The sequence below is a fragment of the Mustela putorius genome, unplaced genomic scaffold (genome assembly GCF_011764305.1).
Source record: "Mustela putorius furo isolate JIRA1106 unplaced genomic scaffold, ASM1176430v1.1 tig00003932_pilon_pilon_pilon:0A:0A, whole genome shotgun sequence".
NCBI lineage: Eukaryota > Metazoa > Chordata > Mammalia > Carnivora > Mustelidae > Mustela > Mustela putorius.
Window position 1 is genome coordinate 6,243,345 of NW_025422077.1, and position 288,358 is coordinate 6,531,702.

At 43.9% G+C, this 288,358-nt stretch overlaps 3 protein-coding genes and 1 long non-coding RNA gene across 7 annotated transcripts; 1 reads left to right on the forward strand and 3 right to left on the reverse strand.

The window, feature by feature from the left end:
- The first annotated feature begins 21,314 nt into the window (after positions 1–21,314).
- On the forward strand, positions 21,315–224,894 carry WWC2 (WW and C2 domain containing 2). 4 transcript variants are annotated; one of them, XM_004757690.3, is made up of 23 exons: positions 21,315–21,803; positions 116,388–116,497; positions 127,016–127,219; positions 128,017–128,093; positions 147,062–147,141; positions 151,823–151,952; positions 154,644–154,790; positions 155,833–155,906; positions 159,337–159,579; positions 165,009–165,098; positions 166,147–166,766; positions 170,045–170,174; positions 170,720–170,800; positions 170,898–170,984; positions 173,916–174,108; positions 175,822–175,986; positions 185,976–186,103; positions 194,837–195,038; positions 196,488–196,652; positions 197,928–198,020; positions 200,437–200,679; positions 220,460–220,587; positions 222,174–224,894. In XM_004757690.3, the coding sequence occupies exons 1-23, from the start codon at positions 21,673–21,675 to the stop codon at positions 222,238–222,240; spliced, it is 3,588 nt and encodes a 1,195-aa protein (XP_004757747.1). In that variant the 5' UTR covers positions 21,315–21,672; the 3' UTR covers positions 222,241–224,894. The 4 variants fall into 4 exon arrangements, with proteins under 4 accessions (XP_004757747.1, XP_004757748.1, XP_044925376.1 ...); XM_045069441.1 differs by lacking the exon at positions 21,315–21,803 and adding an exon at positions 22,203–22,273; XM_013058971.2 differs by lacking the exon at positions 21,315–21,803 and adding an exon at positions 126,682–126,771.
- Positions 112,908–135,162, reverse strand: LOC123388971. Its single transcript, XR_006603488.1, has 3 exons — positions 135,077–135,162; positions 121,195–121,345; positions 112,908–113,416 (listed from the first exon to the last, which is right to left on the reverse strand). It is a non-coding gene; the product is annotated as an uncharacterized LOC123388971 (long non-coding RNA).
- Positions 224,895–225,692: 798 nt separating the features above from the next.
- Positions 225,693–226,918, reverse strand: LOC101683784 (claudin-22). Its single transcript, XM_045069442.1, has one exon. The coding sequence runs from the start codon at positions 226,666–226,668 to the stop codon at positions 226,006–226,008; it is 663 nt and encodes a 220-aa protein (XP_044925377.1). The 5' UTR covers positions 226,669–226,918; the 3' UTR covers positions 225,693–226,005.
- Positions 226,919–228,066: 1,148 nt separating this feature from the next.
- On the reverse strand, positions 228,067–229,122 carry LOC101684051 (putative claudin-24). Its single transcript, XM_045069443.1, has one exon. It carries the CDS (start codon positions 228,912–228,914, stop codon positions 228,252–228,254), a length of 663 nt encoding a protein of 220 aa, XP_044925378.1. The 5' UTR covers positions 228,915–229,122; the 3' UTR covers positions 228,067–228,251.
- Between the last annotated feature and the right edge of the window lie 59,236 nt (positions 229,123–288,358).

A 288,358-nucleotide genomic window follows, 5' to 3' on the forward strand; every position in this document is an offset into this window, starting at 1 on the left:
GGACAAAAGGAGTGGCTGAAGAACCAGGGGGAAGGCCTGAACACCCAGACATGGGACCGTCAGTAGGGTTCAAGGGCAGGGGATCCAGAGTGGGAACCAGTTTCAAGGCTTGAACTTGAGATAGTGGTGGGTGTGTATTCGTTTGGTAAGGACACCATAAGAAAACACCAAACCATTAGTCCCACAGACCACATGACTTAAAAGGCAGAAATTTATATCCTGAGCTCCTGGGTGGCTCGGTTGGTTAAGCATCTGCCTTTGGCTCAGATCATGATCTCAGGTCAGGGTCCTGGGATCCAGCCCCACATCAAGCTCCCTGCTCAGCAGAGAGTCTGCTTCTACCTCTCACTTGCCCTCTGTGCTCGTTCTCTTTCAAATAAATAAATTAATTAATTTAAAAAAAAAAAAGAATTTTATTTTCTGAAAGCTGGAAGTCCAAGATCATGATGTTGGCAGTGTTGGTTTCTTCTGAAGGCCTTTCTCCTTGGCTTGTAGATGGCCGTCTTCTCCCTCTGTCTTCTTCACGTGGCCTTTCCTCCGTGTGTGTGTGTGTGTGTGTGTGTGTGTGTGTGTGTGTGTGTGTGTCCTGACGACCTCCTCTTCTCTTCAGGACACCCGTCACACTGAATTAGGGCCTGTCCACATGACCTCACTTTACCTTAATTACCTCTTTCTGCAAATACAGTCACATTTTGAGATACCGGGGGTTAGGACTCCCACATATGAATTTGGGGGGGGGGCCCAATTCAACCCATAGCCAGCCGTGAGATCTGAAAATTCCTCACTGGTGAACTAAGGGACATGCATTACCATAACCACAGCTAACCCTTACTGAGCACGAACCGTATGTGGACCGAATCTGACCGCTTCACGTGGTTTAATTCAGTTTATACTGATCGGAGCAACACAGCGAAGTAGGCACTATTACAATCATTTCTTTTTCCAGAGGAAGAAATAGAGGTGCCAAGAGTAACTGGCCCAAGGTCACACGGCTTGTCGGATCCCATGAGCTTAGCTTCTACGCGTTGAATTTTGGTCAGTAAACGTCTTAGTTTGCTCGCAGCAGGAGAGACCTGAAGAGGAAGAGATGTTGTTGAATCCTAAGTGCAGCAGAAGCCTTTTCCTCTGAGCTAGCATTGAGGGCAGCTTTCTCTGGAGGGGGAGATGAACTCAGGAGCAGCAATCTGAGAAGAGAGGGAAAGAAACAGTAACTAATAGACGGTTACAATGCCCCAGATCAGAAAAATACAAAGGAAGCCCTCCCCACCCGTTATGACTTCAGACTTATCACATCTAATATGATTGAGCATTTATTTAATTTGTGCTTCTTCCCTTTGGAATCATAGTCCCAGAAAGTTGGAGAAAATGCAGTGAGGACATAGTCAACACTACAGTTATCTGCTTAAAATATTTTTTTTAAATTCCTATAAATAGGGGCGCCTGGGTGGCTCAGTGAGTTAAGCCGCTGTCTTCGGCTCAGGTCATGATCTCAGGATCCTAGGATCGAGTCCCGCATCGGGCTCTCTGCTCAGCGGGGAGCCTGCTTCCTCTTCTCTCTCTGCCTGCCTCTCTGCCTACTTGTGATCTCTCTCTGTCAAATAAATAAATAAAATCTTAAAAAAATAAAAAAAAATTCCTATAAGTATATAAAACAACACAGGATTAAAAGATACTTGTAGATTATAGGATCTACAAGTATCTTTTAATCCTGTGTTTTCTGCTGATGTTGGCTTTACTGGTTTTTAAAGCAGAGATGACGGTGTGACCTTCAGCTCCAAGTCAGACCTCCCCATGAGAAGACTGATGAGATAGAAACAGTAAGACAGGCACACGGGGGGGGGGGGGGAGGGGTGCAAGAACACACGCACACACACTCAACAAGCACATTCAGAAATAAAAATGTGAGAAGAAAGGAAATAGAGTCAAGTTACTAAAATGACATTTAAGGCAGCAGTGCTCAGTGAGGGTTCCTGAGAGAAGCCTGTCACTTTGATGTAGGAGACAGATTCCCAGAGCAATGCAGAACCCAGAGAACGGCTCTAGAAAGGTCTCGGAATGCTTCCCTCTGGAGGTCTCTCTCCAGAAGCGCAGTCTGGGACCAGAAGCCGCAAGAAACTGGAGGAAATTAACTGCTTGAGGGTAAAAACTGAGAGGAGATCTGTGGCTCGGGCTCTGGCCACTGATGAACACCTGGCCCACCACAAGGCACAAGAGACCCACAGTTCCCGACCTCGACTACCTGCAGGCCATGCTGCGGCGGTCTGCGCTCTCTTGGTTCTTTGACTCGTTCATCTCAATGGGAGATGAACGTCACATCTTAAAGAGAGCATCTGATTGGCAGAGCCCAATGCAGTATCACAACCAGAGCATCTGATTGGCAGAGCCCAATGCAGTATCACAACCAGAGCATCTGACTGGCTGAGCCCAATGCAGTACCACATCGGGAGCATCTGACTGGCTGAGCCCAATGCAGTACCACATCGGGAGCATCTGATTGGCTGAGCCCAAAGCAGTACCACATCGGGAGCACCTGATTGGCTGGGCTAAGTTGGCCTATCCCGGTCTGTCTAGCGGGAAGAATTCCCTGCCTTTCATCAAATCTGGGCATCTGGGCATACCCAAATTTAGGAAGAGAATTTAGATGTTGGGACAAAAGAAAGTCCAGTGCAATTTTTAAACAGCTGTAGTCAGAGACAGGGCAAGGCTTGAAATCGTGAGGTTGCTAAATTAGAAACGTAAAGAAATTAAACTTATTCAGTAAGGACGAAATATTTTTAAAATGTCCCTCCAAGATCCTGTGAATTGCCTGTCGGGGTAAGGAGCTGAAGCCAGAGGGGGGGAGGGCAAAGACAGACAAGCCTGTGAGAGGCTGGAAAAGAAAGGAAGAGCAGGGCGGGGGACCGGTTCCCGCGGCGCGATCGCGCGTGAGACGCGTTCAGCCCTGCGGCCCTGCTCACTGCAGCTGCGTGAAGGAGGACCCGGGGCATCAGAGCTCGAAGGTAAGTGACTGTTACTTTGGTTTCTTTGAGAAACCAAAGCAGAACATAGGAGTGAACTTTGTAGCTATTTCACTAAAAAAAACAAAAACAAAAACAAAGCAAAGAACAGCCAGATGGTTCCCAAGCCGGCATGGATCTGACTGGCCATGACTTTTCACTGTGTGTTTGCAAGCACGTGTATCTTGCCTGGTACGTATTTGTGTACAAAATTACTGTGGGTATGGACGACCTTTCCGCAGTAAATCAATACAGGCCCCGTCTTTACAGAGTGAGACAGAAATCCGCCCAGAGAAAGGTTAGCTCATACGTGGCTCCAACCAATGTATTTAAGTGAAGAACATCTCAATATGCAATTTCTCTGGCCATTGAGCCCAGATTAGTTTTATGGTGCTCAATCTCCCATATTTATTTTTAACGCGTGCTTTATAAATTATTATTCTATGATCCATGATATAAATTTTGATGGGTCAGTATATAAGAATGAAAAAGCATAAGGTCATATACAGTGTCCAACCACAATGATGGAAGAACGGACATTTTTTTCTCTCCTTTTTTAAAGACTTTATTTATTTATTTGTCAGAGAGAGAGAGAGCACAAGCCGGGGGAGAAGCAGGCTCCTGCTGAGCAAGGAGCCCCACATGGGATTTGATCCCAGGACTCCAGGATCATGACCCGGGCTTAAGGCAGAAGCTTAACCAACGGAGCCACCTAGGCATCCCCAAAGTGGACATTTCATGCCAGTTACAATAGACATGCCAAAATAGGAGAACTTTCTGTCCTTTCTGGCAATTCAGAATCCATCTGTTTGGCTGTTCGAATGGCTGGACTTTATTTCCTCTATGTTACACTGAACTTTAAAGAACAAACAAAAATGTATAGCTAAAGATTGTGCACAGATGGGTAGCATTACATATTTAAATAGGTTTTTATACGCGTAGTGTATGATGTCTGAGAATTCTATTTTTTGCGCCTTTAACCTGTGACTATCACCAGCTCACAATGTGTACTGAACGGTGCCTTACACGAAACAGCCACTCAAGAATATTGGGTTTTCAAAAGGCATTATTCATCGACATAAACTGGAATCTTTCTAAAGAAAAATTATTTAGCATTAATATGATTTAAGGATTTTTTTGTCTGTGAGTTTTAAAAAATTTTAGTTATTCTTTCTTGTCCCCCCAAAATGTTATTTCATGAGGTTTGATTGTGTAATACAATAAAAATTGTCATATACAAAATATATAATATTTCAAAATAGATCCTAAGACAGGTATTTCTTGGCATTCATAGATGACTAGTCAACATTGCAAGAATTAAATTAAATTGTTATCAAGCTAGAATCATAGACTTGGAAGAAGTCTATTTTATTTGGGGCTGTAATCCAAAACCGTAATCCAAAGTCCCTCCTTTCATGCAGGGAGATCCGCCGACCTGCCGTAAAAGGCAATGATTATCTTTGCACATTTAAAGACATCTCAGGGCTCTTGCTGGCTCAGTCAGTAGAGCATGTGTTTCTGGATCTCAGGGCTGTGAGTCCGAGCCCCACACTGGGTTTAGAGATTACCAAAATAAAAACCAACAAAACTTGTGTATCTGTAAAGGGAAAAACAGCCTGATTTCCTATCCCAGGACAGTACAGGATCTAACAGAAAAGCTGTCTTAGGTTTATCTGAGCTAATTTTCTTTCTGTCAGCTCTCCACTTTGGAATGATTTTAGGTTTCCATATAGAAAACTTGTAGTACAGAATCCTCACATCCACACTTGGCCTAGTCTCCTCTGACGTGGAAAATCTTATCAAACCATGGTCAAGCTATGAAATGTACACTGGAGCATTACTGTTCACTAAACTCCCGACTTTGTTCTGATTTCATCGATGACTTCCTGTTCCAGAATCCAACGAGATACTTTTTCTTTTTTTTTAAGATTTATTTATTTATTTATTTGACAGAGGGAGAGAGATCACAAGTAGACAGAGAGGCAGGCAGAGAGAGAGAGGGGAAGCAGGCTGCCCACTGATCAGAGAGCCCGATGTGGGGCTCAATCTCAGGACCCTGAGATCATGACCTGAGCCAAAGGCAGAGGCTTAATCCACTGAGCCACCCAGATGCCCCGAGATACCTTTTAGTCATCATATCTCCTTAGTCCACTCTGTTCTATGATGGTTTCTCAATCTTCTCTTGTCTTCCATGACATGTTTCAGAGAATGTCTCAAAATCTTGGCCTTTCTGATGTCTTTCCTGTGGGTAGACTGGGGTTAGGGGTTTGGGGGAAGCATAATGCAGGGTGAAATGCCTTTCTTATGATGTCATATTAGGGTACATGTTATCAGTATGATGTCACTAGTAATATACTAACCTTGATCATTTCGTGTTGCCAGCTTTCTCCACTAGGGAAGTTAACATTTTTCCTTCCTCTGTTTTTTAAAACAAGTCACTGACTCCAGCTCATACTCAAGTGGGGGAGGGGAGAATGGGCTTCATCTCCTGGAGGGAGAAGTCACTGTGTAAATTATTTGGAATTCTTCTGGGAAGAAAATGGGTTCCTTTCCCACATGTATTTATTCAATCATTTACTTATTATTGGACTCACGTATATTTATTTTATTTGGGGCTGTAATCCAAAACCGTGTAATTGATTTGGTTGCTCAAATTGTTCCAGCTTTGGCCATTGTAGGCTCTTCCAGGCTGGCGTGTTAAAATGTACCAGTGAGTCTGTCATTTCCGGGGTGGGGGGGGACCAAGGGGCAGCACGGAGAGGTTAATGACATGGAAAGAAGAACGTGTTACTTAGAGTTCCTGAGAAGAAGGGGCATACCACCCCACACAGGGCCGCAGGGGGAAGCACCGGGTTCGGTTAGGAGGTGAACTTGGGAGAGAGGGGAAGGCAAGACCAAGCAAGGCAAACCCTTTCAGATTCATCTGAATAATTCAGGCAGGCTTTGGTCGTTGTCTGGGACTTGGCCCTGGGTTGGTACAGAGCTGGGGAAGAGTGATTTCTTAGTGTGTGTGAATTAGTGTAGGAGATGGTTGGGGATACGGACTGGGAAGTGCTTAGAGGGTTTGTAATATGATTTTGAAACACACACAACAACTGGATCACAGGGGAGCTAGAAACAATTTTGGCCATTCGTGTGGCCCCATGATGCCAAGTAGACAAACGCAGGATCTAAGGAACACAATTACAACAATAGGCTCTTGTCTATGTGTATATCCCCATTGTTTTATTCTTTGATTATTTCATTACTTTCTGGCACTCTGAGATGCTTCAGGCTCATCCTATCCTTTTCCTGCTCTTGCCCTAGGATTGGCCATTTCTCCAAGGATTCCTGGTTCTTTTATTGGAGAATGGTATTGGAAACTAAGACCTGCTGCTGGGTCTGGTCCTTGCTGCTGTGGTATCATTGTTTCTAGGTGCTATAATGAGACAAGCTAGGAAATACATGTGTGCATACAGACCCATGGGTACCTCCAAGTTCTAATTTATCTCTCTGCCTATCTGCCTGTATTAAACTCATACGAGTTCATACTGATGTTTCCAACAGTAATCTAGGGTTCATTCTAGACTTCCCCTTGTTTGCTTGTAGTTTTTTCTGTTTGTTTTTGTGGGTTTTGTTTGTTTGTTTGTTTTTGACAGTGAGAAACCTAGCTTAGGTCTACCTAGATCTTTGCTAATAATAATGACTTGATTTTTTAAAAAATACTTTATTTATTTGACAGAGAGAGAGAGAGCACATGCAGGGGGAGGAGCAGAGGGAGCAGGAGAAACAGGCTCCCTGATGAGCAGGGAGCCTGATGCGGGACCCAGTCCCAGGACCCTGGGATCATGACCTGAGCCGAAGGCAGACGCTTAACTGCCTGAGCCACCCAGGTGCCCTAATAATGACTCCATTTTGAATGAGGACAGAAAGTAGAGAGGTAGTGTCCTCCTCATCACTGCCCACAGTGACCAGCCCCCCCTACTCTCCTGGGACACCACCAGGAGTTTGGGCGCCAGAGCCCGTTTCCCTGCCTCTGAGTCCCAGCTTCCTCACAAAGCCTCAAGACTGTGCAATCCAAGAAAATGATCTGTGCTCAGTTTCCTCACCTCTCCAAGAGGGGTCCTGCTGGAACACATTCCACAGGGCCGATGGAAGGATTAGGTGAGTTTGTGCGAGGGGAGCCCTCGGGGCCAGGGCCTGGCCCACAGAAGGGCTCAATCATTGTTCACTTTTCCAGAAAACCTACAGCCCAAGATTTATTTGACCAAAACCTCCAAAAGCCAACAGTGACCTGATGATTTTAAACTTTACAACTGTTGGCAAATAGGGTTCATAAAGCAGTACGATACACAGAGAAAAATCATTTTGGTATGGAAAATCTTCGACAGTTTAATATTCACGTCGTATGAATCAGTGCCTTCCTCTGCGGCAGACTCTTTAACCATAACTTCTCCAAATTACACATCATTCCTTTAGTGCCGTGGCGTAAGATCCACTTTCAGTCCCTTTCGGTCACTATTATTGTTTTCGACTGGACTTATTTCCTTTTTTGCTGAGAAAGTTGACACTTTTTTTTAACCTGAAGGCTGATCTTCCTTTGGGTCTAGAGTTTTTATTTTATTATGTAGTGTTCCATAACTTTAATATCCCCAGCGAGAAAGCAGCAGAGAAATATTAGCATGCAACCTTGACATTTAAGGAATCTCTTAAATCTTTGCAGTGGCAGTTTCTTTAAAAATGTAAAAATATCTGAAATATTTAGCCTTGACAAAGATATAAAAGATAAGTTCTGAATTTATCATTCATATATATCCCCTTGGAGAATTACAGCTGCTCTGTCTACGGTCCGCACTTTTTCCTTTAAAGTTCATGGCTATTGGTTCCTAATTAAATAAGGACTTTGTATTAGGCAGAATCAAAATATTATAGAACCAGAGAGATCATTCAGAGTAGTTTGGGGCAATATTTACAAAACTCACTTAATCAAAGGAGCAACACGGAACTTATTCCAGAGAAGCAAGTTCTATTAAACACACAGACTCCATTTCCTGCTTCCCCTGGAGAGTCTGATGCCACATCTGAATGTTTATCAAGAGTTCCTGGTGATGCTCACCATCAGGCAAGGCTGGAAACACTGCTTTAATGGAAGATCCTGATTTTATAGTAGGAAACTGGGGGGCCTGCTGCAGAGGATGTAGATTTCTGCCTCATTTCAATGGGTTGCATCAGAGTCTCTGGGAACAGGAGCTGGTAATCTGCATTTTTAACAAGGTCATCAAGAAATTCTTAGGTTTAAGAAATGCTGCCCAGAGCCTTAGCAGGGTGAGGAGGGCATCCACACAGAGGAGCAGCATGGTGTGGGGTATTGGGGTCCAAGAGGGGTAAGAACAGTGTGTGCATGGGTTGGGAGTAAAACAAACAGGGTGAACGCAGTGTCCGGGTGGATGGGCTGCCCAGTCCAGGGTGTCAGAACCCAGGCAGATGAGAGGATCATCTTTTGAGGGAGCAGGGTGCCTCTGTGTGGGGTATGGGAGTCCACAGCAGATAAGGAAGATCCTGGAAGGGGGTGGGTCAGGCATGGGGTGTGCGTCTCCCTGGGGAAGGTACAGTGGCAGCCTTTGGGGTTGGTTAGCTTCAGTGGTATTGGTTAAATACATGAATACATTAAGGATAAGGAGAGTCAGGGGTGCCTGGGTGGTTCAGTGGGTTAAAGCCTCTGCCTTCGGCTCAGGTCATGATCCTGGGGTTCTGGGATCGAGCCCTGAGTCGGGCTCTCTGCTCAGCAGGGAGACTGCTTCCTCTTCTCTCTCTGCCTGCCTCTCTGCCTACTTGTGATCTCTGTCTGTCAAATAAATAAAATCTTTTTTAAAAAATAAAATAAAATATAGTGTCTTTAAGGATAAGGAGAGTCAGCTTTCTCCCTGTTGAAGAAGGGAATTACAATCATGGAAAGGAAATGAAATGGGAATGAAGCCGGTAATATTGCATGAGAATTGAAGGAATTCAAGTAAACGTATAGTTCTTGATGGGCAAGTGCATGTGTCTGCTAAGAGGGCTGGGGTGGTGCTCCAATAGCAGCGACTTCCCCCACGTGTCAGTTTCTAAATACCTGCCCATTAAAAGCAACTGGGACCCTTGGAGAAAGAGCTGATTTTGGCTCAGGGAGAGGGAGAGCCTAAAAGAAGCCTGGATTATCTTCTTGTGTCAGAAAACAAGTGTTCAGGGCCACCTGGGTGCCTCAAGGGGTTAAGCATCTTACTCGTGGTTTCAGCTGAGGTCATGATCTCGGGGTCAGGAGATTGAGTCCCAGGTGGGGCTCTGTGCTAGGCAGGGAGCCTGCTTAAGATTCTCTCTTTCCCTCTGCCCCTTCCCCTTCTTCACTCACATGCACATGTTCTCTCTTTCTCTCTCTAAAAAAAAAAAAAAAAGAAAGAAAGATAAAAAGCACTGGAAGCATTGAAAGAATCATGGGGATATATGAGAGGACATGGGCGCCAGACTGAAGGAGTGACCATTGACCAGAAATTAGGGGAAGAGGAGAATGGGGAGTTAATGTCTGATGTGTACATAGTTCATTTGTGGGAAATAAGAAAGTTCTGGAGATGGATGTTGGTGATGGTTGCACAAGAGTGTGAATGTGTTTCATGTCACTGAACTGCATTTTTAAAAATGGTAAATGTAGGGGCGCCCTGGGTGGCTCAGTGGTTTTAAGCCTCTGCCTTCAGCTCAGGTCATGATCTCAGAGTTCTGGGATCAAGAACTACTTCGGGCTCTCTGCTCAGCAGGGAGCCTGCTTTCCCCTCTCTCTCTGCCTGCCTCTCTGTCGACTTGTGGTCTCTCTCTGTCAAATAAGTAAAGTCTTTTAAAAAAATGGTCAATGTAATAAATTTTATGCTAGGTAAATTTTACCACAATAAAAAATGATGGTAATGGAGTATAACACACTGAATAAAAAATAATCCCATGGGTTCCTAAAGATTATTAAAATAATAATAATGATGATGCTGATAGTAATAATAATAATAATAATGGCCAAAAGAGATAAGGAAAGCTCTTCACAAAAAAATGCTGGCTGCTACATGTGGGGGGAAAAAAACCCCATCATTTTGGAAAACCATCAGTGTAATAATTGATGTATGGAAGCACGATCTTCAGTAAAATGCCAAATCAAGTGGTGAAAGATTCTTTTGGAAAAAGGATATTCGGGCAATCTCAAAGAATGGCCCCACAGGTAACTGTTAACTAACAGAGGAGAAAAGATGACTTTCAGAAGGCCTCAGATGCACCTGTCAGTTAGCGCTTTCAGTGAGCGCAGTGGGTACCACCAACGGCAGCACAAAACCAGAGACACGTGCCTCCTCACGTGACGGAGTGGGAAGTTCGAAACCTCCCCGTGAAGTTGTCTTGACACGAATTTTAATCTGAAACTAATCCTGGGAAGCTCAGCTAAAACCAGATTGTGAGACGTTTTGCAAAACTGCTGGCTTAGGCTCTCTGTCCTTGTCATGAAAGATTAAAAAAAAAGAAGCAAGGGGATGTTTGAGATTAAAGGAGACTAAGCAGCCAGAACAATTAAGCACGATGTGTTGCCTTGACCACGTCCTGTTTTAAACAAAGAAGCCAATAATAAACGGCTAGAGAGGCCCTCTTGGAGCAACAGGGGAAATTTGAATACTGACTGTATATTAGGTAAAATGTATTATGTTAATTTTAATCTTTTAGGTTTGATAACAATACTGTGGTCACATGGGAGACCATATATATATATATTTTTTTTTAGGAGATACATATGGAAATATTTAGGAATCGAGCATCCTATTTGTAATTTACTTTCAAAATGTTGATTAAGAAAGTCTGTATCTCCAGGGCGCCTGGGTGGCTCAGTGGGTTAAAGCCTCTGCTTTCGGCTCAGGTCATGATCCCAGGGTCCTGGGATCGAGCCCCGCATCAGGCTGTCTGCTCTGCGGAGAGCCTGCTTCCTCCTCTCTCTCTCTCTGCCTGCCTCTCTGCCTACTTGTGATCTCTGTCTGTCAAATAAATAAATAAAATCTTTAAAAAAAAAAAAAAGAAAGTCTGTATCTCCATCTATAGACAAATAAAAACGATGTGGCAAAATGTTCGTATTTCCCGTCGAATCCAGAAGACAGATACACAAATGCTCATTAGTCTTTCCATTTTTCTGCCGTTTTTCCATATTTCAAAACTAAAAGTAAAGTCTAACTCTCTCAGTTATGTCTCAAGAAATAAATGATTTGGCATTTCTTATTTTAAAAACACTGCACTGGGATGCCTGGGTGGCTCAGTGAGTTAGGCCGCTGCCTTCAGCTCAGGTTATGATCCCAGGGTTCTGGAATCGAGTCTCGCATCGGGCTCTCTGCTCAGTGGGGAGCCTGCTTCTCTCTCCGCCTCTGCCTGCCACTTTGCCTGCTTGTGTGCTTGCTCTTTCTCTCTCTCTGACAAATAAATAAATAAATAAATAAAATCTTTAAAAAAAAAACAAACCACTACAATAACTGTATGTCACTGCCAAAATGATAGATGTTGAAAGACATATAGACAGGGAAATCTATGGAAATATACAATTATGAGGATCAGCATTACAGTCCCGCAGGGATCTGGCACTTACCCACCTTTTATTCCTCAGAGCCTGGTTCGTAGCAAGTGCTTAAACATTCAACGGGTGAGGGAAGCATTTGTTTTATTCTGCAACTGGATGTTTTGGGCAACTCCCTGAAAAGGAGATTTGGATATTTTATGCAGAAAGAGGAGAGGTGAACTGAAAGGTAAGACAATAAAAGCTGATGGGCACAAAGTCTATGTGGGGGGGGAGGTGCTGGCCTTGCCTGACGTCCCCATCTACCTCCGTAAGTTGCTATTTTATATTCATTTATTTATTTTTAAGATTTTATTTATTTATATAACAGAAGAAAGAGAGAGAGAGAGAGAGAGCAAGCACAAGTAGGGGTAGTAGGAGAGGGAGAAGCAGACTCCCCGCTGAGCAGGGAGCCCAATGCAGGGCTTGATCCCAGGAGCCAGGGAGCCTGATGTGGGGCTGGATCCCAGGAGCCTGGGATTATGACCTGAGCTAAAGGCAGACGCTTAACCCACTGAGCCACACAGGCGCCCTGATGTTTTGCTCCCAGAACCCTGGGATCATGACCTGAGCTGAAGGCAGACGCTTCACTGGCTGATGCTGTTTTAAAACAAAAGTGTTTAGCAAGTGGAGAAAGTATTCTTTGTGTAGAGTTACTGTTGTGCATAATTTATTACAGTTTTAAAAAGTTCTGGCACACGATCGTAATATGAAGGACATAGTTTCGTTTTATGGAGTTATGGTAATTGGATCTTCTTGGTATGTATGTCCCCAAGATCTGTGAAAAAACAAACAATGGAACTCTTAGTCTGTTTTAGAAAGAATAAACCTTAGGGTAGCATTTGCATCCACACACTAAATGTGCTCATTATAAGTAGCTTTGTCACCTGTTCATTAAAGCGTGTTTCCCCGGTGTGGGGACAGGTGGTAGGTATTTTTCACTCTTCAAACTCTGGTATTTCTCTGTGTGTAAATGTGTGAGTGTGAGAGAGACAGAGAAAGAGAGAGAGAAAGACGAAAAGAGAAAAATTGAACCTACAGAGAAGTGCATAAAACATGCACATGTAATGTAACAAGTAAATACAAAGCAAACAAGTGAAAAAACAGAACATCTTTCGAATTCCCCTCCCCATGTCCTCCTCCCCAAGTTCAATGTCATTCTTCTTTTTAGAAGTAAGCACTATCTTGACCTTTGTGTTAATTATTTACTTTATCTCTTGTATACATCTCTAACCAATACAGCTTGGTTTTCTTTGTTTTTGTGAACTTTCTTTTTTAAAGATTTTATTTATTTATTTGGCAGAGAGATCATAAGTAGGCAGAGAGGCAGGCAGAGAGAGAGGAGGTAGCAGGCTCCCCACTGAGCAGAGAGCCCATGTGGGGCTCGAGCCCAGGACCCTGAGACCATGACCTGAGCCGAAGGCAGAGGCTTTAACCCACTGAGCCATCCAGGCACCCCTACAAAGATTTTTGTATACAGATCTGATGCATAGATACGTATTTTTCTCTCTCTCTTTTTTAAGGAGTCTCCACATCCAGCATGGAGCCCACCTTGGGGCTCAGACTCAACACCTTGAGATCAAGTCATAAGCTGGGATCAGAATCAGATGCTCAACCAACTGAGCCACCCGGGTGCCCCTATATGTCTTTCTCTAGGAGTATACCTAGGAATAGAATCACCAGGCCCTAAGGTGTGGATATCTTCAATTTTCCTAGATAAAGCCAAACTGTGGTTACACCCATTTGTATTCCCGTTTGTCATTGATGAGAATTCCTGATGCTCTACATTCTTGCCAACACTTGATATTATTAAACTTCAAAATTTTTGCCAACCTGGTAGTTGTGTAAGTATCTCATTGTGTTTTGAATATTCATTTCATTGGTTACTAATGATGTTGAGCACCTTTCTATGTGTTTATGGGCAACATCGGTTTCTTTGAACATGTTTTATTCCACAGACCACCTTCTTTGCCACCTAATCAATTTGAATATTCCCAAATAAGACACATTTACAAGATTATATTGTAGCTAAGTTTCTTAAAAAAATATATTATTTATTTTAGAGAGAGACAAAACACACATGTGTTCAAGCAGGGGCTAAGATTAGAGAGAGAGGGACCAGCCGACTACTGGTTGAATGCTAGATCCTCTGGCCCGAACCCCACTACCTGAGCCAAAACCAAGAGTCTGATGCTTAACCAACTGAGCCACTCAGGCACACCCGTAGCTAAATTTCTTTCTGTTTTTTTTTTTTTTTTCAAGTAGTGTCCACACCCAATGTAGGGCTTGAACTCCTGACCCCAAGATCAAGAGTCACATGGTCTCCTATCTAAGCCAGCCAGGCACCCCAATTTTAAATATTTTATTTATTTATTTGACAGAGAGAGAGAGAGAATATAAGAGGGAACACAATTGGGGGAAGTGGGAGAAGGAGAAGCAGGCTTCCTGCTGAGCAGGGAGCCCGACATGGGGCTCAATCCCAGGACTCTGGGATAATGACCTGAGTGGAAGGCAGACGCCCAACAACTGAGTCACCCAGGAGCCCCAAGTCACCGCAATTTTAAAGATTTTTGTTTATTTATTTGACACAGAGAGAGAGAGAGAGACCACAAGCAGGCAGAGAGGCGGGCAGAGAGAAAGGGGGAAGCAGGCTCCCCGCTGAGCAGAGAGCCCAATGTAGGGCTCAATCCCAGGACCCTGAGATCACAACCTGAGCTGAGGCTTTAACCCACTGAGCTACCCAGGCGCCCCAGGCACCCCAATTTTAGCTAAATTTCTTAAAATCAAACTCACAGCCTCCAGGTCAACATCAGAGAACCAAAAAGAGAGAGAGGTTGAATGAGGAGGGAGACAGGCTGATAAATAATAATTAGAAATAAAAATTGTTTTCTTTTCAAATTTAATTTAAATTAATTAACATATAACGTGTTATTAGTTTCAGAGATCGAGGTCAGTGATTCATCAGTTGCATATGACACCCAGTGCTCACTCCATCACGTGCGCTCCTTAATGCCCGCCCCCCCAGTTACCCCACCCCCTACTCCCAACGCCAGCAACACTCAAGTTTGTTTCCTATATGTAAAAGTCTCTTTTAGTTTGTCTCCCTCTCTGATTTCATCTTGCTCTATTTTTTCCTTCCTTCCCTTACGAGCCTCTGTTTTGTTTCTTAAATTCTACCTATGAGTGAGATCAGATGATAATTGTCTTTTTCTGATTGACGTATTTCACTTGGCATTATATCCTCTTGTCCCATCCACATCCTCGCAAATGGCAAAATTTTTTTTTGATGGCTGAGTAATATTCCATTGTATATATACACCACATCTTCTTTGTCCATTCATCTGTTGATGGACATCTGGGCTCTTTCCACAATTTGGCTATTGTGGACATTGCCGCTACGAACATTGGGGTGCACATGCCCCTTTCGATCACTACATTTGTATTTTTAGGGTAAATACCTAGTAGTGCCGTTGTTGGGTTGTTGGGTAGTTCTATTTTCAACTTTGAGGAATCTCGGTACTTTTTCCACAGTGGCTGCACCAGCTTGCGTTCCCACCAACAGTGTCGGAGGGGTCCCCTTTCTCCGCATTCTCACCAACACCTGTCATTTCCTGATTTGTTCATTTTAGCCATTCTGACCAGTGTGACCATCTCGTTGTGGTCTTGATTTGTGCAGAAATAAAAATTTTAATGGAAAATTCAGAGGGGTTGGAAGGGAGATGTAAAATTCTCTCTATATGAGAGGATACATAAATCTATCCTTTTAAAGAAGCTATTTTCCACTGACTGTAAAGTCAGATAAAAAAAAACCAATTTAAAGGTGATAAAAGGGAAATAGAACCTTATTTCACTATATAAGGAAGAATGTAAATGAAAACCCATTCTAGGAGTCTATTCCCAGTGTATGCAAGAGGTACCCTCTGAGGGCCTCATTCATAGACATGTGGCATTTAGGCTTTTGCTCCTTTCCATTATAAGATGGAGATTCTCTACCTTCAATATCTTTTAGCAACCTTAGAATTTGCTCAGTGTGAGGCTTCTATCTGCAGTGAACATGGTAAAATTTAATCTGGTTGATGTTGCTTACTATCGAACTGGAGTGATGGTGGTTGAACTAAGGTGTTGTTATATAATTAGCTGTAGGGGAAAGTGGTTATGGTAATCCAGGTTTCTGGTTTGGCCCAGCGCTGGGAATTTTTTTTTTTAAAGATTTTATTTTTATTTATTTGACAGACAGAGATCACAAGTAGGCAGAGAGGCAGACAGAGAGAGAGAGTGGGGGAAGCAAGCTCCCTGCTGAGCAGAGAGCCCAATGTGGGGCTTGATCCCAGGACCCTGGGACCATGACCTGAGCGGAAGGCAGAGGCTTTAACCCATTGAGCCACCCAGGTGCCCCATCACTGGCAATTCTTAAAGATCACATCCCTATCTTCTTAAGAACCGTCTAGACAATATAGTTTAGGAATTGTGGATTGGCGTTACCTAGTCACAGTCAGAGGGATGTTATTTATTTCAATCAGTTTAGTGGCAGGGTAGCTGAACCAAACCAAACCAACAAACAAAAAAAAACCCCACCCTACTGGTTTAATTCAGAAGAAAAGGAACATTCTCTTTATTTATTAAAAAGTTCCGGCTTATATAATCCCCGATCTCCTTGAGGAAACAAGGGGTATTAAAATGTTGAAAACCTGTTCCTCTTGTCCCATATGTGAGTTGATTGACTGGCGTAACGATGAAGGTTATGACAAGAATTCTCTCAGAGATGATTTACACGCTAGTAACTAATGCTTGCACACATCCGGAAAATGGAGACCACGTTTTACAAAGAGATAAACTAAATCATATCAGATTACTGAGGAGCTAGAGGTCAAGAATAGGATTAGAGACGGGTGATTTAAATCTTACTCCCGTTCCCTTCCAAAATTCAGTCCTGAATCCCCCGCCCTCCACAGACTTTCAGGGGGAGGACTCCCCAAATACATTTGCAGTCTGGGCTTCTTGTTTGAGCTTGAGTCCTGACCTTTCACTTTCTGTTGAGTATCTCTAATTTCCAGAAACAACCCCCCTATCAGATCCCCCTTTGGACTTCCTCGTTTATTTCTCTACATGAGTCTCTCTTAACGGCCTAAAATCTTGGACTCCAACCAGACTCCTCCTTCTGGTCTAGTCCCTGTGCCCTTCTTAATCTAATCAGCAGCAAATTCTTGCTAGATCATTTCTTTTCATCCACCCCCTTGCCGTATTTCTAATGCAGACCTTTATCTCTCTCATACCTATACTATCACACCGGCCTCCTAACTCCCTGGCTCCAGACAGTCCCGGGCTCTTTCCCACCAGATGCATTTTGGAAACTTGCACGTTTGTTTCTTTGCACAAGCAGGCCTTGCCCTGCAGGACCGTTCTGGGGTCGCGTCGGCACTCCTTTCTACCCCATCCTGTTTCTTTTATTTTAGTAGAATTTTTTTTTTTAAGATTTTATTTATTTTTTTGGCAGAGAGAGAGAGAGAGATCACAAGGAGGCAGAGAGGCAGGCAGAGAGAGGGAAGGGGAAACAGGCTCCCCGCTGAGCAGAGAGCCCGATGCAGGGCTTGATCCCACGACCCTGGGATCATGATCTGAGCTGAAGGCAGAGGCTTTAACCCACTGAGCCACCCAGGCACCCCCCCCCCCCCCCCCCCCATCCTGTTTCTTCGATGATCATTTTCCTCATGTGTACTTCTTTGATGGGGCCCCCCCTCCCCACCCAGATAGCTCCTGTTCTCTCTAAAAACTCCCTTCCTTTACTGAGAACTCAGAAAGTTCTTCCTCTAACACTAAGGAAGTGCAGAGGGTACTCTGTCGTTCTGCATCTTGCTCTTTTCACTTAATGTATCCTGGACATATTGTTTTTTTGGTTGTTGTTGTTGTTGTTATTGTTTTTTTAAATCAGCACATATATGTATTCTAATGCTCTTTATTTATTTGTAGGTAGGCTCCATGCCCATGCATGGGACTTGAACTCATGACTCTAAGACTGAGAGTCCACGCTCCACCTCCCGAGTCAGCCTTTTAAATGCCTGCTGAGTGTGGGTGTTTGGTAACTCATTTAATCAGTCCCCCAATCATGGACACTGGTGGCTTCCCCAGTTTCGTTATCGTCAAACATGCTGCAATGAACACCTTTGCTTATCTTGAGCCGAAAAGCTTCGTAGGTAAAGTTGCAGCACTGGGATTGCTGGAATAAAAGCATATATATTTTCTTTTCTTTTCTTTCTTTTTAAAGAAAGCATTATTATTATTATTATTTTTAAAGATTTTACTTATTTGACAGAGTGAGACACAGCAAGAGAGGGAGCGCAAGCAGGGGGAGTGGGAAAGGGGAGAGGGAGAAGCGGGCTCCCCGCTGAGCAGAGAGTCTGATGCCCCTTGATCTCAGGACTCCAGGACTCTGGAATCACAACCTGAGCCTAAGGCGGAGCCGCATAGGCCCCCCGCATATATATTTTCAATTTCGGTTGACATAAGTAATTACCTTTTGAAATAATTTGCACCCTCTATACTTCATTTTACATATCACTAATTTACCTATGTCCCCCTCACCCCCCCAGTATTCGGACCATTGACAGTGTGGGTTTTGCTTAAAGCCCTTTCATCCCCTTAGACTATTAGTACCAGAAAGAATGTAAAGCCAGGAGAAAAGAGAAATGAATTCCAGAGAACATTCCCTTCAGTGGCTAGGGCAGGGCTCCTTCAGCTGGGGAAATCAGCCATCCAGGACAGCAGACCACACCGTCTTTCTTTGCCAATAATCAACTAGAGCTAAATGAAATCTAAATGTATCCATTTACCAAATAGGGATAATCTACACTTCTATTATTTTTATAGACGTGAATATCAATCAGGTAAAATTTCATTGTCTTAACCACTAGGAATTCTCTGGAAAGATGGTGGTATGTAAATGCGTGAACTCAGAACAGCCGAGTCCAAACCTGATCAAGACACAGAATCTGTAAAGCAGTTACTGGCTTGTCATCTTAACTGCTTTTGTGTGGCCAAATGTTTCCTGTGCCAACCAGTGGGAGAGAAGAAGCGAGCTTGTCTCTTCATGGCTTTAGAGTTTTGTTTATCTGTTCAGCATCCCTTTTTGAGGTTCCAGGATTTATGGAACAATAAATGCCATTTACTATGGTGTGCGCTATGTTGGACCCCCCCCATCGGTGTTAGGATTTTGGGGGAAAATATTTATCTGAAAGCCTATCAACTTTGAAATTGTATGAAGAAGTATTTTGCAGTAATTCCACCCAGTGAAACAAATTAAATTATGGCAACAGCGAAGTTAGTGTGTGTTTGTTTGTTTGTTTGTTTGTTTTAATGGTAGGACGCGGAAACCCGAATGGTTTGGCTGGGTTGCTGAATGATGGGGCTTTTGTTTTGTTTTTAAATTTTATTTATTTATTTATTTGAAAGAGAGAGAGAGAGAGGGAGTGAGAGAGAGAGAGAGAGCACAAGTCTGGTAAGTGGCAGACGGAGAGGGAGAGGGACAAGCAGACTCCCCACTGAGCAGGGCTGGATCCCAGGACTTTGGGATCATGACCTGAACCCAAGGTAGCCGCTTAACCAACTGAACCCCCCAGGCGTCCCTAAATGATGTTATTAATTAGTTCACTATGATATAAATTTTGGCCATGCAAGCGAGCCAGTTTAAAGCAGTTCAAAACAAAGCACCTTCACCTTCTCACCTTACTGGTGTGGGAGATTAGCTTTTTTCACAGCATTCAGTAGTCCAACCTTAAGATTACCCACTAGGATGTCATATGTCACATCTCCCTGGGAACTGGAGAAGGTTGCCTTGTGTGATTACCTCTTGATGAATGGAGTGGGGCAGAACAAGGGACCTGGAGATGGAGAATGCTCTTTGCTAAGGGCAAGCTTAGCTGTGGAGTTGGAGGGGAGTTGAAGACCCAGAAGGACAAAGTAAGTGAATTCCTTGGGTGAGTGCCTTCTCCACCTCCTGCTCCCTCTGGTTTGTTCCTCTGGAGGACTGAACTCCCCAGAGTTTCTGGTTGAAGCTTCTGCCTTGCAGCAGACTACTCTAAGTGCAAATACAACTTCTAAGACTCTCATCCAAGAAGGCAAGTCCGGTCCCTGCCATGAACCGTTCCAAGCCAAGCCCTTCCCCACTCCAGCTTTGAGATTGACCGCAGATGCCCTGATGGCCTGGGTATGAAATGCGGGTCTGTGAATCCAGGCAGAGAAACGACTTTGTTCCAAACCCTCTGAAAATCCCTGTGTCCTGCACAAGGTGGGGAAAGTCATTATGCACTAGCCGGCAAGATTAAGCGAATTCACACCAAAAGGTGAATGGCTGAGCTGGGGACCTTCTGCCGGCATTTTACTTTAAAAGAAGCTGCTAGTAACCCAGAAGAAGATGGATGGGGGACGGTGTACACCAGGCTGGAGAGGGGTTTTGGGACTGGGAGGCGCCCTCCCAGACCAGGGGCTGAGGGCACTGAATGGTCTGCGTCCAGCACTGCCAGTCCTACTGCTCAGGGCACTGTCCTACCCGGAGCCCAACGTCCAGCCCCTCCTCAGTGTCCACCAGGAAGCACTTGGGGATGAATAAAGAAATGTTTGTGGGCTAAGGGAAGATCCACATTCCATTTAAGACGCAGTCCAGGTTCTAGGAAAGCCTGGCCTCTGGGCCGCAAGGGGGTCCCTCCAGCGTGGTCGCCCACACCTTCTTGGCCACAGCAGGGTTCGGGGTGGGGGAACTTCCCCCGGCGGGCGCTGGGCGGAAGGGACTGGTTTCAGGATTAGTCCATGTCCAGCTGTGCTAAACTCCGACAACGGAGGCCAGCGGCAGAAGGTCCCCGGTGGCCGGCCTGGGACCCCGGGGGGAGCGGCCAGACCCGGCGGGAGGCTCGGGCGCCTTCTAGTCCGTGGCCCGCGTGGCGGGCGGAGCTAGGGTGGCGGGGGAGCAGTAGCTGCCCAGGGTCAGGCTGGAGTTTCCCCCGCAGGCGACTGGGGCAGGCGTGTCTCGGCGCTCTGGGACCGCTGGACCCGCCTTCGCTTTCCGCCGCGAGGCCCGTGGCCTCTGGGCTGAGGTCATGGAGGGCCGGGCGCTCTGCAGAGGCCCCGGGGGCGACACCGCCCCGGACACGCCACGGACACGCTTCTAAGCGCTTTCCGTGCTTTTCACACTTTCCCACCGCTCCGAACCGCCCTCGGGTTCCCAAGTCGCCCAGGGCGCGGCTTGGGGGGAGCCTTTGTGCCCTCGCTGTTTGCTGGGACTTTTTCTTCCGAAGAGAGCTTCCCCCACCCCTTTCCTCTCGCAAGTCTTGTGGTTTCCCTAGAAGTCGGCAAGAAGTTGGGAAGGTTGCGGAGCGCTCTCCAGCTCCTTCCCGTCCCGAAACTCGAAAAACCCGAGGCGTTCGGCCGCAGGGAGCTCTTTGGGGTCACGGGGAGGGAGCCAACGGTGCATTCCTTCGCCCTCCTCCCACCCACCTGGTCCCTCCGCTCCCCTCCTCCGCCCCCGCCCCGGGCCGGGGCTCCGGCTCGGCTCTGCGCCCCTGCTCAGGCAGCGGGCCCCGGGAGCTGCAGGGTTAAGCCCTGGAATGTGGCGGCGAGGAATGTGCATGCAGATGAGCCCGGCGAGGGGAGGGGCGGGCGGGGGCGGGCCCGGGGCGGGGCGCATGCTAATCGCACGCAAATGAGGAGGCCCGTCGCCGCCGCGGCCGCCGCTCCGCCGAGCTTCCCGGATCCGAGCCCAGACGGCGGCGGCTCGGGCAGCCTGGGCGCCGCGACCCTCGGCGGCCACAGGGGGACGGGGAGGAGGAGGAGGAAGAGGCGGAGGCAGCGGCTGCAGCCGCGAGGAGGAGGAGGAGGAGGCGGAGGAGGGTTCGCTCGCCAGCTCCGACGCAGACATGGTGGACTGATCCCCGGCGGGGCCGAGAGCAGGGTTTCCTGAGGCGCCCCCCGCGCGTGGCCCCGCCGCGCCCCGCGCCCCGCAGCCCCTCGCCGGCGCCCGCGTCGGGTGCGGCGGCCGGGCCGGGCAGTCGCGTTCCCGCCGCGTCCCGCGCCCGGTCCCTATGGAGGCGCCGCTCGCCGGCGAGGCCGCCGACCATGCCTAGGAGGGCCGGGAGCGGGCAGCTGCCGCTACCCCGGGGCTGGGAGGAGGCCAGGGACTACGACGGCAAGGTCTTCTACATCGACCACAACACCAGGAGGACCAGCTGGATCGACCCCCGGGACAGGTGGGCGGCCGGGCCGCGGGGTGGGCGCGGGGACCCGCCTCAGAAGCGCGGCGGCGGCTGTTGTCCGGGAGATTCGGCCGATCGGCGGCGCCCGCGGCGCGGGGGGCGTGGGGCGTGGGGCGTCGTGGACCCCGGGGTGCCGGGAGGGGTCTCGGCAAGGAGGTTCGGGACCATCAGCCGGTGAGGAGCCCCGCAGGGGCCCGGTTGGAGCCGCCCCTTCCAGGGCCTCTTTGCCCGCTCCCTTCCCGACGCCCCCTGGGACCTTCAGACACTCCCGGCCGGGAGGGAAGGGTGGAATTGGCGCCCCGAGCTGGCACTTGGTGCCCCGTTAACGGACCCCGAGGAGCCACCTGAGCTCTGCCGCGAGCTCGTCTCCGCCTAAAGTGGGCCAAACTGGAGCTGGCGGGTTGCTTCGGCCTTTGGGAGGCGGGGACGGGCCGGGAGCCTCCCGGAGAAGGCCTAAGTGTAAGGTGGGGAGCCAGCCGACCCCGGCCACCTGTGGCATCTCTCTCTCTCTCTGACCGTCCTTGGCTGCCAGCCTTGACTGCAAGTTCTTGACGGGGCGCGCCCCGGGTCAGGCGGGAGGTCCTGGGCATGGACGGGGCGTGGGGGGGTTCCAGGCGCCCTTCCTCGCTGGGCCTTAGCTGTGGATGTTGTTAGATTTGCCCCTCAGGGTTTAGAAACACTTTTCTTGGGCGGGAGGTGGGGGGAAGGTTTGGTTTACTGCTTGTTGTTAAGTCTTCACCTGAAAACTTGAACTGAGTCCTAGAGCTTGGAAAGGCAAATGCTGTTTTGAAGAAAGAAGTGCAGTGAACATGGAAACAGACACGAGCTTAGCATGGTTTCTTGGAGTTTTCAACACACAACTTTCTAGTCCTGCTTGGAGATCAAGTCATCATTTAAGAAGTTGAGGGGCTGAATTTTCCTGAATGTTCACAAATGTTGGTCCTCTATCCCATCCGGTCTCGTTACCCTTAAAAGGAAAACTTCTTGAAAGTTGGACTTCTTGTAAGAATAATAGGAGATATTCCTAATTGTAAATTTGTAAAGTGGCCGTTAAGGAGGTGTCCCTAATTGTAAATTAGGGGTGTATAACCTTTTAGGTACTTTTTTTTTACCCCTTTTCTTAATTTGAAGTTGAAATAGTTTTGTACTTTGTGTTCTCAGTTAACTTTTATCTTAAGAATATTGTTTTTTGAAAGCTATTAAAGAGTAATTCTAAGAAAGTAATAAATGACATTATAAATTTATGGAACAATCCTTATTAAATTATCCATGAAGGTATCAGTTTAGGTTTCCTTTTTGAAATGAGAAAAGGCACCTGTGCTGAGGTTCTCTCTCACCACAGCCTGGCTGCCTGTTGCTGGCCTGATGAAAGTTATCGCAAGCATCACACCTTCACAGTTTCTCCAGACACATTACTTGTTGTCATAAACTTCACGCTCTGGGTCAGTTATTTGACTTATGCCCTTGCACTTGAAACTGTTTAACAGATACTAAATGTCAGTGATGATGGTGTGCACCCAGCAGTGACTTCTAAGGCACCTGTATAAATATTTGACTTTTACAGTTATGTGGTAATTCTGCTCTCTCATACTTGGAGTTTCAGGTTCTTGAAATTGTGGTGAATTCTTGACATTTTTAGGCATTTCAGATTCTCTTCATTTTGCATGTTCAATTATATCGTCTCATTTGTATTTACCAACAAGGATTATAAGAATATGTAATGCCTGTGTAAAGCAAATAGAAAGTGAGATAGGACTTGGCTTGTCCATAGCACTACTAATTAAACAAGTTAAGCACGCCTTTTATTTTAAACTGTTAATGGATTAACAATTATCATGAACTCTGTTTTCAGGAAACTGGGTAACCAATTCATTTATTTGGATGAACAGTTTTGACTAAGATGACTTGCTATTATTCCAGTTTTCTTTTGAAGTGGTTAGATCTTTAAGTATTTGGAAATAGGAATTCGGTTATACACATTTCTGGATCTCACTATGAGTTTTAAAAAATTCTGTGAGATCCAGGGTCATTGCTGACATACTTAGTTTAAATTTGATTGTGTTTTCTTCCAGGGCAGTAAAGTGACTATAAGTCTTGCTAAATTATGTGAGAGGATATTTGGAGCAATTATGAACTCTAGTCAATTTTGTTAGACGCTTACCAACCATATGGAAAAGTATGTTACGCAGGCCAGTTGGAGTGTGCCCATTCTTCTACAGGATCAGGTTACAAATCCTGGAGGAAAAGTGTCTTGATAAACTTGATATAAGTACTGAATGTAGTACTTTTGAACTTTTAACGTCAATTAATTAAAATGATCATGATGATTTCCCCATTATGTTAAGAAAAATCCTGGAAGTCTATCAGAATTGGTGGAGTATTTCTGACTATATAGATAAACACGCAGTTTTAGTGGCAGGGTCAGGGAAGGCTGGAGGCTTTTATAGGAACATAATTTTGTTCAATAAGTAGTGGTTTTAGAATACTGAAGTGTTAAGTTATTTCTGAGCTTTTGGAGGTAGATGAAATAATGCAAACTTTGCTGGGACGTGATTAAAGCTTTTCTCGCTCCACCACTTATTAACTGAGTAAGTTTTGAGCCCCTCGAAACCTTCATTTTCAACTCTGAGATAAAACTAATACCACGTACTTCATAGGGACGGTTAGGGGTCCACAATGAGGGCCCAGCCAAATAGTAGTGGTGATGGTGTCATTTCACTGCAGGAACTGAGAGGTAGTTCGGGTGACCCTTGGAAGTGGTGGACGTACTGGCACCTATTTATGTGGTGTTTACCGTGTGGCAGTCATTGGGCTAAGCTTCTTACCTGTAATCTTTCTCTTCTCTCATTAGTCTTCTGACTTGGTGCTATTATTATCTTCCAGTTACAGATGAGGAAATGGAATCACAGAGACATTGCCATTGCTGTTAAAAGTTGGCCAAGATTTGAAGTCAGATAGTTTGACTCTAGACTCCTGTGTGTCATTCCTGTAGACCGCTGGAACACCTGGACATGCTCGGGGGTATTTGGATGGAGTAGAACCTCTTTGCCTGGTGTTGATTTTTCAAGCCGATTGGCTGGTCTTTATTGGTCTTCAAAGGTTCCTGTTAACTTTTTGTGATTCTTAGATCCTGCAGTTAGCCACAGGTCGGATCTGGGTCTTGAATGCCTTGGGAGTAGGGATGGAGGCCCACCAGGTTGACCCCACAGAAAAACAGCGGAGGGCCAGGTAGAACTTGGAAATCCAGTGTACTCTTGGGCACATTGGAAGTTCTCTTTGGAGAAGAGTTAAGGGCTCTGTCTCGTTCCTGAGTAGGAACAGTTTTACTACGATGGGCTCGACTTTGCCCTCCTCCTCCTCCCTTACCAGTTCTGAGGACATCTCCCCGTCTATGATGCCTTGCCTCCCATTCCCCCCCACCCGGGTGGGTTAACTGTTATTTTGGAGGTCCGCTTCCTCCCTCATCTCTTCCTTTGCCCACCATGGACAGCCTTTGACCACACCAGCTGGCGTTTATGGTGGCCCATAGATCATGGCCAAATGGTGTGGTGCTTAAAAAACACCCCCTCCATTCAACATGGGACAAAAAGGTGGGTTTGGATTCATTGCCTCAGGAATAAGTGGCTAAGGCAGGCAGGCCTCTGAGCCTGGGTGAGTAGTTGTACAAATTCTCAGTAGAATTTTGCTCATTTTCTGTCCTTGGATTGAATGTTATCCTGAGATACAATAATTTTGTCTAGGTGAATGTAAAAGATTTACCACCACACAAAAACTTGCCGATAGACCTAATCTTTGGTTTATGGCTAGCATTAGATATTGAGTGACCCGTGTGCTTTCTGATTGAAGGGCAGAGGTTCTGGCGTTGGGTGGGGACGGTGACAGGAGGAAGAGGATGTTAGTTGGCTATCCTTGATGGCTGAGCTAACTCTTGGCTCTTTTTATGGCATGTGATTAGGATCTGAGGATCTCTGTATTGTCTTTCCTTCAAAGTCAAAGCAAGTAATTTTGCTAAACCTACTGCTAGAGTGTGAATTCCTCAAGAGACCTAATTGCTTATTACTGCTTTCTGCAGCCTTTGTAGATGGTAGATGTTAAGTGAATGTCGGTAGATGTTAAGTGAATGTCGGTTAGGTCCATTAATGAAGAAAGTTGTTAAATTAATGAAAGAATGCTTGTTGAGCTACTCTCTTCCAGTTCCTTATTGTTAAGGCTTTCGAAAAATATGCCCATAACCACCACCAACCAGAGACAATTGATTTTCCAGTTAAATTAAAAATAATGAGAGAATTAAGCTGCTACATTTTGACTAATAGTATAAAGATGGGAATTACATGAGAGCAAAGAAAACAAAAGTCAGCCCTTATAGTCCTAATCACGACTGTCGTTGTCATAGTTTGCCAGAAATCCTTTCCTCTCCTGCCGGCAGAGTCTGGGTGCCAAGTGGTTATTTACTGTGAATTATTTGAGTGATTACGGTTTTTGAGGTGTGGAGAGGTTGTTAAAGAAAGGGTTTTTTTGTTTGTTTTGTTTTTTAAATCACTCTGGGAAGCACTAATTTAAACTCAACTGTGTTGTCTTCCAAAAAATTCCCAAAGAAGTATTTCATGTTTTCAACACAATGTGCTATAGTGTTTGCAGGAAGGAGCAATGGTTGCTTAGTATATGACTGAGATTTCTTCCAGGACTTTAATAGTCCTTAGCAGTGTAATTTGTTGGAAGACTTAGGGCACCACTTGCTTTTTTAGGAAAGACTATTATTTATAAATAAGTAAATATTTTTTTTAATAGCTGCAAATCACTGAATTGCAAGTCAACCCTTATGGCTGTGGCCTTGTAGCAAGCTAGTATTTAAGTCTCCTGTAGGGAAGCCCCAGTGCACTGGGAAGTGCCTGAGGAGATCCGACTGTGGGACTGGGAGATGTTGCCTTGTAAATGGCACGGGCTTGCTTTTCTTGAGGAAATGGTCAGTGGGAGAAAGATGCTGCCATGAAAGGGGCGTGGCCAGCTTCCTTTTGCTGCTGTGGGAGTCCTTGAAGTGATAGGAAACGGGGCCTGAGTCTGCAGTCTGTGTAGGCTGTCAAGTTCAAGGCTATGAACTTGATTAAAATTGGTTGACCCGATTTCTTAGTAGAATTCTGGACTAATTTTTTTGTTTCTTTTCTTTTACATTTTATTTACTCATTTGACAGAGAGAGAGATCACAAGCAGGCAGAGAGGCAGACAGAGAGAGGGGAGGGAGGAAGCAGGCTCCTTGCTGAGCAGAGAGCCCCGGGGCTCAATCCCAGGACCCTGAGATCATGACCTGAGCCCGAAGGCAGCGGCTCAACCCACTGAGGCGCCCCTAATTTTTTTGTTTCTGAAGCTCCTGTTACTGGAAAAATTATCGTGGACATAGACTAGGAAAGGGGTTTTTTAAAGACATGGCATCTATGTAAGTTATGGATTAAAAATGATTTACCAGATATACAGGTCCACTCTCTTCAGTGGCTTTTTTCCCCAGTTATTATTTGATTTTTGATTGAGATAAAAGAAGGCACTAAAAATTCACTGTTTGAACCATTGTAAAGTACTATGCAGTGCTTCTTAGTATATTCACTATGTCGTGCAGCCACAACCTGAGCATAACCTGAACAAAACATGCCTGAACACTTTTGTCACCTCCAAAACAAACACGGTGCCCACTGAGAGCTCCCCTTCCGTTCCTTCCCACCCATGCTGCCTTTGGCAACCACTAATCTGCTTTCTGCCTTCATGGTTGTCCCATTTCTGGACACTTCCTGTAAATGGAATCATACAGTCTGTGTCCTTGGGGTCTGGCTTCTTTCACTTAGCACCGTATTTTCAAATTTCATCCATGTTGTAGCAGGTGACAGAACTTCGTTCCTTTTTATGACTGAATAATATTCTGTTATATGGATATACCATAGACCCTTTGTCTCTCCTTCGGTTGATGGGTGTTTGGGTTGCTTCCACCTTTTGGCTGTTAGGAATAATGCTGCTGTGAGCATCCATGCATCATTTTTGTATAACTATATTCTCTTGGGCAGATCCCTGGAAGTAGAACTGCTACGTCACATGGGACTTCTATGTTTAACTTTTTGAGGCTCTGCCAAGCCATTTACCATTCCCACCGGGAGTGTCCGAAGTTCTAGTTTCTCCACATCCTCATCAGCAGTTGTTGTTTTCCATTTGTTTTGTTTTGTTTTAAGCATTTCTTCTGGCCACGAGGTGGTATCTGACTGTGGTTTGGATTTGCCTTTCCCTCTGCAGAGTGTTTTGCTAGCCTTACTTTGACCCAAGCTTGAGCCTTTATTCTAGCCTCTTAGCTCTTCCCGCTCTCCCCACGTTTTTGTGTCCTCTGGCTTAGTTTCCGACCAGGAAAAAGTTAGTTAAGAGACATCAGTTCTGTTTAGTCTCACATCCCTCTTCCTTTTCTCACCACTTTGAATCCATGTAACACCCAAGTGGAGGATATAGGCTCGTCCCCAGTGTTTACCGGGCCAGCCAGCCAAGCGCCCTGGGCTCTGGGAGGCCCCAGGAGGAACAGGATTTCGCCCCAGCTCAGGTTGGTTACAGTTTAGTTTGCATAATCACCATTTAAAAAGTGAAAGAAAATTTGGATAGTGTGGATTACATTTTCCTTAGATACCCCTTTAATTCATCCTAAGGGTGAGGAGGAGCAGCCAGAGGAATTAAAAGTAGGAGACAGTGCCAAAAAACATTCATTTTTGTCTTCATCCCAAATGATATATTTTAAGAGGCCTAGATGTAAATCATGGAAATAAGGAATTATTATGTGTATAGGTATATAACCAGCTTATTAAACATGATTTGATATGTTAACATTTTTAGTTTGGTAATATATGGTAAGGATCAAGTTCATTTTTATTAATTGTTAAAAAGACAAACAAACCAGTTGGAAGAAAGCGGGCAAACGCTGTCTTGGCCAGGTGACCAAGGTGAATAACAGCGGTGATAACTCACGTGGATGTCCGCTTGGTGCGAGGCGATGGCAGTGACACTGTCTTTGTGGTCTTCCTCCCCCCAAACTCTCATAACCCCAGTTTAATCATGAGAAGAACGTTCACCCACCAGATCTTGGTAGAGGGACTTTCTTCAAAATATCTGACCTGTACTCTTTAAAACTGTCGTGATTCTCAGAAACAAGGAAAATGTGAGAAACAGTCATGGCTAAGAGAAGCCCAGGGAGACATGAGGACTAAGTGTCGTGTGGTATCCTGGATAGGATCCTGGGACAGAAGAAGGACATTAGGTACAAACTAAGGAAATCTGAAAAAAGTATAGATTGCAGTTAATATTATCGTTCCTGGTTCATTCATTTTAATAAACATATCCTGATAGGGGAAACTGAGTGCTGGCCGTATGGAAACTCTGTGCTAAGTACATTTTTTTTCTGTAAATCTAAAACTGTTCCTCAGAAATAGTTGATTTGAAAAAGGTTACCAAAAAATACACAAAACAGTTGGAAGTGTTTTTCTTTAGTCAAAATGTGACTGCACTATATAATTATGGTTTTTTTGGTATACTTGAAAAGCAGGGGTGGGCGAACTACGGCCCAGGGGCCAGATCCCAGCCTGCAGCTTTGTTTTTGTACAACTCTCCAGCTAAGAATGGCTTTTACATCATTAAAGGGTTGTAAGCAAACAAACAAAGACAAAAAGGAATATGTGACAGTGTATGTAGCCCACAAAGCTTAAAATATTTACTTCGACCCTTTACCGAAAAATTTTGCCAACCTCTGATAGAAAGTGAGATGATAGTCTTTAACAATATTTTATATAAATATTTAAAAGAAATAGTGATCTTATATGATAAAATGGTATGTTTATCAGTCATCATGGATCATTTTTTTCACAAATATCCTTGGGCTGTAGACATCATATAGTACAATGTCGCGTCCGACGCTGATGCTGAGTTAAAGGGGTTGCCTTGCTTAACTTACTGCTTTTAATGAAATGCAGCATGCCACAGAAAGGTTTTCAAACCTGTGCTTCTCTGAGATGGCTGGAATCGGATGGGGGGACCTGAGAAAACCATGGAAAGTTGAACGTCTGGACCGGTTTACATTGGAGGTCTGAATATAGTAATCGATGTTGATGGTTGGAAACACGGATTTTCCTGTGACAGATTGATGGGGTTTATAAAATCACAAAGTTGGTGATGGTGATCAAGTAGAAAATGAGTCTTTGTATTATCTTTATACAGCGGGTGCCTGTCACAGCCAAGAAGAGTGTTCCAAAGATTCTGTGAAAGGCGAAGATTGTTTTACTCTGTGAATAATTTTTCCTATATTTTTTGCCCTGATGCCAAGAGAGAGGTCATAGTTGTGGGGCGCCTGGATGGCTCAGTCCCTTGAGTGTTGGACTCTTGGTTTCGGCTTGGATCGTGGCCTTGGGGTCCTCGATGGAGGCCTGGGTTGGCTCAGCAGGGAGTCTGCTTGAGGTTCTCTCTCCCTCAGTCCCTCCCCTCGTGCTCTCTCTTCCCCTCAAAGTAAATGGATACAGCTTTTAAAAAATGAAAACAGGGGCGCCTGGGTGGCTCAGTGGGTTGAAGCCTCTGCCTTCGGCTCAAGTCATGATCTCGGGGTCCTGGGATCGAGCCCCGCATCGGGCTCTCTGCTCGGTAGGGAGCCTGCTTCCCTCTCTCTCTCTGCCTGCCTCTCTGCCTACTTGTGATCTCTGTCTGTCAAATAAACAAATAAAAAAAATTAAAAAATGAAAACAAAAAGGAAAGAACTCATGGTTCTGAGAGGCCAGTGGCAAGCAGCATGGGAAACGGGGCCCGTAGGAAGTGGGACTTGGCGGGGTAAAAGGGCTCATTTTGGGGGACCCTGCTTTCATTCCTGTGACACTGGAGGTGTCGAGGTGGTCCCGACAGAGAAGTGGACCAGAGGTGTACATTTAACTGACTTCGGTCTCTGTGGCAGCAGGGGTAGGGAATGGACAGTAATGTGGACGTTACCTTGATTATGAAAATAGCCACTGACTTTTAGCTAAGGAGTGTCCCCCGTATTCCTGTAAAAAGGAGTGTGTTGGGACTGGGCGGGCAGAGAGGCTTTTCCTTTGCAACTGTTGCTGCTTCTGCATGTGCTGCTCTTCCAGCGTGGCCGTGGCCGTCATGGTCACCAGCTCCTGACCCTGAGTATGAGTGCCGACAGGGATAGGAAATACTGATGGACAGAGATCTGTGCTCTGCAGTCCTGATTAAGATTCTGTCTTGGTGCTAGACTGTGGAATGTGTTGTGTACTTTACTGACATTGGTCCGTTTTATGAGAAGGTAATTTTATTAAGTGGCGCGGATTCTCAGTCAAGTTGAAAGCACGGGAGGCATAGCTTTTACTGCAAAAGACGGCAAGAGCACACTGTTGCACACAGCGCAAAACCTTATTCTCCAGTTGGCCTTCGGGTTACAGGTTTTCTTAGAGATACATTTAAATGCCAATCTTTTTTTTTTTTTCCTTTGAAATTGTGACAGTGAATGAATGTGTGGAATCCGTATTGTACACAATATCCCTGGGTTGTCTGTTTTGTCCATTACAGATCTTAGGTGTATTTGTTTCTGGCTGGTCGGTAGTTCTGTCCACACTGTGTGTTCTTGCCCCTTTTGCTGATCGTCTGGGTGTTTGAACTTGGCAGAGGTTTACTTTCTCCCCTCATTCCTCCCTTACCCCCTTTCTGCTAAGTGGCGCAGCTCATGACTTTTCTCTTAAGACCACGTAACTATAAACTGGTATTTAACTTGGCTGAACATGAATGCCCTGGTTTGCTGTTGCAGATCCAAAGGCTATAGGCTGCCTCGGTTGTCTAATACCGCTTTCAGCTTCCCCCCGAAAGGTATGCCTTTAGATGTATATAGATGCATTCTTGAGAGATTTCCTCATGTCTCATATGTAGGAGCATCTGTGTGTCTGCATCGCTAATGTTCTCATAAAATTGATTTCAAGTCTATTAAGGAGGGAGACCTGCTTTGCATGTGCGCCGTTCTTCTGTGCTGTCTGCTTGGACTGCCTGTCCCCACGGGGCACTTGAGAACACTGCAGACCCCCACACCCATATAAATGAAATGTAAGTATTTGAAGGACCTTTGGCTTCTTCCAGCAGCCTCCATAATCTGTCCCCAGCCTACTCTTACTGACTTGACCCCCCCCCCCAAGTCACTGACTCATTTACTTGTTCAACCCTTCATTGAAGATTTATTGACAACACTGTCTGCCTAACATACATCGTGGGGGACGTGGCACTGCACGGAATGGGCAAGGTCCCTACTTCCATGGATTTTATGTTCTCGTTTAGGGATGACAAATTATAAAGGCAGTAGTGAGTGTGTTTGGAAGAAATAAACAAGATGACATAATGAAGAGTGTCGGCGGGAGCTAGTTTGGGTGCGGCGGTAAGGAAAGGCCTTTTTGAGGAGCTGACTTTGAACTGAGCCGTCAGGGTAAGGAAGAGCCATCTGCATGAAGGCTGGGGCGGTCCATGCAGAGGAAAAGGCTAGGCAGAAGCCCTAGTCCTGCTCTGCCTGGTGGTGATAGCAGCTAGGAGTATGTGGCTATTTAGATTAATCAAAATTAAATAAAGTTAAAAATTTCCTTTCTCAGTCTTGTTAGCCACCAGCTAAGGGTTCAGGAGCCACATGTGCAGGTGTAGAACACTTCCATCCGTGCGGAAAGTTCTCCTGGACCCCACTGTCCTCAAGTGCTAAAGAGGTTGGGAATGTTCAAGGAGCTGAGAGGCAGCCCGAGTGACCACAGTGTAGAGAGGCAGTGGGACGAGAGTCTTAGGAGATGAGGCAGAGACATGGAAAGGGACTGACCAGGTATGCCTTGTAGACCATCAACATTTAAGGCATTTGGGAGCCACCGGACGAGTTTTAAGTTGAATGGAGGAAGGGAGGTGTATGTGCTCATGTGTGTGCGTGTGCGCGCGCGTGCTCCTGCTTTATTTCCACAAAGGGAACATTTCTTTGTAAGACCTTACCCATTTAACAAGCCATCACTACTCTGTGGAGAAGGAGTGTTAGAGCCATGGCGATGAGATAATCTAGGTGAGAAACCATTTGATCTTGAACTAGAGTGATGGGTTTGGCAACGGAGAGCAGTGAATGGATTGGGATGTTTTTTAGGTAAAAGGGAAATAACTTACTCGTGCTTTGGCTGTGTGAGGCATGAGGAAAAGAGAGGAATGAAGGATTTACTGATACACAGATGGGGAAGGACTGAGGAGGACTATGGTTGGTCGGTAGGCAGTTGGATCCATAATCTAGAGTTGAGGTCTAAGAGGCCTGTTACAACATACACATGGAGATACCCAACAGGTGGCCAGATGTGGAGTCTGGAGTTTGGAAGAGAGCTCAGAGCTCAAGATAGTAAGTTTGGGTGTATGTAGATAGTATGTTTAAATGGTCGGATGGGATAAGATCCCTGGGAGAGAAGGAAAAGAAGAGGTCCCAGGGTGAAGTACAGGGCTGAGGCTCCATACACTTATTTTTTTGGTTAGTGAAACCTTGTTCCAGCGAAGATGGTTTCCTTATTCTCCTTGGAACATACGTTACACATTGAAGTTACACATTACACATTGCAGATGATGAATGTGTGACGGAGATGATATTAATGATGGTAGAACTACCACATATGGAGCCTTGTTCATAAGTCCCATCAGGCCCCGCGAGGGCGTGCGTGATCTCTGTTGTCCACTTTTGTATTTCAGTGTCTAGTTCTGTGGGAGCTCTTAATGAGTATTTGTTGAATCAGTGAAACCTTTCATAAGGTACCATTATTGCCGCCATTTTAGGAAACCGAGGCTTAATGCGTTAAGTGACTTGTGTCAGGCACAAAGCTGTGAGGCAGTGGTAGCAGAACTCGATCATGTCGCTCTGCCTTCAGAGCTGCGCGTGTAACGAGGTACTGACTCTGACAACTGCTGGGAAGGGCTCTGGGCTGTCCTTTAGGAGTTGGAAGTCCTAGCCGGCACACAGTGAAGTTTCCAGCACATGGAGCTTCCCTTAACAATTTAGCCACAGGTAATCTTCCAGTGCCTTAATCCTTAATCCTGTACCTGTACTGGGTTTTCACACTTGAAATCAAGCTGTGACTTTTTCAGAATTTACTTTTTATTTTCCCAGACAAGTTGGTAGGCTTCGTTTGGTTAAGTCATGCATTCTGTTACTTACTTGTGCCCCTCAGAGGACACCCAACCCAGTGTCTTAGGCATGTTTGGTACTCAAAGCTGAGTTGATTCTGTCGCTTCTGCCTTATTCCAGTGCTTTAAGTTCCTTCAGAGGCTGAGATCCCACATGCTATAAATCCTCTTTATCCTTGTCTTCTGGTTCTAAAAACCCTTTGACCTTGTCACCGTCTTCTCCCAGTGCACCTTCTGTGGGACTGCCACCTTCCCAAATGTGCCCTGCACCCCTGCACCCCTCCAGGTGAACTGATTATTAAGAACGGAGAATTTTCAAAGCATAAAGCGGAGTCCCAGCTCCTCCAGATCCTAGAGCTCTCTCTTTTTCATGGATTTTAAACCCCAGTGGTCAATCCATTGTCTGAAAATCCTGTGGTTTTACCACAAGTGTGTAAATTACAGAACTTGATTGGAATTATTTTTTACTTTGACTGTTGCAGTGGAGTGTAAGTCTTGGGGGGGAACAGTCATCTCTTTCTGTAAATTGCCATGTTATATTTTGCTTTCCACTGCTCAGATTTGGATTCAAGGGCCGGCCTTCGTAAATGAGAAGTGATAGAAGCTATGAGGGAGTGTGGTGTGTTTTTGTTTGATTTACTCATGCCACGAAACTTACCTGGAAGAAAACATGCCCTCACTAACACCCTGGTTGTAGAGGAATCATGTGACGTTTCTTTCTCATTCTTTCTCCCTGTCACAAGTTGCTGCACTTCTGTTTGTTTTTGTGAGAGCTAAGCAATGTATTGTGTATCTGCTTCTGCCTGGAAATCTAGTATTCTTACATTTCTACTTTTGACTGGGTTTGAGATCCAAGTTTGTGAATGCTTAGATTATGCATGGGAGAAATCTTTTGTTCCTGTGTTGCTATGAACAACAGTTGTTAAAGTTAACCTTCCTCTCTTTAAAGAAACGTGGACAAATATGAATTTTAACAGGTTAAAAAAAGGGCATCATTTAGTGTTGCGAATGGTCTGTTTATGAAATGAATTGTTACTATGCCTATGGTTATCACGGAGAAGGGAAGAATGCAGTAGAAGTGAATAATCATCCGACACATGGACAAAACATTCCTAAAATACTATTCAAATGAGGAAAGACTTTACGGGGCTGTGGCCGAGTAGCCAAGGGTTGAGTCCTTTCAGTCAGTGGTGGCCGTCTGACTGTGTTTGCTGTGGAGGCTGAAAAGGGGCTGTGTGTAGTGGTTTGCATAGAAAAACCATGACTTATCTAAAATTTCCCAACTTTTTTCTTTTCTTTCTTTCTCTCTCTCTCTCTTTCTCTTTCTTTTCTTCTTTTTTTTTAAAAGTCTTGCCTCGCAGTCTCCCCACACCACTTTATCTCATTCTTAAAGACTTCTTTTGTCTTGACAGTATCTGTTGCCTCGCTCAGCCCCCCTACTTGAGTCTCAACGTCATTGACTCCTGGTGATTGCTTAGACTTGCTGTTTGATTCTGTTGTGTGATTTTTGATTACACTCCTTTGTGCTGTTTAAACTAGCAGTGTTTACCTAAATTAGTGGTGGCAGCAAAGGACTCCGGTTGGCCCATTTGAATGAAAATCGAGAGAGCAAGTTGCCCTGGCCCCCATGGAGAGCCTGCCTGACGGATTTCCCTGAGCTCTTGCTCCAGGAGGGTGCTAGGAATTTGGCCAGACCTGGAAGAGGCAGGAGAGCTGGGAAGGGCCGGGTTAGGGATTTATAGTGATAATGTAATTAATTCTCCCTCTGAGAATCCAGGATTCAGGGAGGAGATGCCCTTTGTCCCACTTTCTTGCCTCTGCCCCCGCCCGCTCCTGAGGATGAACCCCAGAACGCCAGTCCTTTACTCCGTTTGTAGGAAGAAGACAGAACTTTCTCCTTCAAGATTTCAGCACCTCCTGCGGAGTTCTGCACCTTTAGGAGAAGACGTCCGGCCCCTCCTCACGCTAACATCTCTGTAGCTGTGCACTTTGTACATCTGAAGGCAGTGGTTTCTTTCTTAAACCAAAGTCTTGTTTTTGAATTCTGAAAATTTAAATTGGATTTTTATTTTTTTATTTTATTTTTTATAAAATAAAATAAACTACCAGTTTTAAAAGCGCAGAGTGTTAGAATGTAATTCTGTGCTGTATTCAGGGATAAGAGTCAGAACTGAAAATGAGCCTGTAAGAGTTTGAGAAGGGTGTTCATTTAACCCATGTCTCTTGTATACAAAGTTCATTTCCTTCCCACTGATGTCAATTCTTGTTCCGAGGTCTGTCTTTGACTCTTGGATTTTGGTTTTCTGGCCTTGAAGAGAAAAATGAAGAATCATTTGGAAAATGAGTTATTTTAGAATTTTCAAGGTTACAGGGTCAGCTGTCTGAAGGGGTGTGTGTGTGTGTGTGTGTGTGTGTGTGTTTTATTGAAAAATGCCTTATTCATGTTGAATAATCATGGTACATAGAAATGAAATACTGTGAATTGATAAAGATGGAAGAATACTGAGCAGGGAGCCCGAAGCAGGACTCGATCCCAGGACCCTGAGAGCATGACCTGAGCTGAAGGCAGAGGCTTAGCCTACTGAGCCACCCAGATGCCCCAAGAAAACTCAAGTTTAACTAGAAGGTAGGGAGCCCAAATTTAACTGCAGGCTTTCAGTTTACGCAGTATGCTAACCTGGCTTGTCACTTTTCAGAAATCAAAAGGTCATTAGTACTTATCCAAAACAAGAAATATCTGAAGATGGAATGTATTTCACTTTTATGAATGACTATGTGTAAAGAAAGAAGTATATATGTATGTTTCCTGTGTCGCCTGCTAAATTATAAACTCACTGAAAGTTGGAATGATATTTTTTTGGTACATTTCCCAGCACTATGTGTATCACCTGATGGAAAACTAGAGGTTAGTATACCCTGTAGGAGTGTGACCCAGATTATGGATTAGTGATCTTACATTCACAGGGTTTACTAGGAACCAGGGGCTCTCCTAGGCTTCCCACATGCCTTATTTTATGTAATCCTTACTAAAACGCCTTGAGGCAGATATGTTCATATTCTATATGTTAGCCTCTTAACTTCATTTCTTTGTTTATTCATTTATATGAAAAATTCTACCACCTACCCTATTTTTGCTCTCTTTCCTGGGCTCTGCAATTCCATTGTTACTATGGTCTTCAGGGGCTAAATGAAGTCCTCTTTCCCCAATGGGGAAAATGCCCCATTATTTTAGCAAGTCAGGATCAGTTTGCAATTTTTCCCTTTATTTTAAAAAGTTTCCCAGTTTTTGACTAATTATATGTTACAAAATGCAAGAACAAAAAGAGTAAAAAGTCATCCTCCTCCCCATGCCTCTTGGTGCTCCCCATTTCTCTCCCCAAAAGGAGAGACCTCTATCATCAGGCTCTTGTATATTGTTCCAGAGATACTCTTTACATAAGACTATATATGCACATGTACGGGTCTACATATATCTTGGCTTTGTATTTTTTGACACAATTGTAATACCTTTAGCACCTGTTTTCCTCTTAATGTTAGAGATTGTTTCATTCTGTCGCATATAACCTGCCTCTTAATATTCTTTTCTGTGAGCGTACTGAATCTTTTTGAACCATTTCTTCAATGATGGTCATTTAAGTTCCTCCTTGTCAGTTTCTTTAGTACAGGTAAATTCCTAGACGTGAAAAGGCGGGGTCATTGGATGTACGTTTACAGTTTTGATTGGTTGGTTTAGCCTACCGTCCATGGGCATCATACCTGTTTCTACTCCTGGCAACTTTCGAATTAGTGCCTTTCCCCCACACCTTTGCCAAACATTATGTGTCAAAACATTTGATATTTTTTATTGTAAGAGAGATGCGTATTAAAACGACGTGAAATAACCTATTATGAGTGGGATCAAACATTTATTTTTCCTCTTCTGTGAACTGAGTCGTCCCATTTTAAAAAATGATTTTATTTTTAAGTAGCCTCTATACTCAATGTCAGGCTCCAACTTACAGCCTCAAGATTGAGAGTCGTGCCCTTCACTAACTGAGCCAGCCAGATGCCCAAGTCTCATACTCTCTCTTTTTTTTTTTTTTTGGTTGGATCATTGTTATTTTTACAACTGATTTGTAGACTTTGTATTAGGCATAGTATAAAATCAGTGGGAGCAGAAATGGATTATTTAAGAAATGCTGCTGGCTGAATAGGCCATCTGTATTAAAAAATACAATTTGGATTCCTATGCTTTCCCTTTCAAAACAACTTGTACATTGATTAATGTGGAAAATCAACATGGAAAAGCAGATTTTAAGCTACTAGAAAATTATAGGTAGGTAGGTATCTGTGTGACACAGTAGTCTGGGCTAAGAAGTCCAGACTGTTGAGGAAAAGATTCATACGTTTGAAGACAGAAAAAATTTGACATGCAAAAGGCACAAATAAGACAAAAGAAGTGGGGGCAGTGTTGCAAAGAACTGTAGAAAGTTAGTATCCCTATTGAATACAGATCTGTTATTCAATAAATAAATGAGAATCCAGAAGAAAACGGGTAAAAAGTAACAGACGTGCTCAAAAAAAGGAGACAGCGTCATCAGTGAATGTATGGAGAGGTTTTGATTTCACTAGTAAGCAGAAAGGGAAACACAGGGTAAAATGCCAACGAAATACCATCTCATTTTCATCAGATTCACTAAAATTAGTAAGCCTGATAACATCAGGCATGGAGAGGATGCGGGATGTGGGAGCTTCTGTCAGTGCTGATAGAAACATGGGCCGACAATATTACTAAGGGGAGCAGTTGGCAATGTATGTCAGGTTAAATATTTGTATTCCTGAGCATGAGTCCGGGGCTCCGTGTGTGTGTCCTAGGGCGACTGTTGCGCGTACGTACGTATGAGCAAGTTCTTGTAGCCTAATTTGAAAAAGCAGAAAATTGGCAACAATCCAAATGTCCATCACTAGGGGATTGTGATAAACAACTTTTGGGTTTAGTTGTATAATAGAATGTTATACTGCAGTTAAAATAAATGAGCTAGAATCTTCTTAAATATATCAACATAGATAAATCTTGATGACAGTGTTTAGAGAAACAAAGCAAGTTTCAGAAGTATATACGCAATCTATCACTCATGTCAATTTTTTAAAAAGCCCACAAAACTGGAGTAGTGGATACTTTTGTGGGTACATTTATATGTGGTCAAGATTTAAAACAGGAGTGATCCAACCTGACATCAGGATGGTAATTGCCTCTGACGAGGGAAGGGAGTGAGGGGGGTCTGTCCTCAAAGAGACCAGTATTCTCTATGTTTTTAAACTTGAAGGCAAGAATGGCAACATACCATGCCTTAAATCTCTGTGTTGTACACATGGATCTTGATTTATCTCTGTTTTTTTTTTTTTTTTTAAAGATTTCATTTATTTACCTGACAGAGATCACAAGTAGCAGAGAGGCAGGCGGGGGCGGGGAGCAGGCTCCCCATCGAGCAGAGAACCCAACACGGGGCTCGATCCCAGGACCCCAGGACCATGACCCGAGCTGAAGGCAGAGGTTCCAACCCACTGAGCCACCCAGGCCCCCGGTCTCTCTATTTTTTTGATATACTTTGAATACACATTTTGAATTTTTCCACATGCCTTTTCACTATGTAGAGATAATTTGTGCTTTAAACTAATAATGAGTTTTATTCATAATTTAATGAATTTTATTAATTTGAATTTTGGTATGAAGCCCACTGAGTCATTTAAAAGGTGTATTGTTGGATTCTGTTTTCTAATACTTCATCTAGCATTTTTACTTTATTTTTTTACTTTACTTTAGACAGTATTCATGAGAGTTGTCTCATTTTTGTCTTCTCTTTTGACATTCCCTTTATTAGATTCTGGTTTTGGTGTTACGCTGAGTTCCTAAGAATTCAGAGCAGTTCAAGTAGTGTGTTTCAGAATCGCTTGTTCCTTGCAATTTGGTGGAGTTCATGTTTATAACTTACTGTATGTAAATTTGATCTCCTACTTTGCCTGAAGGGTTAGTTCTTGGATAACTGTTCCTGGTATCTGTGTGGCTTTTCTCATGATTGGGTTTTGGTCCCTGTCTTCAGGGATCAGTTTGGTATTTCCATTTTCTTGGAAAATCACCAGTGTTTCAAATTTATTGGACAAGATAATCCCTTAATGTTCTCCTTTCTACTACATTTGTGGTGGTTTTCCTGTTCTCATTTATTATTTAGTGTATTTGTGCTTTTTCATTTTTTTTTTTTCTAGTTCGGATCAGCTAATTGCTCAGTAATACGGGTCCTTCTTAAAGTGACCAGCTGTTGAGTTTATCCTTATGAACTACTCTTTTTCTTGGTACTTTTTGCTTTTACCTTTATTTATTCCTTCCTTATGCTTTGTTTTTCATTTTTTGGTAACTTCTTGAGATTGCTTACTTTATTTTCCTTATTGCTTATTAGTATTAGCAGTAAAAGCTATGAATATCCCTTGGATCTGATGGGGTTCAGGACGGACTGCCCCAAAACATGGCACACACCTGAATCTAGTATATTCCTCAGCCATTGCCCACTCTTCATCAAACCTAGCATGAAAATAAACAGGTCTGATTGCTTCTTTGGGTCTTCCATTTCCTTATGAAGGCTTCCATGTCACATAAAACTTACTAAATAAATCTGTTTGCTTTTCTTCTGTTAATCTTTGTCAGTTTAATTTTTAGGCCCAGCCAGGGATCTTAAGAGAGTCAGGGAACACTTTTTCCTGCTTGAACTGTATGAGAGCTTCTGATAGGTTGTGATTTCATCGCTACCTTCTCCTTCTTCATCAATGCTCAGTTTTGAATTCCTCTTTATGTCAGAATTTAGAATCTCTGGTAACTCAGGCTTTCTTCTGAAAAGCATAGAAATGTCTAATACACTAAATTTTTCTAATACATCGTGGAGCCAAAGAAATGATCCCAAGTGCCAGAAATGTCCCCAGTGCAGCATCCTTGCCATGGTGTTTGGAGACGACACGGGGCTCTTAGAGCTGCTTTTAATGTGTGGGGGGCACTGGGGAAGGGCCAAGGCTGGTCTAGAATTATAGTCTTTCCTTCCAATTGCCTTCATTCCACTGATGGCTCAGGGCTGGACGCTCTTACATAAAACAAAGTATTTTCCTTGGAATGAAGGTGCCCGGGCATGCTCGATTTTGCTAGTTCTCTTTCAGGTGACTCACGTTCAAGGGCACTGTAGGATCAGCACCATGGGATCTGCCTTCGGATGCTGAATTCAGATTATCTGACGGCTAGTTTCAGCTCTCTGTGGGTGCTCCCTGACAACTGTTCTGTTGTGGTACTGTAGCCATCATACTATTTTCATAATTAAGTTTATTGTTATAAAAATGAATGCTAAAAAAATGAAAATGCTAATATTGATGAAAAATGTGATGACTCCTTCCCTTTAATCAAATATGCATTTGATCAAAGAAGCATTTCATTGAAGGGAGTTGTCTCTGTGTTCAGCTGTGAAAGAAAATTAAAATTAAAAGTATTTATGTTGGTTTTGCATCATATAATACTGTCTACTTCCTCGCTCCCTCCTGCCCCCACATCACGTTAGGCCTATGGACAACTCTTCATACGCTCTTTTGGGAATTTGTTAAATATCAGAGTAGAAGATTCTGTACACTTCTTGTTTGAATTTACTCCAGTCTGTAGGTGTCTGTAGTGTTCCAGCAGAATTCGTGCTCATTCTCAAGTTCTTCCCTCCAGATCAGAGAGCGGAGTAACCTCCCGTGTTCCCAACTATACCCAGTCGGAAGGCCTTTGAGACGGTGTGACGAATGCTTACAGCTGGTGAGAGGAGGCGTGCTGTCACCGTGCACTTCCAGGGCTGGACCAGGGTGGGAGCCAGCGCCTCGCAAGATGAGGCCTTGGACGCAGGACTCACTCTTGCCCTTGTGCAGGTTTGGGGTAAGCAGCTGCATGGCATGGCCCTGGGAGGCAGAGGCCCCTCAAATTTTGTACCCTGGGACCTTAGCTTGCCTCTTATCCAGTTCCTCTACCTGTCTGGGTTTCCTACTTCCACAGACACGGTCTCTGTGAGCTCTTTTGTCCCCATGGTAACTGAAAAGTCACCCACTTGTCCATCCTAGTGTCCAGATGACTTTTGCTTGATGCTGACCAGAACTGGGCGAGAACCACTTATTGTTATGGGTTGGGGGAGAGACGATGTCAGTGCTGCTCTTCAGGGCTCCATCTCTGTAGTGAAGACCTGCCCCTGGTCGCTTGTTTCTAAATTTAGTCCTTCAGCATGCCATCGGGACAGAGAAGGCTGGCAGGTGCGGTGACCTCGTTCTTCAGCAGGATCATGGTGCTTCTCAGCATATGACTTGGTGGTGCACATGCGATGTTCTTTCTGCCCACTCGTCATTCCCAAGGCAACTAAAGCTAGAGGTTTCTTGAGAGTTGCAGAGGAGCTGTTGTCAATGCAATGGAAGCAGTTTCCTCAGAACTTTCCAGGATTTATATACCATTGTATTTTCAGGCTAAAGGATAGATTAGCTTTTACATCAAACCTAGTTGAATGAATATGAAGAAAAATTTGGGAAAGTCTCTTAAGCCTGTGAACGCTCACACTGGTTTATTTTTACTTGTGTGTGAGAATGGGGAAAGAATTTAAAAAGGGAGCAGTTTGCTGTCCCCAACTCTCTTATTTACCACCCTCTGAGACTAGTTGCACTTTGAACGAGGCACAGGGATGAACGTGTGTACGTATTCAGGGTTCTGTATTGCTGCGTCACAAGTGATCTCTAAATTTGGTGGCTTAGTGGGTGCTTCCTTGAGTGGTACAAGTAATTGTGTGATACACTTCACAGTGGATTTCACGTTGGTCACACATTGAGCGTGACCCCCATTTCTCTAGTCTGAGTGAAGTTTCCGCCGTCCATTGTGGAGTGTCTGCCGTCCAGTGTACACTTCTGTGTTTGAGGCTCTCCACTCTCCCCATGTGGAATTCTTCTCTTCCTCTTGGTTGTGACCTGTGTCCTGTGGATTCATTAGGAGGGGCCTTAACTTTTCAGTCTCTGTAAATACCTCTCTTAATTCTTCATTCTATCTCAGATACTTGGTGTATGCCGGGTGTAGAAGGGACACCCCTTTCGTTGAAGACCGGGTCAAGAATGGGCACGTGGCCAGTTCCAGCCAGTGAGAGGTCAGGGGAAGTTGGCCCGAGTCCATGGGAAAAGCTAGAAGAAAAGACAGTTTGTCTTTTCCTTCTTGTGTTGTTTGGCCTGGACCTGCGGTCTCCATCTTGCTGCCCCCGGGTGTAAGTCGGGAAGAGGCGACGTCCTTGACGTTGTTAAGACACTGAAGCAGTCGGTTGGAATCTCCACTGTCCTGGCGTTAGGCAGAGTTAAAGATTTCTGTGTTGGAACCAGCTTCATTCCCAAACCTCCCATTTGCAGCAGAAAACTTGTAACCTTGCCCATGGCCCTCTGCGTAGTACTGCAGTTCTAGAATGTAGGATTTGGAATCCGATGGACTCTTAACTGTTCTGGTGCCCACATTAATTAAACCATTTAATCCTTCTACTGTAATCATTTCGTAGATTAAGGAAACTGAGGTCCAGAATTAAGTGAGCTTGTGAGTAGGTCCTGAAGTGCAACCAGATTCATTTGACCCAGCTTTTAAACGTCAAACATGGAGCTACTCTATAATGCCCACCTCCTGGGGTGGTTGGGGGATTAAATGAGATAATTTTAGAGCACTTTAGCACAGGGTGTGTTACATAGACATCGTCAATAAGTAGCTGCTACTGTTTTATTATTCCTGCTGCTGTTATTATTCCCTGCTCTGTGCTCCCCACTTCACTGTGGTGTCTGGCATGGTTTAAGCTCTTCCTAAGTATTTGCTGACTCATGAATGATTCAATGGATAATTTCTCTGATTCTGTTAATTACAGTGCTTAGGCATATAGTCCCTCATCATGCACGCTGTTTAACTGCTTCACTAAGGTTTCTGGTCTCGCCACGGACATTGGCTTTCATGTTCCTTGACAGTAGGGGGCAAATCTCACCCTTTTCAGTTCTCTTTACTACCTGGGTCAGTGGTAGGCATTTGAAATTCATTAAAAATTAAATACTTGCCAAATTAAGAAGTGTTTTTCAAGAATTTTGGAACAGTTGGCCACTTTTATTGACGCTCATCATTTTTGTAGGAATTGAAAGTTTTGTACAGTATCCATACTCTTTTGGGGGCCAGATTAATAGATTGAAGAGAATTTATTTTATGGATCACTTCTGAAATTTCCATTTGCCTTACATAGCACTTTCTATCAGAGGAACTAAAAAAAATTCTTTAGAAAGATTTCCTTTACTTGTCAGATTCTCAGTGAGACATGGAAAGAATTGCAGTGCCGCCATCTCATAAGTTTGTTCATAACTTTTTTTGCTTCCTGAGAGACAACCGAATCTGAATTCGAGTCTGAATTTCTGACTTCTGGCTTATTGTAAGGCACTACATTAAACTTTCTCTCAGGAAGTGTAAGTCTGTAGTCCTTCTCAGGACAGCACAGGAGAACAATGGACATTCCATTCTGGCCGCCCTCTGCATAAGAAGGTCATGGCACAGGTACAGTGAGACCTTTTAGGGGTAGTTTACAATAAGTGTTGTTGGAACAGCTTGGTAAACATTTCTCTGTTTGAGTCCATTGTTTTACTGTTGTGACAGTCTCCTCCCTGCCCCCGGCCCCAGTACAGTGCTATACCGTGTAACTTCGCTGTATTGGTATTACCCATAAGTACGGAAGGGTTATCATTCTGTCTGTCTGCTTAAGGAAGTTAACAAACGCTTTTGGGGCCTGGTTTTCTCTTTTTTAGGTTTTTATGAAGAATGGATAAGCATGTTTTTGGTGAGAATGGAATCTGGTTTGCTAATAATGATGTAGGGTTGTGTTATACAATTGCCTCTTATTTCCTAGTATATTGAAGACTTAGTACAGCACTCTCAAGGTGGTGTTCAAGGAGATCACGGCTGTTTTTGGTCTCAGGGTCCGTGGCTAAAAGAGATCCACGAGCCTTTGAAATGCCTTGATATTTCTTTTCTTTCTTTTCGTGTTCTCTCCTTTTGGGACTCTGGGTGCCCTCACTGCAGTGGTCATTCCTTTGTGTTGGCAAGCCTCCCCATTTGAAATATGTAGACAATCAGGTCCCTTGTAATTCCAGTCATTCTCTTAGCAGCTTCCTCCCTTACTTAATATATTAGGTAGACAATGAAAGTCTCTTGCAGTTTCAACTCAAAAGAGGTTATATTGTTAATCGGATGTTATGGATCTATTCCCCCACCCCTTTTTTAAATGCAGGTAGTGTCATATTTATTTTTTGTAAACCAAACGTGATAATATTAGACATCATTTATAGCTTGAACTTTTCACTTAATATCTTTTTATTTATTTATTTTTAATTTAAAAAAATATTTTATTTATTTGACAGACGGAGATCACAGGTAGGCAGAGAGGCAGGCAGAGAGGGAGAGAAGAGGAAGCAGGTTCCCCACTGAGCAGAGCGCCTGATGTGGGGCTTGATCCCAGGACCCTGAGATCATGACCTGAGCTGAAGGCAGAGGCTTAACCCACTGAGCCACCCAGGCGCTCCTTCACTTAATATCTTAAATATCTTTCCCTATTCATGTAGCTTTAATGCACTCTTTTAATTAATAGCATCGGATGGAAGTTTCTTAGAGTATTTACTGAGAGTATTTTTGTTTCTTCTCTCATAGGCATTGGGATCATTCCTGGTTTTTTGCTCTTGGGAATGATATACCCCAGTGACTGTCTTTATGTGTACAACTTCGTGTGCTTTTTAAATTAAAATCTTTTATTTGAAATTATTTTAATCTTAAAGAAAAACGGCAAAATGGTACAGAGAACTCTGCCTTACCCCTTTATCCGGGCTCACCAAATATTTTGAATATTTTTGCTGCATTTGCTTTATCATTTTCTCTTTTGTTTTCTTTCGAAAATTTATCTCTAACTTTGCTTTCTGAACCACGTGAGAGTTGCAGACCTTCTGTCCCCCTGCCCCACGCTACTTCAGCGTGCATATTCGAGAAGAAAGTTGTCTTCTTCTCCAGCTGCAGCAGGGTTTCCCGACACGCAGAACAGAGGTGCAGCTTATCAATGTGGCCCTTGGGTAGTCGCCCCTGTGATGTCCTTTCCTTGATCCCATTGGAGGTTCCAAGCTCAGTAGTGTGTTTAGTTGTCACGTATCTTCCGTTTGCGTTAATCTGGAACGTGGATCATCAGTCTTTTAAGACCCCGGTATTTTGGGAGAGTACAGATCAGCTGTTCTGTAGCATGTCCCTCGGTTTGGGCTTTTTGGGCACTACGCAGTTATCAGACCATGGGCTCTATCCTGGGCGGATGGTCCTCCCACTGATGCCATGTTAGGTCGTGTCCTTTTCCTGTGTCGCAGCAGGGGCGCATTGTATCCTCCTCCGCCTTGATCGTGCTGCTTTTGATCACTCAGTCGTGGTGTTGTCCTGCTTCTCCACGTGTTTTGTCACTCGTGTCACTCAGGGGAGCTCCTCTCGGTGTCTCTTATGATCTGTAAAAGCACTTCTTCAAATAATTAGAGCATTTAGTCATTTGCAGATGTACTTATACATATTTTTTCCATATAGATTTTATGGAGTTTTATGGTGTTTAATGTTTTGAATTTTAATTTAATGAAATTTCCCAGACTTTTCTCTTATGCTGGGTTTTGTCAAACACCTAGCAAGGTCTTCTCTGCATGAAGATTATGAAAATATGCTTCTATTTTTTTCTTAGTCATTTTTATTTTTTTTAAATGTTAAAAAAAAAGATTTTATTTATTTAGTTAGTTATTTGACAGAGAGATCACAAGTAGGCAGAGAGGCAGACAGAGGGGGAGGGGGAAGCAGGCTCCCTGCTGAGTAGAGAGCTCGATGCTGGGCTCGATCCCAGGACCCTGAGATCATGACCTGAGCAGAAGGCAGAAGCTTAACCCACTGAGCCACCCAGGCACCCCATAAAGATTTTATTTATTTATTAGAGAGAGAGCACAAGCAGGGAGAAGAGGCAGAGGGAGAGGGAGAATCAGGCTCTCCCCTTAGCAGGGAGCCCGATGTAGGGCTCCATCCCAGGACCCCAGGATTATGACCCAAGCCGAAGGCAGACACTTTTTTCTTTATTAATTATTTTTATTAACATATAATGTATTATTTGCCCCAGGGGTACAGGTCTGTGAATCGTCAGGCTTACACATTTCACAGCACTTAACTTAGCACGTACCCTCCCCCATGTCCATGCCCAACCCCCCTCTCCTTCCCCTCCCAGCCCCCAGCAACCCTCAGTTTGTTTTGTGAGATCAAGAGTCTCTTATGGGGGTGCCTGGGTGGCTCAGTGGGTTAAAGTCTCTAGAAGGCAGACACCGAAGGCAAGGGGTCTCCTTTGATTCTTCTCTCATCAAAAGCCTCTATCCTCGGCTCTTGCCCAAAGACATCCCCCTTATTCTGCACCTTAATCGTTGACACCCCCCCCCGCTCTGTTTTTTGATGGGGTCTTCTTTTAACTCTTTAAATACGAGTGTGTTTCAAAATTCTGTGTAAGTGGGGGCCATGTAGCTTGTGTCACATTGTGTCACTTGGGACAGCCACGATGCTTGGCACACAGAGAAGTTGAATTTATCGAGTGACTGGGTATCAGTGGGTGAATGTACTTCTGTCCTTGTTCTGTTTTCCACCGTACCTCCACATTGACCTTCATATACAACTTCCAAAATAAAATGTCCCAAAATAGCCTCATGTAGTAGACACAGGATATTTAAGCAGGATATTTCATAACATTCTCCTGAAGATCGTGTTGAAATATGGAGTAACCTTTTTGTTAGACATATTAATAATTGAGTGACCATCCCCAAGAGGTGTCTGTGAGGGAGGGAAGAAGGATCCATGGAGCCTGGAGAAGGTTTCTTTGGGCCTGTTCTAGGATTTTGACAAATCCGAGTCCAGTCTTTATGATTAGTACCTTAGAGGAATGTTTATCAGATTAGCAGATAGGATAAAGTAGGGATAGATCAAGTACAGGGCAGATTACAGTGAGTTGTGCATTTGGATGAAGTAATGAACTAAATGAAATCTAATGCAATAATGTAAGGTCTTGGACCTAAAAGCCTATTTGTGTAAGTACAGTATTGCCTGGTGGAAATGTAAGGGGAAATGAGTTAAAAGTTTTAATTGATATTTGGGTTTAACATAAGTAAAGAGTGTGATATTTCTGAAAATGTTAAGGTGCCCTTATATGATCAGAAGAGTAAGGTCTGATTTTTCCTCTGAGAAATTATATTTAGAATATTATATCTGGTTTAGGAATGCCCGTCCCCTGGAGCTCATTCAGAGCTAAGGGCATAAGGGGTGGTGACTGGGTCTTACATTATAGGGGGATGGTTTGTGAGAAGGCAAATGCTTAGCCCAAAGAAGAGAATATTTCAGGGGGCAGGCATTTGTCTCATAACCGGGTGATCGTAGGATTTACTATCCATAGTAGGACTTTTTTTTTTTTTTAAAGATTTTATTTATTTATTTGACAGAGAGAAATCACGAGTAGACAGAGAGGCAGGCAGAGAGAGAGAGAGGGAAGCAAGCTCCCCGCCGAGCAGAGAGCCCGACGCGGGGCTCGATCCCAGGACCCCGAGACCATGACCTGAGCCGAAGGCAGCGGCTCAACCCACTGAGCCACCCAGGCGCCCCCATAGTAGGATTTTTTGATAGAGGTCAGTGTTAATAATTATGCTGAGGTGATGGGCATAAACTATCCAGGGCAAGAGGAAACCTGTGGTCGCCTATTTATAATGATCTTCAAATATTTGAAGGTTTCTCATGTGAAGGGAAGATTAGACCTCATCTGTGGGAGAGAGTGGGCCAGTACACACAACTGCAAGAAGGCTCGCACCTTTCTTCTTGTAATGAACCACAGTCTAGTTCTGATTCTTTGTTAGGAAATGGGACGGGCTGCTTTACAAGATGGTGTGTTTCTCATCACTGTGGACTCCAAAAATTTGTATAGCTTCCCTTTCTAAATCTCGAAATACAGGCTGAGATGAATCCGTTCGTACCGACCCATCAAATATTTGTGGACATACTCCTTCCAGGTGCTGAGCAGATGTCCATTTCCTCATTGCTCTTATTAGCTTAACCGTCTCTATACTCGTGCCCCCCGCCTTTCCCTGCATGAGGTTTGGATCCCTGTCTCTGAGGGCCGTTATGGTAGACCTCGTTCCGCGGTTGTGGGATCTCTTCTCCTGCTGCAGAATCTGGCCATTCCGTAGTAGGGCACGACCCCTCCTGCCCATTCACCAGAGCGTAGGGCTGTCCTGCCTTCTGTCTCTGGCCTTTCCCCCCACTTTCAGCTCTTCTGTTTCCTGGGTGGGGGGCAGGTCTAAGAAATGCTGCTTCCACCTCTACTGCTGTTGTCTTGTTCATCTTGTTCGTCTCTTTTCCTAAGTACCTTTCTTTTAAATGTCTTATTTCTGTGAATCTTGGCTTTTGTGCTAACAAGAAGATGTAGCTTCTCTTCCTCGTGGCAGAGCCATCTCTTAAACTTGAAGGTGCTCAAACTTTGGATCTGTTCGTTTCTTCCTGTGGGTGCCGTGGTCTTTCCTGGGGTTCCACAGGGTACTGAGGATGTACTTGGTTTCTCTGCTACCTTGTGAAGTCCTTCACAACATCTCTTAAGAGGCAGATGCCACTGTTTCCATTCCATTTCATTTTCTTTTTTACTTTTTTTAAGGTTTTATTTAAGTAATCTCTGTACCCCACATGGGGCTTGAACCCACAACCCATGTGATCAAGAGTTACATGCTCTACTGACTAAGCCACCCAGGTGCCCTGACTGTTTCCATTGTACATGTGAGGTTTAGAAAGGTTAATCTCTGCTGGAGGTGACCCAGCCAGTGGACGTGCAAGCTGGATCCAAGCCCAGGTCTCTTCCTTTGTCCACGTATTTATTTATTTGACCAACGTGTGAGTGCCTGCATTGTGCCGGCCTTCGTCTTCCCCAGATTCATCAAGTTTCCTTTCCTTCTTCCCAAACCACATATTTGGGGGCACTCTTCTGTACCTTCGGGGTGCCAGATTTCCTCCTGCTTGGTCAGTAAGACAGACCCAGCCACTGTCCCCATGTTGGGAGTCTAGCCCAGTAAACAGATAGGGAATAGGAGTTTTCTTTTAAATATTGTGATATTAAGAAAAGTGAAGTGTAATGGCAGTGTGCTGGGTGGCAGTTGACTTACTCTGGAAGTCGGGAGTTTCCAGGGTAGCCGAGGAAGTGACGTTTACATGGAAACCTGAAGGGTAATAGGAGTTAGCTAGAAAGGAGTGGGATGAGACTGTTTTGGGGGACAGAGGAAAGTGCATGTGCAGAGTCTCTGGGCAGGGAGAACCTTGATGCCTGGGAGGTTCAGATAGAATCTGTGTTTGTGTGTGTGTGTGTGTGTGTGTGTACACACACGTGTTCATGCATGAGAGAGAGAGAAGGTGGCTTGATAGGAGACTCGTGGGCTAGGCAGGGGTTAGATCAAAGTCTTGGTAGTTTATCCTGAGAGCAAGGCATTTTTTTTCCTTTTAATTGCATGTGTTTTTTGAATAGGTAAAATAGTTACATAATTGGATTTTCAAAAGACAGCAGAGGGTATGGCAGTGTCTTCTCCTTCCCACCTTTTGTCTCTCGTCTTCCAGTTCCTTCGCCTGGAGACACCTGTGGGTTCACTTCCTGTGTGACCTCCCAGAGATGCTCTGTACACATACAAGCAAATAACACAGTGGTTTCCTTTTCCTCACCCCTTTTTTTTTACACAAACAGCAAAATACTATATAGACTATTCTATGTATGTTACTTTTTTCAGTTAACAGATTTTAGATCTTGTTCCCTGGCAGTAAAGAAAGACCTACTTTGTTGGATTGTAGCCCTCAGGATCTTCCTAGGGATAATCTGAAACTGGCTTCCATTTCTGGAAGGCATGGAGAGACCCAATAAAGTGGCAGGCTGGTAGGTGGCAATTGTCTTGAGCAAACAGAACTTCCATATAAGGCTTACTTGGGCAGCGGCAAAATGAATGGATCTCTGCCCCTGCCCACCAAACCTTATGAATTTGTATAGAGGCCTCACCTGGGTTCTATCTTGTCTATGGTGCAGGTGTTCTCAACACCACATTGCTATCACAAGGTTCTGTCCTTGTGATAGGCAGCCTCTGGGAGCAAGAAAGGCAAGCAGAACCTGCTTTGTAAGGATGGGGAGGGGGTGAGGAGCCTCTGATGGCTCAGGTCCAGTTCATGCATCACTTGGTGGTTATGTCTTTTTGATGACCTCTGTCCACATAGTTTTATTCTTTTGTATGGCTGCATGGTGATCTGTTGCAAATATATACTCCAATATATCTAAGCAGTCTATGAGAAGTAGAAAACAGATTGATGGGGAGGGGCAGTATTGCAGAGGTGGAAAATAACTAGTAAGCCAATAGTATTTCAGACAGGAGGTGATGTTGCCTTGGATTCAGATAGTGGGGGTAGAGCCTATGTGATCAGCTGATCTACAACAAAGGAAGCAGGAATATGCAATGGGGACAAAACAGTCTTTTCATTAAATAGTTTCGGGAAAACTGGACAGCTCCGTGCAAAAGAATGAAACTGGGCCGCTATCTTACAGATAGACAGAAAAAAGTTCAGAATGGATTGGATTAAAGACCTAAATGTGAGACTCGAAATAAAACAAAAGCAGTAATCACTTAGACATCAGCCTTAGTAAGACATATTTATGGATATGTCTTTGTAGGCAAGGGAAACAAAAGCAAAAATAAATTATTGAGACTAAACTATAGTAAAGAGCTTTTGAACAGCAAAGGAAGCTATCAACAGAAGGAAAGGCAACCTACTGAATGGGAGAAGATATTTGCAAGTGATGTATCTGATAAGGGATCTGTATCCAAAACATATAAAGAACTTATACTCAACACTAAAAATCCCAAAGAATCCGATTAAAAAATAGGGAGAGGACCTGAATAGACATTTTTCCAAAGAAGACATACAGATGGCCAACAGACACATGAAAAGATGCTCAGCATCAATCATCGTTGGGAAAACGCAAATCAAAACCACAATGAGATACCACCTCACATCTGTCAGACTGACTAGTGTCAAAAAGACAAGAAACAACTAGTGTTGGTGAGGATATGGAGAGAAAGGAATCCTGGTGCACTCTTGGTGGGACTGTAAATTGGTGCAGCCACTCTAGAAAACAGTATGGAGGTTCTTCAAAAAAATAAAAACAGAACTATTATAAGATCCAGTAATTTCACTACTGGGTATTTTTTTTCTTAAAGATGCTTTATTTATTTGAGAGAGACTGAGATAGCGAGAGAGAATGTGAGCGGGGAGGAGAGGGAGAAGCAGGCTCCCCACTGAGCATGGAGCCGGACTCGGGGGCTTGGTCCCAGGACCCTGAGATCATGACATGAACTGAAGGCAGAGGCTTAACAACTGAGTCACTCAGGTTTCCCTCACTACTGAGTATTTACCCGAAGAAAATGAAAACACTTTGAAAAGATATATTCAGTGCTTGTATTTATTGCAGCATTATTGTTACCCGAAGAAAATGAAAACACTTTGAAAAGATATATTCAGTGCTTGTATTTATTGCAGCATTATTTAGAGTAGTCAGAGATGAATGGATAAAGATGTGTGTGTGTGTGTGTGTGTGTGTGTGTGTGTACACACACACCCAGTGGAATTTTATTCAGCTATAAAAGAGAACAAAATCTTGCCACTTTTGACAACATAGAAGGAGCTAGAGCGTATTAAGTGACTTAAGTCAGGTAGAGGAGGGACAAATACTATATAATTTTACTTATATGTGGAATCTAAAACACAAAGCAGATGAACAGATTAAAAAAAAAAAAAACCAACAGAAAACAAACTTAAATACAGAGAACAAATTGGTGGTTGCCAGAGGGGGAGTAGGTGGGGATAAGAGTGAAATAGATGAAGAGGCTTAAGAGGTACAGGCTTCCAGTTATAAAGTAAATAAATCACAGAGATGGGAAGTACAGTGTAAGGAATATAGTTAATAATATTATAAAGACCTTGTATAGTAACAGATGGCAATTCTACTTATTGTGGTGAGCACAGAGTAATGTGTACAGTTGTTAAATCACTATGTTGAACACCTGAAACTAATTAGAATGTTTTATGTCAACCCTACATCAAAAATTTTGTTAAAATGTGAAAGGAAATAGTGGTGGTGGAGATATAGACCTCAAGAGTCTGTGTGTTGGAGAGATTTAGTGTTAAGTAGCAAGCGGACCTGTTGATGGATGGCATATTAGGGATGAGACCCAGGGATGTCTTCCAGCCTTTCAGGCTCGAGCAGTGGGTGGACAGTGATGTCATTTTACAAGTTGGTTAACATGAAAGTAAAGGCAAGGTGGAGTTCAGTTGCACACCTGTTGAATTTCAGGAATTTGTGACACGTGCAGATGGAGATGTGAAGGTGTCATTTGACTGTTGGAGTCTCGAGCTCAGAAGAGAGGATTAGTCCTAGCATATAAATGTGGGAGCTATTATTGTATAGTGACGCACAGTTTCAACAATGGTAATTCACATTTTGGGAGTGCTTGAGATCGCCCCGATCAGTGACCTGGTTAAAATGTTGATGTGGTGGAAAGTGCTGCTTAAAAAAGCATGTCCTTTTAGACTTTAAGATAATGAATACACAGTTGACCCTGGAACAACATGGGTTTGAACTGCATGGGTCCGCTTACACGTAGAGTTTTTACAGTATGTTACTGTCAATGTGTTTCTCTTAACGATTTTCTTAACATTTTTTCTCTAGGTTATTTTACTGAAGAATACAGTATATAATCTTTATATATATATATGAGCTCACTCTCTGTATATAAAACATACTATGTGTTAATCAACTGTTTATGTTATCGCTAAGGCTTCTGGTCAGCAGGCTCTTTATTCATACTTAAGTTTCTGGGAGTCAAGGTATGCACAGATTTTCGATTGTGTGCGGCTCAGTGCCCCTAACCTTACCCAGGTTGTTCAAGGGTCAGCTGTACCCAGTTCTGTAAGGTTGTTATTAAAATCTCCTGAATGAGTGTGTAGAGACGGTTAGTTTGTTGTTGGATAGCAGTGCATGAGTTAGAGTTTGTTGAGAAGTTTAACTCCGTGTGCTGCCAAGAAGTTGACTGTCACATAGCCTGACAAGGTGTATTTCTTACAAATGCATAACACTTGGAATTTTGCAGGGTTTTTTCCTACCCTGCATTTAGTCATGTAACATGTGTTGAGTTCCTACCTTGTTCTGGAAGGACGTTCCCATTGAGTGTTCTCTGGAGGTAGTCATTGTTTGCATTGCTTCTTTTGCTTTGTAATCACTAAGTTCAGTTACCTGAGTGTCATTATCTTCAGCCAAGTTCTCTGAGTTATTTTAACCAAATGTAGCAAAGAATGTTTCCAGCAATGGTATTTTTTGCCCATATTTTCTAGTAACAAAACTTCAGACCCATATGAATTGTGGTTAAAGTCCGAACTGTCTCATATAAGTGCTTATTGCTAAATAGGGAAGTAATATAATAGTCCTCCCAGGTTTTTCTTATATAAGCACAAGTGTCTTAGTCCTGAGCTCTTTTTCCAAGGAAGAGTAGAAGTGGTAGATGGTGGAGGTAGCTTGTGAGGAATTTAGCTCCGTTAAGGGGGTTATCTTAGTCAAAGAACCATCACAACTGTTGGCCTAGTGTAATGGCTATCAACTCTGACCTAAGCGGTAACTTAAAAAAATTATATATATATATATATACATATATATATATATATAAAATGTATATTATATATTATATATAAAAATTATATATCATACATTAGATATTAGATATTAGATATAAAATTAATATATGTTATATATACATACATATGTGTGTCACACACACACACACATGCTTTGTCCTTACTCTAGCAAGAAACCAAACCAACACTTTTTAGAAGTTGAAGCCATTATAAAAAAACAAAATCCATTATATAGCTATGTAGGAACTCTGAGTATTCTGCTAGTTAAAGTACAGTGGTTTTGTAAGGAAAATAGAGTGGTAGAATGGCAAAGCTTAATATTTGATAGATACATTCCCTCTTTTGAGAGTCTTTCTGAAAAACCGTTTTCACCCCATTAAAACTGAACTACTTTTTACCACTCAGTAATAAGAAAACCGACAATCTAAGAAGGGTCAAGCAAAAGATTTGGACAGTCTCTTGAACAAAGAAGTTACACTGATGAAAAAAGAAATGCGTGAAAGTATCCTTTGTCATGAAACTGTGAATTAAAACCCCAGTGAGGTACCACCGCACACCCAGAGGCATGGCTAAGGCAAGCAGGCAGCAAGCGCTCACTGACCCCCAGCACTGCTGATGATGTGGCCGATGGGCCTCGCCTGCCTTGTTGGGGGGGAAGGAGCGAGGTGCACACACTTAGATGAACGATTTAAGCTACCTTTGCCACTCAATCCTGGAACCCCACTGCTAGGTTCGTATTTGAGAGCAGCGCAAGCATGTGTCCTTGAGAAACAAACTGGTACTTCTACACTAAGATTCTACTCAGTAGTGAAAAGTAACAAGTTGTTAATCCGGGAAACAGCATGGGTGAACCTCGAATGCATTCTGCTAAGTTGGAGTCTGTCAACCTCTTAAAAATGACTACACCTCCGGGGTGCCTGGGTGGCTCAGACAGTTAAGTGTTTGCCTTCGGCTCAGGTCATAATCCCAGGGTTATGGGATTGAGCCCAGCATCAGGCTCCCTGCTTGGCAGGAAGCCTGCTTCTCCCTCTCCCACTCCCCCTGCTTGTGTCCCCTCTCTTGCTGCCTCTCTCTCTGTCAAATGAATAAATAAAATCTTTAAAAAAAAATTACTACACCTCCTCCAGCCTTTTTTAGACTTCTTCCCCCTAACTTCCCATTTCCTTCATGAAATTTTAATGCCAAGATACGTTGTCTATTGTATTGGGGCCCTTTAGAGAACCCAGACCAGTGTAGTAAGTGTTTGCACCTGCCAAGAATTAGTTTTTACCTCTCGGGGGACAGTATCGCCCTCACTTCCCTGTTGAAAATTCGTGGGCTAAGGGAAGGAAGCCAAACTCACGGATTTATATGCCATTCTCGAAAAGGAAAACCTATCAAATCACAAGAAAGGCCCGTGGTTACCAGGGTAGGAGGGGTCGTATAAAAGTATGAGGGAACTTTAGGAGGTGATGGAACTTTTAGGAGGTGATGTGTTCTGTTCCTTGATCATGGTGATAGTTGTACTTGTAACGTGCATTTGTCAGAATTACTGGATTGTACTCCAAAAGGGTAAATACTAAGGTATTTACAACCTTAATAAGCCTGCATTCCCCAAACATGGTATCCTGGGTTAAACCTGGAAGGGTTTTGGGAAGTAAGACGATTGGAAGCATCAAAGGCCAATTGTTTTGGAATCTGCCATCACAAAGTATGGTCTGTATGATGAGAGATTCAATATGAAATCATAAATAACCCATAAAACTCCGTGGAAACACACAGATGGGTACACATACACACACAAAGGGAAACCAAGGGACATTGAAAGAACAGTGTAAGTGGAGGTTGTCTGGGGAGTCATTGAGGGTGGGTTTGATGACCCAGCCTCTAGAGGACAGAGGCTAATCTAGATAAATCAAAGTCCTAGTTTTTCCCTGAGAATGCTAAAACCAAGTTGAGGTTTAATTTGCAAAAAGAGAACAGAAGAAAAGCTGCCTTCTGTTTCTTAGTGGAAGCTGGCTTATTGTTTGTCAGCCTGACTTTGGGTAAAAGTTCCCCAGTTCTGTGGCATCCAGTGGGGACAAGTTCTTACTCTCTATTTGCTTTTATTTAATATACTTTTTTTTTTAAGTAGGCTCTCTGTCCAGTGCTTGAGCTCAGGACCCTGAGATTAAGAGTCGCGTATTCTACTGACTAAGCCAGCCTGGCGCCCCTGCATTTGTTTTTTTTATAGTTGAATCTGAGACTTTTTCCCCTTATGGCAGTCTCCCACTGAGGTGTATATTATCATTGGATATCAAGAGGAGCCTGCGGAAGCAGAGGTGGTGGAAATACAGGTTTTGCCTTGGGAATACCTTCAACAAAGGTATTTGAATTTGCGCATGTTACCAAGGAATGGAGTTTCCTCCTCCATTCAGGTTCTTAGGTGTAATCATTGTATGCATCTGATCTGGAGCCAAAGTGTTATATTTTTAAATGCTCTGGTAGCAAGTGAGCTTTTTTTTTTTCCCCCTCCTTTTGAAAGCCCTTTTACTGAACTGTCACACATTTTGGGAATTTTCCCAGATGGTGGTTTTAAGGAAAATTCTGCTGCTTGCAGTCTTCCTGCTGCAGTAGTAGAAGTACAGGGGTTATAGTGAAGGTTGTTAACGACTACCGATATTAAGGACATTACCTGTGTGCTGTATCTTAGGATATCGGAAAGTCACGAAGAAGATATTACTGACTGCATTGACCCCAGAGAGACCGGCGTCTGGTCATTACCAGTTAGTTGATATTTACAGCAGGCCTTCTGGGGTTGGGAGCACTTTTTCTAGGAACACAGGGAATACAGATGAAACTGGAGAGAGGCGGTCTTCAACTTAAATCACACTTCCAGCTGGCCTCATGGATCATTGGCCCATAACCTGTCACCTGCCGCCATTACCGCAGGTCTTCTGGAAGATGGATCACGGCTGATGTTGACCGTGACTTGGCGGAGGTAGTGTCTCTCTGGCCTTTTTACTATAAAGTTACCTTTTCTTTCCCCCGGCCTGTGCTGCCCTGTTGGGAATGAAATCACTATGTGTAGCCCCCACCTAGGGAGCGGGGAGTTACGCTCTACCTCCTTGAACGTGCAGTAGGAACATAAATTAATGTTTTATACTACACTGCTTTTGTAAGATGGCAATAGAAAATTTGAAACCAAAATTAAAATGGTATAATTACAAAACCTAATGGACACAAAACTAGCATCTTTAAAGCACCTATAATGCTAGTGGAAGAAATCAAGGGATGCCTAAGCGAATGGGGAGATATACTCTCAAATTGAGTAAACTCAATTCCAGTAAAAATCTCTACAGGTATTTTTTTTTTTTTTTTGGATATCCACAGGCTGATTCTAAAATTTATATGAAGAGGTAAAGGAGCTAGAAAAGAGAAAAGAATTTTGTGAAAGAAGAGTAAGCTTGGAATAATCACACTACCCAATTATACTAAGACTTATCATGAAGCTTTAGTAACTTTATTAGGCAGGGTTCACCAGGGAAACAACTGATAGGAGAGATGTTTAAGAAATTGGCCCACACAGTCGTAGAAGCTGGTAAGCCCGAAGATAGGGCGGACCAGTGGGCTGGAGACCCATGGAAGAGTTGATGTGGTTGCTTGAGTCTGGGGGCGGGGTGGTTTGCAGACAGAACTCCCTTTTCTTTGGGAATCAGTTTTTTTTTTTTTTTTTTTCTCATAAGACCTTAACATTTGATGTAAATTTCTTCCAGAAAGTACCTCCGGAGTGACATCTAGACTGAGGTTTGACCAAATATTTGGGTACTGTGGCCTAGTCAAGTTGAGGCATAAAATTAACCACCAGTAATTAAGACAGTGTGGTATTTGTGAAGGGTAGACATGCAGATCAGTGGAACATAATAGATAAACTTACACAAATATGAGCAATTGATTTTTAAAAATGACTCAAATGCAACCTAATGAAGAAAGGACACTTTTTTCGACAAATGGTATTAAAACAACAGCAGGGCCCCTGGAGGGCTCAGTCAGTTAAGCAACCGACTCTTGGTTTCTGCTCAGGTCATGGTCTAAGGTCTAATATGAGATCAAGCTCTGCATCTGACTCCACACTGGGCGTGGAGCCTACTTATGATTCTCTCTTGCCCTCTCCCTTTGCCCCTAGACTGAGGTTTGACCAAATATTTGGGTACCACCAACGCTTGCGTTCTCTGTCTCTTAAAAAAAAAAAAGACAAAAAGAAAACAAAACCAATTGATCACCTGTGTAACAAAAGAAACCTGTGTAAACTTAACATTCTTTATGGAAATAAACTCAAAATAGATCATAGATTAAATGTGAAATATAAAATTATGAAAATTTTAGAGAAAACATCACAGAAAATTTTCATGGCCTTCTATTAAGCAAAGAGTTCTTAGACATGATGTCAAATGCATTATTCGCAGAAAAGAATGACCACTTAGACTTCATTAAAAAAATTTAAAAAATTTTTATTTATTTATTTGAGAGAGAGAAAGTGTGAGTGAGGAGGAGGGCAGAGAGAGAAGGAGAAGCAGGCTCCCCTCTGAGCAAGGAGCCCAATGTAGGGCTCCATCCTAAGGCCCTGGGATCATAACCTGAGCCAAAGGCAGACGCTTAACTGACTGAGCCACTCAGGTGCCCCTAGACTTCAACAAAATTGAACGCTTTGTGAAGGATGTTGTTAAGACAATGTAAACCAAGTTTCAGGAGCACTTGGCTGGCTTGTTTGGTGGAGCATGTGACTCTTGATCTTGGCTGTAGGTTCAAGCCCCATATTGGGTGTTGAGATTACTTAAAGTCTTTAAAAGAAACAAAAGAAAACCCAACCTATAGATTGGGAAAAAATATTTGCAAATCATTTATCTGACTATATTCTGTATAAATTGTTCTCAAAATTCAACAGTTGGAACCATAAAATCCAATTTAAAAATGGGCAAAAGAGGGCCATAGATGAAAACCCACATGTCATGACATCCTTGGTGCAGAAAAACGGAGAGCTTTTCCTTTCTGGTCAGGAACAAGACAGGGATGTCCACTCTCACCATTGTTACTTAACATAGCTCTGGAAGTCCTAGCCACAGCAGTTAGACAAAAAGAAATAAAAGGCGCGGCTCCTGGGTGGCTGTCAGTTAAGTGTCTGACTCTTGATCTCTGCTCAGGTCTTGATCTCAGGGTTGTGAGTGGAAGCCCCATGTTGGGCTCCACGCTGGACATGGAGCCTACTTGAACAAACAAACAAAAAACCCGAAACAAAACAAAAGAAATAAAAAGCATCTAAATTGGCAAGGAACAAGCAGAACTTCCGCTGTTGGCAGATGATATGATACTCTATACAGAAAACCCAAAGGATTCCACCAAAAAACTGCGACAGCTGATAAACAACTTCAGTAAAGTCACAGGATACAAAGTCAATGTATAGGAATCTGTTGCATTTCTATTTACCAATAATGAAGCTGCAGAAAGAGAAATTAAGGAGTCAATCCCACTTATGGTTAACACCAAAACCAGCAAGATACCTAGGAATAAACCTAATTGAAGAGGTGAAAGACCTGTACTCTGGAAACTATAAAACACTGGTGAACGAAATTGAAAATGACACAAAGAAATGGAAAGACATTCCATGGTCATGAACTGGAGGAACAAATACTATTAAAATGTCTATACTACCCAAAGCAGTCTATCAAAATACCAACAGCAGTTTTCACAAAAGTAGAACAAGCAATCCTAAAATTTTATATGGAACCACAAAAGACCCCAAAAAGCCAGTGCAACCTTGAACTACAAAGCAGAGCCAGAGGCATCAAAATTCTGGACTTCAAGTTCTATTACAAGGCTGTAGTAATCAAAACAGTATGGTACTGGCAAAAAAAATAGACACAGAGATGAACAGAACAGAATAGAAAACCCAGATACGGAACTACAACTATATAGCGAATTGATCTTCGACAAAGCAAGAAGGAATATCCAGTGGGAAAAAGTCTCTTTCACAAATGGTGCTGGGAAAACTGGACAGCAGCATGCAATAGAATGAAACTGGACTAGTTTCTTATACCGTACACAAAAATAAACTCACAGTGGATGAAAGCACGAAGTATGAGACCTGAAACCATGAATATCCTAGGAGAGAACACAGGTCTTTGTCATTGGCGATAGCAGCTTCTTTCTAGATATATTTCTTGAGGCAGGGGAAATAAAAGCAAAAATAAACTATTGGGACTTCATCGAAATGGAAAGCTTCTCTATAGCGAAGGAAGCAATCTTAACAAAACTAAAAGACAACAATGGAATGGGAGAAGATATTTGCAAATGACATATCAGATAAAGGGTTAGTATCCAAAATATATAAAGAACTTCTAAAACTTAACACCCCAAAACAAAAAATCCAATTAAAAGGTGGGCAGAAGGTGTGAATAGGCATTTTTCCAGTGAAGACGTACAGATGGTTAGCAGACACATGAAAAGATACTCAACATCACAGATCACCTGAGAAGTGCAAATCAAACCACAGTGAGAGAATGGCTCAAATCAAAAATAAGAAACAACAGGTGTTGGCGAGAATGTAGAGACAGGGGAACCCTTGTGCACTGTTGGTGGGGATGTAAACTGGTGCTGCCACTGTGGAAAACAGGATGGCAATTCCTCAAAAAGTTAAAAATAATCTCAGCTCAAGTGTTGATCTCAGGGTGGTGAGTTCAGGCCCAGCATTGGGCTCCATAAGTTGGAGACTACTTAAAAAAAAAGAAAAAAAAAAGTAAAAATAGACCTACCCTGGGACCTAACAATTGTACTGTTCTGTGTTCACCCAAAGGATACAGAAATACTGATAATTCAAGGGGATACATGCACTCCGCTATTTATAGCAGCATTATCTAAATTGTGGAAAGAGCCTGAGTCCCTTGACTGGTGAATGCATAAAGGGGTGTGTGTGTGCGTGTGTGTGTTAAATGGAATATTAGTCGGCCATGAAAAAGAATGAAATCTTGCCATTTACAGTGACATGGATGGACCTAGAGAGTATCATGCTAAGTGAAATAAGTCAGTCACAGAAAGACAAATACCATATGATTTCACTCCATACGTGGAATTTAAGAAACAAAATAAATGAGCAAAGGGGGAAAAAAGGAGAGGCAAACCAAGTAACAGGCTCTTAACTACAGAGAACAAATTGATGGCGACCAGAGAGGGGGTGGGGGGGGCGGTCGGAACTGGTGAAGTCAGTGATGGGGATGAAGGAGCCCGCTTGCTACGAGCCCCGGGTTTCGTATGAAAGTGTCGAATGGCCATATTGTACTTCGGAAACTAATATTACACTGTGTGTTAACTAACTGGAGTTCACATAAAAACTTTTAGAAAATGCCCAAAAGATTTGACTAGCTGTACCACTGAAGAGGGTAAGCAAAGGAAAAGATGTGCCGCATCGTTAGCTTTTAGGGACTTGTGGATCGAAACCACAGGGAGAGGCCACGGCCCGCCTGGGCAGAAGGCTGAAATGGAGAACTGGTGAGAACAGCAGGTGCTGATGAAGGTGTGGGGGGCTGGGGCTCTCGTGGTCGCTGATGGGTTGGGAAACGGTACAGCTATTGCGGCAGAAACGTTGGCCACTTTGTTATGAAGTTACGTGCAAACCTAACATACGACCCCACGCTTCCAGTTCTCGGTATGTTTTCTAGAAAACTTAACCAATACCTCGATGTGCATGCAGCTGTGGTCATAAGGCCCCCTCCCTAGAAGTCACCCAGATGTCCCTCAGTGGGTGTGTGACGGTGGCACATACCTCCCGTTGAACCCCGCTCAGCCGTAAAAACGAAGGCAGCAGGTTGGCTGAATCTCACAGGCATCACACTGAGTGCAAGACTTCTGTCCCAAAAGGTCATGCATCACATGGTTCCATTGACAGGACGCTCTCAGGAAGATGCATTCACGGCGCTGGGAACTGAGCAGTGTTTGCCCGGGTTGGCCGGGTGGGGGAGTGGGGCAGAGGACCGGTACCTACAGAGAGGTCACACGGAGGAGGTTTTGGGTTGTGATGGAATTGTTCTGCCTTCTCGTTGTGAGGGTGGCAACTCCAGTCAATACATTTGTTCAAGTTCACAGACTGGACGCTGCCCACGATACCCGTTTCCTTGTCTGTCAATGAGAAGATAGCTCGTAATAGAACATGTCAAGGGCAACGCACCATTAAAACTGTGTATTTCTTTCCTTTTTTTTTTTTTTTAAAGATTTTATTACACACAGAGAGAGAGATCACAAGTAGGCAGAGAGGCAGGCAGAGAGAGAGGGGGAAGCAGGCTCCCTGTTGAGCGGAGAGCCCAACGCAGGGCTTGATCGCAGGACCCTGAGATCACGACCCGAGCTGAAGGCAGAGGCTTTAACCCACTGAGCCACCCAGGTGCCCCAAAACTGTGTATTTCTCAGTGTTGTTGACCGTTGCTCGTGTGGGGTTACTGCTCTGTACCCTCACATCGTGTCTATACAGTCAGAGGCCATTTCAGTCTGCATCCAGTTTCCCTCTACTGGGAACAGTGCTGCGCTAAGTGTTTTGTACAGGATTCTTCAGGCACCCGTGAAAGGGGAGAATCCCCAGAGAATCGACATAGGAGTGGATTTGTGGGGTCGTACAGTTGCATGTGCACCTTTACCAGGTAGAGCCAACTTTCCCAGAGAAAGATTTCTTTGTAAAGCAGTTTCCACTCTCTTAGCAGTTACTGAGGTTTCCCAGTTGTATACATTCTTGGCAACGCTTGAATTTGTCGGACTTCTGAAGTTTTTTCATTGGGTGGGGTCAACCTGGGGTCTCATTGTGGTTGACATAGTTTACATTAAGAAGCCATCTGTTTCCCTTAGAGATTTCGGGGTGAATTTGGTTTTTTTGTTGTTGTTGTTGATTCTTTTCTTTTCTTTTTTTTTTTTTTTTGTAGTTTTTTGTTGATTCTTAAGAGTTCCTTATGTACTTTAGTAACAAATCCTTGTGAGTTACAGGTGTTGTGAGGTTCTTCTGGTTTTTGGCTTTAGTCCCTTTACGGAGTTTCTGGTGGATGGTGGTTCTTAATATAGTCCGACCCATCCCTCTTCTCCATCATGATTGTGCATTTGTTTCTCGTTCAGGAAGCCTGTGTCTTGTATCCTGAAGTCATAAAGTATTCTACTGTATTATTTTTGTAAAGCATTAGAGGTTTGCCTTTCGCATTTGGGTCTTCAAAAACCTGGGACTTGGCTTTTGAGTGTGGGGCGTGTTTCAGTTTTCGCCCTGTGGGTCAACTTGTCACCACAGCTCCATCCGTCCAGATATCTCACTTTTCCCACTGAGGAGTTTCCTGTCAGCCTCCGTACATCATGTCAGGTTGTGTGTGTCTGTACAGGTTGTGTGTGTCGGTCGGTGTGTGGGTCTAGTTTGGTGCTGATGTTCAGTTCCTTTCAGCTGTTTATTCAGTCCTTTTGCCATTATCACATTGCCTTAAATACAGTTTTATAACAAATTTCAGTATTTGGTAGGGAAGGTCTCCTTGATTGTTTACACGGAGACAGTGATTACATTGCAAATAATGACACTTTTGTTCTTCCTTGCTTTATCCCTAATCCTTTTTTTCCCCTTTTCCTGCCTTACAGAACCAGCTTGGACTTGCAGTACACTGTTGAATTGAAGTAGTAATAATGGGCATCTTTGTTTTGCTCTAAATCCTACAGGAAATGCTTTCAATGTAAATAGGTATTTTGGAGACACCTTTATCAGGTTAAGGAAGTTCCCTTCTATTCCTAGCAAGCTAAGAATTTTTTTTTTTTAAATGATGTTGAATTTTATCAAAAGGTTTTCTGTTCTTTTTGAGATAATCAAGTGATTTTTTTTTCTGTGAATGGCACAAATTTCATTAAATGCTTTAGTTGATATTTTAATATTAAGCCAACCTTGCATTCCTGGGATAAAATCCAAGGTTGTTATTACTCAGTTTAGTTTGCTGATACATTTTTTTTTCAACTTTAAAATGCTGTTTATGTAAAATGCATTCCTATTTCAGGGATGTTATTATATGTATATATATATATATGTATATATATATTTTAATTGCTAATGATGATTATAGATTGTAAAATGTATTGTGGTTTGAGAGATGTTAAAATATTTGAAAAGTTATATCCTAATGTCAATTAAGTGTTGTGTTGTTTTGTGTTTTATATGTGTGTTCTTAAATGAACTTGGCCTACAGTTGTCTTTCCTGATTGTTTTAATCAGAATTAGGTATTAAGGCTGTGCAGCACGAGTTGAGTAATGTGCTTACTTGTGTGTCTTAAATAGTTGGTGAATATTGTCTTTATTTTGTTCTTGACTTTCTGGTTGAACAAGCCTACAAAATTATACAGGTGTAGCATTTTAACTGCTGATACAGTTTTTTTACTGCTTCTGAAATGATTCAGGTTTTCTATTTTTTTTTTTTTTCCTGAAGTTTATCGAAATAATGTCTACACCCAACAAGGGGCTGGAACTCATGACCCTGAGATCAAGAGTCCCTTCTTCTGACAGAACCAGCAAGCCACCCCTCTGTTTATTTTTGATTCAGTTCTTTTGAGTTGGCTTTTTAGGAATTTTTAGTTCATCCATATGTCCAAATTTGTTAGCATAAGTAGTTCATAATAAATTTGTAGTATGTGTTTGTTTCATCTGTGTGGCATCTGCAGTTGTATCCTCTTCATTCATGCTATTATCTGTGTTTCATCTTTTTCTCTTTATCTGTCTTTGTTAGAGGTTAGTCAGTTTCATTATTATTTTCAAAGAAACGAGTTTTGATCCCAACGTTGTTCATTCTCTTTGTCACTTGCTCTCTATTGCTTTCTATACCCATTATTTCCAGACTTCTACGTTGGGTTGATTTTACTGACTTTTTAAAATTTCTGAAAAGGGATGTTTAGAAATTCTGGTCTTTTCTTCTTAAAAATTGCACTTGCTAGATCATAAACCAAACTACATGTGCTTTACTTGAATCTTAAATATTTTTACATGCAGGGTTTTCTTTATTATTATCTTATGAATTTTGCAATTTTTAGCTGTTTTTTTCTTTTACCTGTAGGTGTTTACAAGTATCACTCTGAATTTTCAAACAACTCAGATTTGTTATTGATTTTAATGTCTGATGTAATTGAATCGTTGTCAGAAAATGTGTATGTGTAGTGCCAGTGTTTTGACTGTATTGAAAGTCAGTTTATGGCCTGTTATATTATCACTTTAGTGAACATTACATGTAAGCTTGAAAATAATGTGTATCCTACAAGCCCTTATCAAGATGAAGACTTGAGACCACTGCTTAAGAGGGACATGGCTCAAGTGCTGCCAGGAGAGAAAGACAAAGACCGGTTGCCTTCATTGTTATTAGTGGGAATGTATTGGTTCACATGGAATCATAAATAGGAGCGATTAACTTGGAACTTTTCAGTGCTTTCCAGAATATATTGAGATGACCACTCTTTTTAGTGTGCATGTAGAAACATTCTTCTTTAATAAACAGAATTATAGTTTTACTATTAGATAAAATGACCGAGGAGCCCTTATAGGAAGAGCACTGGAGGGAAAAAATAAATTGCTTTCTTGGGTTGTGTCCACTTTTTTTTTTTTTTTTTACACTAATTATTGTATGGCCTTAGTAATAAAAGCACCAACCTTTACAGTTTTCATTGTGGACCAGTCATTGAATGAAGAGCCTGGTACCCAGAGTCAGACAGCCTGATTTCCAGTCTTGACCTCCTCTTAATAGCTGTGACCTTTCTGTGCCTCAGTCTCCTGAATCGAGGATACTGATTGTACCCACTGCCAAGGGTTATTTTGGGAGTAAAATTTGTTTAATTGGGCTCCTAAAAACAGCAGCCGATAGTATATAACATTTACTCTGCTACACATGGCTCTAAACCTTTCCCATCCGTTAATTACATCCTCACCATAACCCTATGGGGCGCATTTTTAGGTTTAGGGAGCCTTAGAGAAAGGCAGGCATCAGGATAGCAGTGACACCTTTCCAGAACTGCTGACTTGTGTTACTGAAGTGGGGGGGATCCTCACCCCAAGAGCTCCTCTGTGAGGATGACAGTTTGTGGGGAACCAAATTGGGAGCATTTAACAGAGGAAGAGGAATGGGTTTCTGAGGGATTTCAAGGGCCTTACAGATCATTTGAGAGACACCTGGGTGCCTCTGTTGGTTAAGCATCTGCCTTCAGCTCAGGTCATGATCCCAAGGTCTGAGGACTGAGTCCCACATTGGGCTCCCTGCTCAGCGGGGAGCCTGCTTCTCCCTCTGCCTGTTGCTTGCCCATGCTTGTGTGCTCTTTCTCTCTCTGACAAATAAATAAAACCTTAAAGATCATTTGATTTCTATCCCTTATATATTAGTCAGCTTGGGCTGCTATAACAAAATATCACAGAATAGGTGGCTTAAATAACAGACATTTATTTTCTCACAGTTCTGAAAGCTTGAGTTGAAGATTGAGGTGATGGCCAGTTTGGTTTTCGGTGAGGGGTCTCTTCCTGGCTGATGGCCAGGGAAAGAGATGGCCACATTCTCACCGTTTCCTGACATGGCCTTCCTCTGCAGGTGCACATGGAGAGAGAGAGTGATTTCTCCCTCTCCCTCTTCCTTTTTTTTTTTTTTTTTTAAAGAGTTTATTTATTTATTTGACAGAGACAGCAAGAGAGGGAACACAGGGAGGGGGAGTGAGAGAGGGAGAAGCAGGCCTCCCACTGAGCAGAGAGCCTGATTCAAGGCTCAATCCTAGGACCCTGGGATCATGACCTGAGCCTAAGGCAGACGCCTAACTACTGAGCCAGCCAGGCACCTCTCTCCCTCTTCTTTGTAAGGCCACAAGCCCCGTCTGATTAGGGCCTCACCCTTATGACCTCACTTAACCTTAATCAACTCATAAAGATCCCCTCTCCAAATATTGAGGGGGATATCTGCCACATTGAGGGGGAGGGCTTTCACATAGGAATTTGGGGGGAACACAGTTTAGTCTATAGCATTCCCCCCCACCAAGGAACAAATATAGCATCTTCTAAGACTAAATGTGTTCTCTACTGCTTTCTAGTGAGTGTCAGGTTTTTGGTTTTTGGGTTTTTTTTTTTTTTTTTTGAAAGTTATCACCAGAGTGGTTAGGTTCATATTTACATCACCAAGAGGCTTATTCCAGAGTATTTGGCATTTCTGTAGGCAGTGAGGTGGTATTATTTTGCTAAAGTAAGGCAGACTGTGGCACTGTTGTGCGGTCTGCCGATCATGTCTTTCTATGTACTGGGAGGTCTGTGCAGTCGTTCAGGTGTACAAGTCTGGTATCTTCATGGCTCCTAGTCTACATTATTGAATAAGTAGATATAGTCTAGTAGTCATTCACTTAACAGATATATAATTATCCTGCTGCATGCCAAGTACTGTAGATGGGCCTTGACAATAGAGTGAGAAGCCTAACAGAACAAGATCCTGCCTTTATGTAACTACGAGTATATACTATACTATAGTAGGAGGGACACGTGCTTCAGAAGTAAATAGAGTAGCGTAGCAAATGTCTGTGTGCTGTGAAGAAAACAGGTGAGGTGACAGAGGTTAGCAGTCTTGGAGAAAAATTTAGAAAAATGATAGGAAAGAAAGAATGAACGTGAACCCAGGAATGATCTCAGAGGCAAACATTTTGGACAGAAGGGGTGAAATACAAAATACAAAGGCCCACTAGTTAGGATATTCTTGGCAACTAGTGTAAGGGTGATACCCGTGGGTTCTGGGTTCCCAGTGCCTGGAAATGCTCAGTAGATGTTAACTATTGCTGTTTCTGTAGTCATTATAGTCCAGTAGTAAGCAAAACTTTGCAGTAGGCAAAACTCCCCCCCTCCCCAATGTACTCTTGTTGGAAGCTACATTGTTACAGGGATCAGCTTGCCTCCCATTTCTCCTCTGAAAATCAGGATAACTTATTTTTTTCCGAGTCTCTCCTTAGTTTATGCACACTAATAGAGCAAACTCATGTTTCTCTAAATTTTCCACCAAAGTATTCTTACTGCAAAAAGATTGAACCCAAAGGGTGTGTGTACATGAGAGTGTGAGTGTGTGTGTGTGTGTGTGTGTGTGTGTGTGTGTTTTCTGACCTTTCCATAAAGGGAACATTTTTTTTTGTAATCTCTTGTTTTCTTCTAAAGATGCATGCCAGTTTTATGTTCTTCTAAATAATATATTTGTGCTTATTTTATTATTTAAATAATGTCTTAAATGTCACGTCTGTTTTGTGGCTTTGAATACCCTTGCCCCCAGGTCCATTGCCTGGCCTAAACCAGTATTAAAGGCCCTGGAACAGAGCCATGTGGCGTATATTCTGGCTCAGGTTCAGCAGGAGGCTAATGTTACCCGAGGGTATTAGGGTGTGGGCTGGGTGGTTTTACTGCTCAGTATCCTGTAAAGCGAAACACAAGAATGTCCAACTTCCTTCCATAAATTATATATAAAGTAGAAACCAAGAAAATGCAGTTTTTTTCTTCCCCCAGAATGAGCAATAGAAAGCAGGGCATAAGAACGTCCAAACAGCTGTCAAGAATGAACGGTGAAGGTCGTCCCATCACTACCAGAATCGAATCACCAGGTAGAAGGTCCAGCAACAGACCTTTCCTCTGAATCACTTGTATTTGATTTTGGAATTCATAAGGTGACACTTGCTTTGACAGGCAAGTTTTCCTTTGAAGTCATGTTTTATTGAATTAGTATGAGAATGAACTGGGCCACCCCTGAGTGTTGGTTAATGGTGGTGGGTGTAGGCGACTCGGGCGTGCGCAGGTGCTGCTCCTTCCTTCACCTGCACCCTGGGCCCGCCCCTCCGCTGCTCGGAATCTCCCTGCCACACCCCGGAAGTCATCACTAATTAATTAGAGTTGCCCTAGAGACGAAACTCATTTGCTGACTCTGTTAAGTGTACAGGAACTTCTTTGCGTAATTGGGAACCAGCTATAATGTAGAAGACTCTGGTTATCATTCTTTTAGTTGTATAGACTGTTAATATAAAACCATTTTTAGGCAAGAATTATGTTCTACTTCTAGAATACTAAATGAAATATATTGAAAGTTTTGAGCAAAATTGAAAATGGTGCACAGTCATGATTTTGAAGGGGTGGACGTTCTTAGCATGAGCGTTTTGTTTTTGTTTTTGTTTTTGAAGATTTATTGAGAATGAACAGGATGGGGAGAGCAGAGAGAGAGAGAGGGAGAGAATCCTGAAGCAGATTCCCCCACTTCACTGAGCACAGAGCCCGAAGTGGGTCTTGATCCCAAGACCCTGAGATTGTGACCTGAGCCAAAACTGGAAGTTGGACACTTAATGCACCGAGCCACCCAGGTGCTCCAGCATGAACTCTTTATTAACAGGAAGGCCACGTGAAATTAAGATATCGGACGCAGAGACATAAAGAAGGAAATCCTAATAAACTGACCTGAATTTCAGAAGCCTGGGTACATGGGACGATTGATGGGCATATCATTAGAAATTCTAAATAGTTTGTTTCCCTAGTTTGAGTTACCTAATATTTGAAAGTAACAAAGTTGAGTTTCTATAAGTTTCTATTAAGTAGCTGGTCTATTCCTTTGGGTTTTAGGTACTTCATTAGTCTGAATCAGGAACCTTTCCCTCTGATGTGGGTATATGTGTCGAAGTGGTTGCAGAGAGAATAGTGTGAGATACTGATCTGAGGAAATGTGACCATTTCGACTTGAATAAGTAATAACTGTTTCCTGTGAAACTTTTGTGTTTAATTTGGTCTTCTATTTTCGCGTTTCAATTGCAAGTTGGAAAAAATTTACAAATTTAGGGAGGAATTTATTAGGAGATTAGTACTGAAACATACTTGGGCAAAGAAAACTCCGTGGCATTAATTTCATAATTTCAGAGCGTTGCTAAATCATTCTTTGAAGGTTAAAATTAATATTTGGAAGTAATAATTAAGGCCGTGGCTGCCAGGACTAATTGAAATTTTTGTAGAGAGAAAATGTATGATCCCAGATGTCATTACTCATTCATGATATGTCTTACTAATAAGAGATTATTCTGGTTCCAGTTGTTTTCATACCGTTTATAACAGGACAAGATTTGTTTAATGATGTTTATTGTACATGAAATGCTATTCATTGTATATACATATTGCATTGTAATTAGAAGATAATTACAAACAAACATTATTATTTCTGAATTGGAGAAAGTGTCATCTCACTAACATCTAGGGCATTCTTAAAGCCACTATACTTCTTGTATATATAAGTACTGGTTACATTTGGTTTATTTGGCTGATGAAGTTAGACCCAAAAAAAAATCCCAACCCAAGGAATATGGCCATAGGCAAGATAGTGCACTCATAGAATATTTTCTGCTTCTTTAGAGTTTGGTGTCTGTCAATGGAGAGAAGGTTTAATGAATTTAGCCCATAGTTGAGAAGCAGAACCCTGGTAGTTGACTTTGGTTCTAATCCTGGTGCTATGGGTACATTACTAACTAGCCCCATGGCGGATTTCTCTGCCTGTGCCCTCATAGACTTGTTCCAGGGATTAAATGTGTGTTGTTAATAAAACATTTAGGATCACCATTGTCTCATAGTCTGTGAATATAAGTGACTTTTAAATAAATTTTAAAATTCCAGGCAATATTTATTTATTTATTTGTGTTTTTAAGATTTATTTATTGATTTAAGAGAGATTGAGAGCAAGCCTGGTAGGGAGGAGCAGAGAGACAGGGAGAGAGAAACTCATGCCGACTCTGCATCGAGCGCAGAGCACTCCTCGGGGCAGTCTCACCACCCTGAGATCACAATATGAGGCAAAACCAAGAATCGTAGGCTCAGCTGAGTCACCCAGGCACCCCCCAGGCAATAGTTATTTGTAAGCTCTTTTGAAAATGCACCTGACAAATATTTCCCTTTTCTTGTTGTTGAAAAGATGATAGGCAATGTTAAAGAAGAATTTTAAAATAATTATCCATATAAAGAAGATGTGGTATAGATATCCAGTGGAATATTACTGTGCTATCAAAAATGAAACCCTGCCATTTGCAGTGATGTGGGTGGAACTAGAGGATGTGAAGCTAAGCAAACTAAGTCAGTTAGAGAACGGGTTCTAGGATTTCGTTCCTATGTGGAATTTAAGAAAAACAGAAGAACGTAGGGGAAGGGAGGGAGAAATCAGACAAAGTCAGAGAGGGAGGTAAACCATAAGAGACCCTTAGTCAGGGATGCCTCTGTGGCTTAGTTGATTAAATGTCTGCCTTCAGCTCTGGTCATGATCCCAGAGTCCTGGGATCGAGTCCCGAATTGGGCTCCTTGCACAGAGGGAAGCCTGCTTCTCCCTCTGCTTGTGCTCTCCTGCTCTCTCTCTCTCTCTGACAAATAAATAAAATCTTAAAAAGAGAGAGAGAGATAGAAACTCTTAATCGTAGGAAATAAATTGAGCGTTGCTGGGGGTGGAGTGAGAGGATGGGGCAGCTGGGTGATGGGCATTAAGGAGGGCACGTGATGTAATGGGCACCGGCTGTTTTATAAGACTGATGAATCACTGACCTCTACCTCTGAAACTAATAACATACTGTATGTTAAATGAATTTAAATAAATGTTTAAAAAATCAGAAAAAATAATTATCCATATAACCAGTTTTTAAAAATAAGGTTTGCATATTATCTTCTAATCACTATTTATTTGTATGCATATTTTATATAATTGAAACTATGACATATATAGTAATCACTGCAGGCAACTGAATATGATTGGCCCGTCCTGGTCACATGCTTGCTCAGGAGTGGGTTGGGCATAGTGGTTGCAAACACAGCCACATTGGCGGGGTTGGGGGGGCGTGGGGTGCTAAGAAGCTGAAGAAACAGAAGTGCACTATGTTGAACAGTGGGCTTTCTCCTACTCTGTGAGTGGTCTTTCTTGTCCAGAAGTACATGTTTCCTAAACAGGTAGAATCATGGTGTCTGTGGTAGCCATGTACTCAGTACTGCAAAGAGTCTGTCTCCATCAGGGATTTGAGCTGAGAGAATGATGTGTTAGCAAGAGCGCTGGACTGAAGGGCCGAGGGAAGTGCCGGCTTGTCCACTGGTGCGAGCTGAGTGACCTTGGGCAAGCTTTCTAGTGTCAGATCAGTTGGTATTTTTGGTATTTTTGTTTGACATAATGCTTATTTTGTGAGTTTAAATTGTGAGCTTAACCTGTGAGTTTTGCTGTTCCCTCCCCTCGTCCTATATCGCTTGTAGCCGTGTGAACAGAACAGGTCAAAAGTACGTTTATCAAACTTGCCCTGTCTTAGTTTGCTTAAAGAAATGACCCCTAAAAGGAAGAAATTGCATGTGTCCAATTTTTTTAAAAGTGAAAAAATGTTTAATTTTTTTAGCAATCAAAACTACATGAGGAGTAAAACCAGTTTTCCCTTTTGAAATTGACAAAGCCTTAAAACCGTCATTACACCCAGGACTGGACATAATCCAGGGAAATAAAAGCGCCTAGCGGGAGTGAGACTGTAAATGGGTAGATTATTTCTGAAACAAGTGGTGTGGAAAAAGAACAATTTTCTGATCTGAACTTCACTAAAAATATAACCTCAGATTTGTAAAAGGCAATAAACTGCCACAATAATAATGTGGGCGTTTGTGTGTGGGTGGTTGTGTGTGTGGCCTCGGATTGTCATGCCCGCCCTCATCTCTTATCACTGGTGAGCGCCTGTCTCGGACTTCGCTGTCAGGGACACAGTTCCACTGGTTTTGAAGTTTTGGTTTAAGGACTTTCAGGATTTGTCATGGTACACGTAGGGGTAAACTCCTTAGCTGCGTATTTCACTGATGGCAAGAAGGGCTTGGTACCAGCTCTGGTTTGTGTCTACTCCAGACTCGGCCAAGGCAGAAGCCGAAGTGGCTTATCTTTTAGAAGCCCCTGAACAATTTACTGCCAGGGTGACGGTCTCTATCTTCTGTTTCCCCCCTCTGGGGTCTCGCACGGACTGTGTTCTGATGGAACTGGTGAGTGTCTACTGGTAGAGAGCTAGTCTCTTGTACCCCTAACGAATTGGGCCATAATTTCCTTCTGATGGTCAGTGTTGGGTGTTGGTAGAACTCGACTTAGAGGGACGCCATTCCAGAGAGTAAGAGGGAGTGGGATGTGGATTACTAGGACCTGGAAATCATAGATGATGGAGTGTCTTCCCTAATGGCTAAGCGCTCTCAGCCCAGGCCTGTAACTACTAGTTTGAACATCTCGGTCAAGTGTCCACCGTATTTCTTTGCAGGACTGTTGCACCCATGGTCCTGGTTTGAGACGGACTGCTCGGAAGATACCAAGTGTAACGAGCTGCCCCCAGAACAGAATGCTGGCAGTCTGCCCACAGCAGGGTTTGGGATGCTGACTTTCTGTAGTTAGCGTGGGGACAGGTGGATGCAGGGGTGGACTCAGCTGTGGTGGCCACAACGGCTGATGTTGTCACACCTTCTTCAGTTGACTTGGCAATTCCAGGAGAAGCCTTAAAAGTGAGATCTGGGAGATCCAGCGTCCTCGGGCGTTCTTCTGTGCCCCAAGTGCCTTGGGTTGGCAGAGTGGTGCTCTCTCTGGGGAAGAATGGGGAAGGCTCACTGTGGGTGGGAGTGTACACCGGCCAGCCGGCCCATGAGGCATCGTCCAGCCTGCGTGGGTACCAGGCCCTTCTAGATGTCTGTCCGTGTAGCGCAGTGGTGCTGGGGGTGGTGATGTGACAGTTGGTACGTTGTCAGCAGGAGAGGACTGCTGGGATGGGAAGCGACCAGCTGTGGTCTGGGAAGTGGGCCAGTGGGTCTGCACAGCTGGGCAGTTGAAGGAGCTGCAGTGACAAACAGGCAAGGGGAGGGAAGCAAGAATCAGGAAACAGGATCAGGAGCGATGAGACGATGCTGTAGTTCTCAAACTTGAATGTTCTCAAGAAACACCTGGAAAGCCTATTAAAACAGCTTCCTGGACTTGTCCCAAAGATCTGATTTGTTAAATTGAGCTGGGGCTGCCACCATGGTCTGGCATTTCCCACAGGCTCCCTGTTACTATCGGTGCTGCTGGTCCTTGAACCACACGGGAAGAACCACTCTACTCCGTCTACTCGGTACCCCAGGCGAGCTTTTCTTTTCCCTCGAATCTCAGTGTTTCTGAAGAGAAGAGAAAGAAAAAGGAAGTTTTGAGTTCTTAGTCTGTCCAGATGCTTAGAAATATGTATACCATCACGTAATTTTCACTTACAGAAAGTTGTGTAATCTCTGTTTTCTGTGAGGCTGTGAAGGCTCAGAAAGACTAAGTAATTTGCCCAGAGCCACACTGCTAGTGTGTGTTAGGACTGGTTTTCGGAGTTAATGCCAAATGCCATTGTAGCTCATACTATTTCCCGTATATATAGCTGCACAACAGGATGGAATTTGGGGCAGTGGAGGGAGCCTTCCCACCTGTGATAAGGAACACTCAGATTACTCTGATGTTCTACATTCTCCATTCACCGGGACCTAAAAAAATATGGTAGTTGTACTGGGGAATTTCAGAGATTTATAGTTGGTAAAATGCCTTCAACTTTTTGCTTAAAAATGCTGTAAAGGGATGATATTAAAAAATAACGAAATTTTGAAAGTTTAGGGTCAAGCTGAAAACAGGAATTTCTGGCATGCTCTATTTAGGATTTCAGTTAAACCTGGTTCTGAGAGGTTTGGGGTGATGTTAAAGGGTTGTCCACATTATTTAAGTTCTGTTTTCTGAAACTTTGTAAAGACCAACATAAAAGTCTATCAAGGCAAGTATAAGAACAATAAGGTGAAGCGTATTTTTTCAGTGGTGAAATATGTATTTGCCCATGCTAATGAGTCTCATTCTGTTTCATTGTTCAATATGAATGGGAACAGCCTTTACAAAGTGAATACTTAGAATGATTGTTCTGAATAATCTTTTTGTTTTGAGTAGTTCAAAAAAATAAAAGTAGGTTATAAGAAATTTGAGAACTCTGTGAAATTATAGTGCTGCCGTTAGTTGATCTTACCAAAACCGCCCTTAAACTTGAGTTTACCTCGTAGAGTACAAAAGCTCCATGGCGTGTTTGAGACTGTGGCTGTCCCGCGGCGCTATGGGGCGCACGTTTCCCCCGTCTGGTAAAAATACCTGTCTGGGCAAAATTGTGTGTTGCTGTTAGTGTTTTCATATAACGTTCTACTGAAGAGTATTGTTTAATACAAACGAACAGACCTGCCCCCAGGATTCATTTGGGATAGAGGCCAGAGAAAGGGACCGTGTTACTGACCTACTAAGCACCCCAGCACCTACGTAGTCTGCCTAATGGCAATTCTGGAAATACCTTTAGAATCTCACTTTTTGGGGCACCTGGGTGGCTCAGTCGGTTAAGCATCTGCCTTCGGTGCAGGTCAGGATCCTGGGGTCCTGGGATTGAGTCCTACATCGGGCTCCCTACTGGGTGAGGATTCTGCTTCTCCTTCTCTCTCTGCCCCTCCTCCTGCTTGTGCTCTTTCTCTCTCAAATAAAATGAAATCTTAAATAAAATAAAATAAAATAAAAAGAAACTCACTCTGCTATTTTTAAACATTTTTATTGTTAAAAGAAATACACACCCCCCCCACGTAAAACAAACCTATCTTAATGAATTGTTGTAAAGAGACCACCCACGATGCTAGAACTTTGCCAGTCACCCCAGAAACCTTCGATAGCCCTTTCCCGTAAAACCAGTTACTCCGATGAAGCTACAAACACCATGACTGATTCTTTTTTGAAAAATGCCCTCTTGGTATTTTTTAATCCTTTTTTGAAAAAAATGCCCTCTTGGTATTTAATAGCACCACAGGACAGCCACAGTCTCAAACATGCTTTTCTCTTCATCCTTTTTTTCCTTGATAGCATCCTCACTGTACAATTCCATATTTCTTGTAAATTGGTAGAGATTTATTCAAATTCAGGATATATATGTGTGTGTGTATCTATCTATAGCCCCCCCCCCCCCATGCATCCATGTGGATATTTTGGTGGGGGAAAGCACAGAACATTTGAGGTGTTTCTCACTGAGATTGAGAAAGCGATTGGTATTTGAGCCATTGATGCTCAGTGTCGAGATCTGTGGATTGGGTGTTGTAAAAATGATGATCTCACTCAGTCATCCTAATGTACTTGTTAGCTGCACTATTTCTAGAAAGAAGAATTTCCCTTCTCCTGCTCCTTGGTCATGTAGGAGTACAGAGGTCATGGCAGGCTTCTGGGGTGCTGGGACCTATTATTAGTTATAGGATTCTTCCAGCTATTTGATAGACACATGCGTTTGTTGTTGGCTTGGACAAGGACCCAGTGGTCCTGGTCTATAAGTTGTCAGTTGTTACCCTGTTGCTACTGGTGAATCCTTTTTTTAGAAGACTGGACTCTTCTTTCTTTTTGTTTAAACCTCCATGCGTTTTTGTTTTGTTTTGTTTGTTTTTAAATCTGTTTCTGTTTGTTGGCAGATCTAAGGCCTTACTTTGCTGTCTGAAACCGTTAAATATCATCTGGTCCTATCTCTTGCCTTAGTAGGTTAGGTGAGGGGATCTCCATCTTACAGAGTTTAAACTCATCATAGAGGCCAAAGTTGTCAATTAAAAAAATAAAAAGGTTTTTAAGATGGTAATCTCAAAAACTAAATCTTAAAGTAAATATTTGCATATAAGCCACCCATATAAACTGGAATCTAGAATTGGGGTATATTAATTCAGTTACTTTCCTCAAAGTTTCACAGATGACATTGGGGATGGAGAAACACTGTATCTCTCTTGGACTCTGGGAAGTATCAGCGTAGTTTGGACTTACTGATACACAGATGGAAATTATTGTTCTTGTTTCTCTTCTAAGAAAGAAAAGGACTTAGCCTGTATTTCCTTTAGGTCTGTTGTTTTGTTTATATTATATGTTTTTTATCTTCAAAATAACTTCAGACTGTTGGTGTTATTTACAAAGCTCAGAGAGTTAAATCCCCTGCTGGAGGTCACAGGGATGGAGAATGGACTGGCTGGAATCCAAGCCCAGCGTCAGGCCTGGGCGGAGCCCTCTGTGCTTCACCCCTTCTCAGGAAAAGGAATTATGAAGACTGACCAGATACTTTTTCATGGTAACCCAGCGCAAATGTTCTATTTGTGTGTTTCCTTTTGGTTTTAAGAGACAGTATAATTCTATTTATAACCAAAATAATGAAACATTTAAAATGCACGACCACTTAAAAATGATTATTGTTATTAAAGGAAAAGATACATCCTATATTAATGTTATTTTGATTAAACTTATAATTGAAAAGTCAGTTTCTAGTTATTATTATTGCCCTACAAGTAATCATGATTAATGGGCTCGCTCTGTTAATGGTAACTTAAGGTAGGCTTTTAAACGCAGAATAATAAATACATTTTAAAAATCCAAATCATCATTTAATGGTGTTTAAATTAGACTGCGTTGTAAGTATTAACCATAAAGTATGCAATGAAAATATTATACTTGGTGGTTAATTCTTGGAGTACATTCATTTGATCTTTTTTGCTACATTTGTATTTGCATAAAAAGTGTGGACTCTGGGGACCGATCTGTTTGAATTCTGGCTCTGTCCCTTGCCCCACCCCCTGCAGCGACCCCCACCCCACCCCTGTGATTTGGAGCGACTTACTTAACCTCTCTTGGGCCTCAGGTGGTTCTTCCTCTGTGAAGTTATAGGAGGACCTAGCTCAAAGGTTTGTCAGTAGGGCTCTGATTAGATACCTGCTCAAAATACATTAGCTGACTGCGATTACCTTGGATTGGGAAGACTGGCTCATGTGCCATTCCTGAAGATCTTGGTCCCCAGGGATTTTTTTTTTTTTTTTTTTTTTTTAGATGAAACATGTTACACTGGCTTCTGAAATGGTTTTTGGCTAAATATTGATTTTTTAAAAAAGATTTTATTTATTTATTTGACAGAGAGAGATCCCAAGTAGTCAGAGATGCAGGCAGAGAGAGAGAGAGAGGAGGAAGCAGGCTCCCTGCTGAGTAGAGAGCCCGATGCAGGGCTCGATCCCAGGACCCTGAGACCATGACCCGAGCCGAAGGCAGAGGCTTTGACCCACTGAGCCACCCCGGTGCCCCCTAAATATTGATTCTTATAAATATATATTGAGCCTGTGAATTGGGCTGGGAGCTGCTGATACAGCAAAAAATAACACAGTTCACTGGCAAAGAGCTTAGACCACTGGGGGAGAAAATGAGTGATTTTCAAATGTGGAAACACATTACAGGGAATAAAGAGAGGAGTTCTCTTGGTTTGGGGTGAATTTTATCCTTGGAGATGCTTGGAGGGTTGTAGATGTCATCTTTTCACTACTTTTCTCTCTTTTTATTTTAGAGGAAAGTAAAAGAGGAAACACATTTAAAAATTTTTCTCATTTGAGCTGGGCTCTTGGTTTTGTGGCACTGAACTGCAATGACAAGAATTTCTTTTTTAGGGGCACCTGGGTGACTCAGTCACTTAAGCGTCCAACTTTTGATCTCAGCTCAGTCTTGATCTCAGGATTGTGAGTTCAAGCCCCGCGCTGGGCTCCGTGCTGTGTGTGTAGCCTACTTAAAACAAACAAACAAACAAATAAATTGAAAAGTTTTTCTTTTTTCTTAAAAAAATTAACTTTTAAAATTTAGAAGTGATTGTATCATGATGTTAGCTTCAGGCATACAACGTAATGATTCAGTATCTGTGTGTATCGCAAAATGATCACCGCAAGAAGTCTAGTTAACATCCGTCACTGTACAGTTGCCCCTAGAGAGTGTCTTGAAATGTTCTTGAAGCCTTTGTCCTGAATGAAGAGGAAAGAGAGGTCACGTCCAACCTTTCAGTTTTCCCCAGTGCTGGATTTCTGGACTCGCCAGCAGGATCTCCGTTTCTGTAACAAATGGATACGTGGTCAGTAGAGATGTCCCCTTTGTTACTGCTGCACTCTGAAAATGTAGCAGCGTTTCACTAATTTACATGTATCTAATTAAACAGTTTTTTTGGTAATTTGAACTGGATGAGATGGGGGTTCACTCTTCTGTCTGTGGTGGCGGTATTTACTGACTCACCATCAGCCCCTCCCCGGGTGGGCTGCATTGTACTGTGGTCAGTGGCAGTGGGTCCTACAGTGTCCCCCCCACCCCCACCCCAGTGCCGCCTTCCCTACAGTCTGACCCCTTCTCTCCGACTGTAAACACCAGTTCTTCCTGGGTCACTTTTTGGGTTTTGTGGCTCTTTGAGAACTGTCACCCCTTCCGTACCTCTGTGTTTTCAGAGCTGCTCTAGCCCCTTGTGTTACATAATCAGCATGTGCCAAGGGACTTGCAAAGCTGGAACAGTTAAAAGACTGAAAAGAAGGGGGAATGATGGGCAGGAATTAGAAAATTGGTAATTTAAAAAATCAGAATTCTGTAGGGCTTCTCTGTTCTTTCTTCTTCCCTCCATGGAGTCCATGGGCCCCCAGGTGGCCTTTGAGGATCATTGGGGCAAGTGTTAGGGGTCCGCATAGACACTGTGACTTGTCTTGGCTGAAGGGAGATTGGAGAGCCAGGCTGGAAAAGAAGCTGAAGACTAGATAGTAGGAGACCCTGGATATCTGGGGGAAGATGTTTGAACCGTATTGTTTATAAATGTCTTTTGAAGAATTTTGATCAAAGAGTGATGGCATGGAAAATGTCTTTTAGAATGCAGAGTCTGGAAGAGCGTAGCTAGAGAGATTGAAAGGGAGAGTGATTGGCAGGAGGGAGACTAGTTGACATAATGTTATAATGAGCGAGGGATGATGAATTGGGTGCCTGGGTCTCGTGCTGGTATGGGAATGGAGTTATGTAAGAGTTACACCATTATGCTTTCTTCTGTCGGCAGTCTGTTGGATCATATGCCCTTGCAAGTAATAACATGTGCTTTAAAAAAATGTCCTATAATGCAAACTTTTTGCTTGGTTCTTCTCTACATGAGTGCCTGCTGCAAATACAGAATCTGCTTATAGATGTACGAACACACCCAAAGAGAGGCTGAAGGGATTCATCCGAGGCCACCTGGCAAGGTTGGTGATGTCAGTCAGAACTTTCCAACCTGTGCTGTGGAGCCTCTGATCACTTTACATGGTTGTTTGTTTGTTTGTTTGTTTGATTTCTGAATTCAGATTCTAAGAGGACGTGCTAGTGGTATTTGTGAATTTCCAATTCTCTTTTGTTCTTTGTTCTTTAATTATACTCCCAGGCCTTTTTGTTCCCAGTGAATGAATTAAGGACATGGCCAAAACTACACATCGGAAGGCTGGGCAGCATCCATCTTCTTCTCTGACTTCTTATTTGAAATCATTTCATACACACCAAATAGTTGCCCACAGAGCTCAGATAGTTGCACCCTGCCCTGGGATTCCTCAGGTGTCCCCCTTATCATGGCCTCCCTCCTCCCTTTTTCCTCCCTGCCCTACTCAGTCCCTTCGACATAGTAATTGTTGTTCTGAGCCATTTGAGACTAAGTTGCAGACATGATGCCCTTCAGCCCTCAACACCCCAGTCTGCATTTCCTGAAAACTTCTATAGTCACAAGACAGTGATCTATTTCATGGACTTCATTCACATTGTGCCGGACTGTCCCCTTCCTGTCCTTTAGAGGACACCCCGCCCCGCCCAGGCCACTCTGCAGTTCAGTCCCCTCTCCTTCACTTAGTTGTAGCGTCTCTTTATTCTCCCTTAATCCGGATCGTTTCTCAGTATTTGTCTTTCCCGAAGTTAACATTTCTGAAGAGTATAGGTCATTTGTTTGCTATAATAAACGCCCCTCAGTTTGTGTTTTTCCGATATTTATTTGTGATTAGATTCACATTACGCGCTTTTGCTGCAGATAGTTCGGAAGTGAGCCGGTGCCCTTCTCCAGTGCCTCGTGTCAGAGGGTGCGTGCTGCCTGTCTGTCCCGTTGCCGGTAAGGTTCACCTTGGGCTCTCATGTGCCGGGGTGACTGCCAGGGTCCTGACGTGTCGTCCAGTGTGGCAGCTTTACTGGATGGCTGGAGGGTCATGGGGAAGATGTATGTGTCTTCTAGTGGTGGAAAGTTATTTTCTCTTGCAGGTTTCTAAATTTCCATCTCTCCCCTTTTAAAAACATTACCATGCATTTCCCAAACTCTCTTTTTTATTTTATTTTCCCTCAGATAGTTGCCTTTCTAAGACTGCCTCCTGGTGTCTGGGATGTACTTTTAAATTTTTTTTTTTTTTTTTTTGGACAGACAAAGATCACAAGTAGGCAGAGAGGCAGGCAGAGAGAGAGGAAGGAAAGCAGGCTCCTCTGTGGAGCAGGGAGCCCGACGCGGGGCCCGATCCCAGGACCCTGGGATTATGACCCGAGCCGAAAGCAGAGGCCTTAACCAACTGAGCCACCCAGGCGCCCCTGGGATGTACTTTTAATTCTCCTCTTTTGTCTCTCTACCTCCCCTTAGTTTAGGGGGGACTTTTTCTCAGAGGCAGGGACGTAAATCGGTCTTGAAGACCACAGTCATCACTGCCTTCTTTCTTCCACTTGGTCTTTCTGGAATCTCCTTGTTCTGATGACCACTTACAGCAGGGGCATGAGGGATACACTCAGTTCTGCTATAATGCAACATAGGCATTCTTAAAAAGTCATGCTGTGCCAAATTGCACAATAAAAACCACAGGGCTTGTGGAGAAAATGGGTTTGGGGACCTGTGTGTGTTTGCTAGGCTGCCATAATGAAGTTCCACGGGCTGGATGGCTTGAACAACAGAAATGTATCTTCTTACACTTCTGGAGGCCGGAAGTCAGAGATAAAGGTCAGCAGACTTGGTTTCTTCTGACACCTGTCTCATGGTCTTCCTTCTGTGTGTCTCTGTCCTAATGTCTTCTGATAAGAACATCAGCCTTATTGGATTAGGGCCCACCTGGATGACTTCTTTTACCTTAGATACCTTTTTAAAGGGCCAGTCTCCAAAGACAGTCATAGTTTGAGGTCCTGGGGATTAAGACTTAAACTTATAAACTTTGGGCAGAGGGGACACACAGTTCAGCCCATAACAGGGCACAGCGCTCAAAAAACATCAAACAGGCACATTTTTAAAAAAAGGATAGGAACCTAATAAAAACTGTAGCATCATTTTACCCATGTTGTCATTAAAAATATAAAAATACTCCAATAAATATGGTGCTTTAGAGAGAGACCTGACGTTTACTTGTGGGAATGGCCATGGAAAGGATTGCAGTTTGTGAGTTATTTTATTTATTTATTTATAAGATTTTATTTATTTATTTGACAGAGAGAGAGATCACACGTAGGCAGAGAGGCAGGCATAGAGAGAGAGAGGAGGAAGCAGGCTGCCTGCTGAGCAGAGAGCCTGATGCGGGACTTGATCCCAGGACCCTGAGACCATGACCTGAGCTGAAGGCAGAGGCTTTAACCCACTGAGCTACCGAGGTGTCCCTGTGAGTTATTTATGGGCTGGAAAGCAGTGACTCCAAACCTGGACCGCTGCAGCTCATAATCTCCAGTGGTGGACCAAGGTAGCTGGTAGATTTTTGAGGGTTTTTTGTGTTTCATATTCATTTCTACTGGTTTGGTTCAGCTGGGTGCAATTTTCTGCATTTACCTACTTTTCCTTGGAGATGAAGATGCTGAAAAGCAAACTCAAAATTCTCATTATGTTCTTTTTTTTTTTTTTTTTAAATTCTCATTATATTCTAGTTGTTCCTTAACATATCCATCATATTTGACCACCAGATTTTGCATTTTCAAGAAAGTGTTACAGCAAAACTCACAGTGGCTCACTGGGATATGGTATTTTTTCACTTAAAGGTAATTTGAAGTTACTCTAGTCTTCTGGTTATCCCGAAGGCATGGGACATGCCGTTTTATCTGTTCCTGCCTTTTAAAATTGTCTTTTTGTGTTTTGGAGGATTGTTGGGAGATTTGGAATTACACAGCAGTCCTCATCGCTGCCGTTCAGGCCCTCCGTGCGGATTTCCTCTTCTTAAAGGAAACTCTTACTTCAGTCACAATAAGTCAATTAATGTACTTGATAGTGAAATTTTATTATGACCCCTTCTTTTCCTCTTTTTTGTTTCTGTATGCCTTCTGTGACCTGTTTGGTCAGAGCTTAGGGTTCTTTTTACTTTTCCTTAAGTTTCATTGTTTCAATCACATTTTTTTTTTAATTTTTAATTTTTTATAAACATATATTTTTATCCCCAGGGGTACAGGTCTGTGAATCACCAGGTTTACACACTTCACAGCACTCACCAAAGCACAAACCCTCCCCAATGTCCATAATACCACCCCCTTCTCCCAAACCCCCTCCCCCCAGCAACCCTCAGTTTGTTTTGTGAGATTAAGAGTCACTTATGGTTTGTCTCCCTCCCAATCCCATTTTTAAATCTTCAGCCTCACTGGCCTGCGTAATCGTTAAGCAGGGTTTGGAATGAAATTAGGCAGTCTTCACTCTGCACAATTCCGGTGTGCACACACATGTTATGTTACTGTGCTTCGCCTCAGTGTGTCGGCTCTGCCTGCATATGGGATAGACTCTGCTCAGTCCACAAATCGTGGCCCAAGTAACAGGTGTGCACCTTGGTCATTGACAAAGCACAGTGGCTTTTCTAGCCTCAGCAGCAAGTCATTGTGTGTGTGTCTGTCGCTCTGTTCACACACAGACAGCAAAGCATGTAGCCGTGTTGCCTCTTTGTCTCCCAGTGATAAACCACATAGCATCGTACAAGGATGAAGAACTGGAAGGGGGACCTGGCCAACAACAGTGAAGGTGCAGGGGCGCCTGGGCAGCTCGTCATTTAAGTGTCTGCCTTCGGCTCAGGTCATGATCCCAGCATCCTGGGATCAAGCCCCGCATCGGGCTCCCTGCTTGGTGGGAAGCTTGCTTTCCCTCTCCCACTCCCCCTGCTTGTATTCCTGCTCTCGCTTTGTCTTTCTCTCTGTCAAATAAATAAATAAAATCTTAAAAACAAACAAACAAACAATGAAGGTGCAGCAAAGAAATGAAGAGCGATAATGTTAGAAGTGAAATTGGAAGTTTCTGGAGATTTGAAAGCTTTGACAGCAAAGCCAAGATGGGCTGAGATCTCAGCTTGTGCAAAACTATGGGATGAAATGAAAAAGTGATGCAGAAGTCCTCTGAGTATGAAAACCAGGGAAAGCCACTGCAGGGTCTTTTTATTTAAACTGTACCAGTAGCAGAAAGTGGCTTATAGTTAAAATGGAATGTTTACTTCTCTTTTGGTTTGAAGACTGTCATTTAAAAAAAAAAAAAAATCCCAATCAGTGTAACTGTCATTCAGGCTTAATGAGTTCAACTTCTCATTGAAGTTAGTTGCCACATTGAAAGAAAATAGTCATTACGTGGATATTAAAGAGGCAAGACTGACTTCATCGTGCAGAAGTCAGCATGGATTGATTAACGTGAAACCATCAGGTGATACGGTAGCATAGGTCAGGATGCTGCTGAGAAATCTGCATCCAGATGCCAAGGGTTAGGTAAAGCAGTTGAAGACCATCAGTATCCACTATTTAGTGTCTGTGAGACACGTTGGAAAGCAACCCCATCAGGAACTTGGGCCACAGAAGATGTCAGCTCTCAGAAGTGGCTGTGAAGGAGTTGGCCACAGAGTAACTTTTCTATGAGGAGACAATACAAAGGGTGACTTTAAATTAAAACCTGTGTTTATCTATCAGTCTGAGAATCCGAGCACGTTAAAAAGTCATAAAAAAGGCATCTTGAGTAGTCATTCCCTTGGCATACAAATAAAAGATGGGTGGGTTACAGTATCATTGTTTCAAAACCTGTTTCGGTTGTGTTTTTGTCCAGAGGTCGCCAAGATAATTTTTAAAGCACAATTGCTATTGTTAGATAATGCTTCAGGTCACCCTGATTCTCCTGGGGACTTGAATGAATGGGAAAACTTGGCTTTTACTAGCAAACACAACTTCATGAATGAAGCCCATGAACCAAGGAGTTATTTCAGCTTTTAAAGCCTCTTACCTTACACGGACTTTCAGACAGGTTGTTGGTGCTACAGTTGGAGATTGTGCATTTTCTGTAGCTGAATTTTGGAAGAAATACGACATGCGGCATGCCTTACAAAATCTCCAAGCATCACGGCAGGAAGTACCGGTGAGCGGTATGTGCAGGATGGCGGGAGCTTTGACCCCACTGTGCAAATACCCTTGCAGGATTGGAGTTGAACATACACAGAGTTACAGAAGAGATAGCTGACCAACGGAATGTTGACACTGCCTCCAGTGAAGAGACTGGAGCTGTGTAGCTCTAGGAATTTGGTGAAGGTGAGTTTTTCAGCCTAAATGAGGCAAGTGACTGATGGAAGTAAAGATACAAGTATCTTCACATTAAAGGAGCTCTCAGAGAGCATTCCTGAAAGCCCAAAGAGTAAGATGTTGACAGCCAATCCAAAGTTAGAAAGAGTGTGGCAGTTTGTTAAAGTACAGAAAAGAGTCTCCCTTCATATCTTAAGTTATACAACCGAAAGTATGCAAGCCCTGTTCAAACTACTCTTGATAATTTTTTTCTTTGATTTTTGTTTTTTTTAATATTTTTTTGCAAAGAAATACACACTTTAATTCCCAGTTTCTGATGTTTTAAATTGCAGTATGCTAAGTAAACATTCGTTTTACTATTTTTTTATTTCTTGACATGAATAGAGAGCCTTTAATATTTTGGATAAAATTTTCAAAGGTCATGGAACTGTCGTAGCTTCTTCCCATTGATTAGGAAGATGACCTGGCATGATTCCGGCTGGTCCCGTCTCCGGGCAGCGAGAGGACCACTTACACTCAAGATGGAAGTTCCTTGCCTTCCTTTGCCTTCGCCAGCCATTGTCAGCAGTTTTGTTGTCTGCACCGAGCTGTTTTGTTAGGGTCTGAATGGTGTTTCCTGTTAACAAGGCATTACTGCCCCTGGTCTGAGATCGTCCCGTTTTCCCCGTCCTTGTTCTGGTCCACAGACTTGGCACAGTTGTTTTCTGTGGGACTTGTAGGTTGTCTGACTCACAAGAACGTACTCCATTCCTGTGTCAACTCTTCCTCTCGCTGCCCACCCCCGACCCCACGCAGGCCCCTCCCCACCTTTCCCGGGAGTGTTGCTGTCTTACCCCTGTCTCGTCCAGGTCCTTCGTGCTTAGAGTCTCAGCCACGATCACAACATCTCTTCGGGGCCTTTACCTTTTCAAACATATTCCTCTTTCATCTGTGCTCCAAGAGGCCTCCTTATTCCCAGCGTTCAATTTTTGTTCTTCTCTGTAGCCCATCTGTGAGATGACAGGGCTCCAAGGAAGAGCAGCTCTCGTCCCTGAGTGACCAGTAATGAAAAGCCGTAGGTCACCCCAGTGATTCGCATCAGGCACGAAAGAGGATAGAGGCAAAGCTGTTAAGACCGTTTCTCAGGAGAACTGTAAAGGACAGACAAACTGGGTGGTAAAGAAAAGTGGTACCTGGCAGATCCTTCCATTGGCCACAGAGACATGAGAGGAAATTTCATGGGAAGTGTGCAGAGGGTTACCCTACCAGCTGGTGGAGCCCCCACTCTGGTCCACACCTGGTCCTGGGCTGCATCTAGAAGAGAGGTCCAGAGTCCGCCGATGAGAGTAAGAACAGGGGCACCTGGGTGGCTCAGTCGTTAAGCATCTGCCTTTTAGCTCAGATCATGATCCTGGGGTCCTGGGATTGAGCCCCTGCATCGGGCTCCCTGCTTGGCAGGAAGCCTGCTTCTCCCTCTCCCACTTGCCCTGCTTGTGTTTCCTCTCTCACTGTGTCTCTCTCTGTCAAATAAATAAATAAAATCTTTTAAAAAAACAAAACAGAATGACAAACCTTCTTGCAGTGGAAAAGCTTGACAGATGGTAGAGAGGACACGGAGACGTTTATATGGGTAAACTGTGAGGGTAAGACTTCTGCCAGCTGGTTTGGGGGCCTAACCAGGTGAGTAACCTGTGCATCAACCAGCTGGCTTACAAAGGAGCTCTCGGAACCCAACTCCAGTCTAAACAAGGACGTGTTGTAGATGCTTGCAGTTCTGTGAAGGGATGTTGGATATTTCCCAGGTCATAATGCCAAAGTGATTAGTGATGGAGCTATTGGGTGCCTTATAATTTTATAACATAATTATACATAGAATTGAATCATAAAATAAGGTGGCAGGAGTAGAGGGAGTGGTTTGCTTTAATGTTGCAGGTTGTATTAATTTTAGATACAATGAAATTAGTGTTCCTATGGACAATTGAGCCAACTTATCGAATTACTCTATTCAGTTGGGACTGACTCAATTTAACAAAATGGTACTTTTAGAGTTTTTGAGGGTAATGAGAAAATGGAACAGAAATTAAAATTCTCTTTTGCAGTTTGGGCAAAATAATTTCTGTGAGCAGCAATTAAAAGGTCCATATAAGAAATTTACTTTCTGCTCTAAATTTCATTTAGTAACGTTTCATAATCTTAAATTGCCTGTTACTTTACTTGGAAAATGTTAGGACTTAACGCAGTTCTGTGTCCTCTGCATTATGTGACTTGACCTTCTTTAAAGGGTCCGAAAGAAGTGGGAACAGAAAGAAGAGATTGGGACTTGGTCTTTCAGAGATGGAGAAACTTAGAACTAAGAGATGCTTGCTTTTTTAAAAAGCAGGAATATTTTGGGAAACTCTGAAGCCAATCTCCACTGTTGGAGAGAAGTTTTGTGGGACTTTGGAGCAGGCAGAGAGGGAAGTCCTTTCTTGGGGGTATGGGTCCTAGAATAGATTGGGTTTAGGCCAGCTTGCCCCACTTATGAAGATGTCCCTCAGTGAGCCAGACCTCACTGGGTGTTCTTGACATTCACTGGCTTCTGGGGACACAGATGGATGGTTCAAAGTCCAGGCAGATTATGGCTGGCAGAGCGCCAGTGTTGTGTGACCCCTCCAGTGTGGTGACCCACATTCCATTACCTTAAGGACGTTTTCCTCAACCAGTGGTCTCCTGTCGGAAAGGCACACTTAGGACATTTAATAAACCAGAAGTACTACTAGCTGTTACGGGGGTACTGATAGCTGATAACTGTCAGACTCATTTAAGCATTGTCCTGACAGTCCGTACCTCTGGTATACCAGAAAGACATTCCGGAGCCCGGGGCAGCCCACATTCCTTCTGTCACAGCCTGTCGCAGCGTCTTCCTTGCTCCGGGTAAACGCCCTTGGGAACTCGGACCAAGGCTGGGCGAAGCTGAGAGGAGGTGGGTGAGGGGGCAAGGGTTAGAGAGCTGGAAGGGGCTGGAAGGGCCTCTCCTGACTGGGAGAGTCGGAGCCACATTCATGTCCGACGTTGGAAGGGCCTCTTGATTAGGGTTTGGTATGTGGAGAATGGAAAGCCGAGTTGGTAAGCTTTCTTCTTTTCCTCCTAAATTCCACCCTGATAACAACAGAAAAGCCTATTTGACCTACATGGCATGAAAATATTTGAGCATTCAGGGTCAGGGGCCGGGCTGGAGCAGCTGTTGAAACCGGGTGAAATACAACTTTGGTGGAGATGTGGTGTCTCAACAAACCAAGGAAAAGTTACACTGTTCCCATTAGTGACTGGGGTTTAAGGTTTGAAGAACACAGCAAGCCTTTCGAAGGCAGTTTAAGGAATGGGTGTGGAGGGGGCGTGGGGGAAGGAAATCTCAGCAGAATGCTTTTAGATATTTCCTGTTATATAAATGCTACATACTTCTCATGCCTTCAGCCTCCTAGCAAATGGGAATGAAGCCCATTGAGGCTTAAATTTAATTACTCTTACAAAGAAAGAATGTAGAAACTGTATAGGTAATGAAGGAACTCTAAAAACTGGCACAAAGTATGAATTTTACTTTTTCATCCAAACCCTGTATATGTGGCATTTAAATATGATGTAGTGAAATATACTTGGACCCAAAATAAACATGTCAGAGTTTTTAGAAGTGCTTTTGTTTAATCTGTAAGACGTTCTGTTTTAGTAAAAGAGCCCATTGAGCGTGATGAGGTGCCTCATTTATTGTGTCCACCAAATCACTCGATGCACTACACAGCAACATTGTAATGTGCGCCTGCGCAGAACACGGTGGCGCGTCGATACTGTGGCACTCTGCACTTCTCTCCTCCGGAACCCTTTATTTCTCTCATCTGTGGTTTGTCGCTCTCCTTTCCTCCCACGCTGCCATAGCCAGGTCTATCTGCGTCGGGGAGCAGACAATGAAAGCTTTCCCCCTTTGGTTTCAGAAAATTAATAGAACTACATAAGACATGGGGGCAGTTGTCTGGGGTAGCCTGTGGCTCTCAGGGATGAGAGAAGCTAGCGACCTGTAATGCTTTGTGTTATATACATGCCGTCTGTCAAGTTCACTGCAGTGTGTCCGGGTGAACCAAGGTAGTCCTATGGTCAGAAGGCCGAGATTGAAGACCCCACTCCATCACCACTTAGCAGCTCTTTCCGGATAGTGCTCTCTGTTTCTCTGAACCGTACAGTAGTTTGCAAAATGAGGACTCATCACATCTGTCTCACGGGGCTTTTGTACATGAAGGAGTTGGGATATGTGGAAAGCGGGCCTGACTCACTGTATATCTCAGGTTTCTGCAGGGCCATGGAAATTCTTCCTTTCTGCATAAGTAAGTAAGGCTGTTGATGCACCTCAAGTCACTTATTCATCGATTTAAGATTAATTAAGTCTGTATTTGTTGAGTACTATGTATCTTATTCTGTGCACGCCAGAGTACAGATCTGGACCCCATGGTGTCCAGAATGTGTACTAGAAAGTTGTCAATAGCCTAAGAAAGGCATAGATGAAATACTTTGGGATTAAGGGCAGTCAGAAGCCTGTTGGATGGTAAGTAACCTCTCAGCTCTGAGATCTAAGGCTCTTGCCAAGAGAGAACGGTGCTCTTCGTGAAACATCTCACAGATTGGAAGCGGTTCTGTAGATCTTGTTATCGGGGCTTAGACACGTAGCTGTTACCGAGGCACCAAGTGGTGGGTGATAGGGTTTCTGTCCCAATATATATGGCGTCATGTGAATTTGGCAGATAAACAAAGGAAGTTGCGTTACTAGGACAAACCATCACAGTGTGTGAACATGGACCATCTCTGAGGGACATGACTCTTTGGCGTGGCTGAGAAGTGTGGTTCTTTTCTGCATGAACCATGATGATGATTTGAAAGGTATGTAACCAACTTGAAAGAACCTAATGCAATATACCAGAGTTAAACATACCTAGGAGCTCTTTCATTCATCAGATATTTACTGAACCTTTACTGTATATGCTAGGCATTGTAGGGAGTATAATGCTGAATCATTTCATGACTCAGACTGGTAAGGGAGATAAAGCTTGTTACACGTGTAGCTCAGGTGTACAGCAGAAATGATCATTGAAAAGAGATACAAATTTAAAGCGCAGTGGAGTTTTAGGAGAGGGAGAGATTATTCCCAGTAGATGTACACTTGAGTTGGGCTTTGTATAGAGTGATCCCATGACTCTGTCTGCTTGGGTGAGCCCCAGCTTACTCCTAGTGTCATGGTGTCCCACTCAACTAACATCCCCTTTCACTGTCAAATCATCCCAGTTTGGGTGGTAAGTTATGTGGTCTCTCCAGCTTTGAGGATTAGGTAAAACTTGACTTTGTGGAGATAGAGAACAGTGTAGGTATGGACAGTACTGTGAACAAAAACATGGGTGATGGGAAGGCTTTGGGGTACTTAGGAAAGACATGTTCAGAAAGTTTGTAACTTTGGGAACAGGAAAGGGAATCATTGGAGACAAAAGTTGAGATGGATGTTTGAGGTCAGATTTGGGGGTATCCTGAATGCCAAACTGCATACATATCTTGGATTTTAGGCAATTGGCAATGGAAGTCAGTGAACTTTTTTGTTTTTTAAGATTTATAAAGATCTTTGTATTTCCTTCCAGGTATAGTAAAGGGCTTTCTGGGGGCACAGGAGCCCCTGCCAATTAAGGATCATTTAGATTTCTATAGAAGTCAGTAGGAAAATAAGATATGAATTACAATCTATAGTGAGGTAGTATTGCAAAAATCTAAAAAATCCTTAAGCTTTAGAGCATGCATTGACTTTGAGTCAAGCCCTATGGTTTTATAGATGAAGAAAACTAACAATCAAAGAGATTGTTAACTGTTTAAGCTCTCCCAGCAAGCTCTTGGCAGACACTGACCCCAGGCGCCCTGATTTCTTGTGTAGTAGGTATCTCACTTCACCATAGAGTAGTATTTTCAGGACTTTGCGATGACTTCCGGCCCACCAGTGGCTCTGTGTCATGGCTTAGTTGTGATAAGGTAAAGACACCTGTTCTACTTTAAGAATGTTGACCCTTACTTTTAAAAAATGTCTAGTGCCTAGAAATCCATAGAAGAAAGCAGACATTAAGAAGGGAGACGTTCAAACCAGTTAATCACTCCTTGTCTGTCCCTGAGTGTCAAAGCGCATGTCAACGATGGTCGAAATCATTAAGGACAACAATTAAAAGCAAGGGCAGTAGATACCATTTTCGTGCACTGAAATAGGATTTTAAATTATGGCTTGTGTACGGGACACCTGGGTGGCTCAGTCGGTTAAGTATCCGCCTCTTGGTTTCTGCTCTTGTCATGATCTGAGTCCTGAGATGAAGCCTGAGACGGTCCCCTCGTAGAGTGGAGTCTGCTTGAGATTCGCTCTCCCCTTCTCCATTTTCCCCTCCCCGACTCACTCACTCTCTCTCTCTAAAATAAGTAAGTCTTAAAAAAATAAATTATGTCTTATGTGGACATGCAGGAATTTCTAAAAAAAAAGGTCTGTAATTATGAAATGTCATCTTTTGATAGTCTAGATCTTTGTACTTTTAAAAACATTTGGAAATATTAAAATTAGCAAAATTGATCAAGTAAGTACAAGCTTACAAGTTCTTGGCATGTGAGAACTTTATTTTGTTCTAATTATCCATAATTGTTTTTGATACTCATTGAAATTAAACGTGTTACAATAAAGCTGTTGAAGTCTGAGAAAGGACTGAAAGCAGGTTTTGTGTATTTTTTATACTTTATGGGAAGTTAACTTAATTTGTTTTAATCATTATATTTTTGGATGTCCATTGGAGAAATCCTGAGAAAATACAATTTCGGGGTGACCATGATGTACCCAAATTGTGGGGTGAATATTTTCATGCCTAAAAACCCACTTGTTTACATCACGTAGTATTTATGATATGGAAGCAATTTTGGAGATTCAAGACCTGGTGTAAAGAAAGGAAGAATTAGATGAAATGCTACAACTTCTTCTCATAAGCCATTTATCTCATGAAGTTGTATCATCAAATAAACACATCATGTAAAATTATGTTTTCATCCCAGGAACACCTTTGAAACCTGATTCTAACTTCATATAAATAATCAGGTAAATATTTTACCTAAGTGGAGAAATTGCTGTAAAATCAGTGGTTTCCCGTGGACCCCAGTTTGAGCTTCAAAAGAACAGCACACTTCAAAATGATGACTTTATTTTCTTTGGGATCTAGGTTTTCAGGTTCCTTAGAGAATAGTAGGTTCACTGGACAAAACCAGCATAAAGCCACAGCAGAAATAAGGGTGAGAGGTTTCTTCCAGAATTCCAGATAGTTCTTATAAACCTACAAAAGACAAAAACATTAGGTTAGCAGTTGCTATGTCCTTGGCCAGGGAATGATTTCCACTCTAGAAAATAGTACGTCTTCTTTGATCTATCATCCGTCTTGAAATGTCACATTCAGGGGGCAGACACGGAGTCCACAAGGGGAGAGAACTCACCAGGCCACCCCGAGGCTCAGAGAGGGGAGGAATAAAACATTCAGAAATCTTCTGTAACCGTGATCTTCGGCTCTCTGACAACAGCTGCAGGGCTTCTACTGGCAAACTTTGCAGCTCTGAGGTCCTGGAGTTGTTGTCGTTTGGAAGAATGTGTGGGTGCAGGGAGAAGGCAGAGGAGGAAAGCTTGCTTGCCAGGTTGGGGAACTGGTGGGGGTGCTGCAAAGGGGCGGGTACAGAACTCAGAGCCCGTCCTGCTGGGGGAGTGCTAGAGCGTCCAATGTTGAAATGCACTTTCTGGACATAGTTTTTCATTTATATTGATTTTCTTAGACTATTTTTTTTTTTTTGAGAGTGCAGTGGAAATAATAGGACAGAGAGAGTCAGCATATTATGACATCTAAGAAGAGGAATTTCCTCGAATTAATTTGTTTTTCTGCTTTATAAAAGAAGGAGAGTAGGTAGCTGATGTGAGCTTAGCATGACAACCACCATTTCAGATGCATCTGGATGCAAACTTGCTTTATTCAGCCGTCTTCATTTCTTCTTTGTATCATTCACATGTTACTTAGCACAGATGGCCTTATGGTAGGTTATTTCTGAATGTGCCTTATCTTGCCAGTTAGACTGTAGCCTCTTGGAGAGCAGAGTCAAGGGTTCAGAAATGAAAATAAAGGCATTAATGTTAGGGTGTAACACTTTGTGGAATGCTTTTCAGGTATATAATTTGGGATCTCTTAACAGAATACTGAATGTAATAGAAGCTTCGAATTAAAAGCTAGAATAAGATTATGTGTATTTTCAATTTTATTCAAGACTCACTAAAATGTGGTTTATACTAAAAGACAACATTGGTGAGATTTTCAAATGTTTAGGTCACGTGCTTTAGAGTACCACAAAAATCTACTTCACATAAGCTCTGAGCAAATGTAACGTTAACAGTTTATATGAGATTTATTATGGGTAAATTTAAAATCAGTGGAGACAGTAGAGAAAGGTTTGAGACTTTTGGAATTAAAATAGGAAACCTAAGGGAGATTTTACAACTTTGTTTCAAAGTTCTGTCTATAAGTGATGGACAAAGAAAATAAGTTCCCGAGGCAAAGCCATGGTCTCTGACCCACTTCCTCTGAGCCACACCTGATTCTCTCTCCCCAGAGTCAACCTACCTATGTAATGGGTTTTGTTGGGTTTACCTCTGCGTTTTTATTTTTTTTAAGGTTTTTTTTTTTTTTAAAGATTTTATTTATTTGACAGACACAGCGAGAGAGGGAACACAAGCAGGGAGAGTGGGAGAGGGAGAAGCAGACTCCTTGCTGAGCAGGGAGCCTGATGCGGGGCTCGATCCCAGGACCCTGGGATCATGACCTGAGCTGAAGGCAGACACTTAATGACTGAGCCACCCAGGCACCCCTCCTCTGTGTTTTTAAATAACATATTTATATGTCTCAATTTTTTGGTTTTAGATTTTGAGAATCGACTTCTTGTTCTGGATGAGGATTTGGCTCTCACGGGTGCCCCCCACACCTCCCTTCCCCCTCATCCATCATCTTGGGGTATTTTGTCCCCTTGTGAAGAAATCAGTATTCAGTGTTTACATTTTATGACTATGTAAATACTGTTTCTGGATGACCAATCTAGTGTACTATAATTGAATTTCCTTTGTTTTTTCTGTGGTTAATAATTATCTCTTGTTTTTCATTGGTTTAATTTTCTATGTCCCTGTCGCCTATTTGCTGCCAGAACTTAAATCTCCTTAAACACAGCAGGTGTTCTCTTGGTTTCAGACCTCCTGCTCCTTCTGTCCTTGGTCTCCGCTTCCGACGGGTTATTCGCTATAACTGCTACACCTGCCATATGTTTATGGGATCTCCGTGTGCTGTCATCTTGTAGATGTGTCTTTGACCTGTGTTGAATACTTAATTTTTAGATCCCAGTCTTCCAGTTTTCTTGGTTTCTTCTGTCATTTTGGCAGAGTTGTGTTAGAAAGGGGACATAGGAGATGAATTTGTTAGAACTTTTCATTTCAGAATATGCCACATTTTTCTACTTTCATACCTGATTGATATTTCAGCTGGGGATATAATTCCAGGTTGGAAATAATTTGCACTCTCTGGCTCTTGCACTGCTTTTCCCTCTCCCTCTGCCGACCACTCCCCATTTATGCTCTTCCTCTGTCAAATGAATAAATAAAATCTTAAAAAAAAAAAAAAAGGAAATAATCCGCAATCAAAAATCTGATGATACCGCTTCACTGACTTGTAGCTTTCAGTCTTGAGAAGTGTGATGACTTTCTGATTCTTTTTTTCCAGTTTTATTGAGAAGCAATTGACATTCATCATTGTTTAAGCTTAAAGTATACAGCATGATGGTTCGATTTATATATACTGTGGCATAAATGTAGGAGTTTCAACTAACATCCTTTATCTGATTTAGATACAATTAAAAGAAAAGAAAAAGAAAAAAAATTCCCCTTTGATGAGAATGCTTAGTATTTACTCCTTTAACAGCTTTCCCATATGTCATGCAGAAGTGCTAGTTATAATCACCATATTGTACATTCCATCCCTAGTACTTATTTATGTTATAACTGGGAGTTTTTACCTTTTGACCCCGTTCCTCCAGTTCTCCTTTCCCATGCCTTTGGCCTTTGGTAATCACGGGTCTGATCATTCTCTATGAATTTGTTTGTTTTGTAAGATTCCACATGTAAGTGAAATCATACAGTATTTGTTCTTCTCTCTCTGATTTATTTCACTTAGTATAATACAAGGTCATCCATTGCAAGTGGTTGGGTTTCCTCAATTTTTAAAGCTGAATAATATTCCATTTTATGTATATACCACAGCTTCTTTATTCATTCATCTATCGATGGTCACTTAGGTTGTTTGATGTCTTGGCTATTGTAAAGAATGCTGCTAATGAACATGGGTGTGCAAATATCTTTTGGAGTTAGTGTTTTCATTTCCTTTGTGTATATTCCTAGAAGTGGAATTTCTCCGTCATATGGTAGTTTTAATTGTAATTTTTTGAGGTTACTCCATAATGGCTGTACCAATTTGTACTCCCACCAACAGTGCACAAAGATTTCTTCACATCCTCACCAGCATTTGTTATTTCTTGTCTTTTTGATGATGGCTATAATATCTTATTGTGGTCTTAATTTGCATTTCCCCAGTGATACTGGGTGATGATGAGTTTTTTTCTGATGTACCTGTTGACCTTTCATATATCTTCTTTGGGAAAAATGTCTATCCAGGGTCTCTGCTCGTTTTTTAATTGGGCTACTGTGGTTTATTTATTTTTGTTACAGAGTTGCATGAATTCTCTGTATATTTTGGATATTAACTCCTTATCAGGTATATGGTTTGCAGATATTTTTTGCATTTTGTAAGTTGTCTTTTTACTTTGTTGACTGTTTCTTTCGATGTGGAGAAGCTTCCTAGTTTGATGAAATCTTTGTTTATTTTTTATTTTGTTGCTTATTTTAGGCATCGTATCCAAAAATTCATCAACAAGGCCCATGTCAAGGAGCTTTAGTCCTATGTTTTCTTCTAGGGGTTTCATGATTTGGGGGCTTACATTTAAATGTTTAATACATTTCAAGTTAATTTTTGTGAGGGGTTTAAGACGGGTCCAGTTTTCATTCTGTACATGTGAATATCCAATGATCCAATATCAGCACCATTTATAGAAGAGACTGCCTTTTTTCCATTGGGTATTTTGGTTTCCTTGTCAAATATTAGCTGCCCTTATATGCTTGGATTTATTTCTGGACTCTCAATTCTGTTCCATTGGTTTATTTGTTTTTCTATCAGTATCATAGTGTTTTGATGCTAGAGCTTGAAATCAGGATGTATGGTGCCTCCTGCTTTTTCTTCTTCCTCAGGATTTCTTCGGCTCTTTGGACTCTCCTGTGGTTCCATCTAAATTTTAGGAGTATTTTTTCTACTTGTATGATAAAGCGCCATTGGAATCTTGACAGGGATTGCATTGAGTCTATAGATGGCTTTTGGCAATAGTGACATTTTAACAATTAATTTTTCCAATTCTATCAGCGTAAGATATCTTTCTGTTTATTTGTACCTTTGATTTCTTTCACCAGTGTCTTATAATTTTCACAGTAGAGCTCTTTCATCTCTTTGGTTAAATTTATTCCTGAGTATTTTATTGTCTTTGATGTTACTATAAGTGGGATCCATTTTTTAAATTTCTTTTTCGGAAGTTTTGTTGTTAGTGGAAAGCCTGTCTTAACTCTTGATTTGTTTGGGGTGTGTGTGTGTGTGTGTGTGTGTGTTTGTATGTACTTTGGTGACCTGGTTCTTCTTTGAAGCTTTTACACTCTTGTTGCCTCCATGTTGTAAAATTTTTCATTGTTCTGCTTTGATTTAGGTCCTTTTTTGACCATTGTTCTGAGTGGGCCATATACAATCTGGAAACCTATGTCATTTTGTTCAGAGACGTTTTCTTGCACTACATCTTGGAGAGTATCTTCCCCTTCACATGTATGTCATTTTCTCTGAAACTCCAGCTGCTCAGATACTAGACCTTCTGGACTGGTCCTCCAGTTTCCCTCTCTTTTCCTTTCTATCTGTCTTACTGTCTGGGACATTTTTTTCACTTGATCTTAACACTTCAATAGATGGGTTCATTTCTGTTCTCGTGTTGTGTATTTCCAAGAGTTTTAAAATTTTTTCTCCAAATATTTCCTTTTTGGTGTTTTGTTCTAACTCCTTGAAGGTGCTAATTGAAACTTCTCTAAACAACATTGAAATTTTCTCCTATTTACTGCATTGCCTGTTTTATGATTTCTGTGTGTTTGTTTTAGATTCTGCTTTTATTTTACAGGTAGTGTTCTTATTTCTATGTTAGACATAACTAATGCCTTCTATCCTGGTTCTTAACTCCCTCTGGCATGTGAGAGGATTAATTTTCCTGCATTTATGTGACTTGTTTTGGCCAGTGGACTGAACAGAAGTGGTATGCGCGTCTTCCTTGCCCACAGGATTCATGTCATATTGGGATGGAGGTGCCACAGTCACCCAACATGTGTTCTGGAATGCTGAGCCAGGCTCTAGGGACCAGCTGCCTGGGGGATTCATCCAGACTCACTTTGAACTTGGCTTCAGTGGGAAATAGGAGATAGTTGTGTTTAGCCACTGAGATTGGCATTGTTTTTCGATGCAGCATCACCTGGCTTGTCCTGACTGATACAGCCCCCAGACATATTTAAGAACGAGTCATAAAATGCTCTTTGGAAGCTCTGTATTTGTGGGTAGAGCTTCGTTGTGTAGTGATCTAGCCCCGCCTCTCTGTTATGGTATTCCCAGACATGAATGTCAACAGAACTCTTTTCCTGTTCTTAATAGTTTTCTTGGGAAATTCCCCACCATCCCCTGCCTGGTAAATATAAGCCTGATTGCCAAGATTCTGCAAGCTGAGGAGGGAAAGGGAACGGTATGTAGACTGCCCCTTAATCCTCCTGTTGTCAACGATGTCTTCACTCTTTCAGCTGTAGCAGCTGCCCAGGAGGGAGTCCACAGTCCCTGTTTGTGAGCTGTTTGGAGAGGAACCGTCTGTTTCTGACCAGGGTGGGCAGAAGCAGGCTGCAGCTCTGATTACCACTTAACAGACTTCCAGCGAGTCCTCTCTGGCCAAGGCCTAATGTCTGAGTCCTTGACACCGGAATTCCAGAGCCAGGTTAGGGGTCTGCGGTATGAATCGATCAGCTTCTAAGCTTGCTCGCTTGCTGATTTAGGTTTCTATTTCTCACGTCTGCTAAGTCAGTTACTACTCTGCCATTTGCTTTCCACCACCTCAAATTCTGTTGCACTTGATCTGCCCTTTGTCTTTTTGTGTGTATGCCTTTTTTAATCCCCTGGCTGCTGTGTTCTAGAGGGTGTGTATGTCATCATGTGTATTGAGTCTATTGTGTTTGCTGGAATTTCCTTAATGAGGGATTCCCCTGATCTCTGAAGTTAGTATAGCTATCAGACATTCCTGACATTCAAACATACAAAAGTGAAAACAATGAACACATGTGTATTTTCTGCTTAGATCTGACAAATAACTTATTGCCATATTTGCTTTATCTTCCGTTCCTCTCTTTACATATATGTATATGTTATATTTGTATCTATATTTAGCTTTTTTGCTGAAACATTGGAAGTTAAGATATTATGCCCCTTCACTACTAAGTAGTTTAGTATATATCTTCCCAGAACGAGAATATTCTCTTACACAACCATAATACCAATGATCATAACTATGGAAATTTAAAAAAAAAAAAGTTCTGTAATATCACCTTATATCTACTATATTTAAATTACCTTTGTTGTTCCAAGAATTCTTTTATAACCTTTTATTCCCCCTTAAAAAATGGGACCTAATTGAGATAAACATGAGACAATTGGTTGTTGCTTCTCTTTTGGGCCAAAAGCCAGTTCTTCAAGCATCTTGTATTTTGCATTTTTTTCTTTTACTTAATCTTGAACTGTAAGTACCAACACCTGTAGAACTGGATTAATAACTGAAATCGAGGCCCCGACAAGGAGATATTAGGTCCAGTATCAGGGAGTCACTGAAGTTTATTTCATAAACAATCTTAATGGCTTGTTTTTCTAAATCGGGGTTTCTAATCTAAAAATTTACCAAGCAGTGTGCTTTGCACATTCAATTCACAACCGCTGTAGATAAAGAAGCAATATTTATCTTTGTGGTGATGAAGAGCTATATTTAGAGCTCTGCCCAGCCCACTTAACCTTGTACACTTTGCCAGCATTCAAACTCCTGACTTCTGTGCACTTTGGACTGAATTTGAGTCAAAGCTCAAAGGGCGTGCATTTTTGTTTATGACTGAGGGCTGATCTCTGAAGTTAGTATAGCTATCAGACATTCCTGACATTCCATATGTCTTAATTTTTAGTGCTTTGAGGACCTGGTGCTATGCCAGAGGTAAGTAGAGGGTAAGAGCCCAAGGAAATAAATAGCGCCAGAGAAACTCTTCGAATAAGTTATAAAAATTCAATCCCGTGTTTAGCAAAGCAGATGCCAGGTATGGCATTGATTTGTAGCATGTTAGTGCCATTCCTTAGGCTGCTTAGGAACATTTCCTAGTTTTCAGTTATTTGATTCTTGAAATTCCAACCCTGGAGCTTTAAAAAAGTTTCTGTGATTCTTTTGGTTTGTGTGTTAGTTGCACTCGGGGCCAAGATGAGGGGCTTTGCAATGCAGAAGTCTTGCATCTGGAGAGCAGTTCAGTGTTTGGTTGACGGGGTCGTCAGCAGATGCAGTGATTGTTAGAAAGAACATTTATTGAACGCGTGTTGAATGCACATCAGCCATTGCTCTAGGCACCAAGGACTGGAGTGGTGGACAAGGCAAGTCGTGGGAAGGTAGGAAGAAAGACTATCAGTAAACAAGACAGATCAAACATGATAGCAGCTTTGAGGAAATCAACTGAGTCATATGACGGGTACTGATTATTTTAGTTAGACTTGTGTATTCATCAGCTCTGCCGAGTTAACAAGCAGCCTACAAATCTCAGTGGCTTTTATACAGTTGTCTGCTTCTTGTTCATGCTGTGTCAAGTCAACTAAAAAATAAGAAGTAAAATAGTCACCTAAACTATAAATCCAAGGAATGGGGATTACGCATGATTGATAATTTGGTCACTAAAAATGGACTTTAAGAAATTCAGATTTGTCTCAGTCCAATCATATCACCAAAGAGGGGAATTGGATCTTGATGTTAATAACTTAAAATTATACTCTTTACATTTAATAGAAAACAGTTTAATACAAAGAAGTCGAAGAAGTAAATTATAGGACCTTTGGCCAGAAGCTTTAAATGTTTTGTTATACTCCTTCAGTGTACAGTTCAGGAAAGGCTAAATAATAGAAAGATGTTTCCTCTTTGTAATGAAGACATTATACTTAAAACATGCAAATGAATGGTTCATCCTCTTAATGGACACATTATATATAAGATATGTGAATAGACACTGTATAGAAACTGACTAACCAATGTTACTTCCAAATTTCCAAAGTAACATATATGGGGGCAGGCATAGATCTTTTGCAGGTGTATATAATAGTCATCTTTGAAACATGAAGCACACTTTGCAACATGTGCTTTTTCTTCATCAAGAAAAAGAGTGGGTACACAGAAGGTGATGGACTCCTGGACCTCAAAGCTTTCTTTGCAGGCGTCAGACATGGTTTCGTTTGTGGCAGTGTGATCAGATGTGCCCAGGGTCATCCCATTCTTGAAGACTGGTACTTTCGGGTCAGTCATAATGAGACGTCTTAATGCCAGGTTAGGATCTACTAATAGCATCGCCCTAGCATCAGAAATTTGTTCAGTGCAATCTATCAGGAATGCAGTGGCCACAGCCAGAACAACCTACTTTTCTTGGAGCATTTACCCAGGCAGGCTTGCCAGGGATCCAGGGAAACAACACAAGCTTCCCTTGATGAACAGTGTGATGTTAATTTGCTTTGTATCTAAATGTAATGCTATCTGTAGGCGTAGATCATGAAAAAGTAAAAACCAGAGGATAGAAGTGAAGCCCCAGATACTTCCCCGCAAGTCACCAAGGCTTACTTCTTAAGAATGTCCAGCCTGGAAACTTTGTGACCCTCGGCATGGTAGCTGGAACCCAGCCCGGGCAGCCAAGCACTCCATTCCGTGGCCCCCAGCTGCAGGGCTGCAAACCTGGGAACTGCCCAGGTCAGGCACCCTGGCCTGGGGTCGCCTTCCCCTCGGGAGCCACCATCCTGTGTGCCTATGTGTAGGCGTGCTGCGGGCGGCACCGTCTGAGGCCAGCTTTGGGCACCTGTGCCTGAGCAGAATTCTTGTCAGTATCCGCCCGAGGGCTCACTCAGGAAGGCTCGGTACAGCGTTGCTTTTAGATACAGTTCAACTGCCTATTGGTACCAGAGGTACCAGAAAGGCTAAATAAACCGTGGTCTAAACCTTCTAAAAAAATGAGAGAGCAAAACGAAAGGTCCCAATTTGTGTCTTCGGATGAGTGAGGGAAACTGCAGAATGACACGTGCAGAGTATTATGTTAACGCTGCAGACCGTTTTCTAGCTATTTGCAGAGACAGGTCTGGAAGGATACACACTACGTTGGTAATTGTGGGGACCCCCGAAGAGAGGGGTGGTGGGGAGAGGGGACCATCAAAGGGAGGGGAGGTGGAGGAAGCAAGCTGTGTGGGTTGAGGTGGTGTCTGGGGTTTGAGCCTGAAGGATTTGTGATGGATTGAGTAAGGGTTCTGGGGGTGAGGGAGAGGGACAGATCAAGCCTCTGGGTTGGGGATCATGGCATTTCCCAAGATGTGTAATCTGGAGGAGTGGTCTTAGGGGATGGGAGCGAGGGTTATGTTTTGTGTGAGTTCAACATTCAATGTGGTTATGAGCCCCCGCCCCCCCCCCGCCCCCCCGCATAACCCCTGCACACACACATACACACACACACAGAATTATCGGGTAGATGTTGGCTGGGTGGACACTGGGTCTCGACGCAGAAGTGTGACTTAGCGATCACTCACTCGTTTTCTCTAACATCTGTTGAGCACCAAGGGCCATGCTACGTGCCTAGAGAAAAACCAGGAGGGACTCATTGAATAGAATAGACAAGTCAACTGAAAAAAATGTGAATAATATGAAAAATGACCAATTGGGGGCGGGAAAAAATACTTCCCAAACCAGAGCTCGTACAGAGCTCCATACGATGCTCTTAACTCGTAAAGCTTAGGGGGGCAGGATGGCTTGCCTGGCAAGACAGCACATTCCAAAGGCTCTTTTAAGGAAGCTGAATCTCAAAGGACAGCGGAAGGTGAAGCCGAGCTGGGAGAGAGTGCTGGACAAGGGTGGACAAGTGGTGGAGAGGGTGTCCAGGCACATGGAGCCGCAGTGATAAAAGCCTGTTTCTGCTCCCTGTGCATCGGGCTGACTGGTTTTTCCTTTGCTTTGCACGGACTCGGTTAGGTTTTTAGCAGTGGCTAGAGTAGACATCAGAAGTACAGATGTCCTGCCTCTGGGCAGTGAAGTCGTGTAGGATTGCCCCCCTTTGCCAGCGCACAAACATTAGGATTTTCTGGTGTTAATGAGGTTAATAAGCTAATACCTTGTTGGTCTGAGCTGGTTTTTCTTTCTTCTCTGATGTTCAGTATTTGTAGACCACTCTGCCAATAACTTGTGCCAACCATGTCATAAAACTTGGCCCTTCACACTGAGCTTGAAGTCGGATCATTGTTTCTCTCCCAAAAGCTAATGTTTGTTTGCAGATGGTCACAGCAGCCTTATTCACACCAGCGGAAACAATCCCAAGGTCTATAAAGCGGTGAATGGCTAAGCAAAATGTGATATATCCATACAATAGGACACTATTTTGCAATAAAAGGAACAAATTCTTGACACACACAACAATATGGATGTACTGCAAAATAACATTATGCTGAATAAAAAGCCAGACATCAGAAACCACACGTTGTAGGACTGACTCTATTGTTCTAACATTCCAGAAAAGACACATCTGTAGAGATAGAACTTAAATGAGTGGTTGCCTGGGGCAGGCAGTTGGGATGAGGGGGTGACTGCGTCTAGGCACAGGGGATCTTTTCGGGTTGGTAGGAATGTGCTAAACTGAGATTGCATGGTGGTTTTAACTCTACACATTTACTTAAAATTTCTGATATGCACACTTAAACCATGGGGAATTTTATGGTATAGAAGTTAGACTTCAGTAATGCTGTTCAACGGCAACAACGAAGCTTGGGGTTATAAAATTCCAGCCTGAGCCGTGACTGCTTCCCGTGGTCAGGATGGCGGGAGAGCAACCATTGTGACGGCATTTGGTGTCGTGGGGAAGAGGCCGTGCCCGTGTTGACTCTGCCAAGTGCGTTTCCTGGCCAGAGGATTCCTTCCCTTTTGACAGTATGGGGTCCCTGGGACATCAGCTCGAGAACTGGGTGCTCCGGCCCCTGGAGAGGCTCACGTAGTGTCCTTAGGAGAATTACTTGGTGTTCAACGGAACTACCTCACTGGTGTGATGTCAGTCGTTTTCTGATGGTACAAAAAGCAGATACACTCAAAGTTCATTGGTTTTCAAAGCAAACATTTCGCTCTCCCTGGGGAACACTTTCATGCTGCGCTTACATCCAGAGGACAGATGGCCCATCCCTGGTTATTTGTGGAAGAACTGCTGGGGGACCAGAACCATGCTTTCCCCCATCCTGTGTATCCCAGTGGGGGACAGAGGCCATCAGTAGAGATTTGGTGGTCTGGTGAACGCATGAATGAAATGTTCCTTTGTTGGTAGTTTTGTTACGACTTCCTGTGGGCAGGAGTGAAAAGAAGAGAGTGAAGTGGGGTTTTCCCCTTCTTCCAGTTGAACTTTGTTGTCAGAGCCCTTCTTTCTGTTTTCTGCTTTTGTCCCATTAAATGTGGGTACATCCCAACGCCTTGCCTGGCGCACTCATCTCATCTATTATCTGATGTCCCTGTGGAAATTTCAGTCTGTATTTCACCTGCATGTCCCTCTAGCACTTCACAGGCCACCTCTTTTTTAAAGGTTACTTAATTCCTGATAATTTTGCTTATTCATGCTGCAGTGACCATGCTCAAACCACAGAACCAGAAACTTCCTCCGTTACTGCTCTCCTGTTGAGTGAGTGCGTTGCTTCAAGAACACCCCCAGCCTTTCAGGATCCAGCTTTGACTTTCAAGGACTCCTGTCTGGAACCCCACATTTATAGGAGCCTTTTCTCTTCCCTGGCAGCCTCAGATGCTATTATTTCCCTCACGGCATCCTGTCTGCTGCCAACGCATTGCTTTCCTTTCTCCCTGGCCGTTGCTTACTACTGGATGGTAAAATGGAAAACCGAGCTGTTTCAGCCCCTCTCCAAACCAGCGGCTCCCCCCCTGGGGCAGGCAGCAGGGAGATGGGAGGAGGGAGGGCGGAGCCCTACCCTGAGGCTCTCATGTAGTGGTTTGAGGGGAGGAAGTTGGTAACTTGCATTTCTAGTAAGTTACTAGTCGACCCTGACGCTGCTGGTTTAGTCTGTTCTGTTCACTGCTATTAGGTTCACCTTCCTCAATTTAAACTTGTCGCAACGATGGTTCTCCTTGCCGGGGTCTTCCATTGGCCTAGGACCGGATTTCCCAAGGAGGGTGTCCTAGAATGGGGACATCCCATTAAGTACATTTCAGTCCTGTTAACTTTTCTGTTGTAAGGAGAGAGTCAGTCTGGTGCTCGTAGGTCTTTAACACCTTTCTAATACTTAGTTGCCTTTTTAACAGAGCCAGCTGTAAGCTTTACTTCTGTGTGAGGAATTCTCTGAAATGTATCGCAGGATCTTGTTTTCATTGTATTTATTTTTCAGTGGCAAGAGTTAAAGGACTGTCCTCTGAAACGCTGGGGGTGGGAACAGAACCCAGAAGTCATAAAGAATTCTTGTGTATCTTCTGTGGGTTTCATACTTTAGCTTCACTCACCACATGTAATTCTTTTGACTTACCTGGAATCAGTACAGTTGGAAGGAAGATACAGGAGCTAGCTTTTTTCCCCTGTCAATCCAGTTTTGCAAGACTTTTCTTCTTCTCTTATTATTTTTTAGAGAGGTGGGAGGGGCAGAGAAAAGAGGGTGACAGAGAACCCCAAGCAGATTCCCTGCTGAGCACGCAGTCTGTCTTGGGGCTCAGTCTCACAATCCTGAGATCATGACCTGAGCCAGAATCAAGAGTTGGACATGTAACCGACTGAGCCACCCAGATGCCCCCTCCCACTACGTTTAAATAATCAATTCTTTTTCTTACCCTAAACAAAGTTCATGGACTAGTAATATCTTTGGAAAAAAAAAATATTTGCATCCTGACTAAGGATTAATGCCAACATGTATTACAAGTTGCTACAAATCAGTATGGAGGGCAGACAGCCCACTTTTAAAAAGGACAAAAGGAAGCAAGTAAACATATGGAAAAGTTACACACCTTTTGTAGTAATTGTTAGATTTCCCCTCTCCCCAGGACCTTATCAGGTGTGGTGGAACCTGGGTAATGGGCGCTCACTACCACTGTGGAGGAGAGTATTTAAAAATTTTAAATTTAAATTTAAACTAAAAAAATTTAAATGCTGGAGCACCTGGGTGGCTCAGTAGGTTGGGCCTCTGCCTTCAGCTTGGGTCACGATCTCAGGGTCCTGGGATCGAGCCCCTCATCAGGCTCTCTGCTCAGCTGGGAGCCTGCTTCCCCCTCACTCTCTGCCTGCCTCTCTGCCTACTCTCTCTCTCTGTCAAATAAATAAATAAAATCTTAAAAATTTTAAATGCTAGTATGTCTTTTAAGATCTCTTTAATATATATTGATGTTTTTAAGTTTTAAAAATATGTATATCCTTTGACTCACTGCCAGGAATTCATTCTAAAAAATAATTACACTGCTGAAAATATTTGCAAGCGTGTACACGGAAGCATTTCTCTTGAAGGAAGACGAAACTAATGTCGATTAATGATTTGTCAAATAATGGGCTATAATCCATTCCATGTATGTAGATATTAAAATTTTAAAGTAAATGTGTAGTTATGCTCATTGAAATATTTCTAACTTGTTTTGCAAACTAAATAAAGTCATAGAAAATGCACATAGCATGAGCCTAATCATACATTTTGTAATAACATGTGAATTTATAGATAGACTGAAAAGATACCAAAGTGTGGGAATATATATCTTTCTCTAGGGAAATGAAGGCAGGACTTTACAAATAGTTTATTCTATTTTATATATTTTTTGTAATGAGAATGTATTACTTGTGTTTTTTAAGGCAAGGCTCAAAAATATACTGTATATTTTATTTAATTTAATATTCTGATCTTATAAAAATGTGCATAATATTATATGTGCTTCAGTATACGGGTATATGTTTATTTAAGAAAAACGTAGCCTGGAGTGACCACACTGTGAACTAGGGTTTTTCCCTATGTGATAAGGGTTATAGGGATTAAAAAATATCTTCCCAGCTCCTTAGATTTTGATAAAAGTAGTACAGGATCATTTTAATCATTGAGTCAGCCTCTTTAAGAAAGAGCTTGACTACAGTAAGGTTGTAGCTGGCCAGGGATTGTGCTGTAGGTTAGTTCTTTGTTGTTCTGGCTGGAGCACTGTCTCTTTTTTTTTTTTTTTTTTTTTTGGAGCACTGTCTCTTGAGTGAATCCCCCCAGCATCTTCCAGTCCTGATCCTTGAACGGCTCTCACCTGTGATGGCGGCTGGCGGCCGTAATGCGTGTGCTCTCCAAGCTGTAGTTAGAGGAGGACGAGGCGGTCTGGGTGGGTTGGTTTGTTTGGATAATGATCTGTTAAGCCCTCTTCCTCCCACCAGCATTCCTCTCTTCTTTACTGGCATATCTACTTAAATTCTCAAACTCTTTTCCAAAACCAAATAATCCAATGGGCAAACATTTCTTGGCACTTAGGAGAGAAAAGAGGTTCAGGTTAAAGTGTTTGCTGACCACTCTGTTTTCTTCTGTAGGGGAAAATACTTGTAAAAAATGGGTGAATTATTGTAACACCTGCAATAAATTCTTTCACCTCTCTGTAACTAAGAATCTGTTTTCCGTTTAGCTATTCATTTGTGATACATAATGTAATTATAATAAACCAAAGTAAGTTATAGGACCAGACATTTTGGTGTAATATCAAGAGATTTTTCTCCTTTCTTGTCCTACAGTCTTTATTATCAATATTCATTCCTATATTTATCAATGATCACTTAAATATTAACCTTCATCTTATTCTTTTAATAAATGCATTTACTATTACATTTATGTAGATTGAAAACTTTAAAAATAGTAACAGTCCTTCCATAATTGTTTTCACTCCTGTCTTTCGTTCTAATTTGCATCCATTCAGTTGACACCTACTCTGACCTGTCGAGGTAGGTACCTTGCTAGGGTTGGAGAGAGCAGAATGGGCCCTGCCTTGGAGAAGCTTAGAGGCTGTGGGGAAGATGGTGGCTAGTAAGAGGCCTTAGGTGGCCGCGCCCAGTCTTTGGAGGAGTGGTCCTGTGGGACAGAATTCAGGGAGTACTGGGTAAGAATAGCATTCCTAGGTTAAATGGAATCAACTTTTTAATGCTTTTCTAATACTGTCAAATTGTTTCTTAAAAGAATTGTATCAAGTTACAGAATTATGAGCAACAAAGGAAAGTAACGGATTCTCCACATCCGCACCGGAACGGAGTTTCATTAGGAAAACAAAGCAAAACAAGACAAAACAAAAACTCGATACCCTCACAGGCTTAAAATTAAGCCTCATGATTGTTTTATTTGGCATTTCTTTTTTTTTAATGAAGTTGCACATTTTCACATATTTTTATTATTTAACTTCCTCTTGTGAAGAGATCTTACTCACTTGGAGTCTTGGCATTGTGAGGACTCGTTACTATTTTTTCAAAATTGTTTATTGAGGTGAAATTCACATACCACGGAACGAGCCACTTTAAAGTGGCATTTCCTGCCCTCACACTGTTGTGCAAGCACCGTCTCTGTCTGGTTCTGAACCATTTCTCTCCTTCCAAAATCCTCCTCCAGCAGCTTCCCCGCATCCGCCCCCCTCCCTAGCTTCTGACAGCCACCCCTCTAACTCTCCATCTTCTTGGGTTTATTTATACTGGATATTTCATATGGGAGGTATGTGTGATCTGCGGGATCTGGCTTTACTTAGCCTAATGTTTGGAAGGCCCTCGCATTGTAGTGCGGTAGCCACACTATTCCTTTCCGTGGCGGGGTGATCCTGCATTGCGTGTAGATGTCACACGCGCTCTGTCCATTCATTCGTAGGTGGACATTTGAGGTCTCACTTTTTGGCTCCCGTAGACAGTGCTGCTGTGACCAGGAACGGGCTTGCAGTGACTTGGGTACATGTTTCCAGTTCTTTGGGGCATAGACCCAGGAGCAGGAGTATGGGGTCATACCGTAATTCTGTGTTTAACTTTTGAGGATCTGCCAAACTATTTCCTACAGAGGCTGCGCCATTTCACCTTCCCACGGACAATGTACAGGCCTCCCCCTTTATCCACATCTGTGTCAACACTTGTTACTTTTCATACTGGGGGTGCTGGTGGTCTAATTATAGCCATCCTGGTGGGTATGAACTGGGACCTCATTATGCTCTTTATTTGCATTTTCCCGTTGACTAATGATGTTGAGTATTTATTACTATTCTGTATGTGGGTGAGAATAGGAAAGAAAAAGAAAACTTTGCTTTTCAAGAACTTATTTTAAAAATTTGTGTTTTTTGAGGGAAAAAAAAGTTTACTTAAAATTATATGAAACGACTTCAGTAAGAATTATTAAGCCATTAATTTTGTCCAAACATTACATAAACATAGTTTTCATCATATAGGTATTTCTGCAGCCAAGCCTCCTGCCTCCAGTTTCATTTTTAAATTGAGTTTGTTTTCATTTCTCCATCACCTGGGTGGATTAGGGCTGTGATTAGTGGTTTAACTAGGGGTTCTCAGAGTATGGTCCAGGGGCCACAGTGCCGGCATCACTTGGGATCTTGTTAGAAATACAGGTTCCCCACCTTGCTCTGCTGGGGCAGAACCTGGAGATGGGCTCAGCAATGTTTTTGTTTTTGTTTTTTAGGATTTTATTTACTTTTGAGGCAGAGATAGTGAGAGAGAACACATGAGCATGGGGCATAGGTAGAACCAGGTTCCCCGCCGAGCAGAGATCCCAATGCAGGGCTCCATCCCATGACCCTGGGATCATGACCAGAGCTGAAGGCAGCCCCTTATCCAACTGAGCCACCCAGGTGTCCCCCAGGGATCTGTTTGAATAAGCCTTTTAGATGAGTTGTATGTACACGTAGGTTTGGGAGCCACACTCGAAACCAGCATTTCTAAGTTGATACGTTTAAAGAGCTCCTGTGGGAAATTTAGTTCACAATTTTGGCCTTACAGATACCAACATTTTTTTTTTTTTTTTTTTACTTAAAATAGGCAAACAATATAAACAATTAAGTCGAATCATTTTATAATCCTGTTTCAGAATTGCGTGTATATAATATTACTTAGGAATTGCAATTTGGTCTACAAACCCTATCAAAAAGATAAGTGTTTTTTTAAAAAGCAATTTTTGCTCGTTGGTCAAATCGTCAAAGCACACAGGAGTCATGTGTCCCTGATATGTCTCTTTCCCTCTCTCTGTGATTGTACTTGACATCCTACTCCTTAGGAGCCTCTGTTGCGAAGGTGGGCAGCGTGAAGGCCTGTGTCGTGGGGTGCGTGGCCTTTGCCAGCCACAGGAGCCCCTCGGGCCATATAGACAGCCCCAGCATACCCCTCTGCCTAGCAATGCTGCCTCAGCATCCTGACCCCTCCCTTCTCCCTCCAGAACTTTTGAAAGGGGCCCCTTTCTTGCTGCGTCTTCCAGAAACTGGTGGTGAGTCAAATCCCTATCAGGAGCCAAACGCACACTTTAGAGAACAGTGCCAGCCTCACACAGGATCATCAGCCCAGTGGCTGGAAACTACAGATGGTGACTAGAAAGAGGTACGCGTTACCCAGTCCTGTGCTTACCAGACTAGAGTTGAAGTTTCTGTCCTGCATGGGTTGTTCAAATGGCAGTAATACTTGTATGTACTTCGCACAGGTTTATGAGGACGTAAGGCACACATTTATACATGGTAAACAGGGAATGTTTTGTATTTTTAGTGTAATTACTGCATGTAAAAGTTGACTTCTAGAAGAGTGTAGGCATTGACATTTTTGCAAACAATACGGTTGCGTCCCCAAATCAACAGCATTAGCAGTGTGGTCTTTCAAAGGTGAGTCAGGCACAAATATTGCCTTCTCAGGTGTATATTCGTGAAGTAGCTCTAGGATGGGTTAGGTGGCATAAGGGAGATTTTGATGGGGTCTCCCTGAAGCCCTCCAGATTTAAGATCTCTGGGTTAGAATGAAGAAATGGTTTGGGAATGAACATTAAAGAGAAGACAGAAGATTTGAGGAAAGTTTTTAATTTTTTTTTTTTTTAGTGTGGAGGGATTGAGTAGATTTATAGGCTGAGGGTAAAAAATGAACGATACAAGAGGATGTTCATACTTGACACTAACTGATGGGATGTGATTGCAAAGCAGGGAGAATCTGGTGGAATTACAGACAGGAGGTTGGCAGGCTTTGGAGTAGAGAAAGGGTGTGAGCAACGGTGAGGGCAGCCAGCCATTTGGGTTCAAGGAGAGCAGGTTTGGGAAACAAGACCGTTGTGTTCAAATATTTGAAAACCCATCATGCAGAAGAAAGATTGCGCTCGTTCTCTTTGGCACCTAGGGAGGAAAAGAGCACCAATGGGTAAAAGTTCGAGGAAGACCAGATCTCTGGCCACCATGAAAAAGAGCTGTCTGAGAGCCCAGGAAGGTGCAAAGATGACATGAACTTGGCCTGGAGAAATGGTCGGGCTCCGCAGCTACGACACACTGGGTGAGCCATTTAAATCATGGCACCCCAGGCTCCTCCTTGACCCGGTGTACTGGGCTCAGGACTGTCCCAGTCTGGCCATCCTCCTGTCTAATATGGTTCGTTTTGAAGAATTTAAGCTAATTTCCCCAAAGATACGAAGTTAACCTCGACCCCTCCTCTGAAGTAGTCTGTACTTCTCCTAAGAGCGGTTTTCTTCTTGCTGCCACCACTCACCCTTTTTTGGGATTTCCCCCTTTCTGTCCCTTTGCTGACTCTGTAGCGATAGAAACAGATAGACGTGCTGAGGGACGTGTTAATTACATCATTACAAATTAATATTCTGTCAGGCCTCTAGAAGGATTCCTGGTGTTTTACCCTCCTTTTAAACTTTAGATTGTGAAACGCCTCCTTCCTTCCTGTTGCAGAGCAAGTTCAGCGGTGTCCGTGTGGGCAGATCCTGTAGTAATCCCGGACAGCTCGCAGTGTAGACTCTGCTCTGACTTGGCCCGACAATGACAGCGGCAGGTGCCACAAAGCAAATGAGATGCAACGTGGGGGGTTTGGGGGGTAGAAAAAGAATAAATGAAACAAGATGGGATCGGGAAAGAGACAAACCATAGGAGACTCTTAATCTCACAAAACATACTGAGGGTTGGGGGGGTTGGGGGTCAGGAGAGTGGGGTGGGGTTATGGACATTGGGGAGCGTATGTACTATGGTCAGTGCTGTGAAATGTATAAACCTGGCGATTCACAGACCTGTACCCCTGGGGCTAATAATACATTATATGTTAATAAAAAAAATAATAAAATAAATAACTGGGAAGACCTTTCACTTTCATGCTAAAGTATACATTTGGGGGACTTGAACTGTGGCAAGAGTTTTATTAACCCGAGAATAGCTTTTTCTTTGAAGAGCCTTTTCTTTCAGTGCAATTAGTACAAACTCAGTGCTTGGGGGTTTGTGCGCGCACAGACGGCATCCACTGTCACATAACTGTGAAGAGTAAATCTGTCTGTGTGTGGCAGGTGTCTTGTGTCATAGGACAGGTATCCGCGATTGACAGTAAGCCCTAAATGACATCGTGTGGAAGGACGATGCAGTGCCCTCAGAGAGAGGAAACACTGTGCCAAGTTCCAATTTTGTGTGTGAGCATTGGCAAAGCGCTGTAGTAAATTCGCATTTTCTTCACATTAGTCACGGTGCAAAAGAAGGCGGTTTTTAAAGCAAAGAGTAATCTCCGGAATTTAGCATAAAGACTCTCGTTAGTTTCAGGCTTTTTGCATGATGTTGCTCCTTTGAGGGGAACCAACAGAAAGCAAACTCCGTCCATATTCACTTCCTCAACATCAAAGGAAGATGGACTGTTTCAGAGATTCCTTGTGGAAAACAAGAGGAAGAAATTAGAAACTAATCAACAATTTCTGCTTACTGTATTTATTCTAAGTCATACTGTTGCTAATTTTGGAATGCATCTGTTAACTTCTTTTTGTTTTATGTTAGTTCTTAGTATGTCATCGTAATATGTTCCCGTTATCAGGATAGCAGCAGAATTAAGTGGTTCATTCTGCTTGGTATCCGAGACTTATTCTATTTATATCTTGTAATTTGGACCAGAATTAAATTCTAACATTTAGAAATTTATACATATGTGTTTCATGGTTTTACTTTTTGGTGGAGTGTGGAGAAAAGATAGGTACTTATCCAGGCACAGAAAACAAAGCGTCTAAATGATTTTTGAAGTAACACTGCAAAGAAATTTTTGCATGAAAATTTCCAGGAATGGAAACGTTTGAATTTTTTAACTGAGTTCATAATTACATGTATACTTATACATGTAATTCTAGTCTTAGAACAGTGACAGTTAATAAAATGCTGATCATCTGTTGAGCAATTAATAGGAAAACTGGATTATTTCCAAGTGTAGTCAAATTACCATAATTTGCAATCATAACCCATGTTCTGAAGCTTTTGTGACTTCTCATTCTTAGAGTAATAAATGTATTCCTGTCATACTCAGGCTGAAGCATGCTGATTTGGTCCCAGGATAACACTTGTGTAATACCACTCTTTTATCATTTAAACTTACAAATCTTACTCATTTCTTCAGGATACGTGTGCATTTTAGACAGCACTGATAAAGGAGTGAGGGAAAGAGAACAGAATACAATGCAAGGTAACCTGGCGCGGGGGCTTTGTCTAATTAATAATCAGCTTTATCAGCGGGGTCAGAGGTCAGTCTTCTAGACAGTGTGTAAAGACAAGGCCACTTCCTATGGTAAGGGGAGTTTTTGATACAGAATTTAATTCCTTTGTCAGTTTTCCTGGGCAGTTTATGATTTAAGATGGGATTTAAGCACAACCGAGAGCATGAGTTTTTTAGGACTTGGATTGGGTTCAAATTGACTCCAGGTTTGTAAAAGTAAATCTGACAAGTTGCCGGGTTAGTGGGTGCATTTTGCCTAACATGTCTGAGGCTCATTTCACTCACCTGACCTATACTGAAGCCCGACCATTCACAGAGCGTGATCCTGTTTTATTCTCACGTAAACTTCACAGTCGGCACCCCCGCCCCACCAAAATAGATCGGGAAACGGGTGTTTAAAGGTGTTTTACCTGCTCTAGGCTGGACAGAGGAGAATGGTAGGCAGGGGACAAGGGATGGAACCCAGGTCTCTGCGGGCAGATTGCAGGCTCTTACCTTCTGAGCCGCTGGTTCCCACATTCTCTGTAATGACCCGGAGAGCTTGATTCATCATGCATTGCTGGGGCCTTGAGTTTCAGATTCTGTAGGCCCCTGCGAGGGCCCAGGAATTGCTATTTCTAACCAGTGCCTGGATGTTGATGCTGCAGGTCATGAGGACCGCACGTTGAGCTCTACTGCCTGACCCTCCTCCTCTGGAGAACGAATAAGAGCACGGGTTGTGCTCATATTGATAATCTCTGACATCTGTTGACTAGTTACCACGTCCTTGACACTGTTCTAAGTTAATTCCTCTTTCATCTCACATTAATCTTAGGAGACAGTTAAATTGCAAGGAAAGGGTAAGGGGGTGTGATCACCACTGCCAAGTGGCGTAGACAGAGGTTCCCAGTGAGGCCGTGTCCTAGTGCCTTGGCGTCAGAGCTACTTCTCCGCGAGCTGATGGAAATCAGCCAAACTGGGTTTCCAAGGCCAGTGTCCCTGGAGCTATCGGCAGAAGCAGATTTCAGGCTCTGGGAGCGTTGAAAGAAAAGGAGACGCTCCTTTCTTTTCACCCACCGTGTTTTATGTCCTTGGGGGGGCTGTTGAAGGCGAGGCCTGGGAGGAAATGGTTTCCCTCCTTTTCCTGTCATCGTCCCAGAATTCTGAAGGGCAGGTGACATAGTTGGTCATTCTGAGGAAGGAGGAGATTCTGGAAACGAGCTGTATTTCAGTTGAACCCTGACACTGTTGATACTCATTAGCATGGATAAACGGGATTCCAGATGGTTCTGTACGTAGGAACCCTGTCGGCAGTGGGGCCCGTGTGCTGAATGGGAAGGTGTGTCCACTGACGCTGGCCACCCAGCAGCAGGGCGTTCGCTAACCTGTACTGTTAGCCGGCTCGTGGCTGCTCTGAGAGCCACGGAGAATCTCAGAATCAAAAATGAAGAAAGGGAGAGAGAAAAAACATTAACTCAACATTGAGTTTGAAACCCGTACTCTGCTTAGGAAACTGTAGTCTCCCCCAATCATTTTAAGGCTTAAAGAGAAAGCCTGAGGCAGCTTCAGAAGGTCACAGCACCTTGATACATCAGTAGTCTGTGTGTCTGGTTCCATGAAAAATTGTGTCAAGTAAACTGGTATGTGTAAGAAACGTACAAAAATAAAACATACTTGTCCCACCGGTCATAGTGGACCTCACGGTCAAGTGAGTGTTCAGTTCATTTGTACAAGAGCGTCTAAATCTGGAATAAGCGTAGCCCAATACAGATCTCATCTTAGAGTTGCTGACATGAGGATTTCCATGAGGGCAGGATTTGAATCCAGGGACGAATTCTTGGCCGTGGGAGAGCCATTTAGCTGGAGAGCTAGCGCGGGGTGCCAGGCCTTCTTACTGTCGGCTTGGACTTGTCTCTGATTGAAAATGACCGTAGAACTTTGCAAAGGGTATTAGGACTTACTGTTATTTTTTTGAATATTCATCTTTGTATTCGATCCTTGTTTTTTTCCATTAAGGTTTTACACACAGCAGCACAGACTCTAGACACAAGAACAAAAGGGAAATACCACCTAGACTCGTCTTCTTTGTGGTTACGGTGCTGAATTTTGACCTAATGTGGCTCGATGGAAAGAATCACCCATGCATTTATTCTGGTCCGTTGTAGGTTAACGAAGCCCTTGTCGTTTGCTGACTGTGTTGGGGATGAGCTGCCGTGGGGCTGGGAAGCAGGCTTTGACCCACAGATTGGCGTCTACTACATCGATCACGTCAACAGTAAGTTTCTCTTTGTTATAAAAGTGATCCCTCCCCAGATCTCGAATTCAACAAAAACATAAACGCTCTCTACTGTGAACTTCTTTGTTTTTTTTTAAAGATTTTATTTATTTATTTGATAGAGAGAGATCACAAGTAGACAGAGAGGCAGGCAGAGAGAGAGAGAGAGAGAGGAAAGCAGGCTCCCTGACGAGTAGAGAGCCCGATGTGGGACTCGATCCCAGGACCCTGAGATCATGACCTGAGCCGAAGGCAGTGGCTTAACCCACTGAGCCACCCAGGTGCCCTGAACTTCTTTATTTTAAGACCCACTTTCTTAGTGACTAATATTGCCTGAAATGCCTGTTTTGGAATTTGGGGCCCACATGTATGTTGGGCTTATGGGGGCAGAGACAGAGAAACGAATCTGTCTGAGTGTCCATCTGCCTGGTAGAGGATGAGTGTTCTGGAGGCACAAAAAGCCCGTATCAATAACAGTGGTCTCTTAGAAACCTAAGGATGTTAAATATATACATGTAAATATAAATATATACATATGTCTATCTATATATATGTTTATGTATAAAATCTGTTCACAGTACTTTTATCAAATTTGAGAAAATATCCTTCCACTGATTCTCTGTCAGAGTCTGTTTTTTATCTGTGCAAATACTCACTTCCCAGGATGACTGGGAAGGGTTCCGGAAACGACGGAACCAGGGCACGCAAGCCTGACATCTGCAGAGGCTGAAGGCATGGGGGGCATGCTGAGTTGGGGGAGGAGGCTTTGAGCCCCCTGGCGATCTGCTGGGAGGCTCCAGTCCCAGTGCAGGGGAGAGGGGCACGCAGGACTCTCTGCCAGCGGTGGAGGGGCTGCTGGGGAGACCACTGAGAGTGGAGAGTGAAGTGTTCCCCACCAATGAGCGGCAGCCAGGGAGCCAGACAAGAGGACAGTTGGGGTGTCTGGTATGGTGGCTGTTTGTTGCAGGCAGCATGGGGAGAGGCTGTAAAGCCGTCCCCTTCTCACACGTAGACGGGATGGAGGGTCGGAGGAACAAGGACTTGGAGGAATTAAATCAGTTTTTCAGCAAACGCAGATAGCTCCTAATCTGTGGTAGGAGAACAGCAGTGCGTAGAGCGGGAACTAGCATTTATGCACACATTAGTTCAACATAACAAGAAGTAATAGCTTCTGTAAGCTTTACTGGTTTGTAGCATGCAATTAGAAGAAATGTGACTTTTGTGGAGAGATATCTCTCCCTGAAAGCTTGTCCAGATTCCCTGAAGAATTCATCGTCGTGGGTTTTATAGCTTTCATTTTTATATTTTTTAGTAAACCTCTCTTAATTGTATTGTTATTTGAGGGTTTTATTGCTTATCAATGATCGACATCTAAATATTTTTATGTTCTAGTGGAAGGGACAACTTTTGGTAAAATTCCGTTCATTTTGAACAGTTGTAACTCCTTATGTCATTGCAGATAAATAATTCAGTGGAATATCCTGGAATGCGTAACTGTTTAAACTCACTTTCATGCAAGTTTAGCTTTCTTTCCTTAAATAATATTTGCAGAAGCAGAAGCAAACCTCCCTGTCCTGGTTCGACAGAACTAAGCTCTCATGGCACCGAAATGAGAAGCCATTTTAATTCCCTGTTTGCATCTGGCTACCTGCAGACTCTTGGGTTCCTAAAGCCACCTGTCGGACTTTCCTTTCGATCTCAGTGGTAGAGGGCTTCTCCTGGACCCCCAACCCTGACAGCCCTCTGAATAACTTTTTAAAAAAAGTTTTTTTAAAAGATTTTATGAGGGCACCTGGGTGGCTCAGTTGTTAGGCATCTGCTTTTAGCTCAGATCATGATCTCAGGGCCCTGGGATCGAGCCCCGCCTTGGGCTCTCTGCTCAGCAGGGAGCCTGCTTCCCCCTCTCCCACTCCCCTTGCTCGTGTTCTCTCTCTCTCTCTGTCTAATAAATAAATAAATAAATAGACTTAAAAAAAAAGTTTTTATGTATTTATTTGAGAGAGATGGCAAGAGAGCCCACGAGTGGGGAGCATCTGGGGAAACCAACTTGCCACGGAGCAGGGAGCCCAGTGCAGGGCTCCATCCCAGGACCCTGGGATCCTAACCTGAGCTGAAGGCAGACGCCTAACAGACTGAGCCACCCAGGCGCCCCTCTAATAACATTTATGTCCCATCCTCCTCTTTCATTTCTTTACCCATCGTCTTCTGGTTTTAAAAACTTCTCCCACCATTTCTTTATCTAATGGTTCTTTTGTCTTCCTCTTTAAACCCTGGCAACTCTCACAGTGAAACCAAACCAGAGCTACCGAAAGACACAGTAACAGCTCTCTCTTCCCTGCCTCACCCATTGAACTCAAAAAAGTCATTCGTCCCAAACCCCCACCAGCTGTGGCCCCCTCCTTCCCCCTCGCCCGGAAAGCTTGTGTGAACTGCGCTATGGACCCTGTTTTCTGTCTTGTCACAGAGCTCACCTGAGACCCCACTGGGGTCACCGGGTCTCCTCTTCCTTTATCTGACAAGAGGACCTTGCTACCAGGGTTTATTTCCTTTTGTTCTGTACTCCTTTGGATTTCATGATACCTTCTGTTGGAATTTTTTTTTTTTTAAACATACCTGGTGGCTCTTGCCTTCTTTCCTTTTGTCTGTCCCTGGTGTTGAGATTTCTGCAGCCCATGGTTCCCGTGGGTTGTGACCTCAGCTACTCCCTGAAGCTGATGGCTGCCACATGTGTCTCTTCAGTCTTGGTTAGGGTTCCAGGTGCATGCGGCTGATTCTAACGAAGAGGCTCTTTCCAGCCTACCCTCACAGGCCCCCACTAGTGTGCCAGGTACTCGGAGACATTGTCCCTGTGCCGTGTGGTTCCTTGGCTTTCTGCCTCCCTTTGTGACAGTTGGTTCCAGCTCCAAACACTCTCTGCCCAGGCCTCTTGGCTTCCCACAGGCCACCTCGGGTGTCCAGTCCTCCACCGGGGTCCCCACCCCAAATTCAAATAAGGTGCCCTGTCCAGGTATTTCTGTAGTACTAGGCACTTAGGGATCTTTAAAAAGCATTTGTCACATTGCATTTAAATCATTTATTTGTATGTTTCCCCCCCTAAATGGTGAGCTTCTTGTGGACAGTGACTGTATCTTCATTTCTTTAACCTTGGCTACCTCGTATTATGATAAACTCTTAAATGTTAGAAGGACGGAAGAACTTTATTGTTTAACTCACACATTGAAAGCTTTGTTTGTTTTTGAAGAAAGTAAAGTTCAAGTATAAATTATGCTTCAGAGCATACCCTTCTGAATATTTAAAAACTTAATTATTTAGAATACAGGTTTTTAAGTCTCCCATTTTGCTTTACTGCAATAATGGTATCCCAGTGGCCCGATGGATTTACTGTGCCCTAAAGTGCCCAAATTCCCCACAGCAAGTAGTTTTCCCACTAAGAAGGATCTGGTCCATTATCTCATTAATCTTAAAGACATTCCTGTGAAGTAGTTTTGGGGAACAAATGGTATTATCTTCTCATAACAGCTGGTCTCCACATATGTTGTCTTGACATTGTATAGTTTCAGCATTATTTTATCTTTATTTACCAAAAAAAAAGAAAGAAGGCAAGCCTGTTTGGCTGTTTAATACCATTTCTGTATAACACTATTAAATACCTAAAGTAAAAGATTTGACCTTGACAATGAGTATTTTCCACCTTAAGTGTTTTATGATAGAATTCTTTACTGGGGGTGTAGATAATGGGGGGGGGATATTGTAACTAAAAGTTAATTATGAAGTATTGTTTATAAAGTTTTGATCTTATCACCATAAGCAGAAATTAATGACTTTTTAGGTAGCTGTAGAGTTCTACCTTAATTTTTCCTTCTTTCTTTTGGTAATGGAGGTCTCATTTACATACAAGAAAGTGCATAGCTTTTAAGTATGCATTTCAGTGAATTGTGGCAAATGTAAAGATCTTCTGTAACTGCCCCTCCAGTCAAGAGGCAGAATCATCTGGTCCCCCCAGTAAGTTCTCTCCTGTCCCGCTCGTCCCACCTTCCCCACTGCTGCGGTTCTCACTGCTGTCACAGCGGCGTCGTTTTGCCTGTTCTAGAACTTTGTATAAACTGAGTACATTCAATGCTGTGGATGGAATCTTTCACTCGGTTTATTTTTAAAGGACCAGCCTGCTGATACAGTATCGTGGATGAATATTCATAGTACTTTTATCTTGACAAAGAACCCGTATCCAGATCATATAAAGAGCTCCTGAAAATCAACATTAAGAAGACAAACAACCCAATTTAAAAAGGGTCAACCACCTTAGAGACTTCCTCAGCTCTCTCCTTTGTCGTCTTGCCCCCTGATCTCTGGCTCCCCTGGAGCCTCTTCCTGGGATTCTAGCAAGTACGATGCGGCTTTAGCCTCACCGCACACCACCGAATGCTCCTCAGGACCGCCTGTGTCTCAGGCGGAGCCGAGAGCTCAGGAGGCTGTGGTGTGGGCTGCCGCCGCTCCACCAACCGCCCACCGTTGTTGCCCGCCATGGGGCTGCAGCTCATTCCCGGGCTTCTCCGGGGTGGTCGCAGGTGTCCCCTCAGTCCTCTGACAAGAGAGAGTGGGTTTTTGTCTGGGAGTTTTTTCATCGCACCCATTTGCATTACCCATGGGTGTGGGAAACAGGTAAGGGAGGTGTGACACAACAACGAGCTAGGACTTACTGCCCTACGGTTGTTCTGTGAGTCGCCGACTTCCTTCCACAGTCGTCCTTGCTCTACCTTAACTGTGCAGCGGCTTCCTTTGCTTGTCTTATGTGCGCTGTCCTTGGTGGCGGTGGTGGTTCTGTTTCGCTTTGCTGTCCTTGGTTTTTATCTGTAAGCAGTGGGGGAGATTGGATGGTGCACGCTTACTCCATATTACCCACACCGAACTCCTTTGTATTAGTTTTGAATCACCTCACGTCGTGTTTAAATTTGATGAAAATTTCTCAAGTGTGTGTAATATTTCACATGGAGCCGTTTCCTTTAGAAGAAGGGACATAAATTTGGGGCCCTCCTATTTCATCTCTGTCATATTTCATCCTTTATATTTACCTACGAGGATAAACTATGGAAATATAAAGAAAATTTTTAGACACTTAAAATATCTGAGTAAAACCTATGACGGCGGTAATGATACTGATTTTTAGTGAGTGTAACTGACAGTTGTCAGTATCATGAATCTGTGTAATGATCTACATGTTTCATATAGTTGTCACTTCAGAGGTCTAGTCCCAGTCCCAGTGTCCCTTTCTTCCACCTAGATGGAAGGGGACGAAGATAACAGTGCCTTTCTTCCTGTGCCTGGAACCTTCTTCCTTCCTGTAGACTGCTCCTTCTCTCTCCCCTCATTGGCTGTATCTATAGTCCGCACATCTTGTCATTCTCAAAGACAGGACCTCACCCTCATGCCCCCGCACGCTGTCCTCCATCTACAGCACTGTTCCACTTTGCCATCACAAAATGGGGTTTTTCTGTTTTCCCTTTGACTTTATTATTTTTTGATACGTTATGGTCCTCATGACTCCTACATCGAAAAATGTAGAATCATTTTGTCAGTTCTTACAGATTGTTTTACCTATACCGTAATATCAGATTTGCTTCTTTAGGCACTTGTCCGCTATCATTTTCCTAATTCAGACCCTCATTACCTCGTGACTTTTGTTTCTTTCCCTTAAAAAAAAAAAAAAAAAAACCCACTATAAAAGTAATGCATGTGCATAGGAAAAAAGTAGGAAATATAGATCAATAAAAGGAAGGAAAAATACCTGTATTCACACAGCCCAAAGGGAACAAAGTATTCTAAACCTCTTCCAGACTTTTTCATATTGATACATACAGACACACACACACTCAGAGTTTTAAATACATTTTTATATCTCAAGTGGGATTATGGTATATATATGATTTTATAAACTTTTTTCACTTAACATTTAATCTTTTATCAAAAAACTTTCTGCACAATCATATTAACTCTTCCGTAGAGTTAGTAGAGTTATGTAGAGATAGTAGAACCTCACATTTCTGTCAGATAATGTTCCTCAAATACACCTAAGATCCTTTCCTGGCCTTGCCTAGAACCTTTGTGGCACACTATCGCTCGCAAAATGAATTTCATGTTTATTAACCTGGTGTTCAAGAAACCGCAGGCCCATCCCTATTGGAGTAGTGGAAAGAAATGAGACAACAGAGCAGAGTTTGGGAAGAACCGCTGCTGGGCCGGCAGAACAAGCGAGAACAAGTACAAGTGTCCTTTCCGTTCTGAAGGGTGTAGCCACAGCTGCTAGAGACAGTGCTTTGAGCTAATGACCGAGTTAACTAGGCCTGGAGAAGAAGGGGCTTGGGTTGGGCTTGGGGGTTGGGAAAAGGCCTACCTTCCTGGAAGAAGAGAGATCATGTGTTCAAGCCAGAGGTCTAGAGAGGCCACAGAACGCAGGGGTTGTTGAAAGAAATTCGGTGCCACTGAAGGCTGCTGTGTGTATTTGTGGGAGTCAGGGGGGTGGTGTCTGGAAAAGTAAAGCACTGGGTCCTGAGGGGGCTTTGTCTGCCTTCACTGCCTTTCCGTGGAACCTTCCTTTTTTAGCCAGAGAAAACCCAGTGTCTAAACTGCCCTGGCTCTTAGCTTTCCTCCTCTTTTTATCACTTTTTACTGGACAAACTCCTGTTTTTTTTGTTTTTTTTTTTTTTAACTCGTGGGTCACATTTTCCTCTCTATTTTGTAGGTTCCTTGAAAGGAGGGCCCCACATCCGCACATCTTGTTTCTCCTGTATTGCACGTAGTAGATGGTTGGTACTTGTCTGTAGAAGTCACAAGGGATAATAAGCTCAGCGGTAATTTCTAAGAAGGAAGAAAAGGACAGTTACTCCAGTTTGTGTCACCCATTCTTCCTGAGGACAGCAGCAAGAACAGAAATAGGCCTGACAGACAGGGATCACACTCCTTTTAAGAATAATGTCCTCTTCCACGATAAGCTCTTGTAACTCACAACCTGTTCTCTGTGTATAAAATTCCACACCTGAAACCAATGGAGTGTGAATTCCCTTGAGGTACGGGACATTTCCACAGACATCATGCAAATTACTGTGTCCTGATATGGTGATTTCCCAAGGTTACCAGGTCTTAATTCAAAAATACCACATTTTCATAATTTTTTTTTAAGCATTTGCACTTAATAAATATTCTTTACAAATCCATTCAACACATGTAGCCAGTGGAGGTGAAGCACAATCCTGCTTTCTGAAGCCTTCTTCTGAGGTGCATCTGGGAACCCTCTTTTGTAGCTCACGTTTGCATTGTACAGCATTTGAGAAATGTAGACGTTCCCATAAAACTCTTGTAACATACAGTGTCTAACCCAGCCTAACAAGAGTGTTTCTGCTGATCTAGCCAAGTAAATGCTGATTATTTGGGTTTTTTTTTTAAGATTTAAAAAAAAATTTATTTCTTTGAGAGAGAGAGCATGAGCAAGGAGCAGAGACAGAGGGAGAAGCAGACCCCCTGCTGAGCTGGGAGACTGACACAGGGCTTGATCGCAGGACCCCAAGATCATGATCTGAGCTGAATGCAGGCACTTAACTGACTGAGCCACCCAGGCGCCCCAATGCGGATCATTTATCATTATTATCATTATTATTATTTATTCATTTCAGTGTCAGTCCGTGTTACTTTCAGTGTTTCGTGGCAATTTAAGTGCTGAACAGGTGTCTTGTGGAAAGTATGCCCGTTCCCCAATATGTAGGGAAAAGACATTTGGATGAAACCTGAAGGTGTTGAGAGAACCAGGAGTGCATACTTTACCTATTATAACGTAACTAGCCACAGTTGTCATACGCAGTTGGAATTCGTGTTTTCCCTTGAGCTGTCCGGCTTATTACTTAACATCTCTCACTATAACACACGATCTCGAAACTTAGTGGCTCCAAATACATTTATTATCTCACGGTTCCTGTGTATCATAAATCCAAGCAAGGCTCAGCAGAATCTTCTCGCTCACGGTCTCACAGGCTGATGGTCCTCAAGGTGGTAGGCAGGCCCAACTGGAGAAGGATCCGCTTTCATGCACGCTCACGTGGTTGTTGGCAGGACTCGGTTCGCTGTTGGCTGAGGGCCAGTGGCCCCCCTCGTTCCTTGAATATGGGCCTCTCCCTAGGTCAGCTTACAGCATCGTGCTTGGCTTCAGCAGGAAAGCCACGAAGCACCAGGTGGGGAGGGACGCACCAGTTGGCAGTCGCAGCCCTTGGTGCTCTGGTCCCAGGTCCTACCCATCACGTCCTCTCCCTTGTATTCATTGGAAGCAGATCACAAGGGCTAGCCCATACTGAAGGGGCAAGAGCACGAGCAGGGAGGATTATTACTGGTCAGCCACAGTTAGGAAAACTTTTGTAAGACCATAAATTTCCATTTGGTAGAGGATGAATTCTGTACTTTGAGTCGACTTGCAGTTAGATGTTGGAAGCAATATAAATATTACACATTTGGGTCGCCAGAGACCTGAATTGTAACAAATTTCTTAAACTGAGAAGTTTAGGCTCTTATTGGCCGGTATCTGCCCTTTCCCCTTATTTTCCAGAAAGCAAAGCTGCCCCACCGTGATGATGTCCATCAGGGCTGGACGGAACGTCTTATCAGGATTGTTCCCTCCTGCATCTCTAGACATTGAATGCCAAGACTTTTTTTTTCTCCTGATGACATGAGATAGGCCTCTTCTGTGTGCTGAAATACTTACATCTTTAAATATGAGTGTTCAAAATACTATGTTAGAAGCAGCTCAGCTTTTGTTCCCAGTGGCTGTGGAGTGAAGATCCCAGGCCCAACGCGGTGTTTGCAGAGTGTCTGACCAACCCAGGCCATTTGGTTAATCACTCAGAACCGTTCTAAGCCCTAAGGGACCCTGGCTTCCCAGCCGAACACATTCAGTTTAGTGTTATCCCTTATCCTTAGAGACCAGGGTTGTTAGACATTTCCAGAACCAGCCCAGGCCCTAGAGATTCTCGTGTCCACATCAGATCACCTTAGATCATTGTCTGGGTGTTGACTTACTGCAGCCTTTGGGGCCAACCAGAAACAACGGAGCTTGGGGTACATTAAGACTGAGACTCCCACGCAGAAACATTTTAAACACAAGATATGTTCCTGGACATTCCAGCAAATTGATAAATTAATTTCCCTATCCTACTTCGTCAGGAGTAGGTTCTCATATTCATACAGGGACCAACCCGTATGACCCAACCTTTTGGATAGTAAGTGATTTAGTTCATAGAGGTGACCAAACGGCAGCGCGAAGCGAAGTGGTCAGCGCCATCAAAACAACTTGTACCGCTCACAGTTCCCAAGGGAAGGGGTGGGCCACCTCTTGGGGCCACAGTGGGAAGCTCCAGGGTCTGTCTGGAGGCAGGAGTGAAAGCGAGAGCACAGGCCAGAGCCTTTGTTGGAGGAATGGGCCAGGCAAGGTGGGCAAGTCCGAGCAAGCTCAGGGCTGGTACTCTGAATAATTTCACGGAGAAGGCAGCTCGTGACCCACTGCAGAAGAGGGCTCTTTGCACTCATTGCAATTTCTATGCAACTTTTAAACCTACCGTTGCACGGGTTCTTCCACAGAAACTCTCACCGGGCTGGGAATTTTTTTTTCCCCTTTAAGAGCTCCCTGGGTGATTCTAGTATCCAACAGACACAACCAAGAACGGTGCCGTAGCGTATTCTCCAAGCAAGACCAGGGTTTGGTTCTTTTTTTTTTTTTTCTGTTTGTTTTGGGTTTTTTGGCTTTGGTTTTGTTTTTGGTTTTGGTTTGTTTTTAGTTTTCAAATCCACTACGGACTGACCGATACTTTTGTAAAATACAATAAAAATGAATTATTCGGAAAATGGGAAAAAAGGATAAAATGCAAACCCGAATACTAGTAGAGTCAACAATATGCAATAACTGTATTGAATTGCCATAAACATTTCAACGTGTTTTCTCATGATTTCTACACTGATTGTGGTGGACGTGTAACAGAGTTGGGGATTTGGGGCCGGCCAGTAGAGATGTTGAGGGGCTCCGATGTCAAGGGCAACATGGCAAGAGTGTCCTGTATTAAGTAAAGGGAAACATGTGCCATGGGAAGTAGATTGGGTTCAGATCACACAGGACCTTGAATGCCGGCATCAATCATTTGGCTTTTATTCTGTAGGTATTGGGGAGCCAGGAAATTCTTGAGAGGAATGGCGGGACCCCGGTGAAGGAAGCTTCCTTTGGCAACGTTGTGTACGATGGCTTCACAGTGAGGATAAATTGTTAACAAGGATCTGAAGTGGGGTGAATGGTGTGGTGAGCCACTGGGTAAAATCAAGCAAGAACTCTATCCGATTTCTGGCGAGGTCACTTCATAAATACTAAGGAACTGCTTGGAGGAGATAAGAATTAAAGCTAGCAACTTTTTTTTTTTTTTTTTTAATAAAGCTTCAATGATCCAAAAAAAAAAAAATCATTAAATTCTAAAATATAACCACCTAATGTATTTTCAGAAACCACACAGATTGAAGATCCACGAAAACAGTGGAGGGGGGAGCAGGAGAAGATGCTCAAGGACTATCTCTCGGTGGCTCAGGACACTCTCAGGACCCAGAAGGAGCTGTACCACGTGAAAGAACAGAGACTTGCCTTGGCCCTCGATGAATATGTACGATTAAACGATGCCTACAAGGAAAAGTCAAGTTCTCACACCAGCTGTAAGTACAGTGTGACTGCTCAGACTCTGGAAATGGGGACTGAAGTGTAGCTAAGGGAAGGCCAGTTGGGTTTCGGTGGAATTTCATCTTGAGTCCTGCTCCTTCGCAGGCAGAAGCCATGAAGGGGGGGTGAGGGCACCCTGCAGACTTCGCGGCTGAACCCCTCGACTCCATTCCAGACTGAAGTCCCCACCCTTCCCCCGCATTTGCAGATAATGAATCCCTTCTAGTTTTTGCTCTTTCCTCCGTGTGATTGTCTTTTACTTATGTATGAGTTCGTTTTCACCTGTTGGGATCCAGGCAGATAATTTGGTCTCCTTTGCTATCCGTGCACGGTATTTTAGCGGGAGGCGCTGGAACTGTTGGCCGGGATGAAGGTTCTGTTGGTCACTCTCTCACATCTCAGAAACTGATCATCTGGAGCTGGTGTATCTAAAGAAGCAGTATGGATGGGCTCAGAAGTTCTAGAAGTTTCTGGGGAACGCATAGCTCTGACAAGCTGCATGTACCGTAGGGTCCTCTAAGAGTTTAGATGGAGACATGAGCTCTGGAGAGCAGTACGCTCCGTGGTCTTTATGACATTCCTCTTTTTTGAGTTTTTATAAAAAAATGAGAAAGGTTTGAAGATTACTTTTTATATCTAGGTGTCTGATGAATGACAATAAAGGAATTCTAAAGTAAGTATCCACAGAAGCATGTAAATCTCGTTTTTAGAGTTTGTAAATTCCAAGCCGAGAACAAGTTCTGCAACTCGGAAAAGTTAATTTTTTTTTCTTTTCTTTTTTCTCTCCAAAAAGTATTCTCAGGCTCTTCATCCAGTACTAAATATGATCCCGATATTTTAAAAGCGGAGATCTCCACTACACGCTTAAGGGTAAGGTATATATTTTTTAATCATGGTTCTCTGTTTAACATATGCATAGAGTCTGAAGGTGGTGGGAGGGACTTCAGGGGGGCGGTCCTATCTTGGTGACCACATGTTCAGTGATGGAGAATCTCGTTATAGAGGCATGTGTCCCGTGACTCGGCAGCTCAGTTATCTACAGTAGGTTAAGCGTATTATATATACCTCGTATGTTAAATATACTTATTTAACATAATATTAATATGACATTTACAATATACTTAGCATATACTGAGTGTATTAAGTCAACGTTTAAGTCTCAGGAACTTCCCTCATCATGCTAAAATGTGCCGGCGCTCAGTGTAGTTGCTTTCCCCAGGACAGCCCAGTAATTACAGGTGCCCACAAATCGTGTTCCCACGTCATTCCTTCTCGAGGGTGAAACTTTACCGGTTTGTCACACTTCCTCATGGATTGATTCCTGATCTTTACCCTAAATCTTTTTGACGGCACTGCTGCTAAGGCCAGAGCTGCTTTATCCTTGATTTTTGGAGTCTTACAGACTGTCATCAAGAAAATACATTCGTGCAGCCAGTACCCAATCATGAACTACGTTTTTCCCATGCCTGCATCATCACTGCCCTTCTCCTTAAAGGTAACACTGGCCTCGGGCAACACTGTAGGCGAATTTTTTGCTTGCCTCTTTTGAATTTTCTAAAACCGGAATGCTGCCCTATGTGTTCTTTCCTGGCCTCTTTTGCACACGTCGAGATTCATCCACATTTGCCTTCATTATGGCAAGTGTCCCACTTTGGTGTACGTACCGTAAATTCTTTATCTCTTGACTATTGATGTAAATTAGGGTTTATTTCACTTTCTGGTCACTAAAACATGTGTCTTGGGGCGCCTAGGTGGCTCAGTAGGTTAGGCCTCTGCCTTCAGCTCAGGTCATGATCTCAGGGTTCTGGGATCGACTCCCACATCGGGCTCTCTGCTCAGCGGGGAGCCTGCTTCCCCTCCTCTCTCTGCCTACTTGCGATCTCTCTCTCTCTGTCAAATGAATAAAATTTTTTAAAAAATGCCTTAATATACATTTCTGTGGTATATATCTTCGGTGCACATAGGCACACATTTTCCTTTGTTATGAAACCAGCAGTGGGATTGCCGTGTTGGGAAATAGACATGCTTCACCGTTAGCAGAGGCTGAGAGAGGGCTTTGGGTCTCTGACTTCCTAATATCTACCCTTAAAGCCTATGTGACTTTCTACAGATAGCTTTTGTCTTCATCCCACAGGTTTTGAATTTTGTATTTTTATTATCAGTTCAAAATATTTTCTAGCTCTTTATGATTTCTCATATAAAGGTTTTAATTTTTAAACAGTTGGGGATTTTCTTATCTCTTTTTTTTTTCCAGGATTTCAGCAGAATTTCCCACTGTGTATTTCTCAGTTCTAAAACTTCTGTTGGATTATTTTTTATCTCTGCTTCCTTGCCCAAATTCTGTGCATGGATTTGTAATTTTTTGAATAAAATAATCACAGTTAGCTGTAAATTCTGTAAATTCATGTCTTTATCAATGCAGTGTCCTGATCTCCTATCTGTTGGTTTCTTCAATTTGGTCTGTTTTTTTTCTTTCATGACCTTTGGTCAAGCCTCTTAGAGCTGCTCACTTTTTATTAAGAGCCCTATGTTCTGTATGAAGAAGTGTAAGGGTAATTTGAGGTTTGGGATAATCTTATCATCCTTCTGGGAGAATTTAGTGTTGCTGCTTAAGGGCAGTTAGGCCAGGGGCAGGTAACTGTGATTCAGTCATGGTTCAAGCTGAAATCTGGGCTTCATTCCTTTTCAAAGAGTAGGTTTCTTTCCAGTTTACCTTTTCTTTTAGGGCAGAGGTGTTCAAAATCCCACCGGAACTTTGGGGATACTTTTTGAGAGCTTCCTGCTCCATGGAAGCCAAATTCCAAATATCTCCCCTGAATCTCTCAGCTTTGTGGGACCGCCAGTAGCTAGCTCTCTGTACCTGTGGATTCAGTCACTGTGTTCTCCCAACTTGTCAGCTTCTCTGTTGTACACTTGAATGCCTCCAAGGAAAAAGAACACCAAGTTTGGATCCTGACTACGGGCTTTCCTTACCTTTTGGGTTTTTGACACAAGTTCTTGCTGCTGTAGTAGTTCTCCAGCGTCTTCCTATAGATGTTTTGTTTTCTTTTCTTTTGCACAACTTCTCTGTTTGCTCTCAGAGGAAGAGCATGAGAAAAGTGTGTAGTTTTGGAAGCTAAGCCTCTCTTTGGATTTCTTGGTTTAATTTATGAAAACATTAGTAGAAGCGTTCTGTGTCTTTCCACCAGAAACAAGAAAGTCCTTCCCTCCAGAGGAGGCTCTAAGAGAGTCCTAGCTAGCTGTAATGGAAGATCAGAAGTGACACTCTCTTTGTCTCTTTCATTAGTGAATAGGTACTTATTTAACACTTCCTGTCAGGGTAAATGCCTTTTTAAAAATGCTCCCATAGCAAAGTGGCCCTCATGGTCTATGTTGCTGTTGTCGTGGTTTGAACACTGGAGCAGATGGTGCCTTCACTCTGCTGTTTGTGCACATTTTGGCCAGGTAACACTTTCAGGACACCCCAGCCATTCAGAAGTGGATGGGTAACTTGTCAGAGTCTCATAGATTTAGCTAAGCTGACCTTTAAAATAATAAAGTTATTATTAATAACTTTTTTTTATTATTAATATAAGTTATTCTTGGCTTCCCCACCCTGTCAAAATCCCTGTGTTGGCCAGTCCATTTCACAAATTAATGCCACAGAAATAATAACTCACGATTGAACTAATAATTCTTCATTGCTTTGGTGTCTTGAGTACTTACCTGCATTTTGGTCACTAACAATTTTTCAGGCACAAACACTAACTTCATCTTCATTATTTTGATGTCACAGTATTCATAGATGTCCTTCATTTGTTTTACTGAATTGGAGCTAGTTGGTCAAGTATTGAGGAACTAGGTATTTAGGAACATCTGTCTAAAGCATCTGTTTTATAGTGTGGTCATAAGTATGGGTGATAATTAGGTTTTCTTTTCCTTGGTCAAACTGGATAATAGTACTTCCGACAGCTTATTTCTCATTTTTGAAATGGTGAAATAAATAAGCCAATGCTTTTTATTAATATACTCATAACTTTTAGTGGTGGTATTTAATTTCACGAGAAAATGTTTCTTAGGAAGAAGAATGTAAAAGCTTTTTACTGTAAACTTTATTATTTCTACAGCGAAGTCCATTATTTCTCAGTAAGCTGGGGGAAAAACTATTTCATTTATTCATAATGGGTACTTAGACCATAGATAAGGAATGGAATGTCTCATACAAACTAAAACTTAAATTCAGCTGATATTTTTAAAAATTCATACTCCATGCAAACATTCATGATAAAAACTCTCAACAAAGTGGGTTTAGAGGAAACACACCTCAACACAATAAAGGCCATATATGGAAAACCCACAGTTTAGCTTCATACTCAGTGGTGAAAACTGAGAGCTTTCCCCTAAGGTCAGGAACAAGACAAGGATATCCGCTCTTACCACTTTTATTCAACATAGTACTGGAAGTCCTAGCCGGAGCAATTGGACAACAAGAAGAAATAAAAGTCATCCAAACTGGTAAGGAAGAAGTCAGACTTTCACTATTTGCAGATCACATAATAGTACATATAGAAAACCCCACAGACTCTATTAATAAACTGCTCAAACTCAGAAGTGAATTCAGTAAGGTCTCAATACAAAATCAATATGCAGAAATCTATTGCATTTCTGTACACTGATAATGAAGCATCAGAAAGAGAAATTAAGGAATCAATCCCATTTACAATTGCACCAAAAATAATTAAAATACCTAGGAATAAACTTAACCAAAGAGGTAAAAGACCTGTATTTTGAAAACTGTAAAACATGATGAAATAAATTAAAGACAACAGAAAGATGTGGAAAGACATTCCATGTTCATGGATTGGAAAGAGCAAATACTGTTAAAATGTCTATACTACCCAAAGTAGTCTACCCATTTAATTCAATCCCTATCAAAATACCATCAACTTTTTTCACAGAACTAGAAGAAACAATCCTAAAATGTATATGGAACCACAAGAGACTCCAAATTGCCAAAGCAATCTTGAAAAAGAAAAATGGAACTAGAGGTATCACAACTCCAGACTTTAAGTTATGTTACAAAGCTATGATAATCAAAACAGTATGGCACTGGCACAAAAATGGACACACGGATCAATGGAACAGAATGGAAAGCCCAGAAATAAACCCACAGTTATGCAGTCAATTTATAATTAAAGAAGTAAGACCATGCAATGGGAAAAAGACAGTCTCTTCAACAAGCAATGTCGGGAAAACTGGACCACTTTCTTACAGCATACATAAAAATAAACTCGAAAATAAACTCGAAATGAATTAGATATGAATATGAGACTTGAAACCATAAAAATCCTAGAAGAGAACATAGGCAGTAACTTCTTTGACACCAGCTGTAGACATGTCTCTTGGGGCAAGGGAAACAAAAGCAAAAATAAACATCGGAACTTCATCAAAATAAGAAGTTTCTGCACAGCAAAGGAAACAGGCAAGGAAACTAAAAAGACAACGTACTGAGTGGGAGAAGATACTTGCAGATGACATATCTGATAAAGGATTAGTATCCAAAATATACAAAGAACTTACACAACCCGGGGTGCCTAGGTAGCTCAGTTGAGTATTGCGCTCTTGATTTTGACTCAGGTTATGATCTCGGGGTTATGAGATCAAGCCCCATGTCAGGCTCCATGCTCTGTGGGTAGTCTGCTTCTTTCCCTTTCTCCTTCTTTCTCTCCCCCCACTCACATACATGCTCTCCCTCTCTCTCTCTCTCAAATTAAAAAAAAAAAAAATGCAATTCAACACTAAAAACCAAACAGTCCAATTAAAAAATGGACAGAAGACATGAACAAACATTTCTCCAAAGAAGACATACAGATGGCCAGCAGACATAGGAAAAGAGACTCAACATCACAGATCATCAGGGAAATGCAAATCAAAACTACAATGAGATAGCACCTTACACCTGTCAGAATGGCTAAAATAAAAAACTCAAGGAGCATCAGTGTTGGCGAGGATGTGGAGAAAAAGGAACCCTCATGCGCTGTTGGTGGGAAAGCAAACTGGTGCAGCCACTGGAAGACGCTATGGAGGTTCCTCAAAAAATTACAAATAGGTTCTGTGCCTGCTGGTGGTGGCCGTATCACTGTGGGGTGGAGGTGTGGCACTGGCGGCTGCGGCCTCTGGGCTGGGCTGAACTGCAGTCTGGGCAGAAGCTGGGGAGCTGAGCCAGAGCCAAGACCAGTATAGTGGTCGCAGTTGGACCGACCTTCGCTGCTGCAGGATTTGCAAGCTATCATGTTTTGCAGGCCATGAAGCATAGGGAGCCTCAAGTAAAACAGGTTTTTCACAATCTACCAAAACCTGCTTTCTGTGGTGGCTCTGACAGAGGTGGGGAGGAATCCAAAATGGCAAAATGAGAAGTAGCATTAATACTAGGCATAAGGCCTACTGCTAGTAGAGGAAACAGAAGAGATGCTCATCTAGGAGTTATGCTTTTAAATCACCCAGACAAGGGGCGCCTGGGTGGCTCAGTGGGTTAAAGCTTCTGCCCTCAGCTCAGGTTATGATCCCAGGGTCCTGGGATGGGGTCCCGCATCGGGCTCTCTGCTCAGCAGGGAGCCTGCTTCTCTGTCTCTCTCTGCCTGCCTCTCTGCCTACTTGCGATCTCTGTCTTTCAAATAAATAAATAAAATCTTTAAAAAAATTTTTTTCTTAATAAATAAATAAATCACCCAGACAAGGAAGGATTTTTGTACATAGCAGCCAACGTCAGTAAAGCTAAAGACTTGACCAGAAGGTCAAGCTAAAAAATGAAGAAAATATAGGATGAATTTTGTTCATGTATACAAGTGCCAGCTTTTTATATAGTAAAGTGCCTCAAAGCAATAAATAAATAAATATCTACTCTACAATCCAGGAATTACACTACCAAGTATGTATGAAAAGAATATGAAAACAGTAAGTTGAAGAGATACTCGTATTCCTATTTTACTGCAGCACTATTTACAATAGCTAATATTTGGAAGGAGCCCAAGTGTCCATCAGTTAATGAATGGATAAAGAAGGTGTGGTGTGTACACACACACAGAGAGGAATATCATTTAGCCATAAAAACAAACAAAATCTTGCCATTAGAACAACATGGGTGGATCCAGAGAGCCTTATGCTAAGCAAGATGAACCATTCAGACAAAGACAAATACCATAGTATCTCACTCATGGGTGGAATTTAAGAAAGACGTGAACAAAGAAAAAAAGAAACAATGAAACAGTCTTAACTACAGAGAACAAACTGAGGGTTACCTGAGAGGTCGTCAGTGGGGGAAGGAGTGAAATGGGTGAAGGGGATTAGAATCCACGTATCTCGATGAGCACTGATAGGGAACTTTTTGAATCAAATTAATAAAGTTATTCACTGTATGTTAACTAAACTGGAATTCAAAATAATAATAATAGTAATAAAACAAAATTTAACCATAAATTTTTTTTTAATCTATGCTCCAAATTACATGTAGGTGAGATTTGGTGGAGAAAATAGTTGGTGAATATTAAATTATTACTGTTGTTTATTAAAGGGAAGTAAGATGTTGGAAGTGTAAAAGAAAATCCTTAGAAATACATATGCATTTGACAAATTTATTGAGCACTATAGCATATGCTGTGATCCAACTTTTAATTTTGTTAAAAAAAGAAATAATGAGACCCCTTTGTTTAAATTATTTGTACTCCAAGCACATGGCTGGTTGGTGAGCATTGCTATTAAAAACAATGTATTATCTCTGCTCTCAAATATATTTGCTTGTACATTGTTAATACGAATTCACTTTGAATTATTTTTAGCAGTGGTGATGGACTTGGAAAAGTCAACTGTAATCTTACCTATTTGCAGTCTTGTGCATAGATATGGCAGTTCAAAGAATGGCAGTTCAATTAAGGTTTAGTTTGTCACTGCGAATAGAGTTAACTCACGTGCACATCAAATTATGACACTTTAACCAATGATGTCACAAACACAAAAATCCTAACAATGTGCTTCAAAGAAAAGAACTATTCCTCCTGAGAATATAAATTGCTGCCAGTAAGGCTTGTCTCTTGACTTGATGTGAGAGGTGTCTGTATACTCATACTATTTAAAAAATTTAGTTTATATCCTAAGTTCTTCCATCTGTGACTACCTGATTTCAGCATGCTGAAGGAGATAGAGCAGTTCTAACCCACAGCACCAATCTGTATATTAGATAAGGCTGTTACTTCTTTAGGATGTTCAGAAATAAATTTGCTTTATTATAGTTGGTGTTGGGTTAGGAAACAGTACACCAGTCTTACTGAATCTTGAGTGAAATGAAGAATGATCTGACTTTGACTCATACTTGCTAAAAAAAAAAAAAAGAGAGAGAGAGTGTGTGAGCAAGACTGAGAGAAAAAGAAGAGGAAGTACTCTATTTAGAGCAAGAACTGGAGTTATCTCCTTCTTGATGTGCTGGTAACTTGAAATAATTAAAATTCACAGCACAGAAGTGCTTTTTTTCAAAAACCATATTCAGACTTTGAGTAAAGTGACTCTGTAACACTTAAGCACATTTATTGATTTCATGATATTTTCTTTGTTTCTTTCTTGTTAATGATTTTGGTCTCCTTTTCTACCACTCTGCAAGCTAAATAATATGTACTTGGCAAGAAATCCTTCATTGACACTGTGTGGTTGGAGAGGGGATGTTTAGCTTCTCCTCACCTAGATAAACTAGCATATCAGTTTCTCTGGCCATGATTTTCAGTCTTCTCCATCTTCATTCATAAACATTCTTATATCCATAATGCCGATGGCAATTTATAAAATTAAATGCAATTAACTTCTTTTATGGGAAACCGTACAGTCTAAAGCAGACAGGAAAATGATATTTCATAAATGATCAATTTTAAATGATTCTGTAAAGCCTGAAAAACTCACTCTTCCATTTTTGAAAGGCCATAGGAGTTAAGCTTTGTGGAACTGTATGTGGTAAAGATGTTGTAATGAAGGCATTCAAACCAATACTTATTTTCTGATATACAACAAATACATTGACCTAATATGTTTGCATGAAATTTTGAAAGAATCAGTCTCATGAAGCCATAACAATGAGGCAGTGAAAAAAATAGCTATGTTACATGCATTTTGTGATCTTCAGCATTTTCAGGCACATTAATTTCTAGAGCTGAGGTTAGGAGACATGGTACTATCAGCTTCTACTTTGTCAGAGAACCAGAATCTCAGAGAGCTCCTTCAAGATACAGAGAAATAGAATTGTATGATTGAGGTTAGCCAATTGGATCCCAGACTCAGATCTTGTGCCTTTAGAGAGACAAAGGAAGATTGATAAAATATTTTTATCAATCTGGGAGATATTTTGCTTAAAATGCAGGCTGTTGGAATCACATAAATGTCTTCCTAGCTGCTATAGGAATCATTTCCCAACAACAGACAATTAAAGAAATTGACAAAATCTATAAAAACAACTGCTTCCACACATTGGATAATAGGCAGTTGAACACTGTAATCCCTTACCAAAGGAAAACAGAAGCAGTGAGCCCTGAGATCACACTATCTCCAGTGTAGGAAGAAGGATTCAAATGTAGTCTACTGAAACTGAAGAGTCAGAAGAGTAAAATTCAGTAAAGCAGAAGTATCTGGAATTTGTGGCAATCCTGGAGAGGAGACAGCTACAGAGAGAGAAGGAGTAAGAGAAAGTTGTGGCGATTTCTCATGCAATCTCCTCAGATCTTCAGCTGAGTAATCATGGTATAAAATACGACAACGATGGGGAAAGAAAGCGGTAGAACAAGCAATTCTCAGAGCTCGTAGGACTAGGAATAGTTTCCATTTACAAACCAGAATGGAGAGACCTTCTAGTTTTGGGGCAATAGAAGACCTCATTAGTGGGACCATGTTAGTCTAAGGCTTTATAAAGGCTGCTCTGGAACTGCTGCAACAAAAAATTACAAGCAAACCTTGAATGGATCACATTTATTTAAAAATAATTTAACTGTGTGCTAGAAGTAAGTCCAGGAGAGGCAGAAGGAAGGGATCCCCAGCGGACATGAGGAAGCTTTCAGGGGAATGTGGATATATTCCTTATCTTGATGTTCATGGTTTTGTGGTTGTATACATATATCAACCCTTACCAAGTGTATAGTTTAAGCATACTTACTTTATTATATGCCAGTTGTAAACCAATAAAGCTGTTAAAAATTGCCAAGGATTCAAAGAAGCAAGAAAGTATGAGGTGTAACAAAAACAAGAAGTTACAACTCTTATTTAATTAACAGGCAAACATATTAAAAAGTATTACACACATGCTCAGTAATATAGAAGAAAACATGAGGAGAGAAAACAAAGATACAAAAAAGATCAAAATTGAAGTTTTATGGATTAAATATATAATATAAAAAATGAAAAATACACTGTTGAGAACAACCTAAATGCTGAGTAAAAAGATCAGTGAATTTGAAGACATAGGAATAGAAACTGTCCAAAATGAATTACGTAGATGAAAAAAGCCTGAAAAAATTTAACAGCACATCATTGTCCTCTAGCACAGTATTAAATGATCTAACGTATATGTTAGAGTCCCCACAAAAGAGCAAGGTGAGGAAATCACAAAAAAAATTTCTTTGAAGAAAAAAATATTTAAAGAAATTAAAACTATAAATCCATAAGAACAGGAAGGTACTCCAAAGCAGAAGAAAACAGAGATCACACAGATATATCATAATTAAATTGCTGAAAATCAGTGATTAAAGGAAATCTTAAAAGCAGCCATATAAATTAGACAGTTGCAGTGGAACAAAGATAATAATTACAACAGACTTCTCAGAAGCTATGCAACTTGCAAGGCAGTGGAGTGATATGTTAAGAGTACCCAACAACAACAACAACAACAATGGCAACTAAATTGTTTATGCCTAGTGAAAATATCTTTCAAAACTAGGCAAAAACAACCCACTTCAGAAATGGCTAAGGGACTTTAATAGACATTTCTCCAAAGAAGATGTGCAGCTGTCCCATAAGCATATGAAGAGATGACAGATATCACTGGTCAGTAGGGAAATGCACAATGGGATTGTGCAATGAAAGCCACAATGGGATATTATCTCACACCCATTAGGAAGTTTTTGTTTTTGTTTTTATCTCATGCATTGCTGGTGGGGATAGAAAATATGGTACAACCACTGTGGAAAATCTCTGCCATAGATTTTTCTTTTCAGTTTTGGGGAAAATTATTAAAAACATGAAAATCATTCTATATCATGAGCCATAAAAAATAAGGGCACAAGGGATGTTTGGCCCCCAAGCTGACATCTTTTGATCTCTGTCCTGAGAAACCACTGAGAAAATATAGAGATATTAGAGGTATTACTAAATAATGGGAATAAAATAGAATCATTAAAAAATGGAATAAAAATACAAAGGGCAGGAATAGAGGGAGAAAGGAAAAAAGCATATATGTGACAATTAGAAAACAAATATAAAGATAGTGAATTTAAACCCAACTATACCAATAATTACACTAAATGTAAATGGTGTACATGCTCCAGTAAAAAGGTGGAAATTCTCATAATGGTTGAAATAAGACTCAGCTTTATGATGGCTGCAGAAGAGCTATTTAAAATGTGAAGCCCTGTCCGGACAGGTTAAAAATGAAAGAAATGAAAAATATCTATCATGAAAATACAAATGCAAAGGAAGTTGCAGTTTCCATATTAATATCAACGTAAAGTTTAGAACAAGGCAATTTTTGCCAGTGTTTTATACCAGTAAATAAGGCAGTTCATCAAAGGACATAAAGACAGAGGATCATAGGGAAGAGAGGAAAAAAATGAAATGACAAAACCAGAGAGGGAGACAAACCTAATAGATTCTTAATCTCAGGAAACAAAGTGAGGGTTGCTGGAGGGAAGGAGGATGGGGGGTGGGGTGGCTCGGTGATGGACTTTGGGGAGGTTATGTGTTGTGGTGAGCTCTGCGTGTTGTTGTAAGACTGGTGAATCACAGACTTGGACCCCTGAAACAAATAATACATTATATGTTAATAGAAAATAGAATTAAATCTTTTTAAAGAAGGGCATAAAGATGTATGTACGTAACCCTAAAGATGTACACACATAAAAACAGAACTTCAGATACCTGAAGTAAAGACCAATGAAACTGAAGGGAGAATGACAAAAGCACAATTATAGTTGGATGTATCAATATTCCTTTCTCAGTAATTAATGGAATATATAGACAGAAAATCAGCACAATAGTTGAAGTTTTGAACAATACTATCAACCAACCTGATCTAATTAACATTTGTAGAACATGTCATCTAAAAGGAGCAAAACAATGTTGTTTTCAAGTGTAGGCATATTCACCAAGGAGAACTTACTTGAAGTTTATATGTATATATTTTTTGAAGTTTATATATATATAATTTTATTTATTTGAGAGACAGAAAATGAGAGAGAGAGACAGTGTGAGGAGGGGGAGGGTCAGAGGGAGAAGCAAACTCCTTGCTGAGCAGGGAGCCCGATGTGGGACTCAATCTTGGGACTCCAGGATCATGACCTGAGCTGAAGGTTGCTTAACCAACTGAGCCACCCAGGTGTCCCTATTAGCATATTTCTTAATAATTCATTGGTCAAAGAAGAAAGCAAAGAATTGTTTTTTAATATTTTGAACTAAATGAAAGTGGAAATACATAAAAATTTATGGGATGTAGCTAAAACAGTGCTCAGAGGGAGGTCATCGGAAGAAGGAACTCTCACACATTACTGCAGAATGCAAAGTAGTACAACCACTTCGGAAAATAGCTTGGCGGTTTCCTGTAAAGTTAAATATACACTTAAACTGTTACCAGCAATCCCATTTATAGGTATGTGCCCGAAGAAATGAAAACATATATGTACCCACACACAGACTTGAGTGTAGATACTCACAGAATCTTTATTCTTACTAACCCAAGCCTGGGAATCACCTAAATGTCTATCAGTGAATTAATGGATAAACAAATTGTGGTTTATCCCCAAAATGCAGTTTATGGTTTACCCATGAAAACAAGCTACTGATACTCACAAAAAGGACGAATTTCAAAAGCAATATGATAAGGAAAAGAAGCTAGCCTTGAAAGTCTACTGATTGCATATCTCCATTTACAGTTGACCCTTGAGCACTATGGGCTTGAACTACCTGTTCACTTATACATTGTTTTTTGTTTTTTGTTTTTTTTTTTAATTAATACACTATGGTACTGTAAAAATACTTTATCTTCCTTATGATTATCTAAGTAATGCTTTCTTTTCTCTAGCTTACTTTACTGTAAAAATACAGTACAATACCTGTACAAAACATATGCTGATTGACTGTTATGTTGTTGTAAGGCTTTTGGTCAACAGTAGGCTATTTTCGGGGGGAGTCAGAAGTTAGAAATGCAGATTTTCAGCTGTCCAGGGGGTCAGTTCCCCTAACCCTTGCATTAACACATTGCATTGATGTGAATGTCCTGATATCAGAGAAGTTCTGGGATCTTCACTGGAGGGACAAGAGTTGAGAATGTTGATTGTGGCAATGGAGTGAATACAGAACACGTGAGCCCTGTAGACCACTGTAAAGACCAGGGATGTTAATCTGAAAGAGGCAGCCACTTGACCAAGTTCCAATGATTTATATGTGTATTCTGCTAGTTTAATTGGTATACAATGATACCAGGGGTTTCAGTTTTATCTTTGTTAGGAGGTGATTTATTTTATGTGTGTATGTGTATACATATGTGATGGTCTACCTTTTCTATTTCCATTTGCTGATTTATTTATGTACTTTTTATTCAGCAGTTTTATTGAGAAATAATTCACATACCATACAGTTTACCTGTATTTATACAGTTGTATGCCCATGGTCACAATCTAATTTTAGAAAGTTTTTGTCTCCTGCAAAAGGAACTCTGTGCTCATTAGCAGTTCCTACTCGTTCCCTACACGTCTTTCTACCCGCAAGCCCCAAGCAACAACTGATTTATTTTCTGTCTCTAGATTTGCCCATTCTGGGCATTTCGTATCAATGGAATCCTATAATATGTGGTCTTTGTGATTGGCTTTTTATACTTAGCCCAGTGTTTTTAAGGTTCATTCATGTGGTAGCAGGTGTCAGCACTTGATTCCTTTTTATTGTGGAATAATGTTCCCTCGTACAGACCTACCACATTTTCATCTCTTCACTATTAGTTGGTGTTTATTTTGATGGTTTCCACTTTTTGGCTACTATGGAGTATGTGAACATTCCTGCACAAGAGTTTATGTGGGCATATGTTTTCAGTTTTCTTGGGTAAGTGGAATTGTTGGGTCATAAGGCAATTTACTGGCTTATTTTAGTTACTTTTGGGCATCTAGCATAGGATTGTCTGTATTTTTATTTATTATGTGTATCTCCAGGAAGTATATTTCATAAATATTTCTTACAATTTTTTCCAGTGTTTGCTTTCTTCTTTTGCTTTGTTTTCTTCTTATTGTTGTTAAAGTTTGGGTTTAAAAAATATATATATGTATGTATACACACGCACACACACACACACACACACGTTGTATTCAGTCATCTTGTTTCTGATGACAGAATCCATTTATTAGCTGTAATAAATTGTTCCAACGGCATGTGGGGTTCTGTTTTCCTCTGTTCTTTAGTAAAGTTCAAGGTTGTTTTATTATTGATCCTTTATCTATCTGGAGCTGATTTCTCATTTTCTTTAAAGGTGACCGTTGAGATGCGATGAGATGTGATGAGGATTTTTAGGGAGGTGGAAGTGGTAGTGAGGAGAAGGATTCCTAGAAGAAGCAAGTTGACAGTTGCCCTTTGTTGGCTTGCCTAGGACGACAGTATCGGCAAGACAGTAGAGAAAGTGGTGACAAGGGAAGGTAGTCATTAGTAAAATGCCATTTTGCTCATTATAGCTCTAATGTTGCAGGGTTCACTTTTGGGGCAAACTTCTGAAACCTGCCTGTCTTGTGATCCTGCCAAGCTCCACAGATACCTGGAATTTACTTTTCTCTTATTGTCATCTTCTTCCTCCTCCTCTTAAAATAAAACTTACTACACTGGGATTGTCGGAAATGGGAAGAAGGTCCGTGATTCCCAGTCATACTCATCACATTTAATCACAGCATCTTCCTGGTTTTCAGAAATAACTTTAAAATCAATTTAAAATGTCAGTTGCCTTGGAGTAGTCAGAATAGAAGGCGGGAAATGTGCAAAAGCCATGGGTCTCTTGCCTCCAATTTGATACTCTGGGTTGTGAGATTTGATTCCTTGGAAGTAAGTCTATAATTAGATGGTTGGCTGTGGCAGAACGTTGAGTATGTAGGAGACAAAAAGCATAAATTCTAGGGTTTGTGGGGCTATTCATGTGTTCAACTTGGTTGGGCTGTAAGAATAATGAAGTTTCTAAGATAAAATAAGGGCCTTAGATTTTATTTGGGTCATTTTCCAAAATTCTAGTTTATCTCTGATCTTATATGTTTGTACTATCGTGCCATTAATAACTACAACTTTTATGATTATAGTTTTCAAAACCTTGTCTTGGGTTCTGGATTGTTAACAGTGTAAGCGACAGCACAGTATTTACTTATTCTTTTTTGGTTTGAGATTCCTCACCTATAAAATAAGAATTAAAACTATTTATAGAGTAGCTGTGAGGATTGAAAATAGGCGTTTATATTTAGCACAATGCCGGGAATACATAAGGTCCTCAGGAATTTTAGCTGTCATTATTGCTTCCTGGTCGAGTCTACATTGTGCTAAATTTGCAAGTCAGGATTAGCTTAATCCTTTAGCTGTGATCTAAAGACGTTGGCTTTTTGTTATTTGTTTGTTTGTTTTTAAGATTTTATTTATTTATTTGACAGAGAGATCACAAGTAGGCAGAGAGGCAGGCAGGGAGAGAGGGAAGCCGGCTTCCTGCTGAGCAGAGAGCCTGATGCGGGCCTCGATCCCAGGACACTGAGATCATGACGGGAGCCAAAGACAGTGGCCTAATCCACTGAGCTACCCAGGCGCCCCATTAGAGGGTGGGATGGAGAATTAAAGAGTAGTAACAGTGATCCTCAAATAGCTAACGATGTCACATGGTCCTGGGAGAAGAAAGGTTGTTGAACTAGTTCAGACCCTACTCTTGAAACCGAATACAATTTGCAAATGCTCTTTGATTGGAAATAATACCCATTTTCACTTGTCATTATAATGGAAATCAGACTTTTTCAGAGTTAGCATCATAAAATGCAATCACTGATACTTGGAGGTAAGGTTTATGCAGGTAATCCACTATGAAGACTCCCCAAGAAGGAAGCAGTTGCTTACAGTAGCTTACAGCCAACGTTAGGTAGAATAAATAATGTGGAATGAAAGCAAGCACAGATTAGCTTCCGAACATCTTTGTCACTCAATGCACAATAAAATCTTCCTCCCATCACTTAACCAGACAAGAGCCTGAAAGTTCAAAAGTTAATTTTAGATTTTAAATGATAACTTTCGAAAAAAATTTAAATTGATGTTTCATTGTAGTCCAAATGATTTTTTAAGTAGAATGCTCTTTTATGTCCATGAGACATGCTCATTGTTTTAATTTAATTGTTCTAAGTGGGCTCAGTATCGCCATTGTTTCTATCAACTGTGTTTTCAGAGGTAAAGACAGGCTTCAGGCCAGCTGTTTGAGTTGCTATTGATTTTTGGATTAAATGTGGTTGTTGTTTTAAAATAAAAATGTTACAGTCTTTGGTAAACAGCTCTTTAGAGGTGCTGTCAGAAGTAGAAGTGCGTGTGGAATGAGCTATTGATTACTGATGGCTCTTTTGACGTGATAATAATCGAATCCTACAGCTGAAATGTCTTTTTGATCCACTGCAAACGAGCTCACTGTTCTTCGTGAATGTTAAAGCACTTTCACAATCCAGCTCGGATGCTCCTCCTCCGTGAGGCCAGCCAGAAGTGTTCCCGTTAGCCTGTGGATTCCAGTAGCATTGTTTATACCTGTCTTTGTAGTTATAAAGAGGGCCTTGCAACATCATGATTCGTGTTTACTTTTCCCTCATCAAATATAAGTGCCTTAGGGCACAAACTTTTAACATTCAGTTAAACTCAACAGATGATTCATCAACAGATAAATGATTGAATATCCATACTCCCCAAGTATTGTGCCTTAGGTGTGCAAACATGAGTACTACATGACTCTTGTCCTTGTCACTTTATTCTACGTGGTGCCTACTCCCCCTCTTGACTTGTTGCTGTCCTTTTCCAGGATGCCCTGTTTTCCCTCCGATTTCTCTTGCCACCGCTTTGCGGTGCGTTTTGTCCCTTCCTCTAGTAGATTTCTGAATGATGAGGATATCCGGGGCGTGTTCTGGACTCTCTTCTGTTTTCAGTACACACTGTGTACGTGATTTCATTGATTCTCATGCATTTAAAATATTATCTTGATGTCAGTGACTCTCAGTTTTATATCTCTGGTCCAGAAACTTCTGAACATCAAGCCTCCGTATTGCAATGGCCTTTGAAGTTTCCTGAGTATCAGAGAAGTAAATGTCTCAAAGAACACCCTTGATCTTACCCCCAGATCTGGCCCCACGCTCCTGGTGTACCTGCCTCCGCCTGGCAAGCCAAAATCCTGGCAGTGATCCTTGACACATCATCTCCCTCACCCTGCACCTTGACACAGTCACCAAGGCCTGTTGACTCTGCCTCCCAAATACATTCTTCCGCTGGCTCTACTCTCTAGACGCCGCCTGCACGCCAGCTGGCAGTGCAGGTGGAATGACCCCTTTTGGCCCCTCTGGTCCAATCACCACAGTCCTCACAGTGGCTTTTAAAAATCATAAAGAAGATCATGCTTTAAAATTTCTCCCCAGTTCTCCTTGTTCTTAAGATTTAGAAATCTGGGGCACCTGGGTGGCTCAGTCATTACGCATGATCCTGGGGTCCTGGGATCGAGCCCCACGTCGGCCTCCCTGCTCAGCAGAGCAGGAGGCCTGCTTCTCCCTCTCCCTCTCCCCTTGCTTGTGTTCCCTCCCTCATTGTCTCTCTCTCTCTCTGTCAAGTAAAAAAATAAATAAATAAATAAAATTATATATATATATATAAAATTAAAAAAGAAAGAAATCTTCCACATGGCTTCAAAACTCTATATAAGGCCTTCTTTTCCAGTCGCATTTCATGCTGCAATCCAGCAAATGGTAGCATACTCTAAATCCCAGAGATTTTATTTATTTATTACAGAGAAAGAGCATGAGTGGGAGGCAGCAGGAGAGGGAGAAGCAGGCTCCCCGCCGAGCAGGGAGCCCAACAAGGGGCTCCATCCCAGGACCCTGACATCATGCCTGGAGCTGAAGGCAGATGCCTAACCAACTGAGCCACTCAGGTGCCCCCAAATCCCAGAGACTTGAGTTTCCTCTTCGCATGGTTTAGGGTTTGTGGTCTGCCTTTTGAGGACCTCCTTTTACCGAGCGAAGCCCCGCTGACCCACTCTGCTTAAATACCTTCTCCACAGACAGGCTTTGTCCAGCTCCTCACACCGAATCAGATCCTGTCCCCCCTTTTCATCCTGAAGTATCCCGAATCTTTCCTTTCTATCCCCCATGGTAATTGGTAAGATTTGTTTCGTTGGATGATTATTTGCTCAAGGTCTGGCTCCCCCCTTGTTCTGAAGGGCCCGTGAGGGCAAAGATCATGTCTACTTTATTCACACTTGAGACCCAGGACCTGACAGACACATAGAGGAAAGTCAGTAAATATTTGTGGAATGGATAGACTAAATAGGAAATAAAAGCTCAAAAGCACGTTGAAATGCTGCCCCTCAGAATGTGCTTCAAACTTAAGGCTATAATATGGAAGTAAATTGCTGACACCTACAGAAAACCTTTATTTTGTGACTAAACCAGGCTTCTGCAAGTCTTTTGACCTATCACATTTTAGCATTGTCTTCACCAAGAATGTATTTGGCAACAGGGGAAAAAAAGACACACACACACACACACACACACACACACACACACATATACACGTATATATACATATATATGTGTGTGTATATATATCTCAATAAATATCTGTCAAATAAACATATATATATATATTTTTAATCAGATTGACAGATGTTTATTGATCACACAGTGCTTGTCCTTGTCCTTTTTATTCCTCATAGTGCCTGGTACTCTTCTAGAACTTTGGGGTACAGCTGGTGTGATGCAGCTCACTTTCCCATGGGGGGCAGACAGTAAACAATACACAGAACATTTCAGTACTTTCAGAAGTACCGTGCACGACATAGAACAGTAATGGTTGGGGTGGTTAGAGAAGTCGTATTCCAAAAAGCGACCTGTGAGTGGAGACCTGAGTGCCAGGAGTCTGTTCCGGAAGGTCTGAGGGAAAGCCTTCCAGCCAAGGGAAATAGCATGTTGCAGGAGCAGAGCGGGTATTTCCTGACACATTCGAGAAACAGGGGTGGCCAACGGTCCTGGAGTGCCGCGAAGGAGGGAAGCAGGAGCACGTGCTGTTGGAGTTCCAGAAACCGGGGTTTCTGACTCCCCCCTTCCTAGCTACTTATCACAGCGTGGAGAAAGTCATGATGCCAGCTCACAGGAAGGTTGCTAACTATGATCACGAGCGTAGATATAGGTGATAATGAACATCACTGATAATTCAAACATAATTAACCTGCCTTTCACAGAATATATGTTCGGGGAAGCCAGTGGAATAAATGTTAAGCTAATGGCTGTGTCTGCGTGTTTAATAGTTTACCGTTAGACTGTCTTCTAAAACAGCGTTGCTAATTATTTACAAACATTCTTATTTACATTGATTTCTCGCCAAAGGTTAAAAAGCTGAAGAGAGAACTCTCACAAATGAAGCAAGAATTGCTGTATAAAGAACAAGGCTTTGAAACATTGCAACAGTGAGTATGAAAATACTGAAATTGAGAATAGCTCAAAGCCCCCTAACTCCTACGAAGAAAATAGAAGTGCCCATTCTACCTAAGACATGTCTCAAAGAAACATAAAGTAAAAAGCTCTGAGCTCTACACCAAAAAACAAAAAAAATGGTCAACCAACCAACAAAAACCTTGGAAAAATCTATATACTTTGAAAAGGTCTAACGTTTTATGCATCATCAAGAGTCAAAGAAAGCAGTGAGAAGCCTCACGTTGTGTGTGGGCGCCCACCGGCCGCCTCTCAGGTTGAGGTCAGCACCGCCATGTTGGGCTCTCGCAGCTGGACAGCTTGAGCCTCTGCTGCCTGGAGCCTGGGTGGGAGGCATGTCTCTGCCTCTTTGTCAGCCCCAGGCACCCCCTAACCGGGGCTGATCTCAGGGAGCAAATCAAGCTCGAGTGGGTTCCTTGCTTGCCGCATTCCTTCTCTCCTTTCCAGTTTTGTAGTCATGTCTGACGAGCCACGGCCTGACTCTACACTGGGCCAGGCTACGGAAGATACAGACAGGCAGAGGGTAGTGGATTCTGGAATCTTCTGCCCTCTTCCCAGCCCCTGGAAGCCCCTGTTCTCCCAGCTGACAAGGGGCTGCCCCGTTAAACCCTGACAAACTCCCCGGGCTTTCCAACGCTCACGCCCCCCACCCCAGGGTCTCTGATGTGAGGCAAGAAGCTGATGGTTTTCCCAGCCGCATGACCACAGAGAGGATGGAAGGCATTATCCCTCAAAAGGCATTCAGCTGGGGTTTTGTTGCTGTTTTTACTTCCCTCCTCTGTGCGCGGGGCTCCGTGCCAGCTGTGGGGCAGTGTTTATAGAGCATTCCTGATGGCCTGTGCGTCCCCCCGCCCCGCGGCAATCCAAGGCAACAGGGCATTATCCCTTTTCAAGACCCCGTGTTTGTTGGCCAGGCAGACATAAGCTGGTTGTTCTGTGTGTTTGCACGACGGGTTACAGCTCCGAACACCAGTCCTGACTCTTGACCAGCGTCACATGGCTGATTTCAGACAAGGGTCTTATGGCTCCTCTTCTTTTTTGCCGCTCACCTCATGTAATCATCAGTATTTTATTCTTTCAGATGCTCCTGTCCTAGTGCTTCTCAGACCTGACTGCATATTAGAATCATCTGAGGAGCTTTTTAAAAAAATACCTATTTCTGGTCTCCGTCTAGGTATATACTTTGAGCGATCTGTAGGTCGTTCTCGGGGATGGCTGTGTTCTAAGAACCTCAGCCAGCTTCAGAGCTCCCCTGAAGAACTGAGCAGACCTAGAATGACATCAGTGTGATACTTGGGAATTGCGTGTCACATAAAGGAGGGCTTTGTGGTGGGAATGGAGAGAGAGAGCGAACTCTGAAGAGCCCTATGAAATGTTTAGCTATATGGTAAACATTTTTAAGGCACATGAAGTTGTAACTCATGTCACCACCCGGGATTAAAGGTTAGCCAAACTTGCTGTTTTGTTATATTGATATAACAATGCTGTATTGTTTTAAAGCAGTTTGCTTGCAAGCCATTTTTATAGGAATCCAAGGCATGTTTAAGAATCTGTCAATAACATTCCACAAGAAAACAATAGACATTTGTTGTAGAAATTCAGGCATTCTCTTGCAATGATTCTAATCCCTTGAACCGAGAGCCAGAAAGATATGATATCTAACATCAGAGACCTCTCCTGTTGATCCTAACTATAGACAAAATAAAGCTGTTTTCATTCAAATGTTAACCACCATACTACGAGAACATTGACTAGTAATTGATTGAACCCAGAGACCATACTTTTCAAGAAACCACATTCCTGATACTATAAAGAGACTTTTCCCTGGGGTTTTGACAGAAAATATATTTCTGAAAGGATTTAAATAGAATCCTACTGTAGGCTTTTGTAACTTTTCATTTATTCACAATGGGATGGGCTATTTTTGCCAAATCTGGAGCTATAATGTAATTTGAACTCCAGCTTTCATTTTACTAAGTACAAGAGTTTATTCTGGATGAATGAATGGAGTTTTATTCTCTGCATTATTCATTTCTGTCTGTGGTTTCGGAGTTGACTTTGGCCTAGACCGTAGCATAGCATATACTTAGACAGATATGGCCAAGACGTTTCTGCTTTGTCACCTTCGGCATTTACTCAGAAGTGGAAAATGAGAAGTGAAACACTCAGCCAGCCAAAAGTGTATACCTGGCCTGTGAAAATCTGGCTCAGGGTGGGGCACATATTCTCCAAGGAAGGCATGCAAATGGGACTCTCCTCTCTTTTGGAAGAGACTAAGATATAGAGGAAATTAATAATACTCAGTACTCAGTACTCAGAACCTCTCCCCTGAGGGGGGGGGACCTTAAAAAATTTTTTTTAGGGAGGAATATAAAATTGTATTTCTCAAATTAAAAACAGAAAAACACAGTACTTTGTTTTAAAAATCAGCAAATAACGCTAATATTTGGTTTGACTTTATCTTCTGGTCAGGGTCAAAAAAGAGAAAATGTGGAAGATGTAGAATTGAGGAGAAAAGGAGAAACGTGGAGCTAAAGGGAAAAGCACTAGTTGGAGGAAAGCAGAGGTGCTCAGCGGAGGCCAAAGGACTCAGAGAAAGACCGGAGGGCTCCCCGGTGGGGGTGGGGCGACACTGGGGGCAGGCGCTGAGTTGACCTGACTTGTCCTTGTTTGTGGTTAGCCCCAGACGGAGCAGTGGTTAGCCAAGACATTTTAATCTAGTTTTAAAGCTCTCTGAAATGAAAATGAGCAGTCTTAAAGTAGTCCTGCCTTTGTTTTTAAGTGCTAAAGTTGATTTTTGACTTAAAGATTAGTTTTAACTCTCAGATTCCGAAGGTTTTGCACAAATAGGAAGAAATCATTTGGGCTTTAGAAATTCACCTTGACACAGTCCGAGAGTCTTGTGTTCACAGCTATTTCATGAAATCGCACAGTTTTGTTTTGTTTTGTTTTGTTTTAATTAAAATAAGACTTTTGCCTCAACTAGGTAAGTAGACATAATACTTAGGGGAGTCAACAATTTCACTGATAAATCCCTTCCCAAATAAATGGAATTAATCAATATTTGAAGTACTACCTATGCTTTTTTAAATCAAATATTCAAAGTGTAATAGCGTAAGAGCTCTGAGCCTGAATATGTCATTTTGAGGACTGTTCACCCCTACTAACGAAGTGTTTATGCAGTTTAGGGGCAAAGGTGCCTAAATCTTCTGGTCTTGCTTTTTCACTTAGAGGAAGCATGATGAGTAGATCTCTAGGGTCCCTTTCAGCCCTAAACACTGGCTGTGCTCAGCACTGTTTAATTCACTGACTTCATTAGTTGTACTTACTTTTGTTATCAAATAACCTTATGATGAAATTCCTTTTATTTTCTTAGGCTAAGACTTTGTTTGGCAACAATAAAATACTTACTAAAATAGTACACGGGGAAATAACGTTATCTGCCAACTGTACTTGCTTGAGTAAACTTTGGAAGAGTAAGATGGCATTGTTGGTGGTGGTTTTTTGTTTTTGTTTTTGTTTTTGTTTTCACATCATAGAAATAAATATAAATCATTAAATGTTTTAAACCAAATGAGCTCAGAGCCAGTTCTCCATGGCATAATAGGTGCCATATTTCTGTGGATAAGACTAAGACTATGTCCAGGAATGAGAGTCGTTGGCTGTTGGGGCAGAGGCGTAGCTGTATGCTCTTCAGGGGAACCCCAAGTTGTATTCAGAATGAATCCTGGACAGCATCGGTGGTCGGAGAGAACCAAGAGAGTGAGAATGAGGACACTGTTAAACCATTAAAAAAAACAAAAACAAAAACAAAAACAAAACAAAACAAACCTAGGTAATTCAGTTGGGTCCTTCTACCGCAAAGAATTAGACTTGAAATCCCCTGACATAGGGTGCCATCCATGCAAACTGTAAGGACGTTTGGTGAGCAGATCTGGGGGATGTGAAAAATGAACTACTTGAAGAGCTTTTTATTCAACATTAGTTGTCAGATGAACACGTCTGCCTTCTGCCTTATTCCTAGATTTGAACTCGTCAACAAGGCAAACAGTTTAATCTCAACTCCTAACGGTCATAAAAGCAGAACAAGTACTTTTCATATATTTTAAAAGAAGAAACTAACCACACAATCCAAATATTGTAGGATATGCACTAGTATAAATAATAATCACTTGCACTGTGGAAAGGCCTGCCAGCCCGTAGGCGCTGTGCTTGGTTTGGCACAGACATTATGGCCTATGTAAAATTAGGCAACCAGGAGGAATCCTGTACTTCCTGTAGCTTTTCAGTTTATTGTTACTTCTGTCCTGCTAGATCTTTTCCCCAAGGCCTGAACCCCCCTCAGGGTGGAGGTCAGGCTTAGGAGGTTGGCCCATGGTGGCGTCATCCAAAACAATTGAAGACAAAATGACTGAGCCTGAAGTTGATGAGAAACGGAGAGGGCATGAGGTGGGTGGTGGGCGAGTGCTGAAGTGGTTGGAAGAGAAAGCAGGAGGAGCAATCCGCTCGAGAACATGGTCCTGGTATGTGGGAGGCAAATAGGAGAATCATGAGCCAGCTGTGACAACCCGAAAACCAGTTCCTAGACTGTTAGCTTAACTTGTACTCTGTCAACCCTCTTTGACCTTTTTCCTCTTTTCTTTTTTTTCTCAACAGAATAGATAAAAAAATGTCCGGAGGCCAGAGTGGCTATGAACTTAGTGAAGCCAAAGCCATTCTAACTGAACTGAAATCTATCAGAAAGGCTATTAGCTCAGGAGAAAAAGAAAAGCAAGATCTGATGCAGGTATGTTGCAAAACATATTTTAAGTCAGACACCTACCCTCTGGGGCCCCAGAAACTCTAGTGGAGGCAGAAGTTCTCCATCAGAGTCTGGATGGCCCTTACTTATGCTGCCTCATTCAGACAGACTTTGGCCTAGGCACTGAGGCCGCAGGTGGTGTTGGAGGTAAATTTGTGGGTTCCTGGGTTCCTATATGCTGATCCAGCCTTGTGTGCAAAAGAAACAACCACTCAGTGATCAGTATCCTGCATTTTAAATACCTATTTTCAGTAAGTAGAGTCGGGTTGGTTTTTTTTTCCTTTTTTCTGAAGAGTGTGTCTCTTCTTCTTCTTCACCTTCCCTCCATCCCGTACTCATCACAAGGCCCGAGAATTCTTTGTATTTCAGATATTTGGAGCTCTGAGTAAGGATTTCGTCTGCGATTTAGGAAAAATGTTAGAGCCAGTGGCAATGTTCGCATTCTTAGTAGAAACGCTACTTTTAAATACTAGAGTCAACTACTTCATGTCAGTTTTCAAAATGTTAACAGAACATAGGTACATATTCTTAAACACTTATAATTTTGCCTTTAGGAAATTTTGAAATAACTTGCAAGAAGAGATCAAATAGAAAAGATAATAGTATTAATAGCAAATCCTTCTGAGCTCTGACTGTGTGTTGGGCCATCTTCTCCCTGCCTCGCATGAAAGTAGCACATTTAATTCTGATGGCAGCCCTGGAGATGGGCTAGTATTATCCTTACCTACAGACAGGAAATTGCAATACAAAAAAAATTAAGCAACTTCAAGTCACACAGCGCAGAAGTGGTAGGACTGTGGTTTAAACCTAGGCAGCCTTGCTTCCAGAGTATGTGGTTTTAAATATATATATGAAACATAGAAAAATTTATTTGGAGGTATTTTTGTTTTGTTCCACAATAATCTTGGTGATTAAATGAGTAATTCCTAAAATGCACATCACAGGTCCTTTGGGAAAAGTTGAGAGCTTGAGCAAATTTACATTGGAACTTTATAATTCAGCAATTGGAGGTTATCTTTAACTGTTCCTATAAAGAAGAAATTTGGATTTATACACAGACCAGATTAAATTAAAAGATTAGATTCCTTTTCAATTACCTAAAGTATAAAAAACAATTAATTAGTAGGTAGGGCAATCAGCATTAGAGCTGAGAGGGACATTAAGTGGGAGCTTCTATGACTTTCGGAGCTCTTTGACCATGAACCACTGTAAGAGATATATTCTAATGACAACCCAGTCACACACCAGTGTCTTTATGTTGGGACACACAGTGCTCGCTTCGGCAGCACATATACTTTATGTTGGGACACACACACACCCACACACCATATTTCTTTTCTTTCTTTTTTTTTTAAGATTTTATTTATTCATTTGACAGGGAGAGACACAACGAGAAAGGGAACACAAACAGGGGGAGAGGGAAAGGGAGAAGCAGGCTTCCCGCTGAGCAGGGAACCCAATATGGGGCTTGATCCCAAGACCCTGGAATCACGACTGGAGCCGAAGGCTCAGGTGCCCCCACACACTGTATCTCTTAATACTTATTTCTTAATACTAGCAACGTGGTCTGAATTGATTTTCTAGTCTCTTCTTTTTCATCAAAAAACATGCTAGTCCTGACCTACTAATTTGATGAGGAGCATGGTTGACACGGACAGATTAAAAAAATACTTGTCTTTTCACCGTACTGATGAAAAAATGGAAAAGAATTGCCCAGAGTCACTAAAAGATTTCTTTGTTCTTTTCTATAGTATATTATTTGATGGGACTGCTTGAGTTTTATCCCTCTCACACAGGCATTTTGCCTAAATACTCCTCTGAAAGAAAATAAAGAAGTTTAGGTAAAAAGCACCTATCAGATCTCTGAAATTACTAATTTGGGGGGACATTTCTCATTTTTTATTATAAGAATTGTCACTGTCAGGATTAAATCCTGGCTTTTCTTAAAGTTAGTAATAATGAGTTTCTGACCATTTTTATTAGTGTTTTAAGAGGGGAATCTGGGTTGGTAGCAGCGTAGCTAAGATTTTTTTCTCCTTCTTAACACTGTCCCTTGCTCACGTCCTCTTGTTAAAGTAAGCTCAGTTTACTAAGTGTGGGTGCAACAGCAAGCTTGGATCAGCCGCCAGGACTGGGACTCCTGGCCCTCGGGCTCCTCATCCCTGCCGGTAGTGGGAGCCGATAATCCCTTGGGTTCCATCCCGATGTGCGAAAAGCATCATTCCAGGAGTCTGCTGCAGAGGAAGTTTTCTTGCTGTATCTGCAATGAGATTGCATTATAGGTAGTCCATGTTTCCATAATTCCTGCTGTATGAAATGAGAAGTGAAAACGTGTCTTTTTAAAATAGAGCTCTTTTCAATGAAATTTTAAAAACAAGAAATGCATGTATCGTGTATAAAGATGCCATTACGCACAGCAGGAGTAATTCCCGGGCTGTCTTGGGGAAGGTAAGATAACCTGTTTATGATTATCTCAGATACTTCCAGAGTCACACATGGATTTGTGCAAAATGATAGTCTCATCTTATTTATTCAGTAATCTAAAGTGATAAGTACCTGTTAAAATAAAGTCGTTTTTTTCTATTGAGATTGCGTCTCTTGATTTGAGTTGACCCGCTGGCAAGGTTCTGTGTCTAAGTGTTAAGCTCTAGGTCGGACTTTGTGTTTCCTGAACAGAGTCTGGCTAAGCTGCAGGAGCGGTTCCACTTGGATCAGAGCATTGGCACGTCCGAGCCAGACCTGAGATCCAGTCCTGTGAACTCGAATTTATCTCTCTCCAGACAGACCCTTGACGCCGGGTCACAGACAAGCATTTCTGGAGACGTAAGTTATCCGTGGGGAAGGGTTGGCCCTAGCACTGTCTTTGACGAGCCCGAATTACAGGATGGATGGCAAGTGGGACAGGAGCTAGCGAAGTAGTTTGCCTCACAGCTGTGTGGAGTCACCATTTCTGCCTCCTAGATTGCTTTTAAAAACCCGGAGTCTTACCTTTTCTGTCTGGGTGCCAAGCATATCAGGATCTGTCCATGTGAACGACTTGGTTCAAATTTTCTCAGACTGTATTTATACGGAGATGTTGTTGAAAGGGTAGAGATGCATGAGAATTTAAGTTTTTCCTATTACATTTAAGGTCTTCAAAATTTAGATCTTTTCAATTAAACATTGAGGCTAATGAGAAACAAAAAAATACGCCTTAAAAAATATTTTTTGTAGATCAAAGGTTATTTATATTAAAACTTTAAATTGAGGTTTATGCTCAGGATTTGAAGATCCTTGCCGTGGCTTGACTCCTGTTAACTGCTTTTGCATTCTCTTTTTGGAATGCTATTCATTGGATACTTACTTTTCTAGTTCATTCACTGCTATTTTTGTGTTCTCTCTTACTTCCTTGAGTTCTCTGCTATGAAAATGAACCAGATAGAGATCAACAATAAGACTTACCTGCTTGAAAAATGAGTTTTTGAAGTTATGTAGGTTATGGTTTTTGCATTTAGAAGCTAGATGATGGAATTTGAGCTCAAGGAGGCAAGGAAATTAGTTTCAGTTCATAAATTTTATTGACCTGTACACCCTTCGTAAACTCTGAGATACCAGAAACATTGACATAATACTTTTTATCTTGAATTGAATGTGTGGAGAAAATGATGTTCAAAGGGTCTTTGAAAAACAGACAAGCTTGAATTAAAAAGAAATGTTTTGCCCCTACTGAGACTAGAAAGTAAGTGCCTTTTAAAACTGGTGTTCCCAATTTCAAGACCATCTTCTTTAGTTTTCCAATTACTTGTGCCTCCTAGAAACAAAAGCAGTTTACCTTCATTCATTAGCAGAGTTAATTGACTTTTTTTCTCTTTTCTTTATTTACCAGATCGGAGTGAGAAGTAGATCAAATTTAGCTGAAAAGGTCAGGCTGAGCCTACAGTATGAAGAAGCCAAAAGAAGGTAACAAAAGGGGAGCTCTTCCGTGTTCAGTGGTCAGTGGGCACCAACAGTGTTTTCTTTCCCAGAATTAATCTTTATTCCTATAGTGACATCTGCTGGGTGTTCCCCAATGCCTTCTTACCAAGGTTTCTCTTGAGGGTTTTTAGATGTAAGGGTTGCAGACCACCCTCTCTGCTCGCTCTTTCCCCCCCACGGCTGAAGGACAGGGAGAATTAGTGAGAAGCGTGCGCATGACATTGCCCCTTCTCTTCTGGAAGAAAGAAGCTTAGAGCGTGTCCAGTACTTACTCCCAAGTAGAAGTGGGAAGATCAGTTTCTCAGGTAGAATGGTGGCACAGTGGCTTGGGTAGAGGATTTGACAGTGGCCGAGAACCTCTAGGTAAATAGCTGTAATTCCTTTGCTTTGAGGGAAGAGTTCCCGCCAACGTTCTGGAAGATGCTGAGATATCTGTTCTGGCAACTGACTTTCAGGGCAAAGGGGAAGAGATTCCTGTTTCCCTCGTTTATCCTCTAGACCCTGGGAACCCTGTGCTTTCTTCTCCTCACCTTGTAACTCTGCTTGGGGAAGGCTCAGGAGACTTCTCCCTCCTCATCCAGCAGACACGCTCAACTTGTTTTCATAATACGGACGCCTTGCTCATTTTGAGGGAGACGGTCATGCTATTCTATTTGATTTCGTTATTTTCCTTTTTAGAGTTTAAAAATGCTTTGATTTATTATTTAGGAAGAAAAAAATGATTTATTATTTAGGGGAAAAAATTGTACTACCACCCTGTAGGCGACCGAGAAGGTTACCATGTTCCTCCTTGAGAACATGGAAGGCTCAGCTGAGAACCTGCTAGAAGGTCACAGTTTGCTATCACAGGACCATCAGATAGATAATGAAGTATTATCCATTGTCATTGGTGATACGGATTATTTAAAAGTAATTAGCTGAAGTTCTTGGAGGTTATCTGGCTTTAACAAAACAATTATTTGATTTGTCTAAATACGATATTTGCCTCTTTGTAACCTCTCTTACTAATATTACTTGGTTCTTTGATGACTGAAAAAAAGAACAAAACCCGTAAGCTTTGTTCTACAGATTACTAACCACGTGTGCTTGAGCAAGTCACTTGGATTCTCTGAACAGCATTGCACTCAGCTAATTTCAATGCCTGTAAGTTTTCCTAGGTAGATTATCCAAGAATTGTGTATACTTTATTGGCTGCTTCTCAGAGCCCTAGGTAATGCCTTGCCCACCACCAAGAATTGAGGACTCCTTGTGGTTTTGTGGCCCCGTGATGTGGAAACCTCTGGTGGGTACTGTTTGTGGCCCTCTGTGAGTATACCAACCCAGCAGCAGCCACAGCTCCTGGGTTCTGCTGTAAACAAAGCCCAGCATCTCTGCCTGGCATTTTGAAGGAGAATGGCTGGAACTCAATTAATTTTGGAGAACCAGGCCTCGTGCCCCTGGGTTCTTTGTTCTTTGGGGCTCAACTTGACCTCCCTTGGACCAGCTGGGACCAGCTGGAGCTTTTGCGTTCGTCTGGCTGCGAACGGCTTTTTCCATCTGGAGCTTACACAGCATTTCTCTTACTAGGTGCACCTGGAAATCTTCATCATATTTTGGCCCCCAGATCTGGTGTACCCTTTCCAAATAAAACCCAAGACCCACCTAATGCCCGATCCCACAAGTAATAGATGCCTCTCTTCCCTTCATTATGTTGTCGCTCCTGGTTCAGTTCTTAATTCAGTTGCATCAAAGCTCAAGACATGGGTTCTTTCCCATTTGGTTGCTTTGCTGCCCCGTTCTCATTTGGGGTTTTATTTAAAGTTACTAGCAATGCTGATGAGAAGGGAAACCTCAAGCGTTTATGCATATGTTGCAAATGCTTTTCTTCCTCAGTTCTAAGACACGGGCTGTGTTTCCCTGAAACTTGTTTTCTCCTCCAGCCTTCGTTTCGTGTGCTTAACGAAGCTCATAATCTCATGCTTATTTAGCATTTTGATGATTAATTTCCTAGCACTTTGAGACAGTTGTGTTTAGTTTTGTGGTTCTGGCTGAAGAATGGCTGATGTTACCTCTGCCATGAGAGCAGGCGCTGGGGTGGACATCAGAAGCACGTTGTACATGCAGTGCCGGTGAGAGAGGACGGTCTTTTCTCTTTAACTCAGACAAGAAACTATGGTGCAAGAACGTAGCTATACTTCCATCTTTGTCCTGATGACGTGATTTTGCTTACCTTTTTTCCTCCCTTCTACAACTTCTTCCATTAAAAAGGAAAATCAAATGCCCTCTTTCTGTTTTTCGTATACTGGTATGTGCTGTAACAGTATCCGCAGGGATCATTCAGCTTTTTTTTTTCCATGTGGGCATCTAGATTCCCTGGGCCAACATCAGCTGTGTTCATGATTTGCCTTGTGAACCCTCCCGATAGTCCACACGGTGCCCCCAGAGCAAGTCGTTGATCTCGGGGATGTCAGAACGTTCTCATTCTGTCAGAAGCTAACTTGACCGCTTAGCTTGAGGCATGGTGTAATCCGAGGTCAGGCAAAACTACGAAACCAGTGATGTTCGCCTCCGCTGGAATTTCCTTCTCCACCTCCCATCCCTGTCCCCCGCGCTCCAGCACCGGCCATCACTCCACTGGGGCTGCCTTAGCTGCCCGTCCACGCTGGGGAGGGTGCACCCAGTGCCGGACGGAAGACGCCCCCGTCCGTGCAGTCACGTCTACAGGGCTGGTCAGTGAGCACTTAGTAAGCAGTGTAGACACTGATTTCACACCGCATAGCTCACTGAAGGCGGGTTCGGGTGGAGGAGGCCGGGGAGGGCAGGGCTGCTCCCTTTTCCTTGGCCATGTGGAACCTGCTGGATTGACTTGCTTTAACACTGGTTGGCCAAGCCACTGCTGTCTCGTCTCCCCTCATCCTTCCCTGACTGCCTCATATCCCAGTTGCTGCCCATCCCACCGCGGGACTACCGTTTTACTGGGGGCCAGCGTCCTTACCCAGAGGAACAAAACATCTGTAATAGTGTCGCTTCAGACATTATTTACCTTTTTTTTCCTTTTTTTTTTTTTTTTTTAAACGGAAGCCCTCCAGGTGTCCCTCCTGTCACCCTGCACAGGTGATCACACATCGGGGTGGCACCCGCAGCTCCCAGAGCTCCCTGGCTTTTAAGCTTCAGTGTACGTTGACCTTCACTCTTTTCTCAGATAGGCCGGTGCTTGCAGCTGTGGGAAAGGTGAGGAAAAGGCGGCCGACGAGAGCCAGTGTCGAGTGAGGCCCAGGGCCTGGAGGACGGACGGGGGTGCTCCTCTTCCCCGGCCTCCGTGGGAAGTCAGGACGGCAAGCCTCCAGCAACCCCCCCCAACTGAGCCTGCTTTGTGTTCTCACTTTCTGGAGAGTTCTAAGCCTGCACCCCCCCCCCCCCACCGCTTTATTTTTAGTATGGCCAACCTAAAAATCGAACTGTCGAAACTGGACAGCGAGACATGGCCCGGGGCGCTGGACATCGAGAAGGAGAAGCTGATGCTGATCCACGAGAAGGAGGAGCTTCTGAAGGAGCTGCAGTTCGTCACCCCGCAGAAGCGCTCCCGCGACGAGCTGGAGCGCCTGGAGGCCGAGAGGCAGCGGCTGGAGGAGGAGCTGTTGTCCGTGCGGGGTCCCCCGAGCCGGGCCCTGGCCGAGAGGTTCGTTCTCGTCCCTGGGGACAAGGATGCAGCAGACCATGTGCGCGCACCTGGGCTGGGCCTGGATGCCCGGTGCCCCGGGTCTCTGGAAACCTCCATCACATCTCTTCTCGGTGGATGGAGCCCAGACCCCAAGGGACTTTCTCTCCGTAGGGCAGTAAGGCCCCCCACCCCTCGGTCCGGGCTGCAGTCCCAGTTCTTCTGTCGGTTAGGAACGCGAAAATGCCCGTGACAGATGTTGAACAAGTAAGGAATGTTGACATAAAACCAGGAATGCAGTCCATCACGGACCGAGTCTGATAACAATGACTATAAACTATCGCACTCTGATAAGAAACATTATCTGGGCTGTTACAGTGGTGGCAGCTTCCTACTCGGGGGTTTATGACTCACAAGAATGCAAAAGTTTATTGCTTTTCGTTTCACAAGGGAAAGACAGCTTGCTCCCTTTGATATCTTAACAGGTCACAGAATGTTTCCTGGGATTGCGTTTGTCAGTTGAGCCCCTCCTGCAAAGCAGGTGAAAATGTAAAGGGAAACCCCTGTCGTGGTTTTCTGATCTTTCTGGGGGAAGGTGCGAAAGGATCACGAATCTGAGAAAATCCGGTTCTGTAAGCGGATCAGCTGCAGGGTCAGGCAGGGGAACGTGTGGGTGTTTGCTGCTGAGGCATGGGCGAGGGCGCCCCGGGTCCCAGCCTCACTGGCGGGTGTGGCCCCGCCCCTGTTCCAGCCACAGCCCTGAGGCCGCTCGGACCCCCGCACAGCCTTCTGTTCTATAGGCCAGCAGTCCAGGTGCACTGCCTGTCGCAGGAGGACAGGATGGAAGGTCACATCCGTATCATTTCAGGTGGCCCAGAAGTAAGTTTAAAACACCCACCCGTAATCCAATTGATTTTTTTTTTTTTTTTTTAAACTTCATGGCTTCTGGCCTTCAAATTCCATGTCCTCTGTGAATGTGGAGGGCTGTGTGTCTACATGGTATCGGAATCTTGGAAGTGTGGTGGGGGGAGCGGTAGGAGGAAAGATCTCGGATGTTGCTGGTCGTTTCTGGTGGTGCCGACTGAAGGTTCACCCTCACAGCAGGCGTGAGCGAGGCTGGCGGGGGACGATCCACCGCACAGAGACCAGAGGAGCAAAATGTAAGGGAGAGAGGGCAGAATTCTATTGCTTTCCTGAGTTTCCTTGATGTCCTGTCTGTGATTATAGATCTTCAGTTTGTAGGATAAAAGTTTGCTAATCGCCAGTAAATAGGACGAAACGAGTAGCTTTTGTGTGACGCACATAGGAAGCAGCAAGGGCATTAGCGTCCAGTGTCACACTAAGTGTTCGCATCAGATGTACAGAACGCACCGAGCGCCTCTCTTCTGTTCTCTGTGGTGTGTGACCCCGGGACGGGCCTGGAAGCAGCCTTTAGACTTGTTCCGGGAGTGAGAAGACAAGTGTGTGTTCGGGTTTTTGTTTTGTTTTTTAAAGATTTTATTTATTTATTTGAAGACAGAGATCTCAAGCAGGCAGAGGCAGGCAGAGAGAGAGGGGGAAGCAGGCTTCCTGCTGAGCAGCGAGCCCGATGCGGGGCTTGATCCCAACCCACTGAGCCACCCAGGCACCCTGTGTGTGTTCGTTTTAACCAGGCTTTATGGGCGTGATATCCTGTCTGTCTTTTATTAGGGCTAGAGCTTCGAAAATGACTGGTGAAGTAACATTAAAAATACAGTTCGTTCCTAAGTGCCTTGGTTCTGGCTTTTATACCTTGGCTTGTGCGTAGTACATGTAATAACTGTCCAAATTCCAGCAGGAAGAGTGCGTTTGAGCCCTTCGGGAAGAGGAGCTGTGAAATACTTACATAAAATAATTGTATACTTAGTGAGATCCAGACAGACCGTGGGGTTTGTGTCAGATGGGGAATAAGGAAGCAGTTTGAAAGTCCCTCTAACTTCCGGTGCCTGCCTGGCCCTGTCTCCCACAATAGGCTGTTGGCAAAAAGGGACGTGTGTACAGTTGTGTTTTGTATCTGTCATGTGTTGGTTGGTGGCCGGAAACCAAATCCCGTCATTATGTTGTCGTATAAGCTTGAGGGGACGAATGCTTTCTTGCTTGAGCAACTTGACATTGTCTCGCTGCTCTCTGTGGATGCGGGACGGCCCAGCATCTCATGCATCCAGAAGAGCAGAGCCACCGGCTGAAGGGAGCACCGTGTCCTGTATTTGCTGGGTACACCCGGACAGCGCGGCTTTGGGCCGGGTGGCTGTTGTCAGGGGTGTGACTTTGCCCTCTGCCCCCCGTACTCTCTTACATTTCTTGATCATTATTTCCTGCCCCCTCGTGCACACACAGTGTTTCTCTTCCATTTATTGTTACTATTGAACTGAAATGGGGTGCCCAGAGGACAAGAGAGTGCTTCTGTACCCAGCCTGCGTCCTCGGGCTAAAGCAGTGGTGTCGGGAGAGGCTTCTGGGAAATACGATTCACCGTGTAAAACCTCATTTCATCAAGAAACAAATCATGCTTTGCCAGTTCCAAATCCTTACGTTTCCTCTTGGCTCCTCCCCAGCTGCCAGACAGAGCACTTCTGCGTCCTCCCAAATGGGTCCCGTTTGCCATTAGCGTGACGGGCTTCTCTTGATTCCAGGGGTGGCCTCGGGCAAGAGTCTGAGTCAGGGCCACAAGGTGGTCTCCTCGGGGCTGAGCTCACCTGACCCCAGAGGCCCCCAGCCGTGTGTGCCGCCAGCACCGCCCTGCACCCGGGCCAAGCGCTCAAATGGCGGTGACGAAGCCCCCACTATGGGTCATAAAGCACTTCGGGGAGAGGGAGATGCTCACCATGAGGGACCACCAGCAAGCACGAGTCACTCTCAAATTTAAAATATCTGCTGTGTGGGACCTTTTACACATCTCCCGTGTCCTTGCCATACAGCTGTTGAAATTCCAAAACTTCTGTGCTGCAGAACACTGTAGCTGATGAGACCATAACGTTGCTCCGTATTTTCTCAGATTCATATTCTCACAGCTCCGTATTCTCTTGCTTGAGAGCTTTGTCTTCGTGCCAGCATGTCTTAATTGTTTCTTAATTATGTGAATGTTTCTGTCTCTGATTCTGAAAAAATTTTAAAGCAAGTAGGTTGGGGGTATGAGTATCATTTTTTTAATGGAAAAGGCACTTCTTACTTCTATAGATGACATGACATTTTCCCTAGGTGGAACGTTCTGGGTGGTCTTCATCAGGCAGAGACCGGGCAGGTGCTTCTCTCTGGGCACAAGGGCAGAGAGAGGACAGTGTGAAGACGCTGCCCTTGTCTTGTGAAGCGCAGATGAATGGATAGTGTGGGTCAGTAGGACCAGGAGGAAAGGAATCTTCTAGGGGCCGGGTTGAGAAGATCCTTTCTCACCGTGGAGAAGGGCTTGGAGAGACAGGCACGCACCCTCTCAAAGGGACTGATATTAGCAGTTTCTTGTAATCCCTGGTCAGGGGGACGTTGGTGAGGGCAGGATGCTTCCTACAGAGGACACCCGGAATCTGCGGAAGACTTCCGGCTTCCGTGGTTCCATCAGAGATGGGAGTGGGGTGCCCGATCAAAGATAGCCACCCCACTGGAAGGGCTCCTGAGTGCCTTCCTTGTGCTTCTCCCAAGGCAGGTGTTATCTGGAAACACCGACCACCGGCCCTGAGGGTGTGCCAGGAGGGGCTCCAGGCTCTTCAGGCAGCCCCGGCAGAAGAGGGAGAAAGAGCTGGTGCTTTCCAGGAGCTTCAGGTCTGACTGGGGAGCATACCAACAAGAACATGAAGGCAGGCTCAGCAGCTCGAAGCCATAGAGGGCCTTAGCAGTGGGCCTGAGGAGGCCAGAATGGGGACCATCACTTGGGACGAAGCCTTCATTAGTTAGTGCAGTATTCCGTTTTAGAACTTAATTCAAAAGTGTTTCTCCTGTTTCAGAAGACATTGATTTTAGTGGATTTGGGGCCTTTCTCCAGACCTTTACCTTCTAATTCAGTTCATCTCAGTTGTATTAATTTTTTTTTCATGTTGAGTTTTTGTTTATATTTAAGAGATTAAAAAAATAGGGACCGTCTACTCCTTTCCAAAATACACCTTCGAAAGCTGGGAATTAAGAATTTATCATGCTTTGAAGTACTAAACAAAATGACAAGAATTGCTTTTTTTTTTTTATTTTAACATATAATGAAATTGTGTTGGTGACACTTCAAAGGGTAGGTAGGTATAAATAAAATATGGGCATGTTTCCTTACAGCCTAAAACATACATTTCAAAGAGGTTAGAAATTAGGGAAATTTTATTTTTCTCCATATTTTTTATATGCCCACCTTGCAAGGCATGCTGAGGCTTTGAACCAGGAAGGTTTGTTTTGATGTCTGTAGAGCACTTTTACATACCTCACTGCATTTGATCCCTGTAACAGCCTTAGCAGACAGACACAGTAGGGTTTTAATCGCCAATTTGCAGATGAGAAAGCTGGGACCCCTTGACTAAGTGACTCATTTAAGGACACACGATTAGTAGCAGGAGATCCACCAGAAACCACAGTGGTCTTCTTGGTCCTGTTCTGTGGTCCTTGACCGCTCTGGACCTGCTCATTCCAGGGATGTCCAAAGACAGGTGACATAGACTGTACACTTGATACATTTTTAAATGACTTACTCACATACACAGTTCCCCAACACTCCTCAGTTTTTAAAACCTTGGTCAGTTGAATGTGGATGAAATTTCGGGATCATCGGTGCAGACAATGAGATGTGCTATAGGGTAGGAAGGGAAATCACTTTTGTGTCTTTTCCTTGTTGAAACCGTTAAGCCCAAATGAATTCACCCTGGCAATATGGACTAATTTGTTTCTTAATTGCTGAAATTCTCATCAAAGTAAGATTGGAATTTTTGTCACTGAGTATCAGTTGGGAAGAGTCCTTCTCAATTCCAACACTTCAGGACAGTCTTTCATGGTTCTCTGTTACTCCTGTCAAGTATTTTAGTAACTTTAGGCCAAATCCCAGGCCTGTGGAAGGATTCTGTGATCTTTCTTAGTGGTTTGTGATTTTCCTCCTGGCTGTCTTTCCATGCCTCGTGAGAGCACAAGTCTTTGGGTGTTATACACAAACTGAATCACAGAACATGTACTGTATGGTGACTGACATAACATAATTTAAAAAAAACCAAACATTTAAGAAAATTTTAGAATACTAAAATGTTTTAGATTCTCAGAAACATTGATTCGGAATAGATCTCCCTCTTCGCTAAGCGTGGCCATGGACGGTTGGCCCACTTTGCCTCTCGTCGGTGGCTCTGTTTTCTCTCCTGTCCATTCATTTGTGTTTCCCCCTCATGGTACATGATGTTTGTACAATAAGAATCTTTTCCTTCAGTTTCTGTTTTATTGTAGTTACGTGGAAATAAACTCATATCTGTTTCTTTTTTCTAGATTGAAATTGGAAGAGCGAAGGAAAGAGCTCCTACAGAAACTTGAAGAAAGTACTAAATTGACTACTTGTTTGCATTCACAACTTAAAAGGTAAGCCTGCTTGGTTCTTAAGGGAAAGGTTTTTCTTGACTACATTTTCTTGACTACATTCAGGCATGTTTTGGTTCATTCTGGGTTACTTTTCCCTTTATGTTCAACTATTAGAAAGTGAATAAAATTGGGACACCTGGCTGGCTCAGTCAGTTAGGCGTCTGCCTTCAGCTCAGGTCATGGTCCCAGGGTCCCGGGATCGAGTCCCACATTGGGCTCCCTGCTCGATGGGGAGTCTGCTTCTCCCTCTGCCTCTGTGATTTCTCAGTCTTTCTCTCTCTCAAATAAATAAATAAAAAATTTTTTAAAAAGTAAATAAAATAGTTACGCTAATAAAATTAAAACTTGGATGATCAAATTTAAAGTTGCATAGATTTTTTCCCCCCACAAACCCCAAAGTCCTAGGCGGAAGATATTGTGGGAAGAAGATACAGTTTATATATTTTAGCTGTGAAGACGTACTTAGGAAATGACACATTTCTTCAGATCACCCTTTCTTTTAAAAAGGGAGGGGGAAAGAAAGATTTGCCTTAAAATAGTTAGCTTAAAATAGTTCACTCCTTCAGCACGCACACCCCGAGGGAGACAGGGGCCTGTGTGAAGCCTCTCTGTCTTCATCAGCTCGCCTTTGTTCTCTGTTAAGTTTTAAAGCTTTATTCTTTAACCAAAATAATTGCAGTAGCACTCCGTACCATATACACTGTTTTTCCCCTTCCCTATTATTAACTCGCCTGCTTGCTGCAGGCTTTCTGTGGAGGTAGATTTGTCGGTAGGTATTTTACTTTCTTGGCTTTGGTTTTTGCAAAAGGGACTCGGTCTTTAGTCAGAACAGAGTTGCTGTGTAGAGAGCCAGGTTGAAAGTGTTCATGAGTCAGCATGGCAGTAGGTAATATAATAACGGGTTATTTTTCTGTGCCCCCCCCCCCCGTCATTATGCTATTTGGCGCCACTGGGTTCCTTTCTTCTGGGGTGCGGAGGAGGCGGTGGGCATCGTGCTTGGGTTTCTGTGTCATACCAGTTTTCACAGCGAGGGCCCCTCTCCCCTCAGCCTCTCGGCCAGCACCCTGTCCATGTCGTCTGGGAGCAGCCTGGGCTCCCTGGCCTCCAGCCGGGGGTCTCTGAACACCTCCAGCAGGGGCTCGCTCAGCTCCCTGAGTTCCGGAGAGCTCTATTACACCAGTCAAAGCGACCAGACGGACACGGATTACCAGTGCAAACTGGACCTCCTTCTGCAGGAGAAAGGCGGCTACATTCCTTCCGGACCCATCACCACCATCCATGAAAACGAAGTGGTCAAGTCCCCCAGCCAGCCTGGCCAGAGCGGTCCCTGCGGGGCGGTAGCCGCGGCCGCAGGCCACACGCCCCCACGGACTGAGGCTCCCAAGTCTGTGACGTCCCTGTCCTCACGGTCCTCCCTCTCCTCCCTGTCCCCTCCCGGCTCTCCCTTGGTTCTAGAAGGCACGTTCCCCATGTCTGCTCACGATGTCCCTCTCCATCGGTTCACTGCTGACTTTGAAGATTGTGAGTTGAGTGGCCATTTTGCAGACCTCAGCCTCGGCGAAAGTCAGATCTTGCTGGATTCTCATTCAGGAGGAGTGTCCCAGCCTCTCGCGGAGGATAAGGACCTCGGGGAATGTGCCCAGGAGCCGTCCTATGAAGGAACTGCAGGTGAGCAGAGACCTTTGCTTCCGGCTCCTCCCCCTTAATTGTTTTAAGAAGGATGGTGGGAGGGCTGCTTTTTCCATGGAAACAAATTGTGGTTCCTTCCCCTCCACCCGCCACCTCTCTCTCTCTCTCTCTCTCTCTCTCTCTCTCTCGGCTTCATTTGAGAAGGAGTTTTTACTGATATACCTAGACTAGACATTTTTTCTTTATCAAATAAATAGATTTAATCACGAAGTGTCTGTCCTATAGTCCACCGTCCTGTTTGTACGGTGGCAGCTGGCTGGGGACACGTCTTGTGAACACACTTCACACCGCCAAATAGATTCGGGCTCTGAAATCACAAGGCGAAAGAAGAGGGCTTTCTTTTAAAAGTCGGCCTAAAACAGATTAAAACCAAGGCAATTAGCATAGCAGCTAATTAGTATCAGGGTTCAATGTTTAGATTGCTCAGGGAATTCTGTATAAATACAATTTTTGTTTCAGGCTCATCTCTCCCTTTCTTCCCGAAGTGAATTTGGGGGGAGCGGGTTCTGATGTGGTGGTGTTAGGCTGCCATCTGCTGGCCGCTCTGCTAGTTGCAGCCCAGGAAAGTGCCGCCCATCGTGCCCTCGCCGCTGCCTTCGTATGCAGAGACAGAAACGGAGGGCGAGTTTTCATTTTTCGGTTTTTGTTTAGTTTTGTTCTGTTTTGCTTCAATATCTGTTTCCCTTTGCAAGGCGGAAGCTCTCAATATATTAGAGATGGTTGTAAAGAACAGGATGGTACCCTTGTTGGCTGATAAGCACCGTTGTGGCCCGAGGACCGTGGTCTGCCTCGGAGCTAGCCTGAGACGCAGCACGAGCTAAAAGCCCCAGTGCGGGTCCCCAAGAGCCCTGCTCAGATCTGTGCCCATCGCTGTGTCCGTGACACAGAAGAGGCCAGGCCTCTTCAGAAGTACTTTTCTGCTGCTTTGGGAAGCCTCCTTATTTTCTGTCTCTGGTCTGGGGAATTCTAAGTCTTAACTCATTGGCCAGTTTAGATGTTTAAAGGGAGAGACAAGCCCAGCACGTGTGTGTGGTTTCCGATCCTGAAGGCCGAAATCCCGCCTGCCGGTGGCCTGGAGGGCACAGGGGACATCTGTGTGGTTTGGGTGGCACTGCCTGGAAGGGGCCACAGCGGCAAGTGATGTGTCAACGACATCGTTGACATCAGAGAAAATGAGCAGACGGCTTTTCTCAGTGATTCCAGGCGGGAGAAGCCGGCAGTGGGGCCTCCCTTCTGCCTCCAGGAAGGATGCAGTGCGGGGGGGCCGGACTGTGCTTTCCGCCCCTGGAGCCAGCCGCACCTGCATCCTCTGGTTCTAGCGAGCACAAGCACGTTACCCAGGCCCTCCGCTTTGTTGTTTCTCACCTGCAGAGTGGGGATGATAGAGTCCCTGCCTCGCGGGGTACTGGGAGGATGGGTGCCAGAACACAGCGACAGCCTCTAACTGGGCCTGGCACTCAGCATTCTGTTCACGAGTAGTCTGTTCCTGTAATTAGTGCCACCGCATGCGGTTAAACAGGACAGTGCTAAGCCCGGTTCCTACCACAGGCTGCTGACATGAAAGTGCATAAGAAGAGGCAAGAGAAGAAAGTGGCGTGTTTTCTGTGCTTTGGACTTGAAGGCTCTTGAGCATGTCAAAGCCGTTTTCACTCTTTGTGTATTTGGAATGTTCCCCAGCGACCCATTCTCAACACTCAGTCAGTTTGGAGGGGCTGGTCCGTGAAGCCAGCTGCCAGAGAACCGGGAGACCAGCGCAAGAATCGCCCAGGGTCCAGCCCCACCTGGGTCCGTGGGCCTCTTTGCCTGACGCTAGCCTTGCTCCTGTTTCTGGTCTGCTCGGAGAACACAGCATCGCCAAAGCTTCCAGGATGGAGCTCTTACTTTTCAAACACATCTTGTATTAGAAAGCTGCTACCTTAGAAAGCAGTCACCCTAAAGGAAGGATATCTGAGAGCTTTCTTTGGAAAGCATGTCAAGAGCCATGCATGAAAACAGCTAAAAGCATATATTTAACCGTAAAGACTCATCCTCTAGAGGTCAGATCACCAGCACTCAGCCCATTCAGGGGCGTCTGACCTCTGTGTGGGGGTCGGGTGGCCCAGGATCGTGACGCCGCTTGCTCTCCCTCAGCACTCTGGAATCTTCTGCAGGTCAAGCCGACTTCCCTTATGCACATCCCACTCCCCAGCGCCAGTCCCCGCTGGAGGACAGAGACCACGTCGGAATGACTACGAAGTCCTTCCATTCAGTCTCTGTCATGGTCAAAGTCAATTTCAGCCGCTGCGGATATTCCCGGGGGTAATCAATAAATCATGTCATCACCTTCACCCCTCACGAAGGGGGGTGGGCGGAGAGAGGCACTTGATCATCAAGGAGAAAGCATTCCCACTGCCAGAAATAAAAAGGGAAATGCGGCAATCAATCCTGTAATCTGAAGCGTTTAAACTTAAACATCTTAACAAGATGTAAAGTCACGACTCAGGAGGGGGGCGAGATGCATAGCAATCCTGATCCAGGCTCACTCTCCCGCGCGGATGAAAGAGCGCTGCAGGCTCGAGGCTTACTCCATAGGAACGTGGCTTTCAGCGAGCGCTCCCTGCTTACCGCAGGACACAGTGTAGGAATATGAGTTAGAGATAAAAGTTAAGTGGGAGTTGGTGCTGAAGATTCAGTAGCACAAAGTTGTTGTTTTTTTTTTCCCCTGATGGTATTAGCTGGTGAGGAATTCTATAAGTCAAAGACTTTTTTTTTCTTTAGCTTCTGTTAGCATGGTAGCCCGCGAGATGTAGAGGGCTACATCTCTACATGTGTGGAGGGAAGGGGGGGAGCTGAAGAGGCAGAAACCTTTCTTGCCATTGAGTAGCTAGATGCTTTCTGTTCCAGAAATACCTTTTAAGAGTTGAGGGATGCAGCTCGCTCCTTGCCACCGGGCGGATGGTGACTGCAGTGACTCCCTACCAGAGAGAAGCCAGGGACCGACAGCCATGTGTGTCATTTATCGCTTCCCTTCAAGCGTTTCCGGACGGAGAGAAACTGTATTCTTTCTCAAATGATGATCAAAATAACTGGCATCCCAGGGACCTCTGTAACATCGGGATGCCTTGAAGCGGCCACATCTGTCCACTCCGGTAGTGACGTCCTCGATTCCCAGATACAAAGTCTTTGGGATCGCTCCTAACCAAGCCACGTGTGTATTTTTACATTTAGCTTTTCCTAATAATAAATCCTAATTAGCACGCTCGCCCTCCCCTCCCTAGATGTGGAAAAATCATTACCGAAAAGAAGAGCCAGCCACCTGCTCGGGGAGAAGACAGCCTGCGTGTCTGCCGCCGTGTCCGACGAGTCTGTGGCTGGAGACAGCGGCGTCTACGAAGCTTTCGTCAAACAGTAAGGACTCGCAGGAGCGCTTGTGCGTTACACGGTTACCTCCTCCTAGCCGTGCGTGTGCGCTCTAGCCTGGGGGTCCGCTCTGCCGGGGAAGGGCGGTGGGCGTTAAAGAAATGTTGGGCCTGAAAATTCCAGTGTATCGGAAACCTCCCATCTGACCCGCTCGGAGACTGAAAACTCAATTTTAAGGAGAATGTTGGAGTTGTTGGCCACTCCTCATTTGGAACATGAACCTCTTGTGTCTATTAGAAGCCTGGAATGTATCTCGGGGTGTTGGGGGGGACACCCCCCTTCCCAGGGAGGCTCAGGAAAGTCAGGCATCAGGAAGTCTTTGCCCGAATGGCTCACAGGCAGACTCCTCTTGAAAAGATCAAGAAGGATCTAAAAGAGTAATTTTTTCCCTGGGGTCAGGTACCCTGGGGGCTGGAGAAGTGCTGTTAATTCAGATTTTCATTCAGAATCAGCAAGTGGCAAACAGTAACCGAGACAGTCAATACCCATGTTCATAAACGGTTCACCTGCGCCCCCTGTTGCCCTGTCCCTAGGCCTAGTGAAGCTGAAGATGTTCCCTACAGTGATGGGGATGTCACCATCGTGGAGACGGCCCAGGTGCAGATCGGCCTCAGGTAAGGGAAGGCCCGTGGAGGAGGGCGGTTCTCGAATCCGGTGCAGGGACAACTGGCCTGCGCCCTTTCCTGCTTTCATCCGCTTCTCTTCTGACAGATACGACGCCAAAAGGTCAAGCTTCATGGTGATTTTAGCACAGCTCCGAAATCTTCACGCCTTCTTGATACCTCATACTTCAAAAGTGTAAGTAAAATCAAAGACCAAATTGAAGAGCTGCGTATTGTTTGCGCGTGATAAATTGTACGTCGTGCTGGAGCAGTTCGCCCAGATGAACGTGCGAAAGACATACAGGGCGGACCGAGCCCTCAGTCCGCAGGGAACAAAACGAAAAGTAAAGGAGAATGTGCGGAAAGCGTACGAGATTTTGATGCTTATCCAATCCGTTCATGGTTAGGCTTAGGAACCAAGAGTTTTTTAAATCTCTCTTTACAACCAGAAACTGTAATATGCTATACTGGGGCCTGAGTCTTTTAATTTTAATTTAATTAAAATGTTTGTTATTGCTTGATTATACCTGCTGTTGGTTTAAAGTAATTTTCTAATCTTTTACATGAAAATACAGTGAACAAATTTCACTTGTCAATACAACTTGGCAAGAGGCCGTATCATGCTACATGTAAGCACGTCATTCCTTAGCATCTAGCATTTGCCTCCCTGTGACAGTAATTCCTTAAAGTTATTTCACTTTAAGTGATGTTATGATGCTACGTAGCCTGTTGCCTGGGGATTCTCTCGTGACATGTGTCTCTAGGATCTCTTGCCACCATTCACACTCTCTGGAGTCTGCCTTTCAGGGGCTCTCTTAAAGGCCCATGGCCAGAGAACCCCAGGAAGAAGCCAGATTTCAACTCAGCACCTCTGACTTCAAATCCAGAATCTCCGAGTAGCTCTGCACTTCACACTTTGCTCAGTCTGCTAGTGTAAGGACTTGGAAATGGGCGCCTGGGTGACTCAGTGGGTTAAAGCCTCTGCCTTCAGCTGGAGTCATGATCTCAGGGTCCTGGGATCGAGTCCCATGTCAGGCTCTCTGCTTGGCGGGGAACCTGCTTCCTCCCCAACCCCCACCTGCCTCTCTGTCTACTTGTGATCTCTGTGTGTCAGATAAACAAATAAAATTTAAAAAAAAAATAAGAAAAGAAAAGGACTTGGAAGTAAGAAAGAGCTGTTGATGGGTGTTTCCCAGGACTCTGGACCCGGCCAGGTGGATGTTCTCCTTGGTGATGAGAATGTATTCCTCAATGAGAAGGACATTGTAAGAGTTGAGTTCTGGATGTTTTCCCTGTGGGTTTACTTTTCAGTTCACATCCGAATACTCCTAAGATTTGTCAGAGAAAAGAAACCGGGTCTAAGTAAAAACAGAGCGAGGTGAGATTGTTCCGGAGACAGTAGAACAGACCGAGTGGCTTCTGTGTATCGGCGGTCATCAAAGCTGCGGGGAGGAGAGTTCCAGGAGGGGGCTGGGCTGCGGGGTCTCCTGAGTTCAAGGTGTGTGGGGGGGGGTGGGGGGGTGGTCCGTGTTAAATAGGGAGACCAGGAGGAGGGAAGGCTTCCTGGGGCGTGTCTGCATCACCCCAGAGAGCCTGCGTACTGGATCTGAGATTAGGAAGGCCAGTCAGTAGTATTCAGGGAAGACTGGCTTGACGATATCATCTGTGAGTTCTCCCGACCAGTAAGTAGGCTGAAATCCTGGGGTGTCGGCAGCCTTTTCATTTCAGTGAGGCATCACCTGGGAGAAGACCACTCCACCAGGGGTCGAACCTACGAACAGGGAGAGCCATCCCACCAGTCGGGAGAAAACCACCGAAGTCCCCAAGAGAACCCGCATCTTCTTTAACCTCATGCTGTTAAGGGCAGGCATCCCCAGAAGTGCCACTGCCGAGCCAATCACAGTCACTCTCACTTTCCTCCTGGGAAGTCAAACAAAGTATCCCTGGGGTAGGGTGACAGCCAGCACAGTTCAGGACCCATGACTGTCCTCAGGCAGTGAGTGCAGCGGGCTCTGATGCACCCAGCTCGCGGGCAGTTACTCATGGACTGGTCTGCGCCTTCCTGAGATGTCTAGGGCCGTGTTCCTAAGCCCCTACATGAAAGCCTTGGCCTGAATAAAGACGCTGCCAAAAGGGAAGTATTGCAAAAGTGGTCCAGGGGTGTTTGGATGCTCCCGCCCCCAATTTCAAATTTTACTTTCTGGTTATTAATTACACCAGGCAGAGCTACCCTCCAGCTGGTGGGCTCCTGCCTCCAGTGTGGAGAGACCCCACCTACAGCAGAATGCAAGGAAGAGCGACTTTCGTCCCCTGCTGCCTCTGGTGGAAACATTTTGGGGTCGCGGAAGTGGTTAGGCCACTGGCACAGAGGGAAACTGAGGTCTGGAGGTGCAGCAAAGGGCTTCCTCCATTCCAGCTCTGCAGCCGCACTTCCCCTCCTGGCTTTCGGGAACAGATTTCTTCTGCCCCATCTCCAGTCTTAACAGCAGCCGAGCAAGGCCCCGCAGTCCCCTCAGGCTGACTTTCCATAGTTGGTTTTTATATTCTGATAATTCCATAATTGTACATATTGCATCATCAATTTTCTATTCTGATATAAAAATACAGAAATAGTAGGACATCCCTCAGGCCTGCCTGTGAATTTACAGTTTTCATAATTGGAGAAAGGTGTCTTTTAGAATAGGAATTAGATCAGCCCAGAATTGGGGTGGGGGGCAGATTTAATGGGCTTTTCTTTCTGGGATTTAAAAGAAAATACCTCGGGCCATTTCTAGGAATTGTGAACCCGTAGGGTAATGTAGTCCAGTCCTGGGAAATGATCACCAGCACCCCTGTTTAACTCTCGGGGGTGAAGATTCTTGGGGACAGAATTGGCTTTGCATGATCCCATCTTCCCGGACTCAGAGAACTTTACTTCGGAATTGGCTGTCCTGGGCAGGTGGGATGTCACATTCATCCGCCCCATGGATTTTGTCTTTGCTGCAGCCCTGGACTGAGTGGCAGGCACGGGGCACCGTGGGCTCGGGTGGGCGGAGGACGGAGCCTTCTCTCTGCTGCTGGGCGCGGTCGGACCGGCTCCGGTGTCGTCCAAGGTCCAATGAAATCCTTTGACTCTTGCTCTTTGCAGCTACTTCAGGGTTGCTTTGCTGCCCTCCTCAGCGGACGTCAGCTGTCTGTTTCGCACAAAGGTCCATCCGGCCACAGAATGCATCTTATTCAACGACGTGTTCAGAGTGGCGATTTCCCAAACAGCCTTACAGCAGAAGACGCTGAGAGTAGACCTTTGCTCTGTTAGCAGACACTGGAGTGAAGAATGCCTGGTAGGTCATTTCCCAGGCCCCATCCCCACAGAAGGCCCGGGCTGGGGTGTATTTGGAGAAGAGCTCTCTAGACGCCTGTGCGCTGGCTCTGACACCCCACAGATCCGCCCAGGACCTCGGGCACAGCAGCAATGCTCTCATTTTTTTATTTGAAGCGGGGATTGTTGGTTTTCATTCTCTTATTCAAGACCTCTCAGTTCTGCTTATTAATTGTGATTTTCTGTAAAATCTGTCTCCCGCTCTGCCCGGTGACCTCTGCCATGATGATCACTCTGAAGCACGCTCACTACTCCCAACATGAGTCTTGTGCTGGGCGGTTTGTGCATATCATCTAATCCTCATGACAGTCTCAGGGAAGAGGTACGAGTACCTCTTTTTTTTTTTTTCAGAAGAGGTGGTAAGTCTAGGGTCCCACAGCTGGTGAACAATGGAGCCGGAGAGCAAAAAGACATTCCACACGTGATTCACTGTTGTAAATTTAAATTAAGCAGGAGACTGAGTGTCCGGTCCCTTTATTATATTCTCTCTAGCCCTGGTATCATAGCTTCTAGGAAGACTTAAATGTTGCTTTTTAGAGAAATCACCTATAACTAATGGTGAGTTTAACACGCCCTTGTACGTAGCAGCCAGAAAACCATTACACACCGGAAAAGGTACATAGGATGGTCAAATGCAGGGAGCGAGGGGCTGCCCGTGTGTCCAAACAGTAACATGGGTTTCGGGTTGAACTTTTCTCTGCAGAACAGTCAGAAACACAAAAACACGCTTCGTGCTGAACAAAGTTCCTAAGGGTGATAAATTTCTTATTAGTATTTCCTTTTCTTGGTACGAAAAAAAAATATTTGATAATATTACGTGGCAGTAAAAAGAGAAACAAAGATAACAGACTCATTAGGCTAGCAGATTGCTACAGTAGATATGTGTGTCAGAAGCTCCTTAAAGTTAGTGAATATGTTAATTAATAGCCTTAAAAAATGGTACCATTTAATTAGATTCTGGCTCATATATGTCATTTGCTCGAATGTGAAAACTTTTCTTGACATTCTGCATATCCGAAGAAAAAATTTGCTATCTGGTCTCTCATTTAAGAGCCACCGTAAGATTTTGGTTTTGTTTTGTTTTAAGATTTTATTTATTTATTTGAGAGAGAGGTAGAAATAGTGACAGAGAGCATGAGTGGGGAGGAGAGGGAGAAGCAGGTTCCCCTGAGCAGGGAGCCTGGCATGGGCTCGACCCCGGGACCCTGGGATCATGACCTGAGCCCAAGGCAGACGCTTAAACAACTGAACCACCCAGGTGCCCCTGGTTTTTGATTTTTATATTGGATAATGGGTTTTTGTGAGTAATAATCAAATGACTCTTACAGCATATTGTGAGAGCTATTATGATTTATGCTTAGTTGTTTATTTTTTAATTTATTTTTTGACTTTTCTTTAAAAAATACAAAAAGTTGCGTCCTTAAGTCATTAGGTCTTAGCAAAACAGTATCTTACAAAATAATCCTGGGGTTAGCTTCTAGATTGGGGTTATATCTTACTTAGTCACACCTTCAGGTTAAAAAAAAAATTTACCAATTCTTTATATCCTGACAACTGTATTTTTTAAACCCTGAAACGGGCTAGCCCAATAATCTTAATTACATGAGAGGAAGTAAATATGAATTTAAACATATTTTCTCTTCTTTTCTCCACCCACCCCTTTCGTTTCACGCAGGCTGGAACTCAGATCAGTCTGGCTGATTTACCATTTTCCAGCGAGATTTTCACTCTGTGGTATAACCTGCTTCCTTCCAAGCAAATGTCTTGCAAAAAGAATGACGAAGGAAACGAGGACTCTGTATTCCAAACGACGCAGTCGCTAATAGATGCGATAGACTTGGTGAGTCCAACCTGGAGTCCAGAGGCGTGACTGAAGGAGATAATGTGGAGCGTGGGTGCCGCGGTACCGGCCTGTTCCCAGTCCCCTTCACCAGCCTTCCTCCCCCGGCTCACCCCTTCTTCGCAGCTTCCCAAAAACTCGAAACAGGAAAGAAAGATAATTTCCAGCTTCGTTTCAGGTATAGCTTATAAAAGAACCGCTCGTCTCTGCTCACACTCCCTTCCATCAGAATAAACTGATGCGGAGTCATAGCGGTGTTAGGTGACCCTGGAAAACCTTTCGCTTTAAATTTATACTTTTATTTATTTATTTATTATTTTTTTAAAAGATTTTATTTATTTATTTGACAGAGAGACAGAGATCACAAGCAGGCAGAGGGGCAGGCGGAGAGAGGGGTGGGGGAAGCAGGCTCCCTGCTGAGCAGATTGCCCGATGCAGGGCTCGATCCAGGATCCCGAGACCACGACCCGAGCTGAAGGCAGATGCTTAACCCACTGAGCCACTCAGGTGTCCCTAAATTTATACTTTTATATGTTGTGCTCGGGTTATACATTTGGAACTCGGATCGTTTGCAGCCGTAAAATGACTAAGGCTAAAGATTAGTCTTAGTCACTATTTGTTACATCAGTAAAGTGATAAATATTTTCTGTTGAGTTTGTTATAAACCAACAGGTCATCCACATTCAGCACTTCTAAAAATTTACAGAGGGGGCATTCTGGGAAGCCATTCATCACTGACTTGGCGTCTGTGAACGTCGTTACCAAGTTCAAGTGCATATTCCGGTATCTCTGAGGAAAGAGTTTACTGAGCAGAAGTCAGATAATCACTGATCATCTCTTGGGTGCAAGGAACAACAGTGGACGTTGTGGTGGGTGGTGAAAGGGATGCAAGAGTGTGGGTCAAGCTTGTGTCACACGCCCCGGTTTGTGGTCGACGCTAGGGGAGGTGCACGGGATGATGAAATCAGACTTGGACCTTGGAGAGCGCCGATGGGATGGTCCCAGTGTGGGTAAATTGTTTAACAGCTTGATATAGTGTAATTCACATACCATGTGGTTCCTCCATGGGAAACGTACAGTTCACCCGTTCGAACCACACCGTTCAGTGGTTTTTAGTGTATTCACAGAGCTGGGTCACCGTCACCACGACGTAGTCTTCCAACATTGTCACCATCCCAGAAAGGTTCCCTCTACTCATGAGCAGTGGCTCCCCATCCTCGCTAAGGCCTTTTCCCCGAGGCAACCACTCATCCTCCTGCCTCTGTAAATTTGCTTACCATGGACATTTCATGTACATGGACTAATACTTCTTCGACTTAGCGTTGCGTTTTCAGAGTACCTCCGTACGCTAGCGTGTATTCATACCCCATTCCCTTATCGTTCCGAAGAATGCTCTATTATGTGGGTGTACTAGTTTATCTGTTCATCAGTACATGGGCATTTGGGCTGTTTCCACTTTTGACTATTAATACCCCTGCTGTGAACATCTGTACAAGGGTTTGTTAGGACATACGTTTTCATTCCTTTTTGGCGTCCATACCTAGGGGTGGACCTGCTGGGTCATAGCTCTGTGTTTTAACGTCTTGAGGAGCTGACAAGCTGTCCTCCCCAGTGGGGGCACCGTTTCCAGCCTTACTATGTGCGCGGACTCCTGCCAGCCCAGCTTTGCCACACGTTATTACTTGTCTTTCTGATTTTGGCCAGGCGGTGTGAGGCGCTTTTGTGGTTTTGATGTATAGTTCCCTAATGACTCCTGATCCTGAGCACATTTTCATGGACTTATGGGCCATTGGTATATATATATTTTTAATTTTTTTTAATTTATTTATTTTCTTCAGCATAACAGTATTCACTGTTTTTGCACCACACCCAGTGCTCCATGCAATCCGTGCCCTCCCTAATACCCACCACCTGGTTCCCCCAACCTCCTACCCCCCGCCCCTTCAAAACCCTCAGATTGTTTTTCAGAGTCCACAGTCTCTCATCGTTCACCTCCCCTTCCAGTTCTCATGGTTCAACTCCCTTCTCCTCTCATTGGTATATTTTTAATTTTTTTTGAGAGCTGCCTAGTTGGATCCTTTGTGTTTTAGATGACTTCATCTTTTTACTATTTCACTTGATTATTATCTCTTTATTTATTATTTTATTATTAAGTTATAAAAGTTCCTCATATATTCTTGATACTAGTCCCTTATCCAATAAATAACTTGCAGATATTTTCTCTCATTCAGTGGGTTTCTTTTCACTTTCCTGGTGGTTTTGTTTGCAATACAAAATTGTAAATTTTGATCAAAGTCCAGATTGCCTGTTGTTATTTTTTTTTCTTGCATTGCTTGTGCTATGGGTGTCCTGTCTAGGAAGACTTTGCCTAGCCAAACATCATAAAGATTTAGTCCTGTGTTTTCTTCTGAGAGTTTGAAAGTTCCATGTTATTTTTAGGTCTCTGATCCTTTTGAGTTTTTCTTTCTGTGTGATATGAGGAGTAGGTCCAATTCCATTTTCTTGTAGGTGGGTATGCAGTTCCTCGCAGTACCGCTTAATTAAAAACACTAATCTTTCCCTACTTGGTACCCTTGCTGAAAGGCACGTTATTGCAAATATGATCCTTTATACTTCTGAACTCTAAATTCTGTTCTGTTAATCTGTATGTCTGTAGTTGTGCCCACATCACAGTATCGCAATGACTGTAGCTTTGTAGTTCTTTTGAAATAGGAACATATGAGTCATCCAGTTTTGTTTTTCTTTTTATGTAGATTGCTCTGAGCCTGTAGATCAATTTTGAGGGTATTGTCATCTTATCAGTTTTAAGTCTTCTGATCATGAATACGGGATATCTTCCCATTTATTTGGGTCTTCATTAACTTCTTTCAAAAAATGTTTTGCCCTCTTCAGGGCCCAAAATCTTACATCTTTGGTTAACTTTATTCTTTTTGATGTTATTGTAAATAGAACTGTTTTCTTAATTTCATTTTCAGATTATTCATTGCACAATTGATTTTGACTACTTGTCTTGCATCTTGCAACCTCGCTGACTAGGTTTATTAGGTCAAATAGTTTTTTTGTGGATTCCCTAGGATTTCCTATAGGTAAGATTCTATCTTCTGCAAATAGAGTTGGTTTTACTTCTTTTTTTCCAGTTGCCTTTTATTTTGTTTTCTTGCCCCTTCGCCCTGGCTAGAACTTCCATTTTGATATCGCAGGAAGTGGTGAGAACAGACATCCTTGTCATGGATGTGATCTAAAGGGGAAATTTTCAGTTTTTCACTGTTACGTATGATTTCTGCTGTGGTTTGTTGTAACTGCCCTTCATCGAATGGAGGGAAATCCGTTTCCGAGTTTGTTGAGTGTTTTATTGTAAAAGCTGTGGATTTAACTGGTCTTTTCTGGCTCTTTTGAGATGACATGTGGTTTTTATCCTTTATTCTGTTCATATGGTTTATTGATTTTCAGATGTCAAACCAACATCGCATTCCCAGGATAAATCCCACTTGGTCATAGTGTATAATCCTTTTTATGTTATTAATTTAGTTTCCTCGTATTTTGTTGAGGTTTTTTTTTTCCCCTGTATTCATAGTTTTCTCCTGATGTCTTTGGTTTCAACATCAGAGTAATTTTGGCCTCAGGGAATGAGTTTAGGAAGTATTCCCTCGTAAACGGTCTTTTGGAAGAGTTTGAGAAGAAATGGTATTATTCTTCTTAAAATGTTTGGTAGAACTTGGCAGTGAAACCCTCTGGGTTTGGACTTTGGGAAAGTTTTTGTTTATTAATTCAGTCTCTTACTTATTATAAGTCTACTCAGAACTTTGTTATAATGTCACTTTGAGTAGTTTTGTGTCTTTCTAGAATGTGTTCATTTATCTGGGTTGTCTGACTTGTGGGCAAACAGTTGTTTGTAGTAACCCTTATAATTCATTTTTTTACTGTGGATTTGACAGTGCTATTCCCTCTTTGTCTCCTACTTTCAGTAATTTGAACTTTTTCTCTATTTTTCTTGGTTAATTTAGCTAAAAGTTTTTACTTTTTTGAATCTTTTCGAAAAATCACCTTTTGGCTCCACTGATCTCTAATATTTCTCTATCTGCTATTTCATAAATTTCTACTCTGTCATTATCATTATTAGAGAGGGGCAGGGAAGAGGGGCAGAGGGAGAGGGAAAGAGAAAATCTTAGCAGGCTGCAGGCTCAGTTGGAGCCCGACACGGGACTCCATCTGACAATCCTGTTTTTTGTTGTTGTTGTTTTTTTTAGAGAGAGAGAGAGTAGTCTTTATTATTTCCTTCTTTCTGATTACTTTAGGTTTGCTCTTGTTCCATTTCCTAAGGTAGAAGTTTAGGTTATAGATTTGAGATCTTTCTTCTGCTTTGACACAGGCACTCCTGGCTATAAATCTCTTGCTGAGTGCTGTTGGAGGGAGCAGTGTCTTACCAACTCTGATATGTCTTCATTTTCACTCATCTCTATGTGTTTTCTGATTTTTCCTCATGACTTCTTTGACTCATTGGTTATTTAAGAATGTGTGAATTTCCACATCTTTGTTACTTCTTATGATTTCCTTGTATTATTGATTTTTTATGTCATTACAGTGTGGTCATAGAACATACTTTGTAGGATTTCAGTCCTTCTAAGTTTCCTGAAGCTTGTTTCATGGCCTCGCATATGCTCCCATTCCTGGAGAATGTTCTATGTGCCCCTGGGAAAGTGTGTGCTCTGCTTTTACTGGATGAGTATTCTACTGGTGTTTCTTAGGTTCACAGTGTTGTCATCTTATTCTAATCTCACTTTAACTCGTTTCTTTTGTAGAGAGGAGTGATGGAGAGATTTTAACAAAGTGTACAAAGGTCGTGTGAATGTGAATTTTCCAGGGAATTTCCACAAAGCCAACACACCTGTGTAGCTACCACCCAGGGTATAGTCCATTCCCAGGACCCCCAGAATCCTCCCTTGTGCCCCATTTAGTCATTACCACTCTCCCCTAAAGATCATCTCCATCCTGATTTCTGTCTTTGAACTTGATAAAATGGAATCATACAGTGCATGTTCTTTGGTGTCTGGCACCTCCTGTTCAGCAATATGTTTGTGCATCTCACCTGTGTTTTTGTGTAATTGTAGCTCATTCATGCTCTGCGCTGCGTGAGAGGTCATCGTATAATTATATCACTTTCTTTATCCATTCTGCTGTCGATGGACATTTGAGTTTCTGATTCGGAGGCTGTTATGAGTGGTGTTGCTATTAGCATCTCCTACATGTCTTTATTTATCTTCTTTATTTTAGCTGTTGTGATAGATAGATAGATAGTACTCTCCTGTTTTGTGCGTTCCCCTGTTATAATGTTTAATGGCCAGATGGATGTCATCTTTTGTGAAATGTCTGTTCAAGATTTTTTTTGTTTTTTTTTTCTATTGTATTCTCTTTTTAAAAATAGGTTGATAGCAGTTCTTAATTTTAGACTTGAGTGTTTCGTCTAATAGGTTTTGGTTTTTTCCAAATATCTTTTATTACTTTGTGGCTTGCCTTTTCATTTTCTTAATGTTGCCTCTTGGTCAATGGAAGAAGGACTCAGGCTTAACGTAGTCTTACCAATCAGTTTTTCCCTGGATGCTCAGTACTTTCCTTTGCTATTTAAGAACTATTCACCACCCCAGGATCATGAAGATGGTTTATTGCATTGTCTTATAAAAGCTTTATTGCCTTACCGTTCACATTTAGATCTAAATTCAACTGAAATTACTTTTTGTATAAGGTGTGAGGTAGGGGTCAAGATTCCTTTTTACCCACATCATAGCTGATTGACCCAGCATCATTTGTAGAAAAATTTTCTTTCGCAGCTGCATGACAGTGTCATCTTTGTCGTAAGTCCAGTGACCTGAACATGGGGGAGTCTGTTCATGGGTATCCTGTTCTATTCTGTTGGCCTAGTTGTCTACCTCTGTGGAAAATACTATACTTTTTTCAGAGTGAGACCTTGCAATTATTCATCATTTAGAATGATTTTTGAGGCTATTTATAGATAATTGCTCTCAGATTAAAGAAGTTTTTTACTCTTTCTAGTTTGCTGAGGCTTTCTGTTATGCATGGATATTGAATTTTATCAAACATTTTTACCGTTTACTTCTTAAATTGATTACATGATTGATCTCTTTTATTCTCTTAATGTGGTGAATTATACATTGATTGACTTGACTTTTGAATGTTAAACCACCCTTGGATTCCTAGGATAGGACAGACTTCATTGTGGTGTATATGTTTTTATATACATTGCTGGATTAGATTTCTTGATTTTGTGTTTGAGTTTTCTTTACGTTCATGAGGGAAATTAATCTTTAGTTTTCTTTTTTTGTAATGTCATTTTTTGATATCGAGGTTTTACAGGCTTCATAATATAAGTTAGAAAGCATTCCTTTTTTACTTTCCACAGAAGGTTTTTGTGAGATGGGTGTCATATCTTCCTTAAATATTCAAAAGAATTCCCAAGAAAATTCACCAGCCCAGCCTGTAATTTTCTTTTAAGAAGGAACCTTTATCAACTAAGGCTCTGCAAAGGAAGTAAGCACTATAAAAAATGTTTTCAATGACTACTTTCTTATTTGTCCCAAGGATGACACGTAATTTATGGCAATCTAGGTGGTGGTTTTTTGTTTTTTTGTTTTGTTTTTGTTTTTTTTGCTTTAATATAATGGATACTAGAGGTCATTAGGCTTAATTCTCACAGAATCCCAGTTGAAAAGGGCTGGTGAAATGTTTTTTAATTACAGATTCAATTTCTTTATTACATATAGGACTATTCCAGGTTTCTGTACTTAACATTCATTTTAGTAAAAGTAGTATTTTCTATAGGATTTGTCTGTTTTATCTATATTACCAAAAATTTGGCGAAGTTATTCGTGATACCTTCTTATTTTTATATATGCTGGGACTTTGCTGTGTTCTCTGTTTTGTTTCTGACATGGGTAATTCTTACCATTTCTGTTCTTTCTCCCTCTTGCCAGGAACTTGTCAGGTGTTTTATTTTATTCAAAGAAACAACGTTTGGCCTCATTGATTTTTTTTTTTCCGATTTATGTATGTGTTTTCTGTTTTGTTAATTCTGCTCTTTTATTATTTCCTTGCTTCTACTTTCTTTAGGTGTAATGTGCTATATTTTTTTCTTCTTGAGTTAGATCACTGCTTAGCAAGCTTCTTTACCCATATATGCATTTAGGGCTAAAAAATTCTTTTTGAGCATAGCTTTGGCTGTTTTTCACAAGTTTGATAATATGAGATTATGAAAATATGCTACCATTCCTGAATTTTAAATAGTTTATAATTTCCATTGTAATTTCTTTTTTGGTCTGTGAGGTTTTTTTAGAAGTATGTTTACTTAATTCCCAAACAGTGGGGTTTTCTAGTTATCTCTTTATTATTGGTTTCTAGCTGTATTTCACTGTTTTCAGGGACTAGAGTATATACTCTTCAATCATACAGAATATTAATCCTGCTTTATGGCTTAGAATGTGGTCAATTTTGGTAAAAGTTCTGTGTGTTGTTGAAAGGCATGCATTCTGCAGGTCAAGTTTGCTCATTTTGTCCTTCAAATCTTCCACATTTACTGGTTTTTCAGTTCTCTTATTTTACGGGTTATGGAGAGATATATTAAAATCTCCCAACTTATGATTATAGACATCTGTTTCTCCTTTTAGTTTGTTAGTCTTTGCTTTCTGACTTTTGGGTCTATAGTCTTAGATAAATATAAATTTAGCATTTTGTTGTAGCTTTCTGTTCAACTGGCCCTTTTGTTGTTATAAAATGTCCCTCTTTATTTGCTCTAATTTTTAAAAATCTGTCTGGTGTTCATAAAGCTATCTCAGCCCCTTTTTTTGGTTAGTGTTTTCATGGTTCTATCTTTTTCCATCCTTTTACTTTCAACACTTCTGAATTCTTTGATTTAAAGTGTTTCACTTGTAAGCAGTATAGAGTTGGTTTTGGTTTATTGTCCAGTCTTAAAATCTTTACCATTTAATGGAAATACTTAGTTCATTTACATTTAATGCTATTAGTGATATATTTGGGTTTGACCCTATTTTCTTGTTTGTTTTCTTTCAGTGCTATCTTTGTTCCTTGTTTTCCTTCTTTTGGATTAGTCAATTATTTTTACATTTCATTTTCCTCATTTTTACATTTCTTTGTTCTTCATTTTCCTTCTTTTGGATTAGTCATTTATTTTTTACATTTCATTTTCCTTCCTACTAGATCATTAGTAATACAGTCTTTTATTATTTGCTGTATCCCTAGTGATTACAGCATGTATCCTGGCATTATTAGAAGCTACCTTAAATTAATGCTTTTACTTTTTCCCACGCAGTATAAGAGTTTTAAAAGTCTTTATATTTATTCCCTTTCCTCCTTCCATGAAATTATTGGTCATGTATTTTAGGTACGTATATTTTAAATCCTACAAGGTATTATTGTTTTATTGACAGTCGATACTCTTTTAGATTTCCCCACATCTTTACCCTTCGTAGTGTATTTCATTTCTTTCAGCATTAGTGTGCTTCCATTTGGGCATTTTCGTTCCACCTGAAGAACTCCCTCTGGTATTTCTTCCAGTGAAGATCTGTCAGTGTCTTCCTTTCCACTTGTGAAGGACTTTATTTCTGCATATTCAGAAGTGTAGGTGGGCAGTTAATTCTCTGAACACATCGAAGATACCATTTTGTTGTCATCTGGTGTCCATTGGTTCTGTTGAGCTGCGGAGAACAGCTGATCCTTCAAAAGTGATGCATCTTTTTTTCCACTGTTCTCAAGATTTTTCTCTCTTTCTTTGGTTTTCAGCAATTTCACTCAGATGTGCTAATGTGGTGTCCTTTCTGTATACACTAGTGAAATTCTTCATCATGTCATCAGTTTTTGTGAATGTACTGATTGTAAAAACGTAAATTCCTTCTCTGAATACCTGCAGTATATGGATCACCTGTAGACCTGCCTCTTCTGTCTCATCTGTTGCTGTTCTTGGCCTTCAGTCATTCATTGGGTCCTGTTTCCAGTGGATGCTGGATATTATGTATGAAGAATGGTAGAGGCTCTGGATGATACCTTGCTTTGGAGAGGATTTAATGTTCTTCCAGAAGGCAGATTACAGATCACCTGGATCACTTGGAGGACCTGGGTTCCAGTTTTCCTCTCCCCAGGGAAAAAAACACCTGAGACCATAAAGAAACTGAAGCATCTGCTTCCTGTTTTAGCCTCCTCACAGCTGGGTTTTATTTGGTTTCTCACCACTTGCTTTCACATATGCCACTTAGGAATGGCAAATAGCACATCAAGAATATTGTACAGAAGACTGGACTCACTACTGGTTCCTCTCTCTGGCCTATTGCGCACTGCCCGCCATGGTGGTTCAGCTCGGTTTTCATCTTTGCATCCTATCGATACTGCCAGTCTTTTGAACAGCCACAAGTTTAGCCTGTATGCCCCACCGCTAGAGCTGACGCATGTCCCCAAGGGAGAAGAGTGGCAATGACATCACTTCACCTCTTTGCACTTCTCTCCTCCCTGGGATCTTGGCCTCTAGTCCTGATTGCCTATGATATTCTTCCATTGCTTTAAATCAGCCAGAGGGGGGCGCCTGGGTGGCTCAGTGGGTTAAAGCCTCTGCTTTCAGCTCAGGTCATGATCCCAGGGTCCTGGGATCGAGCCCTGCATCTGGCTCTCTTGCTCAGCGGGGAGCCTGCTTCTACCTCTCTCTCTGCCTGCTTCTGTGCCTACTTGTGATCTCTGTCTGTCAGATAAATAAATAAAATCTTTAAAAAATAAAAAATAAAACAGCCGGAGGTTTGTTTATATGTTGCTTTTTATTTTATTTTATTCAGCTTTCATATTTGTTCTCAGCAGGAGGATTAGGTCCTGTACTACCTTCTTTTTCACCACTGGAAGCTTACGTCCCCACCTGATGAGTTTTTAAATCATTTCTCACAGTAGATCATGTTCATTGCCATATGCTTTCTACTCCCCAGGATGCCGTGTCCACCTTACTTGCAAGAACATCAGCCGAGCTCCTGGCTGTGGAACGGCAGTTAGCACGGGAAGAAGAAGAAGAAGAACCAGGGCAGGAAGAAGAGCAACGAGGTCCAGATGGAGACTGGTAAACGCAGTTGTTTCCTTTTGCTCTCCGGGAACTCAAAGAGGATGTGTTTCGTTTCTTTTAAGAAACTTTCAGGGGGCTTTCGTGGGTTCCGATCTTGCCCTGGAATTTTGGAAAGCGGCACCATGGCAGGGAGCCGCCACTGAAGGAAAGACCCTCTTCAGTCATTAGAGAGTCAAAGAGGCCAACAGTGACACTGGGGATGGTGTCAGAGTGAACAGAGGAAAGAGGTTCTTTGTTCCTGACTCCTTAAGTTCTGACACTCTTTCCAGAGCTGTTTTAAATCTTAAGTCTAAAAAGACCTGTTTCAAAAGATGTGGTAGTGTATTTTCCACTCATACATAAATTTTAAAACTTACTTTCTTTTTCCTTAAGCTACCAGAAGTACCATTGTAGCGTTTAGGTTTGGGCAAGTCAGAGCACACATCCTAGAAAACCGCTTCAGAGTGATCACTCCCTATTTGTTTCCATGTCCATCTTCTTTTCCTGCTCCCTCCTCATTCTCTGCACCACCACTCCTTAAAAAGCATATGTTACTATAGTTTTTGTCTCGATTCACATACATATACAGACCTGTTGTGAGCAAGATGGTGGAGAAGAGGGAGACCTAGATTTCATCCGGTCCCAGGCATTCGGCTGGATAGTTCAAGCCATTCTGAACACCTAGAAACTCAACAGGAGATCGAAGAAAAGAAGAGCAGCAGTTCTATGAGCAGGAAAAGCAACCACTTTCTGGAAGGTCGGACGTGTGGAGAAGTGAATCTGAGGCAATATACAGGAAAATATAGACCTCAGCGGAGAGGGAGCCTCCCTCAGCAGGCTCCCAGCGAGACTGAGAGAGCAGCAGAGCATGAAACAGAACTTCTAGAAGTCTGCTCCACAGAGGGACATCACTCCAGAGGCTAAGTGGAGAGTGGAGCCCTCGTGGGGACAGTGTGGTCTCAGGACCCTCGGGGTCACAGAACAACCAGTGGTACCCAAGTGCAGCAGAGCTCCCAGGTATTAGATCGGGGAGGATGACTGCATAGATAGAGGCGAGGAGGTTGGCTCTCAGCTCAGGGTTTCCATAAACCATGATCCAAAGCACATTCAGGCCACTGCTCTTCAGCAGGGACCCCAACAAGTGGCAGATCTGGAGAGACACCCCCCCGCCACTGCCTTCCTCCTCTGGGAGGAACAGCACAGGAGTGCTCTGTAGGAATCTGCTGGGTTTGGCGACTCCAAACAGGGCCGTGTGCCAGAGAAAGAAACACTTGCTTACAGGCCGGGTGAGCACAGAGCATGACTGGAGACCAGGGAAACAGGAGGGGTTGGCTGCTTTTCTCTGAGGACGCACTGAGGAATGGGGCCCTGAGTGCTCCACTCCTCTGGGGAGATTGGGTGGCCGCCATCTTCGTTCCCGTCCTCCAAAGCTCTATGGAAAGCGTTCAGGGAACAAAAGCTCCGAGAGTGAGCCTGCACAGATTAGTTACTCGGCACTAGCAAGGGCCGTGCAATTCTACCTCCGGCAAAGACATTTGAGAATCACTGCAACAGGCTCCTCCCCCAGAAGATCAGCAAGAACATCCAGCCAAGACCAAGTTTATTGATCAATGAGAACTGCACAACCCCAGCACTAGGGGAATACAGCACATAGAATTCTGTACAACCCCAGCACTAGGGGAATACAGCACATAGAATTCATGTCTATTTTCCCCTGATTCTTTAGGTCTTTCAAAGTTAAATTTTTTTAATTTTTTAAATTTTTTTTTTTAATTTTCTTTTTCTTTTTTTATTAAATTTTTCCTCTTTCCTATTTTAACCAACATCTGATCTTATCAATACCTTTCCAGCTTTGTATCTTATCAATTCCTTTTTAAAAATCTTAATATTCAACTTTATAGTCATAACCTATCCATTCATCATATTCACACACATATGTAGAGAGAGAGAGAGAAAAAGAGAAATATATATGTATATATATACATATTTCTCTTTCTTTAAAATTTTGGGAGCCTGTTTCTTCTAACAGACCAAAATACACTGAAAATCAAGTGTGTGGCTCTGTTCTACTCACCAGCCTGATTTTTTTTTTTCCTTTCTTGTCCCCCCTGGTTTCAGGTCTCTTCTGATTTGTTGAGTGTATATTTTTCAGGGGTAATTGTTACCCTCTTAGCATTTTGTTCTCTCATTCATCTATTCTTGTCCGGACAAAATGACAAAGTGGGAAAACTCACCTCAAAAAAAAGAACAAAAGGCAGTACCGACTACTAGGAACCTAAAAAAAAAATGATGTTAGTGAGATGTCAGAGCTAGAGTTCAGAATGACGATTATAAAGATGCTGGCTGGACTTAAAGAAAGCATAGAAGATACTAGAGAATCCCTTTCTGGAGAAATAAAGGAACTAAAATCTAACCAAGTTGAAATTTAAAAAGCTATGAATAAGGTGCAATCGAAAATGGAGGCACTTACTGCTAGGATAAATGAAGCAGAAGAGAAAATTAGTGATACAGAAGACCAAATGATGGAGAATGAAGAAGCTGAGAAAAAGAGAAATAAACAACTAATGGATCACGAGGGGAGAATTCAAGAGATAAGTGATATCATAAGATGAAACAATATTAGAATAATTGGGATCCCAGAAGAAGAAGAAAGAGAGAGGGGGCAGAAGGTATATTGGAGCAAATTATATAAGTGGGGAACTTCCCTAATTTGGGGGAAGGAAACAATCATCAAAATGCAGGAGGCACAGAGAACACCCCTCAAAATCATTAAAAATAGGTCCTCACCCTGTCATCTAATAGTAAATCTTACACGTCTCCGAGACAAAGAGAAAATACTGAAAGCAGCTCAGGAGAAGAGTCTATAACCTACAATGGTAGAAATTTGGATTGACAGCAAACCTATCCACAGCAACCTAGCAGACCAGAAAGGAATGGCATGATATATTCAGAGCACTAAACAAGAAAAATATGCAGCCAAGAATACTATATCCAGCTAGGCTGTCACTGAAAATAGAAGGAGAGATTAAAAAAAAAAAAAAAAAAAAACTTCTAGGAGAAACAAAAACTAAAAGAATTTGCGAACACCAAACCAGCCTTACAGGGAATATTGAAAGGGGTCTTCTAAGCAAAGAGAGAGCCTAAAAGCAACATAGACCAGAAAGGAACAGAGACAATATACAGTAACAGTCACCTCACAGGCACTACAATGGCACTAATTTCATATCTTTCAATAGTTACACTGAATTGTAAATGGGCTAAATGCCCCAATCAGAAGACACAGGGTATCAGAATGGATTAAAAAACAAGGAGCCATCGATATGCTGTCTGCAAGAGACTCATTTTAGACCCGAAGACACCTCCAGATTTAAAGCTAGGGGGTAGAAAACAATTTACCATGCTAACGGACATCAAAAGAAAGCTGGGGTGCCAATCCTTATATCAGACAAATTAGATTTTAAGCCAAAGACCATAATAAGAGATGAGGAAGGTGTGTGTTGAACCAGAAGATCTAACAATTTTAAATATCTATGCCCCTAAGATGGGAGCAGCCAATTATATAAACCAATTAATAAAGAAATCAAAGAAACATTTTGACAGTAATACAATAATAGTAGGGGAATTTAACACCCTCCTCACTGAAATGGACAGATCATCTAAGCAAAAGATCAACAAGGAAATAAAGGCTTTAAATGACACACTGGACCAGATGGACATCACAGATATACTCATAACATTCCATTCTTTTCTAGTGCACATGGAACATTCTCCAGAATAGATCACATCCTGGGTCACAAATTGGGTCTCAGATGGTACCAGAAGATTGGGATCATTCCCTGCATATTTTCAGACCACAATAATTTAAGACCAGAACTCAACCACAAGAAGAAAGTTGGAAAGAACTCAAATACATGGAGGCTAAAGAGCATCCTACTAAGGAATGAATGGGCCATCCAAGAAATTAAAGAAGAATTTTAAACACACATGGAAACAAATGAAAATAAAAACACAGCTCTTCACAATCTGTGGGAAGCAGTAAAGGCAGTCCTACGAGGGAAGTATATAGCAATACAAGCCTTTCTCAAGAAATAAGAGAGGTCTCAAATACACAACCTAACCTTACACCTAAAGGAGCTGGAGAAAGAACAGCAAAGAAAGTCTAAGCCCAGCAGGAGAAGAGAAATAATAAAGATCAGAGCAGAAATCAGTGAAATAGAAACCTAAAGAACAGAACAGATCAACAAAACTAGAAGGTGGTTCTTTGAAAGAATTAATAAGATTGATAAACCCCTGGCCAGACTTATCAAAAAGAAAAGAGAAAGGACCCAAATTAATGAAATCATGAATGAAAGAGGAGAGATCACAACCAACACCAAAGAATTACAATTATAAGAACATATTATGAGCAACTATACACCAGCAAATTAGACAATGTGGAAGAAATGAATGCATTCCTTAAGACATATAAACTACAAAAACTGAACCAGGAAGAAATAAAAAACCTGAACAGACCCATAACCAGTAAGGAGACTGAAGCAGTCATTAAAAATCTCCCAACAAATAAGAGCCCAGGGCCAGACGGCTTCCCAGAGGAATTCTACCAAACGTTTCTCTCTCTCTCTCTTTTTTTTTTTTTTAAGATTTTATTTATTTATTTGAGAGAGAGAGAGAGAGGTGCACAAGCAGGCAGAGGTGGAGAAAGAAGGAGGCTCCTCACTGAGGAAGGAGCCCAATGCAGGACTCCATCCCAGGAGCCTGGGATCATGACCTGAGCTGAAAGCAGCAGCTTAACTGACTGAGCCACCCAGGCATCACTCTACCAAACACTTAAAGAAGAGTTAATACCTATTCTTCTGAAACTATTCCAAAAAATAGAAATGGAAGGAAAACTTCCAAACTCATTTTATGCATAGGCCAGCATTACCTTGATCCCCAAACCAGACAAAGACCCCATCACAAAGGAGAATTACAGACCAATATTCCTGATGAACATGGATGCTAAAATTTTCACCAAGATACTAGCCAATAGGAACCAATAGTACATGAAAAGGATTATTAACCTTGACCGAACTGAATTTATTCTGGGGCTGCAAAGCTGGTTCAACATCTGCAAATCAACACAGTGTGAGAGGATATGATCTTCTCAGTAGATAGAGAAAAAGCATTTGATGAAGTACAGCACCCATTCTTGATGAAAACTCTTCACAGTGTAGGGATAGAGGGTAATATACCTCAATATCATGAAAGCCATCTATGAAAAACCCATAGCGAATATCATTCTCAGTGGGGAAAAACTGAAAGCTTTTCCCCTAAGGTCAGGAACATGGCAAGGATGTCCACTCAACACCACTGCAATTCAACATGGTAGTATAAGTCCTAACCTCAGCAGTCAGACAACAAAAAGAAAGAAAAGGCATCCAAATCGGCAAAGAAGTCAAACTCTCACTCTTGCAGATGATCTTATACTTTATGTGCAAAACCAAAAGACTCCACCCCAAAATTGCTAGCACTGATACAAGAATTCAGTAAAGTCTCAGGATATAAAATCAGTGCACAGAAATCAGTTGTGTTTCTATACACCAACAATAAGACTGAATAAAGAGAAATTACAGAGTCTATCCCATTTAAAACTACACCCAAAACTGTAAGATATCTAGGAATAAATCTACCAAAGAGGCAAAGAATCTATACTCAGAAAAGTATAGAATATTCATGAAAGAAATTGAAGACACAAAGAAATGGAAAAACGTTCCATGCTCATGGATTGGAAGAACAAATATTGTGAAAATGTCTATGCTACCTAGAGCAATCTACACATTTAATGTGATCCGTATCAAAATACTGTCAACTTTTTTCAAAGAAATGGAACAAATAATCCTAAAATTTATATGGAACCAGAAAAGACCCCGAATAGCCAGAGGAGTGTTGAAAAAGAAAACCAAAGCTGGTGGCATCACAATTCCAGACTTCAAGTTCTCTTACAAAGCTGTAATCAACAAGACAGCATGGTACTGGCACAAAAACAGACACATAGATCAGTGGAACAGAATAGAGAGCCCATAAATGGGAGAAGATATTTGCAAATGACCTATCTGATAAAGGGCTAGTATCCAAAATCTATAAAGAACTTACCAAACTCAACACCCAAAGAACAAATAATCAAGAAATGGGCATAAGATATGAACTTTATTTCTGCAAAGAAGACATCTAAATGGCCAACAGACACATGAAAAAGTGCTCAGTATCACTTGGCATCAGGGAAATGCAAATCAAAACCACAATGAAATACACCTCACACCTGTCAGAACTGCTAAAATTAACAAGTCAGGAAATAACAGGTTTTGGCAAGGATGTAGAGAAAGGGGAACCCTCCTACACTGTTGGTGGGAATGCAGCCTGGTGCAGCCAATCTGGAAAACAGCATGGAGGTTCCTCAAAAAGTTGAAAATAGAGCTAGCTACCCTATGACCCAGCAGTTGCACTACTGGGTATTTACCCTAAAGATACAAATGTAGTGATCCAAAGGGGCACGTGCACCCGAATGTTTATAGCAGCAATGTCCACAATAGCCAAACTATGGAAAGAACTTTGATGCCCATCAACAGATGAATGGATAAAAGAAGATGTGGTATATATATACCATGGAATACAATGCAGCCATCAAGAAACCTGAAATCTTGCCATTTGCAATGATGTAGTTGGAACTAGAGGGTATTATGCTCAGCAAAATACATCAGTCAAAGAAATTATCATATGATCTCTGATATGAGGAATTTGAGAAACAAGGCAGAGGATCATAGGGGAAGGGAGGGGAAAATGAAACCAGATGAAACCAGAGAGGGAGATAAGCCATAAGAGACTCTTAATCTGGAAACAAACAGGGTGGCTGGGTGATGGACATGGGGGAGGGAATGTGCTATGGTGAGTGCTGTGAATTGTGTATGATGATGACTCACAGACCTGTACCCCTGAAACAAATAATACATTATATGTTAATTCAAAAAAAAAAAGTTCTGGGTCCCTGGGTGGCTCAGTGGGTTAAGCCACTGCCTTCGGCTCAGGTCATGATCTCAGGGTCCTGGAATCGAGTCCCGCATTGGGCTCTCTGCTCAGCAGAGAGCCTGCTTCCCTCTCTCCCTCTGTCTGCCTGCCTCTCTGCCTACTTGTGATCTCTGTCTGTCAAATAAATAAAATCTTTAAGAAAAAAAAAACAACAACAACAATAATTTTTTTAAAAAGAAAAAAAAGTTCTTGTTGCCATTTTCTCTAAAAACAAACTTTAAAGTACATACATAAAATTATTAATTATATATAATGATTATATAATATATAATCATTAAATATAATTAATAAATTATTACATACATAAAATTATTAAAGTACATACATAAAATTATTTGGGTTGATTTTAATGTACATGTAGTTGCTTTTGTTGATATGTTTGAACTACTGTTAACATATGTATAGCATGCATGTGTGTAAAATTTGTTACAAGCCAACAATGACAAGATATGTCATAACTAACAAACTCTTGGATATTTGGAAGAAACAGCTTACTACAGTGATGCAAAAAGTGCAGAAAATCTTTGTTGTTATTGGAAGCCTTTTACAATTTACAATGGTTATGAATCAGTACTGCAAAAATAATAAATACAAGAGTGATTATAAGGTTCATCATGGTATTTTTAAATAGCAAGCCTTCTTGGTGTATGTAAAATACAATTCGTTTCATTTACATTTCAAAAAATACACTTGGTATGTAGCATAGAGGAATTTACAGCTCACAGAATTCATTGCTAGCTGCCCCGTGCTCGCTGCATGACTCTGTGTTTAATTCCTGGCGTGTGCCAAGTTGTCAGAATGTCACCGATCACAATTATAGCTCAGCTTTGAGTTATCAGTGGAAGAAGTGTTTCCGTTCTAAGGACATGTAACTCAACAAAGCATGAGGTATTCTAAGCCATGCCGGTACTATTGCGCTCCTGCCCATACAGGTTATAAGGACTCTAAGCCCTGGGTACACTCTAGAGCCCCCGTTACCATGTCACCCCAGCCACACCATGGCTTTTGTTAAAGACACGATCCTGGGCGCCTGGGTGGCTCAGTGGGTTAAGACACGATCCTATGGCATTAGGATTCTTATGTCAGTAGTAAAACTCCCTTTACACAGGGTTTTTACCCCTGCTAGCCTGTAAGCACAGTTGACAATGGATATATTTTTCTAAGATTTTATTTTTAAGTAATTTGTACACCCAACGTGGGGCTCAGACTTAAAACCCTAAGATCAAGAGTTCCAGGCTCTTCTCAGTGAGCCAGTCAGGCACCCAGATAATGGAGATTTCGTCTTTATTCGGTGCTTACGTCTTTATTCGCTTTTAGCAGAGTCACTCCAGCCTGTTGTATGACTAACTTTATATAATAAATAAACAGCTGATCTCAAGGTACATACATTATAGTACCTTGTCGGTTTTCTTAAACGGCTGGGTTAAATTTTAGATGTGATTTTCAGACTATTTCTATTTTAATATGTAGGAACTAGGTCGAATTTCATTCATTCAGCTTTCCAGTACCGCAAGTGTGGTTTTGCGGCCTGATGCTGGAGAGGCCGCCGCGGATGGTCTCTGCTGAGCGTTTCAGTCCCCATTCGCGCTCCAGCCGCGGCTCGAGTCACCGTGCGCGAGCCCCGTTCGCCTGGGGCGCGCACACCCGCCTGACCTGGGGCCTACTGGCTCCCTTCTGGTCTCGCCGCAGGTTAGCCATGCTGCGAGAGGCCTCTGATGAAGTCGCGGCTGAAGAAAAGGCCGAAGTGAAGTTGCCAGAAGACGGGAGCCGTTCGGCAGGCTCGTGCTCGTGTCCTCCGAGCGCGCCCGAGCTGGAGGAGGACGCGGGCGGGAGAGACCGCAGCTGTGCCGAGGCCCGCGGGTATCCGCCACCTGCCGGGCCACGCACCCTGGTAAGCACCCGCAGCCGCGTGCTCCAGCGCCCATCTGTGTCTCGGCTGTGGTCCCGCCTTAGGATTTTGTGCAAAGCTGGTCGTCAGACACGTTTGTGGAAATAGGCAGTGACCGGGCTGTAAAACTCTCCAGTGGGCCCCAAATATTCATTCCTCACTTAAATTTTATGTAAGATGAATAGTGCTGGGGCACCTGGGTGGCTCAGTTGGCTGGGTGGCTGCCTTCTGCTCAGGTCATGATCCCAGGATCCTGGGATCGACTCCCGCATGGGGCTCCTTGCTCAGCAGGGAGCCCGCTTCTTCTTCTGCCTCTGCATGCCATTCTGTCTGCCTGTGCTCGCTGGCTCTCCCTCTCTGACAAATAAATAAATAAAACTTTAAGAAAAAATGAATAGTGCTATTTAGATCTCTATAAATGTCCTGTGAATATTCACTAACTAGCGTTTAGCATACTTACTAAAAAGCATTTCCAGAATGACTACCAAATTCCAGGATAACTAGTTAATTGTATTAAGTTTTGTAAATGTGAGTTTTATTTCCATTTCAAACCTGAAGTCAAGGTTTAAAGTTCCTCTTGGTGAGGTGGGGTTCTGGTTGCAGTCCGCTCTGGAATGCCACAGGTGGCTCGGCCTGCGCCAGCCAAGTTAGGCAGCAGTAACTTTGCTCCTTGACAGAGAGGCATGTTGAAGATCACGTGCAGACACGGAGGAAACAATTTCAGGTTGGAGGATGCTGGCAGACTTGGGATGTTGGTAATGGGGTCTGGGAAATTCCAGTTCTTTATTCCTGGGGGAAGTAGTATTGTACCCTGACCAGAGACTTCCTTTAATAAATCAGCGTGAGACACGTAGGAATCCTTTTATGCAATAAGATCAACAGTAAACCTCTGCCAGTGCCTGTAGAAGTTGTATTTTGAGAAACTTCTCTTCTTACTTACATTTTATTTTTTGTTACCTTTCCAAAGAGATGCTTAAAATCCAAACTCAGCTTCAACAGCGTTGCTATTTTCAAATATATATTCTTGCATATTCTATGGAAAACTGTAACTTGTAGTATATTTTCATTTTCTTATATGTAATTATATCATTATTCTGGTAAAAAACCTGGAAAAAACCTAATGGGATGTGGAACAATGTTTAAATGAACTATTCTTAGACAAGATTTTCTGCAGAACCATATGTAAAGCTCAGCTTTCCTGGTGGGGGTCTGATGGGTTAAAGGCGGCTTCTCCATTTATGGGTGACCCTGTCCTCCCCACAGTGGATTATTTCCTAACTTCGTGGAGAGCCCTCTGCCCGGCTCCCATCCAGAGTAACACCAAGCCTTGCTCTCCCCAGTGGTGTCCAAGGCTGCGTTGTAGATTGGATATTCCTTTTTGTACTTAGAAGAAAGGAACACAGCGGTATGCACGCGCGTCCGCTCCTGACAAATTTCTGACTTCCGTTCCAGGTCGATAAAGAGACCAACACGGAGGAGGCCGGTGACCCCGGGGTGGCGGTTCGCCCCAAAGACCGCAGCGGCCTGAGCGCTCGGCAGCGGCCGTTCGTGCGCAGCAGCGTGATCGTGCGCTCGCAGACCTTCTCCCCGGGGGAGCGCAACCAGTACATCTGCCGGGTAAGGGGGCCGGGGCCCTGCCGTCGCGCCAGCCAGTGTCCCCAACCCGGACAAGAGTCCGTGTGTGGCAGTCTAAAGACTCCCAACTGCAGACACACGTGGCTAAAATTGCTATGAAATAGACCCGAAAGACCAGACTCGTAGGGGGCTTCTCAGTGTGGGTGTTTTTTTCCTTTTCCCAAATTTGATGTCTCATGAACTCGAAGCTGTTTATTCGGCAAACACGTGAAATTAAGGACCTGGCTTCTGAGTATGTTTGTACCTCAGTCTGTATCTAGAAACTTCAAATGACTTGAGACTTGAATATTTTTGTATTTCTGCCATACATAATCCAAGCACATTAATCCTGCAGAACCAAAATTGCGCTTTGGGTTTTCGAACACAGATCATCTTTTAATAATGCCTCTAGACCCAGAATCGGATTCAGAGTTCTGTAGAGAATATGGTGGGATTTGCATCAGTTTGCCAAGTTGTACTTCCAGAAGTAGTTATGACTTACAGTAAGATAGGTTAATAATTATACAATGGTTAAAAAAATATTTTCAGAATTCTAAATTTATTCATTCAGTTCAGGTGATGCTTTTATGAACACTTGCTGCTAAGCATGTTTCTAGACACTTGGTTGGAACTCCTCTGTGAACAAAAGAGCCCCAGAGCCCTGCCCTTGCAGGGCTCATGTCCTTGTGAGTTGAGCCAGTAAACATGAGGTTATGAAATGTCTTGGGTGGGGACCGAGTCTCTAGAAAACAGTCCAGTAAGTTAAGGGGGATTGGGCATGGTGAAAACAAGGGTCTCTGGTTTAAGCAAGGTTCAGAGTAAACGTCATTGAGAAGGTGCCATTTCAGCCGAGACCTGAAGCAGGTGAAGGGGTGAGGACGGGCTGTCTGGGCCAAGGGCGTCCTAGTTGGTTCTAAATTGTGGCTCGGCTCTGACCTAGTTATAAGCCTCTATGTTATCCAGACCTTCCTTTTTAAAAATGAGAATTGCAAATTAGCTAAAAAATCAAAGGATAATTGTATTTCCAAGTATGTGTAATTATCTTAATGCAGGAGTTCTGATAACTACCACCAAAAGGCAATTGTTGAAATTATGTAAGAAAAACTTAGTTGTTTAAGAAAAAGCATAGAACAGAGAAAAGCTTGTCTGGGGAGGATTTTCTTAAAGAAACAAACTCCTCGAGGCCTGCTTTCACCTGATAAACTTCTCACGTGTAAACCACTAGCGCTCTGTTATGCAGTGATTTTCTTTTTTTTTTTTTTAATCCTTTGTTGCCAGTTGAATCGAAGTGACAGTGACAGCTCAACCTTGGCTAAAAAATCCCTGTTTGTGAGAAACTCCACTGAGCGGCGCAGTTTGAGGGTCAAAAGGGTATGTATTTCCCAGCAGCATCTCCCTGTCTCGACCCATTCCAGTGTCACAGATTGGGAAGCGTAAATACCAGAACAGCTGAGCGTCGTTGCTCAACGTGGGCCACTACGTGAAGCCACCATGATTCCAGAGAGACAAAGATCTCCTGTGGAGACTGGGGGCAGAGGGTGCCTGAAAGCAGCCATTCAGCACTGGTTTCCATTCTGTAAAAACGAAGCCAGGAAATTCACTTTGCGGTAGCGATGGAAGAGGGGCTGGCTGAGTGGGTTTGATGGTGCTGTGTCCCCACACCATCTCGGGCTCTCCAGCAAGAGTGTAACACCCAGGACCTTTACGGAGGGGTGGATATTCCAATAAAGGAGACACAGTATTCGCTGCTTGCTTAACAAACAGACACTTTCAGGAAAGCTCCGGTTTTCCCGGAAGACATAGGTCTCTGAATGAGCCTTAAGATAAGTCGGAGAGAATATTTAAACAAATTAAAAGGTTGGACTGTTGAAGTAGTTCAACAGTTCTTGCTTCCTTATAGCTGAAACGCTAATGAAAGTTACTTGCTTACTACTAACTTGTGTCCTAGTAATTGACTAAGCTGTTGGGCAGAGATGTGTTGTTTAAATAAGCACAAAGCCCTGTGTGGGCCGCCTGCCGGAAGCCCCAGTCTGCAGGAAGCACTCAAGGAGCACATAGGACTGTGGAATGTGCGGTGGTGAAAGGAAGGAGCCCGGCTCCTTTCTTGGGCTCAGCCGGTTGACTGCACAGAAACAGTTACCGAGGGAGTGCTTCCACCATAGAAATCAGCAGACCCCACAACCCATGCTTCTTTTCCCACCCGTGCACCCTCAGAGCCACTCGTGAAGCGCTGGCCAGCACACTGCTGCACATCGGAGTCCTTAGAAAGGACTACAGAGCCACTAGGAAGGATTTCTCATTCTGAAAAACAAGCAATACAGCCAAAGAGAGTGTGTGTCTCCGTGATTCTGCTGTGTAATGTTTGTTAGAGCAGAGGTTGAACGGAGGGAACCTAGTAAGAATGTTAGAGAATGTTACAGCGGTGTGGGACAAGGCGCAGCCTGTAGAAGCTCTTCAGCCCTGGGCGAGGGCTCTGGGACAGGGAGGAGGACAGCAAACCCTCCCACCCAGCCCCGCCATCTGTCACGAGCACCACCGTCATTCCGGATCTTCAAGCCCAAGTACTTCTCAAATTCAAGTCCCTCCTCTCGTATCCCAAAGTACCTGTTTTTATTAGTAACCTCATTTTCCAGTCCCACTGCCAACCATCTGGGCAAAAAATACCCTCCGTGTTCCCCTCCGCTGATGCAATCTTACCCAGCCGCCTTTGACTCCTTTCCGTAAGGAAGCGTGACCGGCCCTGAGCGATCTCTCCTTTCCCTGACTTCCTGTGGCATGGCTCACGGCTCCAAGTTTTGAAGGTTAATGAGTAGGGCTTTTCTTCCTGGGGTTTGGCCTGCCACCCCCTGCCCCAGCCCAGCAGACATTTAGTCACACATAACACAATAATTATTTCTTGCTAAATGGAGAAGATGGATCCAGGAAGAGCACCAGTGATTCACAGGTGAAAGTGGATATTAGACCATGGGAAATCGAGGAAGGAGCTGCGATTTTTTTTTTTTAATTTTTTTTTTAAAGATTTTATTTATTTGACAGAGAGAGATCACAAGTAGGCAGAGAGGCAGGCAGAGAGAGAGGGGGGAACCAGGCTCCCTGCTGAGCAGAGAGCCCGATGCGGGGCTCGATCCCAAGCCCTGGGATCATGACCTGAGCCGAAGGCAGAGGCTTTAACCCACTGAGCCACCCAGGTACCCCCCTGGAGCTGGGATTTAACCATATGGATGAGAGGAAGGGGCTGAGTCAGAATGACCAGCTGCATTCTGGTGGGCACCTCCAGAAATCATGGCTAAAGCGAGGTGCCGGGTGGGGAGAGGTCGTTAATAGTCCCTGGTCCTGAAATGGATGAAGTGTCAGTTTCTCATATGTCTGTTTCACAGGGGGCTGCTCTGTGTTCTAAATTGGCCAGGCTAGGAGGCTGTATTAGGGTAACAACTTTTAAAAATCTCTGCGTTTAAAACAATAAACATTTCTCACTTACTTCGGTGTTTACTGCAGGTTGGCTAGATGCTGTGCTCATTTTGTCTTCACTCGGGACCCACACTGATGGGACCTCCACCTCCGAATCTTTGCTGTCCTACTAGCAGGGGACAGGAATGTACCCATCTCACACTGGCCTGGAAAGGCTTCACTGGCCTGGAAAGGCTTTCACTGGCCAGAGCAGCTCACCTGGCCGGCAGTGCCTCCCTTCAGGGGAGCCGGGAAATTCGTGCTCTCGTGTGCCGGGGAGGAGGAAGGGCAGAATAACAAGTGCCAGCATAATAAGGGTGTCGTGTTTTCTAATCCTCAGACGGTTTGCCAGCCAGTGCTGAGAAGAACAGCTCAAGAACACCCAGGGCGCACATCTCTAGACCTCGAACTGGACCTCCAGGCGTCTCTAACCCGTCAGAGCCGGCTCAACGATGAGCTGCAGGCCCTCAGGGGCTTGAGGCAAAAGCTGGAGGAGCTAAAAGCTCAGGGAGAGACTGACCTTCCACTGGGTGTCCTGGAAGATGAGAGGTTCCAGAAGCTCCTAAAAGAAGCTGAGAAGCAGGTACAGATGTCGGTGTCTCCACTGTCCCTGAAGGGTGGGAAAACAGCGGGTCCTAAAGCCGGCCCAGTGGGAGGTCCCCAGCCTGCACCTGGGTTTCAGCAAGGCCACGGGTCCTTTTCCTGGATCACAGAACGCTTTTCCCCATTGTTGTAGGCCTTTTTTTTTTTTTTTTAAACCTAGGCTGTTGCTCAGAGTGTGGAACTGCCATCCACCAGGGTACAGATAGGAGAGCCCCCCACCACATCACCCCCAGCTTACCGGCCACCTGTTAGCAAGGAGCACGGCCACCAGAGAGAGTGGTCTGTTTCTGCTCAGCGGTTGTCTCTGTCTCAACGTGAGACTTGGCAAATAAATACAATTTAATTTTTACTATAAATGACAAATCTCATTTGAATTTTCTGAGTAGCTCTTTAAGGTTCATGATGCACCTCACTTATTAATATGTTATTCATTTTAATGCTTCTAAATTTTCACATTCTTCCTTTCCTTCAAAAAAGATCACACTCCACATAATCCCGTTCTCCCCTGCCTTTCTTTCACCGTATAGGTTACTGTACAAAATAAGGTAAAAATCACTGATTTAAAAACTAGGGTATTTTGGGGGCGCCTGGGTGGCTCAGTTGGTTAAGCGTCTGCCTTCAGCTCAGGTCATGGTCTCGGGGTTCCGGGATAGAGCCCTGCGTCAGGCTTCCTGCTCAGTGGGGAGTCTGCTTCTCTGTCTCTCCCCTTGCCTCGATGCTTGCACTCTCTTTCTCTCTCTCTCAAAATAAGATTTTTTAAAAATCTAAAAAGAAAAAAAAAGACTAGGGTAATTTTAAGGGAATATTTCTATTGTTCTGCCACCTACCTACAACCGAAATTTCCTAGAACCTGCGTACTTATCCAGTTGGCTTATTCTCTAAGTTTAGAATTCCTATTTGGGTATAAGAGAGTGTATCCACATCCGTATGTAATAGACAAATAGAATTTACTGCATAGCTGAAACATTATTCTCTTTCAACCACTTTGGATGAAAATCTGAAATCGATCATACACTTTCTTAAACTAATAGAAAATCTTGTCCGTACTATAAACTTCCCTTTTTGGCCCATAGTTACTATTTACTTCTAGTGTGTGGTCGTTTATTTGCTAGCACTACTAATCCTAGATGAAACTCAGAAACTTCATGAAGGAATTTTAGGGATCTGACTGAGCCCAGTAATTTGTAGAGAAAGTTTAAGCAACAAAACATATCACATATCGGGGCACCTAGGTGGCTCAGTCATTAAGCGTCTGCCTTCGGCTTATGTCATGATCCCAGGGTCCTGGGATCGAGCCCCACATCAGTCTCCCTGCTTGGCAGAAAGCCTGCTTCTCCCTCTCCGCCTGCTTGAGTTCCCTCTCTCACTGGGTCTCTCTCTGTCAAATAAATAAATAAAATCTAAAAATAAAAAAATATATATATTTTATATATATATATATATATATATATATATATATATATATCCCATAGCTGTACTATGTCCCACCTGATAGAAGAGACCTTGGCATACAGTAGGACATCAGTAAGTATCTCTGTTCAGTGGAGAGTTGAATTGTAGGCCTTATGTTTGGTCCTACAGAGACTACAAGGATAATTAGACGCTGTCGTGCGCTCTCAGAGCTTACGGATTGACAAAGGAGATGAGCCAGACACACCAGGTCCTCAAGAGAAATCACTTTCTAGTGAGATCAGGAGATGTTTCGTGGAGGAAATAGCAAAGTGGCCTTGATGGCAGGTAGTGGGACTTTGTCCACCGTGGGCGAGAGGCGAAGCAGGTGCAGGAAGCACAACAGTCCAGGTCTAGGGCAGCTCTCGCCAGTGAAGGGTCCGTAGATGTGAGCCCCCAGCAGAGCAGTGCCTCAGTGTGGCTGTCCCTGCATGATGGAAGGTTGGGTTAAAAGCTGAAATCATCAGCTCTTAAATTTGTTACCTTGATAATAACCATTGCTTTTATTCTCTTGAGTCTTTGAATTAACACCAACATTAACAATCATTTCAGACTCTTGGCTTGATTAATATCATGGAGAAGCATCACAATTTTTTTACCTCTATGGGTCCAAGGCTTTCAAAGCTGGATTAGCGTTTTACAACTATTGATTTAAAAAGAACGCTACATCTCTGAAGGTTTTTTCTTGCTTGTTTGTTTTTGATTTGTCATGATGTGAAATTCCAGATCCTTGGGCATCAGTAATTATAAAAACTTTGGGGCCTTTTTTTTTTTTTAAACCTTAAATCATACTGCTAAATTCATCCATGAACTGCTTGGAATTCTAGTTTGTTTTGACAGCTACTAATCTCCAGTTTATAGAGAGAAGCTCAGTAAAGCAAAAAGTTAATTATTTGAAAAAAACTAAAATAAACAAAAGACAAAACTCCGACGGGACCAATGAAGAGAAGATACACACACAGAAAATTATAAAAGTAAAGAGATAGAATTATGGATAACTTTGAAATGTAAAAGATAAGTGAATAATATAAAAAATATAGGCCCACAATTCAGACAAATATCTAGGAAAATGGAACATACTAGAATGGATGAAGGGGGAAAAACAATTGAAAATCCTATCTCTCTTAAAGAAATGAAAGAAGTGATTTAAAATGTACCCACAATGAAAGTATAGGTCTAGATGTTCTGTAGCTAAGGTCCACCAAACTTTCAAAGATTATCTCAATTTTACATAAACTCTTCCAGACACCAGAAAAAGAGAGAACACTTCACAACTCATTCTACGTGACCAATGTCCCTAATACCAAAACTAGACAAAGATATTACCAGGAGGAAGAATCACAGGCCAGTTTTATCCATAAGTATAGATGCAAAAATCCTGAATGAAATGTGAGTAAATATAATCCAACAATATACATTTTAACCATGTTGAATTTTGCAAGGATTCTTTATCATTAGAAAAATCCATTAATACGATGAATGCCTGAACAGATTAAGGAGAAATACCCTTTGGTCAACTGAGCAAATACAGGAAAAGTACTAATAAAGGTCCATATTTATTCATGTTTAAAACTGTTGGTAAGTAGGAAGAGATGATGTCTTTAACTCATCATTCTTTTAAGAGAATCACCAAAAGCAAATATGGTCCTAAATAGACAAACATTGGAATCATTCTCTTTAAAATCAGACACAGGCATTCAACACTTCTCTGCTCAACATTCTAACCAGTGGGAGGCAAGAAAAAAGTAGAAACAGAGAGACAGGAAAGGAGGAGCTAAAGCTGTCATCATTGGCTGATACGATATTGTGTACATTAGAAATCCACAAGTTCCTACAAAGGATACGAGAATTGAACAAGATGGGCAAATAGAAGAATCATTTACAAAAGTCCATTGCCTTGCTAATATACACCAGCCAGAAACAACTGGAAAATTTAATTATGAAGATACTTTTTCACCACAGTATCAAAGAATATCACGTTATCAAGGAATAAATTCAACAAAAATTTATATTATATTAAAAGAAATACTTTTAATAACCTTAAGAGGAGAATGTTAAAAAAAAAAAAAACTTAATTCATGGAGAAGTATATACTACATTCATGTAGAGCAGATGTCAGCCGAGTTTCCCCGTAATGGACTAGGGAAGAAATATTTCGTCCAGAGGCTTCTCATTCACCACCTCTCAACTCTGCCATTTAACACAAGAGCCGCCACAGACAAGATGTACATAAATATTTGGCTGTGCTGTGTTCTAAGAAAACTACACAGAAACAGACACAGACCATAGTTTGCCACCCCTGACACAAAGGAAGAGTCACTGTTGTGAAAATAGTCAATTCTCCTTAAAATGTACCGCAGATTCGATGTCATTCCAAGCTGAATGCCTACGTGGATCTTCATGGAAATTGGTGCAATTGATGGAAGAAGAAGGACAAATGGCCAAGACACTTCTGGAGAAGAAAAACCAAGAGCAGGGACTTGGCCTGCATGAAATCAGTTGTTAAGATAATAAGGACGCAGTGGGGGAATCAAGAGACCAGCCACTGGAGTGAAATGAGGACCAGAGACAGACGCACGTGTGTGTGGAGTGTGGCGGATGGAGAGGTAGCCGGTCAGGCAGGGGCGGAAGGAGGGACCACTGAATCAGTCAAGCTTGGAAAAAGGTCATCTGTATGGGAAAAGATAGTGTCGGATGCCTACCTAACCTACAAAAATCAATTCTAAATGGAGTCAGGACTTCCATATCAAAAATAAGAGTCAAAAACTCAGTGAGAAATGCGGGGCACATCTTTTCATGTTTCTATTTCTTGCCTCTCTGACATCTCTCCTGTGTCCTCCCTACTTGGAGATAAGGTTGATTGGGCCAGAGTTGAGAGTCTTGAATGCCGTGATGGGGAGGCACCGAAGGTTTCTTGAGAGGAGGCTTCTTTGGGTGTGGTAGAGATGTGTGTGCAACATCGGCCGGTCCGTTTTCCACAAAATACAGGCTAGGAGCGTGGGCAGGACCCAAGCTGTCTGATCCTGTTTGAAAGAAACAAGGCTGAGGCATCCTTTCCGAGATCAGAGTATCATAAATGCACTGTCTCGTAAGTGGGCATTTTAATCTTTCATTGTCGCCCTCCACTCTGAGACTTTTGCTGGTGTTAATAGATGACTCAAGGTTTGCAAGTTTTCAGGGTGGCCCTTGTTTTCCTTCTTCATGAAAGAAATCCTTGGTGCAAGTAGATGAAAACGGAGGGCTGTAGAAGCCAGCAGCCCAGGAGATCTTCAGGGTTGATGCGTTGCTGAGTTTCTAAAAACCTGTGCTTCAAGTAAAAGTTGATGTTTGAGGCACACGTTCTGCGTGTTCATTGTAACGTTCATTGTAACGATTTGTCCTTGAGTAAGCCAGTCAAGAATGTGTGTCTGTTCTCAGCTGCGGAAAATTCTGGGAGGGCGGTCCTGGGGAACTTGAGCAGAGCTGTTCCCCGTAAAGGAGAAACACCTCTTAAAGGCAAGTCTTTGCCCTCCTGGGTGCCTTTGGTCTAGCAGCAAAGTCCCAGGTAGACGCCCTAGGGGAGCGACGAGGCCGTCCTCTTGCTGCTTCTATGTTACGGTGCCTCTGGGAGGATATTCCCTCCCACCTTGACAAAAATCTCCTCTGCCTCATTAAAGCCTGCTAGACTTGCCTGCCAGCCATGATTTTATCCTGTTCTGAGTTTTGCTCGCCCCTTACCCACCCCTAGAATACACAGTTGTCCCTTGACTTGCTGGTGGATGGATAGATACACGAACTTGAACTAAATTCCCTTACAAGTGACCTCTTTGAAAACTGTCACAGCTGTGTCCTTCAGGCACGGGTGCTCTTGTTTCCCGGGCCTACCCCAGAACCAGTGTCTCTTTGAAAGTGCTGCTGCGGGGACAGGAGGATTTTTGTGCTTCAGACAGCACAACCCAACACACTTCTGTACAGAGCCTCGTGTGCTTGGCCTGGCCAGCCGAGTTCACCGCATGCTGCGCTGGAGGCTTTCTGCCTGCGGCTGCGCAGAACTGCTTCCAGGATCCTGGTTGTTTGCTGTTTGCAGTGCGGCTGCAGATCCCAGATCCCTGGAGTCTTGCCCAGTGCAGGACATAAGCAGGTCTGGTTCCGGCTTTGAAAAGTGTCCTAAGAAGAGTGACACTTGAGCGTTCTTTTCTGTAAAATAGTGGTTTGCTTTTATATTAATTTGCAGTTACTTAGTCATAAAATTGTACCTACTTATGCATGATTCTGGTCCCATAATAAGCTACTGATGACTATAATCATCCCTACAGAAGTTGCATTGGTGATTATGCTTAGAAATTTAATTATGTCTTCATCGGGGTTTTCTGATCTGTGTCTCTGATGAACCAGCACCTCGTTGGTGCCATAATCAGTTTGCACAGCAAGATTCTGAGGGAGAAGAGCTGAAGGAGGGTTCGCGTGCAGTCATGCGGGGTGTGGGATAAACCCTCCCATCGCACTGTGTCACTACGGGGGTGCAGCCCCAGGGGCGGAGCAGAGGCAAGGAGTGGGGAGGAAGAAGGTGGCCCCTGGGTGCTGCTTGGTTGCCGTAGGGCCGGCCCCCGGGAGCCACGCACGCCGCATCTCACAGGCATCCTCTGGGAGCAGGAGGAAAGAATCGCTCTGCCAGGGGCACGTGTCCGTGCCAGGTGATTCCACGGCACATGTGGCTTCCACAGGAGAACCTACGGCAGGGGCTGGAGGCTCAGAGAAGAGACACGAGGGGAGACCCTGGGTGTGCCTTTGTGAAATCCCCCAGACCCCAAGGGAGCTGATAACCACAAGGGCAGCTGGAAAGAGGAGGGTGTGGGCTGACCTGTCGGGGGCGTCTGATTCAGAGCGAGCATCTCGTTTTCCAGTTCTCATCAAGAAAATTGCAGCATTGGCTAAACACGAAGATGTAGCTAAATAACTAAGGTCATTAAGAGCTGAGGTGGTTGTCTTCATAATTTTATTCAAGTTTCCATACCACTGCTCGCATTTTCCTGGGTTGTTACCATGAATGTCAGATGGGGACGGTATTAACAGCTCTGTATGAACGTCTTTGTTAAGAGCTGATGCACATATAAACCAAATGCGGTGTTTGTATGCACAATACAGGGCTGAGCTCTGCCCCGCCTGGCCATACCTGGTGAAAACGTCTTTGGTAGACACTGGCGGTCCTAGTTGAGGGCGGAAGTGTGAAGGAAGCGAGTGAGGTACCAGCGAGGGCCCGCAGGTGCCGGAGCGCAGGCCGTGGGCGCTGCATGCTGTTCGCCAGCTCTGTTCTCATGGCCCTCCCCCTTCCTTCCCGGCACAGCTCCTTCCTTCCTCATCTACCAAGCAAAGACAAATCAGCCTTATAAAATGCCATAAAAATGGGCACATCTGCAGCTTCGGTATTTTCCATGCTCAGATAAGGTTTTACATATTTAATCTACAAAATTAAAAGGATTGGATTAGATGACCCCCGAGATCCCTTGCAAAATCTGTGATCTGTTTGAGAGCGGATCCAATTCTCTTTTGGTAGAAGTCAAGATGTGGAGAAATACGCAGAACTTGAAGGCTGCGTGGTCCAGCAGCCAAGCCATTAGGGCACTTGCCATGCTCGGAGAATCCTGCAGTTCGAGGTGAGATGTGATTCCCTGAGCCTTTTCCATCTAAAGCATCCGCAGTTGGGTCTTCCATAGGCCAGTAGAGCAGCGCTCATAACCACAATGTGGGAGCTACGCTAAGCCCTCCCCCCACCCCCACCCCCACCCCCCGTATCTTTTCTTCCTTCTGCCTAAGGACAGCTGTTGTCTCAAGCAGCAGGGAGGGTGGAGCTCTCAAAGCCAAGTGCATTTCATACCGTCGTAAAACCAGCCGTCTGATTCCCAAGTACAGCCGGTTTCTCTCTCTCTGTTGACCAGCTGCTGGACTGGTCCGCTAAAGCTCAGAACAGCCCCGACCGCGAAAACACAGATGATTTCAACGGTGTGCCTTTGATTATGGCCGCAAACGCCGCTAACTGCTATGGGCTTCTCCTGCTTGCTCCTCCTGTCCCATCCACTTCTCTGTACACACGCGGACACAACAGCACACACGCACACACACTGCCCTTGGATTCCCACCACTTCCCTGAAGCAGTGGGGCTTTGTGGGATTCTCAGCAGCAAGCTCATAAAGTGCCCAACACTGAGCAAAGAGCCTGCCGATTGCCGTAAAAAATAGAGCTCCCAGAGAAGCAGTTAATTGAAGGCAGCCGCAGAATTTGCTTCCCTGGTCCAGAAAGCTGCTGGCTCTCAGGATTGCACTCCATAACCTTCCTCCTTTGTGGTGGAAGGTGGGTTTTGTAGCTCAGAATAAAAACCGAATCCGAGTTAGTGGCTTCTTGTATCGTACAGTCCCTCAGAAAACAGAGCGAGAAACGTAAGGTCTGAATTCGGACCAGAATTGCTTCTTCTGTTAGGCTTCTCTGCGTGGCTCTAGGTTGGCACTTTCCGCAGGTCAGGCACCCATCGCATAAACTGAAGGATAGTCACACTTTTCTGGAATCTAGGGTGCAAAAAGTGGTTTCTGATCCTGTGAACCAGGCAGCTTCTCATGACTTGTTGGTGAGAAGGGGAGACGAGTGCTGAGGAAGGCATGGTATTTTTCCAAAGGAGCCTCGTGTTGCTTCCAGAGAAGAAATTTCTTTCTCTTCCTCAGAGTGTTTCCCTGTCAACACACCAAAGTTCTGCGATGCTAGCCTTTTTTAAAGCTTAAAATAATACAGATGTTAACATTTAAAGCTAGATTATGCTAAGAAAATCGTGTGTCAAAGACACCAATACACCCCATTCAACAAAATAAATCTTACTGATTACAGTGAAGTACTCAGCAGGGAGGTTTAACTGCCAGAAAGTTGGCTCCTCTTGATTATTAACAGCTGACAAAACCTTCTCGCGATGTATTTGGTCACCCAGATTTTGAGAGGAAGATACAGGTGTGTAGGTACAGATATAATCACACAGACAAAGGCAGTTTCCAGAGAAGTAGCCAATTACTCAGTGGGGAAAAGCAAGACGTTCCGTGGTCAGTCTTATTTTGCCCAGAACAAAACCAGATTTCAAAGTGATTTTGCAGTGCCCAAAAACATTCTGGAAAGGCAGTAGCCATCCACCTTATTTAGAGGGACCATCTCACTAGTGCTCTTCTGCAGAGGGTAAAACAGACCCCCACCGTTGCATTTCTGTGGAAGGTGACCAAAGGCGGGACAAGACCCAGGGAGCCTGTTGTAATTCTCATCTGATAAAACACATCTCAGAGAAAATGGCCCAGATTTTACCTAAGTATATCCAGCACGTACCTTCTTTTTCTGGCCTTTCCAAATCTCTATTGTTTAAGTCAGTAAGCAGATGGCTATTTTAAGATTGGTTTATTCAGGGGTGCCTGGGTGGCTCAGTAGGTTAAAGCCTCTGCCTTCAGCTCGGGTCATGGTCCCGAGGTCCTGGGTTCGAACCCCGCATCGGGCTCTCTGCTCAGCAGGGAGCCTGCTTCCCTCTCTCTCTCTGCCTGCCTCTGTCTGCTTGAGATATCTATCTAATAAATAAATAAAATCTCTAAATAATAATAATAAATAAATAAATAGAAGAATAAACTTATTATTTAAAAAAAAAGATTGGTTTATTCATATTCCATGTTGCCAAGAATTAGGATAGCAACAGTGCTTCTGTCTGCTTACTAATTTACCAATTCAATAGATGGCATCACGGGAGAAGTCATTGTCATTTGTTCCTGTTTACCAAGTCAGTAGTTCCTTCTCTGGGACCTCATGAAAAAGTATTTGTTTGCTCAGGATAAGACCTGACCTAGGAACTAAAAGATCGCATTTGTCCTCTGTGCATTCGAGGTACATCAAACCAGAAGCTTCGAGTGACAGCTAAACTGTCTCACCGATTGCAAAATAATCAAGAGAGAATTAGTACAGAGCCAGTAAAGGCGGCTTTTCTAAAGATTATTTATTTATTTGACAGAGAGAGAGAGATGACAAGCAGGCCGAGAGGCAGGCAGAGAGAGAGAGGAGGAAGCAGGCTCCCTGCTGAGCAGAGAGCCCAATGCGGGGCTCGATCCCAGGACCCTGCAATCATGACTCGAGCCGAAAGCAGTGGCTTAACCCACTGAGCCACCCAGGCATCCCAAAGGTGGCTTTTCTAAACAGAGTCTTTCAAAACAAGGAAAGTGGGGCAGTAAAAAAATCTGGAAAAGGATTGTTTGTGGTGAAAAGTCAGAAGTTAACTGCAAGGGATTATGATTAGCAAAGTACTAGGAATGCCCTTTGACAGAATAGTTAGCTTTCCATAAAGTGGTGTGAGTGTGATTGATTCTAAATAAGTACTTGCTGGATAAGTAAATTTAAAATGTCATATTTCCGAAAAGTGCCACAGCATTTTTATTTTTAAATTCACAATGCTTTAGTGCACTTGAGCTTTGAGAGTATTTTAAAATTCAAAAATATTTTCTTTAGCTAAAAGATTAACATACGCTGATTGTTTAAATCCAAATAATCCAGAACTGTATAAAGCAGAAAGCAGCGATGCCTCCTTGATGCCCCGTCCTCCTCGGCATTTGTCCTTCCAGCTTTTTCTTATGCCGTGTGTGTGTGTGTGTGTGTGTGTGTGCGCGCGCGCGCTTGTTATTTGGAAGGGTTACACAAAAATAGGGTCATGAAGATAAATTGTCGCGAAGCTTGATTTTCTCCCCCCACCTAATTCTGTGTTCTTATATGAAGAACAGCGTTCCATTGTAGTAAATGTTGCTGTACTTCATTATTTTTAAGGCATTCACCTGTGTAGATATATCATAATTATTTATTCTAATGACAGTTCCCAAAACTTTCAGTTATTGGACGATGTGGAAATGAGCATTCCTGTACATTTTGGGACACTGTTCTGGATTCAGTAGTGTTTCCAAAGCGTAAATGCCTCGGAATAGAGTTGCTGGTCCTGGCAGTTTGGCTTTGAACCAACCATGGGCAAAGGTCTTGTCCCTGTCACGTCTTATAAGGCTAAAACCTTGTTCTTTCCTGGCCTTGGCAGAATCTGAAGCATCGGGTGCATATGGGAAGACAAGATCCTTATAATCCCTTTTTGCCGGCGCCGGTCTTCTCTCCTTCCAAAGTTTGTAACCGAAAGACTTGGCTCTTTCAAGTCCAGAAGGATCTCAATGATGGGACTGTCCAGTCAGTTTAGATTGTAGGCTGCAGGGGACCACCCCTAGCAAAGCTGTTTTTTCTTCCTTCTCTTTGTGCCAATGCTGACTTCTGGCCTGAGTCGATCTCTGTCTTAGACTTTGCTCTAAGCTACCAACAAACACCGACATTCTGTATTTTCCCATTTCCTTTACAGCTCCAGCTGCAACCACCGTGACCAGTGGCCCCCAGTAAGCAGGGCTACATTTCATGTGGTGTTAGTGGAGCACAGCACTTGGGAGGCCACGAGGAGACAGGCTGACCAGTGGTCGGGGCAGGGGCTTCCCATATGACCTGAGTCTCCCTGGCCCCTAACTCCCCTCCCCCGATGCCCAGAATCATACCGCGCCTGGGGAGGGGGGCAGTGCGACTCTAGATCCTTCCTCCTGGCAGCAGTAGCACAGTCCTCTCCCCTCCGGTGGCTCAGGCATTGGGACATGTGCTGTCCCCCACACTTCCCTTAAATGTTCCCAGTCTGGTAGGTGACAGTGGTGTCACTTTGAGGAGATGTGTTTATTTGCCACTTGTGTTTATTCTGTGAGATGCCTCTGATACCCAGGGCCCTTGTCTCTGTTATGTCTTATTTTTCCTCTTTGAAAGGCCTCTTTCTATACCAATCCGTTACTTGAGTTACAAATGGTTTTGTGCACTCTATCGTTTGTCTTTTGAACACCTTTCAAGTGAGAGAAGTTCTGATGTTTGCTCGACTTTGAATCTAAATCCATCAGTCTTTATTTTCTGGCCTTCTGGAGAGCTTTGTTGGGAGTCAGTCACCGTTGGAAAAAACCCAAGGCTGTTCTAAATCTTTTGAGAGTTACTGAAGCACATTAATCTTAAAAAGATCGTCATCTGGGGGCACCTGGGTGGCTCAGTCATTAAGTGTCTGCCTTTAGTTCGGGTCATGATCCCAAGGCCCTGGGATCCAGCCCCACATTGGGCTCCCTGCTCGACGGGAAGCCTGCTTCTCCCTCTCCCACTCTCCCTGCTTGTATTCCCTCTCTCACTGTCTTTCTGTCAAATAGATACATAGAAATCTTTAAAAAAAATAAAATTTAAAAAGATCGTCATCTAAACACCTGTTCTTCCCATAGACGCACGCTCATTCTTTCAGCCTGTGTCCGCAGCACTCCCACTGGGTGCCGGCAGGGGGCGGCACTGGGGAGTGCGGCACCGGGAGGGCAGACCAGACCCCACCCTCAAGCCGCTTCCAAAAGGGAGTCAGGGTTAGGGAGCCTTGGAAAGAACCTCTTGTTCCCATGCTGCCCACCGGTCTCATTGTGAAAACGGCTGATTCTTGGTAAACATGCCAAGAAGAGCCCCAGACCCAGATCTGATAAACCCCCTCGCAGTGCATCTTGGGAAGGATGAAAAGGACGGTGGTTTCCCTTGGAGTCAGAGCAACGACTTGGAGTCCGTCCAGCAAAGGGAGCTTCCTAGAGCTTAGCTGGCTTGGTTCCCCCAGCACCCTGGGGAGGATTAGGAGGGCAGGGGAAGAGGGAAGCTGGGTCACCACCGAAAATTCTGCTTCGAAGTCCTTTTTTTTAAAAAAGCTTCCCAAACAAATGCCAGAAACCAATTCACATATTTGTAAGATCTCACTCTTTCCCCGACTCAAAGTAACTTAAATTAGATTTCTGTTTCTGTCAGGTGAGGATAACTAATGTTTTTAAGTATGCATTGACAAGACTGCTTCGAGATGACACTTCCCTTCATTAAGTACGTAGGTAGTGTGTGGCCTTTGACTTCATATAATTCATGGTAGAACACATCACAAGCAGCTTCTGCAAATAGAGGCCGTTTTCAAAAACAAACCACAGACTTAAAAATGTTTATTGTGCACTTGAACCTCTATAAATTATGTTGAACAGATGCAAAAACAAACAAAAAAAGATGCAGTCATTGCCCTTCTGAAGCTTAGGGACCCGAGTAAACAGCTCAGACCCCAAGGCAAACCATGAGCCAAAACCCTAAATTAACAACCAAGCAGCCTCTTAGCTTTACCTGAAAGAGGGAGTTGGTGCCTTTGTGGAGGTTGGTTTCCTCATCATGGATAAGTCACATAATTTCCAAATAATGAAGGAATGAAGAGTAACAGCACATTTATACCTAAGCCTCATTTCCGATTCACAGTTCACTTAGGTAGCCAAGGAACTGTCCTTTTAGATGTGTTTTTAAGCTATAAGTCGAATTAAACAAAATTACGATTATTTTCTCCCTGATAGTAGAGTAATACAAATGCAGAATTCTATACAGACATAGATGTAGCTATAAATGATTGCAGATATACTCTTTATTGTAGATAGTTTGCAAAATACACAGGACATGCTTGCTTTTGTCCCCTCAAAATCTAATGTAACCAAATGTGCATTTATCTAGATGTTTAAATGCTAATTCCCACCTTCAGTGAACATTACAGGATGGAAATAATTTAACGATATGATTCCAGAAAGTTAATTAAATAATTATGCTACAGCTATTAAAGGATGTTATCAAGCTATTAAAAAGTTATACCGGCATCCAAGACCTATAAAGAACTTCTCAAACTCAACACCCCCCAAAAAAACAAGTCAAAAAATGGAGAGAAGATAAGAGCAGACACTTCTCTAAAGAAGACATACAAATGGCTAACAGATACACTGAAAGAATTTTCAACATCATAGCCATCAGGGAAATTCAAATCAAAACCACAGTGGGATACCACCTTATGCCACAAAACCACAGTGGGATACCACCTTATGCCACAATTTTTTTAATGGCAAAAATTAACAAGGCAGAAAACAACAAATGTTGATGAGGATGTGAAAAAAGGGAACCCCCTCACACTGTTGGTGGGAATGTAAGCTGGTACAGCCACTTTGGAAAACAGTATGGAGTTTCCTCAAAAAGTTAAAAATGGAGCTATCCTACAATCCAGCAATTGCACTACTGGGTATTTACCCTAAAGAAACAAATGTAGTGAAAAGAAGGAGCACATGCACCCCAATGTTCATAGCAGCAATGTCCACAGTAGCCAAACTGTGGAAGAAACCAAGATGCCCTTCAACATAAGAATGGATAAAGAATAGATACAATGGAATATTACTACATTGTATCATAGATACAATGGAATATTGCTCCGCCATCAGAAAGGATGAGTACCTGCCATTTGCATCAACATGGATAGAACTGGAGGGGATTATGCTAAGTGAAGTAAGTCAAGCAGCAAAAGATAATTTATCATATGGTTTCACTCCTATGTAGAACATAAGGAATAGAATGGAGGATGACGATGGGGGAATGAAGGGAAAACTGAAGGTGGGTGGGGAATTAGGGCGACCAACCGTGAGAGACTCTGGACTCTGGGAAACAAACTGAGGGTTTCAGAGGGGAGAGGGGTGATGAGAATGGGGCAGCTGGGTGGTGGGTATTAAGGAGGGCATGTGTTGTGATGAGCACTGGGTGCTGTATGCAACTAATGAATCCTTGAACACTACATCAAAATTCTCGATGTACTGTATGCTTGCAAACTTAACATAAAAAGAAAAAAAGTTATGGACTTCTGTTTCCTGGTCTGGCCTACAAGGAAATCAGTGTTCTGCTCTAAAAATAAGGAAAGAGCATGAACAAACTAAAAATAAACAACTCTTCTTAGATCTGTCAGGAAAATGATATCACAGGTTAAAACAATGCCCCCCAAACTGGAGAAATAGGCAGCACAGAAAATGATAACTCACCAGAGCAGAAACTCTGGAGGAATCAGTGCTAGGGTAGGAGAACCTAAACTATAATTGATGAGTCCTGGAGGTTCCATGTAGACAAGCCTGAGGGTTGAAAACTCCCAGGGACTGGCCATGGGAAGCCTCAAAACTTCTGTGCATTCTCATGTAGCTCTACCAGGTCCTCTTAGTGAATATCAGAAAAGAAAATTTCCTGCGCTTCGAGCAGGGAAAGGGGGGGGGGTGGAAAGACCATGCTGAAATACACCAGAGCATTCTGTTAACAAGAGCTGCCTCCAGGAGCAACTGTTTTGCCAGAGTCTAACCTACAAAGGTTTTCTGAGAGCCTAACCAACTTGGGAGAAGATAAATACCCACTCCAGCCAGGCTGTTGTGCCTAAATAGGGTGTGGGGGGAATGAGAAACACTGTGAAATTCTCAGTTGGAGGCACAGGCTCCCCAAAAGACTGAGGCCTAATCATAAGACTATAAAAGACTTCCTGTTCGCCCACACCTCTGCTTCATTACTAAAGACCTGCTTACAGAGTTCCATTCACCTGTTACATTATGTCTGTTTGGGCTTCAACATAAAATCACCATACTGAAAGAAGAGGCAGAAAAAAACATTAGAACCAGATTTAGACATGGCAGAAATGTTGGGATTAGGAGACCAGAAATTTAAACAATTATGACTCATGCACTAAGGCCTCTAATGGGAAAAGCAGACAACATGCAAGAATAAGTGGTCAATATTAGCTGAAGGAAAATGGAAATTCTAAAAAATAATTTTAAAAAATACTAGACATCAAAAGCACTGAAGGAAATGAAGGATACCTTTGATGGGCTTGTTAGCAGACTAGATATGGCTAAAGAAAGAATCTCTGAGCTTGAGGAAATGTCCGTAGAAACTTTCAAATCCGAAAATCAAAGAGAGAAAAGACTGAGGGGGGAGAAAAGGGATAGGATATCTGAGAACGGTGGAACAACTACAAAAAGTGTACTTACACATAATGGAAACACCAGCACAAGAAAGAGAAAAGCAGAAGAAATATTTAAAGCATAATGATTGAGGGGGCGCCTGGGTGGCTCAGTGGGTTAAAGCCTCTGCCTCCTGCTCAGGTCATGATCCCAGGGTCCTGGGATCGAGCCCCGCATCGGGCTCTCTGCTCAGCGATGAGCCTGCTTCCCTTCCTCTCTCTGCCTACTTGTGATCGCTGCCTGTCAAATAAATAAAATCTTAAAAAAAAAAAAGGCACAATAATTGAGAAGTTGTCCAAATTAATGTCAGATATGTCCAAATTAATGGCAGGTCCAGGAAGCTCAGAGACTACCACATAGGATAAATGCAAAACAAACAAACAAACCAAAATACCCTATACCTGGGCACATCACACGCAAACTGCAGAAAATCAAAAATACAGGAAAACTCTTGAAAGAGGCCAGAGTAGCTTCTACAGGAGCAAAGAGAAGAATTACATCTGACTTCTCCAAAGCCATGCAAGCAAGGAGAGTGGAGTGATCTATTTAAGGTGTTGAGAGGGAAAACAAAAACAAAAATAAACAAAAATAAACCCACCAGCTGAGAATTCTGTACCCTACAAAATTATCCCTCAGAACTGAAGGAGAAGTACTTTCTCAGGCAAATGAAAATTGAGAGAATTTATTGTCAGTAGATCTGCCTAGCAAGAAATGTTAACAGAAGCTCTTCTGAGAGTTGGAAAATAGTATAGGTCAGAAGCTAAGATCTACATAAAGAAAGGGAGAGCACTAAAGGAGTTAAGTGATGATAAAGTTAAAACATTATTTTTCTTACTCTTAATTAATCTAACATAACAATTCATAATAATAATAGCAACTATGTATTTGACATATATATGCTTGTGTGTAAGTGAAATAAATGACAGCAACGACACAAGGAACAACAGGGAGAGATTAGGAATATTTTATTGTTATATGGTACTTGCACTGTCCATAAAGTACTGTGATGTTTTGCATATTGCAAAATATTGGACAACCACCTAAAAATGTTTTTAAAAGTATAATTGATATGCTAAGAAAGGAGAGAAAATGGTAATATAGGATGCTCAATTAAAACCACAAAAGACTGCACAAGAGTAGAAGGCAAAAACAGAAACAGAATAAGAGCAATGGGAAAACAATTATCAGTATGGTAGATATCATTCCAGCCATATCAGTAATCACTCTAATTTTTAAAGACTTTAAGTAATCTCTGCACTGAATGTAGGGCTCCAACTCACAACCCCAAGATTAAGAGTCCCATGCTCTACTGACTGAGCCAGCCAGGTGCCCCTCAGTAATCACTTTAAACATTAATGATCTGAATTTGCAAATTCAAAGAGATTGTCAGAGTTTAATAAATGGCAAGACCTGACTATATGTTTGTCTACAAGAAGCCCGTTTTACATATAAAACACATATAGACTAAAAGTAAAAGGTTACAGAAAAATATACCATGCTAACACTAATCAAAACAAAGTGGGAGTAGCTATATTAATCTGAGACAGAGCAGACAGCTGAGCATAAAAGTTGTCTGATATAATGAAGGACATTACATAATGATTAAACAATGACATTACATAATTACTGACAAAGGAATCATTTTCCAAGAAGAGAGAGCAGTCCTTAATGTGTACGCACCTATTAACACAGCATCAAAATATATGAGGCAAAAACTGATATATCTACAAGGAGAAATAGGTAGATCCACTCTTAGAGTTGGAGACTTCAACAGCCCTTGGTCCTAAATGGACAGATCCCAAAGGCCGAAAATCAGCAAAGACATAGCTGAATTCAACCACACTGTTAATTAACTAGATATAACTGACATCCATAGACTACTTTATCCAACAACAGCAGAATTCATTCTCCTCCAGGTCACATGGAACATTCACCAAGAGAGACCATGTTTTGTGCCATAAAATACAACTTAAAAATATAAAAGAATACAAATCATGTAGTATCTACTTTCAGACCACAATGGAATAAAACTAGGAATCAATAACAGATAGCTGGAAAATCCCAAAGTTCTTGGAGACCTTACAACACATTTTTAAATAACACATGGGTCATAAAAAGGAATCTCAAGAGAAAACACATTTTGAACTAAATGAAAATGAAAAGCCAACTTATCAAACTTTGTGGGATGCAGCAAAAGCAGTGCTTAGAGGGAAATTTATAAATAGTGAATGTATATACTGGAAAGGAAGATTTAGAGTCAATAATCTAATCATCAGCCTTCGGAAACTAAAAAACAAAGAGTAAATCCAAAGCAATCAGAAGAAAGGAAATAAAAATTAGAATAGAAATCAATGACATCGAAAACAGGAAAATCAATAGCAAGGTTGCAGGATATAAGGTTAATATATAAAAAGTCAACTGCTTTTCTGTATTCTACAGAACAAGTGGAATTTGAAATTAAAAACACCACACAATTAGCATTCCCCCAAAATGAAATAATTACATATCTAACAAAATATGTATAGGATTTAAATGAGGAAAAGTACAAAACCTGATGGATAAAATCAAAGAACTAAATAAATGGAGAGACAGTCCATGTTCATGGATAGGAAGACTTAATAATGTCAAGATGTTAGTTCTTCCCAGGGTGCCTGGGTGGCTTGGTTTGCTAAGATTCCAACTCTTGATCTCAGCTCAGGTCTTGATCTCAGGATCATGAGTTCAAGCTCCCCACGGGGCACAGAACCAACTTTAAAAAAAAGGAAAAAAATATTAGTTCTTCCCAAATTGGCCTATAGATAATGCAATCCCTGTCAAAAACCCTAGCAAATTATATCATGGACATATACAAACTGGCTCTGAAGTTTATATGGAGAGACAAAAGACAGATGATAGCCATCACAATATTGAAGGAGACAAAGTTGGAGGGCTGACACTACCCAACATCAGGACTTAACTGTAAAGCAACAGTAATCAAGATAGTGTAGTATTGAAAGAATAGATAAATCACTAGAGGATCATAGAGAGCCCAGAAACAGACCCATACAAATAGAATCAACTGAATTTTGACAGTGGAGTGAAAGAAATACAATGGAACAAGAGAATCTTTTCAACAAAATGGAACACCTGGACATCCACATGCAAAAGAAAAAAAAATTTAGACACAGATTTTACGCACTTAGCAAAAATGAACTAAAAATGGGTTGTAGGCCTAAATACAAAACTGTAAAGAACTGTAGATAAAAGACTGCTATCCAAAATATACAAAGAACTCTTAAAGCTCAACAATAAGACAATGAACAGCCCAACTGAAAAGTAGACCAAACACCTAAACAGACACCTCACCAAAAAAGATATACAGATGGTAAAGAAGCTTATGAAGAGGTGCTACACATCATATGTACTTAGGGAATTGCAAATTGAAACAACAGTGAGCTACCAGCACACGCCTGTTAGAATGGCCAAACTCAAACACTGATGCTTCACTGACAACACGAAATGCTGGCAAATACATAGCACAGGAGGAGCTCTTCTTCACTGCTGGTGGGAATGCAATAGTACAGCAACCATGGACCCAGACTTTTTTTTTTTTTTTCAATTCTTCTTTTCCCCAGCTGTGTTGAGATGTAATTGACATATAAGATAGCATGAAGTGTAAGATGCAGGTTAGGTTAACATTTTTCTTACAAAAGTAAATACACACACTCTTGCCATATGATCTAGGAGTCACACTTGTTGGTATTTACTCAAAGGAGTTGAAAAGTTATGGACATGGATGTTATGACATCTTTCTTTATACCTGCCAAAACTTGGGAGTAGCCACGATATCCTTCAGTGAGTGATGGATAAATAAACTGTGGTACTTGCAAACAATGGAATATTATTCAGTGCTACAAAAAGAAAAAAAAAAATAAAGCAATCAAGCCATGGAAATACCTGGAAGAATCTTAAGTTTATATGACTAAGTAAAAGAGGATAACCTGGTATGTAACTTGTACATCAATAAACTGCTTTTAAAATTAGGCTAAGATAGAAAACAGTCTAAAAAGATGAATCAGAGGTTGAAATGTTAGGGCCTATTTCTTGGTCACAGTGCCATAAGTAGTTTTTCATTTCTTTTTTGGGGGGTTCTTTGGTTTTCCAAACGTACTAAAAGGATCACATATTACCCAAGTACTAAGATCTTTGAAGTTCAGTGAAATAAACTTGCGGCAATCAGCGACTGCGCCACAGCTGCGCGAGAGGGGCACCCGACTGTGGTGAGCGGAGAGGGACACTCCCGCTCCCCCTCCCTCCCCCCTCCCCCCATCACTGTCCACGCTCCACTCTGGGCTCAGGACCCAGGCTCTCAAGCCTTAACAGCACGTCTTCGGAGCTTTCTAATTAGTGCTCTTTGGGGTTTTGTGATTTGATTTCCTTTCCCAGGCTGAACAGTCAAAAGAAGAGCAGAAGCAAGGTTTGAATGCAGAGAAATTGATGCGGCAAGTCTCCAAGGACGTGTGCCGGCTCCGGGAGCAGAGCCGGAAGGTGCCTCGGCAGGTGCAGTCCTTCAGGTAAACCCCCCACCCACGACACCGTCGCGTGGCCTCTCGCCGTCTGAATTATGCCGCCAGTTCGCATTAGCGCAGGAGTCCCCAGATCCTCTCCTACCATGTGAACGTAGATGCTTCCGTCTGCTCCTTCCTGAGGTTACAGACTCCCCGGCAGTGGCCCTGACCCGATCCAAGCCCGGCTCCTAGGAACTCGGGGTGCGCCCCACCCCCCCGAGAAGCAGCTGGCACATCTCCCTGAGTAAACACAGAAAGACACAGATCTTCCGGGCTTTTGTTGTTCACTCATTCAACAGACGTTCTGGGGCCCCTCCTGGGCCCCCTCGCCGTGCGGGGTCGGGGACGCTCCCCGGGAGCAGGGGGCGTCGGGGGCACCCTCCGGCACTGGGGACGCACACACACACACACACACACACACTCACTCACTCACCCTGTCTGCTTGTCTCACCTGGAATCAGGGGCCCCGTGTGCCCTGCTCCTCTGATTCGTCGAGGAAGTTTGAAATCAGGAGTCAAAAATGGCCACTCAGGGCTGTGAGGCCCCGCGTGCAGCGAGGCTTCCGCTTCCGGCGCTCCTTCCGGCCTGTAGTGACGTCACGAGCACCCGCCCTCGCCTGAGAGGACGCAGACCGCGGAGATGGCGGTGGTTCCGGGTCCCGGGGTTCCGGGCCGCTCCCTCTCCTCTCTCTCCTGTCCTTAGTCTTCAGAGCTTTTCCACCCCAGCACTTGGCTCCTGACGCCGCACTCCCTCCGCCGCCTACATGGACTCTTAGTTTCTCGAAGGAAGGCTTTGTTGTTGTTCCCTTCTTCATCGCTGCCCCCGTGCCTGCCCCCGTGCCCGCGCGACAGCACCACCCCGGGAAATACCGTTGGCGCGGCACTGTGTGTGATGTGCAGACCTGGCACGAAGTGGGTGTCCTGCTCCTGCCTTCGGCAACTATACGATCTTATTATTATTATTATTATCATTTTAATACTCTCCTAACCTCTGAAACCTTTCTGCCCAATCTTTCCCAGCCTCTCCCTTTCGGGTTGTTTCTCCTTATCCCCGCTTTGGGATTTGGGACAGCTCTGCCTTTGCTACAGTCACATTTCTTCTTTCCCCCGCCTTGGGAGTCATGGGATCACGCAGCAAGGGTCCCCTACCTGGGCCTGGTATTGATCTTAAAGAATTTTCCCAGTATCATGTGTTTTTCTGCAAGGTCCCTGGAGAACTTTCCTACGAAGTCCTGGGACTTTGGGCTTACGCATCCTCTCCTGCCTCGCTTAGAAGCGCTCATAACGGACCCCCGGGTGGTTTAGAAACGGTCTGATGCTGGAAATCCAGGAAGGAAGTGCCTGTCTTGGTCTGTAGGCGATTCGCTGCAAACCGGAGCCGCCCTTCTCCTTTATAGCTCCCATCAAGGGATAAGACGGGGGGGAAAAGGGTAGGGGGGAGACGATCTTGATTTTAGAGTGTTCTGCCCAAGGAACAGATCACCTGTGCAGGCTTGCAGAGACCACGCTGGGGTTCTTGGGACTATTTTCAGTGGTCGCAGAGTATTTTCAATGTTGTGTTCAAGCCAGTTTATTTCTCACCCCTGACTCTAGGGAGAAGATTGCCTACTTCACCAGAGCGAAGATAAGCATTCCGTCCCTGCCGGCTGATGACGTATGATCACACCCCCTACGGAAAGTACTCTGTCACCTCTTCACTAACTAGGGAGGGTACAAGACTGAACATTTGTTTTGTTTTGTTTTGTGGGGGGGGGGGGTGTTTTTTGTAACGTGACTGTCCACTCTTTAAAGAGCTTTCATATCACATCAGATTTTCAACATGTTCATTTGTAAAGTACCTTGAATGTAATTCTTGTATGTTTAAAAAAGAAAAAAAAAATCAGGTAACCAAAATGGAGTGATCTGGTACACAAATGTTGTCCAGTACCTACGAATCGCCAGCAGCCTGTGTTTTGTACAAACGGAATAGAGGTGGCGCCCAGAGTATACTGTTGAACCAACTGTCAAGAAAGAACTCGGTTTAGCAGAAGGCGAGCTTGGCTTTTCATTCGATGTCTTAGGGGCAGACCAGGAGGATGGCAACAGGCCCATGTGGTATCTTTGTACCCCTGGTTTGAAGGCAAATAGGAGTCCAATGAGTCCAGCTCGAAACAGGTGTTGCGCCCACGCCATCACCCGTGTTGAAGCCCCTGTTTCCTGAAAACACTTTCATTCTTGTCCTTTTCTTGGAGTCTAAAGAAAACCAGATGCTGAGTGGGAATCTCGGAACCCAAAGGAGCAGGGCTCCGAACTACAGGGAAGACCTTGTGATTTGTCACATTAAGGGTGGGCAGGGAGAGGAGAGAGCCCGGTACCCTCAACCCACTCGAATCAGCACGTGAGCGAGCACCCACGGCCCAGAACATGCCCGGACTCCGCGGCCGTGTTCCAGCCAGGGTTTCCAGCTTGCGCTGCTGAGCTGCTGTCCCAGGTCCGAGGGTGGTGCCCATGACAAGACCATGGTGGCCGGCCCTCTGAGAACAGACAGCACCCACCTTGTGGCGGGGACACGGACAAGAACTCCCTCAGGAAAATGGGAATCTTGATTAAATCAAAGTTGCCAAAAGAAAAAAATTTTTTTAACTTTATTAAACCGATTTCTCACATTCACTAGGAATTATTTTGCAGCTCTCATTCTTAGGGGCTCCCATCTGTAATTTGTGGTGAGGAGGCCAAGAGAAGAGTGTGCCTGGGGAGATTATCAATCTGAAGTATGGGCCAAGGCGTTTGTTTCAGAAAACAATCGTAGATGAACTAAGGTAGGCAGAGGAACGGACTCCAGCCAGCCAGTGTCCTCCCCCTCCCCAGCCCAAGCATGGGCTTAAAAGAAAGCAAGCCGCCCTATAGCTCTGCCAACATAAAGGCTTTTAGAATAAAGAGTATTTATGCAATTTAAATCCTACTTATCATCCAGCCAGTTACAGTAGAAGAGGCAATTTTTGGCTAGCCGTCTTCTGTAACAAACTAAATCTTTTTTTTTTTTTTAAAGAAATGCAAAAAATCATCTTCAAGGAATGGACCCCTTAAAAAAATATGTATTAAGTTCTATTTCTAACATAGAATCCCTGGCAGGAATTTTTAGTTTCTTGGAAGTAATTATACATATTTTGGAAAGTTCCTTTTACCAGAATCAAAATTCAAATTAAGCAATTTCTGAACCTAGAACTTCAATTATTTTTTCCTCCATTGTCCCACCACTTAAATCTAAATGTCTCTGAAGCTATAACCGGATGTGACACGACTTTGAACATAAACTAGCCTTGTGAATTGGCTGCACACAGTCCTTCAAGGCCGTGAGGTTCATTCTATCAGATGACTAAGGAGAACTAGAAAGAGAATACCATTCATCCTTGTCAAGGTCAAATGTGAAAGACAGAGGTTTATTTAATGTAGAGCTAAATGAAGGTCAGCTGTTTTCAGCGTCTTAGCTTGACCGTGAAAATGTTTATAGAATTTTGTGTAGTTATACCGTTCAATTCTATTTTCTTCATTTATTTATTTACGGTCTTATTTATGTTCTGTTTAATATATAGTTCGGTTCTGGCCATTTTAAATGTTTGACATAGAAGAGGCTATATTGGAATATCTACACTTTTATAAGTCTTCATCAGATTCGCTGTTTACTTTTTGTAATACAAAAAGTTTCAGACAAGTATAAAAGAAGAATAAAACCTGTCTCAGGCTGGTAGTCAACAGTTGTGACCAGGATTTGGGTTTTCTTTTACAAAATTTGCTCATTTCTAACATGAGAAACGAACTTATTTTAATATAATCCTTTTCCACACTTTTAAAAGAATCAGCAATAGTGTTGTGTATTTTAGGCAGCTTTTAACAATTCTGTCATATTTGTACTAACCCAAATGATTCACAGTGACAAAACATTTTAATAACTTGATCACAAAACCATATGAACAATATGAATTTTAATATTATAAATACTATTTTTTAAAGGTAGAATTTATTCTGCACAGGGTAAAAAGAATGTAATATTTAGTTCTCAAGTTTGAATTATCAATATGTTATAATTTTGTATATCAGAATCTAAGTTACAGGTACAAAAAAACATATTGCTAGCCAAATGAACAAAATCTAGCTGTCTGTAGCATGCAAATCAAATCTAAAATCTTTTTTTTTTTTGCTATTACTTTATCTATATTGTATTAAATATCAAAAGCTCAGGACTGAACTAAATATTTAATCAGGTTAAATTCTGAATATGTTTCTGTTTCTGTTAATTGTCTCTGTAAAAGTACGCAAATACATCGCATAGATTAACTTTGGTTTCTGCACTTTTCCTGTGTTTGTGGGTGGAAAACGGTTCAGTGGGTTTGTTTGTTTTTTTAAACAAAGATGCATATTGCTTCATACTTCATTTCAGTGTCATGTACTGTTCAGTCAATTTCTCTGATTGTTGCAAACAAGAGTTTACCTGAGCCGTGTACCGAGCAAATACCAGATCCGTCATGAGGAACTTCCCAAGCCAGCAGTTTGCTGGAAATGGTTCTGGATTGGGCGGTCAGTATTGTTGATAGAAAAAGAGGGCCCATTTGTATCATGCGGAGTAAAAGAAGGAGTCCCCAAGGTGGGCCAGGAGCTTCCCCCCACCCTACCCCCCCCACCTTGACCTGTAGCGCCCCCCCCCACCGCCCCCCAGTGGCTGCTCCACAGAGCCAGCGGCATCCAGGGCCCTCAGCCGTCTGCCACAGAGCACAGGGCACCAAAGCCAAAGCACACTTGGGGGCCCGTATTTTACGTGAACCTCCCCAAACACCAGATTGCCACCCTCTGCTTCTGCACTGGTGAGGAAGGCATGAAGGAATGTGGCTGGCTTTTGGAAAAGGCCCCTTAGAGGCCCTGAGGTCTCCAATGACAAAGGAGATGAAATAGCCCACGTCTCCTCTCAAGCTTTCAAAGAACCAGCAATTTTTTTAGTCTAATCTAATGTCCTTTCTCAGTAAATATGCAACAAGACTTTAGTTTCAAGATAACAGGTGACCTTACACACTTGAAAGCAATAAATGATTAGCAGTTGCCAAAACGATTCATCTCTATGAATAACAATTCAAAGATACATAAGTGCTAATACAATGTTTTATTTACCAGCTCTGTGCAATCACCGAATCTATTTTAAAATGGAGAAAACTCATCCACATAATGAGTATGATTACTATTAAGTCTTGAGTGGTTTTGGTCTCAGAAGAGAAGATAAAAGTGTTTTTACTGTCTTAGAAGGAAATTATAATTTAAGAAGCGAATAGCCACAGGGAAATGCATTTTAGAAAATTAAAAGCCCAGTGAATGGATGGCTGTGTAGCAAGAAATCCTACCAAATCCAGAAAGGAGTGAGTTGCTCTTGAACGATGGACCCCCACTGATGTTTTCTGGCTTAGATTTTCCGATGGGCTTTGTTCATCTGCCGGTGCTCACAGTGATATCTTGTTTCTGCCACTGCGTGGTGGCCCAAAGCTGGGGCAGCTTGGGAGAAGCAGGCTGCACAGTCCAGCAGGCCCCCTCCCAGGAGGAGGGAAAAGCCAGCAAACCAGCCCAGAAAGAGGGCATCCCCAAACTCCCACCTGGGCACGATCTCTGGCACAGTCTCATCCCAGAACTCCTGGACCGTCTGGTAGGCGACCCAGGACACCGGAGCCAGGACCGCAACCCCTGCCGCCCAGAACAGAATCCCTCCCAGGATCAGCAGCCCCTTCTTGTGGCCCCGCCGCGTCTCTCCAATCCTCAGGCAGTCCAGGCCAAAGCTGGAGACCAGCAGGCCCAGGAGCCCCAGCCCGTTGGACAGGAACATGAGAATCCTGGCGATCCGGAGTTCAGCAGGCAAAGCCAGGAAGGAGTCAAAGTCCTTGCACTGTCTCCCCACCTCCTCTTGGATAACACAGGCCTGCCAGAGCCCCATGGTCCAGTTCTCCATTTCGTTTAGGTCCAGATTGAGGTTTTTCCACTGTGGCAGGTAGTTTGTAAGACAGGACAACACCCATCCCAGCAAAGAGAGTGAGATCCCAGCGAACTGTGCCACAGTCCGAAATACTAAAGCCATCCCTGAGCCCCACGGAGCCCGAGGCAGACCAGCTCCTGCCTTCCGACGGGCGTGCAGAGAAGTGTGACACCTTATGCTCTCTGCAGAGCTCGGAAATATTTCTTCATCGTGTGTAGAGGATTCTTGCCAGAGTGGCTATTGTTTGATTCTGTGTTGACTGACTTTCAGGAAAGGACAGGGAAATAAGTCCACCAACCAGCAACAATGCCAGGGTGTGGCCAAGCACCACGATCCCGTCCTAGGGGCTGACCGTGGTCAGGGCTGACCGTGGTCGCAGTTTGTCTCTGAGATCACCTTAGGCAGTGCTCGTCCCCCTTTCGTTGTTAACAGTACAGATGGCTCTCAGGTTGTTCCCAACCTTTCTAACAAGTCAAAGAATTAAGTCTAAATGCAAAATGGCCCAGTTTGGGTTCAGCTCCAAGCCTTTCTATCTTATTAATTGCACCTGTCACTTTGCCATGTTTATCCCTCGGATTTCTGTACGTACGTTACGGTAGTACTGAATGTGATCCCTTTTTAAAAGCAGATTCAAGAAAAATATTTCTTACCCAAATACATCGACCTGATCAGAAATCTCTTTAGACTTTCAATCAGGTCTGTTTTTTTAAGACCCTTGAGCTACCTATAGGACATAACACATGCTTGTTGTGCCCTAAAGACCAGGTCTAGTTCCCTCCCTGCCTTTCTGTCAAATCTGTGCCCGTGTGCATGGACACTTTGTTTTCTTTGCTTAAGTTTGCTTTCTATATTGTAGAAAAGTAAAGGAACAGGACTTTGTAGGTGGGAACGAACACCTTTTGTCAGTTCACCACTAAAGTCAATATCCTCATGCTGATCATTTTTAACGGAAGAAAGCAAAGCTTTTATTAGGGAAAGTAGGAACTGTCAGTATCTGGATATCTAGCACAAGACATTTCTGGAATTGCTCATCTTTTTTAGATTTGAAACTTTGGAAGGAAGAGACAAGAGAGGAGACTGGCCAGCATTTTGAGTGTGAGAGTATCATTAAGGACCGAAAACCATCAGCCTCATCAAATTCTGTCACAACGGGCGCCTGCTAATGTCCTAAACACAAACCACTTCTGTTCAAAGAGGACCAAAGTCGTCATCGTGGAAATCACACTTTGGGACAGGCTGAGCATGTGCTGTTGCTATTGCAGAATGTTTAAAGGATTTCAGATTGGGTTTTCCTTTAGGAAATAGATACTAATTCTTATGATTTCCAGCTACCAGCAAAAACAAAAACCAAAAAATTTTCTAATATAAAATTAACACATTAAAACTTAATACTGATTACAATGGACAACCACCACCGCATTTTGATTTAAATAACCAGCTCGATGAAATTATTTTTGCCCATACCTAGGTAATGCTTACCACGATAATTTTCTTTTAGTTACAAGACTTGCCTCTTTCTTACCTCTTCAGATTTTGGGGGGCAGAGGAGATCTAGAATAGAAGAGTGGTTATTTAATAACATGTGAGCTACACGGATTTAGTTGCAGAACAAAGACCCCTTTCTAGTGTAGACCCCACATCACAGTTGATGTGGAAAGATGTGTCTCTCCGGTCCCATCAAAGCCTTACACTCTCGGGTCTGCCATTCCATTTTCGAGGTATGGACTCTGAGTTAGTGTTTCTGCCACTGCATAGTGGCCCGAAGCTGAGGCAGCCTGGGAGAAGCAGGCTGCACAGTCCAGCAGGCCCCCTCCCAGGAGGAGGGAAAAACCAGCAAACCAGCCCAGAAAGAGGGCATCCCCAAACTCCCACCTGGGCACGATCTCTGGCACAGTCTCATCCCAGAACTCCTGGACCGTCTGGTAGGCGACCCAGGACACCGGAGCCAGGACCGCAACCCCTGCCGCCCAGAACAGAATCCCTCCCAGGATCAGCAGCCCCTTCTTGTGGCCCCGCCGCGTCTCTCCAATCCTCAGGCAGTCCAGGCCAAAGCTGGAGACCAGCAGGCCCAGGAGCCCCAGCCCGTTGGACAGGAACATGAGAATCCTGGCGATCCGGAGTTCAGCAGGCAAAGCCAGGAAGGAGTCAAAGTCCTTGCACTGTCTCCCCACCTCCTCTTGGATAACACAGGCCTGCCAGAGCCCCATGGTCCAGTTCTCCATTTCGTTTAGGTCCAGATTGAGGTTTTTCCACTGTGGCAAGTAAGTGGTGATCACGGATAAAACCCATCCCAGCAAAGATAATAAAAGTCCAATGAGTTGCACTGCTGCTCTAAAGATGAAAGCCATTCCAACAGATCTTACAACTTGGGCCACCCCCTATAGGAGCCACCGTCTTCTGTAGTTGTCAGCAGTGTGATGCTCTTGGTCCTATGCTGCCTGGAATATAAGCTTTGGCCATTAACTCTTGGGAAACTCTGAAATGCGTTTTTGTTCTTCTCAAATATAATGTTTCATGTAAAGGACGAAGGACCCTGTTAAAACTATGAGTTAGGCTTTCTGATAAGGATTTGATCTGTTACCTTCCAATTTGCTTGGTAAAATTACATCCCCAATGCTTGATGATTATAAGTCTAAAGATGAACAAAGAGGGCTCTATGACCCCTCACCCTAAAGTACAACAGAAATCTTTGTGCTTCAATATGGATTAATTAGATTTTAAGTGGTGATAAAAGGCCAGCTCTTTCTGCAACAGGACCTCATTGTAGTATCCGAATCTGAGATCTCAGGGATGCAGAACAAGGCCTTGTAAAGAAAGGTAGACTGTTTCCCTATAATCTTTATTCTTCTCGGACTTCCTTAACCTACACAAGAGCCTGGCCCCAGTTCTTGAGTGTCACAGGCACTCAGTGGGGACTTGGCAGGAAAGTTTCCTCAGATTCCTTTGAAAGGTGGAGGCTGGTTCACTGGGTTCATTCAAACAGAAAAAAAACAAGACCGATGCCCAGAGGTGCTAAGTGAGGAGGGGAGAATCCTGGGAAGCTCTGGATTTCGTTCTAAGATTTTTTCCACCCTCGTTGAGGAGCTGGGAGTAAAGCATGATTTCTTAGTGTCTGAGAGGGGTTTTTTGGTTCACAGCTGAGTTGTCTTTGCTGTCATTGAATCCACACAGACAAAGTCACACCAGGCCGGAAGACTCCTGGCAGGTCCAAGAGAAAGGTTTGGGTGTGGAAACAAGAGCCCCAAAGGGGGCTGACCTTTGAGGCGCCATCTTGTTTGCTCTTTTGATTTAGGCCACACCATGAAAGCATACTTCTGCGGCACGGGACCCCTCAGAGAATGCAGGGCTTGGTGGCCGGGATAAGAAGCCACACGCACCAGAGTCCCAGAGCAGTGCCAGGCCCCACCGCCCAGACCCCACTCTGCTCAGGGCCCTGGGCCTTCGGTGCCCACAGCGGGACGGCAGGGTCTGAGAGGCTGGTGTTGTAAGGACGTGCAAGAGCCAGGACCCTAGAAGGTTCTAAGCCGCTGGAACAGAACCACTGCCCGTCACCACCAGCCTGAGTCTAGTCCAGGGTCAGAGTGGAGTTTTCATGAAGTTGCCTGACAGGAGACAGGAGAAAAACAGAGCCCTGATGACCCAGATGTATCCAAAGTAAGCCTCAGAGTCATTAGGTGAATGGGTCTTTCTTCAGCATTTTCCAGAATTTTAGGTTAAAAAAGAAGAGGAGTCCTTAACTTTTACAAATTCTCAGAATCCCTTAGTTATTCTGCTGTCCTCGTTGTGCTAAAGTAAGAGGTGGTTCCAGTTTACAAAAAGACAGAAGAGTCCAAAAAGGGCTGCGGATCTGTCCAGGCTTCCTCATCCCCAGGCGCTGGGACAATGGTGAGCTCAAGCTTTCCTTCGGGCAGGCAGCCTGGATGCAGAAAGCTCTCGAGACCAATCCTTACCAGTCACGAGGAGATGATTCTTGTTATCACAACGAAGTTTGCTTGTTTTTTTAATGGAATGGACTAGGTTGCCGTGTGAGACTCTCCTTCCCAAACTTGTTTTGCGATAATACTTGGGATGCCTGGGTAGCTCAGTTGGTGGGGTGTCTGTCTGCCTTTGGCTCAGGTCGTGATCTCGGGGTCCTGGAATCAAGCCCCACATCGGGCTCCCTGCTCAGAGGGAGGTCTGCTGCTCCCTCTCCTTCAGCCCCTTCACCTCACGCATGCTCGCTCTCTCTCTCTCTCTCTCTCTCTCTTTCAAATAAATCTTTTCTTTTTTAATTGATAAAAATAAAATAAAATAAAAAAGGGTAATTCTCAGGGCACCTGGCTGGCTCAGTCGAAGAGCGTGCAATTCTCAATCTCAGTACTGTGAGCTCGAGCCCCACCTTGGTCGCAGAGTACAAAAATAAATAAATAAACCTTTTTTTTTTTTTTTTAAAGATTCATTCTCACCTGTCAGGGTTACTGTGGGGAGGTTTCTGCCACGGTGGGGGTCAGGCCTGGATAACCTTTAAGCGGTGCCTCAACTCATTTATTCTTTTTACTTTATTAACATATAATGTATTATTTGTTTCAGGGGTACAGGTCTGTGGATCATCAGTCTTACACAATTCACAGCACTCACCATAGCACAGACCCTCCCCAATGTCCATCACCCTAGCCACCCTCTCCCAACCCCCCTAACTCATTTATTCTTACAGCCTTTAGCAAAACATGTAGAGCACCTCCCCCTGGCTGGACTGTCGCGGGCTAAACACACCATCAAGACCAGGATGTGTGCGGACCCTGCCCCTGCCTCTGCCCCCACGGCTCACGTTCCAGTAGGAGGCCACCGGGAAACTAATAAGATAATTCAGAGAACTGCACGGAGCCGGTGTGTGAGGGTGTGAGTTCGGGGCAGAGGAGACCCCAGGGCAAGACCTCCCACCCTCAGGGAACGCCCCCCTCCATGGGCCAGTGTGGGCGAGGGCAGCAGAGGCAGAGTGGGGGGACTCGCTGCCGGCAGCACGTGTTGCTCCCCGGGTGGGGTGAAATTCACAAGCAAACGTCACCTCCTTTATAATACACAAGTATAATATTTTTAAAAAATAATAATACGCTGTTTAGTGTGCGAAGGACTACCTTATCTCTGTCTCCAGAACATTCATCTAAGAACAAAAACCCCAGGTTACCGAAAGCCACACATCTGGGGAGCGCTCTCAGGAACACAGGCTCCACCTCTCCTCTCTCCCTTTGTGGAGGACTAGGGAGGTTCTGGAAAAACTTGGGACGGGAGGTACTTTTGAGGCCTTTTGGGGGGAAAAAAATCCGTCACCGAAAGTCAATCAGATTAACACGTTCGTGCAGCTGTGGAGCGAATCTAGACTGCTGCTGGCAAAGGGGTCTCGGGGTTGCCGCTGACTGACAGCGGGTGGGGCCCCTAGAAGGGGAGGGCAGAGAGGGAACACAAGCAGGGAAGTGGCAGGCAGAGGGAGAAGCAGGCTCCCCACTGAGCAGGGACCCCGTTTTGGGGGCTTGATCCCAGGACCCCAGGCTCATGACCTGAGCTGAAAGCAGATGCTTAACCAACAGAGCCACCCAGGTGCCCCGCCTGGAAAGGATGCTAAGCAAGTGTATGGCGTGATCATTTTTGCATTTATGAAACCTAAAATGGTGGCTCGGGTGGCGAGCGTCTCCGTATCATCTAAGACACAGAAGCCACAAGGGCAAGCCTCTCCGAGGCCAAATGGTAGTCTGGCTACTGCTGACCACCACTGGTGGCCCCAGACAGGTGGCCAGGCTGCTGCAAGGGAAGGTGTGCAAGCAGAGACTGAGGAGAGACAGGGTGGGGGGTGGGGGATGGGGGAGCCGCAAGGTGTCTTTTGAGAACATTAGAATCTAAAGTCCACAGAGAGACACAAATCCTTTGATCTCAACATGACCCTAAAAAACCCGTTAGGCACTGGAGAGAACACCCATCTCCCAGAGGGCCGAGCCTGCCCGTCTCCCCCCATAGCAATGGGCCAGCAGTGGGGGGAGCACCAGAGGAAGTACTTGGCTCATTTGGCATCTTGGAGGAAAAATACCCTAAGACCCTAAGAACCAGCACTGCTGTAAGACAGGAGGGCACTGGGAACAACTGACCAACAGACTACAAACTCCCTGGTGACCCCACTCCCAGGAAGCCCTCCAGCATTTCATAAAGGGGAGAACGAGCACTTCTAACAGGTGCTTAGCTTCCCTGACATTTTGACTTACGAGTAAAGACAAAGGAGTTCCTCCTGCCAAACGCAATTTTTTTTTATCAAAAAAAACCTATAATTTTTTAAAAATCTTCCCTGTCCTGCTATATAGAGATTCTCCCTATGAATACACCAAGCTCACCGATAAAGACAAGACACCCCGTTGTCTTCCCAGCAACCACAGCACAACGCCGTGCGTTCAACAAATATTTGTCTAATAATGAATGAGGTGGGTCCTTCTAAATGATGATGAAGGTAAACACAGAATCCAGCACGGTGACAGATGCCCGCCCCACTGCCAGTTGCCTTTTGTAATGCTGATGACACAGCCCGACCTGGTTCATCTGAGCACGACCAGTGAGAGGAAATGCTGCCCACACATCAGGAGTTGGCAAACAAGAGTGTCCTGTTCCGGAAGAGCGTCAAGAGGGACACAGTGTAGGTATGGGACAATGGCAGAAGGGCTGGGGGTACACCCAGATGTTCACTGGGTCCTAAAGATGGAGATTTTTCCTTTCCCTCGTTTTCTTTATTGTTGTTTTTCTAAATTTTCTACAACCTGTGCAGCATTCTCAAAAGAATATATATATATAATATATATCACATTTATTTTTCTTCTATATATATAAATTTAATTTTATTTATTTATTTGACAGAGAGAGAGAGAGGGCACAAGCAGGGGAGAAGTAGGCCCCCCACTGAGCAGGGAGCCCTATCCCAGGACCCTGCAATCATGACCTGAGCCGAACGCAGACACTTGACCGACCGAGCCATCCAGGTGCCTAGAAAAATGTTATAAAAGCGGGAAAAAAGCCTCTGCTGGGCTAAGCTTTTTCCTTTGTCAGATGGTAATGATAGGCAGCCATTACCAAGTGCCTTCTACTTCCCAGGCACCGTTCTTTGGACTTGAACATGGGGTAGCTCATTTCATCCCCAGAGCACTGAATGCGGGAGGCGCTAGCAGCAGACCCATTTTATAGACAGCGGAGCTAAAGCACAGAGGCAAGTAGCTGGCCAGCAGCCACCAGGTCATTTGCAGAGCTCTGGATGCAGGTGCCTAAATTGTTTTCCCAGAGCGCAGAGGTAGGCTGGGGCTGGGTCCCCCAAGTCTAAATGACCGAGCAGAGTTGATCCAAGAAAGCCATGGGATTCAGAGCCACCCAAAGAGCTTATTCCAGCTCGACTGTTGGGTCCCGTCCCCAGGGGTACGCTGGTCAACCTTAAGCAGCGCCTCTTGGGTTGTGGGAACCCTGGCTTATAGGCTTTGCCAATCTCCGTGGCGTCAATACTCTTGCCGAGACCAGTCCCTGGCTTCCAAGGTGAAGTCACGGAAGGCCGACTTGGGAAGAGGTGCCTGTAGCTCATCATGATACAGTATTGTTACCAAATAGATATAATAAAATATAATAACCCCAAGAGCATAGGTAATAACTGAATTAAAATTGTCAGGAAATGATAATCCCGAGTATTAATAAATACTTTTGGTTTTCATATAATGCAATTCCTAGTTTATATAATGCGACTTCAATGACAGCTGTGTTTAACGACCCACACCCGAAAATGCCTGAACAATGAACCTGCGGGGCTCGCGGACAGCAGCAGACAGCTCTGGCACTCCGGGATGTGAATCACCGGTGACGTCACAGATCAGAATCTCTCCCCAGGCAGCCGAGGTCCCAGGATTCGGCAGGCGAACCATCTGCCGCAGGAATCCTCAAACATTCCCACGTTTACCACTTGAGAACCAGGACCCTGGGCTCTGCCTCCAGGAGCTCGGGCCTGGGACCCCTCAAAATGGTCGGCTGAGCCCCCAGGCCCCCGCTGAAACTTAGCCTCAGCGCTGCCAGCAAGTTGGAAAGGCCGTGGGTCTGGTCTAGACTTGGCCAACCCGCTTCTTCCCCCGCCTACCTCTTGATGTTTGCTGTTCTGGTCAAGGGATGTCCCCCTTGTGCTTTTCTGGTCCACTCTCCTCCCAGACGGCGTGAGGTCTGTGACTCTCGGGCCTCCAGACATTTCAGATATGGACAGTTTAAAAAAAAAAAAATGTGTTAAAATTCAGAGCACTTATCAATTACTTGATTGGTTTGATTTATGATTGCCAGGAAATCTATTTACTTGAGTGCCCCTGAAACTTTCACCAATTTGGGGAAGATAGAAAAAAGGAAAAAGAGCTTTCGGCTTGGGTCATGATCCCAAGTCCTGGGATCGAGTCCCGCAATGGGCTCCTTGCTCAGCAGGGAGCCTGCTTCTCTCTCCGCCTCTGCCTGCCTCTCTGCCTGCTAGTGCGCACTCTCTCTGACAAATAATTAAATAAAATCTTTTAAAAATAAATAAAAGGGAGACAGAGGGAGAGGTGGGGGAGAGAAATGCACGGTCCTGCCCTTCAGGTGGGGAGGGAGACAGGACACAGGGGAAACAAAGTGAGCGCAGAATCTGGTGGGGGTCACGGAGGGCGGCCCAGCCATGTGAGCTGGGAACAAATCCACGGGAGTCAACCGAACACGGACCTGCGGCCACCATTCCCGGCAGAGGGAACGTGAGCGCCAAGCTGGATGGGGCAGAGAAGGTGGTGCTCGGGGAGGGATGGCGGGGCTGGTGAGAAACAGGAGAATTCGGGGTGTGTGCTCTGGGGATCAAGTCAACGGGACCTGCTAAGGACGAGCAGTGGGGGCCGAGGGGTGGACGGTGACTTGGGATCTTGGCTCTAGCCTCCAGGCGACTGGTGGCACCCTGTACTGAAATGGGAGACACCTGAGGAAAAGAAAGGACCGAGAAGAATCAGGGGATCTTGGTCTTATATTTGAGATTCGACTTGTCATCCACATGGGGGTGCCAGGTGGGTGGCTGGGGAAATGCATCATGTGCTCAGAGGTCGGAGCCAGAGACCGTGTGGGGTCGGGGAGTGTCGCTGGCCTTCCCATGGTGTTTGAAAGCGAGACTGAGACGCCATCATTGAGGGGTTGTGAGGGAAGACAGGAGGGCTCCGGTGACCTTCTGAGGAGCATGAGTTGGCGAAGGTGACTGGAAGAGAAGCACCAGCGGAAAATCCAATGTGGGGGTTCAGGACCTGGGACAGGAGAACGTTCTAGGCTGGCAGCCTGACCAACTTGCCTAATGCTGTGTCATTGCCTAATGCAAGCAGCCGAGAAAGCTGCACAGAGAAGACTCCCCCGCGTGGCAAAGGCCTGACCTTGTGTTTCACCGGAAGGCACGTGCACTTGGTCCTACAAGGAAGGGGGAGCTGGGAATGATTTGAATCGAGACACTGACCATGAGCCAGAGGATGGAGACCAATTAGACGGTTCTTTAGCAGCAAAGGCAGCACCACAAGGGCCTAATCTAGGGCAAGAGTGGTGAAAAGAACAGTCAAGAAGAGACATTCGAGGTCGCTGTAGTCACTGGACCCATGTGATCTATAACGTGGAGAGGAAGACCTCCTCTCTTCCTCTGGAAGGAGACATTCTTAACCAAGACGAGAGCTGGTGCGGCAGCAGGTGGGTTTTCAAGAGACACCAGTGAAGAACAATCAGAGCCCCGGGCCGGGATGTGCTTCCCCACAGAAAGGCTGGAAGGCAAGAAACGCAGAGGTTCTCTAAGCCGGAGAGCCTCCCCGGGGGACACAGTAATGGGATACTTGAAGCCTTGGGTAGATTAGTAGGATCCCGGGGATTGCCCTTACTCTGGGCAGGGCCTTTGGGGTCCACTTCCAGCCTTTCTGACTCTGTGGCTGACTCTCAGAACATCTGGGTGTCGACTCCGGCTGACAAGGTCCTGCACTCGCTCACGAAGGTTGGGGGCCCCCACAGGATCAGCCTTTCCTACCCTTACAGAGCTCTGGGCTTCTGTGATCAGACGGGGCCCTGGTCCTGTGCTCCAGGATGACTTTAAAGGAAACATCAGCCGAAGGACCCCCACCAGCCTTAGCCCAGAGTCACAGAAACAAGGAATTTCTGGGAACATAAGGTAAGATCTGAACTTGCGTCACTGCCTGGGTCTTGTCTGTCTGAGGTCATGACCCCACGGAGCGCCATTGACACAGAATGAATGAGCTGCCAATGCTGTTCCCTCTTTTTATTTTATTATTTTTTAAAGACGTCATTTCTTTATTTGACAGAGATAGAGAGCACAAGCAAGAGGAGAAGGGGGCAGGCTCCTTGGAACCCCATGGGGGTTTATCCCACATGACCTGAGTTGAAGGCAGACGCTTAACAACTGAGCCACCCAGGTGCCCCATTTCCCTCTCTTTAAACGAAAAAACAGACTCCAGAAAAACCGAAGACTTGTCACGTGTTCGGCAGGTGTTTACTGAGCCCCTGCCACCAGCTGCAGGGCTGGGCCCCGGGTGGGCGCCGGTGACCCGAGGCCGTCATGGTGCCTGTGCTCAGGGAGCTCGGAGTCTAATCCATTTTGGCGGGACAGGAACTCAGTGCCTAGATGAAACCACGCACGGAAAGGCAATCAAATGAGTTAAGTGCCGACAAGCAACCCATGTCTGGTTTTAGGCTTCCGGGATCCGTGATCCCCAGCCTGGCAGGGTCGAGACACTCAGACCTCACCAGAAAGGGGCTAGAAATCGCCTCCACAAGGTGGGTGTCCCCTGAGGCGGGGGAAGGAGGGAGGTCCTTCTCGGGGCAGGTGGGCTTTGTGGGGGTCGGCGAGGGAAGAATCCTGCTTCCATCAGGTCTGAACCCCCAATCTCAAGGAGCTCGGGGCACTTGCTTACAGACCTTTCTAGAGCAGTGAGCCCTCCTGGGGATCTTAACATCTGATTGCATCCTGGAGACTTGAGAGCCGGCCTGGAGCGACGGAGGACAGAGCTGGTCCACCTCAGGGCCAAGCCCGCACCTCCCAGCCGGCTGCTCAGGGCTGAGCCTGGGCTGGCCAGAGGGTCGGTGGGAGGGTAGCGCGGACCCAGGTCTCCCCACAAAAGCGCACCCGCCGCTGCCAGCTATACGTGGCTTTCCCAACACAAGGCTCTTTGTTCTGGCTACAGGTTGTTCCATTCCCATGTCCTGAAAACTGTGCACTTGCCGAGGGAGCCTGAAGGAGGAGTCGCTCGTGAACCCCTTGCAAAGGAAAGAAAATATCCTGGCCTTTTCCTTCATAAACTCCTTGTTATTGCAACCGCTTAAAAGCATAAAGTTGAACAGAAATTGGCTGCATGAGGCCTTCCTAGAAGCTAGAGATGAAAGTAACCTTTTAAGTAACCTCCTGCCTCCCTTCTCTGCTGTTTGCTTGGGGAGCCGGCCACCTCCGTGACACGGGACAAAGGGCGCTGGCCGCAAGGACCCCATTCCCCCGGAAACCAGCGAAATCCTGCATTTCCCTTAAAGTACCCCCAACCCTACCCCAGCCCCTTCCCAAAGGAGGCACCACGTCACTGTCAGTCCAGATCAGCTTGGAAAAGCCCCACCTGATACTTCTAGAATGGTCTGACTTCAGAGCCTTTACGTGGATTCCTACCCACCGTGACACAGAGACTGAGACTTCGCCATGAAGCTAAAGGTTATCAAAAAGAAATGGAAGAGCCTGAGCTCTGGAATGGAAAGACCTGGGTTCAGACCCTCTGGGACCCGGGACAACGTATGTCACATCCGGGAGCCTCTGTCTTGCAGGCTGCGAATAAGACGGACAATGGTAGCGGGACACCGACATTCACAAGGTGACCAGGAAGACCAGAAATAGTTGTGCAAATCTCAGAGCCGCTGGGAAGCTCTCAATACAGGAGAGTTACTGTGTTTCCTCTTTATTTTGTCTTCAGACCCACCTTCGGAGGGTGATGGGACATATACCACGTTTCTTCTGCAGCGGGGTCGTTACGGTGCGCGGGCCGAAACAGGGGTCCCTTCCCCAAATCTTCATACGTCACGGGAGTCCTACGACTGGGGCTTCAGGGCTCTTGCGCAGCTCAGTCGGTTTAAGCCTCTGCCTTCGGCTCCGGTCATGATCCCAGGGTCCAGGGATCCAGTCCTGCACTGGGCTCTCTGCTCCGCAGGCAGCCTGCTTTTCCCCCTCCCGCTCTCTCTGCTTGTATTTCCTCTCTCGCTGTCTCTCTCTCTGTCTCCCTCCCTCTCTGTTAAAGAAATAAAACTTTCTTAAAAATAAAAACTAAAAAATAAAACTGACGCTTCTGTCATGGGGAAAAAGCTCGAGCTAACAGGCTTGGCTCGGCTCGCGTACCTGTGAAACACGCTCTTTCCCCTTGGACACAAGGGAATGGACATCTCATGATGCTCCTCTCTCACGTGGGGGCATCCGTGGCAGTTTGGGGCGACCGTCTCACTTGTCCGCAGATTCCGTGGCCCCACCTGACCTGCTCGCCTGCGGCTGAGGCCTGGAGGCTGGCTGCAGAGTCCGTGTTTCTTGCGAGGGGTCCCTGGGATCCTGCTTTGGGACAAGGCTGTAGAGATTACCAGCACAAAGATAACTGAAAAGATCTTATTTCGAAAAGGAGGAAAATGCATTAAAGGAATTGCAAATGTGAGATACTTTGCATCTGCCCCAAATCTTTACATTGATCCATCCTTCAGTCTGTCTGTCCATCCATCCATCCAACCACCTGCTCCTTCCAGCACCTGATCCCATCTTGAAGGTCTACAACAAGCACATCGGGCCCATGAGGCTCAGGGAGGCAGAGATGGAGAAGAGGGGTCCTCGCTGTGAAGCAGCTCATGGACCATCCAGACAGATGGACAGATGGACAAGCAGAGATGGTTAGAGGCTGCTGTGGAGGGACGCATGGAGGAGAGAGCTCGAGAGAGGTGGGGGGAGGACTGGGGAGGAGGGAGAGGACACCGCACGCTTGCTGAGGGTCCCGTATGCACAGTCAGGGAGGCTGCCCAGAGTGGGCGATGCTTCATGTCCATGCAAATGGGAACCTACAGGCACCCAGGCAGAAGGAGACAGAAGGTGTGAGGCCCAGAGTTCAGAGATCACAGCAGATTCCCAGCCTGGGGAAGCCCAGGGCATCCACCAGGGGAAGGCTGGGTTAAGGGCTTCGTTGTGCATTTACACAAGGTCTATGAATTCCTTTCAAAATAATGCGGGGGGTGGGGATTGTTTTGGGAGGGGTTTTAAATATTTTATTCTTAAGTAATGTCTCTACCCATCACAGGGCTTGAACTCACAATCCTGAGATTAAGAGTCACGTGCTCCACCAAATAAGCCAGCCAGATGCCCCCAGAATATTTTGTTTTAAGATTTTGTTTACTTATTAGAGAGAGAGAGTGCACAAGCAGGAAGAAGCAGCAGAGGGAGAGGGAGAAGCAGGCTCCCCACTAAGCAGGGAGCCCGACACGAGACTTGATCCCAAAACCCCAAGATCACAACCCGAGCTGAAGACAGATGCTTAACCGACTAAGCCACTTAGGTGCCCCCCAAACTAGTGTTTTATAGAATAGAATAGAATATAAATAATACAATACAATACAATACAATACAATACAATAAAAAGATAAAATATCTAAGTTGACAAAAGAAGTTGCCTGCATGGGAATCCAGTTATAAAATACTTTTCTAAATGGTAATAGATGTGCTTCTTTATTAACTCACTAAGTAACAACATCTAGCAGAGGGGGTTCCCAGGACCATAGTTTCCAGATAGCAATGAGTATTAACAATTCCAGTGTATCTTGTAACAATATAATACAAGAATGTCTATAGTTTCCATCGGTTTGTTACTCACGTTCATCATGAAAGGAAGTGCTACATTTCAGTTAGACCTTAGTAGAAAAAGTTCTTTTCCTATTTGCAAGAGTCTCCTTGTGGGAGTTCGTGGACTCCCAAGTGTACAGGCACTTAACTCACTGGTCCTGCTTAACTCAGTCCTCCCGCCCTGCCCCCTCCGCCCCTGTCGAGACACATCTGCTGGTGTTCACTGTCCTTCTGTCCTCACTAGAGTGGGAGCCAGGAGTCTGTCTTTTCCCCTCTGGATCTCTGGAGCCTATCAGAGGCAAGTCTCTGGGCACCGCCGGTGCCCTGTGAATGTTTGTTGAATGAATGAATGACTCATGTCACACACAGAATTTTAGACTTTGGAGAGGGATTTGGGGGCGGGGTAGGAGTGGAAGGATGAGATTTTTCTGCAGCATTACAGCGTCTGGCCCAGATGAGGCGACGGAGCTGGATGAATCCTGAGGCTGGTGCTTTCCAAGTTTGGGCGGGGACCTGCCGTTCTTATCATCCACTCATTCTGCCAGAATTTCCAGAGAACCATCCAGATGGAGGGCATTCCAGCAGCAGCTCTGCCTCACACACAGATGCATGGATGTGGCCCCCTTGAGTCCGGAGTATGACCCGCAAGCAACATATCCCACCTAAGAGATTACTGGTTCTTTCTGGCAGTGATGACCACCCCATGAGAACATACCCCTGGAGAAGGTCAGCCTCCCCCCCGTCCCGGGAAAAGGGGTAGAGCAAGCACAAGGGGAAGAGCCCGGGGCAGAGCCCCGCCTCCTACTCCATGGACGTGAAGGGCTCGGGCTGCTGCAAAATCACCACTGTCTTTAGCACAAACAGTCGTTCTGTGGGTTGGCTGCCCCTGCTGCCCTTTGCCAGGCTGTGGGAGGAAAAGCAAGGCTTATAGAAGGCTGCTCCTTCTATAAGGAATCAAAACGAGTGGGAAACTATCCCAATAAACAGGCTTTGGATTAAAAAAATAATAATACCTAAAGGAAGTTACTTGTTAACGACTCAGAGACAAACGTATCGTGTGTGATAAATGCTCTGAGCTGCTGGGTATGTCCCCTCCTTAAAAGACGGCATATGATCTTACAGGAAAGACAAACACACCAATAACTAACATAGAAGGTCAAGATGGGGAGTCCCTTTGGCCAGGGACAGATTACAGGGGAAGTCTCCACGGGGACCAGGGCCAGCTATGGAGCAGGAAGCGATGGGCTGATTTGGGAGGGCATCACTAAAAAAGCGGTCATTGAGCTGAGCCCAGGAAGCTGGGCAGGATTTGAATAATACTAATTTTAAATGGTTTATTCCTTGCCAATAGAAAGTGATTCCAGATTGGAATTCTTCATCTTCCTCCTTGATATTTCCTTATTAAAGGTTCAGTTCACGCTCTCACGTACTGTGAAGAGACTGTCCTTATCTGAGTTTTAGCCCATGTGCCTTCAAACCTCCAATCTGAGAAAACATGGACTTAAGAAATATAAAGCTTTTTTCTGAAAATATCAAATGTAAATTATCTTGGTGAGCTTCATCTTTTTTGTTTTTAAGGTTTTGTTTATTTATTTGAGAGAGAGAGGGAAAGAGCATGAGCAGGGGAGTTGGGCCAGAGAGAGGGGGAAAGCAGACTCCCCACTGAGCAGGGAGCCTGAAGCGGGGCTCCATCCCAGGACCCTGGGACCATGACCTGAGCCAAAGGCAGACGCTTAACCAAGTGAGCCACCCAGGCGCCCCATCTGCACAATTTTAATTTTGTAGTTTTGTTTTAGTGATACGTTTAAAAAACTTATTAAAGACAAAGCACACCGGGGTGCCAGGGTGGCTCAGTCGCCTAAGCATCTCCCTTCAGCTCGGGTCATGATCCCCAAGTCCTGGGATCGAGCCCCGCATCAGCCTCCCTGCTCAGCAGAGTCTGCTTCTCTTTCTGCCCCCCAACCTGTACTCGTACTTTCTCCCTCTCTGTCTCTTGCAAAAATTAATAAACAAAATCTATTAAAAAAATAAAATCTTGCAGATGTGTAAGCATCTATGATTCCCAGTTTGAGAGAATTTCTATTTCAGAAAATTATAATTAAAACAAATAGGATCTCTAATTGCCTGAGAAATAGTAGTTCCTCTTGTCTTTAACTTTAACTATAAATGGCTACAACTTATGGTAGAGACAGAATAGTAGAATCAAGGGAGTCTGGTTTTACTTAGTAGTTTATAATTTATATCCCGCCTAACCTACTACCTCTTTAAAGAACCTGAATTTGGGGGCACCTGGGTGGCTCAGTGGGTTATAGCCTCTGTCTTCAGTTCAGGTCATGATCCCAGGGTCCTGGGATAGAGCCCCGCATCAGGCTCTCTGCTCAGCAGGGAGCCTGCTTCTCCCTCCTCCTCTGCCTGCCTCTCTGCCTACTTGTGATCTCTGTCAAATAAATAAATAAATAAATTTTTTAAAAAGTTAAAAAAAAAAAAAGAACCTGAATTTGAACAAGATGATTAAATACTCGGCAAAACAGCATTGTTGCAAATTTTTTTTTAATTTTATCTCTTTCTTACAGAGTATGTGGAATGTTAAAAATTTTAAAGATTACTTTAAAAGATTGGTTTATGCTACCATTTTTAATATCAAAGCCATGGTAAGTAAACTCCTCACTTAAGTGAGAACTAATGTGCATTCTGTCTAATCTGCCAAATAAAAAGGTATTGTTAATGTGTTTATAGCCATTGTAAAAAGTAGTGGATGGGAAATAATATTCGTTTTTCCCAGTCCATCCTGTGGGTATGACTAGTGGTCTGTTTCTCTTTCTGCCTTCTCTGCTGACTGGATGCTTGAGGAAAGCTTGGAAGGCAACGGCCATATTGGATTACTTTCTGGAAGCTTTTTCTACTCCTAGTGCCTTTGGTCCTTCTGAGACCATTTTGCCAGGACCACTTGATGCAAGGCTTTGACAGTGCAACCTCTCCTTGGTCAACACACCCTTTGCTTTCCTTTCTGCTGGCTACCTTCATGAGAGCTCTGGCTGGCACTCCCTCGGCATCGACTTTCTTGTTCTTAGACCCAGATTCAACACAGCGCTCAGCTCTAATCCCTTGTTATTTGTTTTTTCGGTTTTGTATTCCTTGCAGTTGCCTCAGATTAGAATTTCTGCACCCACCCTCCACCCCACACAAGGACGCCTGCCTCACGCCCAGAGATTCTAGAACTTTCCATTTGCTCATTAGTATTTGTGGTCAGGAGAGGACTCGGACCTCGAAAGGATGGGGTACATGGGTGACGTTTGGTAGGGTCTTTGTAGATCAACCTAAAAGAAAAAAAGGAAAGCTGCTTCCTCAAAACAAGGTTAGGATAGATGGATTCTTGTTAATTTTTTATTTCTGGTCTCATTTCATTAAAGTCATGAGAACAAAGACGATACCCTGAAAAATGTTTGGAGGAAGGGATTCTGATTTTACTGAAGCAGAAGAAAACTGTAGAACTAGTTGCTTGCCAGACCCCAGCACTGTCACAGAAGAGTTAGGTTCTTTCCCTACCTGCCGTATAACCAAACCAGTATTTGGCAGCAAGGTGGTAATTTATTCAGTGGCAACTGTACAGAGAAGGGGAGCTCATGCTCTCAATGCTCTCAAGAAGGTCTCATGGTCAGTGTTTAAAGAGCTAAGGGTAATTAAGGGGCTGGTAAGCAAGCTGACACAGGAGGGTTTTGAGGGATGGGGAGGAGGCTTCTGAGAATCAGACTGCCACCTCTTTCCTTCCCTTGAATGGGCACAGTCCGATCTTGCACTGGTAGGTGTGATTTTGTTACTACAATTAGAGTTAGTGATCTTGAGGTCAGGTGGAGGGTTAGCACTGCATCTACACCGAATCAAACTGGTCAGAAACTGGGTCATGAAGGCTCCTTTGGAGTTCCTTAGCAAGTCTCTGGTGACAACCCCTTCCCTTACTCCCTCCACAAGAGTCGGGCGGGCTCACTTGTCTTGAGTGTCTCACACTGTGTCCGCAGGAAATCTCAGGGCTCTCATTCATTCGTTCCTCCATGCTTTCACCAAGTTGAACCATACCCCAGATACTGCACTGGCCCTGGGGGAACACGGGGTGACTGCCACCATCTAGTGGGACCCGTATAGGGAGGGAGAAAGGGCAGGAGGCTGTGGGAACACAGACAGCAGCTCTTAACCCAGAACAGGAGGTCAGGAATGGGCTTCTTGGAAGAGACAATAATATCCCCATTATAGGGATGAGCGAGAGCAGTGAGGGGGAAGGCATCCTATCCAAGGAACCAGCAGGTGTGTAGGTTGGGATGTAAGAAACCCCACAGGGTATCGGTGGTGCTCTAGATGGGATCATCAAGGACTGAACCCCAGAATCTCCATAGTAGAGAGCATGCTCAGAACTGAAGCAGCCACGCTTGCTGTGGGGGTTAAATCCCACCTCCATCTGTAGGGACCTCCTGGCACAGTCCCCCAGGGTGGCTCTAGGTCCCTTTGTTGTTTGCTGCTGGGGGTGGGAAGACATTCTTGACTGCAACAGGCTCTCAGCTTCCACAAACAGGGTGGCCTTGTCTCTTTTTACAAGTGGAGAGAAGTAGGCACAGAGCCACACTCCCAGTGCCCCCGTGGCTTCCCCTCCAGGACAAAATGATCTCCAATTCCCTTCCATATTTCCATAAAACCCAAACCTGTCAGACGGGCCCCAAGCACCTTCTGGAAAGGTGGGTAAGGAGGATCTCTTACAGGAGAGTTTGCAGATCTAGACTAACATAAAGAAGTTTTGGAGTCTCTACACTCAGGGCCAAAATATGGAGAGTGTACATTCATGGAGCGCCAACTGTATGCCTCACACATGTGGTACAAGTTTCTTTACAAGTGACTGGTGTTAAAGCGGACCCACAGCGGGACACTGCTTAGGGGGAGGGTGTTCCTTCGTTGACCTGCGTGTTCTCCCCTGGGTCGTGGCTCAGGGTGGGCTTTCCTGCTGGGATCCCTACACAGACCTTTGGACGTCTGGCCCCATGCCAAGCTGCTGGATTTCCAACCTCCAGCAATGATACCAATGTCACTTAAAACAATCTCCCATCTATTAAGCAGGCACAATCTTTTTCTTTTTCTTTCTTTTTTTCTTTTTAATAGAATAAAGCACAATGCTGGCAGGGCTTTAAGGAAATGAGCACAGGCATACCCGGCTGGCGGCTCTCTAGAGTGCTGCTTCTCTTCCTTGAGAAAAATTGGACAATATGTAACAAGAGCCACGGAACTGTTTGACCCAGTAATTCCCCTTTTGGGAAAATGCTACAAGAAAATAATGCCTAAGAAAAAACCCTAATATGTACAATATATACACAGCCGTTGCAATTTAATACGGTGTAAAACTGGAAAGGGGCCGGACACACAGAAAAGGAAAATGACAGCAAATCGCACAGTGATATGAAGTTCTCCGCGGCCATTAGTAAGTACATGGGCTATGTCAGTGCATGAATTCAGATCTGAAAATTTCAGCAACGATAGAAGGCGAAAGCCCCGTGCACATGCTGAATGTAATTAAATCCTTTCAAGTACGTCAGTATTCTACCAACATTACAAGATAACCTAGAAGGAAATAAATTCCATTGAAATGCTCACTGGGTTCTTTCTCTGTGTAGTTATTTGAGTTCATCATTTAAAAGACACATTTTATTTTATTATTATTTTTTAAAGATTGTATTTATTTATTTGAGAGAGAGAGAAAAAGCCCAAGCAGGGAGAGAGGCAGAGGCAGAGGGAGAAGCAGACTCCCCACTGAGCAGGGAGCCCGATGCGGGGCTCCATCTAGGACTCCCGGATCATGACCTGAGGTGAAGGCAGATGCGTAACCAACTGAGTCACCCAGGTGCCCCCTGAAAAACATATTTTTAAAAAGGCAGACGTTGGTGCACCTCTTTAGAAGGAAAACAATCCATACCCTTAGAGCAAGGGAGCCCTTCAGCCGTGGCCATGACCGCGCTGTGAGATCATCAGGCTGCCGTTGGTGAGGCCGCGTGGTCTCTGACTTGCATGTCATGCTTGCACACCTGCCTCAGACAGAATAGACACAGCTCTTTTCTCCGAGGGCTACAGGACAGCCCAGGGCCAGGCACACCATGGATTTCATTTCTGCTCCACCGAGCGCTGGCAGGGGGAGGCTGAAAATTTCCAGTTTACTTTAGAATGCCAACACGTCCTCCTGTCCTCCTGGACCATCATTCTGGCTGGGCTGGCATTTGCTGCGCCACAGTGTGTAGAAGTTACACAAGGAAGCGAATGAGCAACAAGCCAATATGTAGGCTGTGTCGGGTCTAATAACTAAGAAGCATATGGGCTCTGATCCTGGTGCAAACTCGGGCTTTCAGGAAATAGTCCCCATCAATTCTCTTTTTCTCATTGTATTACTGTTAAATTCCAATCCAAAGACCACTTTTTTGTGGCAACAGCTTTATTAAGATATAATTCATACACCCTACAATTCCCCCATTTAAAATATACAGTTCAGTGGTTTCTAATATAGTCAGAGTTGTGAAATTATTACCACGATCAATCTTAAAACATCGTTATCACCCCAAAAAGAGACCTCATGCTCTTTAGCCATCACTCCTAAACTCCCCCCCAACCGGTCACCCCTAGAAGTAGACGACCACTAATACACATTCTGTCTCTATAAATTGACGATCCTGAATATTTCCTGTAAATGGATTCATACAGTATGTGGTTGTTAGTTTCTGGTTTCTTTCACTTAGCATAGTGTTTCCAATTTTCAGCTACGTTCTAGCACGCAACAGTTCTTCACTTCCTTTTCATGGCCAAATAACATTGTGTAAAGAGATCACATCTTACCTGTCCATTCACTGGGTCTTGAGTATTTGGGTATTTCTACCTTTTGGCTATTATTAATAATGCTGCTATGAACATTCGTGGCTAAAGATGGCAATGATGGCTACAGACGGCGCTCTGATAGCTAGAGACGGCGTGCTGATGGCTAGAGAGCAGGCTGGCTTCCGGGACTGGTTGCTATAGAAATGGATTGGCTTCCTGGGCTGGTGGCTGACGACTGGGGCTCCGCGTTCTATTTTTATGTACGGTCTGGCTGTTGTCCATTTGTGTATTCACTCTCTCAGGCCCGACCTAGAAACCTATAATATCCATATGGCACACTGGGGTAAGAAAAGGCATCTGCTTTTGGAGATTGGAGGCCTCGTGTCCCACCTGTAGCCACCAGGGCTGCTGGAAACCCTGTTGGTGTTTCTAATGCAGGCGCAGGACCCGGGGTGCCACAGCTCTACTCAGCGCCCCCTAAGCCTCAGCTTAGAGCCATGCAGAGATCATTACTCTCTCTTGCAGGGTTGTTGTAGGGATTCGAGGGAATAACGTATGCACAGCCTCTATTGCAAACGAGGCATTCGATGCTGGTTAGGTGTGTGGCTACTTCCCCTTCAGTTTAATTCATGCCCTAATTGATCCTCGGTGTGAGAAAGAATGGTCACGTAGACTGTCAGCAGCTCACACACCATGATTCAACTGGTCAATCAGAACTTCAGGGCTCTGAGCCCAAGAATTGCACACCAGGAGTCCACGGACTGAGATGGTGTGCTTGGTTCAGCTTTCTCGGGATCTCTCTAAAATCAAGACATTTTATATTGCACAGAATCCACACTCTAGGGGTGCCTGGGTGGCTCCGTTGGTAAAGCGTCTGCCTTCGGCTCAGGTCATGACTCAGGGTCCGGGGATAGAGCCCCGTGCCCGGTTCTCCGCTCAGCAGGGAGCCTGCTTATCCCTCTCCCTCTGTAATCTCTCTTGCTTTCGCTCTCTCTCAAATAAATACATAAAATCTTTAAAAAATCAAATAAAATTGCAGAGAATCCATATTCAAAATTGTTTTCTGGCCTCTGTTGGAGATCCAGAAGGCTTTGTGGGGGCAGGGCGCTACCCTGTCCCGCGGCTGCCATCTGCTGTGCGTCCATAGATGCGGACAACTTCCCACACTTTCCACCGCTGCCCCTTGTCTGATCCAAACCCTTCCAACCCCGTCCACTGTGCTCTTTATTTCTGCCAGAAAAGCTTTCATTCATATTTAATCATTTTACTTAAGTCTTATCAATGAATGCCTTCTTTTTTTTTTTTTAAAGATTTATTTATTTATTTATTTATTTGAGAGAGAGACAGTGAGAGAGAGCATGAGCTAGGAGAAGGTCAGAGGGAGAAGCAGACTCCCCACGGAGCTGGGAGCCCGATGCGGGACTCGATCCCGGGACTCCAGGATCATGACCTGAGCTGAAGGCAGTCGTCCAACCAACTGAGCCACCCAGGCGTCCCCAATGAATGCCTTCTTATGCCTGTTCTGTATTGCCAGTAGCTTTATTTTCTATCAAAATAAATACAAAGAATAAGTATTTTACAGCCTTAGTCCATCTGTCCCAATAGTTCTGCTTTGGATAGTTGTCTCACGTTTTGGTCTTTCTTTTATGATATTCTACTCCTGGAGAGCCTAAGCTCAGGTGCTCTTGGCACGGCCGTCACTCTGTGGATCCTGCCCGTTAGGGTTGAAGGTCAGGTCCTAGCCTGGTTGTCTCTTGGGAGGCAAGGAAGGAGATGGGATGAGCCCCAGGGCAGAGAGTCACAAGCCCCGCAGACCTGTGCTTAGCCATATTTATCTGTAGGTGTAAAGAATATTCCTACACATTTAGAATGAAAGCCAAGTGGATCTGTATTGATTTTCTTACACCTGGCGCATTATACGCCTTCATGCTACCTGCCTGACTCCTACGAGAATCTTGGTTTGTCACCTCCCTGTCAACGATTGTGTGGGCTTGACCCAGAGGCCGGTGCCAATCAAGGACATTAAAAGGGATGTGTGTGAGCCTATAGCCACTGCTGATTGGTGTGGATCCCTGGGCAAGGGGAGATAAGGGAGGAGTAACTTGCAGAGCAGAGCAGAAGCCCTCATGTCAGACAAGATCAGCATTGGTAATTAGTCGTTTGTTGGAAACAGTCTCAAAGTGAAGAATCAAGAGAAATGATACACATTCACCAACATCAGATCATTTCCTCTCTTGCTGTGGAAGTTTCTCAACTTCCTCTCACTTTGAGACTGCTTGAGACTTTGACACCTAGGACTCACCGTACTTCTCCTTGTGGCCGCCTCAGGGCCTTTGCACTTGCAATTCCCTCTGCCTGGGACCCCTGGAGATATTCTGATAAGTTTTGAAGAAACACCAAAAGGAGTCGGAGACCAGATCTTGATGAGAGGTTGTCTGAGGAACAGATCATCTACTGAGACACTAAGTGAAGGGCAGGGCTATGCCCGGAGCACCTAGGAACCCCCACTGAACCCCAGAGTTATACTCAGCACTGGAACCTTCAGCCAGGAGGCAGACTCAGTGTGAGGAAAAGCTCTCCTGCTGCCATGGTCTTGGGCCAGGGAATGTGAGAGCCCTGAAACACCTGTCGCCACGGTGACTCCAGGCCCTGGCTTTGGCCGTGGAAGCAAATGCAGTTAAACCCATTCTCTCAAAGCTGAGATGTGGCATTTTTTACTTTGTTGTGATGGGACAGAAGTCCGGGGTTGAAGATCCCACAGAAAACAATAAAATTGTTTTTGGGGGCTTGAAAAATGAAGCTTGCATGCCCTTCTCTTTTCGTGTTATCAGGAGAGACACACAGGTCACACCTGACCACGCTTGGGCCTTTATTAGATTTATATGTGAGCGAACTGCCCATTCTTTCATGCAGAGCCCAACACTGGCTATCATCAGCCTTTTCTTCAATCTCTCTCTCTCTCTCTCTCTCTCTCTCTCTCTGCGTCTCTCTCTTTTCCTGTCTCTGGTTGTTATTTGCTTTTTCATAGTACAAAGTAACACAGCATCATCTTTTTTTTAATGTAGAAACTGTGAATGAATGAATGAATGAAAACAAAGAAAAGTCGTCTGTAATCTTACCACAGATGAAGAGCCATTGTGAACACTTCTAGGCGCCCTCTTACAAACACTTTTTTAGGGGATGCCCGGGTGGCTCAGTGGGTTAAGCCTCTGCCTTCAGCTCAAATCATGATCTTGGGGTCCTGGGATTGAGCCCCACATCGGGCTTTCTGCTTGGCGGGAAGCCTGCTTCCCCCCCGCCACCTCCCTGTCTCTATGCCTGCTTGTGATCTCTCTCTCTCTGTCAAATAAATAAACAAAAATCTTAAAAAGAAAACAATTACTTTTTTATGCCTGGGTACACACATACATGGTTTTCTTACCAAGAAAAAAAAAAGAAAAAAGGGACAAGAACACATTGTTTTTTCTGCTCTGTTGTCCTCATGCCCGTGTGTCTGCCTGGGTATCTTGCTATGGTCCTAGATTAGCTGGCTGAGCCCCGAATCGAGAGACAAATGTTCTCAGAGAAGGAGAGACATGAAGGAGTAACACATGTTTGAGGGCTGTGCCTATAAGCCAAGGGACACCACTGCTAGTGGCCAACAGAAGCCAGGAGAGGGGCTTGGAACAGGTTCTTCCATGGAGCCTCCAGAAGGAACCAGGCCCATGAGGACATGGGTATGTTAGACTTCTGGCCTTCGCAGCAGATCATGGCGGCCACAGGAAACCACGCGCCCCTGCAGACACGCTGTCTGCTCTTCCCGCCCCTCCCATCTGCGTGTTCCCTGTAGGGACACCACCCACGACGCCCATTATCTTTGCTGTTGGCTTTAGCTGAGTCACCAGCAGCCTGAGGTGGAGAGCAGAGAGAAAGGAAAGTCTTTATTTTCCTGGGTCTGTTCTTCAAGTCCCTTGGGCTGGCCTTGTTCTGGCCCATGGCTCATTGCTCCCTGCAGGGCTCCCCACCTATTCTGGTCACTCCTCCCTCCATGTCGCGCTGCGGGATGAAAAAGGTTGGGACCAGCTCGGCTTGCCTCAAGTTCCTGCACTGGCCTTGTGGTTCCCGTCCAGCTCATGTGGTTTTGCCATTTAAAAAATGTATGTATAATCATGAATTAATTGAATGAATCCTTCATTATTATGCATTTCGGTGGCTCTAGTTTTTTGCTCTTAGGAAAAAAAAGTCTTGGGGCACCTGGGTGGTTCAGTGGATTAAGCCACTGCCTTTAGCTCAGGTCATGATCTCAGGGTCCTGGGATAGGGTCCCACATCGGGCTCTCTGCTCAGCGGGGAGCCTGCTTCTCCCCCGCCCCCTTCCCTCTGCCTATTTGTGATCCCTGTCTGTCAAATAATCAAATAAAATCTTAAAATAAAAAAAAAAGAAAGAAAAAATAGTCTTGGTGAGCATCCTCGTAGCCAAATCCTTTGACAGACATGATTCTCTGAGATTGATTTCTAGACATTTATTTGAAGAAATACTTTTAAGTTATTGACACTTTATTTAATATTACTATCTAATATTAGTGATAATTGATTCGCATTTAATATTAATTCTTCATTAATGATTTAATTCCTTGACACATGGCCCAAAACTGCTTTCCAGCAATGTTGTATCAACTTACATTCCCACCAGGGGCAGAGGAGAATACCTATTTCCTAGAGCCAGCCCTAATCAACCTTGTTCGATGAATAATGAAACCCCAAGATCGAGGGGTCCCAGATCTGCCGCCAAATGCCGCGCTGTGTGGTGTGAACGTGAGGACAAAAGAAAGTAGCTTTCAGAGCGGTGACCGGAGCTTCCTGGAGCAGAAAAGCATCTTAAATAAGAGAAGAAGAGAGCTCCATCTACTACAAAGTTATCAGGAGCTTGTCTGGAATAGTCTGCAATGAATGGTTTAGGTCAATGAGAGGGTGATTCCAATTAAGGAATTTTAGTAGAGAGGGGAAGGCAGCTGCCGGCTTGAGAAAGTGAATGACCGTTATTGTCTGAGATTAAAGCTGAAACCCTTCAAATAGAGAATGCTTTGTTTGGAGGAGCTGATTAAGAGCTCGTCTGCACATGGACATCGGGTGTAGGGAGCACCGTTCTGACTTTAGAGCTGGTGATTTACTCCACCACGCTGACCTTATCTTGAGTGAGTTATGATATTTTCTGGGTCTCAGCCATGAGATCTCTCATTGGGCTGACCTCATTGTGATAAAATAATCAGAGTTCAGGTTCATCATCGCCATCTCTCCGGGCGTACCCAGGAAAAGAAATAAACAAGCAACGAGTGAGCTCGGATAGAATCTCATTAGGAGACCTTCGCATGGTGAGATTGGGGAAGGCAGCTACAGTGAACGAAGAGTCCATAACCCACCCTGAAATGATAGAGGGCGTGTGTCTCCAAGCCACCGTGGGACCTGGGAAGCTGTTTAAAATCCCAATGCAGCCATCTGTTTGTCCGCCAAGTCCAAGTCCTGCACTCAGGGAACGTAGCATGTACTTGAGACCTACACGAGATCATGTCGGAGGGAAAAGATGTTGACAATAAAACCCACCCCCTTAATGACCACCCCCACCCTCAGGTGTGGGTCTACCTTGAGTGAACACGACCCATGGCTCTGCTCGTCTCATGTCAAACCTTCCCCTCTTCAATATTCAAGTGTGTCTCTTCCTGGACCAACCTTCCTGTCTTTCTCCTTCCCTCTCTCGCTCCCCTCCTTCCTCCATTCCCCCCTCTCTCTTACCTTTCACACGCAAACAAAAGTTCACCAAGATCGTTCTAAGCCCCAGGCACTGTTCTGGGGCTGAGGCACTAGAATGGCCAAAGGACGTGGTCTGCCTCTCTGCCCTTTTCCAGCGGCAGCGTCCAGTAGCCATTCTCCTGGGGAAACCAGAGGAAACCCCTGCTGGAGCCCAGCTGGCACCCCAGCTGCCCCCTGGATTGGCTCCTGCCTTCCTCTTATCACCTCTCCCTTTTCCCCACCTGGATCTGATGAGCGAGGGACCCCCCGGAGCCCGGAAGGGGACCACGGAGCAGCACCAGCACACGTGGGAGGGATCTGCGGCAGTTTCAGCCTGAAGAATGCCTGCCGTGGAGAGAGAGAGAGGGCACTTTTCCCCCCAAAATACTGATGTTTGCGTAGCAATAATAAGGGCAAGTGGGGCTGGTCATTTATAGCCCAAGAAAATGAAATGATTTATGGCTCCCCCTGCGATCGATCATTATTCCCCCCGAAAGCAACAGATTGGCGAGAAGTGGAAGGAGCCAGAGGATGACAGAGAGAACGAGCAGCTCTTCCGGCCCCACCCCCACCCCCCACCTCACCCCCACCCCCACCCCCCTTCAGTGGCCCTCCTGCAGGCGCCGTAGTATCCGCACCAGGCTCCTGAGAGCTCGGGGCCGGCCTCTGCGCACGTGAGGGCGGGACTCTAGCTTCTCCTGGCCTCCTCCGCTCTCAACAAATAACACCAAGTTGTCTCCCTACCAGTGCGTTTTTCCACCCATTTATTCACTCAGCCCAGCGTGGTATCTAAGAGCAGGAGCTCGGGAGTCTAACCACCTGGGTTCAGATCCTCATCCCAACGCTGACCAGCTGGACAACTGTCCCTTCAGTGTCACTCAGACTTTCTGTGCTTTACTTATCTCTCTGTAAAATGGGGTTATTAAGGGTCCCCGCTCCGTAAGGCTTAGGGGAGGACCCAGAGATAAGGCACATAAAGGACTTAAGAATAGTGCCTGGTACATGGTACCTAATGTGACTTACTAGTTCAGAAATGTTCATCAAGCACCTAGTAAGTTCCAGCACCAGGGACTCAGCCCTTCCTCTCAGATACTGGAAGACAGATGAGAAAAAGACACGAGGTGACCAGCGCAGCCCTCGGAGCTTGGGGGACCAAATCAGTCAGGGATCGAGGAAGAAGCTCAAGGAAGACTTTCCTAGGCTTAGGTGGGGTCGCGGGGCAGGGGGGTGGGGGGGGCACGAACTCTCTACTGAATTCCTAATGACAAATAAGATTTTCCTAGAGAAAGGGGCACCTCGGTGGCTCAGTTGGTTAAGCAGCTGCCTTCCGCTCAGGTCTTGATCCCAGGGTCCTGGGATCGAGCCCCGCATCAGGCTCTCTGCTCAGCGGAGAGTCTGCTTCTCCCTGCCCCTCCCCCACCCAGCTCATGCTCACGCTCTCTCCCTCTCTCAAACAAATAAAATCTTTAAAAAAAATTTTCACCAAACATTAAAAAAAAAAAAAAGAAGTGTTTACTAGAGGAAGCAGGTGTGGATAGGAGAAGGGAGAGGACTGCAGAGAGTAAGAGACATTTGCTGGTCATTCTGTATGGTGAGAACAGATCATGGAAAACTCCTGGGGACAGAGAGGCTGCCACCCAACCATGAAGGGTCTTTTCTGTCATCCTAAGGAATTTAAACTTCATCCTAAAAGCCAAGGGGAGGGGGCCCCTGGGTGGCTCAGTGGGTTAAGCCTCTGCCTTCGGCTCAGGTCATGGTCTCAGGGTCCTGGGATCGAGCCCCGCATCGGGCTCTCTGCTCAACAGGGGGCCTGCTTCCCGCCTCTCTCTGCCTGCCTCTCTGCCTATTTGTGATCTTTCTCTCAAATAAATAAATAAAATCTTTAAAAGAAAAAAAAAAAGCCAAGGGGAAGCTCTGAAGGACTTTAAACCAGCCGACCCACGGAAGGGTTCACGAACCAACCTCCCACCATCCGCCTCATCTTTATAGTATATCCAAAAGAAAACTTGTTTTTTGTTTTTTTTTTTCCTTTTGTCATCTCAAAGATATTTCTAGTAATGATTTTCTGGGTCTTGAATTGTGGTCAAGTCTTCCTGAAGCAATAGGTATGATTTCAAATGGGCCACTGGCCAGATAATAAATGCTTGCTCCGGCCAGATGGTTTTCCCAATTTCTCTTCTCGTTTTATGCAATCATTTCCGAAAAGGGCCCGACAATTGTATTTCTTCATCTGAGGTCCCTGATGTGGATGGACACACGGGGAGGCATTTTGCAGCCTTTAGGGCAAACCACTTGGCTGAGCTGTCAAGTCAGGGCGAGCATAATCAGCAGATTTATTTGAGGAAATGTATTTCTGGTACTAAATGGCCGTTCTAAATGGGGCCATTATCTGGCCTTTTCGCTGTTGCTATAAATGTCCCTCCAGAATGTGGATATCCACAATAAGTTCATCAAGCTTCCTGGACATGACTTTGAGACCCTATTTAGGCTGGTTCCCGTCAATGCACACACATGTTCTTGGGTAATGTGGGTCGTGTTTCATGAACGCGTAGACACAAACTCCACGCCAGGTGCTCTAGTAAATGTTTTCAAGGCAATCTGAGACAGAAAGAGGGGAAATAGCAGAGATTTGTTGAATAGCCAATGGCACCTAGTGAGGCTCTAACTTATTCTCAGCTTGGAATAAAGCAAGGAAAAATTATAGCTATACAACCTGGGGCCACTTCGAAGAGTACTCTCTCTCTCTCCTGGACCTGGGGGTCCCTCTCCCTTGAGTTCTGAGACAGAAAGCCCAGCTGAGGGGGAAACTCACAAGGGGCCAAGTGCAAGGAACCAGAGGCTGACCCGTCCCTGAAGACTGTGGGTAGCCGTCAAAACCATCATCAAAATGGAAAGTCTTCTCTTCCATGATTCCAGACCACTTTGCAAAGACACTCTTGAGACACAGCTTCTTTGGGATTTCATACGAAATGTCTGTGCCAAACCCCCAAAATACCTTTTCCACACGTTCTGGTTTTGCTTCCCTGCCTCAAAAGCTTGTGCAACAGACCTGGGAACAGATTCTTAAAGAATGCTCTGGGTTTTATTGACTTGAAAATCTAATTGTGTGCGGACAGGGATGAGCCCGTGGATACAGCAAACATCCATGTAGCTAGGTGCCTCTGACACCTGATGTCTATCTATATTCAAACGAGGAGAGGAAATTACTCTCTAAAAAAATTAAAATTAACCGAGATGTTTCACATTCTAGGAAGAAAAGCACAACTCATTGTAGGTGAGTATGCTTAAGAAAACATGTATGTGGGCTTTTTAGTGATAAGGCATAAAGCCCCCAGGGCCGTCTGTATGGGTTGCGATTGGCAGGGGAGGGCAGAGAGTAAGAGAGAACGAAATCGTTCTGCTTCATAAATTCAGGGGGATGTCGGCAATTCTGGAGGAAAAAGGCTCTGTGGGCTTGGAAGATGGAGAAAAGAGCTGATGTGGGAGAGAAAGTTCTAGAACAGAGGAGGCGGCCGTGGAAACACGACAGCAGGCACAGACACAATGAAAGGGACAGCCAGGGAGAAGGACTCCGTGGCAGGAACGGCAGAGGAACGGGACTCAGGGGCTGTGATGTCTCCAAACCTGGGGGCGTCATCAGAAATCTTGTCAAGGCCACGAACATCCTCTAGCCAGAACATGTCGTAGGCTCTTGAGTGAGTGTTTGGATATTTACCAAAAAAAAAAAAAAAAAAAAAAAAAAGGCGATTACAGAAGACTGGGGGACCTGGAGGCTTCCAGGCAGGTGACACTGGCTGCAGTGATGCGTTGTTGCGTCGGGATCAAAAGGATCCGGTTCATCACTTCCAGATTTGCCTTCTGAGTCTTCATTGGGCACCAAGTCAACTTACAGCCTGTGATGGGCTTTTATTTCTTTGGCTTTTTTTAAAAATTGCTTTTCAGGGTCCTTTTGTTTGCTACAAAGGAGAGAGCCTCTGGCAGACACAATTCCTTCTTCTTAATTCCTTCCGTTAATGAGGTGCTAGTTTCTTCTGTTCTCTAATCAAAGCCGTTTTTCCTCCTTTCAGGAGAGCAACACATGATTGGCCCATATATGGAGAAAGGCCAAATGGGACCGCACAATTACATTGTTTTCAGAACGGAAGGGCTTTTATTGGCTTTTCACACTATAAAAGGAATGTTTTAAAGAAAACTTGTTTAAGCCAGCCAAGGCAGAAATCTAAAGAGGAAAATAAAAAACACCTGACTTCCGACCTCTCGGTTTTTTGATGTTAGAAAAATTCCTCAGTGGATGGTGCGTGACTGTGTCACCAGCTTTGTCTTCCCATGGCTCTGTGTTGTGAATATCTTTCCAGGTCAATAAATATGGAACATTATTTTTTCCCCTTTAAAATTTTTATTTATTTGTTGGAGCATCGTTTTTTGTTGTTTTTTTTAAACATGATGCTTCTTCTTTTTTTTTTAAGATTTTATTTATCTATTTGACAGAGAGAGATCACAAGTAGGCAGAGAGGCAGGCAGAGAGAGAGAGAGAGAGGAGGAAGCAGGCTCCCCGCCAAGCAGAGAGCCCGATGTGAGGTTCGATCCCAGGACCCTGAGATCACGACCTGAGCCGAAGGCAGAGGCTTAACCCACCGAACTACCCAGGCACCCCTGGAGCATCGTTTTAATGGTTGCATAGTATTCTATTGAATAGATGGCTTTAATTTATCTAGCCAGTCTCTCATTTTTAGACGTTGTAGAAGCTGTGAAGGGATAAATGGACTTTTGCCAACATTTTTGCACACTCGTCTGTTTCCTGGGGATACATCTTAGAAATGGGGAGTTTCCAAGCTTCCTTAATATAGGTATTGGGCGCCTACTAACACACATCTCTCCTGACACCAGAGTAGAACAATCAAGACAGACACCATCCCTCCCACAGCGTTGTTAGTCTGGTAGAGAATTTAGGTATTTAATAAACAGGGAGTGCAAAGAAAGTGTGAGGAGTGTTTTCATGAGGAAAGTACAGAGCATTTTGGCTCAAAGGATGTGTGGTTTTTAAAAAGGGTTCTTGCGCAGCCTCGATGCTTCCTAAGAAACCTGGGGTTAATGGGTCCTCCCTCGGGCAAGCTTGCAAGCCCCTGTGAGCCCACACCCTTCTTAATCTTTGCCAATCCAAGGGCCAAACCGCTTCTCGCTTCTTGTTGTCAGGTTCACAGCAATTAACATGGTGTAGTCTCAGGTTTCCGGTTACTTTTCTATTGTCCTATCCGTGTGTAAGAAGACACTTAGCAATGCTCCCTTCGTGTGCATACAGTTTCGAAACACTAATTGCTCCATTTCGCAAAGGTCTGCTTAAGTTTCCTACCTCCAGCAAACCGCCCGCAAGCTGAAGTCGGCCCCTTGTATAGACTGTCTTTGGCCCAAACTTCCCCGTCTTCTCCGTGCTCCGGGCCCACGCCACCTTCTGCTTCTTGCCATCTGTGTGTCTATGCGGGGGCTGCCCCCACTCTACTTTCCCCGAATAACACCCATGCCCGCTCCAAAGGAGGGCTCCTTACGAATGCATCCTGGTTTCTCTTTCTGCCCCAAATGTATCCATGCAGAAGGCTTTGGGTGGATGGAGGGAGGGAATGAACAGGGGGAGGGATTTACCTAATGGCCTTGTCGAAAAAGCGCCTGAGGACATCGGGAAATCCCATAACAGGCTTATTTAACTATTTGCTGGGCCATCGGTCATTTCAGGTCTGTAAATCAGTCTGAGAAACAAAGTGCCATTTACTTATCCGCTCAGTTCTTGGTTAGTCAGCTGCTCGGGTGTGCAAAGCCTCCTGTCGGAGGGGAAAGGAGTCCCTGTCATTACCCGGAGATCGTAAACTATTGCATATTTCAGTTATTCTCTCATTAGCAGATCTGTAGCCCGGATAAGTCATCGCCCAGTGGGTGGGGGGCTGGGAATCCCTCTCTTCAGGGCGAATCCCTCCCGTGGAAAACCAGCCCTGAGTGACAGAACACGCAGGGACTGGGGTCATCCTCAGCTCTTGGGTGCCCTACAGTTAAGATGTCACCCATCACGGGAGGATCAGAAATCGGTCTTTGGGAAATCGGATGGTGTGTGCTACTGGTATCTTCTAGGGCTGTATTCTTTTGGCTTTCCTTTATCACTGACCTTTCAAAAAGGCCCGCTTGTCTCCTCCGAACGAAGAGACACCAGGAAAAGAAAGTTTTGTATGTGCTTAGGCTAGGTTTTTCTTTAGGGGGGGCGGGGTGGGAGGTGGAGGGGCGCCCCCCGGGGCATCAGCAGGGGAATCAAAGCCTAGGGACTGCAGGGGGAGTTCATTTTTCTCCACATCAGGATATTTTCCCACTTTTTCTTCTTTTCTTCCTCCTCTTCCTTGGTCTCCCTTCTCCTCCTCTCTTTCCCCCACCGCAGTGGGAAGCTGAGAAGTGGACACCCCTCCCGAGGCCTCCCCTAGAAGGTATGCAGATCACTAAGGGTTCCCCTAAACACACCCACCCACGCCCCTCCCAGTGGGGGGGGGGGCTGGAGGGAGGGGGCGCTGCCACCTAAGGGAGCCGCTCTCTGACTCTGGTGTTTTGCTTTTTGACCTCAGCTTCTCCTGAATGTTTACACTCCAATGGGAGAATGATAGCATCCTTTGATTTCGCAGTAGTACAACTCTGGGGTCTCAGTGCACGGGAAATCCTTAGTGGATCCGGCCCAGAGAGAAAACAGACAGGCGGCTCTAAGCAGACCCGTGACCTGGACCACTGAGTGGCATCCCAAGGGCAGTGTCTCGTTTTAATTAATCTCACTATAAATGCTGTATTCGTTTATTTTCCTTGTGTTTTTGTAAGTGAATTGCTCACGGACAATTGGCTTATTTGGACTCTCACATCGTCCTGCAGGAATCACGAGCTGGGGGCAGTTCAATGCAAAGATAAAACTGCCCCCGGAGTGAGTGGTTGCTAAGGGTTCTGCGCCGAGAGCCCCGGGGTGGGGGAGGGGACACAGCTCCGGGTGTTAGTGTTGACCCGAAGTATTGGAAACAAATTGTGGGGATTCGGAAAAAAGAGCCCATCCTGCGCAGGCGATCGTAGCTCGACAATCCTTATTCTTTGTTTATTTACTTTTATTTTTAGTCTTTAAAAACCGCTCCCACCGTTTACCTCTCCGGGCGCGCACGGACCGTAGCAGCAGGGTGACACCCCGGAGCAGCGAGCGGACCACAGCCGGCCGGAGAACCAGCTCTGGAAGTGGGTTAAAGCCGATCTCACGGCCACTTGCCCGCAGATCAGAGCCAGAGTGGAGAGCCATGGTCTTGGCTCTCTGTCACTAGCGGTCATGGTGCACAGGGGACGCGCGGGAAGCCGGCATCATCGGGGCAGGTTGGAACTGAAACTTGGTCTGTAGTAGGACCCAAAGGAGACTACAACCCCCACCCCTCCCCCTTGCAAGTTTGCGCCCTGATTTTTGAGGGCTTGGAGTTGGGGTCCTCACCCGGGGTACCAGAGAGTAAAGGGGCAGAACAGGAATGGAAGGGTTTGGTTCCCGTCTGGGACTTACTGGCTCTTGAGCAAGTCTGGCTCAGAGAGACTCTGTTCCTTTCCACCAGCAAAAGAGGGAAGGAAGACAGGGAGACTCGTCATTGTGCAACCCATTTTTGTTGGATCCCTCTGTGGCTAGAAAGGGTTTTAAGTGCTGTGGATACAGTTGGGAACAATAGAGATGCAGGCCCTCTTTTCTTGGCCATGTTGGTGATTCTGGGAAGTGACCAGCCAATACTGTGGGGTTGGGACTCTGAGTGGCCCAGGACCTGAATCTGCGGTCCCGGTCGGTGGAGGGTGGACTGGCCATCCCTGCCTCATCTAGGCTCCTTCCAACACCCAGGCCCCAGGCCAGCAAGTGCTTGGCAGCAGACCAGAGCCCCTGCACCCCTGCCCTTGCCCGCAATGGGTCCTAGGTTGGCCACATTGGCTGGGGGTGCGGAGGGAGGAGGGTAGCCTGGGGCAGGGGCCCGTGGGGGGGGGGCAGAGCCAAGGGAGGGAGGAGGGGTTGCCCGAAGAGGCAGGGGAGCTGGGAGGGGTGTGGGGGTGGGTGTCCCCCGAGAGCTGGGCAGTTAGTGATGACCTGACAGTGGAAAACCCTGACCTTAAGTCCTGTGGTTTTGTAAGTTGGTTTGGGGGGGGGGTCTGTTATTTGGCATAAGTGTTTGGTTTCTCTGTTAAGACCGTAAGATATTTTTAGACAATTCAGAAAAGTTTTTTAAAAAATACCCTCCCACCTATATAAGGAACTGCCTGCATAGCCCTGAGCCTTATTCCAGAGTTCCAGGACCCCTCAGCTCTGTCCCCCCTACTCACTCAGGACCCCTCCCCTCCCTTTCCTCCTTAACCTGGCAGGGGCTCTGCCTAGCATTGTCCCACCTCCCGCTCTCTGCCCTTCCTTACTTTGAACCCACCCTGCATTTTGATGGCTGTTTTGCAAAAAGTCTCCCTTCCAGACCCCCCCAAACCCCTTCTGTGGAACTGGTGGAGACAAGGAGACAATCAGAAGAAAAATCCCATAAATGCCACATGCACTCCCCACCATAAACTTGGTCCTTCCACCGTTATTCTGGGTGAGCTGTTGGGGCCCCTGCCTGAGGCGCCCCCTTCATTTGTACCCTAAATGCTCCCTTCTCACTATTCAAGGGACATCCTGCCTGCAGTGAGCCCATGTCTCTCCTGCAGAGCTCTTCCTTTTTTATTGGACCATCTCACCATTCCCATCAATGTACAAACATTATTCACATCTTTTTTTTTTAAGATTTTTTAAAGTAATCTCCACACCCAGTGTGGGGCTCAAACTCATAACCCCGAGATCAAGACTCCCATGTTCCACTGACTGAGCCAGGTGGGCACCCCCAAATTATTCACATCTTAAAAAAAAAAAACAAAAAAGCCACATTGTCCCTCCGAGCCCCACATACCTTCTCCACCGCATCCCACTTACAGCAAAACTTCCCAGAGTAGTTTTCTCTGGAACCTATCTCCGAATCCAATCTGTAATCAAACTGTCTTGGTTCCACCTTCAAAATATATCCATAATATGGACGCCTGGGTGGCTCAGTGGGTTAAGCCGCTGCCTTCGGCTCAGGTCATGATCTCAGGGTCCTGGGATCGAGTCCCACATCGGACTTTCTGCTCGGCAGGGAGCCTGCTTCCCTCTCTCTCTCTCTGCCTGCCTCTCTGTCTACTGTGATCTCTCTCTGTCAAATAAATAAATAAAATCTTTTAAAAATATATATATATCCATAATAGGGTATCTCACTACCTACCACTGCGGCGGCCAAGCCCTAGGTCCAAGCCGCCATCCACCTGCCTGGAGATTGCAGTCATCGGCTCACTGGTTTCCCCGACTCTGGCTTTGTTCCCGTTCCACTGACAAAGCCACTCCTCTGTTCCAGAGACTTCCCAGTGACATTCCAATCACTTCCCAGTGACTTTCCAATCACTTCCCAGTGACTTCCGGTCCCTTCCCGGTGACTTTCCAATGGCTTCCCATGGACACTCTGAGTAAAAGCCAAGTGAAAGACCTTACAGGACCCCCACAGTCCCCAGCCTCTGACCGACACCTCATACCCTGTCTCCTAATACCTGTCCTATCCCCATAGCCAAGCCCCAACCACGCGGTCCCCTTACTTTACAATAAGGCTCTTTCCGCCAAGACCATGTCTTATCGCTCACATTCTGATCTCTGCCCCAGACTTCCCTGCTGGGGGCAGCCGTCTCAAACCAGCCTGTTCACACCTCCTTCCACGCACACACCTCCCAATCCTCCCTGTGTTTTCTTCCAGCACGTTTATCACTATTCAATGTGCTATGTATGCTCTATTTTATTTTCTTGTGTTCCTCCTCACCTAGAATGCAAGTTCTGAGAGCAGAATTCTTTTATGTGTTTTTGCACCATTCTATCCCCTGTAGGGGAGAGCACAATTGCTCCTTGAAGGACATTATTATTATCATTATGGTATTAGGTGTTCCCAGAAGGACACGTCAAAGAAGCAGCATTAACTCTAGTTAACCCACATTACAAACATGAGGATTTGTTAAAGACGTAAAAAGAGGGACACAGCCTGACCTCCAGAGGCGGATCAGATAGGCTACGGCTCCTTACGTCCATGCTTTGGCTCACCCCACCCCCTGGAATCTGATTTAATCTTCTTAATGCCGTGGGAGGGTCATTAAGAATGAATGAATCTCGTGGACAAAGGAGAGTGAGCAAAGCAATAGCTTTATTAAGCAAAGATACAGAAAAGCTCTCAAGAGTGAGAGGGAACCCGACCAGGTTGCCAATGAGGGCTCTTAGGGTTGGTCTTTTATTGAAAACTTATGAGGGAATTTAAATCTTTCTAACCTCTCTGTGGATAGCACCATTAAGTAAGGTGATAACATCTTTCATGGTTTTCTTCTTCTTTAGAGGTTGGTCATTCTTTTTTGGTCACAAGGTGACTTTGGTAAAAAGACCCCACCTCTGACACCCAGGGCAGGGTGGTCTCTGGTCTGTTCCCTTATCTCTGGTTTCCTCATGCCTCAGCAGCCTGATCCTGTAGCCCCCGTGTGAGCTTCTTACACAGCCCCCACCTGTCTCTCCCTACCTACCCCTGCCTGTCCCTGACTGGCTAAGTGACTTCTAAGTCTACATCAGAGGAAGCCTTGCATTGTGTGCTGAGCTCTGTTGAGCGACATGCTCTTGGGAAAGCCACCACCAGAAAGAAGATCTATGAGCTTGGGGCCCCCAGGTGGCTCAGTCACTGAGGCGTATAGGTCTTGATTTTGGTTCAGGCTGTGATCTCAGCGTTTTGAGATCGAGCCCCCTGTCGGGCTCCGAGCTCAGTGCAGAGTCTGCTTCAGATTCTCTCTCTCCCTCTCCCTCTGCACCCCTCCCACTCACTCTTTCTCTAAATAAATAAATAAAATCTTTTAAAAACAAAACAATAAAACACCTTAAGATCACTTTGCTGTGAGGAAGCCCAGATGGGCCAGGTGGACAGGTTTTGGGGAGAGAGGGGCACCCAGACAACAGATGCCCCCACATTCTGATCGCTCACATTCTGATCTCTGAATGTTCCAGCCCCCAGCCTCAGCACACAACAGATGCCCAAAGAAGCTTTCTTGGAGGCTCAGGTAAGTGGCTTCAGGTGGCTCCAGCCCAGCCAACATCTGACCACAACTACAGGAGGGACTCCAAGTCACTAAGTTCTGGGGAGGTTCGTAACCCAGAACAGAGGACACTCTCTAAGGCAGCCCTTCCTGGTGCCCATAGCGCGGTCAGATTCACCAAGGGTTCCCAGCACAGGTGTGCTCGGCTTAGGAAAACTCCAACATGAGGAACTGTGTTTCAGAGAAATAAATTAAGGGCTTGTAAAAGCGTTGTCTTATTACAAGTGCACCTTGCAAGGCACTTGTAAGCATTCATTACAAGGGTGATAGGTACTTATCCAAAGCCTATGGGTAGGAAAACAGAAAGAGAAATGTTGGAAATAACTACCTTTTAAAGATAATTAGGTGCCAAGGTAAAGCATCCTAAAATTTATAGTGTAAGTAAATGAGAAAATTATACAATGACCAAAATTGAATTCACGCACAACCTTTCAGAAACCAATCCAGGTGTTAGATACCATGAAGCAGACTTGGATTTCAAAAGTTAATTTCACCCTAATCCCCAGTCTGCTTTAGCCCCCATCACCCAACCTAGGAATATAACCAGGGAAGAACAGAACTGAATCCAGAATGTTCCAGATTGGTGGTCTCCACAACCACACCTCACCGGACAGTTGCCAAACTTCCATTTCCTCTACCACCTCTGAAGAGAAGCTTCTACTGTTTACTTGAGGTTTAATGATTCAATAGTTCAGTATGAAGATCCATCAACCCACGAAACCATCAGAAGGTATTGGGAGTAGAATAAAGTTACATCTACTTTTTTGTTAGTAAAGTAATGTGTGTAGACTGAACTGCATAGCCAACTTAGTATTCTGTCGGCAAAAATCAGGATACTATGTAGTAAGTCAGTTGTAGGAAAACCTATATTCTCTTCCAGACCAGAGAAAGGACTCCCTGCCCTGCAGGGCCTCAGGGCCCTGTCGGTGTGTGGGCAGAAGAGCCTCCAGGCCCCTCTGGCAGAACACAGTTCCCAGAAGCGTGCACTGGGACTGAATCAGCCGGGGTTAGTATTCTGATAAGGAGTGGGCTGCAAGGTTGGCCTGTCCTCTGGCTGGGAAAGAATAAGATAAAGCATCCTTTGATGTTTTTATTTAAGGCTTTTGCTCAATAATTCAATGAGAAGATCCACTAACCCATGAAACCACCAACAAGTGTCAAGAGCAGAAAAAAGTCACATGCTTCTTAGATATTACTGAAGATTTAGGGGGATATTTGCCCTTTATGTTAATTGGCATTTTCCCATAATCAAAGGGTCTGGTTGAACAAGACTTCCCAGTGGGGTGTGAATGAGAAGATCAAGGTGAGTAACAGCCACGAGGAGTGGGGTTTTGCTTCCTTATTGGGTTGTTGTTTACATTCCCTTTAAAAAATTAATATCCCCGGTGAATGTCTCTGGGAGATGAAGAAGAGGCTCTTTCCAACAAAGAGTTCTACATGGAAAGTGCCGGCCATGCTTGGCTTTTGGAGAACTGAGATGTAAGGTCGTGTGGGTAAATGGATTATTGGTCCAGTAGGAAGAAAACTCTCAGCTCGACCCTCAGCTCTGAGCAGGATGTGTAGGGAAAGGGACCCCTGGCTCCTTGGGAAGGCTGAGCAGGGGAGGAAGAGAAAGCCTACTGATTACGGATGCCTTGGGGATTGTCAGAAACGTGAGATGCTTGAGTTGTGAACATTTCAGAAAGATGTTAGACACAATACAACGACTGTTGGAGGACAAAGGATGGATCTGTGGCCTCCGAGGAGAGAGAGCTAAAAAGCCCACAGAGAAGAATCAGAAAGAAAAATAGAGTCAGAGCCAGAGAGGGGACAGTGTGACGGGAATACGCAAACTTTCAACTTCTCTTCTGTTAAGCCGTGACTCCAGTACGATGAGAAAAATGAAACAGAATCCATACAAAATAAAAATCAGCTAGCCAACCCTAACAGAAAGAGATTTCATAGTGCATTCCAATTTTTTGTTCTGATTTTGGTGTTGAATGTTTTCAGTATAAGACCAGAAGAATGTTTTTATTAACAAAATATTTCTGGGGGCGCCTGGGTGGCTCAGTGGGTTAAAGCCTCTGCGTTCGGCTCAGGTCATGATCCCAGCGTCCTGGGATGGAGCCCTGCATCAGGCTCTCTGCTCAGCAGCGAGCTTGCTTCCCAACCACCACCCCCCGACTGCCTCCCTGCTGATCTCTATCTGTGAAATGAATAAATCTTTAAAAATAAATAAATAAACTTAAAAAAGATAGATAAATAAATAAAATATTTCTGATGGGGCACCTAGGTGGCTCAGTCCGTTGACTGACTGAGACTTTGGCTCCTGTTGTGATCTTGGGGTCCTGCGATTGAGTCCTGTGTGGGGCTCCCTGCTCAGCCCGAGTTGGCTTCTCCCTTTCCCTCTGCCCCTCCCCTTATTCGTGTGGGCGTGCTCTCTCGTGCCCCTGTGCTCCCTCTCTCTCTCTCTCAAATGAATAAATAAAATCTTAAAAAAATTTTTTTAAATGTATCTGATGGTTTCCCTCCCCCAACCAATGATGCTCCCATCATTGATTGGAGAGAAGCAATATCAGAAAGCACTTTGGGGCAAGACTGAAAATTGCTCAGCTGTGGTCAACTGAGGGTTCCCTGACTTTTGTAGGAGCTGTTGGGGCTACTGCTGGGGTAGGTAGGTAGGTAGGTAGGTAGAAAGATAGATAGATAGATAAAAGGCGCGCGCGCGCACACGTGTGTGTGTGTGTGTGTGGCGGGAAGGTAGGACATGCACGGTGTGTTGAGGGTTCTGACACCCGCTAAGATTCTGACCACCGATTATTCCAATATATGTCGAGAGTCGAGTGGTGTTTCCACACCATCAACTCAATCTCAGACAGCAGCTGGGCTTCATAGAATTCAACTCAGTTCTAACACTATTTACCTGGAAATAGCTTCAGATCTCACAGCTACATGACGGCCTCACCGCCCCCCCGCCAGATGCCAACAAGAAGTCCAGGTTGTCAAGTAGCAGCAGGGGTCCAGGGGTGCAAGGGCATCTGGGTCCAGGAGTTCCAACTTTTAATTACATAAAAATGAAAATGAGTTTGCAAAATAAGGTTGAGGTCGGTATTGGTGGATGGGTATGTGACCGAAAAACGATGGTACAGTGTTAATTAATGATAGAGTCAGGGCAGTGGGTCTATGTGTGTTTATTACAAAGTCTTTTCCACTTTCCTGCTTGAAACTGTTTATAACGAAATGTTGGGGGCCACACCTTACCAGGTGAGCGTGATCTTAAAGGGGAATCTTGAAATCAGAGCGAGCACATGTGCCCTCCACCATGGACTTGTGCTACGGGGGGAACAGCTCATTTTTCTCTGAATCCCCTTCCACATTTACTCATATCCTTGGGGCAAATTCTCAAGACCCCTGTGAATATACTCAACCTGCCACTGAGGAGGAAGAAACGGTAGAATTAACCAGCATGGCATTTCACAAGGTTGACTTCCATAGTGAAACATCTTTTTAAACTCTTGCTGGTAAACTTCTTCCCAGAAATACCTTCCCTTTCCTTCATGTATAGAAGGTTATTATTATTATTATTATTTTTAGAGAAGGCTTTTGCCTAGCACAGGTTCACACAGTGGATGTCAGGAATTTTTGTGGAAGTATTTGTTTCCTAGATGTCCATCTCCACCAGGGGCGATCACTGATCCCCCACCCAGAAGGACCAGGACACTGAATAGCGACAGACATGTTGTCTGAGACATAAGAGAACCCATGTGTGAAATGAAGAATTAGTGCCAGAAATACTAGGCCAATCAGAGAAGCTAGTTAGTATCAATGAAGATAAAATTTGGGATGCTAATTCAGAAGAGTCTATTTACACTGTCCTGACACCTGTGGGTGACAAGGGGCCAGAGCACTGAGCTACACAAGGAAGTTGGCAGATGGCCTTTGGCTCAGGTCATGATTCCTGGTCCTGGGATTGAGCCCCCATGTGAGACTCCCTGGTCTGCAGGGAGCCTGCTTCTCCCTCTCCCTCTGCCCTTCTCCCTGTTTGTTTTCTCTCTATCCTCTTGCTCCCTCTCTCTCTCAAATAAATAAATAAAACCTTTTTTTTTAATCTTGCAAAATAAACGAATTAATAAAACTGACACTATTCAGGGGTATGTAACAGAGTCCAGAATCTTCACAATACAACATGCCCAATGCCCAAGATGCAGTCCAATATTATCCAACATACCAGAACTACAGGAACATTTGACCTGTTTTCAAGATTAAAAAAAAAAAAAAAAAAAAAAACCACCTTCAGATAACCACCTTAAGGTATTGAATTAGCACATAAAGATTTCAAAGTAGTGATAACAACTATGCTCGCAGACTGCAGGAGAATATATGCACAATGAATAGAAAGAAAGTTTCAGAGGAGAAACAGAAACTAAATCCATCAGACTCTCCTGAGGAGCAGAACCGATAGGATGTGTGTGTACATATACCTATACAGAGAGAGAGAGAAAGAGAGAGAGAGAGATTTACAGTAAGAAATTGTCTAATGAGATTATAGAAGTTAGCAAGTCCAAAATCAGCTGGGTGACCATGCAGGCTGGAGACCCAGGGGTGAACTGGTGTTATAGGATAAAGTCCACAGTGAGTCTGCCTTAGATGGAAAAAGAGACCACACTGCAGATGATGTGTGAGTGCTGCCTGCAGCAGAATTCCTTTTGGTTAGGGGGAGGTAAGCCTTTGTTCTCTTCAGGCCTTCAATTGTTTGGATGCGGCCCACCCACATTATCAAGGGCAATCTGCTTTACTCAAAGCCTGTTGATTCTAATGTAAATCTCATCACAAAACCCTCTCACAGAAACATCAAGAATAATGTTTGAACAAATATATGGGCCCTGTGACTCAATCAAGTTAACACATAAAATTAGCCATGACAGGAATCAAGCAGAAATTGTTAAAAAAAAGAAAGAAAGAAAGAAAGAAAGAAAGAAAGAAAGAAAGAAACAAGAAGCAATATTTAAAGAAAGAAATAAACAAAGAACAAAAATCCACTGGACGGACTTAATAGCAGAATGCCAATGACACACGACAGGGGAACATGTCCAGAAACCAACAGAAGTTAATCAGCAGTTCTTTTTTCAGTGTAACCATTCCATATTTACTGACTGCCTTGGAGGAAACTCTCAAGAAAAGAAAAGAGAAAAAAAGAAAAGGGAGAAAAATGGTTGAAAGAAATGAACCAATGCTTAGAGACCTATGAGACAATATGAAAGAGATTATGCATATATATAATTAGAGTTCCATAAGAAGAAAAGGAAAATGGGGCCAATTCATAGAAATAATGACAGAAAACTGGCAAAAAAAAACATGGATTTTCAGATTTGAGAAAAATCAATGAAACCCAACCAGAATAAATATGGAGAAAGCCATGGGTATGGTAACCTTGTCAAATGCTGAAAAACAAACGTAGACAGACTATCTTGAAAGCCGACTGAGAAAAATGGCACAGGGGGAAACAATTATTCGAGTTGTCACTGACTGTTCATTGGAAACAATGAGATTGGAGGACAGTGGAACATGGTTCAAGGGCAGAAAAAACATTCCACCCAGAATTCTGTATCAAATGAAAATATCACTCAAGAATGAAAGCAAAATATGTACTCTCTCTCTCTCTCTCAATTGCTCAAATAATTAAATAAATAAACAGAATGGAAGCAAAACAAAGACATCTTCGGATAAAAGAAGATTTAGGGAAATCATTGTCAGGGGATACATACCATAAGAAATTCTAATGTAAGTTCCTTGGGCAATGGACAATTTTATCAAGTGGAAATTCAGGAAGGAATGAAAAATGGTTACTGTCTGGTTAAATATAAAAAGTTACTTTCTAGTGGAAAGAACCAAGATGCCCTTCAACAGATGAATGGATAAGGAAGATATGGTCCATATACACTATGGAGTATGATGCCTCCATCAGAAAGGATGGATACCCAACTTTTGTAGCAACATGGACGGGACTGGAAGAGATTATGCTGAGTGAAATAAGTCAAGCAGAGAGAGTCAATTATCATATGGTTTCACTTATTTGTGGAGCATAACAAATAGCATGGAGGACATGGGGAGTTAGAGAGGAGAAGGGAGTTGAGGGAAATTGGAAGGGGAGGTGAACGATGAGAGACTATGGACTCTGAAAAACAACCTGAGGGTTTTGAAGGGGTGGGGGGTGGGAGGTTGGGGGAACCAGGTGGTGGGTATTGGGGAGAGCACGGATTGCATGGAGCACTGGGTGTGTTGCAAAAACAATGAATACTGTTAAGCTGAAAAGAAATTAAAAAATAATAATAATTTTTAAAAAAATTACTTTCTAGGAGTGCCTGCGTGGCTCAGTGGATTTAAGCCTCTGCCCTCGGCTCAGGTCATGATCTTAAGGTCCCGGGATCAAGTCCTGCATCAGGCTCCTTGCTCAGCGGAGAGCCTGCTTCTCCCTCTCTGCCTGCCTCTCTGCCTGCTTGTGATCTCTCTCTCTCTTTGTCAAATAAATAAATAACATCTTTTTAAAAAATTACTTTCCATTTTAATGTATCTGAAATACATGACCTTTGGAAGCAATTATAACACTGTCTAAGCCTGTCAAGCTAGAAAGCTAGAAGAGCTCACTGGAAGTGAGCGGCTCCACACAGAGGGAGATCCGCGTGGCATCTGTCATGAGATCAGTCCAGACCAGGAAAGGGACAGAAGTTGCAGGTTTTATGGTGCCTGAGACCTGAGCACACAGAAATGCAGCCTCTCTGTAACAGGAGAGCCTCTGCCCAGAATGATTACTGAAGCCTTGAAAGCCTAAGGAGCAACTAGCCTCTAGTTTAGCAATGTCAGTGAAGGTAGCCACAGGCTGCATTTGAGGTCCTGTGCATTATTTGTCCTGCTGGATCCCAATGGCAGCCGTCATTTACACATGCAAAGAGAGGCCATTTTTTTAAAAGACTGTTTATATATTTATTTACCAGAGATTTAGAGAGACAGAGATCGGGCACAAGCAGGGGGAGCAGCCGGGACAGCAGCAGGGGCAGAGGGAGAAGAAGGCTCTCTGCCAAGCAAGGAACCCAACACAGAACTCGATCCCAGGATTCCAGGATCATGACCTGAGCCAAAGGCAGACGCTCAACCAACTGAGCCACCCAGGTGCCCCAACAGAGGCCATTTTAGTTCTCTTTCTGATCTTCGTGCTTTTTATCTTTTATCTTTGTTTCTTGCCTTTTTGTAAGAACTAACATCTTGTATAGAACAGAAATGGAGAGACTGGACATCCTTTGTTCCTGATCTTAGAAAGAAAATACTGAATACTTCACCATTCAGTGTGATGTTAGCTCCAGGATTTTTGTAAATATTCCTTATCAGGTAGAGAGATTTCCCTTCTCTTCTCTTTGGCTGATTAATTGTGTGTTTGTTTCATTTCTTTGTTTTCTCACAAATGAGTATTGCATTTTTTCCAAATACTTTTTCTGCAACTTTTGAAATTGCATGGTGTCTCTCTTCCATTCCATAAATATGATGTTACACATTTTTTTTTTGAAGATTTATTTTAGAGAGAGAAAGAGTGCATAAGCAGGGAGACACAGAGGGAGAGAAAGAATTGTTAAGCAGGTTCCACACCCAGCACAGAGCCCAATGGCAGGCTCGATCTCGTAATCCTGAAATCAGGAACTGAACTGAAATCAAGAGGTAGACGTTTAACTTTAACTGACTGAGCCATGCACGGGTCCCTATGCAGGCTGATTTTTATGAATATTAGATCAGTTTTGCACTCCTGGGATAAATGTATTTGGTCATGATATTTATCATTTTAACATATTGCTGAATTTGATTTGCCAATATTTCGTTGAGGACTCTTGTGTCTGTAATCAAGAGGGATATTGGCCTCTAATTTTCTTTCTTTCTTTTTCTGTTTTTATAATGTTTGGTCAAGTTTTGGTATTAGGGCTAGGCTAGTCTCACAAAATGAATTAGAAGTGTTGCCCCCTACCTCTGTTTTCAAAAAAAGTATTATTTTCTTCTTAAATATTTGATGGAATTCACTAGTGAAGTACTATGGGCCTGGAATTTTCTTCCTGAGGTTTTTCAATAATAATTTAAATTTTTTTAACAGGTACCAGGTTATTTAAATTCCCTGTTTCATCCTGTATCAGTTTTTATAAGTTATTCAGAGAGTTTGTCCAACTTCATTTAAATTGTTAGTAATTTGTTGACTTGAAGTTGTTCATAATAGTCCCTATTATTCCTTCAGTGTTAAGTGGGATCGGTAGTGATATCTTCTTTCCTTCCTGACGTTCCTGATTTATATTTATCTACCTTGTAACATGTATCAGTTCTTCTTCTATTTTTATCGCTGAGTAATATTTCCTTGTATGGACATACCACATTTTATTTATCGATTCATCAGCTGATGGACGTTGAGTTAACGGTTTTTGACCCAGATGAATAATGACTCTACAAACATTTGCACACAATTTCTTGCATGGGTCAACTTTTAAATCGGTGTACTACTTTGATCCCAATAGGCCATACCAATCACCATCGGCTTTCAGTTGCTCCTTGCTGTGTAATTAAGTCAGGAGATTCTCTTAGTTCCAGTCCCTGAAAGGTAGGCAGATCACGTAGCCTGAGCTGGATTAAGGGAAAGATGAAATCTTGAGACACTGCAACACCTGGACATGCGGCCACCTGACTTGGTCTCGTGGGGCGGCCTGGACACGCGGCCACCTGACTTGGTCTCGTGGGGCGGAGGGTGCAGCATACAAAACAGCAGGTGCAGAATTCTATGACTTGGTTGAAAATCGTTCCTTAAGAATGCTTGTGCACATGTTAAAAAATAAACTTGAAAACTATTAATAAAAGAAAAGAATTCTTGTGCAATTCTAGTTTGTCAATAGATGTTAACGAGTGCCCATATCGTTAAGCACTCTCACTTGCCTTGGAGATTAGCCTTGTTCATACACACCCTCCTTTACCCCTGAAAACCCTTAGGAAAAACTTGGTATATTCTGGAGGAAGCTTCACGCCTTGGAATCCACTTCCTCCTCTGCAATTTGCACGTAACTCCAAGAGACAAAAGATAATGATTTATTTGTCTTTCCCATTTTTACCATTTACCTTACCCAGAACCACTTCCGAAATGCGTCAAGGTTCCTCATGTGAAATGAGAATTTGGCAAGGCCTTCATTTTTTTTTTTTTTAATTTTCATTTTAAAGGGCTTGTGGGTGACATTATTGAAAGAACCTTATATCTGATAATAGTCTAGGTCTTGAACTGACTTAATAAGTAAAGAAAAGAAGGAGCAGATGGAGGTTAACTATGTGTGAGTTTATAGGTGTGGTGGTGTCTGGGGTCCATGTAAAAAATATATTACCTCACTGTAAATATTAACTCTGCTAGAGTCTAGGTCTTTAAACAGAAATTACCAGAAACTCCAGGGAATGAAGAGATGTTCTACTCTTAATGATCTTTTTAACACCAACTCCAGGTACTTAGGGCCCCCCAGGGAATTCCTGGAATGGGTAGTCGTTAATAGGCTGGTTTCCACTGTTGGTTAGTTTGTAAAGCAGAAAAGAGAAAGAATCCTCTCCCTATAAAATAAAAACTAAAACACCCTAGAAATCCATCTTCTAAGAACAGTTACAGAGATTGCTACTGGCCTGCAGACTCCAGGTTTTGAAACATTCAGTAGGTAATTTTTTTTTTAAGATTTTATGTATTTATTTGATACAGAGAGAGAGACAGTGAGAAAGTTCTCCGAGTTCCCAGTGTCTTCCTCCTACCATTCTGCAAATGACTAGGCTCTGTGGCAATTGCCTTTCTGCCTCTTCCTCATCACCAGCACAGGACCCACCTGTGCAGTCACTGACTTTTCCCATCCCCGTGGTGACTTGTGACTTCTCACCAGTTGGCACTCCCCGACCCCCATGTGCCATCACATGTGCCCACCCTTCCTCTTCCTCTTGACTGTACCTTGGCCCACAGGCCAGCGACCCCACCCAACTTCTGTGCCCAGTTTTATGGGCCTTGGAGTTGATACTTACTACCTGTGTGACTTCTGCAACTTGCTAAACCTCTCTGAGCCTCAATGTTTACAGCTTAGTTTGGGGTGATGGTTGCACAGACGTGTGCTTATTTCAAAACCCATCTAGTTGTATGCATTAAATATGTGTAGCTTTTCGTGTCAATTGTAGCTCAATAAAGTATTTTAAAAAATGAATCATGGGGCACCTGGGTGGCTCAGTGAGTTAAAGCCTCTGCCTTCAGCTCAGGTCATGGTCCTGGGGCCTGGAATCGAGCCCTGCATCGGGCTCTCTGCTCAGCAGGAAGCATGCTGCCTCCTCTCTCTCTGCCTGCCTCTCTGCCTACTTGTGATCTCTCTCTGTGTCAAATAAATAAATAAAATCTTAAAAAAAAAAAAGTCCAACCTTAAAATAAAATAAAATAAAATAATTAAAAATGAATCATACAAGGTCCCTGGGTGGCTCAGTTATTTAAGCGTCTGATCTGGACTCAGGTCCTGATCTCAGGGTCCTCGGACTGAGTGCCTCACGGCCTTGAGCTCCACACTCAGCAGGAGTCTGTTTGTCCCTCTGTCCTTCCCCTCTGCTCATGCTCTCTCCTTCTTTCAAATAAATAAATAAAATCTCTAAAAAGACATTAAAAAATAAATAATGTTTTCTGCAGTGCTTTCTTGTAAAAAATAATAAGGCATCTATGAACATTTGGTTAGAAAAGAAACCAAAATTAAATAAGGAAAGGAAAGACAGGACATAGCGAATGGATGCTGGTTACTTCTTCTCTGCCGGCTTCTCGTTCTCCGTCTCCTCATTTGGTGCTGGGACTTCTCAGTCGCGTCCCACTCACCCCCACCCAGGGTTCCAAAAGCATATTTCAGGGATCAAGCACTGGACATAGCCCTTAGGAAGTTCTGGGTTCCGAGCCCTAAGTAAGCACGTGGATTGGAGTGAACGGCTTTGTGGGAAGGCTCTTCAGACCAGTGCTCTGTTTGCAAAGCACTTTGCTCTGTTTAAATATATTTTATGGGTTCACAAACAAAAAGAGTTCTACTCTTCTTCCAGTAACAAATGTACAGTGTTTAGCCAATTACAGTTTATAATGGGAGACACTGGCCACCATTTCCTTCCTTCCTTCCTTCCCTAGTTCCTTCCATTCTTCCTCATTTGGAAACCTAACCACTACTGACGATATTATTTTGAGGTGTAAATGGTTACCAAATACACCATAAAACCCAAGTTCTCCTAGTCCTCACCAGTGTTTGGAAGAGACTCTATTAAGAGTAGTCCTCTAATTTTCCATGCCACAGGAATGTTACCTGGCAGTGATTCTGCCTGGGAAATCTGAGCATGCTGGGGGGTTGGGGCGCCTCTCCTCTCTACCTCTCCCTTTGGACAGTGTCCCCCGAGCTCTAGCACTTCGTGCTGGGGCTGCCACTGTGCCTCTAGGAACCACGTCTCCTCTCTCATGTCCCCGAGTATGTGCATCTGTCCCCTACAGGTAAGGCCCTCAATGTCCTCACTTCTAATGGTTCCCAACCTATGGACCGGTAAGTGGTGCCCAAGGGAGGGAGTCTCCAAGCACTATTGCTTCAGCCCCCATATTTTATAGAATCTATTAAAACAGATCTTCCCATTTTTTAACTCATGTATAATGTTCTCTTTCTCTAGACATCAGCGTGGAGAATAAGCCAGGCCAAGAACAAGAGAGAGGAACAGCTCCCTGCCCCACAGCGTTTGGAACATCTTCATGCACAATTTCTTCCCCTTGGATGAGTCTCTTTCCACGAAGCTCCCGGCTTTTGCCGAAGGAGCTCTGTCGGGTCACTACCCCAGCTTCCAGCAGGGACCCAGGCTGAGTTCCTTCCTGGGAAGCTCCTCCGTTTCCCAGAAGACACTTCTGCTGGGCCTGTTCCTCCCGTCGATTGAGGACACCAGAAAACTATTGCCCCCGGGAGGGCTCCAGCACATGGTCTTACAAATAAGCTATTTGGGGGGGAAGCCTGTCTGCAAGCTTTTATTTTTCAAAAAATTGACAACTGCTTGTCCAATTATCCCTTAAGATATAAATGTACCGCCATAAAGAAGGATTGGAAAGCTGGGCAGTCCCTTAAAAGATAACCAGTAGCGATAGTCCTTTATTCCAGCAGAGTCACTGGGCAGATGATGCTGTGGTTTCATTCTTATTTTTGAAAAGTCCAAGAAGCGAGGCTCTTTATTGGCAAAGACGGAGCCACCAAACCGTGGTCTGAGACCGTGACTCAAAGTGATTTAGTACATCCGGCAACAGAATTAAAAGATAAAGTCTAGGGGTGCCTGGGTGGCTCAGTGGGTTAAAGCCTCTGCCTTCGGCTCAGGTCATGATCCCAGGGTCCTGGGATCGAGCCCCACATCGGGCTCTCTGCTCAGCAGGGTGCCTGCTTCCTCCTCTCTCTCTCTCTGCCTACTTGTGATCTCTGTCTGTCAAGTAAAATAAATAAAATCTTAAAAAAAAAAAAAAAGATAAAGTCTAAAGGAAAGGCTTGAATGGGGACATTCGCTGACATATGTGCCAAGTGCCAAAGAGGGCAGAGGAGCTGACTTCTTGTTTGATTTGTGGGTTTTTATGAGATTCTGGAAGTTTACCAGTCATACGTCGTTCCTCAGAGAAACTATTCTTGCATTTCCCCACAAAAGGCACGCAGAGGCCATTTTGTTGCCGCACACCTTCTGTCTGGATCCTTCTCTCCTACTCTGTGGCTGCAGAGGGAACGCTAGAAGGCTTTCTGAGGCAGCTTCTCTGAGAAATAGATTCTCTGAACTTCGTGCCCTACAGAAGGCCCACTTTTCCTCAGAGGCTGGGAAGATGCAAATCTGGATTCTCGGGAGGCTAAAAAGTGTCATTTGTTCAGTTCATCAGTCATCGATGGTTATCAATCCCCTACAACTAAGTGCAGGCTTGCTGGGAGCACTAGCAAGTCCGCGGAGAGTAAACACAGGCCCGTCATCTAACTCAGGGGCGCGGGGGCCACGCAGGGCAAGGGGGGGAGGCGTAAGTCCTAATACTGCGGGTCACTGTGTTGTGTGGCTTACTGGGGGTCATTTTCTTGGCTGTCTTCTTCATTTGCTCTTCGACCCAGTTCCTGTCCGGCCCGCTCTGCCCCTGTTCCTTCGGCTTTATGCGGATTTCGAGGATCTGTTCTCTCCAGGGCCTTTGTCTACACCTCAGCTTCTTACGAGCTTCTGAGAAGGACATCCGTGGTCAAACACAGCGTTCTAGGAGCGTCTCCTTCCCCCAGGTCCCTGTGCTGCCTCAGTGACAGCAGCTCAACTTCTGTAAGAAGTCATGGCTGGAGGGGCGGGGTGGGGGGTGCGCCTGGGTGGCTCAGTGGGTTAAGCCTCTGCCTTCAGCTCAGGTCATGATCTCAGGGTCCTGGGATCGAGCCCGCATCGGGCTCTCTGCTCAGCGGGGAGCCTGCTTCCCTCTCTCTCTCTGCCTGCCTCTCTGCCTATTTGTGATCTCTGTCTGTCAAATAAATAAATAAAATCTTACAAAAAAAAAAAAAGTCATGGCCGGGAGACAAAGAAGAATCTTGGGGCCACTTGTGAGCCTCCGCTGTGTTGGGTCCCTTTGCTGGGTGCTTCACACGCATTAGCCGTCATGCCTCCCCAAGCCGGTGGGGTCCGTACGCACACTCCCCGTCTGTGAAGGACAAACAGGGAAGCCAAATTTGTGAAAAACTTGCCCAGGATCTCATGACTGCTAAGTCGCAGAGCCAAGACGCGAAACCAAGTCGAAAGAAGCATAAAAACCAAAGTCTAGAGGGGTCTGTGATCCAGGTAAGAAATACAAACTGAGTTAAAAACATTAGGCATTTTCCTTTTCCTACAAAAAGGCGAGCATTCCTCCGATTAGTTCCTGCATCTTAGGGGACACTCCCAGGGGGAGACCTAGAGGGGCCCCTGACGTAAGGCATCAGTGAAGCAGGACCGTCGTCTAGGGTAGGTACCCTCCTTCTACTCTGTAGTGACAAGCTTGCCTTGTCATGACATTTCCTAAGAAGTCACACGTTGCACGCATTCCCACATGAAGGTCTGTGCCTAGGGCATCACGCAGAACTTTAGTGTGGCCTTTCACTGCTATGTGGTTGTCTTGGAAACTTTTTCCCCCAAAGTGACCTCTAGCAAAGTCTTTAAAATCTATGTGGCTGTCCTGTCTGGGGTCCTTGTCACTACAGCTCAGGGAAAGAAGAACGGCCAGAGTTTACCCATCCAGATCCTGATCACCTGGGAAGGAAGAAGAAAGTATCGCTTTCTTCGGTTATTTAACACTCCCGGCTAATTAAAAAGGTATTGCCATTTGGACGGCAGGGAGTTGGGGTGGAAATAAACAAAAGGGGAAGGGGACTGGGTTTTAGGTGCGTTTTATACTAAAACACCACCATCCACTCTCTCTACTTTTTCTTTAGAACAAAATGCATTTCATCTTACCAGATATTTGAGGAAAGTCAGACCAGGCGGGTCTAAGCCATTTGCAAATGTTATTGTCTCCTGTCGAAACGTGGAACAAAATGAGACTATAATGTGCAAATCTGCAAATCTCCAAATGATACCAGGTCACCCCGCTGCTCGGCAGAGAGGCCGCTTTGCATCGGGAAACCCGTGACTGCCCATGACAATCAGAGTTTATTTTTTGTTTTAAAACTCCCAGCAGTGTTAATTCTCTTGAAAGTTTTAGTCCTGCCTTGGACCTTTTTCTCATGCTTCGGTATAGAAATCACGGAGCATGACATGTGCCACACCCCACCGTGAGCATGAACCCTGGAAAATAAAACCCTTAGGACTCACCCATTGGCAAGGAGTAAGAGTCCCCGGTCTGACTTACAAAGGCTGATGGAAAGTTGGATCCTGGCTGTCCCTTACAGATTTTATCTTGCCTGCACTCAGCAAGATAGTGATCGAATTTTCAGGCGAAACCGGGGCTTCGGGGAGTGGGGGCCTGGGAAGGGGCGCACCACACCAGATTCCAACCCTACCCCAGCTCTCAGCTCTCTCCAAGTAACTCCCAGCCTCCCGTGGTGGTCCCCACCTAGTCCCCCCTTCCTGGCCTCCTGGCCTCTCTGGATGCCTCATTTTTTTCACCTGTCTTCTGTTTGGGCCCATTTATAAAGTTTTCTGTATCTTAAAAGTCTAGTTCTGCGGCCAATAGCCTGGGTGTCTGGCTGAAGCCCAAGCAAGTCTGTCACCCACCCACACAACTGCTCGATGACCTGAATGCACCCGAGCTTTAGGGGCCCGAGATGGAAGCACAAGTAATTAATTGTAAGACCGGATGAAATCAGTCTCTCCAAATGCAAACAGAGGCAAAGAGCCAAGGGTGTTTAGCTGGTTTTGGCTGTTTGCATCTAAATTAAAGTAGTCCCCACTTTCATCAATAGTGATTAATATTTACTGAGTGCTTATCAGTAGCATGGCCTTATAGTAAGTCTGCCCAGGGCTTTTCACAACATAGGAATGTGAGATCTCAATGAGCATATAACAATGCGTAAGACACGGCAATTAATTAGCAACTGTTTATGGAGTGCCCATTTAGGCTCAGCATTTTGCGGGAGGTTTGTATACCGCAATGGCCTAGTCCTGGGCGAGACCCCTGACTGGTTGGAGGTTGTCTTCCAAGAGCCCTGAGTCTGGCTTGTGGAGGGTGTAGAGGATGCTGGGAAGTCAGCTTGCTCACCTCCTGCCCCAGGCATTCCCAGCTCTCTAGGGTTTACTAACCAGGGGGCTCTCCATCCCCCCCAGGGAGTGTTTGAGAATGGATGGGAGCATTTCTTATTTGCTTTGGGTTATTACAAATTAGCATTTAAGAGCAGGCCCAGGATACTAACAGCCAGCCGTATGCCCACAACTACAGTCCTTCCAACAGAGAACTTTTCCCCTCAAAATGCCAACAGATGCCCTCCTGCACGCTGATAAGAACAAAAGATATGACAACACCCAGAAGGTGGAGGGGTCCTCCCCCGGTTTCCCTCCCGCATGCTTCGGGAAGCTGCTGGCAAAGCGATGGCTTGGGCAGGGGGCAACGGCTAGGTTATCCAAAAGTTCTGGAAAGCTGAACGCCTTGGGCGTTTGAGATTAAGCTTCAGACAAGTCCAAGGGAGCCTGCCTGGTTGTGGCTACATCGTCTTTCTGGGAAGAAGTTAAAGGCGAGTCCAAGTTCAGGGAATTATTTGGCCCCTGTTTTTAACTTAACAGTTATATCACAACTATCTTTCAGAATAGTTGTTCTTAATAACTGTGATCCATTTAGGAACGAGGAACCTGAAGCATAAAAGGGACGGTCGTGGGACCTGCAGGGAAGGGCTCATCGGACGCCCTTTGCCCCCCAAGCTCTCGGGGCTACCAAGATCCCCTAAGTTCCGACCAAGCTGCCTGCAGACTTGGAAGAAGAAGCCAACAAGAGGCAGCCTGAAATCATAGAAAGACGTGGCCGACCCAGGGGCAGTAACCGAGGGAGGAGCATGGAAGAGCAGAGTGACGCACCGCCGAAGAGGAATGTGCGTCAGTCGCTGGAATCTTCAAGACTCCTCGGGCGGTGCACAGTGCGGGGGTGGGGGGCGGTGGGAAGGTGTACACATTGAAATCTATTTATAGCCATGTCCTTCGGGACCAGAAACATGACCTTGGAGGGTGACATCTGGCTCTGGGGAACACTGAGGGCATCTTGGGGTGGATGAGGTGGCCTTGTTCTCTCACAAGAAAGATTTCCTGGTGATTAATGCACAATTTCACAAAAAGAAACAAGAAAATTTGGGGAAGAAGAGATTGGAAATGTTCGTATTGGTGTCTGGGCTGCAGAAATACGTTATGGCGAATTCTAGTTACGCTGTGGTCTGCCAGGAAGAGACACGAAGGCTTGGGAAAATCTCACATGACCTTGGAGCCTCCCAGGTAGGCTGGTGATGTTGGCAGATGGCCTTGGAGACCAAGTTCTACCATTTCCTCCCATGTGACCCTAAAAGAGTTGTTTCACCTCTCTGAACCTCATTTCCTCATCCTTAAATGAAGACATTACCCACTCTGGGTTTGTTGTGAAAATTAGGAGTAATATATTAAAAGCTCAACGCCCAGCATGTCAAAGGTAGTCCACAGACAGTAGGTCTTATTGTTAGTTGACCTTTTTCTAAGAACACCCCATAAGAGCATCTTCCTATCTAAACTAAGATTTAACTCCAAAATGTTCCTCCCAAACAGGCATTTTTGACATATATTTCTTTCAAGGCAATTATAGAATTATTTGATTATAGAATATTTGATCTGATCATCAAAGAGATGCTTTGCCATAATAACAATTTCAGTTAGAAGTCACGGCTACAAGAGACAGCAAACTCCATTCAAACTGCCTGAAGGTGAAAAGTGGATTCCCCTCTTCTCCGCCTCCCCACTTAAACAGAAAAATCAGGGGTAGATCCATCTGGCCTTAGTTTTGACCCAATCCGTGGCTCAAATAATACTGCCAAGACTTGGTTTCTCTCTTTCCATCTTTTGATTTATAAAACAGAAACATCTTGTCCCTCACGGTGGCAAGATGGCTTCAGCCTCTCCGGACCCTCCAGCTTCTGTGTAAGTCTTGGGACATAATCTGCTTCGACTGGAGTCACATGTCCATCCCCAGTCACTGTGACAGGCAGAGGTGGTGGGGGGGATCTGATGCTCCCACTGGCCAGGTCTGGGTCACACGTGGCACCCTGGTCTGCAGGATGAAACCTCTTTGGAGGGCACGAAGTGGGCAGGGGAAGGACTGTTCTCCAAAAGGAAATGGAGGATGAATGGATGTTGGGCTAAAAACCAAATCCGCCGTTAGCACTCAGGAGCTGGGCCCCCAATTCAGCATTTTAGTTTATTTTTTTTAAGATTTTATTTTCAAGCAATCTCTACACCCAACATGGGGCTCGAACTCACAGCCTAGAGATCAAGAGTTGCATGCTCCACAGACTGAGCCAGCCAGGCACCCCCATGAATCAGTGTTTTAAAATAAGCTCTCAGGGGGCACCTGGGTGGCTCAGTGGGTTAAGCCTCTGCCTTTTGCTCAGGTCATGATCTCAGGGTCCTGGGATCGAGCCCCGCATTGGGCTCTCTGCTCGGCAGGGAGCCTGCTTCCTCCTCTCTCTCTGCCTGCCTCTCTGCCTACTTGTGATCGCTCTCTCTGTGTCAAATAAATAAATAAATAAAATCTTTTTAAAAATAATAAAATAAAATAAGCTCTCAGAAGATGCTAATGGACAGAGAAATTTGAGAACAATTGCAGTGTTAATCCTGGGCCACATCCATGTGAAAAGTCCAAGAGAAACACAGCCTTCTTTTTTTTTTTTTTTTAAAGATTTTTTATTTATTTATTTGACAGACAGACATCACAAGTAGGCAGAGAGGCAGGCAGAGAGAGAGGAGGAAGCAGGACCCCCGCCAAGCAGAGAGCTCAACGTGGGGCTGGATCCCAGGACCCTGAGATCATGACCTGAGCCAAAGGCAGAGGCTTTAATCCACTGAGCACCCAGGCACCCCCTGGATCAGCCTTCTTATCTACTACAGCGGACTTTGCTACATCTCCTAGATGATGTCACCGTACTCGTTTGTGTAAAGGAACCTCACCTAGGTTTTTGCATTTCAACATTTTGGTGAGCTATCCTTTGGCCTGTGTACCACACAGAACTGCTCTCTTCATGATGGGAAACTGAGGCATCATGGCTGGTAAATGGGCAGAAGGTCATACTGTCTCTAAGGTGATGTCTTAATTTGCACACACTCCCACATCCCTGCTATTTCAGCGTTATTTTTCTCTATACATAGTATTGAGCTATATGAAGAGTCCAGTAGACCAAGAGAATACCCAAACAGGAAGTTGATTCCCAGCATATTTAACTCTGAGTTTATTTATTTTTCATTCTGGCTAAGAACCTCCATTTTGTTGACTCAACACCAGTTTTCTGAGTTCAGAGGAACTCCCCTTCTTGGGGATCTAAATAATGCCCCAAATCCAGTGAAAATACCACCACGCACATTTGCAGGACACACGTCTCTTCCCACAGGGAGACAAACAGAGCGAGGTAAACAATCTGAAACCCGAAGCCTGCTTTAAATCCCTCTCTGGAGGAATGGGAGCCCAGTTGGATTTGAGGTCTCCAAATAAAAATGGGATCTGATTGAGCCATTGAAATGCCCACCTCAGTGTATCTGCGGGATTTTAGCTATTCTACTTTCAACATTCAACAGTGTATTTATGGCCTTTTTATAACCTTCCTTTTGGCAAGTCAGTAGTTGCGTTTCATAGGGAAAATGACTGCCAAAGGCCGGATGGAGCAACTTGACTGCCACTTCCGTTTCCTAAGGGATCCTTCCAGACACACACACACACACCAAGACAGCAGCAGGGGTGGTTAGTGGCAGCGATATTAGGGACTCATCGCTTTGGCAAGTAATTAGTATCATTGCCTGGTTGTTTTCTACAGCGCCGTTTCCTCAACAGCGGCCTTCTCTTCTCTACTTCCTGGTTGTTATTTCTCCCCAGGGTTATTACCTCACATTTATCTAAATTAAATCCCTTCCCATTTACCTCACATCCTCATTAAGATCGCCATACCACAAGTTCATCTTTTTTCCTCCTCTTTTCCTTCCTTCATCCTTCCTCTCTGTCTTTTCTAGTTTAGTGGCACCATATTGGTTTTTTCCTCTGATTACTGAATAAATCAGAGTAAAAGTCTGGGCCAAAATGAATCACTGAGACACTTTAGTTTACACGCTCTGCATTTGAAAGTGAACCATTAATAACTGTTTGCCTGTGTCAATCAGACTATCAAAAACCATTGTGCTTTTATCATGGGGAATGGCAGCAATGGCCGTGGATTTGGCCATATCAGATGGGATAAGTTTCATCTCTCGGACCCTTATCTGTTGTATTGATCCTTTCCATTTCTGATGGCTTTGGTTTTCCCTTTTATAATCGCGTACAGAAGAGTAAGCAAGTTTGTACTTTCTTTTCTCTTTAAAACAGGTATTTAAAAGTAAATATAAATAAATAAATACAACATAAAACAGGTATTGATATGAAGGTGCTTGTACGCACACCCGTATTTTCCACCTGTCCACACTGAAGTGTTGTCCTGTTATTAGTGCCCCAGACCACACCAAGGTGGCAGCTCTGGAGAGCAGGGCTCCGTGGTGGTTGACACTAGATTCTGAGTTAAGACTCCTGCCTTATGTTGCTGGCACAGGACACCAGGTTTCCCTGTGTTGGTCTGTTTCTGTTGGATCTTTGTGTCTCTCCATCTGTAAAATGGAGAACAACCAGCAAGATGTAGGGGGTCTGGGAACACGCTCAGATCCGAGGATAACTGTAAGAGCCGTGATAAAAAATAAACAAATAAAGCTTCAAAAGTTAAAGTACTAAAGAATGTCATAACGAGAAGCGATCGTATATAATGGGCTGCAGGACGTAAAGCAGAGAACGCAGCTTTCAACCAGAGCTATCCTTGAGCTATGACTGGGTTCTTAGGCAGCTCAGGGTTGGTGCCAGTGTGGTGTGAATGGCTGGGCAAAGGTAGTGCTTGCCAAAGCTTTTAAGTGTGACTCCATCCCAAACTGCACCGATGCATAGTATTTCCGAAAAGTTGCCGAGTTCTTGGGATAGTCCCTGGATCAACTGAGTTCGAGTCATGCTGAGGGCCCAAGTCAGTTCTTTAATCATTCATTTCCAAGAAACCAGTGAAACACTCATTTTCAAAATACAAAGTAACTTCCCCAAGATCTCACAGTTAAGTTACTGCTAGGTCCAGAGCCCAATCCAGGCAATTTCGTGTGATGGTAAAGAGCCCAGGTCATGGAGTCCAACAGGTTGGCCTCCACAACCATCAGAAAGCAGGCGACACATTCGTCATTATTTTCAGCCTTTGGGGGAAATCCAAGAACAATGATTAAACAGAGCTAGTTTTTACTAGTCATGTTTGCAAATGTATAATATAAAATGTCAAAGTGTGCCTGCCCCCCATCATGCTTTCTCCCACAAATAAATAAATAAAATCTTTTAAAAAGAGATTTTATTTATTTGACAGAAAGAGGGACAGCAAGAGAGGGAACACAAGCAGAGGCAGAGGGTCAGAGAGAAACAGGTTTCCCACAGAGCAGAGAGCCTGATGCAGGGCTTGATCCCAGGACCTTGGGATCATGATCTGAGCCAAAGGCAGACGCTTGACCAACTGAGCCACCCAGGGATCCGGGTCTTCATTTTGCATGTTCAGAGGCACTGTAGGCACATCTTCCTGCTATCTTCTTGTGGACTAATTCTTGTTCATTCGCCAAGTTCTAATAAAGTCCTGTTTGACCTGTCTCTGGAGCCAATGGAAAGCAATGAAAAAAAATTTGACAAAAGTCCTTCTAAATAATGCATGAAAAAAAAAAAATCTTGTTAGTGTTCTTATTGAAAACTACCCTTACTGACATGTTTATTTTTCTGCCTTGTCCTCTTCAAACTTCTCTCCTTGTAAATGCCACAAACATCAGGTAGTATTTAAACGTAACTCAGCCCTATCTTGGAAGTGACAGCAGCTAGAAAACCTACTGTTCTCCAAGGTAAGAGGGGGATTTAAGGTTCATGTTCCAAATGGCTGGTGTGAAATTCGAGGGTCTCTGAGATCCTTAGCTTGAAAGCAAGGCCATGAATAACTAAGACTTTTGAAATGTCTTTATTATATCCACTCCTTTAAAAAGCACCTTAGGAAGGACTAAGTATTACATGGAGAATTTTGGCTCTAGTATAACTCAAGTTTTATTCCAGTTCACTAAACCAAGGCACATTTCAATATGACAATAAAAATATAGCTCCTGACTATAAATACAGACTTTTCAAAAACATGGAATATGCCCCAATTTTTGTTTCCAAATTTGGAAATGCCTTCTCCTAACTCCAACCCTCCAGAATTGCAAGTAGGAATATTTTAATTCAATAAAAATTCAGGTTCAAGGATATTAACACAGTTATAAAGCACAGGAGAGATAATCAGCATATAGCATACATACATAAAATTCATAGATGTGTGGCTTTGAGAAGGATTCCTGTTTTAGATTTCATTTTAATTGCAGCAGAGCCTGGTTTCACCTTTATTTTTCCTTAACCCGTGTCCTCTGTTACAGTCCACACTTAAAGGAAGCATTTATGTAAGGACATATTTGTCTAGCTAGAGAATTACTGGCTAAATAAAATATCCTTGTGATAACCTACAGGCCAGTGATATAAATGAATGAGCAGAATGTATGAAAAAACAGGACCAGTGAAACAAATAAACTGGAGATAAGCTGCCCTATCTAACAGGGTCTGCCAAGCATGACCATTCATGATGAGGGGGCCAGAGTCCCCAAATCTTCCAATTTTCCAACACAAGTCAGAAATCCTGATTTTTAGGAGAAATCTGCAAGTTTTTAAATTTCGAAAACTATGCAAAAATCAAAACAAAACACTGTACAACCAAGCCAATGAAGAAACAAAACCCATTTGGAGCGTCAAACAGTTTTGGAGGGTTTGGAGGGTCCAGTGAGTGAACTTTACAAATTGGTCAGGTATTTGATTTTGTTTCAGTTTGGTGTTGGTCATTTCGATGCTCACTGCGTTTCCTAGCACATGGAGACTTCTCATCGAGTACTGAATTTGAAGGTACAAATGTATCCAAGTCAATAACACGACAGCTCAAAGCAGATCTTATTCAGATGAGAACCATCACGAGAAATGGAACATACTGAGGGAGTGTGCGATGTTTTGGCGTTTTGTGAATCAGACTTGTTGCATGAGGCAGGCTCATGTGGTTGTTGAATGGGAGTTTTCTGCGATTCCATATTCCAGAGCCATGAGACAGTGGGGTGTCCAAGGACAAGTGACAGGTAGCCTATGAATAAATATTTAAGTCTATTTTAGCACCCAGAGTTGCCTGAACCACAGGTTGGACTTTTCTGGGTAAATTATTTTAGATTAAAGAAGCTGATCCTTTCCACTTCCTTCCTGTTTCTTTTCCACTTTCTGTGTCTTCACTTTCATCTTCTGGATGCGTCCGTTCTCTCCTGCTGGTCTAGGTTCATTCTACCTATGCTTCAGGCCACTCTTCTCAACTACCTAAGCTAATATAAATATTCTGTTCTGAAATACATTATTCCATTTTCTTACTCTGTTTACAATACTATCCTTAGGCGACTATTAAAATTAGTCTTAAGGGAACAGTGCCCCCCATTTTCAAACCCAGAGGTGCCTTCCTTCTGTCACAGAACCCCTATCCTCACCCACTTCTGTCCTTGTCTAAATGAAGACGATGACACCCGTTGCTTACAAGGGCAGGAGGTAGCGGCTTTGGGGATTGTTCTCAGGCTACGTGGGCTGGTGGGGGAAGGGGAGGTTGACCCTGAAATGGGCTTCTACTCTGCCTAAATTTGTTCCTATTGCCCTGTTAAAGAGCTAAACAAGGTCACTTTGTCCTTGAAACAAACGAACAAAATAGTTGGAGAACTGCTGCAGATTAAGCACTTCTGATGTGACTCCTTAAGAACTTTGGTTTTCACACCTGCAGGTATCTGGGAATACAATAGGTGAGGTAAGGGAGGCTTAGGATATAAGAGGTGAAAGAAACATTCTGGAAAGAAAAAGAAAAATATTCTGGAGCTTTAGAAACATGGTCTGGGAGTTAGTGATTGATCGATTAATTGTAGATTCATTCAGGGGTTAAAAAAAAAAAAAAAAAAAAAAGGAATCCCAGGTCAGGTACTGTGTTTGGTCCTAGAAATGCACAGATATGCAAGTTGCTACTACACATACATTATTAAAATAAAATAAATAAGAGGTGAGCTCTTCCTTCAAGGATCGCAGGGTCTAGAAAACAGAGCCACAGGTAACTGGGTGATCACCTAGCGAGAGCAGTACTATAGCAAAAATGCAGCGGCTTCAGCAGAAGTGCAGAGAAGCAAGAGTGGAAGTCGAAGGTCTTAAACTTTAGCTACTGGAGCAGGGTCTGGAAAGAAGAACGCACCGGCAAGGCTAGCTGGGGAAGGGCGCTGGGCTCACGGAGAAGGCAGGTACAATCTCCCTGATCTAATAAAACCAGGGGGACTATTTCCA

Bases quoted from the DNA above. Each gene is read 5' to 3' on its own strand.
- WWC2 (XM_004757690.3), top strand. From the start codon at position 21,673: ATGCCTAGGAGGGCCGGGAGCGGGCAGCTGCCGCTACCCCGGGGCTGG. The intron at 186,104-194,836 runs GTAAACGCAGTT...GTCTCGCCGCAG, and splicing joins CGAGGTCCAGATGGAGACTG to GTTAGCCATGCTGCGAGAGG. The intron at 200,680-220,459 runs GTACAGATGTCG...TTCCTTTCCCAG, and splicing joins TAAAAGAAGCTGAGAAGCAG to GCTGAACAGTCAAAAGAAGA.
- LOC101683784 (XM_045069442.1), bottom strand. From the start codon at position 226,668: ATGGCTTTAGTATTTCGGACTGTGGCACAGTTCGCTGGGATCTCACTC.
- LOC101684051 (XM_045069443.1), bottom strand. From the start codon at position 228,914: ATGGCTTTCATCTTTAGAGCAGCAGTGCAACTCATTGGACTTTTATTA.